We start from the raw sequence: 232,239 nt of genomic DNA, 5'->3' as shown, positions 1-232,239 counted from the left end.
GTCCCTTTAGCCTATGTTGTTTCTTCAAGTCCCTCATTCACTACCATCTGAAATTATCTACTTCATTTTCAGTTTAATGATCTTTGTTGTATGTCTTCTCCCAACTAGAATATAATCCTCCATGTAGACCCTGTCTGACTCCATTGTGTCTCCAGGGCTTAGACAGATCAGGCTTCTGTACATATCAAGTACAGAGTAAACATTTTTTCATTGAATACATATTCCTTTTCATATACAATTCACAAATGTGCCACTTTGTTGTTGTTTTTTTTTAATTTTTTTAATTCATTTTTAGAGAGGAGAGAGAGACAGAGAGAAGAGAGAGACAGAGAGAGAGAGAAGGGGGAGGAGCTGGAAGCATCAACTCCCATATGTGCCTTGACCAGGCAAGCCCAGGGTTTCGAACCGGCGACCTCAGCATTTCCAGGTCAACACTTTATCCACTGCGCCACCACAGGTCAGGCCAAATGTGCCACTTTGACCACACTCTATGTGGGTTAGCATCAACATTTTCATATAGTAGGCAATTAGACAGACATGAGCAGAGTAGAACCATAAGCCAGGGACAGAAAGCCTTTGGGATGCCTAGCAACTAGTAACAGACAATTATATGGTGGGACCTCACCCCTGGGTGACCTTTCCTCCCCTAGCTTATCAATCATCATATGGTTTAGACCCCTTGACCTTTCATATTGCTGGTCATGAGATTGGGACCCTCCCCTGACCTTTCATTCCCTGACACGTTGCCATTCATGTGGTAGAGCCTCTCACAGGAGGAACAAGGGGCCTGTGGATAGCCTCTTAGAACTCCCATACAAGCCCTTGCACAACTACTTTCTTAAGCATTAAACCCTAGACCTCAGTTGTATTTCAGCTCCAGGCCCAGAGAAGCAGCAAAGCCAGGTGGAGCAACACCATGGCTGACATCAGTACTAGCCCCAATGACTAATGACCCCTGCCCTGGTGCTGACCAATCAGTAGAGATGAGGACCCTGAAAGGACACACCAGGAAAGCTGATGAATATTCTATTGGGATCCACCTGAGATCTCTAAGTAAAAATCTTTAAGATGAAGGCCCGACCCAGTGTATATCTCCTTTATGTGCACCTGAGCTTTTCTTCCCCCTTTCTTCCCTCAAGGCACATCCCTTTGCTTTCCTTCTCTTAAGCTCCAAGGGCCCTTCTTTAGCCTCTGTAACTTGCTTCCTGAGCCCACACAGCCCAGTTGGCTCACTTCTTCCATAGCTCACTTCTACCACTGTAACTTGAAAAAAAAAAGATTTTATTTATTCATTTTAGAAAGAAGGGGGGGGGGAGAAATAATGTGGGGGGGGGAGGAGCAGGAAACATCAATTCCCATATGTGCCTTGACTAGGCAAGCCCAGGGTTTCAAACTGGTGACCTTAGCATTTCAGGTCAATACTTTATCAACTGCATTACCACAGGTCAGGCTGTGACTTTCTAAATAAACTTTGGCTTGTATTTGAGTCTTGGCGCTGAGCTCTTTCTTAGCCAGAACTCAGTAACTGAGCTTTAACATCTGGTTACATCTGGTGCTGGTCTCCATTAACGTCTTCAGAAGCTATACTGAGTTTCTCTTTGTAGGTTCCTTTTCCTAAAGAAACTCCAAATAAACTCAGAAGAACTGGGCCTTGGCTAGGTAGCTCAGTTGGTTAGAGCACCATCCTGATATGCCAAGGTTCCATGTTTGAATCCTAGGCAGGCACATATAGGAATCAACAATGAATGCATAAATAAGTGGAACAACAAATTGATATTTCGTTCTCCCTCTCTTTCTCTCTCTCTCTCCTTCTTACTCTCTAAGATCAATATTGTAAAACTCAGAAAAGCTGCCATTGGAAGCACCTCTAATGAATAAAAGAATTGTACCATATGACTAATAGAATGTTAAGAGACATTTGTGATTTGCTTTAAGTTTATCAGTTTCATACCAAACCGGCTCAGGTGCTTTTTCTAGGGTTAGGATTGCTTGTGATAATTTACCAGATTATTATTCGTACACCTTAAAGTGTGGGGAACTGGAATTAAAGAGCCCCATGAAGTTAAAATTAGGTGTGAGAACATTGTGCAGTATTTAGGTACTGTTTACTTTTTCCTCTTTTCCTTTTTTGAACTTAAAAGCTAAGGAAGGCCAGTTCCTGAAAAAGCCTGCAAGGCCAATTTGCCATTACAATAGAAATGACTATGACTGATGCAATTGAAAAAAATCAGCCCCATCTCTTTCTCTGCATCATTCATATACTTGTGGCAATATTCTCTCCCAGATCAAAATTCTTCCTCTCCCTTTTCAAGTGTTCAAGGACAACTCTCAACAAAGTTGTCCTTGAACAAATACCAATCCTTAGGTTCATTCATTACTCTATTCTTATTCTATGAAGTTACTTTCTGCTGGCATTTGAAAACAGAACACCTAGACATAGGTGTCCAACCATCCTTTAAGAATGTCTCTAGCCTGACCTGTGGTGGCACAGTGGATAAACCATTGACCTGGAATGCTGAGGTCGCCGGTTCGAAACCCTGGGCTTGCCTGGTCAAGGCACATACAACAAGCAAGTAATGAATAACTAGAGTGAAGCAACTATGACTTGATACTTCTTGTTCTTTCCCCTCCTCTCTGTAAAATCAGTAAATAAAATAAAATAAAAAGTCTCTAAATTCTACTATTCCTCAATAAAAATTTTATTATAAAATAGAAAATTTATACAAAAAGTACATAAAATGTGTACAATTTAGTAAATTATTGTAAAGCTAACAGCCATGTAACCTGCATTCAGGTGAAGAGAAAGAATATTGCCAGCACCCTGAAAGCATCTCCACTCTTCTTGCTTAGTTTTTTTTTTGTTTGTTTGTTTGTTTTGGTATTTTTTGTATTTTTCTGAAGTTGGAAACAGGGAGGCAGTCAGACAGACTCCCGCATGCGCCCGACCGGGATCCACCCGGCAAGCCCACCAGGGGACGATGCTCTGCCCATCTGGGGCATTGCTCTGTTGCATCCAGAGCCATTCTAGCGCCTGAGACAGAGGCCATAGAGCCATCCTCAGTGCCTGGGCCAACTTTGCTCCAATGGAGCCTTGGCTGCGGGAGGGGAAGAGAGAGACAGAGAGGAAGGAGAGGGGGAGGGGTGGAGAAGCAGATGGGCGCTTCTCCTGTGTGCCCTGGCCAGGAATTGAACCTGGGACTCCTGCACGCCAGGCCAATGCTCTACCACTGAGCCAACCAGCCAGGACCTGTACTCTAATTTTTAAATAATTATTTCTTCAATGGTTGCACTCATAAATTTTTTTTATGGGTAGTTTAAAGAAATTTGGGTACTTTTTTTTTTTTAGAAATAAAAAGCAGTAAAACTTTTAAGAACATTAATTCTGGAATTAGATGACTTGTATCTGAATCCAGACAGTACAACTTAGTGGATTATTATTATTTATTTTTCTATTTTTTAAAAGATTTTATTTATTAATTTGAGAGAGAAAAGAGAGAGAGAGAAGGGAGAGGAGCAGGAAGCATCAACTCCCATACATGCCTTGACAGGGTAAGCCCAGGGTTTTGAACCTGCAACCTCAGCTTTCCAGATAGATGCTTTATCCACTGTGCCACCACAGGTCAGGCAGTAGATTATTTTGAGTAAATGATCAAACCTTTCTGAGCTTTAGCTTTCCAGGTATGGGGAAAATAATATTACATCATAAGATTGTTGTAAAGACAAAAAAAGGAAAAGCTGATAAAGCACGTAGTTACCCTGAGTAAATGATGGTGATTACTATTACTATTGTTCCACTCTTTGAAGTTCCAGTTCAGGGGCTGACCCTGTTTAACCTTGATTCCTCTTTGAGGATATTGCTTAATATTCAGGAACTGAAGAGATAGAGATTTATTCAACACATCGTCATCCTCTCAGAAATTGCCTTCCTGGTGACTTCCCTATAAACTCCACAAACCTGTCCAAGAAAACTGCCCTGTGCAGACGAGGAGTCTCCCTCTTTGAAACGGATGGGGAAACCACAGGCCTTGCCCACCAGACCGTCTGCAACAACAAACTGAGTTGTCCTTGAACAAATACCAATCCTTGGGTTCATTCATTAAGCAGGTGAGGCAGAGTAGAAATATTCTAATCCTCTTCCTTTTCTCCTCTAAGACCTAGTACTAGGGATGTAAGCTGCGAAATGCTCTTAAGGAATGTGCTGCTTTCACAATGGCAGGGGACTATCAGAGAGATGGATAAGACTCCATAGGCATGTTGGATTCGAGAATCAGGGTTTTATCTATTTGCTCATCAAACAAGTATTTAAGGAATAACTGTGACAGGGACTGTTTCAGGGAGATGGGATCAGCAATGACTTCATAAATTTATGGAGACTGGTTCTGTGGCCCAGCATCTGGTTTATCTTGGTAAGCGGCCCATGTGCCTCTCAACTATTTTATGAATAAAGTACTACTTATCTCTATCCCAGAGTGACAGTGGAGAGAATTGAGGTTGACGTACTTTAACTTCCTTTAAGGATTAATCCTACCCAGCTAATATTAAGTGGCAACATAATATTTGAACCCAAATTTCTGACACCATATTCTGAATTCTTAACTTTCTCCTTTACATACGTAACTGAAGAAAAGAAACGGTTTTTATTTCACCATGCTTGAGTTTAAGGATTTTCATCAAAAAATGTTTAATAGTGGATCATATTCCATAATTCTGTGAGTTGCCAAGAAGGAAGATTTGATTTAAAAGAAATAAAAAGTTGCTACCATTTATGATTATGTAACATGATTACATTGAGCATGGCATCATTTAGCATCCAGCCAATTTTGTTTTGCTGTTAAAGGATGATGTATTTAGGTTGTGAAGCTGGATTTTCTTTCCAAACAATTTTTTTTTAAGATTTTATTTATTGATTTTAGAGAGAGTAGAAAGAGGAAGAAGGGGGGAGGAGCAGGAAGCATTAACTCACTTCTCATACTTGCACTGATGAGGCCAGCCTGGGGTTTTGAACAGGTGACCTCAGAATTCCAGGACAATGCTTTATCCACTGTGCCACCACAGGTCAGGCTAAACATTTTCAACCACTACCTAATATGCACACTATTAGGCAATAGTTAAAATAACACATTTTTAGATGTTTCAATTTTGTGAGCAACATTTGGAAAATCAATCTGAATGGAATAAAAATGGCATATAACATTCTAATAGAAATTTAGCTTAGTATTAAGTTGAACCACATGAAATTGTCATTTTTTAGTTAAAAATGATCAGCTATTTCTCATTTCATACTGTTCAACTTAATAAATTCTGATATTCCATCTGCATGAATTCAGCAGGAAAGCTCTGTTAAGACAGGACTTTTTTGTTGTTTTTTTCTTCGGGGGAGAGCGCAGACGCAGTCCCCCACTACCACAAATTATGCAGTCGAGTTTCCCACATTTGGGGAAATCGCAGGGGTCAGCACATCTGGAGTGCAATGGATAAGCCTTGCCCTGGGAAAACCACCTTCGTGATCATGGTATCTCCCCTGCCAGGTAAGTATACTTCTTCGGTTTTATTCACTGTTACGCACATGGAAGTCACTCTGGAAATTGTTAGTGAATTAATGAATAAGGAGAGCAAATAAAATATGGTAACTAACCTTCCATTCTTTTTTTAAAAAATTTATTCATTTTTAGAGAGGAGAGAGAGAGGGAGAGAGAAAGACAGAGAGGGAGAGAGAGACAGAGAGAGAGAAGGGGGGAGGAGCTGGAAGCATTAACTCCCATATGTGCCTTGACCAAGCAAGCCCAGGGTTTCAAACCAGCGACCTCAGCATTTCCAGGTCAATGCTTTATCCACTGCGCCACCACAGGTCAGGCAAAAGATTGTCCCTTTTTTTGTTTGTTTTTGGTATTTTTGTTACAGAGACAGAGAGAGAGAGAGAGATTCAGAGAGAGGGATAGATAGGGACAGACAGGAACAGAGAGAGATGAGAAGCATCAATCATCAGTTTTTCGTTGTGGCACTTTAGTTGTTCATTGATTGCTTTCTCATATGTGCCCTGACTATGGGGCTACAGCAGACTGAGTAACCCCTTGCTCAAGCCAGCAACTTTGGGCTCAAGCTAGTGAGCTTTTGCTCAAACCAGATAAGCCCACGCTCAAGCTGGCGACCTCGGGTCTCAAACCTGGGTCCTTCGCATCCCAGTCTGACGCTCTATCCACTGCGCCACCGCTTGATCAGGCTAACCTTCCATTCTTACACACCATGCCTTTGGGTTTAGGTTTGATGTAGGAATAAAAATAAAAAACATGATATGCATTAGTCTCTTAAAATGATAAAAGTTTAATTTAAAAACCTAATATACCCAAGACAATTAAAAACATATGTCCACACAAAAATGTGTACATGAATATTCATAGTAGCACTATTCACAATAGCCGTAAGTGGAAATAACCCAAATGTCTATCAACTAATGAAGGTTTAAACAAAATGCAGTGTACCCATTCAATGGCTATTTATTCAGCCATAAATAGCAATGGTAGATACTAAACATGAATCTTGAAAACATTATGTTCAAAAGAAGTTAGACACATGTATTGTATGATTTATTCACATAAGATGTTCAGAATGTGTAAATGAATACAGACAGAAAGTAGGTTAGTGGTTACCAGGATCTGGAGGCAAGGGGAAATTGGGAGTGATTGATAATGGACACAGGGTTTGTTTTTTAGGGTGATGGAAACATTAAGGATTTAGACAATAGTGATAGTTGAATATCCTGTGAATATACTAAAAACTGCTAACTTGTATGTACACTTTAAAATTAAGGGTGAATTTTATGGTATGAGAAACATTTCAATTTTTAAAAAGTAGAAACAAACCCTTTAAGTTGTCCTCAGAATATGTCAAAGTACACTATAAAATAATAGACATGTGTTTATAAATCTGAGAGTATTAGGAAATGTTCCCTTGTTTAATTATAAACCCAATGGAATGTTTGGAGATTTCAGTAATCTGACAGGGAACATTAAGAGGATTAACATGACTTCCCCGGTGTTAACAGCACCAATTTAAACTGCATCACACAAAAACTACAATCATATTAAAATAATTGTAGGAAAACAATACCAATCAGATTAATTACCCATTAGGGTTGTCATCATTTTAAATGCCGTATATTTATATAATGCTTTTACTTCCTTAAGTATTGAATTATGGCTTAAGATCTAGTGCATGAGAGAGTCACATCTCGAACCCCTTAATTAAAGGCAGCGAAGTGGGTGGGACTGGACAAAAATTTATTAGCAATACTGACATTCCAAGTTGGAACACAAAGTGAAGCAGGATTTAAGAAATCTAAATTCTAGCCTTCCATGCAGATAGTTAAATAGCAAGAACTAAAATAGCCACATCTGTAGTACCAGTTAAAAAAAACATTGAAATGACAACATACATACATATATAAAGTATATACATCCTGAAATGTAGACAATGGATTTTCCTATATGCTCACTCCTTTAGAAACATCCTCCAGATGAAAAAAGAGAGCACAGCACACAAAACTAGGGTTTGATTTTTTTTTGCCAAAAATAATATTAAAATTGTTTAAATCCCTCCTCCCCCAAGAGAGATTCCCCATCATTTCATAGTTAAATTTAGGGAGGGGGCAGAGGACCCTGAAGTGATAGTAATGTAGACCGTGGGCTGTACTTAATTTTGATGGCAAATTTACTGAAACCAGTATCTACGATATTTCACCTACATTTAACCACTGAGTAATTATCTTTTTTCTGGATCCAGAGATTCGGAAACAGTTCCTAAGTTTACGTATGACTTTTAGAAAATCTTCTACATCTGGATGCTTCTTTCCAACAAAACTTAAACCACATTTTTGGAGCAGGAAAGTGCTGCGTGAAGACGTGCTTTTCTTTTTTGTAATTTATTGATTTTAGAGAGGGAGGGGGTGGGAGGGAGGGGGTGAGGAGGAAGGAAAAGGAGAGGGGGAAGGTGGGGAAGAGGGAGAGGGGAGAAAGAGAGAGAGAGAGAGAGAGAGAGATCTGTCGTTCCATTTCTTTTTATGCACTCATTGGTTGATTCTTGTTTGTGCCTTCTCCAGGGATGGAACTAGCAAACTTCGCATATAGGGATGACGCTCTAACCAACAGAGAAATCCCGGCAGGGCCAAGAAGTGCTTTTCTTGCCAAGGTGTGAGTACCCTTGGCCCCTACCTCTTCAAGAGGAAAACAGTCCCCTGTAGACCTCACTTTACTGCTCTATTAGAAACCTGCAAAACTCCCAGTGCAGTCCACGACCACCCCCGACCCTAGGGAGCTCGAGCACTGCCTCTGCGCCGGGTTCCTGGCTCTCCTTCAAAAACGAGCAGCTTCTCCTTTAACTCCGCGCTCTGCAAGACTGTGCGGAGTAGTCCGGTTCCTCCCGCCTCCTTCTCCACCTCTTCCTTCCCCCTCCCATTCGAGTTTCAGGTGAATGGGTTACTGAGGGAGGAGGCGGCCGCACCACACCTCACCAGCTTCCACCTACTCCTTTCTTCTTCCTCGGGCGGAGACGGCGGGACTCCGGGAAGAGCTGGCCAGAGCGTCGAGGAGCAGGTGCGGAGCGCAGCAGGTGGGGCTCGCCGGGGCGAGGCCGCAGACCTCCCGCAGCCCGGCTCGACGTTGGTGCGCATGCCCAGGGGCAGATCGGCGGGGGTGGTGGGGTGACGGAGGAGGAGGACCAAGTAACTCTCCCGGTCCCGGGCTGCGTGCTGGCGGTCGGCACAGCGTTAGGTGTGCCCGCCAGGTGAGCGCGCTCCTTGGTTCTGGCCCTCCTTGGTGGGTCTGGCCGGGCAGGGCTGTAGTGAGTAAGCGATAGTTGGGCAGGGCGCCCGAGGCGCACGGTACCCCGAGTCCCCGCAGGAGGACCGCGGCGCCTGGGTCTGTAGGGGACGTGCGGGGGAAGGGCGCTTGGGGCAGGTTTCGGTGGCAGTTTCGCCCCTGGGCTGGGGCTCGCGGGAACCAGAGAGGCGCGGGTGCGCGGAGCGAGCAGCGCTAGGCTAACTTCGAGGCTGCGTTCCGGGGCCAGGGCCAGGGCCACTTGAAGACGCGGATCAGCTCATTCCGCAGAAACGCTTAATTATACGTGTGCCCCGGCTGCGCGGGCAACTTTTCGCTTTCGAGGGCGGGAGGTTCGTGAACAGTGAGAATTCTGCGCTCTCTCCTCCAGACTGCAGTTTTGCGGGGTCCTCAGGAGAGGGGCGCGGCGCAGCGCCCGGTTCCTCGGGGTCCTGAGTCCCAGAGCTGGAACCAGGGGGGCGCCCGCTGGCCGGGGGACTTATGTCCCGGGGGACCTCATCCTTTCCGCCCCTAACCCACCCTTTTGGGTGCCCCAGGGAGAGAGGGTGGCGGGTTGAATCCTGCAGTGACGGTGTGCGGTTAGCGACTATTTTGAGTTTTGAATTCACTTCGTGGGAATGGGGTGAGCCCGCGTGGATTTAAGCTGGGGGGAGAGGTATTTAATTTCAAGGGAGGATGTACTTCGAGGGAATCTGCTCACGCTCCGATTCTCAGCCGAGACCAAAGGCCTCGGGGCGGTCCTTGCTCGGCCAGCGCGCCCTGCCCGGAGTGCTTCTGGGCGCGGCGGGGGCGCGCGGATCCCAGGACTAGTCCCCGGCCGGGCCGCGGGGTGATGAGACCTCCAGGTCTAGCGGACATATTGCCTTTGTCAGAAGAAGTGTGCGGGAGAGGTGGGTTGAAGAGCCAAAACGGCTTCTGCACCTTGGGATTGGAAGAGCAACTCGGAGCTCCCCACCCCCCGTATCCTACGTGAAGTGACTGAACCGGAGGGGAACCAGAGTATCCATCCTCAGGCCGGCCCTGCGGCTGGCTGGGCAGACTGCCCACCTGGGAAATGACCTGGGACTGAGAGGAAGCAGCCTTCTTGTTTTTAGTGCGTGGCCCTCGCGCACATCAGGTGTATTGCTGGGATCCCTGGAAAAGAAAAACTCTTACCATTAAGGCATTGCTGGCGATTCTTGGTTTGATTGAAACTAGTTCTTTCTAGACGGAGATAGATTTCTCAAACTACTCATTCCGAACTGTAGCAGTGCTTCTTTTGCATCGTACATATAAATCTTTAATTTCTCTTTAATTTTTTTTGTCTTTTTTTCTTTTCTCTCAAAGATTTACTTATTTTACAGAGAGAGGAAGGGTAAGGGAGCGAGAAGTATCAAGTAATAGTTGCTTCACTTTAGCAACTTCTTCTTGCATGTGCCTTGATCACGCAAGTCCAGGGCTTTGAACCGGTGACCTCAGCTTTCCAGGTTGATGTTCTATCCACTGTGCCACCACAGGACAGGCATCATTTTTTCTCTTTTTAAAAGTTTTATTTATTGATTTTTAGACAGAAAGGAAAGGGGAGAGAGAATTGATTTCTTGTTCCACTCATCCATGCATTCATTGGTTGATTCTTGTATGTGCCCTGACTGGAGATGGAACCCACAACCTTGGCTTATGGGGATGACACTCTAACCAACTGAGCTACCTGGCCAGGGCCTATTTTCTCTTCCTGGTTTTTTAAAAATAGGCATTTTAAATGGTGGAGCCACAGTAATAGATATCTCCTCAGACAAAGAAACACTTTTGTTTTTTTGTAGTTTTGCATTTATTTAGTTATTAGGTGCCTTATTTGTTAGGAGAGGAGGATAGTGAGATTTAGACAATTTCCAGGCTAGTTAGGGGAATGATGGGCAGTGCCTCCTGTGTTCCAAGCACTGTTCTTAAAGCCTTTGTGTGTTATATCATTTAACCGACCACTCTGAAAGGTACACCTTATTAGAATTCCATTTTAAAGGTGAGTAAATAGCTTTAAATCTAGTTACCTTCTCAACTTTGAATGTGGTATGAATCACCTGGGCATCTTATTAAAATACAGATTCTGACTCAGAGGTAAGAGGTGGAGCCTGGAATTCTGCATTTCTAACAAGTTCCCAGGTGATGCTCAGGTGGTTGTATATTTACCCTTTTAATCTTTCCCCCTCAGGCGATGAGCTCTTAATTAATATTTGTTGAATGTAACTTAAAGGATTGTATATCCTGAGTGTTATGAGCGAAGAACTTCAAGATGAAGCCCCAGCTGTAATATGGGCTATTGGTTTTTATAAATCAGATATTGGTAGATAATCACTTTGTGCCAGGGATTAGGAATAATAGTGATGGTCAAAGCAGACCCTAAGTGCTTGTGAAGCTGGAGGCTGGTATTCAATTGAGGTGGAGATAGTGATGGTAAAAAAAAAAAAAAAAAAGGAAAAAAATTTAACAATTTAGGGGGGAAATTTGCTCTAAAAATAAAACAAGTTTAGTGAATGAAAGAAGTGACTGGGAGGGCATCACTGAGGAGGTGACATTTGAGTTGAGACTTGAACCGCAGGCACCTGCCATGTAAAAATCTGAATGTTCTAGACAGGACACTCACAAGATCAAGACCCTCCTTGGATTGATGCTTTTGTTCTAGGCAATGATTGTCAACATTTTTGGTGTGCTTAAAAATGATCTGGAGAATTATTTAAAAACGCAGTTACTGACAAAGTTCATCTATTACAGAGTCTCCCTAACTTTAAAAATGTAGGCAGTTTACTAATGATGTATCTATAACCTAAATAGAATCATTTAATATCAAGCACAACTTAAAAAACTTTTTAAAGGCAAATTAACTATTTCTGTATGTGATTAAAAAGGGACAGATTCTCCTTAAATATAATAAAGTTTATTTTTTACTTTTTGACAATTTGCTTTATTTAAAGTAATTTTGGGGCATAGTATAGTATTTCCAGACTTTTCTATTTTATCTTAGCTTGGTATTTATTTATTTATTTATTTATTTTAGCAAAAGAGAGAGAGAGAGAGTGAGGCAGAAAGACAGAGAGAGACCAATAGGGACAGGCAGACAGGAAGGGAGGGAGATGAGAGGCATCAATTCTTCATTGTGTAACCTCAGTTGTTCATTGATTGCTTTCTCGTATGTGCTTTGGGGAGAGTTCCAGCTGAGCCAGTGACCCCTTGCTGAAGCCAGAGACCTTGGGCTTCAAGCCAGTGATTTTTTTTTTTTTGTATTTTTTCTGAAGTTGGAAACGGGGAGGCAGTCAGACAGACTGCCGCATGCACCAGACTGCGATCCACCCGGCATGCCCACCAGGGGGCGATGCTCCGCCCGTCTGGGCTGTTGCTCTGTTGCAACTAGAGCCATTCTAGTGCCTGAGGCAGAGGCCGTGGAGCCATCCTCTGCGCCCGGGCCAACTTTGCTCCAGTGGAGCCTTGGCTGTGGGAGGGGAAGAGAGAGACAGAGAGGAAGGAGAGGGGGAGGGGTGGAGAAGCAGATGGGCACTTCTCCTGTGTGCCCTGGCTGGGAATTGAACCCGGGACTCCTGCATGCCAGGCCGACGCTCTACCACTGAGCCAACCAGCTAGGGCCCAAGCCATTGATTTTTGGGCTCAAGCCAGTGACCATGGGGTCATTCATGTCTTAGGATCCCAGGTTCAAACCAGCGACCCCTTGCTCAAGCTAGTGAGCCTGTGCTCATTAGCTTCGTTTTTTATTAAAATAGTTTTTGACCAGTAATCATTTTCTTTCTGTGACAAAGGCGGAGAGCGGGACAGACAGACAGGAAGGGAGAGAGATGAGAAGCATCAGTTCTTTGTTGCGGCTCCTTAGTTATTCATTGATTGCTTTCTTATATGTGCCTTGACCAGGGGGCTACAGAAGAGTGAGTGACACTTGCTCAAGCCAGTGACCTTGGGCTTGAAGCCAGTGGGCTTGAAGCCAGCAACCATGGGGTCATGTCTATGATTCCCTGTTCTGAAGACGGCGACTCCGCTCTCATGCCGGATGAGCCTGCACTTGAGCCAGCGACCTCATGGTTTCGAACCTGGGTCTTCTGTGTCCCAGTCTGATGCTCTATCCACTGAGCCACTGCCTGTTGACCAGTAAATATTTTCAAAGGGAGATCTTTTGTTATATGTTAACATTAGCTGGCTTTTCTGCTTAACATAGTCAACAGTGTTAGCTGCTTCTCTTTTGCCCCTCTCTCTCAGCTGTTTGATATATGTCCCTTTCACTGTCATGGCTTGCTGTTCTGTGCGTTGGACAATTGTTTGTTGTATCTTGGCTTTCTTTCTTCTTTGGGTGTGCCCTTAAAGCATAGTCACAGACTGTCTTGAAAGAGAGCTTTTAAGCCCTCCTGTCCAGTCCTCCCCTCCCCCACGAAATATCAAACAATTTAAGCTTTGCATAATTGGCATGAGATCAAATTGTTCATTGTTATTTTTGGAGGATGTGTGGGGTCAGAGTGAGGGAGATACTTCCTATACTTCCTAACATTAAAAGGAAATCTGACCCTATGGTGGTGTTTTATTTTTTTTCCTCAAAGAATTACAAAAACAGCTCTTTAGATAGTTGCCATAGTGGTCCTTCCAATGTTGAGTTCTCCAGGCCGAACATTTTCTGTATTTCCAATCATTTGTGTTAAGACATCATTTTTCTAGATCTTTTAAAATCTTAGCCACCCTCCTGGAGAGGCACTTAGCAGGAACATGATGCATAAATTTTAAGGTTATGCAGAAGTTTGCTGCTGCTGCTTTAAAAAATATATATTTATTGATTTTAGAGAAAGAAGGAAAGAGAGAGGGAGACAGAAACATTGATCTGTTTCTGTATGTGCCCTGACCAGGATGGAACCTGCAACTGCAACTTTTGTGTATTGGGACAACTTTCTAACCAACTGAGCTATCCAAGCTAGCTAGCTGAGACAGAGGTTTGCTTCTTTTTAATAACTGTATCATTCCTAGATCAAAGTACTATCTCTGTGAATTGTGCCTGAGTTTGGGATAGTATGTTAGCTTTTGTTGAAATCCTCACCAAGGAAATGCACTTTAAAAAATGAACAGAACCGTTATTGCCCTGGCTAGGTAGCTCAGTTGGTTAGAGCATCATACTGCTCTGCCCTGGTTGTGGGTTTCATCCCCAGTCAGGGCATATACAAGAATCAACCAATGACTGCATAATAAATGGAACAGCAGATCAATGCTTGTTTCTCTTTCTCCAAAATCAATTTTTAAAAATGAACAATTATTAAGCCAGATCTCTATTCAGTACTTATACTTTTTTTTAATTGAACTTACATTTTAAAAAGGATTTATTTGGCCCTGGCCGGTTGGCTCAGTAGAAGAGCGTCGGCCTGGCGCGCAGGAGTCCTGGGTTTGATTTCCGGCCAGGGCACACAGGAGAAGCGCCCATCTGCTTCTCCATCCCTCCCCCTCTCCTTCTCTCTATCTCTCTCTTCCCCTCCCGCAGCCAAGGCTCCATTGGAGCAAAGTTGGCCCGGGCGCTGAGGATGGCTCTATGGCCTCTGCCTCAGGCACTAGAATGGCTCTGGTTGCAACAGAGCGACGCCCCAGATGGGCAGAGCATCGCCCTGTGGTGGGCATGCTGGGTAGATCCCGGTTGGACACATGCAGCAGTCTGACTGCCTCCCCATTTCCAACTTCAGAAAAATACAAAAAGGAGGAAAGAAAAAAAAAGGATTTATTCATCCCATCAATATTTGAAAATGTATACAGAATACCTAATTGCCTAAATACTGCAGTTTCTCACCTTCAGGACAACCACTTGCTGTGAATACATTTGCTTATCTTTCTTTTTTTTTCTTTTCTTTTTTTTTTTTTTTTTTGTATTTTTCTGAAGTGAGAAGCAGGGAGGCAGAGAGACAGACTCCTGCATGCGCCTAACCGGGATCCACCTGGCAAGCCCACTAGGGGGCGATGCTCTGCCCATCTGGGGCGTTATACCATTACAACTGGAGCCATTCTAGCACCTGAGGTGGAGGCCATCGGGCCATCCTCAGCAGTTGGGCCAACTTTGCTCCAATGGAGAGCTTTGGCTGCGGGAGGGGAAGATAAGAGATAGAGAGGGGGAAGGGTGGAGAAGCAGATGGGTGCTTCTGTGTGCCCTGGCTGGGAATTGAACCCCGGACTTCCACACGCTGGGCCAACACTCTACCACTGAGCCAGCCGGGCAGGGCCTGCTTATCTTTCTTAATTTATTGTTTTACTTAGTTACCTCAATCCAGAAGTCAGGATTAACCTCCATTTGACAGAGGATGGTAGTGAGGCTCAGAGATGAGGAACTTGAGTCAGGTGTGAGCTTTTACAACCACTAGGTTTGTTTCAACTCATCTTTTGGGCCTTACAGAGAACTTGAGTGTTGATGTACTTGTAGGCAGTGGGTTTGTTAGCTGCAAATCTGATAAACTTGTCTTATCTATGGTATGTGTGGTCATCACTAGAGATCTCTGTCCTGGTGGACATAAAGGGTCCATTCTCTCATCCTAATTAAGTTCTATTATTCAACCCCTTACAAATCTGCCTAACAGCACTGTACACATTAAGAATGTGCTCAAGATATTCAGGATTCTCTCTACATTTCCTTCATCTACCAGTCTGGTAACCTCAAAAAAGGAGAAGTTGGTGTGACATGACTTGTTCTTAAATTTAAAATCTCTGCTATTGGAGGAGACATGGCAACTAAACTCTGAATCTAGGAAATAGCGGTTTGGAAAGGAATTTTATTGTCTAGATTTTTAAAGAAAATTTATTGATTGTTTTAGAAAGAGAGGAAGGGCAGGGGGAGAGAAAGAAACACATTGATTTTTGTTCCACTCATCCATGCACTCTCTTGTATGTGCCCTGACCAGGGATGGAACCTACGAGTTTGGAGTATCAGGTCAACACTCTTAACTAACTCAGCTACCTGGCAGGGCCTATCTGGATTTTTGACAAAACTTAAACTGCAGCCTGGGTCTGGATTAATTTACAATTTTCAGAAACTGTCATTGAGCCTGGAGTTTTCGGCAGTTTTGAATGAGTGAGTGGGTCATAGGTATAGAAGGAATAAGGTGCCCCTCTCGGGTCAATTTGTCACTATTTGACATTCAGATTCAGAAGTAGGGTCCTGCCTTCCATAGTGTCTAAATTTAGTTTTTCTTAGTATTTTTTCTGAATGTCAATTAGGGAGACATTTGCTAGGTAGCTCAGTTGGTTTGAGTGTCGTCCAGATACACCAATGTTGCAAGTTCAATCACTGGTCTGGGCACACACAGTAGTCAACCAATGAATGCATAAATAAATAGAACAACAAATTGATATTTCTCTCTTTTTCTTTTCCCCTCGTTCTCTAAAAATTACTAAAAAATATCAATAAGCCTGGCCAGGTGGTGGCACAGTGGATAGAGCATCGACCTGGGATGCTGAGGACCCACGTTTGAAACCTGGAGGTTGCCGCCTTGAGTGCAGGCTCATCCTGCTTGAGTGAGCGCTCACCAGCTTAAGGGCAGGATGTCTAACTTGATCATGGGATCATAGACATGATCCCGTGGTCACTGGCTTGAGCGCAAAGGTCACTGGCTCAGCTGCAGCCCCCAGGTCAAGGCACATGAGAAAGCAATCAATGAACAAATAAAGTGATGCAACTATGAGTTGATGCTTTTCATCTCTCTCCCCGTCTGTCTGTCCCTGTCTGTTCCCTTTTCCCCAACCACTAAAAAAAACAAAACAAAACAAAACAAAAAAAACAATAAAAGGGAGACATTTAATCTGGACTTTTATAGCACCACACTATTTTGGCCTAAATTGCTCACTTACATTGTGTTTGGGTGCTAAGTTACAGGGCTTTGTGCACCTATGATTTGTGGACTTTTCTGTATGTTATAGTTCAATAAAGCAGTTTTTAGAAATAGAAGAATGTAGAGAAGTTTTCTTAACTCATGTTTGGAAAAATTTATTGATGTTACTAATATTCACTATATTTTCATCTTTGAGGTTTTACCTAATATACATTTGGGCAGTATTTTATTAAGTCATTTTGAATTGACTTTAAGGATGTGGAGGATAGCTGCCATTGATATTAAAAAACAAAATTTGAAGAATCTGAATTGATTCACTGTTCCTAACATAGTGATGTAAAATTGCACATACTTTATTTGAGAAGGAAAAAAAGTTAGACACTATAATATACTCCGTTCTAGATCTTGTTCAAGTGTCCCTTCTTCCTTTCTGCTTCTCCTCATGTCTTTGGTCCTCCCCATAGTGCACTTTATCATGTAGGTCAGCCCTGAATAATGCCAATTTAATAGTTTTTTCCTTTGTGCGTGACCTTCCAGAGAACTGTGTCTCATACTTAACTTCCACAGGCTCCCCTGGTATAGGGGAGGCACTTAATAACTTCTTTGTTGATTGAGTGAAATTGGAATAATGTGAGGAATTTTAGACCAAAATCATTTTGCTTTTCCCTTAGAGAAGAGGACTCCTTTTTTTTTTTTTTTTTTGCATTTTTCTGAAGCTGGAAACAGGGAGAGACAGTCAGACAGACTCCCGCATGAGCCCGACAGGGATCCACCCGGCACGCCCACCATGGGGCGGGGCGATGCTCTGCCCACCAGGGGGCGATGCTCTGCCCCTCCGGGGCGTCGCCATGTTGCGACCAGAGCCACTCTAGCGCCTGAGGCAGAGGCCAAGGAGCCATCCCCAGCGCCCGGGCCATCTTTGCTCCAATGGAGCCTCGGCTGCGGGAGGGGAAGAGAGAGACAGAGAGGAAGGCGCGGCGGAGGGGTGGAGAAGCAAATGGGCGCTTCTCCTGTGTGCCCTGGCCAGGAATCAAACCCGGGTCCTCCGCACGCTAGGCCGACGCTCTACCGCTGAGCCAACCGGCCAGGGCCAAGAGGACTCTTTAACACAGTGTTTGTTTAATGTTTCCCTCCCATAATTTTCAGAAATTAAGCCCAGTGTTGAAGACTTAGAAAAACAGAAGGGGAAAACAGTCCCACCATTGATTTTGTAATCATTTGTAATGAGAAAAGCATACTTTTAATGCAGATTATGCTTTAGTTAACATCAAGGGATTAGTATGTGCTAGACTTCGCTAGTTATGTACTTTCACATGCATTCTCATTTGAGATGAACTTTCCAAAGTAATATGAAACTATAAATTAAAATTTTTTTCTCATACTCATCTTTCTTGTTCTTTGAAGGAATTATTTAAAAAAAATAAATACCATTTTTACTTATGCTGTAAAAGCTTTGAATTATTTATTTATTTTTAATGGATCGATATTAGGGAGACAGAAAGAGGAAGGGAGATAGAGAAAGAGAGAGAGAAACATTCATTTGTTGTTCCACTTAGTTGTTCACTTACTGGCTGCTTCCCAATACTCCCTGACCAGGGATCGAACCTGCAGTCTTGGTGTTTCGGGATGACTCTCTAACCAACTGAGCTAAGGCGCTTTGTGAATTTTTTATTACTAAAATGTAGAATTTCAAGTTTAAACAGTATTTGTATGCCAGTGATGCATGGGCATGGTGCTAAGTACTGTGAGGACCTCCAGGCTGAAGGATTTCTTCGCTCAGTGGTTTCCTGTGCTCAAGGAATTCCTAGTCCAATGTATAAAAATAGCAATGGGATGGACAAGGGAAATAAACATGGTGTGAGAGGTTACTTGAGTTTGGTATCATTAGATTTCTTACGCAAGGGAACCCTGAGCTCGGTAGTAACACCATTACCCTACTTTTGTTGCTTAGATCAGCTTGTCTTGGGAGCTGAAGGACATTGCTCATCGTGAGGATCAGGTGACCATCAACCATGTCATCGAGGCCTTTTGAAAGTCCACCTCCATATAGACCTGATGAATTGTAAGTAAATAGTTCTTCAGTTTTCTTTCTGAAAAATCTGTTACATGAAGAAAAAAAAAGCATGCCTAGAATTAAAACTTTCATCTATTTGTTTGCCTTTAAAAATAAGACATTTGTATTCAGTGAAAAATGAGTTTCCCTCTTACTCATAACTTCTAGTAAGACAGTTTTTCTCTGCAGAGACAACTATTATTACTTGTATCTAATGTTTGCTTTAATGTAGTCTAGGCTTATATTTGTGTGTATATATTTCTTTTTGATTTTTATAATTGATTTGAAGCTTACATATTAGTGTCTTATTTAAATGACCATTGGCAACATAGCATCAATTTTTTAAATAACACTTTTATTAAGATAAAATCCACACCATGCAATTCACTCATTTAGAAAAGACAGTTCAGTGGTTTTAACATATTCACAGAATTATGAAAGCATCACCACAATATTAGGACATTTTTGTAACCCCATCCCCAAAGAAGCCTCCTACACATTAGCTGTCACTCTCCTGTACTCAGCAACCAGCAGTCTGCTTTCTGTTCTGGGTTTGTTCATTCTGGACATTTCATAAATGAAATCATACAATATGTGGTCTTTTGTGATTGACTTCTTTCACTTAGCATAATGTGTTCTACATTGTCAATTTTAAGAGTCATAGTCATTCCTGCCATTATACATATAAAACAGGAAGCAAAGTTGAGGATTCTTGACATCCCTAGTTATTTGGGGATTAAAAAGCAAATTCTTCAATTTTAAATTTGTTACGTAGCATTGCTAGGGATCGCCTCCTTTAAGTAGTTTGTGCTTTAACTCTTTGATAACCGTAGTTGAGGATGTTTTCATATTACATGGCTTCCTGACTAATACTTGAACATGGTATGGACACAGTTGTTTATAACAACATGGTCATTAAAATGTTAGAGAATATAGTTACTGGGTAGTGTTCCAGTAGCCTGATGTTTATTTTGTGTTGCTTTTTTAAACAATGGTGAAATATAGTATACAAATAGAAAAGGGCACAGAATGTGTGTATGAGATCATGAAATACAAACAAAGCAAAATTACCACCTGCGCCAAGAAACAAGACCTCGAAGTCCTGTTCTGACATTTGGTCCCCTTGCTTTTCTCTGTTACTCTACCACCTTATGCATCCTAAACAGTACAGTTTAGTTTTACTTGTTTTTTTAAACTTTTTTTTTTTTTGCTTCAGAGCAGTGCTATAGAAATATAATGTGAACTATACATGTGATGTTATGTTTTCTTACAACCATATTGAAAATAATAAAAATTTTAATAATATATTTTACTTAGAATATTGTCATTTCAACACATGACTGATATAAAGACTGATTCATGGGGTAGTTCACATTCTGGGTTTTTTAAGCCTTTATATTTTAGAACAGTTTTACATTCATAGCAAAATTGAAAGCAAGGTACAGAGATTTCCCACGGCCCGCTTGCCCCCACCCATGCACAGCCTCCCCATTATGAACACCCCCCCCCACCAGAGTGGTGTATTTGTTGCAGTCGATGAACCTGCATTGACATCATTCATCAGCCAGAGTACATAGTTAATACTAGGTTTTTCTCTTTTCTGTCTTACATTTCTTCCATACTGTGATCCACTGTGTATTTTACACTTAAAAGCACATCTCAGTTTGGACTAGCCACACTTCAAGTGGTCAGAAAATCCATGTGGTCAGTGGCTGCCATATTAGACAGCATAGCTCTGTAGCATTCCATCGTATGGATATATCACAATTACCCATTAAATTGGGTCCCCTTGACCCAATTTCAGTGTAGGGGGTGGTTCCCCACACGCCAACAGACAATTCTCAGGACACTAGCAGGATGTTCAAGAATTCAGCTCAATTCTGACACTATCTACCCAGAGATAGCATCAGATTCCATACATTCGTGTTCCATTCCTACAAGACCGTCCCCACCCCCAAACACACACACACTTCATATGTGAGCCAGAAGCCCAGGCTCTCTGTGCTTCTGACCAACTGGCTACAGACTGGAGACTCCAACAGCCCCCTCCAACTCAGGATGCCAGGTTGCTACCCGCTCTTCTGATCAACAGCTATAATTATTAGAGGTTCCCACAACTCTCCTTGGGTTCAATTAATTTGCTAGAACGGTTCACAGGACTCAGACAAACATGTTACTTACTAGATGGGTGGTTTATTGTAAAGGACTTAACTCAGAAACAGCCAGATGGAAGAGATACATCTGGCCAGTCCTGTGGGAAGGGCGAGGAGCTTCCATGCCTTCTTCAGGCACCCCTCTCTGAATTTCCATGTGTTCACCAACCCAGAAACTCGCTAACCCCATCCCCTTGGGGGTTTTGTGTAATCTTTGTTGAATCGTGATTGCTTTGGCCTTTGGCAATTGATTTAACCTCTAGCCCCTGTCCCCTCTCCCCTCTCTGAAGGTGGTTTGTGTAATGGGGTGGAGCATGGAGGGTGGGGGTGAGAGCTGAAAGTTCCAACCCTCCCCTCCTCTCCCCTCCCCTTAGTGCTTTCTACCAGACACCTTATTAACATAACAAAGACACCCTTTTCACTCTTTACATTTTGGAAATTCCAAGAGTCCCTGGAGCTGAGGCAGGAACTGGGGCAGAACCAAATACACTGCTCACAAAAATTAGGGGATATTTTGTAGCTTCCTATTTGTTTTGGTGTATCCCCTGATTTTTTGTGAGCAGTATATATATGAGAAAAGTAGATTTGGTTATCTGAGTGAGGGACCAAATACTTATTTCTTATAAATCACAATATTGCACCCATTCCACTGTAGGTAGACATTTGGACTGTTTCCTGTTTGCGGTAATCATAAGCAATGTTTCTGTCAACATTACACTGTTATTAGGAGTATATATTGATACAATCATTTTGGAAAACAGTTTGACATTGTCTAGTCAAGCTGAAACTTAAAAAAAAAATTGACTCAGAAATTCTGCTCCTGGGTACATACCTTAGAAGAATAAGTGCTGTGTGTGCCAGGGTGCAAGGTGTTCACGATGTTCAGAGCCACACTGCCCAGGACAGCCCCAGACAGAGACATCCCAGACATTCAGGTAGGATGGCTTACGGAGCCTTCATACTTGACATTCTCAAGGACCAGCTTATCATCAGTGTTCTCTCATTTCTCCGTTTCCTTTTCATTCTCACATACTTGGGTAGTTTCTTTGAAGCACCTGTAGTAAGTAGTAAGAGGTCATGCCTTGGCATGAGGAAGGTGGGCTGTGGAAATATGGCAGAAACAAAAGGGCCTGAGGTCAGTAAACAAGTTGAATTTTGCCTCCCCAAGGCATGCAGTTCTTCAGTTCAGTGTGTCCACAAGTCTGTGCTTTTTGCAAACAGTGTTGATGATTAAATCACTGGAGTTTCTAAGATATTTTTATAAAGGAGAATCAAGATCCAGTTAGGCATCATCCTGATGAGCCCTCACTACATATTTGTTTTACTTGATAACTGTTACCATTATTAACTATAGAGCATGTAGGGATTAATGTCTTACCGCCCTGATAGAGACCCAACTCTGTGAGGAGCCTGGACTGAGGCGTTCTGTGCAATGTTGTGTCCCCAGTACTGAGCACAGCCCCACCTGGCAGCTCCAGTCAATAGCTGTCAAATGAATACATGAATGAATGTGCCTTCTTAGGTAGGAGAGCAAGGCCACCAGGAATTACTCATGTTCATCAGTGGGTCACTCACTGTAGCTGTCGTGTCTGAACACACTGGTCTCCAGTCACACAGGCAAGGGTTGACACCATTGTTTTAAACGTTGTGGGTTTTATCCCCAGGGATTATGATTTAACTGGTATGGAGTACTCCATCTGAGGATTTTACTCATTCTTCAGGTGATCCTAATATGTAGCAAAATTTGGGGACTTCTTTTCCATACATAGAAATTAGAGTAGTTATTCTCAATGTGTGGGTCCCAGACTGGCAGCATCTGGAAACTTGTCCTGCCCCAGACTGGCAACTTTGGGGGTGGCAGCCAACAGTCTGTTTTAACACGCCCTCCAGGGGATTCTGATGCATGGAAATCTTCACTGTTTAGTGGGTATTGACTGGGTAGCTTATGAACAACAGAAATTTATTTCTCTCAGTTCTAGAGGCTGGAATTCCAAGATAGGGTGTCAACATTATCAAGTCCTAGTGAAGGCCCTCTTTCAAGATGCAGACTGCCAGTTTCTATTTGAGTCCTCACATGACAGAAGAGGTGAAAGAGCTCTTGGGGCCTCTCTTATAAGGGCATTAGTCCCATTCATGAAGGCTCCACCTCGTGGCCTGATTACCCCTCAAAGGCCCCACCTCCTAATACCATCACATTGCAACTTAAGATGCTGACATTTGAATTTTGGGGGCACACAGATCACCCCACTGCAGTGGGACAGTGCTAACCATAGTATTTTTTGCCTATAGTTTGTTTAAACTCTTCCAAGTACTTTATGTGTTCTTTCTTCTTACCTCCAAAAAGTGCTAACTTGAAATTATTTTCATGTGCATTTCAGCAAACCCAGTCATTATGCACCAAGCAATGACATGTATGGTGGAGAGATGCATGTTCGACCAATGCTTTCGCACACGGCATATTCTTTCTATCCAGAAGATGAAATTCTTCATTTCTACAAATGGACCTCTCCTCCAGGAGTGATTCGGATTCTGTCTATGCTCATTATCGTCATGTGCATTGCCATATTTGCCTGTGTCGCCTCCACACTTGCCTGGGATAGAGGCTATGGAGGCAACATAATAGGAGGTGGTATGGGCTACCCTTTTGGTGGAAGTGGCTTCGGAAGCTACGGAAATGGCTATGGTTATGGCTACAGTTATGGTTATGGAGGAGGCTATACGGATCCAAGAGCGGCAAAGGGCTTCCTACTGGCTATGGCTGCCTTTTGTTTCATTGCTGCATTGGTGATATTTGTTACCAGTGTTATAAGATCTGAAATATCTAGAACCAGAAGATATTACCTGACTGTGATAATAATGAGTGCTATCCTGGGCTTCATGGTGTTTATTGCCACAATTGTCTATATAATGGGAGTCAATCCAACTGCCCAGGCTTCTGGCTCTATGTACGGTTCACAAATTCTTGCCCTCTGCAACCAGTTTTATACACCTGCAACTTCTGGACTCTACGTGGATCAGTATTTGTATCACTACTGTGTGGTGGATCCCCAGGAGGTATGGATAATTTTGTTCTTTTTACACCCCCTCTCTCCTTGGTTCAGAGGCCCTCAACTTGGGATGCTTAGAATCACTTAGGGAACTTTTAAACAGTATTGATGCCAAGGCCTCACTTCTATTTAAATCAGAATCTGGGACAAGGGCTAGGTGTCATTATTGAGATACAGTTAACATTACCACATAATTCATTTTAGAGTATAAGTTTGTTGGTGTTTCATATATTCAGAGTTGTGCAACCATCACCACAATCAACTTTGGAAAGTTTCACTATTCCACAAAGAACATTTCACTGACCCATACCTGTTAGTGGTCACTCTTCATTTCCCTAACTCTCCCCAGACCTATTCTGTACATTTGCCTATTCTAGATATTTCGTATACAGAGTTACACAATGCAGTCTTTTATGATTGGTTTCTTTCATGTAGCATAATGATTTTTAGGTTCATCCATGTTGTAGCAGATAGCAGTTCTTCATTTCTTTCTTTTTCTTTTTTTTTTTTTTTGGAAAGAGAGAGATAGGAAGGGAGAGAGATGAGGAGGATCAACTCTTAGTTGTGGCACTTTAGTTGCTCACTGATTGCTTTTCATGTGTGCCTTAACTGTGGGGCTCCAGCTGAGCCAGTGACCCCTTGCTGAAGCCAGCGACCTTTGGGCTCAAGCCAGCACCCTTGATGGCATGCCAGTGATCCCACGCTCAAGCCGGTGACCCTGTGCTCTGGCTGGTGAGCCTGTGCTTAAGCTGGATGAGCCCTCGTGTCCCATGTCAATATTTTATCTACTTCGCCACCACTAGTCAGGCACTTCATTCCTTTTTATCACTGAATAATAGTCCATTCTATGGATATATCAAAGTGGTTACACTTCTTTACATTTACCAGGAATGTATAGGAATGCAGTTTTTGCACATTTTCATCAGCATTGGTTTTTTCTTTTTTCCTGTCTGAGTCTAGTCATGCTAAAGGTCTGAAGTGGTGCCCCATTTTGGTTTTGATTTGCATTTCCTTGATAGCTAATGTTGCTGAGCTTGTTTTCCTTGTGCATATATCTTCTTTGCAGAAATGGCTGGATAGAGCTTTTTAAACTGGGCTACTTGTATTTTTATTATTGAATTGTAAGGACTCTATATATCTGGATACAAGTCCCTTACAGGTATATGATTTGCAAGTATTTTTTTTTCTAATTTTTCATTCTCGTTTTACTTTCTATATGTTGTTTGTACAAAAACCTTTCATTTTAATGATTTTTCTATTGTTGCTTGTGTGTTTGGTGTCATATCTGAAAACTTTACCTAACTCACAGTTGCAAAGATTTACTCCTGTGTTTCTTCTGAGACTCTTAATTTGCCCTAGCTAGGTAGCCCAGTTGGTTAGAGCATCGTCCTGATTCACCATTGTTGCGGGTTTGATTCCTGTTCAGGACACATACAGGAAACAATCAGTGAATGCATAAATAAGTAGAACAACAAATCCATGTTTCGCTCCTCTCTCCCTCTTCCTCTCTCTTTTCTCTCCCCCCCCCAGTCCCCCTTCCATCCCCCTCTCTACTATCTTTTCTCTCACCCTCTCCCCTATCCTCTCTCTCTTCCTCTCTTTCTCTAAAATAAATTTTAAAAAGACTTAATTTTAGCTCTTTCAGTTAGGTCTTTGAGCCATTTTGAGTTTATCTTGGGATAGTATAAGTTTATCTTGGGCTTAGTCTAACCTTCTTTGTGTGTGGATATCCAGTTGTATTGGTATTCTTTTTGGAAAGGACTGTTTCACCATTAAATTGTTCATGCCCTAGTCAAAGATAAATTGACAGTAAATGTTAGGATTTATTTCTAAACTCTCAATTTGATTCCATTAATATATATTTGTATCCTTAATGCTAGTACTTCACTGTCTTGATTACTGTAGTTTATTTTTTTGTTTTTTTTAGAGAGAGAGAAGGGAGAGAGTGAGAAGGATCAGTTTGTAGTTGCTTCACTTTAGTTGTTAATTGGTTGCTTCTCATATGTACCTTGACTGGGGGGACCTTGGGATCATGTTGATGATCCCACACTCAAGCCAGTGAGTGACTTTGCGCTAAAGCTGGTGAGCCCTTTCTCAAGCTGACGAGCTTGTACTTAAGTGGACGACCTCAGTGTCCAGGCTGACACTCTTTCCATTGTGCCACCACTGGTCAGGCAATTACTGTAGGTTTAAAGAATGTTTTGATATCAGGAAGTGGGAGTCCTCCAACTTTGTTCTTGTTTGAAGATTGTTTTGGCTTGATTCTGGGCCCCTTGTGTTTTCATGTGAATTTTGAGATCATCTTGTAAATTTCTGCAAGAAATGCCAGCTAGGATTTTGAAGGATTGCATTGAATCTGTAGATCAATTTGGGGAGTATTGTCATCTTTATATCAAGCCTACTCATATACGAACATCGGATATCTTTCCATTTACTTAGGTCATCTTTAATTTCTTTCAAAAGTGTTTTGTAACTTTCAGAGTGTAAGTTAGTATTTTTAAAAGCTATCCAGGTGATTCAACTGTGGAGGTGGGGTAGAGAACCCTGTCTTCAGTAGCCATGAGTCACCCCTAATTATATTAAGAAAATGTTTCTGGATTGCTAATGTTTTTTCTCTTTTTTTTCTTCTCACACTGACTCAGAAATCCTCATTCTTTTACCTGAATGAGTCACTCTGTTTTGAAGATGAAATGTTTTCCCTGAAAATGTAGGTTTTCAGAGTGTTGGTTGTTGACACTCAGATGTATCTGTGGTACACTGGGCTGAGGATTGGCACTCCTAGCTTACTGTAGCCCCACCCTTTTCAGTCCTGTAACTACTGCAAACCTGTATTTGAAAAACGGTCTCACTGGGAGCTACAGCGAGAGCCTCCTGTTATCCATTAGCAGATACCCATGGCAGAGTCCTGGTACCTGCCTCAACTCCAAGTGCATCTGGGCCAGTGTACCCCTTAACATACCTACTAGACACTGGGAGAGCTGTCACAGCTAGGATTTTCTTGTCACCGAGCCCTTTCTAGAAAGTTCATGAAAAACTAAGAAAGTAGAGAAAGCTGCCAGACTAAATGAATTAGTCTGCTTTCTGTTTTCTCTGATTTATAGCTTGGTTAGAACATGTCTGCATAATTTACGATAAGACAGATCCTCTATAAAATACGGCCCCTTGGTGCTCCAGCTTTGGAATAGTTTACGATAAAATTCTGAAATGGGGATGATGATAATAATACCTAATGCTAATTAACCATGTTCTGAGGATTGAATAGAGGTAGAGGGTGTGTGTGTGTGTTTTGTTAGCCTTCGTCCAAGTGGTATGGGGTAGGTTTTATATTTCTAAAATGTAACCATTTTTGTCAGTTTTATATCAAGTAAGCCACAGATATTTGGTAAGGTATTTGTAGAGTGTGAATTAGGTACAGTTAGAGAGTGTGGATTGGGATAAAGTAAGCAGTTCAAGTCTAATGATGTCAATATCTTTAATCTCTCTTTTTAGGCCATTGCCATTGTACTGGGATTCATGGTTATTGTGGCTTTTGCTTTAATAATTTTCTTTGCTGTGAAAACGCGAAGAAAGATGGACCAGTATGACAAGTCAAATATTTTGTGGGACAAGGAACATGTTTATGACGAGCAGCCTCCCAATGTTGAAGAATGGGTAAGTATTTTTTAAAAATCTGCAAGTATTGAATCTTTCAGTAAACCCCTAGTTTTTGTCTCTAAACTTGATTTTTAGTGCTTTGTGAAACTTTGTTCTTAGAATTATTGTCTATGTTGCAAAAGCTGTGGCCTCATGTTTTACTTAGAACTTTGAGGGTGGGATAAGTGGAAATTATTTTACTACAAAGTCAAAAGATTACCATTTTCAAGAAGTGGATCTAGGCACCGAAAAGAGATTGAAAAGAGATTGCTTCTAAAGGAATCGTGTGGAAGGAACGTGGCCTTTCAAAGCTCGAGTGCCCCACCCCCCTTTACTTTCCTGCTTGTCCTTTGGAGGGAAACACTGTTACCCGGGGTGCTGTCTTGGGTCAAGATTGCTAAGGGGTGTTTTGCAGTAGTAGCAGGTGGCAGACCTTTACACTTTTTATATGGAGAACAACCTGGTGAATCACAGTGTCTAATTCTGCACAAGTCTTTATTTATGAAATACTTCAGTGAGACAGAGAGATTAATTTTCTTTTTCATATGTACTGTTATTCCTACCAGTAGGTGACTTCCTATATTGTGTGATTTGCTGAAGGCCCACAAAGGCCCTCTCTTCAAAAATATCTCCCCAATGCATGTTACTGATAACCTACTAACCTATCTTTAGAGATGCTTGGAGTAAGACTGTTTCTCAGAAATCCTGTTAGGATGTTGTTGGGAGAACCTCAGAAACTGCCATCACAGGTTTCTTTGAACAGACTGATTTCTTCCATGAAGGTTAGTTGAGAATCTTGGACACTGGTTCTAGCATAGGATTATTATTATTATTATTATTTGTTTTTGTTTTTTTTTGGCTAGTGGGAGTTAAACAGAAAGGGCTGAGGGTGGGCACTGCTGGTCAGGAGTAAAGGACGTCAGTTATACCGAAGGCTCCTATAGCTTTGGTATTGTATACATCTGGTGTTTGAAGAATTCAAGAGCCTGACCAGACGGTGGCACAGTAGATAGAGTGTCGGTGGCACAGTAGATAGAGCGTCGGACTGGGATGCGGAGGACCCAGGTTCGAGACCCCGAGGTCGCCAGTTTGAGCGTGGGCTCATCTGGTTTGAGCGAGGCTCACCAGCTTGAGCCCAAGGTCTCTGGCTAGAGCAGGGGTCCCCAAACTTTTTACACAGGGGGCCAGTTCACTGTCCCTCAGACCGTTGGAGGGCTAGACTATAAAGAAAACTATGAACAAATCCCTATGCACACTGCACATATTTTATTTTAAAGTAAAAAAACAAATACAATATTTTAAATAAAGAACAAGTAAATTTAAATCAACAAACTGACCAGTATTTCAATGGGAACTATGCTCCTCTCACTGACCACCAATGAAAGAGGTGCCCCTTCTGAAAGTGCGGTGGGGGCCGGATAAATGGCCTCAGGGGGCCGCATGTGGCCCGCGGACCATAGTTTGGGGACCCCTGGGCTAGAGCAAGGGGTCACTCGGTCTGCTGTAGCCCCCCTGGTCAAGGCACATATGAGAAATCAATCAATGAACAACTAAGGAGCCACAACGAAGAATTGATGTTTCTCATCTCTCTCCCTTTCTATCCGTCTGTCCCTCTCTCTGACTCTCTCTGTGTCTGCCACAATAAAAAGAAAAAAAAAAGAATTTGAGAAATGTAAATGAAGTTTGTTGTTGCGGTGGGGTTTTTTATTTATTAATTTTAGAGAGAGAAGAAGGGAGTGAGAGAAAGAGGAACATCGATCTGTTCCTGTGTGTGCTCTGACTGGGAGTCAAACCAGCAACCTCTGTGCTTTGGGATGAAGCTCTAACCAACTTAGCTATCCAGCCAGGGCTTGTTCTGTATTTTAGTTAGTTAAGGAGCAAAAATGAAGCAGGCTTAGGAAAGTCAGAAGGTATGGTGTAGAGCAGGGGTAGTCAACCTTTTTATACCTATCGCCCACTTTTGTATCTCTGTTAGTAGTAAAATTTTCGAACCTCCCACTGGTTCCACAGTAATGGTGATTTATAAAGTAGGGAAGTAACCCTACTTTATAAAATTTAAAGTAAAAGCAAGTTAAAGCATATAATAATAATTACTTACCAAGTCCTTTATGTAGGATTTTCACTGTTTGGCAGAATAAATCTTTATAAAACAACTTACTATAGTTAAATCTAACTTTTTATTTATACTTTGGTTGCTCCGCTACCGCCCACCATGAAAGCTGGAACGCCCACTAGTGGGCGGTAGGGACCAGGTTGACTACCACTAGTAGAGATACCATGAAGACGATGGTTCTGTGTCCCTGCCCTCTCCTTGAAGCCTGCCTGTTCTTTTTTCCTCCTCATTTTTTACACCCACAAATTGTGAAGGTGTTAGGGAATGTTTTCTGTTGACCTTTAGCTTCAGGCAAGGCCACCTGTAGATGGAATAGGAGTCTATTGTGAACTATGAAGTAAACGTTTTGTGGAGTTTCTGGGTGTGTCAGTTTTCATTGGCTGTTGGATTTGTTTACTTAAGGTTTCGAGAGCCTAAATAAAACTGACTTAAGAGACCAGAGCCAGTAATAATAGTGTCCCAGTGAACTTTGGGCTGTCATCTGATTTTACTGTCATAAAGCTTTAATCAGTTCTAGGTGCTTTATATAATTTGGCATAATATAGTCATGATAACTTGGAGGTGACAATGGTGAAGCTGAGAAGACATAACTTTTTAAAAGGCATTATTTTTATACTGCTTCCTGACTGACTCCATAGAAAATTGGCTAGCTAGACTAGGTTGTTTGATGTGTACTTAATAGTTTCTCTGTGGTAATAACTATTTTGTTGTATGAAACTTAAAGAATTATCTGTGGAGCCTGACCAGGGTGGTGCAGTGGATAGAGTGTCGGCCTGGGATGCAGAGGTCCAAGGTTCAAAACCCCGAGGTCTCCCGTTTGAGTACAGGATCATCAACATGACCCTAAGGTCGCTGGCTTGAGCCCAAAGTCACTACCTTGAGCAAGAGGTCACTCGCTTCACTGGAGCTCCCTGGCGAAGGCACGTATGAGAAGCAATCGATGAACAACTAAAGTGATGCAACTATGAGTGGATGCTTCTCATCTCTCTCCCTTCCTGGCTGTCTGTCTGTCTGTCTCTCTCTCTTACTTAAAAAAAAAAGAGAAAGAATCATGTTGAACAGGAGACATATCATTTTGGTATATTAATGCTTTATGTACTTGCAAATTCCTTATTTCCTTCCCCTTTCCCTTCTTTCCCCCCCTGAAATGCCTAAGGAAGGCTAGTATTTGAAATAAGCTACTTAGAGGTGGTTTTAGCCATAGGTATATCGCTTTTCCGTTTATTCTCCACTCCCCTGCCCAAGTGTGCTTTGCTAAAGTTGAAACCAGCACTTCCGATCTTGGAGAGTTCTGCAGCTCCCAAGAGTTCCCACAGCTCCTGGAGAGCTCCCTTTGTTTCCTAGCCTTCTTGTTGTTCAGAAGCTATGTATCCAGCCCTCCGTTGTCTCTCAAGAGTATTTTATCTATACCTAGGTGTGTGTTTCTGTGTTCTTGGGAGGGGCAAGTTCAGTGTTACTCTACGCTGCCAACGTATTGGACCTCCTCAGAAAATATGCCACCTTCTAATTTCCTGTCTCTGTATCTATTTATTTATTTTAGCAAGGAAAGAGGAGAGAGAGACATCAATTTGTTGTTTCACTTATGTATTCATTCATTGGTTAATTCTTGTATGTGCCCTGATTAGGGACCGAACCTTCAACCTTGGCATATGGGGATGACGCTCTAACAACTCAGCTACCTAGCCAGGGCATATCTTACCCTTTTTTTTTCATTTGGCATTATATTGTAGGCTTTTTATCGTGTCATTAAATCTTCCTCAAAATCTTCCTCAAAATTGTTAAAATTTTATTGAAATCTTGGCCCTGGCTGGTTTGCTCAGTGGATAGAGTGTTGGCCTGGCATGCAGACATCATACGTTTGATCCCTGGTCAGGGCACATGTGAGAAGTGACTGTCTGCTTCTCTTCCTTTTACTCTCTCTCTTTCTTTTCCCCTCTGGCAGCCAGTGGCTCAGTTGGTCCGTTTGTTGGCCCCAGGCACTGAGTAGTACAGCTGGGTTGATTCTAGCATTGGCCCCAGGCAGGGGTTGCTGGGTGGATTGGTCTGGGCACATGTAGGAGTCTGTCTCTCTTATCTCCCCTCCTCTCACTTAAAAAAGAAATACAGCCTGACCAGGCAGTGGCGCAGTGAGCGTCAGACTGGGATGCGGAGGACCCAGGTTCGAGATCCCGAGGTCACCAGCTTGAGCGCGGGCTCATTTGGTTTGAGCAAAGCTCACCAGCTTGGACCCAAGGTCACTGGCTTGAGCAAGGGGTTACTCGGTCTGCTGAAGGCCCACGGTCAAGGCACATATGAGAAAGCAATCAATGAATAACTAAGGTGTCGCAATGAAAAACTGATGATTGATGCTTCTCATCTCTCTCCGTTCCTCTCTGTCTGTCCGTCCCTATCTATGCCTCTCTCTGACTCTCTCTCTGTCCCTGTAAAACAAACAAACAAACAAAAAAACAATGTATATGTTATACACAGAGTAAAGTGCATTAAGTGTACTAATTTAATTGTATTGCTTGGTGAATTTTTACACATATTGGCCCATGTAACTATAACCCAGATAAAAACAGAACATTCCAGCGTCCAAGGTTTCCTCATGCCTCTTCTCAGTCAGTATCCCTTGCAGGATGGTAACTCCTAATTTCAGACATATCAATTAGCTTTCCCTGTTCTTAAACTTAATATATATGGAATCATATACTAAGACTTTTATGTCCAATCAACATAGTGTCTGCCAGATTCATTCATGTTGTTGCATCTGTCATAATGATACTTGTGTGTTTTTTTACAAGATAAAAGGTTTCCTAACTGTCCCTTTTTTAAAAGCCCATGGTCAGAATTACAATTTTTATGAAAAGGTTTTTGGGGAAATATTTCCGTGCCATCCTTGTGTTCCCATTTGCCCATTTCTGGCTGTCTTTTCCTACCCTTTCCCACTCTTAGTTTCTTATGATTCCCTTCATTGTTTTATTTCATGAAAACAAAACAAAACAAAAAATCGATTTCCTGTACTTCTGCACAAACTAGCATACCGATCACACCACTGTGCATGCACATGGCCCTTTCACTTCTCAGTGCGTCCTGCTGATTGCCGTCCCATAGCCTCTTGATGGCCTGGGTGTACCAGCCTCTCATTTATGGATACATTTCCTGGTTAATATTACAAACAGTAATATAATATTTTTAAAATGTGTATACCTTGTATAGATGTCTGTCTGTATATACTTCTACAAGCTAGATTTCCCAGAATGGGATTACAGAGCCAAAGAGTATGTACATCTTTAACTTTGATACATATTGAGAAATTGCCCTTTTTAGGAGTTGTACCAACTTCTACAACCATCAGTAATGTATGAAATTCTGGTCCTACACACCTTTTCTAATGACATTCCTTTGCAAATATCCTTCTACACTAACCTCCTGTGCCCAGGGGCAGAACCCTCCTCATAATACAGTATATGGCAGTTACTGTGTGGAATAGGGAGATGGTTTCTAGAGAAATGGTGCTCTGTGGACATATGGACTGCAGTGGTTCCCACTTATCATCTGCAGGGATATATTCTAAGACCCCCAGTGGATGCCCAAAGTTAAGGATAATTCCGAACCCTGTATATACTGTTTTATTCCTATACATTTTTGCCTATGATAAACTTTAATTTATAAATTAAGTACAATCAGATTAACAACTAATAATAGCCCTGGCCAGGTAGCTCACTTGAACAGAGCATTTTCCCGATACAAATTATGTGAATGCAATCTCTCTCAAAATGTCTTAATGCCTTTTACTCACCTTCTTATGCCAGTGTGAGATGATACAATACCGACATAATGAGATGAGTGAGGTGGAGGTGGTTGGCAAAAGGGATGATTCACATCCTGGGTAGGATAGAGCGGAATGGCGTGAGATTTCATTACACTACTCAGAACGGCAAGCAGTTTAAAACTTATGAATTGTTTATTTCTGGAATTTTCCATTTAATATCTTCAGACTGGAGTTTACTGCAAGTAATTGAACCCTTGGAAAGTGAAACCACTGATCAGGGGACTAACTACATGAATACGTATTATATGAATTCATTGTGATTGCCCCCTTATTTTTGATGTCTGTGGTCATATGACCAGAAGTACATTCAAAGTGCAATTTCAATAGCTTAGGATGGGTTTCTGAGCAGCTTTGAATGTGCCTGCTTCACCCCAGAGCCCCGTAGTACTCTGCTGGCTCCTCCCAGGAGGTGTAATGCTGCTCAGATCCCTTTCTGCCCCTCCTTGAGCTGGGCCTCATCTGAGGGCAGGGGACTGTGGTCTAAAAAGCTGTGTCCTGCCAGGACGCTGAGAATGCCAGTGGTGGGAGAGCCGTGGGTGCCAGAGCCAAGTCAGGAAGGACTTGAGCTCGTCATGGGAAGTATTTCATGTTAATCCTTGTGTTCACAACTCTCTTCTCCCACCTGCATTTTCAGAAAGCCATAAATATAAATATCAAGACATACATATTCACTTTCTCTAGAGTAAATACTTACAACTGGGGTCTGGCTTTGGAAAACCCCACACCTACGGTGAATATTGGAGCTGATTATAAACTGTGTGCTTGAGATTAGTGTTCATGGATATGTACATTATTCTGGTGACTTAGTAACTAAAAGTTAAGAACTTTAGTTTCAGGAGCTCCCACAAATAAATTGCAATTTGGCTTAGGTAAAGTGAAAGGAAGCAGAAACTGAGAGCTGTGTGGGACGGTAGGGTGAGGTCCTCCAGTGTACCTCAGTGAACATCCATGAAGGGCGCTGGAGATCTTCAGGCTGGACACACTAGTAAATGGTGGCTTATTGGTGACATGACACCTCAGGACTAGAAGTTCGGTGTTCTTTTCATTGTAGGACATCAGGCGGACTTGGGTATTGAGCTTCACATCATAATTTTGGTAATAAAGCTAAAAAAAAAGTCACAAGAGAAGAAAGAACTGTGGGAACCAGCATTTCCTATGTGACCATTACAGGCTAGCCACCTTGCTCTTCTCCTGACTGCAGGCCTTGCGGTTCGACACTCTTCTGGGAGAGACTGAGGTTTGCAGATGACTTCAGTAATTTGTCTCGGACTTGACATACTAATCATAACCAGCAGGACAAGTATTATATTTGTTGTTATAACTTGTATTTTTTGGCATGTATCTGTATCATTTTTCCCTCTGAAGACCCTTTGAGCCTCAGTTTTCTTTTTCAACAGAATTGGGGAAAATAGTATATTTTCTATCTGCACGCAGTTGGGAATATAATAGGAGTATGGGGAGGTTCACCTTAAATTACACGTGGATTTTTCACGGGGGGGCAGGGTCCGGCATTCCTAAACCCTGTATTGCTCAATGGTCAACTATATTTAGTAGAACAAACAGATTAAAATGATAATATATGTGTAAAATGCCTATCTCTACTACAGGTCAGCATACTGGTTATCAGTGAGTATGTTCTGCATGACTCCTAATTTGCACCTTTTCTTGTTATTGCCACATGATCACGTCAGAAGGAGGCATAGACAGTTTGGAGAAGGCATGTTATCAACTTGTTCCTCCGTTATTATCAAGTAATAAACAAAATATGTTCAACAAGATTCTTTTTCTAAGTAGGAAATACTTAAAGTTATATTTGTTATCTAGATAGTTTTATTTCTAGAAGTTTCTAAGGCTTTGACATTGTGATGCAACATTTATGTAGCACCGCTCCTAGTATTTACCTAACAAGGTAAGAGCTAATGAGGATGAGCTGACTGAGAGCAGAGAAGGGACGGGGTCCCTGACTGTTCTTTGTAGTCAGTCTTGGGGAGCTTTTGGTTTCCTCAGACTCTGATGAAGACAGTCACTTTGTCTGTTCATTTAATAGGTTTCTCTTGTATAAATGGGGAAAATACAAGTTCCATCTACAGATTTGCTGATTCTGTAATGATTAAAGGGCTTAGGACAGTCTGGGCCAGCACATCATCTATTAATGCCCAGTAAGTTTTAGCTAGAGTAAAAATTGTTCGCCTTTGCAATAATGAGCTTGAATGAGGGAGCTTGGGTAAGGGGACCACAGTGTAAGTACATTTAATGTTGGTTGCAGTTTAACTTAATTTTCCTCTTACTTGTAAGCTTATAAGCTTGCTGCAAGTTCTGATAAGAACAGTCGTTTTTTTCCTGGAGAGTGTAGGCAGGCCCTGCACACAATCTCCTTGCACACAGGATGGGAGAGACTGATATGCATGGGGTAGGTGACTGGGACTTGGCAGTAGTAGTAATCAACATTAGATATTTGAAGAGCTTTTTAATTTTCAACCAGTACAAGCTTTTTTTTTTTTTTTTTTTTTTTTTTTTTGTGACAGACACAGAGAGAGGGACAGATAGGGACAGACAGGCAGGCAGGGAGAGAGATGAGAAGCATCAATTCTTCTTTGCAGTACCTTAGTTGTTCATTGATTGTTTTCTCATGTGTGCCTTGACTAGGGGGCTACCGCAGACCAAGTGACCCCTTGCTCAACCCAGCGACCCTGGGCTCAAGCTGGTGAGCCTTGCTCAAACCAGATGAGCCCGTGCTACAGCTGGCAATCTCAAGGTTTTGAACCTGGGTCCTCTGCATCCCAGTCAGATGCTTTATTCACTGCACTATGGCCTGGTTAGGCCAGGCATTCTTTAATGTAAAAGCAGTCCTGTGGTTTGCCAGCTATTGTTATACTAGACTAACCCTGGCTTCAGGTCAGTCAAAATGGAGCAAAAGTGGAAGTCTACTATTAGTCATCTACTGACTGTTAGAACCCACCATCATGGAGTATAGAGGCCCTGACTGGTTAGCTCAGTTGGTTAGAGTGTTGTCCTGTGTGCTAAGTTGTGGGTTTGATCCCCAGTCAAGGCACATACAGGAATCAACCAATGAATGCATAAATAACTGGAACAACAAATCAAAGTCATTCTCTCTTTAACTGTCTCTAAAGTTAATAAAAATAAAAAGCCTGACCGGTGGTGGCACAGTGGATAGAGCATTGACCTGGGACACTGAAGTCCTAGGATTGAAACCCCAAGGTTGCTGGCTTGCGTGTGGGGTCACTGGCTTGAGCAAGGGGTCACTGGCTTGGCTGGCACCCTCCAATCAAGACACATATGAGAAGCAATCAGTGAACAACTTAAGTTCCTCAACTATGAGTTAATGCTTCTCATCTCTCTCCCTTCCTGTCTCTCTCTCTTCCTGTCTCCCCAACCTGCCACCCTCCCCGTTAAAAGAAAAAAAAATAAATAAAAGGGGTGGGTGGACAGGCAAGGGCATCCTGGGGAACCGGTTTGGAGAGTTATAAGGAAGGTGTGGTAGGAGGTACAGCATGTGCTGAAGCTGGTGATGTCTTTGTGGCTCTCTGAAAGCAAGAATTCCTAGATTTCCAGTAGTATGTAGAGTTAATATTAAGTTAGCACTAGGTGATAGATATAATGGTCCATACAGGGCAGTTGTCTACTTTGGTCAGTCCTCAAACCTTAGCAAGCATCAGAATCACCTGGAGGACTGGTTAAAGGTTAAAACAACTCACTAGGCTTCACCCCCAGAGTTCTCATTCAGGAGCTCTGGAAGAGGGCCTGAGAAAATGCATTTATGGTAGTTCCCAAGGAATGTAGATGATGCTGATCTGGGGGCCACGCTGAACTGCCACACTGGAGTAGACTGAAGAGGACTTCAGACTCTGGATGGTGGCTGACCACAGGCTCTGAGGACTAAGGTGTTCTGTGCCTGTGGAGTACCTGTTGGTGTATCTGGCATAAGATACATGAGTATTAAAATACAGTCTGCATGAGGATTTCCGTTTCTACCACAAGGAAGCCTTGAATGATATCACTCACTGTGCACTGTATAAGGTTTCTCCAGCTCACCCTTACCCAAAGCTCTGTTAACAATTCATTGACTCCTAGGGAGTTGCAGAATTTATCCTTGTTGGTATATGTTAATGTTTCCCAACAGGCAGCATGCATTTCAGTTGGGGACATTGTGTCTGCTAAATCCTCAGTGCCATTTGATTAGCAGTCAATTACTCAGACTCTCTCAAACCTGATCTATGATCTCTTCGCTTGTGGTATTTGTACATTTGGGAACATAGGTCTTCAAGCAGCCAAAGGTGGAGTAAATCCTGAGGGAACTTTCCAGAGGTAATTTTGAGGCTCTTGCTGGGGGAGCATCTTGTAGGTATAATACCAGAAAACAGGAAAAACGAGTTGGACCACTTACTGGTCTGAGAACTTGTAGGGCAAGGGTAGTGAAAGTGGACCCAGGTTGTAAAACTGGAGATGGTACTCTGAGATTAAGGTCCTCATCCCTCTAAATTCTCTGGTCTTTTCTACTATAATTACCAAGCAGGAAAAGCTTTTCTGTTTCCCTTCTGAGGGTGATGTTTCTACTTTCTGACCTAAACAAAGGCACCTGTTGTCAAAAGCTGCTTTTACATTAGTCTAATAGGCAAATAAAACTCTTCAAAATGAATTTACCTCACATCTCATTGGGGTGTGGTGAGGAGTTAAGGCCATGAGAGTCCTTTTGTTACAGAGTCTAGCCAGTACCCAGACAAGATGAGTGCCTTAAGCCATATTTAAATTACTGAGGTGGCAGTGTGTTTTGTGAGGAATAACTGGCCTTTGGAGCCAGGTGGACCAGGGTTCAGGTCCCCTCGCTATCACATCACCTTCTGTGTGACTTTGAGCAAATTAACTTAATCATCAGGGCTCAATTTCCTCATCTGAAAATGGAGATACGGTAATTGTATCTACCCAGGCAGTGATGAGGAATAAGCACTCTCCGCTAGTTAGATGCAGGTCGAGCCTGACTCTTTCCCTTGAGTGAACTAGTAATGAAGACAGGATGAAGAGAGGCATGGGGAATGGCTGTCATTGCTCTGTTTTGCTTCAAACTTCAGATGAAGTTGTTTTGCATGGAGAGATGTGTTTTCCCCAAACATTGTTTTGAGGGAGAGAAGATTTTCTTTCAGAGGGCCCTAAAACATCCTACCTTTTTATTTCATCTCTTAGAGGGGTCCAGGTGACAGGCTGCCCACGAGTCAGTAGCATTCCCACGCATGACTGTGTACATCGCCTTGGTCCCGGGTGAGGAAGGCACAGTGATGACAGGGGTTTGGAGGGGCGCTGACTAGAGCCACCGCCTTTGTTCTGTTGGTACCCCGCAGGGGTTAGGTTGTTTTCATGGACTCCAAGGAGTGTTAGGTGTTCTTACAAAGATTTTTTTTTTCACAAGTGACATAATCAGAACACTTCTAATGAGTTTAACTCAATTTCGAATAAAATTTTGTCCTCATCGCCTGCTGGGAAGATCTTTTGAATTTACTTCATTTTGACATTTCAATAACACTTCTATTCTTTTCTGGATGGAAATAGGAATCGCAGTAAAACTTTTCCTGTGTCTTCCTTCCCAATTATGTGTGCGTAGATGCTTGTCCTCACTGAATTTAGTCTCAAGAGTGAGTCTGAGTCACTGTTGGGTTGCTTCAGTGTATTTTTCCTCAGCATACCTGCCTTTCCTCCTGCTGTCTTATCTTTCCCTTTCACAGTTTGTACAGGGTGTGGGCGCCACTGGCACCAGGAAGTCTCCCAGCAGAGCCAGGTGGGGAGCTGGCTGGGCCCTGCCCTGGGGGTTCCTGCAGCCCACCCTGGCTTCCCCACGTGGGTCTCGTCCCCCGTGGAAGGCCCTGAAGTTAGGAGAACAGGTTAGCCTCCCCGGCTCCTCTCTGCTTCAGAGCAGCTATTCCAGCATTCAGTCTCTAGAATGATTCCCTCTCAAACTTTTCTTTCTCCTCAGTACTTAGTAGAAGACAAATCTTTTTTTTTTTTTTTTTTACAGAGACAGAAAGAGAGTCAGAGAGAGGAATAGACAGGGATAGACAGACAGGAATGGAGAGATGAGAAGCATCAATCATTAGTTTTTTGTTGCACATTGCAACACCTTGGTTGTTCATTGATTGCTTTCTCATATGTGTCTTGACTGCAGGCCTTCAGTAGACCGAGTAACCCCTTGCTCAAGCCAGCGACCTTGGGTCCAAGCTGGTGAGCTTTTGCTCAAACCAGATGAGCCCTCACTCAAGCTGGCGACTCAGGGTCTTGAACCTGGGTCCTTGGCATCCCAGTTCAAACTCTCTCCATTGCGCCACCACCTGGTCAGGCTAGAAGACAAATCTTATTTTGTGTTTTCACTTCTGCCCATACTTTTTCAGAGCTGTTCTCAAGGTACTTGAGAAAAATTGTTCACCATTTGCTGTTTAGAATTAAGCCCAGTTTTGCTCAGATTCTAAGTTTTTAAACCAATTTTATTTATTATTAAAATGGTGTGTGTGTGTGTGTTAAAGAACTTGAACTACACTGAGTCTTGTGGCGGTCTGGTGGATATCACAAGTGAAGCTCAGAAGTCCTTTCTGTCCTAAGAGGAGACCAGGTTGAGGACTCCCTGTATAAACGACTATTACCTGCTCCCTCCCCTCGGGGCTTCCCCTTTGCTCCTCCTGTGCTTTCAAAGTAGCAGGTTTATACTCACTTTGTATTGGTACCATGAGAAAAAGTAATATTTTAGCTATTTTCAGAAGAAGTGAAGCAGAAAAAAAGGGGGAAAATGATCTTACTCCTTGTTTTCTTATTTATTTTTTTGACAGAGACAGAGAGGCAGAGAGAGGGACAAACAAGAAGGGAGAGAGATGAGAAGCATCAATTCTTTGTTGCAGCATCTTAGTTTCTCATTGATTGCTTTTTCATATGTGCCTTGACCCTGTGGGGAGCTACAGCAGAGCAAGTGACCCTTTGCTCAAGCCAGCGACCTTGCGCTCAAGCAACCTTTGGGCTCAAGCCAGCGACCACAGGGTCATGTTTAAGATCCCACACTCAAGCCGGATGAGTCTGTGCTCAAACCGAAGAGTTTGGGGTTTCGAACCTGGGTCTTCCGTATCCCAGTCCGACACTCTATCCACTGCACCACTGCCTGGTCAGGCAATCTTACTCCTTGTATTACAAATATATTTTGCCTCTAGACTCTTAAGTTCCTGTTAAGGACAGAGTTTGCTTATATTCTTTGAGACTGGGTATGTTTTAAAACTTAACTTTATTGCGGTGACATTGGTTAATAAAATCGTATAGGTTTCAGGTATGCAATTCTGTAATTCTGTAAATACATCATCAGTATATTGCATTGTGTGTTTGCCATGTCTGGAGAATTTTACTTATTTATTTTTTAGAGATTTTATTCATTTTAGAGGGGGGGAAGAGAGAGAGAGAAAGAGAAAGGGAGAAAGGGGGAGGCTCAGGAAGTATCAACTCCCATACATGCCTTGACCAGGCAAGCCCAGGGCTTTGAACTGCTGACCTCAGCATTCCAGGTCTACACTTTATCTACTGTACCACCACAGGCCAGGCCGTCTGGGGATTTTTAAAAAATGTGAACCTGTCAGAAATGTGTATGTCATCCTTTTGCAGAGATCATGCTAATAATTATTTTTCTTTGTAGTCTTACAATTTTAGTATATGTTCTGTCAAAGCCAATAGAATCTTGCAGTTTTTTGTGCATATGTATAAAAAAGGTTTAAGTAACCAAAGACCTGCTGGAGGGTGAAGTCAGTGGGCGCAAGCTAGTCCAGTCCTGCTGACTCTAAGAAATAAAGGTCAGCTCAGAGCAGCTCATGTAATAAGGATGTTTGGATATACACAACGGTAGAACAGCAACACATGATGTAACCTTTATGCAGCAAACTCTGTGTTCCTGGTTTGTGCCAGGTGCTGTGCTGGGCTTTGGAGACCCAAAGAGGAAAGTAGGAGACTGCCCAGGGAGAGGTGATGAGTTGCCGCAGAGGCTTTGCAGGGAGCCCTGCCTTTAAATCCCACATTACCACTTACTAGTATAGGTCCTTGGGAAACTCTCTGAGCCATAGCTTCCTCACTTCTGAAAAGGGAGTGAATGGTATTTACCTGTAAGGTTGTGCCTACTAAATGATGTATCAGTTCAGTATTTGGCACATTGTAAGCAGGCCGACAAGGGTAGCTTTCAGAATGGTGGACTGTGTCGGTCAAATAAGTTTGTAAATATGATCTATATGTTTGCTCGCTTATAGTTTGCATTGGGTGTGGGGGACAGGCTGTAAGCAGGCCAGGTGGTTATAGCCTAAGACTTAGTCTTAAGACTAAGCTTTTCCCCACACCCTTGACTGTTGCATGATGTGGGGTGGTGCACTCTCATGAGGAATCCCATTATGCCTCAGCTAAGTGACTTTATATCAGAGACTTCCTTGTTTGTATATATTGTATTAAAGGTTTTGATTTCTACACTATAAAATGGGGCAGAGGAGCTCATGCAGGAGGAGAGCAGAGAAAGGCCACATGGAGGAGAGGAGAAGCAGCCAAGATGGCAGACTGTTGAAGGAGAAGCCAGTTTGTGCAGAGAGAAGGAGATGGGGAACAGAGATGAATGGGGCTGGTGAGGTAGAAACCTTTGATTCCAGGAAACTTGGATAAGTCAGTGGCTTTGGGAGCCCTGAATGGAAAGGGAAGTGTTTTCCCACTGTGTGTATTTCTTGCCCGCCAGGTGCTGTTCTTGGCTCCATTGTTTCATTACCAACTGTCCGAATCAAATGCTAACCTGCACGGGCCTGGCGGCTGTGATGGTGGCCGGAGGTAGCTACTGGCTTTACAGACTGCCTACTGAAGTTAGAGATGTGGGAGCAAGCCATTATAGTGTGGGTAAACAATTGTTGCAGTGCGTGAGTGCTGTGGGGGTTGGGAGGTTTGTGTGCACAGGTGCTTGGGGAGATAGGACAGATAGGGACCTCACCCTGCAGGGACACATGTGGAGGACCTCCAGGAGGTAGTGGCAAGGAAAGGAGGAAGGGACGTTCCATTCCAGGCCATAAGAAGTCTCTACAAGGAGAGGCACCCTTTTGTCAGGTTTTGGTTTCTGGTTTGTCAGAGTCAGTAGGAAGCCCACAAGCTTTAAGCAGCTGCTAAAGCTTTGAAGGGGAGGGAACTTGGGGAAGTGTTAAATGGGTTTTAAAGAAAAGGAAGTCTTTTCAAACCAGAATAAGAATAGGCCTTTGGCTTGGCAGAGCATTTGCCTGTGAAGTTCTGTGATGCTGTCAAGATCTAAGGAATTCACTGAGGGAGCCAAGAATGGTCCCACCAGTCCCTCCTGTGGTGGGATCTGAGCATACTCCCTGGCAACTCACCCACTGGCTTCCCAGTGACTGCCAATCTCTGCTTTCAGGAGGAAATGATTCCATTCCTTTCTGGGAATATTAAACAATCAAGAAGACCTCTATGTCCTTAGGGGGGTGGGTAAATAAATATGTCGTCTGAGATAATGCAGTGATAGGAAAAGAACACGTCATGTTCCTGCCATGCTTGACAGGAAACAAGATGTAAAGTGTGTGCATGGCAAGAAATGATACTGAACCCAAGCTCAAGGATGCATAATAACTAAATAATCCAATTAAAAGTCTGCTGTGAGCCTGACCAGGCGGTGGCGCAGTAGATAAAGCGTTGGACTGGGATGCAGAGGACCCAGGTTCGAGACCCTGAGGTCTCCAGCTTGAGTGCGGGCTCATCTGGTTTGAGCAAATCTCACCAGCTTGGACCCAAGGTTGCTGGTTTGAGCAAGGGGTTACTCGGTCTGCTGAAAGCCCACGGTCAAGGCACGTATGAAAAATCAATCAGTAAACAACTAAAGAGCCACAATGAAAAATTGATGATTGATGCTTCTCATCTCTCTCCGTTCCTGTCTGTCCCTATCTATCCCTCTCTCTGACTCTCTGTCTCTGTTAAAAAAAAAAAAAAAAAAAAAAAAAAAAAAAAAAGTCTGCTGTGATAGTCAAATACTTATTAAAATTTTTTGTTTAGACCCAATGGCTTTAATTCCAGAATCCAGCATCTTCTGAATTTTTAATATATTCATAAATTAGGCACTGTGTGCTCAATGTGATACCTTATCATGTCATTTAATTGTCAAAGCAACTTTACGAATTAAGTAGATTGCCTATTTCTTACAAATGGGCAGACTGAGGCTTTCTAGAATTTGTAGTTGGCAGATCTGGAGTAAACTCAGGTAATCTGATGCCATTGTTCTCATCAACAAGCTAAAATAGTCCCACCTTCCTTAGTTTTGAAAAGTTGCTTTTTTTCACAATAATTTATGGAGTTCTTTTTAATTTTTACCCATGCTTTATTTTACTCCTTTACTTTGAAACAACCCAATGACTTATCTGGGTTTAGTAGTTATTTTTAATCAATTGTAGTAGAGTATTGTGTAAAGATTTTTAGTTGACATTTAAAGAGTGTTGGATCTACTTCATGAACTAACAGTGTTGGGAATCTAATTGGCTGTGCTTATTATATTTAAATTTTTCTCCCAAAGGTTCTCTGGGGAATCTTTCATGTTAAGAAAGCATAATCTCTAATATGTATTCCTTCTTAGGACAAACAAACTCTAATATGTATTCCTTCTTAGGACAAACGAACTTACTTATAGGAAAGCAGAGAGGGCAGCAGCGATATTGTGACTGTACTGTAAAGGCAATTAATAATAGCACCATTAAGAATGTACATTAAGGGAGACTACATAAATTTGATTAAAGAGGTATGGCAGAAATCAGTTTGAGTTTCTCAATTTCTTCTGTGTGAATAGATTAAGAAGAACCTGTGTCCTTTGGCCTAGCTAAGAGGTGTTCCAAGTGTGGTCCTTAGACAGCAGCATAAACATTACCTTAGAACTTGTTAGAAATGAAAATTCTCACCCTAATACAGACATAGCCTAGTAAAATGAGTTCAGTCTTCCTAATATGGGGAAGGAGCAATTACCATGGATAATTATTTCACCTAATCACATCAGGATGAGAATCAGGTAATTGGGATTTTTTTCCTTCTTTGTGATTCATTCTGGACTTATTAAACTAACAACAGCACCATTTATGTGTTTGTAAAAATACTGATTTGACTGTTACCACTAATAATAACAAGGCAGTCATTACAGGTTAATAGTATATATTTAATGAACCCAATAAAGACTAGATCATTTTATATGTTTTTTTCTTCCATTTCTTCTCCCTTTCAGTTACAGTCTAAATGATACCTATGTCTCCTGGGCTGTTTCTTTAGGTTAAAAACGTGTCTGCAGGCACACAAGACATGCCTCCCCCTTCGGACTATGCGGAGAGAACGTACACTCCCGTGGCCTACTCTTCCAACGGTAAAGCTAATGACAAGCGCCTGTATACAGACTCTTCCTATAAATCAACACCGTAAGTAGCACCTTCTTCTGATAGAATGAATGTTAAAAAGGAATATTTGCATGTTTATAAATCTGCTGTTTTGTGCCATGTGTCTTAAAAAGATTGAATTGTTTGCATAAAGTCTGGAAACCGACCTTTGCATTATTGGTAGATGTCTAGGGTTATTTGGAAGATCAGGAGGGTGAGACTATGAGGTGGGGTCCTCTTCCCCTTCGAAGCTAAAAATGCTTTTCTCTTGATGATTTACTAGATAAAGGGTAAGTTAGGTTCTTTCACTCTAGTAATTCTTTGCTACTTCTGGTTTCAAGTGGAGGTGTGGGTAAAAGCACGTTACTGATTGATAGCACAACTAAGTGCATTTCTCAGTCTCTCCTTTTGCCTATAATTATTAGATCTCATTAGAGTCAGGGGGCTTTAGCTAGGAATAAAAGATAAAATTTGCTCAAGGGTCTTAGAGTTTGCGAACTGGAGACATAGCTAGGCAAAAACCTAGAAGTGTTTCAAAGAAGAAAGAAAAGTTAAGAGGTGTTATAGCGAAAGTCACATCCTTGAGAGTAATCAGTCCTGTGTTCTTAGCCCTCGAACTGGTCCAGGACATTTATCAATCAGATGTCAGGCAGTCTGGATGATGGGTGCCAGGTGGTCGGGAGGATCGGCACCAGGAGGTCTGGTCACGTCCTGAGTCTTTTCGGGAGTAGTTAGAGGGTTATCTGTAGGTTTGATGTATGTCTGGGTATATTGGCTCAGGACTGGAAAGTTCAAAAGTTTTAAGTTCCCAGTCAAGTTAAGAAAAAGATAATTTCTTCATGCTTCAACCTTCATTTATGTTAAATAATTTAGCAGCTTGGGTAAAATGGGTCCATTTTATATTTTCTCTATCTTTACTCTTTCCTCAATAGAAAAGGGATATTGCTTGTTGATTAACCCTGTCCATATGCATTTTTATTAAACTATAAGGCTTCATTTGAATTCAGGAATTCGGAGATCTCCTTTGCTGTGCTAGAGCTGCCATATTGCTGATAAAGCCTCTAGGTTTTGTTTCACATATGGTGTAAAAAAAATCTCATAGAGAGTTTCTGGCCTCGAGTAGGTGCCATTATGGTTATTGAAATGGTGTCCCTGCCTGGCCTGTGGTGGCCCAGTGGATAGAATGTCGACCTGGAATGCCGAGGTCACTGGTTTGAAACTGGGCTTCCCCGGTCAAGGCACATACGACAACAAGCAAGAAATAAACAACTAAAGTGAAGCAACTATGAGTTAATAACTTCTCACTCCCAACCCCCCCCCCATAAAATCAATATATAAAATCTTAAAAAAAAAATGGTGTCCCCATAAAGCCTAATTCTAATTCATCCTAATGACTAGTGAGAGAAGGATGTTGGAGATATTGTTAAGCAGTGGTAGGATTCAAATAATTTAACAACTGGTTCTCTGCCCTAATGACCGTTTTAAGTATTAAAAAAAATGATAAAAAGAGTAAGGAAAGTAAATTTGTGATTTTCACTTTGGGCGGCTGCCCACGTGCCCACCTTAGAGAGAACCCTGATGACAAGTGCCATTTTAACAACCGGTTCACCGAACTCAACAGAAAATTAGACATCAGTTCTGCTGAACCAGGGCAAGCCTGCTGAATCCCACCATCAGCTTCAGGTGTCCCGGTACTTCCACACCCACTTCTCTGCAGACGTGCTTGGGTGACACTTGGAGGTGGAAATAATCAAGTATTTAGATACTTGATATTTGCACTGATCCTAAATTTCCCCCTTTAGTGGGCTGAGTTATGTAGAGAACCCCCCTGAGTGTATAGTTTGGGTACCTGGAACTCCGTAAGGTGACACCATCCCCTGAGTTAATTACAGAATCAGTTAATTACAAATCAGTTTGAAAACAATGGATTTATTATTACCCTGGAATGGAATTTGGCAACAAACTGGCCGTCTGCCTTATCCTCCATATATTTTGCTTTGATCTGCAGACTTGACCTTGCTGTTCATTTCGGTTGGGAATGATCTGGAAGAAGAGCATTTTCTCTATTCTCCTTTTTCTCTTTGTATTTTAACAAAAACCAAAGCACTTGAGGCTCTTAGAGTCAAAGGTACATATTAGCGATACAATCCATGTGAAAGTTTCAAGCTAGGATTTGTAGGACTTTCACACATGTAAATAAATATCTATAATGCATGTGACCAAGTAGGCCTCTAAATTAATTGTAAGGCCTGCATGATTACACCGCATTCCCATGTGTTGTTCATTTTCATGAAAACCAAGATACTTCCACAAATTTACTTGGAACGGTTTAAAATTTTTAATTATTCTTGAGTAAGCCAATACGTTCAAAATGTAAAATTTAAAGGGTTCCTCTCCCTAGAGGCAGCTAGTATTACCAGTTTCTCTTATAGCCTTCCAGAGGTTATTTTTATTATTTTATTAACCCCAAGTCAGGTCTCCTTCCATCACCATTTATTCCCCTTTATAGAGATTATTTTTAATTAAAATATACTGGCCAAATGTGAATATTGTTGTTGTTGTTGTTTTTGTGACAGAGATAGAGGGACAGATAGGGACAGACTGACAGGAAGGGAGAGAGATGAGAAGCATCAACTCTTCGTTACGGCACCTTAGTTGTTCATTGATTGCTTTCTCATATGTGCTTTGACCGAGAGGCTATAGCAGATCGAGTGACCCCTTGCTCAAGCCGGTGACCATAGGCTCAAGCTGGTAAGCCTTGCTCAAACCAGATGAGCCCACGCTCAAGCCGGCGACCTCCGGGTTTCAAACCTGGGTCCTCTGCGTCCCAGTCTGACATTCTATCTACTGCGCCACCACCTGGTCAGGTGGTTATTTTTTTCTATACAAATACTAGCATATTAAATGCCTTGTTAGCAATATATCTTGGAGATAGGCCATACTGGTATTCAAAGAGTTTACTGATCTGTTTCATAGCTATATAATACTCCATCAGTAATTTTTTAAAAATTAATCTCATTGATGCACAGTTTCCCCCCAATGTTTTGTCATTACAAACCCCTGCAGGGAATGAACTTGCACATTTATCACTTTGCAACTATGTGGATGTATCTGGAAGAAAAATGTTAAACGCAGTTACTGGGTCAGAGGAAATTGCATATTTCATTTTGATAAATGTGGTCAAACTGTGCTCCATAATGGTTGTGCCAGTTTATACTCTCAGTCTACACCCCAGAACTCTTTTGGAGATCTCGAAAGGACAAATGTGATTAATTTTTGAACCCAGAAGAAGGGGAGGATGGGAATGGTGCTAAGGAATACGAATGTAACAAGCTCCCACGGCACCTGATGTGTGCAGTGTGGCGGAAGGACCTTGCAGCCTCTGGGGAGTAATCGATTGTCCAGTGCGGTCCTGGCAGAGTACTGCATGCTCTGGAGGATTCTGAGTGTGTCCACTGTGGAAGTAGGGATGCACATTGGCTCTTTCTCACCATAATGTCCTATGCCTTAGAATTTCAAGGCAGTTAGAGTTAATCCTGGATTAGGTGACAGCAGAATTTAGCTGAAGGTGGTTGCTTTTTTACCCTTTCTCAGTTAATTTGGGAGAGCCCTGTTTGGTACACGCCCTACTGTACTGTCCACACCCACGGTGAATGAACCTTAATAAAGCAAGGAAGTTGATCGTTGACACTATAGAGAGCTTTCAAGGCAGGATGACACCTTAGACTGACAAATGAGACAGGCCATTGTTTGTTAGTAGCAAATAGCCTGGTGGGATAGCCTGGTAGGGTAATCTGTCAGGGATTTTGTGCAAGTTGTGGTAATTCACTGATTCAAATAAGTCCTGGGGATGGGGCTACGTCAGGCATGGCATGCTCCGGGGACTCAGAAAATATCAGAGCTCTTGTTGTTACGTTGTCATTATTCTCAGTACAGCTTCCATGTCACAGGATGGGTCATCCACGTTCCCCAAGCTGCACTGATCTTCCAGCTCAGGATTCGGAAAGTGGAATTTCCTTTCCCAAAGCTTGCATATCAAATCAATTCGAAAGATTCTGATTGGCCATTTTGGGTCATTGTCAATCCCAAGGTCAGGAAGATGAAGTTCTCTGATTAGCAAGGTTTAGTTACTCCCCCCAATTATAGTTACAGTTCTAAATACCATGTGTACAGTGGACATCATTCTGACAGTTCAGACCCTGATGTTGATTATGCACTGTTTCTCCCTCACGATACTGAATGCCATTAGAAAACAGAATTCTTGCGACTGTGTTTTTAATTCAGTAATTACCTTGAACTCCTGCCATGTACACAGTACTGGGCCTGGAGCCCTGGGAATACCAAGTCCATGCTCTCATGAATGTTGCAAACTAGCAGGGGTGGAAGAAAGTACACAATAACTCGATTGAGAATTGAGGCAAGATAAGAGCAGCAAAGGCATGTTGAGGGTGAGAGAGAATAAAACAAATTAATGAAGAAGCAATCCAAAAGCTACAAAAGGGAGGACCTTCTGGCCCTGAAAGACTGACATGGATACTGAGGGAAGTATGCAGCTGGTTACCTGTTGTGCGCTGTGTGGATTTTGACCTAATAGGACTTTTTTTTTTTTTTTTTTACAGAGACAGAGCGAGAGTCAGAGAGAGGGATAGACAGGGACAGACAGACAGGAACACAGAGAGATGAGAAGCATCAATCAGTTTTTCGTTGTAGAACTTTAGTTGTTCATTGATTGCTTTCTCATATGTGCCTTGACCGGGGGGCTACAGCAGACCAGGTAACCCCTTGCTCAAGCCAGCAACCCTGGGTCCAAGCTGGTGAGCTTTGCTCAAACCGGATGAGCCCACGCTGGTGGGCTCAGGGTCTCGAACCTGGGTCCTCCGCATCCCAGTCCGACACTCTATCCACTGCGCCACCACCTGGTCAGGCCCTAATAGGACTTTTATCTAAAACTAAGCTTGAGACCTTGGCTGGGTTTGCTAGTTGGTCAGAGTATTGTCCTGACACGCTTATGTGTCATCCCGATACATGGAGAGTGCCATCCCTGGTCAGGGCACATACAAGAATCAACCAATGAATGCATAATTAAGCAGAACTACAAATTGATATTTCTATCTCTCTCGCCTTTCCTTTTTTTAAAACCAATAAATTCTTTAAAGTTAGTTCGACGAAGCATTTGAGATCTTGCTTCCTAATATGTCATGAGTTTGGCTCAAATAAACTCATAAAAATTCAGGCCCTGGCCGGTTGGCTCAGTGGTAGAGCGTCAGCCTGGCGTGCAGAAGTCCAAGGTTCGATTCCCGGCCAGGGCACACAGGAGAAGTGCCCATCTGCTTCTCCACCCCTCCCCCTCTCCTTCCTCTCTGTCTCTCTCTTTCCCTCCCGCAGCCGAGGCTCCATTGGAGCAAAGATGGCCCTGGCACTGGGGATGGCTCCTTAGACTCTGCCCCAGGCGCTAGAGTGGCTCTGGTCGCAACAGAGCGAGGCCCCGGAGGGCCAGAGCATCGCCCCCTGGTGGGCAGAGCATCGCCCCTGGTGGACGTGCTGGGTGGATCCCGGTCGGGCGCATGCGGGAGTCTGTCTGACTGTCTCTCCTGTTTCTAGCTTCAGAAAAATACAAAAAAAAAGAAAAAGAAAAAAAAACTCATAAAAATTCTAAAAATAAAAACCCCCACACAATAAAATAACACCAACAAAAACACAGTGTTTGAAGAATATTGAGAATACACATATTCCCTAGCTCTTAAATTTATATATACTTTTATTGCTAAGCATTTTGTTTTTAGCTTTTATGCGTATTAAGTATGTTACTGTTTAGTATTTCAAAGGGTGTGGGAAGAGGGGAGGTGGAAAACTTCCAAGGTAAAATTTTATAATATCAATATCTAATAAAAAATTATGCAAGGAAGCCCACTTTAATGTTTTCTTTTTTCTAATTTCTTTTGCCCTTTAGCATCTCCCCTCTGGCCCCGCCCCCTCAATAAACTCTACGCCTGCATGCTAAAGGTTTTGTTTGCCACCTCAGAGCAAGAAGCATGCATAGTACCTGGCAATTTTGGCAGTGCGTCTAGGAACTTGTTTAATTATTAATATTAACACATGGAGAAAGTCACATTTTCCTTCCTAAATATGGCACACAAAGCCATGTTAACCTGAATAAATTTAGAAGAAATAAACACTCCCCCAACTATACACACACAGCTTTAGACTTTGACAACAGTTAGAATCAAGCACTTCTGGGTCACCCAGAAGAGTAAATAAACCTTGTTGTAGATAAAGTCTGAGATTACAGTTTCGGTAAGTTGAAAAAAATAAGAAAATCTTCAGATGTCTTTAACGGTTGATTTGCATATAAGGCTGATGTTGGGAAGTCTCAGGTGCTTTCTTAGTCTCGCTTTCCTTCTCTTACACTTCTCCAGCTCTGCTACAAGGGAAAGGGAAACTCTGCATTGCTATTACTCAGTAGTGCACAGTTGCCACAGCTCTTGGTATTTTTTTTTTATTATTATTATTTTTTGTATTTTTCTGAAGCTGGAAACGGGGAGAGACAGTCAGACAGACTCCCGCATGCGCCCGACCGGGATCCACCCGGCATGCCCAACAGGGGCTACGCTCTGCCCACCAGGGGGCGATGCTCTGCCCCTCCGGGGCGTCGCTCTGCCGTGACCAGAGCCACTCTAGCGCCTGGGGCAGAGGCCAAGGAGCCATCCCCAGCGCCCGGGCCATCCTTGCTCCAATGGAGCCTTGGCTGAGAGAGACAGAGAGGAAGGAGGGGGTGGGGGTAGAGAAGCAAATGGGCGCTTCTCCCATGTGCCCTGGCCGGGAATCGAACCCGGGTCACCCGCACGCCAGGCCGACGCTCTACCGCTGAGCCAACCGGCCAGGGCCTCAGCTCTTGGTATTTTATTCCACGTTAGGTTTTGGTTGTAAGTATGTGGCAGAAACATATGTAATGAAAAATTGGATGCACTATTGAATAATTGCAGTAGAAAAATAAGTGTAATGGTAACCCTTCCATTCCATTCATTCTGTGTGGCTTCAGGATTAACAAAGCAACTTAAAAAACAAACAAGTCTTAATGAGCTTTTTCATGTATTACAATATAAAGCTTTTTAGATTTTTAGTAATTTATTAAAATTATAAAACACTTTATTGCAAACAATCAAAATACATTGTCTTTGAAGTCTTTTGTTCTTAGTATTTTACTTTTTAAAAAATTTGACTTGATTTATTTCTGCAGTTTGACATCATACATTTTCTTTTTTGCTACAATTTTTTTTTTTTTCTGAAGCTGGAAACAGGGAGAGACAGTCAGACAGACTCCCGCATGCGCCCGACCGGGATCCACCCGGCACGCCCACCATGGGGCGACGCTCTGCCCACCAGGGGGCGATGCTCTGCCCATCCTGGGCGTCGCCATATTGCGACCAGAGCCACTCTATCTAGCGCCTGAGGCAGAGGCCACAGAGCCATCCCCAGCGCCCGGGCCATCTTTGCTCCAATGGAGCCTTGGCTGCGGAAGGGGAAGAGAGAGACAGAGAGGAAAGTGCGGCGGAGGGGTGGAGAAGCAAATGGGCGCTTCTCCTGTGTGCCCTGGCCGGGAATCGAACCCGGGTCCTCCGCACGCTAGGCCGACGCTCTACCGCTGAGCCAACTGGCCAGGGCTTTGCTACAATTTTTTTCCTCATTTTTATTTTTTTTATTTTTTTATTTTTTTATTTTTTTAATTTTTTCAAATTTTATTTATTCATTTTAGAGAGGAGAGAGAGAAGGAGAGAGAGACAGAGAGAGAGAGAGAGAGAGAGAGAGAGAGGAGAGAGAGATGGGGGAAGGAGCAGGAAGCATCAACTCCCATATGTGCCTTGACCAGGCAAGCCCAGGGTTTCGAACCGGCGACCTTAGCATTTCCAGGTCGACGCTTTATCCACTGCGCCACCACAGGTCAGGCAATTTTTTTCCTCATTAAGAGAGGTTTCAGTTTCTAGATTGAACTTTTAGCATTTTTAAGTTTTCTGAGATATCTTGAAAAGAGAATTGCTATAAAGGAGTCTAAAGTTAATGTCACAAAGATCTGTCTCTGAGAGTCAGCTTCCAAAGTTAGATACGTGTGTGCATGCATTCCTTTTCTCCACTCAACATTCCGTGGAACCCGAAGAACCTGTAGAAAAGAATCTGACCATTATTTTCTTGACAGCCTTTCAGGAGCATGTTTCTGGCACAGGTCAGGTAAACATGTCTTCCAGCTCAGCCCGAACTAAATGAAATCTTAGACCCATTTTACTTTGAAGCTTACAAATGGGCTCCTCTTATATGGGAACCTTAAAGCTACTTGTGTGTGTTAGAGGATCTGAACTGGTGCTACACTGAACGCAGGCCTGCACTAGGGGTCTGCTCAGAGCATGTGAACCGCTCGAGTGAAGGCATCTGCATGTGGATATCTCCTAATAGTTACTGTTGCGGCCTTTGTGCTTGGGTGAACCGGCAAAGACTTGTAGCGTACCCAGTGATCACTGAGAAATAATTCCTGTTTTATTAGGGTGCCTGAAGTGGTACAGGACATTCCAATAACTTCACCTGTGGATGACTTCAGGCAGCCTCCTTACAGCAGCAATGGTAACTTTGAGACACACTCAAAAAAGACTCCCTCAAAGAGAAGGGTAGGCAAGTCAAAGCGCCCAGAGCAGGACCACTATGAAACAGACTACACGACCGGCGGCGAATCCTGCGATGAGCTGGAGGAGGACTGGATCAGGTACCGAGTCACCTCTTGTGCTGGGACCACCTGCACATCTGACAGTCGCGTTTCAGAGCTGTTGCCACCTAAACAGGTGGATGGTATCACTCCACTTTTTGCCAACCAGGACTAGAGATGGTTGTTTATGTTTTCTTCTTGGTACTCTTTTGCAGTAGAGATGAATGTGGAGGGAATATGTTTAACCAGGTCTTACAAGCACTTCCAACAGCTCCCACAAAATGGCTGATAAACTTCACCAGGGCTCTTGCTTTTCAGTAGTCAACTAAGAAAGGCCTTTCAAATAAATAAAATACAAGTGTAGAGAAACTATTTTATTTTATTTTTGTGACAGGCAGCGAGAGACAGAGGGAGGGAGGACAGATGGGGACAGACAGCCAGGAATGGAGAGAGATGAGAAACATCAATTCTTCGTGCAGCACCTTAGTTGTTCATTGATTGCTTTCTCATATGTGCCTTGATGGGGGGGGGGCTACAGCAGAGTGAGTGACCCCTTGCTCAAGCCAATGATCTTGGGCTCAAGTTAGCAACCTTGGGGTTTCAAACCTGGGTCCTCCTTATCCCAGTCCGATACTTTATCCACTGCACCACTGCCTGGTCAGGCAAAATTTTATTTTATTTTATTTTATTTATTTATTTTTTTTTTTTGTATTTTTCTGAAGCTGGAAACGGGGAGAGACAGTCAGACAGACTCCCGCATGCGCCCGACCGGGATCCACCCGGCACGCCCACCAGGGGCGCTGCTCTGCCCACCAGGGGGCGATGCTCTGCCCCTCCGGGGCGTCGCTCTGCCGCGACCAGAGCCACTCTAGCACCTGGAGCAGAGGCCAAGGAGTCATCCCCAGCGCCCGGGCCATCTTTGCTCTAATGGAGCCTTGGCTGCGGGAGGGGAAGAGAGAGACAGAGAGGAAGGAGGGGGGGGGTGGAGAAGCAAATGGGCGCTTCTCCTATGTGCCCTGGCCGGGAATCGAACCCGGGTCCCCTGCATGCCAGGCCGACGCTCTACCGCTGAGCCAACCGGCCAGGGCCAAAAATTTTATTTTATTGATCATAAAATTTCCAGACCAGTGCTATGGCTTTGATTTGGCATTTACTTTTAATCTTTCACAATGATACCAGAGATTCTTTTATTTATTTATTTATTTATTTATTTATTTTTTCTGGTAGAGACAGAGAGTCAGAGAGAGGGATAGATAGGAACAGACAGACGAGAGACATCAATTCTTCGCTACAACTCCTCAGTTGTACATTGATTGATCTCTCATATGTGCCCTGACTGGGGGGGCTATAGCAGACTGAGTGACCCCATGCTTAAGCCAGCAACTTTGGGCTCAGGCTAGTGAGCCTTGCTCAAACCAGATGAGCCCGTGCTCAAGCTGGCGACCTTGGGGTCTCGAACCTGGGTCCTCCACATCCCAGTCTGATGCTCTATCCACTGTGCCATCGCCTGCCTGGTCAGGCCCAGAGATTCTTTTAAAAGTTTATCCAGAACACTTTGGAAAAGAGTTCTGTAAACAGTTAACAATTCAGTGTTCTGGCCAAGGTTGTGATGAAATTCCTTTGTGTGTGTCAGTGGTTTTGTTACAGTCCATCATCACCAACTGCCCTGTTTCCCTGAAAATAAGACATCCCCCGAAAATAAGACCTAGTAAAATTTTTTTCAGGCTTAGAAATATAAGGCATCCCCTGAAAATAAGACCTAGCGCATCTTTAGGAGCAAAAATTAATATAAAACACTTTTATTTTCGGGGAAACGGTATTCTCCTGTTGGGTATCCTGAGGAATGGGGCACAAATCAGAAACATTTGTGGTGTGAATAGTAATTAAAGCATTGCTTCTCAAGGTGTCTGCGATGGGTGGGGTGTGTATAGTTTGAAATGCCCTACTCACTGGCGGTTCTCGGACCTCATTTCCCCTCATTCCTTAAGAGTGTTTGGCTTAGTTCAGCCATGTATCTGTGAAATATTTGCCTAACTTGTATCATGGAAGATTTAAATGAAACTTCTAGAAGTCCTGAATTCTTGTTTCCTTTTCAGGTAAATCCTTTAAGTTCTCCTCTCTAAAAATGAAGATATTAGACTGACTTAGATCCAAAACTTGAAATGGCGTATTGCTATGATATTCCTTAGTTCTATGAAACAATTTAGAGTATTTATTTCCTCAGTGGACTATAGATGAATGGCATTACCTTCTTTTATGTAAAGCACAGCTGGTATATTGAGAGATACAAGTAATACATAATTCAGGGTTTTTCCCATAATTTAATGCATTGTCAGATAACTTGTACCACGAGCATGAATTTCTTTTTTTAAGTGAGAGAAGGGGAGATAATGAGACAGACTCCACATGCGCCCTGAGTGGGATCTACCTAGCAACCCACGTCTGGGTCCAAATGAGTGCATTTTTATACTTATACATTATAAAGTCAAAGGACTTAAAATAAGTTATTTCCACTTAGGAAAAATAAGACCAAGATCAAAAACAAACAAAAAACACATACCCCCAAAACAGTCTGGAAACTCCAGGTGGCAGCAGAAACTAGCTGGCTGACACTACAGTAACAATGTAGTGTCATTGTCAGTGTTATTGTACCTGTTCCAGAATCCAGTTTTAAAACATTCAACGTTATCATGTATATTTAGAATGGGTTCTTATGACTTGAACTTTAAGTGTTATAAATTATTTTTAACTTTATTTCTAAAATTTATATAAGCACTGTTTTTGTTTCTGGGTTTTTTGTTTTTTTTAAACATGTGTTCAGGCCCTGGCTCGGTGGTAGAGCATTGCTCCAGCATGTGGAAGTCCCAGGTTCGATTTCCGGTCAGGGCACATAGGAGAGGCAACCATCTGCTTCTCCTTTCCTTGCCAGGGTCCAGCCCCAGGGGGAATCCAGGGGTCCCACAGGAAGAGACGGCGTCGTTGCGAAACGAGTGAGAGAGCCGAATTCTTTTTTTAGCATTCACTGTCAGGCATCTCTGCCAATGGCTAGTCTAGCTTTATTTTTATACACACACACACACTAAGTTACAATCACATGGTATTCAGAATACATTGATTAATAATTGTTTTTGTTTCACTATGGTTACATATCTCTAGGCAACAGTTAATTCATTTCTATAAGCTATAAATCAGGTGGTAAGTCATTCTAAGTATAGTTATACAATAACTTGAGCAGCACTAACAATATTTGCGCAAACTTCTAAAAGGTCAGTATTGATTAATAACTCTACCTTACCTAATGTCCTATTGTCTAGTCAAATTTTATTTGCCTACTATATTCATATACTAGTTAAGTTCTAACTTTATTTTTCTCAGAGTGTTCCCCCTCCCCCTCCCCTTTCCCTCCTTCCCTCCCTCCCTCCCCTTCCCTCCCTCTCCCTCACTCTCCTTCTCCCACAGCTATGGCTCCATTGATTCAAGCGCTTTGGCCCTGAGTGGTGAGGATGGCTCCAACAAGCCTCTGCCTCAGGGATTAAAAACAACTCAGTTGCAAGCATCAGGCAGAGCATCACCCCTAGACGGGTTGCTGGGTGGATCCCGGTCTGGGTGCATATGGGTGTCTGTCTCTATCTCCCCTTCTTTAATTAAAAAAAATGTTCAGTGATGTGTAAAGTATAATCCTTCTTAGTCTCCCCATAAGCTACAAAAAGAAAACAATGTGGAGGACCCGGGTTCGATTCCCGGCCAGGGCACATAGGAGAAGCGCCCATTTGCTTCTCCACCCCTCCGCCGCGCTTTCCTCTCTGTCTCTCTCTTCCCCTCCCGCAGCCAAGGCTCCATTGGAGCAAAGATGGCCCGGGCGCTGGGGATGGCTCTGTGGCCTCTGCCCCAGGCGCTAGAGTGGCTCTGGTTGCAACATGGCGACGCCCAGGATGGGCAGATTATCGCCCCCTGGTGGGCAGAGCGTCGCCCCTGGTGGGCGTGCTGGGTGGATCCCGGTCGGGCGCATGCGGGAGTCTGTCTGACTGTCTCCCCGTTTCCAGCTTCAGAAAAAATGGAAAAAAAAAAAAAAAAAAAACAAGAATGTCATTCTTCATATCCCATCAGTTTTGTTATCTTTGAGGAAGAAACACTGGTTTTATGTCTGCTAAGGATACATAATTAATTATTTTTCCACTCAATTTTTAGGGAATATCCACCTATCACCTCAGATCAACAAAGACAACTCTATAAGAGAAGCTTTGACACTGGTCTGCAGGAATATAAACGCTTACAAGCAGAACTTGATGAGATCAATAAAGAACTCTCTCGTCTGGATAAAGAATTGGATGACTATAGAGAAGAAAGTGAAGAGTACATGGTAAAGTCAAACCCGATAATTATATATTACATGTGCTTTTATTCTGATCTATGGAAATACAGTATACTTTATGCTGATGTTGATATAGAATTTGCCGGTAATTACCAAACTGTAATTTTATTGAAGAATAATTGAAATTGAATGTTGGGTGAAATTCTTTCCAAACTGAAGAGTTTGCTGTTGTTAAGAATTACATATATCCTTTCCTATTTAAAAGAAGATAGCTTTATCAGTTTTTCTATTTATATACCCAGTTCATTCTTTCCATAAACAACTTAAAGAATACAGAATTGCGTAAATTTGTGTGACTACCTGGTTATCAAAATATTAGTTGTTAAAATAGCCCTTTCATATTGAAGTACACCTAGACACACATAGTCTTTTATAAGGAATCATCATATCATCATATACTGCATTTCCCCTTAGGTGCGTATAAGACGCACCTTAACTTTGGGGCCTGAAATTTGGGGGGAAAATGTATTACATAAAGTTTTATTCATCATAAAATTCATACAATTCCTCATCACTGTCATAACTCCCATCAATTAGCTTGTCCTCATCTGTGTCTGATGACGAATCACTGTCTTTTTTTTTTTTTTTTACAGAGACAGAGAGAGAGTCAGAGAGAGGGATAGATAGGGACAGACAGGAACAGAGAGAGATGAGAAGCATCAATCATCAGTTTTTCATTGCGACACCTTAGTTGTTCATTGATTGCTTTCTCATATGTGCCTTGACCATGGGCCTTCAGCAGACCGAGTAACCCCTTGCTTGAGCCAGCGACCTTGGGTCCAAGCTGGTGAGCTTTGCTCAAACCAGATGAGCCCGCACTCAAGCTGGCGACCTCGGGATCTCGAACCTGGGTCCTCTGCATCCCAGTCTGACGCTCTATCCACTGTGCCACTGCCTGGTCAGGCGAATCACTGTCTTCATATATTGCCTCATCTTCAGTTCCATCTGTAGTGTTTGAAATGCCACAACCACTGTATAAGACGCATTCAGTTTTTAGACCCCAAATTTTTTGTAAAAGGTGCGTCTTATACATGGGGAAATAGGGCATGTTTTACTTATATCTTTCCTGCTTTTTTACTCAAGAATAGTTTATGTGGGGAAAAGTTTATTGTTCGTTTTTTTTCTTGGTCACCTGACTAAGGTAGTATTTGACCATGTAAAGTTACTCTTTCCTTTTTAATTCCCCCTTCCATACTGTACTCTTTGGAAGGAAGTCACAATGCATCAGTCACTTAAGGAATGGGGAATTATGTTCCAGCTCTCTAATGGGCTGTGTACCAACACAAATTATTTAGAATTCTGCATGAGAGATATGTCACTTCTTCTGTTTTTAAATTTACTTAATCAATCATTTATATCAGTATGGACTCATAGATATGTTATTTATACTTTGGTTTATAATCGAGCACTTCTTTATTTTGTATAGCTGTGACCTTTGGAAACACTTTCCGTTGCCTCCTTTGTCTGTTTGATGTACTTCCTTCATTGTGGAGGGTTTTCTTATTTTTTAAATTTATGTATTCATTTTAAAGATTTTATTTATTGATTTTACAGAGAGAGGAGGTGGAAAATGAGAAGGAAGAACTCATAGTTGCTTCACTCTAGTTGTTCATTGCTTGTTTGTCATATGTGCCTTGACTGGGCAAGCCCAGGGCTGTGAGCCGGCACCCTCAGGTTCCAGGTTGACGCTCCATCCCGCGCTGCTGCAGGGCAGGCGGAGGTTTTTCTTTTTGAAAGCTTTCTGGTACTCCATATATACTGCCTTTTTTTTTTTTTTGGTATTTTCCTGAAGCTGGAAACGGGGAGAGACAGTCAGACAGACTCCCGCATGTGCCCGACCGGGATCCACCCGGCACGCTCACCAGGGGCGATGCTCTGCCCACCAGGGGGCGATGCTCTGCCCCTCCGGAGCGTTGCTCTGCCGCAACCAGAGCCACTCTAGCGCTTGAGGCAGAGGCCAAGGAGCCATCCCCAGCGCCCGGGCCATCTTTGCTCCAATGGAGCCTCGGCTGCGGGAGGGGAAGAGAGAGACAGAGAGGAAGGAGAGGGGGGGGTGGAGAAGCAGATGGGCGCTTCTCCCGTGTGCCCTGGCCAGGAATCGAACCCAGGACATCGGCATGCCAGGCCGACGCTCTACACTGAGCCAACTGGCCAGGGCCTACTGCCTTTTCTTTACTCAATAATAGCCTGCAGTTATTCTTTCATATCAATAACAAAGATCTACTTACTGAAAAAAGTATTCTTATGTGTTAAAAATAGCTACACAATTTTTTATTCTATGGTTGTACTGTAATTCACTTAAGAGTCATTCTCTGTGAATAGACATTCAGGTATGTCTTCCCCTCTCTGCCCCACACACATACTCCCCCCACCCCCCGTAATACCAGTAATAACGCTGGTGAACCTTTCTACATTTGTGTACTTGTCTGCTTATCTAGCGTGAACAAATTTCAGAATATGAAATTGCTGAGTCAGAAGTTAGACACATTTAAATTTTTGTTGCAAAACTGCCCTCCGGAAAGATGAAATCAACTGCATTCCTGCTAATGGTACTCTAGAGGGCTCATTTGACCCACATTTCACTAATACTTAGTGTACCTAAAAAATTACTCCTGTGTCTGAGATATTAGTACTTAAATTATTTTTTATCATATCATTTATTTATTGGAACCTCATATTCATTTTTTAAAATACTATTTATCATTTTTAATCCGCTTTTCAGTTTTGAGGCATTTACTTCTTACATAGTTTGATTTAACTGCTGTTTCCTTTTATGGCTTTTGTATGGTGTTGTCATAAACCTTTATCAATTCAGGAAACACTTCCTAATCATTATTGTGTCCTTGATGTAGAAGTGCTGAAGTTAGAAGGATAAATAAAATCCTGTGTCACCTCTGAAAGAGCTCATATCTTAAGAAAGAAACTGACATCTATAATAGCTTAGACAATGTGGCTAATGCCATATTCACATTATGTGTATAAAGTATTGTAGCTAATTGCTCAGAGGAGGAATAAGGCCTGAAGAGCTTAGGAGAGGCTTCTCTAAGAGGTAACCATTAGACATTGTCCAGAAAAAATGGGGGAGGTGTGCATAAGAACATGGTAGAAATCTGGAAGCATTAACATGCTTGATTTTTAAAAGGAATCGCAAATGATGGGTGCTAAGACTGGATAGGTAGGAGACTAGATTAGTAGAGAAGTTAATGCAGAGATCAGAGCTGTGCTTTACAAGAGACCTCTCTGATGTCAACAGGGCATGTGGACTGGCACAGGGAAAGATGAGAGACAGCAGAACAGAAAGTTACCTACCTATGTGAATGGCACTTAAGAAATAATGTCGGCCCTGGCCGGTTGGCTCAGTGGTAGAGCGTCAGCCTGGCGTGCGGAAGTCCCGGGTTCGATTCCTGGCCAGGGTACACAGGAGAGGCGCCCATCTGCTTCTCCACCCCTCCCCCTCTCCTTCCTCTCTGTTTCTCTCTTCCCCTCCCGCAGCCAAGGCTCCATTGGAGCAAAAGATGGCCCGGGTGCTGGGGATGGCTCCTTGGCCTCTGCCCCAGGCGCTAGAGTGGCTCTGGTCGTGACAGAGCGATGCCCCGGATGGGCAGAGCATCGCCCCCTGGTGGGCGTGCCGGGTGGATCCCGGTTGGGCGTATGCGGGAGGCTGTCTGACTGCCTCCCCGTTTCCAGCTTGAGAAAAAGAAAGAAAGAAAGAGAGAGAGAGAGAGAGAGAGGGAGGGAGGGAGGGAGGGAGGGAGGGAGGGAGGAAGGAAGGAAGGAAGGTCATCGCCTAACCTGTGATGGCGCAGTAGATAAAGCAGGGGTCCCCAAACTACGGCCCGTGGGCCGCATGTGGCCCCCTGAGGCCATTTATCCAGCCCCTGCCCCACTTCCAGAAGGGGCACCTCTTTCATTGGTGGTCAGTGAGAGGAGCATAGTTCTCATTGAAATACTGGTTTGTTGATTTAAATTTACTTGTTCTTTATTTTAAATATTGTATTTGTTCCCGTTTTGTTTTTTTACTTTAAAATAAGATATGTGCAGTGTGCATAGGGATTTGTTCATAGTTTTTTTTATAGTCTGGCCCTCCAACAGTCTGAGGGACAGTGAACTGGCCCCCTGTGTAAAAAGTTTGGGGACCCTCCTGGGATAAAGCATCAACCTGGATTGCTGAGTTTGCCAGTTCAAAACCCTGGGCTTGCCCAGTCAAGGTACATATGGGAGTTGATGCTTCCTGTTCCTTCCCTCTTCTTTCTCCCTCTCTTTCTCTTTCTCTCTCTCCTCTCTAAAATGAGTAAATAAAATCTTATTTTTTAAAAAAAGAAATAATATCAACTTCTCTTCACTGGCTTCTTGTGGTCTCTTGCTAACCATAGTTTTTTTTGTTTGTTTTTTGACCATAGTTTTTTAAGAGCTTTAAGACTCTGGGGTAGCCGGCTTGAGCTTGGGATCATAGACATGATCCCACAGTTGCTGGTTTGAAGTCCAAGGTCTCTGGCTTGAACTCAAGGTCGCTGGTCACTTGCTCTGTTGGAGCCACCGGTCCAGGCACATAAGAGAAAGCAATCAATGAACAACTAAGATGCCACAATGAAGAATTGATGCTTCTCATCTCTCTCCCTTTCAGCCTGTTTGTCCTTGTCTGTCCCTCTCTTCTCTCTCTTTCTCTCGTGCTTGCACATGCACACTAAAAAAAAAAAAAAAAGGACTATTATTTTAATTTCCTATATTTTTGGCAGTTTTAGCTTGAAAATATAGCATAAATATTGTTATTGTTTTTTTTTAATTTTATTAATTTTAGGGAGAGGAGAGAAAGAGAGAGAAAGAAGGGAGTGGGGAGCAGGAAGCATCAGCCTGTAGTAGTTGCTTCTTGTATGTGCCTTGACCAGGCAAGCCCAGCGTTTCAATCTGGCGACCTCCCGGCAACCTCATCATTCCAGGTCAACACTTTCTCCACTGCACCACCACAGACCAGGCAGTACTGTTACTTTTAAAAGAGGAAATGACTCATTAAACATACTTCCTGTGTTTCTCATTAATAGGCTGCTGCTGATGAATACAATAGACTGAAGCAAGTCAAAGGAGTAAGTATCCCAGTAAGGTTCAGTGACGAAGAATTTTTCTATTAAGTGATTTTCCTTTAACTTTTAGACTGACTATGAATACCTTGTCATGCATTGCATTGATTACAGACAAAAGGCCCAATAATTGCAAGATAAACTATAACTGAGAACTTGGAAGCTTAATTTCAGTTGTTTCCAACTACAACCAATACTGATTTTTAAAAAACTTTTATTTTTTAATTTAATTTAAAATTTTTATTAATTGATTTGGGAGAGACAGGGAAACATCAATTTGTTGTTCCACTTATTTATACATTCATTGGTTGATTCTTGTATGTGCTCTGACTGGGGATCAAACCCACAATCTTGATATACCAGGATGACGCTCTTAACTAAATGAGCTACCTGGCCAGGGATTAAAACTTTTTTAAAGGTTGAAGTATACATACAGAAAAGTACACATATCATATGTGTACAACTTGGTAAATTTTCACAAAGCAACTACATACCTTTGTACCTGGCACTCAGATCAAGAGGTACATTTCCTCGTATCCCTGAAAATGCCTTCTTATATTCTTTTCCAATTTTTACCTTCTTCCCAGAGGTAACCACCACTCTGACTTCTAATATCATAGATTAATTTTAAACTTTATATAAATGAAACCATCTATGTTTGATTTCTTCTGCTCAGTACTGTGCTCGTGAGAGTCATTCATGTTTTGGCATGTGTCTGTGGCTCATTGATGCTTATTTATGTTGTGAATAAAACAGAACTTACTCATTTATTGTATCATTAGTGAGCATTTGGGTTGTTCCCAGGTTGGGGCTTTTATGCTCATACAGCTTCAAACATTTTTGTAAGAGTCTATGCATGTACGCACACATTTGTTAGGTATACACGGGGAGTGAAATATCAGGGTCTTTACACAAGTGCATGTCCAGCTTTGGGCAGGTGCTGTCAAACAGCTTTCCTGGTTGGTGCCATTTTATATTCCCACTGAATACTGTAAATTCCTATTGCTCCATATCCTTACCAACACCTGCCGTGATCAGTCTTCTTGGACTTAAATGATTTTTGTTTTTATTTATTTATTTTTAAAGATTTCATTTATTGATTTTAGAGAGAGGAGAGGGGGAGAGAGAGAGAGAGAGAGAAATGGGGTGGGGGATGGGGAGAGGAGCGGAAGTGTCAACTCATAGTGACTTCTCGTATGTGCCTCGACCAGGCAAGCCCGTGGATTCAAACCTGTGACCCCAGCATTTCAGGTTGATGCTTTATCAACTGTGCCACGACAGGTCAGGCAAATGATTTTTTGTTTTTAAAAGATTTTATAGGCCTGGCTGGGTAGCACAGTTGGTTAGAGTATTGTCCTAATACACTAAGGTTACAGGTTTGCAGGTTCGATCCCTGGTCAGGGAACATCAAATAACGACTGCATAAATACCATACTTTTTGCTCCATAAGACGCACCTGACCATAAGACACACCTAGGATTTTAAGGAGGAAAATAAGAAAATAAATATTCTGAACCAAATGGTGTGTTAAAATATTTAATAAAATACCGTATTGTTTGCTCCATAAGATGCATGGGCATTTCCCCCTCCATTTTTTGGGGGAAAAAAGTGCATCATATGGAGTGAAAAATATGGTAAGTGGAACAAGTCAGTATTTCTCCCTTCCTTTCTCTCTAAAATCAATCAATAAATAAAAATTAAAATATTCTATTAAATTTTTTAAAATTACAAAACATGATTTTAAATACAAGAGTTTAAAAGCATATATAGTTTCCTGTCTCATTCACCATTTTCCCAGTTCCTGTTTCCCAAATCAACTGATATCACCTGTTTATTGTTTTCCTGAATTTTTAGATGATGTGTGTTAGTTTGTTTTTTGTTACTTTACAAATCATTAGAAATTAGGTATCCTTTGTAAAACTTGGGTTAAAAGATACTGTTGAGCAAAGAGAATCAGTTGCCTATCTGGTTGAATACTGCCAGGTGCCTTATGTATCTTATTTCATTTAACATTCCCAACAATTCTATATGACTAATTTTGCCCTTTTTTTGGTTAACCTTTGCCTTCCCAGCAGCTACACATAACTCGTTTTTATTTTGTTAAATTTACCTGGTTCATTTTATTTTCCTTTTTAGTCTGCAGATTACAAAAGTAAGAGGAATTATTGTAAGCAGTTGAAGAGTAAATTGTCACACATCAAGAAGATGGTTGGAGATTATGATAGACAGAAAACATAGAAGACAGATTTCACATTGTTTGAGAGATGAAGAAATACCTGACATTTCTACAATGTTGTCAGAATGCAAAATGACTTTGGACTCTAACCAGAGAGGCCAAACCTTTGTGATCATTGCAAAGATTTGGTAACTGGAATATTATCGGTATTGAAGCATTTTATAAATACCTGTAGCTTTTAATAATCAACTGGGCTGTACACTCCAAGTAAGGATTTTATGCTTTAAACATTGGTTCTTGTATGAAGAACTGTTTTGAGGTTTTTAAACCTTTAAGAAAGGTTGCTGAGTGGACTGTGCTATGAATTTTCATACCCTAGGCATGAGATAGGTGATCTCATTTAATCCTCCCGGAATCCTCCCTTTCATGTAACTGTTACTTACAATTGTTCCTTTTCAGATAAGGAAAATGGTTCCCTGCAATGAAGTGAAACTGCTTGTTTCTTAGCTTGCAGTTTCGGTTAAGTCTGTTTTATGACTCCATTAGTAAAGTCCCTGGCCATGCATATCTTAGCTACTATAGATACTGCATTCTTCCCATCTCCTTGTTGATTTTTTTTTCTGTGTATAAATAGTTAAAAGAGCTTTTTATTGTTTTATGTCATCTTGGTAATAAATATCATATAAAAGTAACACACTGTGAAATTTAAAGATTGTAAATATATATTTACTTTTTAAAAATCAAAATTTAAACCCACTGGTTAGAATTGTGTTGTATATTTTAAAATACTTTTTCATCTTTTATGGTTTACATTCTTTTTTTTTTTTTTAACTAGGCTTTTTCATTATATCAGAGTATCTGATTACATTTATAATTCAGTTGTGACTTGAAACGTATCTTACAGGAATGTTCAAGTTCTGTACATATTTTATGAGGTATTAAATCAGGTGTTTTCTTTCTATAATATACCTGTTTGATGTTAGTGCTACTAATTTTAAACTGTGCAAACCAACACACAAAACATGAAATTTTTCAAATGGTGCCCTTAAATCTCAACACTTTTTTTTTTTTTTGTATTTTTCTTTAGTTGGAAACAGGGAGGCAGTCAGACAGACTCTCGCATGCGCCTGACCGGGATCCACCGGTGTGCCCACCAGGGGACGATGCTCTGTCCATCTGGGGCGTCGCTCTGTTGCAACCAGAGCCATTCTAGCGCCTGAGGCAGAGGCCATAGAGCCATCCTCAGCGCCCAGGCCATCTTTGCTCCAATGGAGCCTTGGCTGCGGGAAGGAAAGAGAGAGACAGAGAGGAAGGAGAGGGGGAGAGGTGGAGAAGCAGATGGGCGCTTCTCCTGTGTGCCCTGGCCGGGAATCGAACCCGGGACTTCTGCACACCAGGCCGACGCTCTACCACTGAGCCAACCAGCCAGGGCCGAGCTACATTTTTTAAATGTAAATTTTTTATTACTAAAGTAAAATTAACTGGTAATACCCAGCATGTTGCTAGCAAAGTTAACTGTGATTATCCCCCCCCCCCCGTTTAGAACTTATTTTGTGAAAATATTTTGAAGAATCTGTAAATTAATCATTAGTATGCAATTCGGACAGGTAAGTATGTCAATGTAAAAAATGTCCAAACCTGTAGAAGTTTTAAGTTTTTTTTAGCCAGATGTTTTGACAACAGGTCAGGAAGCAAGGTCTCAAATGCTCCAAGAATTACAGTTTTTCAGTTTTTATCTTTCTTTTGTTGGTGCCCTGAGCAGGGCTTGAACGTGCAACTCTGCTGTATTGAGATGACACTTTAACCAGCTGAACTACCAGGTGAGGGCCTGCAGTTTGTTTTTTACATTTTTAATTAAGAAGGGAACATAAGGAAGATTACATGAAGGTGGGAGAAAGCACAGTAGAAAGATTATATGCTCCTTTGAGGGTGGTTATGCTTCAGAGGGGTGTGAAAAAGAGAATTACTCTGGCATTTCAAAGGTGGTTAACCTAGAAGCACAGGACAATAAACAGGGCTTGCTTAAGGCAAAAAGAAACCTTTTAGTAAAGTTATATGCCTGGGGTATGACAGCCCACCACGAACTGCCCCAGTAGGAATTTATGATCAGCCTTGAACTGTCAGATTTATTACAGAGCCCTTTTTGCCCACACATAATTTTTGTATACAAATCTGAATCATTTTCCAAAGATAAAATTTTAAGTAATGTTTCCATTATAACAGTGATTCATCTCTTCAAATTGAAGAAATTCTTAATTTTCCATGTGCTTTACCTACTTACAACTAAAGATAATCTATGCCTTTTCATACCTTTTGGATTCACACCAAATGGTAAGGACTCTCTTGAGCAATTTAACTGATTTCCATGTATGTTAAAAATTTTTTTTTAAGATTTTATTTATTGATTTTAGAGAGAGAAAGAAAAAGAAGGTGTAGGGGAGAAGCGGGAAGCATCAACTAGTAGTTGCTTCTTGTGTGCGCCTTGACCAGACAAGCCCAGGGTTTTGAACCAGCGACCTCAGCATTCCAGGTTGAGGCTTTATCCACTGCGCCACCACAGGTCAGGCTATGTGTGTTAAAATTTTAACTCTTGTTCTTGGAAGTGACTGTACTTAGTTTATGAAGGCAAGCCTGCCAGTATTCTGTTAAAACCTACTCAGCTGAATGTAGAAATTCAACAGCATAAGTATGCATTGTAAAATTGTGCCATAAAACTGGACTTTGAAATAAAAACGAAAATCATTTTTCAAATGTGGGACTTCCTAAAGACCACTTCAGAAGCCAGGATCTGTTGGGGTTGGCATTAACTAGCTGGATATAATTTTGAAAAGCTACTCAAGTAGTTTCCTACACTGAAAAATAAGAGGTTTAAATTAGTTTCAAAGATCTCATCCATCTCTGACCTTCTGTGATTCTTATGTCTACATTCGGCTTTCTGCTATATATACCATTGTTCAAGAATTTGTTGTGGAAGTATGCAATCCATTTGATAAGTGTTCACTGCATAAAGTGATTTCTTTACATGATCTGTATTTTGAAAAATTTAAAGAAATACAGAAAATACAACATACTTGTACCCACCACCCAGAAATAACAGATACTAGTTTTGTCATAAATGCTTTGTATTTTTTGAAACAAACTTGTCTATTACTATTTATAATAAAAGTTACATGAAATAATTTAATTTCTTATAAGTCTATTGACTTGCAACCATTTCTCATTTTACAGTAAAGAAAACTAAAGATCTGATGGATTAATTGGTCCGTTGTCATATTCAAGCATGCGACTAAACTAGGAATGTTTATTAGGTTCTATACTCCCATTCTAACTTAACTTTGTTAATAAATTAATGGGTTGGATAAGGTGGAATTGCTATGTGTGATGTTAATAAAATGTCCTATTTTAATTTTTGAGTGCATTTTAAGTACTTTTTTTGTGTGTGAGAGACAGAGATGAGGGACAGATAGGGGAAGACAGGTAGGGAGAGAGATCAGAAGTATCAATTCTTCATTGTGGCACCTTAGTTATTCATGGATTGCTTTCTCATATGTGCCTTGACTGGGTGGCTACAGGAGAGCAAGTGACCCCTTGCTCAAGCCAGAGACATTTGGGCTCAAGCTAGTGGTGACCACAGGGTCATGTCTATGATCCCGCACTCAAACTGGTGAGTTCGTGCTCAAGCCGGCAACCCCGTGAAGAGGTGGGGATAATATAATAAGACGAGAAGACCCTATGGAGCTTTAATTAACTAATCTAAAGAGAACTAACACTAATCGACATGATCTAACACAACTCTACTTAGATTAGCAATTTGGGTTGGGGTGACCTTGGAATAAAACACAACTTCCGAGTGATTAATATTTAGACCTACAAGTCAAAATAATATCATCATTTATTGATCCAAGAAATTGATCAACGGACCAAGTTACCCTAGGGATAACAGCTCAATCCTGTTCAAGAGTCATATCAACAATAGGGTTTACGACCTCGATGTTGGATCAGGACATCTTAGTGGTGCAGCCACTTCTAAGGGTTCCTTTGTTCAACGATTAATAGTCCTACGTGATCTGAGTTCAGACCGGAGTAATCCAGGTCGGTTTCTATCTATCCTAGGCCTCCCCCAGTACGAAAGGACAAGAGAGGCAGGGCCCACTTCATTCACGTGCCCTCAAGCCAATAGATACCATAATATTAATCTGATAACGCATATAACTAATCACCCCTAGACCAGGGTTTGTTAAGGTGGCAGAGTCCGGTAAATGCATAAAACTTAAACCTTTATAACCAGAGGTTCAACTCCTCTTCCTAACAAAATGTTCTTGATTACCCTACTAATAATAATTGTACCTATTTTATTAGCCATAGCATTCCTAACCCTATTAGAACGTAAAGTGTTAGGATATATACAACTACGAAAAGGCCCAAATGTCGTTGGACCCTACGGCCTACTCCAGCCAATGGCAGATGCAGTAAAATTATTTATTAAAGAACCCCTTCGACCTCTAACATCATCCATCTCAATATTAATTATTGCCCCCATCCTGGCCCTAACACTAGCCCTAACCATGTGAATCCCCCTCCCCATGCCCTACCCCTTATCAACATAAACTTAGGCATCCTATTTATACTAGCTATATCTAGTCTAGCTGTATATGCCATCCTGTAGTCAGGCTGAGCCTCAAACTAAAAAATATGGGCCCTCCACGTCCCATTCCGATGCTCTTATCCACTGCACTACTGCTTGGTCAGGCTTAAGTATTTTTAATAACATGAAATGTTTTCGTATAAATACCTGAGGTATCTGTAATGACCTGAATGGGGGTATGCATGTGTAAAGAAGGGTCTGGGCAAAAGAGTGCTTTAATCATGGTTTCAGGTATCTTAGACTTGGGGGGGGGCAGTTCCTAACATAAAAATGTTCTTCCTTCAGCATTGGATTGGAAGTATCTCAACTGGATATTTCTGAAGGCTCAGGTGAAGAAATAAGAATTCAAACTCAATCTCCTGGCAGCTCGTGGTTCTGCTACCCTCACCATGTAACTTCTCATGTGAAAGCTCAAATAAATTAGATGGAAGATTATCTCATCCCTCTCAATATGAAACTTCTGTGTTTCATATTAACATTTCTTCTAATGGGAATAGTTTTCATTAAGAAAAATGCCCAAGTATCTTGGTACTTTTAAAAACACTATGTTAAAATAATGCCATTTTGGAGTTAAAAAAAACATGGAGGCCCTGGCCGGTTGGCTCAGTGGTAGAGCATCAGCCTGGCGTGCAGGAGTCCCGGGTTCGATTCCCGGCCAGGGCACACAGGAGAAGCGCCCATCTGCTTCTCCACCCCTCCCCCTCTCCTTCCTCTCTGTCTCTCTCTTCCCCTCCTGCAGCCGAGGCTCCATTGGAGCAGGGATGGCCCGGGCGCTGGGGATGGCTCCTTGGCCTCTGCCCCAGGCACTAGAGTGGCTCTGGTCAGAACAGAGCGACGCCCCGGAGGGGCAGAGCATCGCCCCCTGGTGGGCAGAGCGTCGCCCCCTGGTGGGTGTGCTGGGTGGATCCCGGTCGGGCGCATGCGGGAGTCTGACTGTCTATCCCCGTTTCCAGCTTCAGAAAAATACAAAAAACAAAAAAAAACCAAAAAACAAAAAAACATGGACACAGAATTTTTTTTTTTTTTTTTTTTTTTTTTTAGTGAGAGAGAAGACAGGAAGGGAGGGAGATGAGAACCACTTAAGTTGTTCATTGATTGTTTCTTATATGGGAGGCTCCAGCCAAGCCATTGACCCCTTGCTCAAGCCAACAATCTTGGGCTTCAAGCCAGCAACCATGGGATCCTGTTTATGATCCCCCACCCAAGCCAGCAACCCCATGCTCAAGCTGGTAAGTCTGCGCGTAAGTCGGATGATCCTGTGCTCAAGCTGGCAAGGTTGGGGTTTTAAACCTGGGTCCTCAGCATCCCTGAGCGATGCTCTATCCACTGTGCCATTACTGATCAGGCAGAACTTTTTTTTTCCTCCCTGACAGAGACAAAATCAGAGGGAGGGACAGACAGGAAGGGAGAGATGAGAAGCATCAATTCTTCGTTGCAGCACCTCAGTTGTTCATTGATTGCTTTTTCTTATGTGCCTTAACTAGGGGGCTCTACCAGAGTGAGTGACCCCTTGCTCAAGCCAGTGATCATGGGGTCATGTGTATGATTTTACACTCATGCCTGAGACCCAACGCTCAATCTGGTGAGCCCGTGTTCAAGCCGGATGAGCCCATGCTCAAGCTGGCAACCTTGGGACTTCGAACCTTGGTCTTCTGTGTCCTAGTATGATGATGCTCTATCCACTGCACCACTGCCTGGTCAGGCTTGTTGTTTTGATGCGTGTGTGACTGCAACCGATGTAGAAGGGTGTTCCAAAACTAGTTGCTGTCAAAGGACCTGCTTCAGAGGCCGATTAAGATTAGTTGAGGCCCCGAGCACAGAAGAAAATATTGGGCCCCTTAAAAAAAAGGGAAAATAAAAATACATGTTAACCATATTTTTAAATAAATAAAAAATATTATGTACTATTAACATGTTAAAATTGCACATATCAAACCAAACTTGGTGTCATTAGAAAAAAATGTAAAGTTGGGGTTTTGCGGGGCCCTTCAGAAGTCAGGGCCCAGGGCGCGCGCCCAGTGCACCCACAGTTAAATCCGCCTTTGACCTGCTTGCTCTTTCCTGCAGGTGTTCTTGGTTTACCCTCCAGCAGTTGTTTGTTGTGTGACCTTGGGCAAATTACTTAGCCTTACTGTATCTCATTTTGCTTATATGAAAGAGAGATATTTGTACCTGTTGGAGGAAAGCCAAAGCACTGAGTGACTCTCTGTTCCCATCCTGAGGAAGTGAAGGTCGAGACCAAGCATACATGACTGAAGGCAGTTGCGTCCAGGGAAGGCCCAAGGACATGGGTGTTTGGCCCAACTGGAGCTTTCCGCAGGTCAGGAATCAGACAGCAGATGGTGTGGTGGTATGTCTCAGAAAGGGCAAGAGCAATCTAATCAGTTTTGCAAAACTAAATAATAAAATTGTACACTGCATTCTGCTTGCTAGTTTCTTACACAAGATGACTTTTTTTTTTTAATAAATTGGATAGCTGATCTCTCCAAGGCACCTCAATCCTGGAGAGATTGAGTTCCTCCATTTGCAGTATTGTTGCTGCCTTATTCCTTTGCAGCTCCTCTTCATGAAACCCTGAACATTAACAACATGCACCTAATATATAAAGGTAGTTAATGTGTGACTTAGACCAGTCCTTGTCAGAAAGTAAATAATAAATATGGCCAGTTACATCTATTTCCCAAAGCCAGAAGGTGAAACTATTTAAACAACCTTTTAAAAAGCAAATTGTGTCTTATAGGTTTATTTATCCCCCCAATCCCCTACATGCTTCATCTGTGTTGGGTGCGGCTTTAGGGTGTAAATTCTGAATTTGAGACATAACTGCATTAGGCTTGGCATTGTGACTTCATAAATGATGAAAAAATGCTTTAAAAGAATAGTTTATATATCAAAATAGAGATTATTAGATACTGCTATAAGCAATTCTGGAGATTTTTAAGGAGTCTCTCAAATGATTAAGTTCCATCTAAAGGTATGGGAATAGGCAGGTTCACCTCTCCCAGTCTGAAGTTGCACAGTTTGACTTTCAGCTTGATTCAACTGGCTGAGCTGTTCATGAATTTTCTAACTCGCTGACCTGTGGTGGCGCAGAGGATAAAGCGTCGACCTGGAACACTGAGGTCGCCGGTTCAAAACCCTGGGCTTGCCTGGTCAAAGCACATATGGAAGTTGATGCTTCCTGCTCCTCCCTCCCCCTTCTCTCTCTCTCACTCTCTCTCTTCTCTAAAAATTAATTTAAAAAAGAAAAAAGAAAAAAATTTTCTAACTCGATGGATTATGTCCAGCCACCTGTGGGCAAAGTATAAATTGTTCCCTTCTTTTACAGCTGTCCCTTAGTTTTACAAGTTGAAACATTTGGCTAGGTTAGATAATTTATTCTGTTACTTTGTATACAATTAAAATATTGTGTCATAATCATGGCAAGGGATTACCATGGATTTATGCAGGTTTTGTTTTGCTTTAGTATTATTTCTAGTTGAGTCAGAATCTTTAACTAAAATCTATACAGATAAGAGTAAACTTTGCAGTTGCTAATCAGACCAGAGTCCGATTTTAAATTCAGGTCTGTTCTTTACACTACTGTGCAGGATGTCTTCTGTTTATGTTTTTGACGGGTAGAATACATGTGAAGATTTTGGTGCCAATAATGCAATACAGATAACAGAGAGGAAGGAGTTCCTTTCTGTTCTTCATCTCCCGGGGCTAACCTTTTTTTCAGATATTCTGGGAGTGCCTTGCCTCTCCATTTCTGTAGCATGGGAAATGCTAGTATTTAATTCCATATGCATTAGCAGGCATCTCAAACAACTTTTCCAAAACTGAACTGATCGTACTCATTCCCCACCCTCTCAGTAATTGCAACTCCAACCTTTCAGTTGCTCAATTAAAAACGTTTGGAGTCACTGGCTCCTTGTTCATAACACAGACCCAATCAAGATTGCAAATAAAATCGCTTCTCACTAGCTGCACTGCCATACTACACTAGTTCAAGCAATCATCATCTTTCCAACGTTCTCACGTTCTCACGATGTTCAGAGCCACCCACCTCTCTGATTTCTCTGACCACCATTTATCCTCTGCTTTCCCACGCAGCCCCTCAAACACACAATGCTCTTCCACCTTTAACTTGCATGTCCCTTTACCTGGAGAGATCTTCCCCAATATCAGTGTGGTTAACTTCCTCATTTAATCATGGCAAAACCATCTTGGTGTGGACTCCTCTGACCAGGTTATTTTAAACTGCAGCCATTTCCCCTTTTTATGCTTTATTTTTCTCTATGCCACTATCACCATTTGATAGAGTATGTTTTTTTTAATTGAATCTATTGGGGTTACAGTAGTTAATAAAGTTATATAGATTTCAGGTGTACAATACTACAATACATCATCTGTGTAAGCCTGACCACCCTAAGTCAAGCTTATGTTTTTCTTTATAACTGTCTCCATAGTAGAAGGAAATTCCATGATGCCAAGATGTTTTGTCAGTTTCTCATATCAGGCCCAAAGTAGGTGCTCAATAAAATTTTTGTTGCATGAACCGCAGGAGCTGCAGAGGTGTCCCAAAAATTTGCATAGCAAGGTTCTGATTTAGCTGCTGCTGCTGTGCTCTGAATTCTTCATGCCTACCTTTAGAAATAATAAAATGGAGCGACGGCCCGGATGGGCAGAGCATCGCCCCCTAGTGGGCTTGCCGGGTGGATCCCGGTTGGAGCGCATGCGAGAATCTCTCTGTCTATTCTCTCACTAAATAAAAAAAATAATAAAACAAAATCATGCTCCTCAGTTCCCAGGGCGACAGCTAACGGGCCTCCGACCTTCTAAGACCGAAGGACGCTTTCCTCGCCTCTTCGTTACCTGGAAGGGGGTCTGGAGGTTCCTCCCTGCACTCCTAAGTCAGCTCCAGAGTTGCCGCGACTCGGAACACCTGGCCCGAAACCCTCCACTTGAAGCCATCGGAACGTTTCTGTATTGCCACCGCTCACAGCGGAAGGACTTCATAGGCTCCCTTAGAGCGGACTGGGCGGAGCTTCCGGGCAGAGCGACTTCCGGGCAGATCGGCGTCAGGCGTGACCGGTGAGTTCCCGGTTTAGAGGCATCCGAAGCATGGACCGGCCGCCTGGGGAGCGTGGAAGCAAGGCAGGGCCTTCCCACCCCCAAGCGGAGGCTGAATGGCCCTGACCAGTGTCATAGGGAATGAGGATGTGAGGGAGCATGTGGAAGAGAGGAGGGCAATTTCTTTCTGGGGAATTGCACGGAAACAAACATCTGGGGCTGCAATGTGGGGAATGTCCCTAAGGCAGAATGCGAGTTTCGTGAATTGTGAGCCTGGGTTCGAGTTTGTCACCTGCTTCCAACTATGTGGCCTCGTGAGTTAGCAGCTTTTGAGCCTCTAATACACACCTGGAAAACAGGACGGTAAACGCCCTTGCCTGTCTCACAGCGCCTTCTAGGATAAGGTCTGAGGAAAAGTTTCATAAATTGGATGTTTGGTGCACATCTTATTTGTGTTTAGGTAGGATTCTGAGTTTAGGAATCACACCAATGGGCTTACGCTGGGGAAATGGCTTTTCTGGCGTTGGATTCTCGGGGAACAGATAAGTGATATATATTTTAAATATATATTTTAAAGGCTTTTAAAAATTATTATTCATTTTAGAGAAGAGCAGGAAGCATCAATTCCCATGTGTGCCTTGACCAGGCAAGCCTAGAGTTTCGAACCCTTGACCTCAGTGTTCCAGGTCGACGCTTTATCTATTGGGCTACCAGAGGCCAGGCCAGGCCAGGACAGTGATATTTAAAGAAGATGGAATATTAGGAAGTCACAGGAGATGACTAACCTAGGAGTTCACAAAGTACCTCTTTCTTCAGGACGCATAATGTCCTTCTCTATTAACAGCATGCTTGTAAACACCCAACTTCCCTTCAGACGCCTGCAGTCATGGGGAGCTTAATACCTGCGCTATCCCAGTACTTTACCGTTGCAGGCAGCTCTAATTATCAATAAAAAGTCCCTGTAAGCAGTGTAGCAGAAGTGTTCCCGCTTGGCGTTTCTACCTGTTAGTTCTCACTTTGTTTCTGAACTTTAAGATAATTCAAAGTAATAAACTAAAAATAAAATAGTTTGATGTGATGGATGGCAGTAGCCACCTTTTAAAGAATTTGAGTTTGAAAACATGTAAACCTTTAATTTTTGACATAATATATACAAAAACACTTGCATGGAGGATCAAAACGTTCAATTTAGTCACTGCATACTATGTTCCTACAGGTCATTGAAATAACAGGGAAGTTATTATTAAGTCATTTCTCCTTCAGGATGTTAAAGCGGGTCACCAGATTTCCTGAAACAACAGAATTTCTTCCAAGCCAGGGGGTGATTGAAACAGACACAAAGTTGAGAGACACTGACTGAAAAGACAAAGACACAGAATTTTAATAAGTAATAAATAATTATAACAGAAAACAGTGATGCCAGAAAAAGTCTCCAACTTGTTAATAGATTTTAATTCCCGAAGTCTATTAATAAGTCAATTCTTTAAAAATGTAAATATGTTCTATAGCAACAATAATATAAATGGAGGGTAAGTTCTTGGTTATAGTCCTCATCATTACAGATTAATCTTTGCTCCTGCTAATGATGGCATTTGTTTTGTCCTTAATGTCTTGGCACTTTGGATTCCTTTGAGCCTTCATTTATTTTTATTTATTTATTTTTAAGATTTTTATTGATTTTAGAGAGAGGAGAGAGAGAGAGAGAGATAGAGAGAAAGGCAAGGGTGGGGGTGGGAAGGATCAACTCATAGTTGCTTCTCGTGTGTGCCCTGACTGGGCAAGCTCAGGGTTTCAAACCGGTTACCCCAGCATTTCAGGTTGACACTCTATCTACTCTGCCAGGACAGGTCAGGCTGAACTTTCACTTATCCACTAAGGAAGCTGAGAGTGAGAGTGTGAAGTAGGGAGAAAGATTCTGTTCGGAATGGTGGAGAAGTGGATGTTACGGGATGTGTATTACTTGGTTATGTTTAATAGGTTCCCGTACTCCTCTTTTATCCTTGATTATTAATGAAATACATGTGAATATTGAAAATATGAAAATACAGAAAAGAATATAGAAGTAAAAAATCAATCACCCTTAATCTTATCAGCCAGATGAAACATATTTATTGAAATCATCCTGTTTATTGAAATTGTATAGTTCTTGAGTTACTAAATATTTCTTTTTTTTCTTTTAATAGTTGAGATAATAGTGTAGATTTAATATTGTGTCATTTTTTGAATTATGACCCATAAGCATTTACCATTTATAAATAATCATAAATTTCGTTTAAAACGTTGATTATGAGAAAATTCACACATACATAAAGGTGGAGAGAGAGTGCAGTGAATCACCCTATATCCATCACTCTGCTATAATCATTAGTTGTAGCTAATCTTGTTTTCTTTTTACCCGTACCTACTTCTCATAAATCTATGGTCCTATATATAATACATTTTTATTTTTTAAAAATTATATTTTTAAAAAATTATAAAATGGTACTTCTATTGGCATTAAATTTGTGAGAAAATATTTGTATATTTTCTTGGGGATGGAATAAATGGAAAAAAGTTTCATGAGGATTTTGTAAAGTATTTTCACCCAACAGCAATTATTGAATAAATTTCAAGACTGTTTTACTTTTTATATTTACTTTCCCATTTTCAATTTTTTTAAATCAATTTTATTTTATTTTTAAAATTGATTTTAGACAGAGTGGAAGGGAGAGAAACATTGATTTGTTGTTCCACTTATTTATGAATGCATTGGTTGATTCTCATATATGCCCTGAGCAGGTATCGGACCCACAACCTTGGCTTATTGGGATGGTCTGCTAACCAACTGAACTACATGCCCAGGGCCTACCTCTTTACTTTTTTTTTTTTTTAATTTTATTTATTCATTTTAGAGAGGAGAGAGAGAGGAAAGAGAGACGGGGGGAGGAGCAGGAAGCATCAACTCCCATATGTGCCTTGACCAGGCAAGCCCAGGGTTTTGAACTGGCGACCTCAGCATTTCCAGGTCGACGCTTTATCCACTGCGCCACCACCGGTCAGGCTTTTTTTTTCTTTTTGAGAGAGGGAAAGAGATGAGTATCGTCAACTTGTAGTTGTGTCACTGCAGTTGTCCATTGATTCCTTCTCATATGTGCCTTGACCGGAGGGCTCCAGTGCAGCCAGTAACCCCTTGCTCAAGCCAGCAACCTTAGGGTTTCGAACCTGAGACCTCAGCATCCCAGGTCGACAGTCTATGCACTGTGCACCACCAGTCAGGCTACTTTTCAAATTGTTGGTGTTTGGTGACATATTTTTAGGAAATTCACAATCTAATTATTTTTATAGGATATTGAATAATATAATACATTTAAGGAAAAAAATGGATGAAGAACCTGAAAGAACTAAGCGATGGGAAGGAGGCTATGAAAGAACATGGTGAGTAGGGCATTATTATAATCTCTCTTCTCTTTTAGACATTTTTTTTTGCCTCATGTTAAAATTCACCTGTTTCTATTATATAATTCAGTGATTTTTTTAAAAATTAATTTTAATGGGGTGACATTGGTAAATCAGGGTACATATGTTCAGAGAAAACATCTCTAGGTTATTTTGACATTTGATTATGCTGCATTCCCATCACCCAAAGTCCAGTTGTCTTCCGTCACCTTCTAACTGATTTTCTTTGTGCCCCTCCCCTCCCCCAACCCCCTCCCTCTCCTCCCCCCCACCCCGTAACCCCCGTACTCTTGTTCATGTCTCTGAGTCTCATTTTTATGTTCCACCTATGTATGGAATCATATAGTTCTTAGTTTTTTCTGATTTACTTATTTCGCTCAGTATAATGTTATCAAGGCCCATCCATGTTGTTGTAAATGATCCGATGTCATCATTTCTTATGGCTGAGTAGTATTCCATAGTATATGTGGACCAAAGCTTCTTAATCCACTAGTCCTCTGACGGACACTTGGGCTGTTTCCAGATCTTCGCTATTGTGGACAATGCTGCCATAAACATGAGGGTACATTTCTTCTTTTCAAACAGTGTTATGGTGTTCTTGGGGTATATTCCTAACAGTGGTATAGCTGGGTCAAAAGGCAGTTCGATTTTTAATTTTTTGAGGAATCTCCATACTGTTTTCCACAGTGGCTGCACCAGTCTGCATTCCCACCAGCAGTGCAGGAGGGTTCCCTTTTCTCCATATCCTCGCCAGCACTTATATAATTCAGTGATTTTTTTTTTTTTTTGAAAATTTGTTCAGTTGTGCATTCATCACCATAAATTAGTTTTAGAACATTTTTACCACTCCAGTAAAATCTTATGCCCATTTACAATTAATTCAGTTCATAACTCTAGCCCTAGGCAACCACTAATCCGCTTTCTGTCTTTATAGATTTGTCCTTTCTGCATTTCATATAAATGTATTCATATAATATGTGGTCAGTTGTGTCTGGCTTCTTTCACTTAACATGCTGTTTCAAGTTTTATCCATGTAGCACCTATTGCAATTCATTCTTTTTTGTTGGTGAATAGCATTCTATTACATGGTTATATCATGTTTTTATTTATCCATCAGTTGATGAACATTTAGATTGTTTATAATTTTTGGCTGTTACAAATAATGCATCAGTGAACGTTACATGCAGGTCTTTATGTGGACATATATTTTCATTTGTCTTGGATTAATAACTTTCTAGCTTGTCTTCTTAAACAAGTAATTACTGCTTATAGGGAGATTCTTAAAGAAGATGAATCAGGCTCACTTAAAGCTACAATAGAAGACATTCTCTTCAAAGCAAAGAGGAAAAGGTATGTAAACTTTTTCTAAGTGTGTTAGAAAAGGTAAAATATATTTTTTTAAGCTATCTGTCCACCTATACCCACAACTCAGTATTTAACATCAGTAGTGTTTCAGGGAAACTGACCTTGATTGTCTGAATAAGGGGAAAAAACTAGCAACTTAGCGTCTCAGTAGGGAAATAGGTCTTTAGGGACTATCCAAAATGCCTATAATTATGTGGATTTTATGTAAGTTAATAATTTACTTCATTAAAAATATGCAGGTTAGTTGAAAAGTTGTATTGATTTTTTGGGTAGTATATGGTAGTCCATTAAAATGTTTGCATAATTTTAACAGAGTATTTGAGCACCATGGACAAGTTCGACTTGGAATGGTATGTTACTTTTTCTTCTACTGGTACAAAACTATTCTGGGGTCAAAAAGCATTCTGACTTGATAGAATAAACAATAGTAAAACAAACTTTTTAAAAGGATATATTAAAAATATACATGTAGACTATGTAAATACTAAATGCCATTTTTACTTCTGATTCAAAAATGTATTTGAAACTTGTTCTTATTTGTATTTCCTTTGTATAGATGCGCCATCTTTATGTGGTAGTAGATGGATCAAGAACAATGGAAGACCAAGATTTAAAGCCGAACAGACTGACATGTACTTTAAAGGTAAAGGAAATGAGATTCAGTGTTTAGTTTAGTATTTTTAAAATTTTTTATTTATTGATTTTAGTGATAGAGGAAGGGGGAGAGAGAGACAGGAACATTGATTTGTTACTGTATGTGCCCTCATTGGGAGATTGAACCAGAAACCTCTGCTTCGGGACGATGTTCTAACAAACCGAGCTATCCAGCCAGGGCTAAAAGAAGTATTTGTAAAGCATATAATATTTTTTTGAGCTTTAGTTTTAGTTAGTACAAACTATAGCTAAGTAGAATTGCTACCACGTTACTTAGGGAAGTGTTACACCAAGAAAGCTAGTTATAGTAGTCTCCCCCTAGCCTCAGTTTCAGTTACCCATGGTCAACCATGGTTTGAAAACATTAAATAGAAAATTCCAGAGATAAATAAATGCATAAATTTTAAGTTGCATGCTGTTCTGAATAGTGTGATGAAATGTTGTGCTCCAGCTCTGTCCTGACACGTCCCACACGGACATGAGTCATCGCTTTGGTGTATCCACTGTGTATGTACCATACAGTCTGCTATTTAGAGAGACCACATTCACATAACTTTTATTACAGTATAATTGTTTTATTATTAATTATTTTTATTGTTCTCTTATGTGCCTAATTTATAAATTATACTCTATTATAGGTATGTATGTATGTATAGAAAAAACTGTGCAGCTTCAAGCATCCATGGGGTTCTTGGAATGTATAGTATTCCGCAAAGATAAGGGGGGACTACTATAAATATGCCTTTAATTTCTACTCTCCCACCGCAAGTCAGGATCTTGTTTTGTCAGTTATTCCTTTTCTTTATTGAATCTTCTGTCTCCTTTGAGTTACTTGAATCAATCTCTTCAGTTTATAAATACATTCAGAATATTCCTAATTTATCAGAACCCAGCCCCAATTCTTTTTTTTTTAGAATTGTACACTTGAAACCTATATGATTTTATTAACCAATGTCACCCCAATAAATTCAATTAAAAAAAATAATAATTGCCACCATTGTTGGTAGGATGGCTGTATACTTCTTTGTGTTCACATATATATGTTTATTATACAAAAGTCTGTAAGCTCCTGAAATGCTTAAGTAAAATACATAATTTACCCTGACCAGGTGGTAGCACATTGGATTAGAGCATCAACCTGGAACACTGAGGTCCCAGGTTCGAAATCCCAAGTTTACCGGCTTGAGCACAGGCTCACCAGCTTGAGCGTGGGATCATAGACATGACCCCATGGTTGCTGACTTGAGCTCAGATGTCGCTGGTTTGAGCAAGGGGTCACTGGCTCAGCTGGAACACCCCAGTCAAGGCACATATGAGAAAGCAATCAGTGAATAACTACGAGTTGATGCTTCTCATCTTTCTTCCTTCCCGTCTGTCTGTCTCTGTCTAAAAAAACAAAACAAGCAAACAAAAACATAATTCAATAATTAGGTCCTCCAAGATTGCAAATAAACATTGCTGGGAGAAAGCAACTCTTCTGGACTCGGAGCCAGCAGTGCTTGGGGATGGTGACCTGGCACTGACACTGAGTAGCAGGATGGACATTGGAAAAGTCCCTTCACCTGTCCTATGTCCCAAATGAAGGAGCCAGCAGAGCTAATTTATCACCAGTGCTTCCTCAGCACTCACACTCAGTGAGTCAGACTCTTGTGATAAGGAGCCACCAGTTCTGGCCTTTCCCAAGCTGAGTCACCTCTGAAGCAGAAGTTATTCTGGGGCTGACCAGGAAATGTAAGTCCAGTTGCTAGTAACATCCCAAGGGCCATTCTCAGGAAGGAACTGTCTGAGGCTGGGGCAGATGTCAGAGGCAGCCCCGTGATTACACAAGCCTCTCTGACCTTCTCCCCTTCAAAGGCACAGCCAGACCGGGCACAGTTCCAAGTGACCTGCTAGAACTTCCACAAAAGAGCAGTCCCTCTCTTTCAGATCTCAGGATTTCCCAGAATCTTTTTTTCCTGCTTGTGTAAATTCCCACAGCCAATTATGTTATTTTCATTGTTCTAAAGCTGCTCATAGGACTTGCCGAAAGAGTGCAGGGTTCTCAGGTGGCATTCCCTTATTTGCTCATCCCCAGTACAGCTGGGAATCCACTTCCCTCAAACAGCAAGCCTTGCTCCTCAGTGCCCCAACCAGTAGAGGGTGCTGTTACTGCCTAGTTCCAGTTGCCGAACTCTTAGCCCTGACTGTATGCCACAAGCATTCTACAAGTCAAGAATTCCACACAGCAACCCCATGAGGTGGATGACGTTACTTTCCTATTTTACTGTGACTTCCCTCTTTGGTGAAAGAAAGCTGGCTCACTAAACAAAGCCTAAACTTCTAGGGTATGCCAGATCAGGATTCAAACTGAGTTCTGTCTGGTTTCCAGTCTGCTGCATTCTCCATCCTACCACCAGAGCTAAGCTCTAAATAACGTTATGCCCAAGTGTGAACTATGTGCAGAGCCTCCAAGCACATCTATACCTGGTGTCTTTGTTACCGAAGGCACAAAGTTACTTCAGGTCAAGATACCAAGAGAGGGAAACAGGTAATAATTCACCTAACCAAGAGCACTAATGAGTTCAGGTTCCTTTCATTTTCACCAAGAAAGTTGTGATTTGCTGCTACTAGTCAGTTTTGCGTAGTCATTGAAGTGGAGAAACCCGGTGAATCCGGCTGCCTGGTTTTGAATCCCCTTGGTCATGAAGTAGCCAAGTAACCTTGGCCCAATTACTGAGGCTCTCTAAGCCTTATCTTCCCATATATACATGGCAGTGAGAGTACTACTCCCATCACAGGGTTGTTAGGAGTAAATAAGCTGATGCATGTAAGGCATTTAACACAAATCCTGGCTTATGGCATGAGCTCAGTAAATCCCAGCCATTATTATTTTCATAGTATCTTTGTACATAAATCTCTCTACAGTTCTGATTGTTTTCTTAGGACAGATTCCAGTGAGTAAAATCACTGTATCAAAGAGTGGTTCTTCACACATAGTGCTTAATTATCTCCCAGAAATTTTAGAGCGCTTTATACACCCAACAGAAGTGCCTGCAGGAGTAAGGTCAGCATCCTTCATGGCAGTGGACTCAACAAATATATCAAATACAGATGACTGTAATATAATAATAAGAGGTGTTTGGACATCTTACAGTTCTCAAATAGAAGGACATAAACTTTCTGTTTTTCCATGCCTCTTCAGTCATGGGAATAGCCAGGGCTGGAACTGATCATTCCAAAGGCTTTTGATTTAACAGAGAACATGGGATCAATTCCAGGCTATGCCCCTTACTACCTATGAGATTTTGGAGTTAGTTTTTTTTTCCTTTCTATACCTTGTTACTTTAACAAATATCAATTATATCTAAGTAGTATCTTCCTCTCGCATATGTTACAGCTATAGATACAGAATAAATGTGACTATGCCTGGTAAGGATTGCTGTCAATAATTTTTGCACATTTTTTTATAAATACAATGCCTTTATAAACAATTTTTCACTTTATTTTATACACACACACACACACACATATGCCATGTGTCCAATATCAGGTGGCATCTATAACCAGATCTATCAAAATTTACTGTGCAATCATTGGTAAGTGACTTTACCATTCTGAGCCACATTTTCCTGTCTGTAACAATGAGGGCTGTGTGGTCCAGATTATCTTCAATAGCTAGTTTCTGTCATCTTGCCTTCTTGTACATCAGGTTTTTTAACTGACACTGCTGACATTTTAAGCCAGATAATTCTTTGTTGTGCTGAGGAAGAGTGGCCATTGTAGGGTGTTTAGCAGCATCCTTGGCCTCTGCTACCCAGTGACACCCCCCCACCAAAGTTGTGACAACTAAAAATGTCTCTAGACATTGCCAAATGTCTCCTGAGGATCAAAAATCATCCCCGGTTGAGAACTACTTGGATATACTTAAGAGTTCAGGCACTGGGTATTATTTAAAGAGTGAGTTAAATGGCTTTTAATATCCTTTCCAATTGTAACATCCCAGAGACCAATGATGCTCTAAGTGATCTGAACTCAAATCCATCCACATGACACATATTTGAGAGAGGGCCTTTTCATCTCTAGTGTCTCTTCTGTCTGCTGAATTCCATGGAGGTTATTGACTCAGTCATCTACCTGTTGGCTAGAGGTTACAGGTGAAATCTTAACACAAACTTGCAGTCCATCTAACCCAGTCACAAGTCAGGTATCTTTGGGCAAATTCTTTAGTCTTTCTGAGTTTCTTCACATGTGAAATGTGGAGGACACTGCAAAGCAGTTTGGAAAGGACTACATGTGACAAGTGAGGATGTGCCTGGTACCGGGGAGGATAAGGAGGAACGTCAAATGGGAAGCTCATGCTTTCACGTTTTCCCTGAAGAACATGATGAACACTTAGCTCATTTCCTGGGCCCAGCCTCAGGGTTTGGACCAGATTTTTTTCTGGTTTAGGTGCATCTAGCCAGAACCACAGAGTAGCTCCTGAGGAGTAGGGTGGACAGACAATCCAGTTAGCAGTCAGAGGAATGCCATGGACCAAGAGAGACTCTGGTTCATGCTGAAAACGTCAGCAGAGTGCTGGGAGCAAGGAATCTGTTTTGCAGGTATGCTTGGAATCTAGCTCAGAGCACTGGGCCAAGGCTAGGGCCGCTGAGCTGGTTGAATGCCTTCTATGTTGACTCCCTGGGACTGAGACCCAGGACTTAAAGAGGAGAATGTCTAGGGTAAACACAACAGCCAGACAGTGGCTAGAATTTTTCCTAAGGCTTCTATATCTTCTGCTGAATACCAACAGGCCAGCATCAGGAATGGCGAGCAGAAATGCCTGAATTATCTTAATTCTAGAATGTAAATTATTCCAAATTTGAGGCCATTATTTTAAGCTGTCAAAATCAATATTTTTAACAGCCTAGATATAAAAATTAGAATTGGAAATGTCTAAACAAGTTGTGCTTAAGGTCTTGAGACAATTTCTGGCAAAAATTAGTGCTGAAGTGGAGAAACACCCCACACAGACTCCAAAACATCAAGTTGTTCTGTCAGCAATTTGTCCGCAGGAGAGCTAATGAGTCAGTCTTCTTGCATTGATCACTTGCAATCTGTTGCCTTTTTTTTTTTTATAGATTCATCATTTGTCTTTTGGTCCTAAAATTCTTTAAAGAAATTAATTCTCAAAAGAATAACATTCAGTACATGGTCATGAAGAGACTGGGCTGGGGTGAAGATAAAGAATTCTTCCCTACTCCCACCCATCCTAAATTTTCATATCATTTATATTTTAATTCACGTAATCCATTAATTTTAGAGCTCCTGTGTGCCAGGCACAGCCCTTGGAATACTGGGGTGGGTGAGGGAAAAGGCTTTCTTTTTTTAAATTTTAATTTAGAAAATTAAGGCCCTGGCCGGTTGGCGCAGTGGTAGAGGATCAGCCTGGAATGTGGATGTCCCAGGTTCAGTTCTGGGTCAGGGCACACAGGGGAAGTGACCATCTGCTTCTCCACGCCTCCCCTCACTCCTCTCTCTATCTCTCTCTCTCTCTTGTCCCTTCCTGCAGCCATGGCTCAATTGATTCGAGCACATTGTCCTTGAGTGGTAAGGATGGCTCTGTGGAGCCTCTGCCTCAGGCCAAGTGTGGCCCAGATGGGCAGATCATCAGCCCCAGATCGAGGGTTGCTAGGTGGATCCTGGTCGGGGCACATGTGGGAGTCTATCTTCTCTCCTCTCAACTTGGGAAAGAAAAAAAAAGAAAAAATTAGGTTTAATGGGGTGACATTGATGAATAATAGTACACAGGTTTCAGGTACACATTTCTATAGCATTTGAACTGTTGATTGTGTTGTGTGGCCATCACCCAAAGTCAGATCATTTTCCTTCCTCAGTTTTGCTTGTTTTCCTTTTCTATCTTCATTAGATCTCTTTCTTAGTTAGATTGTTTCTGTCCTACATGTCCAAATGATTTCATTTTCTAAGGCCTAGCTTAAACCTGTCTTATCACTCACCATTTCAAATTCAGATTTGATATTTTAATTTTTATTTACTTTTTATTTTAAAATTTATCATTTTACTATTTTTGAAAATCTACAAACTTAAAAATCATGCTTGTTAAATAAGTAGCCCATAATATGTTCTCTATGGTTGTTATTTTGCTTTTACTTAATATTTCCTTTTTGTTTTATTTGAACAGTTGTTGGAGTACTTTGTAGAGGAATATTTTGATCAAAATCCTATTAGTCAGGTATGTAAATAAGTCATGGAATTCAGCATTAGCTTCTTGATATTATTGTCAAACATAATTTATTTTTAAAACATAGGCATCTTTTCTATGAATTATTGATTCAGATTGTGAACCAGTTTTGGTACACTTGTTAAAGAAAAGCATGATAGCTCTTGAAAGTTAAATTATACACTGTGAACTCACAGCTAAATTTATGTCAAAAGCATCATGAGAATAAGTCTCTCACATGTTCCTTATTACTTTTGTAATTACTAATTTATATTAATTATGTAATTTTTTTTTTTTTCTGAAGTTGGAAATGGGGAGGCAGTCAGACAGACTCCCGCATGCACCTGACCGGGATCCACCCAGCATGCCCACTAGGGGGCAATGCTCTGCCCATCTGGGGTGTTGCTCCATTGCAACTGGAGCCATTCTAGCAACTGAGGCAGAGGCCATGGAGCCATCCTCATTGCCCAGGCCAACTTTGCTCCCATGGAGCCTTGGCTGCGAGAGGGGAAGAGAGAGATAAAGAGAAAGGAGAGAGGGAAGGGTATAGAAGCAGATGGGTGCTTCTCCTGTGTGCCCTGGCCTGGAATCAAACCCGGGACATTCACATGCCAGGTCAGTGCTCTACTACTGAGCCAGTTGGCCAGGGCCTAGTTATGTATTATACATTCTTATCAAGAAGAAATAATCTGTTAAATTAATAATCATTTTGTTTTTATTTTTAGATTGGAATTATTGTAACAAAGAGCAAAAGAGCTGAAAAACTGACAGAACTCTCAGGTATGCATAAAATTACCTTTACAAGTCTCAGGTACTTGGCTTATTTACTCAACCTTGTAACCCCGTCCATAAGGTTACCTAGTAAGTTAAATTAGGCCTTTCTTTATGTTCTTTATTAAACTTGGTATGTAGGATGAACTGGTTTAAATTGAATTCTACATGGGGGTGACTGTAATTACAATGAAAATAAATGTGGTTATTTAAGATCTATACAGTCATCCTTAAATTATTAAGATAAAACTATTATAACCATTCAGAAAATCCACTTAATTTCAATATTAACTTTTTATAAATTAAATCTTTTAATGTAGAGAGCAAAGAATTGGCTCTGGCCAGGTCGCTCAGTTGGTTAGAGCATCATCTAGATAGGCCAAGGTTGCAGATTCAGTCCCTGGTCAGGGCACATATAGGAATCAACCAATAAATGCATAAATAAGTAGAACAATAAATCAGTGTTTCTCACTCTCTCTCTGTATAAAATCAATAAGTTTAAAAAAATCTAAAAATATTAATTTAATGATGTTTTGATTATCATTAATTAATATAAAGACAGTATTGAAATAGAATATTTCTAAGAATACCATATTTCATTGAATCTCAGATTCCATCATTTGTGAGATACTTTATGAGTCATCAAGAAGGAAACACTAGCAGTTTCACACAAGGTCAAATGATATGTGTCTTGTTCACACCAGCTTCTTGGTGATGTAATGTGTTTTTCAACTTTTCTGAAGAATTTGGCAGTTTCTCCTCTCTTCATTTGTACTGTTTGGCTTGAGATAATCTTTTCAAGCCCTGGCTGGGTAGCTCCGTTGGTTAGAGAACCTTCCTGTATGCAAAGGTTGCTGGTTTGATCTCTGGTCAGGGTATATACAGAAACATTGCGCGCGCTCTCTCTCTCTTTCTCTCTCTCTCCCCTTCTCTCTCCCTCTCTGTCCTTCTCTCCCTCTCGCTCATGCTCTACCTCTCTCTCCATCACTCTAAAGTCAATAAATAAATTTTTTAAAAAGGGAAATAATCTTTTTTATTTAAGATTTTATTCATTTTAGAAGAGAGAGAGAAGGTGAGGAGGAGCAGGAAACATCAACTCCCATATGTGCCTTGACCAGCAAGCCCAGGGTTTTGAACCAGTGACCTCAGCATTCCAGGTTGATGCTTTATCCACTGCGCCACCACACATCAGCCAGGACTTAATTCTTATTTATATCAATTACTCTATGGTAAAAATTGGTCTCGTTTTACATTGTTTTGCTTAAAGTCACAGAACCTGTTGACAACATTGAGGACTTACTATATGTTTTTTTAGTATGAAGTGAGACATTATATAACAAACATCTAATAAAAGTCTATGTTGCTAAATACAAATTGAAGGAATTCTGTACTTTAACATAAATATGTAAATTTTGGGAGAGACATAAATTTCCATAATGTATATAGAGAGTTTGGGAACAGTTTTTTAAAAAATGTATTGATTGGTTTTAGAGAGCCAGAGACAAAGGGGGAGAGAGAGAGAGAGGGAAGCATTCATTTGTTGTTTCTCCCAGTTGTGCATTCATTGGCTGATTTCCCATATGTTCTCTAACTAGGGATTGAATCTGCAACCTTGGCATTTTGGGATGACACTCTGAGCTAACTGGCCAGGGCCTAACCGAAGGAATTTTTGTAAAGTATATGATTGTTTAACCACTAGGCTGTATACTTGAAATTAATATAAAATAATATATATTTAAAAAAATTTTTATTGATTGATTTTTTTAGAGAGGAGAGGTGGGGGAGAGAGCCAGTGAAACATCGATTTGTAGTTCTACTTATTTATGAGTAATTGGCTGATTCTTATATGTGCTGTAAGCAAGGATTGAACCCACAACCTTGGCATATCTGGACAGTGCTCTAACCAACTGAGCTACTTGGCCAGGACTAAAATAATACTAAATGTAAACTTTAATTTAAAAATAAAATAAATAAAAGTAAATTATTGCCAGGGCACATAGGAGAAGCGCCATTTGCTTCTCCACCCCTCCGCCGCGCCTTCCTCTCTGTCTCTCTCTTCCCCTCCCGCAGCCAAGGCTCCATTGGAGCAAAGATGGCCCGGGCGCTGGGGATGGCTCTGTGGCCTCTGCCCCAGGCGCTAGAGTGGCTCTGGTCGCAACATGGCGACACCCAGGAGGGTCGCAACATGGCGACGCCCAGGATGGGCAGAGCATCGCCCCCTGGTGGGCAGAGCGTCGCCCCCTGGTGGGTGTGCCGGGTGGATCCCGGTCGGGCGCATGCGGGAGTCTGTCTGACTGTCTCTCCCTGTTTCCAGCTTCAGAAAAATGCAAAATAAATAAATAAATAAATAAATAAATAAATAAAAGTAAATTATTTCATTTCTATTTTAGGAAACCCTAGGAAACACATAACATCTTTGAAGAAAGCTGTAGATATGACCTGCCATGGAGAGCCTTCTCTTTATAACTCCTTAAGCATGGCTATGCAAACTCTAAAGTTAGTGTTTTACATTTATAATTTATTTCAAAACTTAATCGAATTAGTTAAGTCAGGGGTAGTCAACCTTTTTATACCTACTGCCCACTTTTGTATCTCTGTTAGTAGTAAAATTTTCGAACCGCCCACCAGTTCCACAGTAATGGTGATTCATAAAGTAGAGAAGTAACTTTACTTTATAAAATTTATAAAGCAGAGTTATAACAAGTTAAAGCGTATAATAATAATTACTTACCAAGTACTTTATATCGGATTTTTGCTAAGTTTGGCAGAATAAATCTTTATAAAACAACTTACTATAGTTAAATCTATCTTTTTATTTATACTTTGGTTGCTCCACAACTGCCCACCATGAAAGCTGGAACGCCCACCAGTAGGCGGTAGAAACCAGGTTGACTACCCCTAAGTTAAGTTGAAATGATAATATGTTAATATGTGTCTCTATAAACCCAGACATAGTGAAATCGTTATTAAAAGAAATATGGGAATTAATTTATGATGTTTAGTGTGGTTTAGTAATTTTTATTTTACATTTGAATTGATGAGGTATATAGCCTTAAAAGTTTTAGGAAAACATAATTAAAATTGTAACCTATTAGTAGTACAAAAAAAATACATTAATGAAAAAATATTTAATTGAAAATTGATTATATATGGAATTTAATGCAGTATAATTTTGAGTTTGTTGTACATTTATTGACTTTTATTAGCTTATTTTATAGTCTGTAAATTATAGCACTCTTTTCCAACAAGATCAGCCATGTGGAATATAACTTAGACCTCAGAAGTATTCAGTATAGTGAAAGCTCATACATTTTGTCCCTGACTAGTCTTTCCTGACTCAAATTTTTATACTTTTATTTATTTAATTAATTTATTGCTTTTTAGAGATAGAGAGACACAGAAAAACATTGATTTTTTTGTTTGTTTGTTTCCACTTGTTTATTCATTCATTGGTTGATTCATATATGTGCCCTGTTTGGGATCAAACTAGCAACCAAGACATGTTGAGGTGATGCTCTAACCAACGGAGCTACTTGGCCAGGGCCCTCTACCTTTATTTTTATTTGTTTGTTTTAGAGAGGGGAGGGGGAGAGAGAGAGAGAGAGAGAGAGAAGGGGGGAGGAACAGGAATTATCAACTCCCATATGTGCCTTGACCAGGCAAGCCCAGGGTTTCAAACTAGTGACCTCAGTGTTCCAGGTCAACACTTTATCCACTGCGCCACCATAGGTCAGGCCCTTACACCTTAATATAATAGATATTTTTCTCGTTTTGAGGTAAATGAGAAAGAGGTAATACATGTAATAAAGGTAGACTCAGTAGCAGCACTGTGAAAGCTAAGAACCTAACAATGAAGATACAAGCAGGAAAGCTATAAATAACTGATGAAATTGCTCCTAAAAGCATAGAAATCTCTAGTTGGTATAGGGAATAACTGCTTATGACATCTTAAAATCCCATAAGCCATCATTTAATTAAATGTTACACAAAAATGATTATTATGACTGAATCACCATGTGGTTAAATTATGGGCTTATAAAAAGAAATACGTTACTGTTGTCAAGCCACATGTACACACCTTAAAGTTGATCCATGTGGTGTTGTCATACTTACCAATGCACCCTTTAGACTTTGTATGAAAAAAATCTAGAATATAAGCTCATGATGTTAGGAACCTTTGTCAGTCATGTTTGTCAGTCTATCCCCAGAACTTAAAATTGAGTTTTCAATTCATTCCTTTGCAGTGTTGAAACAAATGAGATATTCCACAGTCTAAATGATAAACCATGTATACTGTCTTTTTTGGGTAAATTTTTTGTTAGTGTAATTTGTCATACCTAATTGGAGTGTATTTTATCTTTATTTAGACACATGCCTGGACATACAAGTAGAGAAGTCTTGATCATCTTTAGCAGCCTCACCACTTGCGATCCATCTAACATCTACGACCTAATCAAGGTAGATCCAAGAATTTTATAATCAAAACCAAAGTTACAACTCTAAAGGAAATTCTGTAGTGAATTTATTACTAGTTTTCAAAGCATTCTACTTATTTCTTTTTTTAAAAACACATTAATTGTTTGATGTTTTTCTTTCTTCCCCCCCAAACCCTCCATTTACTTGGACTTTATGAAGACTCTAAAGGCAGCTAAAATCAGAGTGTCCGTTATTGGATTGTCTGCAGAGGTTCGGGTTTGCACCGTACTTGCTCGTGAAACTGGTGGTATATATCTAGAATCTTCAGTATTTACTCATAGTTACTACGTAACAAGTAACAATGTATTAATTAAATTAGGATGTTTTAGCCTGATCGATGGTGGCACAGTCGATAGATGCTGAGGTCCCAGGTTCAAAACCCCGAGGTAACCAGCTTGAGGCTTATCTGGCTTGAGTGTAGAGTCAACAGCTTGAGCATGGGGTTGCAGGCTTGAGCGTGGGATCATAAACATGATCCCATGGTCACTGGCTTGAAGCCCAAGGTCGCTGGCTTGAGCAAGGGGTCACTGTCTCTGTTGGAGCCCCCGAGTCCAGGCATGTATGAAAAGCAATCAGTGGACAACTAAAGTGGCAACTACGAGCTGATGCTTCTCATCTTTCTCTCTTCCTCTTTCTCTCTCTCTCTAAAAAAGTAAAATTAGGATATTTTAATCTGCTTCTAAGATATTAAATTTAAGTCAGTTCTTGTCCTGAAGTCTAAAATATAGGCAGTCATCTTAAATATATCATTGATTCTGTTGATAACATTTCCAAATGCAAGGAATTTTCAGAAGTTATGTCAGCATTCACAGGGAGGAAGTGTAATTCTTGAAAAGCTAGAAGTTTTACTAAATGTAATACTTTGTAAAGATCTTATAAACTTGGCTTTAATTAAATTATAATTATAGTTATTCCTAGAGAAGTCAGTTTAAAGATATTATTTAAATAAGGTTTTTGAAAAATTATTATTTAACTTAATATTTATATTGAAAAATTATTATTTAACTTAATATTTATATAGTAAAACTTTTACATAGAAATTATAATTCATTCTCATTTCTGGAAAGCTGATTTTATTTTCTTTTGCTTTTCATTTTGTTAGGCACATACCATGTTATTTTAGATGAAAGCCATTACAAAGAATTACTAACACATCATGTTAGTCCTCCGCCTGCTAGCTCAAGTTCTGAATGCTCACTTATTCGTATGGGTAAGTGTTTATTTTTTTTATTTTAAAATAGACATTTAAAAATATATTTTGACTCAAACTAGACTTTCTCTTTTCATTTGCACAGGTTATTTTAACATTTAAGATTATTTTAACTTAAATGCTTTATATTGAATACTTAGAGAAAATTATGCTGTTGAAGCATTTTTGGAAAATTACAGAGCTGTAAAAAGAAAACTAAAACTATTAATAGTCCTATCACTTTGAAAACACTATTAGCTTCCTTTTATTGTTAAAACTGCATTTTCAGAAAAATCCTTGTTGTATTAGGGAATGTAACAAATAAGCTGCAAGATCTTCTGTACTGTTTGAGCAAAGCTATGTAGTACAAACTGCAAAGATGGAAGGTATAGGAAGTTGCTCAATGGGATTTTTTTGAGAGAGGGAGAAGGATAGGTTTTGCATCATTACAATTTTTTTTCTATTTTCCAAAAATTTTATAATGAACATTTATTACATTTATAATTGAAAAAGATGTAACTGTTTAAATATAAAAAAGAATCTCCTTGTTTATTATGCATTTTTTTAACTGTCAGTGAAATAGAATGCTTTTTTGCCTTGTTTTAGGCCTTTTATAGTACTGCTCAGCCTCTCTTTCCTGTTTCCTAAATGAGATTAGTGTGTTGCTGGGATTGAGTTAATGCAGATAAAGTAAGCATTTAGAATAATGCTTGACATAAACACTCAATACATTTTAGATATTATGTTATCTAATCTTTTTTTGATTTATTGATATATTTCTTTAGCCCATATTAAAGTTATTATTTAACCTTATAATAATTTATTCTTCAAATTGATTTCTTAGAGCCATTTAGGAATATCAACCAATTTTCTGTCACTTGATACAAATATTTTTTCAGTTGGTCATTTACCTTTACTTTTATTTGTTTTAATACGTAGATAGATTTAACATTTTTATGTAATAAAATCTCTCCTTTTTTTAAAAAAGATTATTGATTTTAGAGAGAGGTGTGAGAGAGAAAGAGGGGATAGGAGTAGGAAGCACAACTTGTAGTAGTTGCTTCTCATATGTGCCTTGAACAGGCAAGCCTGGAGTTTCAAACCAACAACCTCAGCATTCCAGGTTGTCACTTTATCCATTGCACCACCACAGGTCAGGCTAAAATATCTTTTTTTAAAGGTTTCTATTTTTCTTGGACTTGTCTTCAAATTTAAAAATACATGTAAATCCCTGGCTGGTAACTCAGTTGGAGTGTTGTCCCTATATGCCAGAGTTGAAGATTTAATCCTGGTCAGAGCACATGGAAGAATTAATCATCAAATGCATGAATGGTTGGAACAGTAGATCATTGTTTCTCTCTCTTCCTTCCTCTGTCTCTAAAATCAGTAAACAAAAATTTCTTTTAATATGTAAGAAATTGGCCTGAGCAAGGGGTCACTGGCTTAGGTTGAGTCCCCCGATCAAAGCACATATGAGAAGCAATCCATGAACAACTAGGGTGCCGCAACTATGAGTTGATGCTTCTCATCTCTCTCCCTTCTTGCCTCTCTGTCTCTCTCTCACTAAAAAAGAAAAAAAAGAAAAGAAAAATAAACCACCTGGGTTTGAGCATTACAAAATTTTAAACATAGACATATACTCTTACATAAAGTGAAAGTAGATTATGTAATAAACTCCGTTGTGTCAGAACCTATATAAAAATTACATTTTCTTTTAAAAAAGCAGTACGTGTTCATTGTTATTAAGTTAGAAAATATAGATATGCACTTGAGAGTTTGAGGCCATACGTATGGACAGATCTTTTCTCCATTTCCTCCACTTTTAATTATTCTTGTAACCTGGAATTATAGTCAGTTTGATCATGCCATAAAATCAGGAAAGAGAATTTTTGTGTAACTTTGTGGGCTTTGTAGTAGGAACATTTTTAAGTTCCTAGTTTTAGAAATTTGTTCTTTACTTGGAAAAAGGAAGTAATAAATTTTCTTTTATGAAGGATTTCCTCAGCATACAGTTGCTTCTCTGTCTGATCAAGATGCAAAACCCTCTTTCAGTATGGCGTAAGTAAAAACCTTGAAACTGTCAGTCATGATGTTTTTATATTTTTAATTTCATTCTATAGAATATAAATTTTAAAAATGGCCTTGAAGTGTAATGGCTTTTGTAAAAGATTACCTTCTTTATAGCTGTAAAATGAAATAAGGACTATCTCTATATATTCCTATGCAGTAATCTTTAGGATATATTACTAAGTAAAAAAAGATAGAGAAAGGTGTGTAGTATGCTACCAGTCTCTAAGAAGAGGGTGGGTATTTGAGTAGATATACATACTTGCTTATATTAATAATAAAGATAGTAATGGAAATCAAAAGTGAAAACTAAAAGTGTGTTTTCCTAGGCGGTGTTTGGAGAAAGGCAGAGATAGACCATAGACTTTTCTGAATATACTTGTTTCATTTTTGGAGCTTTATATTTTGCACAATTGTAATACAAATTTAAGAAAGTAATTCTTAAAAATTATAAATAAGACTACTGTCTTCACCTATAAAGGTATAATAGAGACTGGATTTACTCTCTTGCCTCCTGCCAGAAAACCAGACAAAATATATGAAACAACAGTTTTCAGACATTGGACAAAAGGCAGTGCAGGTCATAATTCCTGAAAGAAGGGAAACAAAAGAGGTGGGCCCTATGATTGCATTGAATGCCTAGAGAAGTTACAGGCTTCAGTACCCGGAAGGAAAAGCCGCACAGCCTGGAGGTCTTGCTTAGCTGAAAAAACAAAGTTCAGAGTTTAAGGAGGCTGAAATGTCTATGACTTTGTAGGGCCATGTACTAGAGCAGGGGTCCCCAAACTACGGCCCGCGGGCCACATGCGGCCCCCTGAGGCCATTTATCCGGCCCTTGCCGCACTTCCGGAAGGGGCACCTCTTTCATTGGTGGTCAGTGAGAGGAGCACATTGACCATCTCATTAGCCAAAAGCAGGCCCATAGTTCCCATTGAAATACTGGTCAGTTTGTTGATTTAAATTTACTTGTTCTTTATTTTAAGTATTGTATTTGTTTCCGTTTTGTTTTTTTACTTTAAAATAAGATATGTGCAGTGTGCATAGGGATTTGTTCATAGTTGTTTTTATAGTCCGGCCCTCCAATGGTCTGAGGGACAGTGAACTGGCCCCCTGTGTAAAAAGTTTGGGGACCCCTGTACTAGAGAGTGAAGAGCTGCACACAGAGCTCTCGAGATCTGTAGAGACTTCTCTAGAGTCATTAGCTAAGTATAAATCAGCACATCTCTGTGAGCTAACTACTGAAGTCAGGGAAAGATCAAGTGGAGAGAAGCAGGCAGAACAATCCCTGGAGTTCACACGGGGCAGGGAATATGTCCCCACCAGTCAGTTTGGAGAGATCTCTTAACACAACAGGCATTGAACAGAGTCCATATTAATGGAACCAAACTAACAGCTGTCCTGGACAGCCTAACAAACTTAAAAGCAGGTCTTGAACAGATTAAACTATTTCCAAGTTACTTAAGTATATTCCAGAAAAAACCTCAACCTGTTTTAGGGGTTGCATAAAAGCCCACCACCTCAAAGCAAAATTCACAATGTCTGGCAGCTAATCAAAAATTACCAGGCATGCAAAAAAGTCAGAAAATACCCATAACAAGGGAAGAAAATATTGTAGAATGAAAACATATCCAGAAATAACACAATTGATAGAATTAGTAGAAACATTGTTGGAACAGGTATTGTAGATATATCAATATATATCTCCGTATGTTCAGAAAGGTAGAGGAGAACATGAGCATAGTAAAAGGTATGGCTGATGGAAAAAAACCCAAACCAGATTTCTAGAGATGAAGACTACTGTGTGTGAAATGAAAAATTTAACAGCAGATTAGTCACTAAAGAAGAAAATATTAGGGTATTAAATTAATTCGATACAAAAATACAGATAGGAGAAAACCTCCAAAATGAACATAAATGAAGTACTAAACAACTTCAAGATTTTAAAATTAAGGTAACATACTTTCTTTTGCTTTGTTTGTATCTTTATGTATCATGTTTTTAAAGTAATGTTTCCTTCCCCCCACCCCGACCCCACAGGCATTTGGATAGCAATACTGAGCCAGGACTTACATTAGGAGGCTATTTCTGCCCACAGTGTCGGGCAAAGTACTGTGAGCTTCCTGTTGAATGTAAAATCTGTGGTAAGAAACCAACTTTATTATTCAGTCAACTAATCTTAAATAACTTCTCACCTATATTGCTATTAAATAATAGGTGTAAATATTAAGCTGTGCCTATATTTCTGGATCCAGTGTGAGAAGAGAAATAGATTACTTTTTTTTAAAACTATTTATTGATTTAGTGAGAGAGGAGGAGAAAGAGAGAGAGACAGAAATATTGATCTGCTTCTGTATGTGCCCAGACCAGGGATCAAACTGGTAACCTCTGTGCTCTGGGATGAGAGCTCCAACCAATGCAGCTATCGACCAAGGCCAGATTACTTTTTTTTTTCTGTTTTTATTTTGATTGTTTATATTTTTTGGGAAGTGAGAAGCAGGGAGGCAGAGAGACAGAATCCTGCATGTGCCCACCCAGGATCTTCCCAGCATGCCCACCAGGGGGTGATGCTCTGCCCATCTGGGGTGTTGCTCTGTTGCAACTGGAGCCATTCTAGTGCCTCAGGCGTAGGCCATGGAGCCGTCCTCAGTGCCCAGGCCAACTTTGCTCCAATGGAGCCTTGGCTGCAGGAGGGGAAGAGAGGGAGAAAAAAAAAGGGGAGGGGGAAAGGTGGGAAAGCAGATGGGCGCTTCTCCTGTGTGCCCTGATAGGAATTGAACCCGAGACTTCCACATGCTGGGCCGACACTCTACCACTGAGCCAACCGGTCAGGGCCTACCAGATTACTTTTTAATTAAGTGCCCAGTATTCCATTTCCAAGAATAACCATGGCATTCCAGAAGAGTTTTTTGATTCTCTTTCCTATTTTTCTTAAAATTTTTTAAAATTTATTGATTTTAATGAGAAAGGAAGGGAGCGAGAGAGAGACAGAAACATCCATCTGTTCCTCTGTGTGCCCTGCCCGGGAATCAAACCGGCAACCTCTGCGTTTCAGGATAATGCTCCAACCAACTGAGCTATCTGGTCAGGGCTTTTTTTCTTTTAATTGATTTATTTTATTTTATTTTTTATGTATTTATTTATTTATTTTGTATTTTTTCAAAGTTAGAAGTGGGGAGGCAGTCAGACAGACTCCTTCCTGCATGTGCCCGACTGAAATCCACCTGGCAAGCCCACACAGGGAAGATGTTGTTGCTCTGTTGCAACCAGAGCCATTCTAGTGCCTGAGGCAGAGGCCATGAGGTCATCCTCAGCACCCGGGCCAACTTTGCTCCAATGGAACCTTGGCTGCAGAAAGGGAAGAGAGAAATAGAGAGGAAGGAGAGGGGGAGGGGTGGAGAAGCAGATGGGCGCTTCTCCTCGGTGCCTTGGCCAGGAATCGAACCCAAGACTTCCATACACTGGGCCAACCGGCCAAGACCTTAATTGATTGATTTTAAAGAGACAGAGAGAGGTAGGGAGAGAGAGAGATTGAAGTATTCATTTGTTGTACCACTTATTTATCCATTCATTGGTCGCTTTCTGTATGTGCCCTGACCATGGATCAAACCCGCAACCTTGGTGTCTCAGGATAATGCTCTAACCAACTGAACTACCCAGCCAGGGCCTTGATTTTCTTTCTGAGTAAAGCATGTCTTTTAAAGGAATACAGTGAGGGAAAAATAAATAAATAAATAAATAAAATAAGAAAGGAATGCAGCAGATCTGGTAGACACTTCTGTAGCTATTAACTTCATAAAGTACATTCATAAGGACAGTAAAGAATGGAATTAATAGAATTATAGAATAGTGTTTTAAGTGACCATTAGGCAAAGAGAGGTCACACATGTTTAGTAACAAAACTAAGACATTATCCATCCTGGAATCTCCTTTTGTGTGTGTGTGTGTGTGTGTGTGTGTGTGTGTGTTTGTGAGTGACAGAGACAGAGAGAGGGACAGATAGGGACAGACAGACAGGAAGGCAGAGATATGAGAGGCATCAATTCTTTGTTGCAGCATTTTAGTTGTTTATTGATTGCTTTCTCATGTGTGCCTTGACTGGGGTGGGGAGGTTCCAGCAAAACGAGTGACCCCTTGCTCAAGCCAGCGACCTTGGGCTCAAGCCAGCAACTTTTGGGCTTAAGCCAGTGACCATGGAGTCATGTCTGTGATCCCATGCTCAAGCCAGCGACCCCTTGCTCAAGCAGGTGAGCCTGCACTCAAGCCGGAATAGCCCATGCTCAAGCCGGTGACCTTAGGGTTTCAAACCTGGTTGTCTGCATTCCAGTCTGACACTCTCCACTGTGCCACTGCCTGGTCAGTCCCAGAATCTCCTTTTATGTCCATAGGGGAACTGAAGAAATAAATAGCTGCAATCCTTAAAAAAAAAAAAAAAAAAAAACAGCCCTGGCTGGCTATCTCAGTGGATAGAGCATTGGCTGGGTTTATGGATGTGTCAGATTCTATTCCCAGTCAGGGCACACAAGAGAAGTGACCATCTGCTGCTCTCCCCGTTCCACTCCTTCTTCTCTCTCTTTCCCCTCTCCCCCACGCCCGAGCATTGGCCCTAGGCTCTGAGGATAACTCGGTTAGTCTGAGTGCATCAGCCTCAAGTGCTAAAAATAGATCGGTTGATTGGAGCATCAGCCCCAGACAGGGGTTGCCAGGTGAATCCCTGTTAGAGTGCATGTGGGAGTCTCTCTCACTTAAAAAAATTTTAAAAACCAACAGCAAAAAAACCTTGAAAATCTTTAGCCTAAGTTATATCATTTGACATTGCAGCTATTGTCTTTTTGAGGTTTGGGCTATCAGCTGTGTCTCTCTGCTTTGTGTATCAGGTCTTACTTTGGTGTCTGCTCCCCACTTGGCACGGTCTTATCATCATTTATTTCCTTTGGATGCTTTTCAAGAAATTCCCCTAGAAGAACATAATAGAGAAAGGTATATACATTTTGATTAATTTATATCTGTTATAATGCTGTTTTTTTGTTATTATAATGTTTGACTACATTGTTACTACATTTGAAAAGTTATATTAACTTGGGAAAAGTTACTTATAATACAGAAAATGAGCTGTTATAAAGCCTTGGTTATGACTGAAATGACTCAGATAGATCTGGATCTCCAGTAATCTATTAGTTTCCCTAAATTCATCTATGTATATAGGAAAAGTGGTGATATACTAATAAAGCAGCTCTTCAAAAAAATTTTTTTAAAGTCCTGATTTTTAATATTTGCTAGCTGTCATGGTATAAAAACTGGAGGATATATCCAGAAGGTCTAACATCAGAATACTATGAAAATAAAGCAAAGATCACATGCATAGTAGAGGAAAAGTAGTTCAGGGGCCTTTTCTAATATTAAAGGACAGGACTTTCTGGTTTAAAAGAGACTGTCAGATGTCTAACATATTGAAGGAAAACAGACCCACACTAAAGTATATCATTGTGAAATTTCAGAATATGCAGAAAAGGACTAACCCTAACCATTTCTGAAGAGGGAAAATTAGGTCACATAATCTAGAATTAAAATTGTTTGTCTTCTCATCGGTACCACTGGATGCTGACAAGGAACAATTCCTTTCAAAATTTGGATTGAAAGCGTTTACCAACCTAAGCTATTTACCTTGCCCTGATATCAATCAAATGTAGGTAGAATAAAAACCTTTTCAGACTTGTAAGGTCTAAAAAAAAGAGACTTTGTGGGGAAGCTGTGGGAGAGATGCTTCCAAGGAACTGAGAAAGGATGAGTGAAAGCGAATAGGAATATCTGTGCAATTCAAAAGTGGCTGAAGAAGGGCCTAGGGTGATGGTAAGGGGAAGCCCCGAAAGACGCTGGTGTGTCCGGGACAGCCATCAGTCCAGTCTGGAGAAGGTGAGGCTGCTCCAGGGCGGATGTCACCAAGAGACGGAAACTGTAGTTCCTGATGTAGTGGGACATAATGAGGTGATCATTAGACTTTTCAGAGAAAAAGTGGAGCTGAGTTAATGGTAATTTCATACAATGCTAAGCTTGTGAATAACTACAAAAATTAACTCTAGGAAAAAATGTTTTAAAGAGGAAAAGTTGTATTACATGTCTCAGTTGAATATGTTTATATAGTCATAAAAAACTAAACATTTAACATTCTATCTAAAATGATTTAATGCCTGACTAGGCAATGGTGCAATGGATAGAGCATTGGACCGGGACGTGGAGTACCTAGGTTTGAAATCCCGAGGTAGCCAGCTTGAGCACAGGCTCACCAGCTTGAGTGTGGGATTATAGACATGACCCCATGGTCGCTGGCTTGAAGCCCAAGGTCGCTGGCTTGAGCAAGGGGTCACTCACTCTGCCTCAGTCCCCTCCCCGCCCCCCATCAAGGCACATATGAGAAAGCAATCAATGAACAACTAAGGAACTAAGGAGCCGCAACGAAGAATTGTGCTTCTCATCTCTCTCCCTTCCTGTCTGTCTTTCCCTATTTGTCCCTCTCTCTGTCTCTCTCTGTCTCTGGCACACACACAAAAAAACCCCACAAAACCCCAAGGTTGCTTGCTTGAGTGTGGGCTCACTCACTAGAGCATGGGGTCACTGGCTTGACCGAGGGGTCACTGGTTCAGCTGTAACCCCACGGTCAAGGCACATATGGAAAATCAGTCAGTGAACAACTAAGGTGCTGCAACAAAAAATTGATGCTTCTCATCTCTCTCCTTCCTATCTGTCTGTCCCTATCTGTCTCTCTCTCTTTTGCTCGCTAAAACAAACAAACTAACAAATAAATGAAATGATTTAACTACAGCCCTGGCCAGATAGCTCTGCTGGTTAGAGCATCATCCCGAAGCGCAAAGGTTGCCTGTTTGATTCCCAGTCAGGGCACAGACAGGAACAGCTCAATGTTTCTGTCTTTCTATTTCTCCCTTCCTTTCTCACTGAAATCAATAAGTAAAAATTTTAAAAATAAATAAAAATAAAATAATTTAACTACATATAATTGAGAATGACATTAGTTTTGCATGTATATGCTATTGGTTCAAGAGATTTGAAAGAGCATTAAATTCTCATTTTCTGTAGTTAAGAGGTTCATAGCCAAGGCGTGTGAAACAACCAGGAGATAGCACTATAAGCTGAGGTAACTATCAGACAAAAATTTTGAAGGTGCTTGCTCTGGGGAACTGTAAATGAAGCATGGGAGTGGATAGGCAGGGAACTGTTATTTTTTGTAATAAGTTTTGAGATCTTTTAACTCTAAACCATTCCTTGAAAATTAAGTTTGTAGGTATCTATCATAAGCAATAAATTAACTTCTCTCCTATGCACCTAGAATTGTACCAGCTGCCTATTTATTATCTTTGGGAGAGGTGAAAAAAGGTCACCCATATTTTCTGTAAGGTTCAATTCTCTTGTATACTCTCAGTTGAGAAAGCATTCTCATGTTTAACCTTGATGAAAATAAAATAAATTATTTGCCATTTAAAAAATATAACATTTATTGCTTAGGTGGTTTGATACATAACAGCTTTTCTTCTCATTAAAAAAAAAAAAAATTTAGCCTGGCAGTGGTGCTGTGGATAGAGTGTGATGACCTGGGATGCTGAGGACCCAAGTTCAAAACTCTAAACCTTCACTTGAGCACGAGGTCACCAGCTTGAGTGTGGGATCATAGACATGACCCCATGGCTGTTGGCTTAAGCCAAAAGGTCACTAACTTGAAGCCCAAGGTCACTGGCTTGGCGAGGGGTCACTGGCTCGAATGGAACGCCTCTCCCCCCTCCCCCCCCAGTTAAGGGATGTATGAGAAGCGGTCAGTGAACAACTAAAGTGCTTCAACTACGAGATGATCAATTCTTCGTTGCGGCCCCTTAGATGTTCACTGATTGTTTTCTCATATGTGACTTGACTGGGGGACTACAGCAGAGCGAGTGACCCCTTGCTCAAGCCGACCTTGGGCTTCAAGCCAGCGGCCATGGGGTCATGTCTGTAATCCCATGCCCAAGCCGGCAACCCTATGCCCAAGCTGGTGAGTCTGTGCTCAAGCTGGATGAGCCCATGCTCAAGCGGGCGAACTTAGGGTTTTTTTGTGTGTTTTTTAAGTTAATGTCTTTTTTTTTTTATTTTAATGGGGTGACATCAATAAATCAGGGTACATATGTTCAAAGAAAACATCTCCAGGTTATCTTGTCATTCAATTATGTTGCATACCCATCACCCAAAGTCAGATTGTCCTCCGTCACCTTCTATCTAGTTTTCTTTGTACCCCTCCCCCTCCCCCTCTCCCTCCCCTCACCCCCCGTAACCACCACACTCTTGTCCATGTCTCTTAGTCTCGTTTTTATGCCCCACCAATGTATGGAATCCTGCAGTTCTTGTTTTTTTCTGATTTACTTATTTCACTCCGTATAATGTTATCAAGATCCCACCATTTTGTTGTAAATGATTTGATGACATCATTTCTTATGGCTGAATAGTATACCATAGTGTATATGTGCCACATCTTCTTTATCCAGTCTTCTTCTTTTTTATTTTTTTTACATTGATTAAAGCCTTTAAGCAAACTCTTGGCCAATACTGCAAGAATCCATAAAAGAGTGGTGTCCTTAACATGTTCACCAAGTCCAAGTTGGCCCCAACACCATGCCAAGTCCCTGATAAATGCCACCCAACCCCAGTTCAGTCTGTTAGGAGCTGTCCCACGGAGCAGGAGTCCAGGAAAAGTCCACATCCAGGAAAAGTCCGCATGGCACTGGAATTGTTGTCACAATTCTATACTTTGCAGCTCACATCCAAGTCCCAATGACCACTGCTTCTAGCTGGTAATGATTCAGGTAGACTGGAAAAGCCATCTGCAGCATGTGTGGATATGGAGCTTCTGTTCTCCTCTGCCTGGAGAGATGAAACCAGGTTGCTTTTCCCTGGAGCTCTGCGACTGTGGCTTGGTAAAGAGAACCTTGGGATACACTAAGCTGGCGACCTTAGGGTTTTAAACCTGGGTTCTCCACGTCCCAATTTGACACTCTATCTATTGCGCCACTGCCTGGTCAGGCTACATGTTTTTTTAAATTGTTTTTGTTTTTAGGGAGAGAGAAAGAGAAACATTTATTTGTTGTTCTACCTATTTTTTCCATTCATTGGTTCATTCTTGTGTGTGACCTGACCTGGGGTCAAACCTGCAACCTTGGTATATCAGAATGATGCTGTAACCAACTGAGCTACCCAGCCAGGCCTCTTCTCATCTTGAATTTGGAAGTACTATACAACTGAATAGAAAGAGAAACAAAATACTAAAACCAAACTTGTGATTCTGTTCATGTGGCATAAACAGTTTTGTACATAACATGGAACAGTAGTTTTTAAGTTTCCTTTAGAAAAATATAAATTCTACACATTATTGTTTTCTGTTTAATGAATGGGTTGAAATCACTAGGATCAACTTCCTTCTTGAGGAAAAGTTAAATTTTTGAAGTAAGATTTTTTTTTTCTTCATTTTTTTTTTTTTTTTCATTTTTCTGAAGCTGGAAACAGGGAGAGACAGTCAGACAGATTCCCGCATGCGCCCAACCGGGATCCACCCGGCACGCCCACCAGGGGCGATGCTCTGCCCACCAGGGGGCGATGCTCTGCCCATCCTGGGTGTCGCCATGTTGCAACCAGAGCCACTCTAGTGCCTGAGGCAGAGGCCGCAGAGCCATCCCCAGCGCCCGGGCCATCTTTGCTCCAATGGAGCCTTGGCTGCGGGAGGGGAAGAGAGAGACAGAGAGGAAAGCGCGGCAGAGGGGTGGAGAAGCAAATGGGCGCTTCTCCTGTGTGCCCTGGCCGGGAATCGAACCCGGGTCCTCCGCACGCTAGGCCGATGCTCTACCGCTGAGCCAACCGGCCAGGGCTGAAGTAAGATTTTATGCTGACTGTTATATGGCTTTGGGATTTACCATGGAATTTTCTTAAATTGCTAGTATTCTTAACTCTTTCTTCTAATTCCCATGTAAATTATTTGTAAGTAAAATTACTTATTCTTTTTTTTTTTTTTTTTTTTTTTTTTTTTACAGAGGCAGAGATAGACAGGGACAGACAGACAGGAACAGAGAGAGATGAAAAGCATCAATCATCAGTTTCTCGTTGTGCGTTGCGACTTCTTAGTTGTTCATTGATTGCTTTCTCACATGTGCCTTGACCGTGGGCCTTCAGCAGACCGAGTAACCCCTTGCTGGAGCCAGCGACCTTGGGTCCAAGCTGGCGAGCTCTTTGCTCAAGCCAGATGAGCCCGCGCGGGACCTCGGAGTCTCGAACCTGGGTACTTCCGCATCCCAGTTCGACGTTCTATCCACTGCGCCACCGCCTGGTCAGGCGTTATTCTTTTTTAATGTTTTATTTTTATTGACTTTAGAGAGAGGAAGGGAGAGAGCAGGAAAGAGACAGGAATAACTGTTCCTGTATGTGCCCTGACCAGGGATGGAACCTGCAACCTCTGCACTTTGGGATGATGCTCTAACCCAGTGATTTTCAACCTTTGTTTCTCATGCACTCATAAACTAATTACTAAAGAAAAAGGGGCCCTGACCTCTTCTTCTTTAGTAACTAATTTATTTGTGCCATGAGATGAAAATGGTTGTATTTAGTCAGGGGCACTGACCTTAGTAATTAGTGTGTGTTTGTGCCATGAAAAAAAAAAATCACTGCTCTAACCAACTGAGCTATCTAGCCAGGGCTAAAATTACTTACTAACTAAAGGATTTAGTTATTGAAATTTTGCTGAGCTATTTTAATGAATTGATTCTAAACAAACTGATTATTAAACTTTTGCAGATCTTGTTATGGATGTCAGGGGCAATTGAAAGACCAACATGTAAGTTCATGTGCTTTCTAAATATTTAAGATTGTACAAGAAGTATTGTTGAAATAGTATTATAAGTTTTAAGTAGATTTTTGAAGACCAAACTCATACCAGTTTATTTCTCAGAATTATAACAGGCCCTGGCCAGTTGGCTCAGCGGTAGAGCATCAGCCTGGCATGTAGAAGACCCAGGTTCGATTCCTGGTCTGGGTACACAGGAGAAGCGCCCATCTGCTTCTCCACCCTTCCCTCTCTCCTTTCTCTCTATCTCTCTCTTCCCCTCCTGCAGCCAAGGCTCCACTGGAGCAAAGCTGGCCGAGGTGCTGAGGATGGCTCCATGGCCTCCGCCTCAGGTGCTAGAATGGCTCTGGCGGCAACGGAGCGATGCCCCAGATGGGCAGAGCATCACCCCCTGGTGGGCATGCCGGGTGGATCCCGGTCAGGCACATGTGGGAGTCTGTCTGTCTGTCTCCCCTTGCTTCTCACTTCAGAAAAATAGAAAAAAAAATTTAATGATTTTTGAATTTGTATATCAGGCTGCTGTGGAAATTTTACCCCAGGCATTAGTATCCATTTACTAATTAATACTAGTAGAATAATGAGATTTTGATTTTTATTTGTTTTATGTGTTCCTTTTGCCATGTTCTTGAGTGGTTTAATTAAAAGGGTAATATAACTTTTGCAATTGTGAGGTCATTCCTTCTAAAACAGACTTAAAACTAAATCTCTGTTACATTGTTGTGCTTCTCTTTTTCTTTTTCTTTTTTTTCTTTTTTTCTTTTTTATTATTATTTTTTTTATTTTTCTGAAGTGAGAAGCAGGGAGGCAGAGACAGACTCCAGCATGTGCCCAACCGGGATCCACCCGGTATACCCACCAGGGGGCAATGCTCTGCCCATCTGGGGCGTTGCTAGGTTGCAACCAGAGCCATTCTAGCGCCTGAGGCAGAGGCCATGGAGCCATCCTCAGCACCGGGGCCAACTTTGCTCCAGTGGAGCTTTACTGCCAGAGGGGAAGAAAGAGATAGAGAGAAAGAAGAGGAGCAAGGGTGGAGAAGCAGATGGGCGCTTCTCCTATGTGCCCTGGCCGGGAATCAAACCCAGGACCTCCACACACCAGGCCGATGCTCTACCACTGAGCCAGCTGGCCAGGGCCATGCTTCTCTTTTTAATTGAACCAGGCAGATGACCTCTCTGAGCATTCAAAACTAGAGCTAATTTCAAGCTCATGTGCCTTCCCCAAATAGTTATTCAAATGAATTAATTCAGATTGTCTTATAATAATAAGAGACTTTGAAGCCTAAAAAACAAGGTTATGTCCTTATTCCTAGGGAATACTTTTTTGGGAAAAAAACTCGCCATAGATTTGAGAACATGTAGTACATTGGAAGTAGTAACATAGGTGATAAAGATTGATAAAGTATAAAAAATGAAAGCAATTTGACTGTCTCCTAGCCAAGTTCTGCTTAACTTTTTGAAACTGCTTTATAGATTAACTTTTCTTCTTTTCACTGCAGGTCTATGTTTGCAGCATGTGCCAAAATGTTTTCTGTGTGGACTGTGATGTTTTTGTTCATGAATCTCTCCACTGTTGTCCTGGCTGTATTCATAATACTCCAACTCCTTCAGGTATTTGATTCCAGCAGAGTTGTATGTGTTAAAAGGGAACTAGCAACTGTCAATAAAGTGATTTTTTAAAAGATGCTCCAATTAAAATATGAAAAACAGTTTAAAAGGAAAATCTGATTTAAGAAACTTTTTGCTAAGAAAATATAATATTTTATTAAATTTTTAAGATTTGTGTCCTGTCACAGAAATACCTGGAATTCAACATTGCTTCTTTTAGTTAATTTTGTTTTCTATTCTTTTGAGTTATAAAGTTTTCAAAGTCATTGTACATTCTTGTATTTAAGTTACTTGTAATGATTATTAAATTGATGTGATAATTTCATTGTTTTATAATTAAAGTAAATAGAGAATTTCAGTGATTAATTTCATTCATGTTCAGTGTAGAAAGAAAATTAAGTGGAAGTGCAAATTCAGTGTAAGATGAAAATGAATCAATAGTTAATGAAATTAATACATATTAAATTATATAATGCTTCCCCCACCCAAAGGATCTTTTTTGACCTCTAACTAGACAATCAGAATATAATTATAAAATTAATACATCTGAATTTATTTGTGGCCTTGACCGACAGAGGTCTTTTTAGGCTTAAACATTCAAATTCAAAATATTACAATGGCCACACATGGCCATTTACTCAAAGGGGTGTTAAACAGGAACCACAGGCTGTGAGTAGGGTAGCACCAGGCAGTTCCGCAGCAGGAGAAGTCCTTGTAGCAGTTCAGACAGCACCTCGCAGGTATACCACAATGAGCTCCTCCATAGGTCTCAAGGAGCCACGATCTGTTAGGTTCCCCCATAAGGGACATGTCAGTTTCAAGAGTCACCACACTCAGGAAGCAGGAAGCAGGAGGTTCTTATTAGTTTATTAATAGTGCATACAGTCCAGTTACAATTTAGTAATTGGGAGTCATTTTTACCATAAACAAAGTTGCCTATAAACATAGGTGATATTTCTACCTTTATCAGTTACCATGATTGCAGGGCTTTAGAAAGCTTAACTGAAGGTGAAATTTACATGCAGCGAAGGAAAAGGTTTTGTTAACCTTTCTCATGTGCTAAGCCTATCGCTTTAAAGATTCTTCTGTAGTAAGTAATTGGTAAACACCTTTATGTAATGTACCTAATACCACCATTTTGGTTGTTTGGTATCTGAGACTGATTGACCATATAGTTTAAGTTAATGCAAGTTGTGATGTCTATCCCTAACCTCATACAGGTTCATACCTAGGGACTGTTTAACTTAATCCTCTTCAACTTTCCCACTCTGGGTCATCAGAAAAACTTAGGTAAGAAAGTGTGATGAGGTCTGTTCCAGGCTTAATGCAGATTTACCGTGATAGGCAGAACTCTTTTCAGGGTCTGCACTGTTGAGAGTGAATCGGGTCTCCATAGCAAATGTATGTTTATTTTAAATCTATAAACCTTAGCCACTCTAGAATGAGTTTTTCTATGATGTTTATGGTTTCATAAATAACAGCTCTTAAGCTTATTATCAGTAAAGACCATGTAATCTCACCCAGAAGAGTCTATTAAATAAATCTTGGAGGGAGCCCAGGAATGTGTGTTTTTAAGAGTGTATGCACACACATGCACACACAAAAAACATAATATGACCAAAGTAATAGTTCTTTCTCCCAGGAGTCATACTCTTTGAACCTAAACCAGAATTATTAGTTTATGGAAACATTTCAGTCTAGGTAACCAGGTGACTGTCTTCTTCCTTCTGCTTTGTCAGCACAGGTATTGGTGGCTTATAGGAGATGCTCTTTTTTTGTTTTTTAGCAAGAGAGACTTAGATACAGAGGAACAGATAGGGACAGAGGAACAGATAGGGACAGACAGGCAGGAAGAGAGAGAGATGAGAAGCATCAATTCTTCGTTGCAGCACCTTAGTTGTTCATTGATTACTTTCTCATATGTGCCTTGAGGGGGGATGCTGCAGCTGAGCAAGTGACCCCTTGCTTAAGCCAGCAACCTTGAGCTCAAGCCAGCGACTTTGGGCTCAAGCCAGCGACCTTGGGCTTCAAGCCAGCAACCTTGGGCTCAAGACAGCGACTTTGGGCTCAAGCCAGCGACCTTGGGCTTCAAGCCAGCGACCTTTGGGCTCAAAACAGCAACTGAGGGGTCATGTCTATGATCCCATTCTCAAGCCAGCAACCCTGCGCTCGAGCTGGTTAGCCTATGCTCAGGTTGGATGAGCCCAGCATAAGTGGGGTTCGAACCTGGGTTCTCTGCATCCCAGTCTAACACTCCGTTCTCTGTGCCACCACCTGGTCAGGCTATAGGAGATGCCTTTAATGATTAGAGTTTCTGTCTCCACCTACCTGACTTAGAAAAAAGGTCAGGAGCAGTCACCTATTGAAAAGTTACCAGGAATATATATATATTAGACACACACCTCACTGTATATAAAAGAAATTTTCAATGCCTTATTTTGGGTGCTTTGTCTCCTTCTACAGGTTTAGGTTTCATATGCATCATTGATAAAGTTAAGTGAAATTTTTTGTTTGGTTTAAGGAAGAATTTTCTTTTTCATAATTATAAAGAAAATTCTGGTTTAAGATTATAAAATAGAAATGATAATCTAAGATTGTTAGTTCTGGCCTTCAATTTTCCTCTTGGAACTCCACAATATACTATAATAGTGAAGGAAACTATTTAGCCTTAGAGAGCTTTTTGAATAGTATGTCCTTCTGAGTTCTGCTGTTTGATTAATTAGAAAACTTAGAACTTAAAATTCATTATGAATTTTAGATTTATTTTAAGTACTTTTAAGTGCATACATTTTACTTCATGTGTTTTTTTTTTAATTTGGCCTAACAATCTTTATCTTTTAACTGAAGCATTTAGTCCATTTTATTTATTTATTATTTATTTATTTATAGACAGGGAGACTGAGACAGGAAGGGAGGGAGAGAAGGAGTAGAGAGATGAGAAGCATCAACTGATAGTTGCAGCACTTTAGTTGTGCAGTGATTGTTTCTCATATGTGCTTTGATTGGAGGGCTCAAACCAGTGAGTGACCTTGGGCTCAAGCCAGCAACCTTTGGCTTCAAGCCAGAGACCTTTGGGCTCAAGCCAATGCTTAAGCTGGTGCCTATGCTCAAGCCAACAAGCTCAAGCCGGTGACCGTGGGGTTCTGATCTGGGGACCTCAGTGTCAGCGCTCTATTCACCTCACCACTGCCAGTCAGGCAAGTCCATTTATATTTAATGTGCCTTCTGATATATTTGGGTTTAAATTTATCATCTCACTTTGTTTTAACTATTCCATCTTTATTTTTCTCTTCTTTCTTGCCTTTTTTGGTTTCTTTTCTACCATTCTAGTTCAGAAATTATATATTCTATTTTTATTCTTTTAGTGGTTACCCTTAATTTAGGTCCTCGAAAGTAAAACCTGAAGTAAAGGTGAAATATTGTTCCTTTTTTTGGGAGGTGCAGAAAGTAAGGGTAAGGAAGAAAAGGGAAAGTGAGGTAAGGGAAAAAATTGATACAGTGTGTCACCACAGTGGCCAGGCGTGGTGACAAACGTTGAAGACGCAGAGCAGTATCCTAGCATGTTCACTTAGAGTGTAGGACTTCTCCAGAAGGTGTAACAGGGAGAAACCGCCTCTGAGCATGAAGGAATGAAGGGATTGGGAAATGTCATTTTTTCACTTCTTCCATCTCACATTTCCCATTGGCTAAGGTATGCCACACATGGCTGTGTCATCTGGTCTTCGATAACTGCTCCGGAGGCCAGGTCTCATGCTCAGTGGTGTGGCATGAAGGCAGAGAGCACTCAGATCAGATGGGCCTGGTGTACTTCGCTTTAACTCAGGGTAGCTTGGGAAGCTGGGCGAGGGCACAGCAGTGTGGAGTAAGAGGCTGGCAGCACCTTCAAAAGCAAAAAATAGCCAAGGGAGTTTGAGGAGGATTAGGAGTTTGCCCAGTATTCATTCATAACATCAAAATATAAAGTGGAGACCTGACCTGTGGTGGTGCAGTGGATAAAGCATCGACCTGGAGTTCTGAGGTCACTGGTTCAAACCCCTGACTTGCCTGGTCAAGGCACATATGGGAGTTGATGCTTCCTGCTCCTCCCCCTTCTCTCTCTCTCTCTCTCTCTCTCTCTTTCTCCTCTCTAATATTAATAAATTAATATATATATAAAGTGAGATATGTACCTTTACCCTCCTATAGATAATGCATTTAACCTCATTTACCTCCTTCCTCACTTACCGTATTTTCGCTCCATAAGACACACCTGTTCGTAAGACACACCTAGGGTTTTAAGGAGAAAAATAAGAATATATTTTAGGCTCTGGACAGATGGCTCAGTGGTAGAGCGTCGGCCTGGCGTGCAGGAGTCCCGAGTTCGATTCCCAGCTAGGGCACACAGGAGAGGTACCCATCTGCTTCCCCATCCCTCCCCCTCTCCTTCCTCTCTATCTCTTCCCCTCCTGCAGCCAAGGCTCCATTGGAGCAAAGTTGGCCTGGGTGCTGAGGATGGCTCCATGGCCTCTGCCTCAGGTGCTAGAATGGTCCTGGTTGCAACAGAGCAACGCTCCAGATGGGCAGAACATCGCCCCCTGGTGGGCATGCCTGGTGGATCCCGGCCAGGCGCATGCGGGAGTCTGTCTGACTGTCTCCCAGTTTCCAACTTCAGAAAAATACAAAAAATAAAAATAATAAAAATAAAAACAAAAATAATAAAATTTATGGAATCCCCGGAAGTTCTGGTGAAGCAAATGAAAATAATGTGGCTAATGTTAGCAGTTACTTGAGAGCCTGAATAATAATACAAAAGCAATCATGTTCATAAAATAAGGTAAGAAGTATGGAGCTGGATGGAAGTTGAAGGGGAATTATAATTTTAAAAAAAATTTCATTTATTTGGGTAATGTTTCAAACAATACACTTTTCACCTCTTTGTGGCAATATGTGCACTGTTTCTATTTTGTTGTGACTCTTGCCCTTGAGAATATATATATAAACAAGGTAAAGATGGCAGTACTATTTGAAGGCTTAGCACATGCAGATTCAGGGAATGGTCCCTGGACTGAAAGTTTACCTCTATAATTAAGGACAGAGAAAGACCAAAGAAAGAGACTGGACACTCCAATCTGGTAATTAGTAGAGTTTATTAAGAGAAATTTGCTTTATATGCTTGACCAGCTCAGAACAATAGCCTGTTCCAGAAACCAGTACATAGGAGAAGGCAGGGGAAGAGTACTGTTTCATGTCAGAAGGAGCATCTATTACAGTCAGACTGTCTCCGGGTCTGGTTAGCAGAAAGCAATCTCCCCCTCCTGGCCAGGGGCCAACATGCAGGTCGGGCAGCCATGGCTTCTTGGAACAGTGTCCCCTCCAGAAGGCAGGAGAAAGGTGATTAGATTAAAACCATGTAAGTCTTGTATTTTAGGACCATATGTGACCCACTGTATACCTGAATGCATGTCATAATCAAAACACCAACATACATATTTCAAAACAGTGACAGAACAGCAGGACTTCTGCTGCTGAGGATGGCATTAGGTAAGAAACAAATGTTTTGTGAGATTTCTCAATACTTTGTAACTTCCTCATGTTCCTGGTCATCTGTGTTCAGCTGTATGTACTTCTGTAAAAATAGGCAAATTCGTAACATGACATAATTTCAAGTGGTGAGAAAGAAAGGGCATAACCAGTCCTCAGGAAATGGGGTGGGAGAATTGCAGGGCTTAGAGAAAGTGAGTCCACAGGGCCTGTGGTAAGGAAGAAAGGGCACAGGAAATTGTCACGCTTCTGGATAGCAGCCTTAGGAGTGTCTTGTTCTTAAAAATAGAAGATTCGCCTGACCTGTGGTGGCGCAGTAGATATAGTGTCGACCTGGAATGCTGAGGTCACTGTGTTTGAAGCCCTGGGCTTGCCCACAAGAAGCAACTACAGGCCCTGGCTGGCTAATTCTACAGTAGAGCGTCAACCCGGTGTGTGGAAGTTCCAGGTTCGATTCCCAGCCAGGGCACACAGAAGAGGTGCCTATTTGCTTCCCCACTCTTCCCCCTCTCCTTTCTCTCTCTCTTTTCCCCTCCCACAGCCAAGGCTCCATTGGAGTAAAGTTGACCTAGGCACTGAGGATGACTCCATGGCCTCTGCCTCAAGCGCTAGAATGGCTTCGGTTGCAACGGAGCAATGGCCTAGAGGGTCAGAGCATCGCCCCCTGGTGGGCATGCTGGGTGGATCCCAGTCGGGCACAGGCAGGAAGGAGTCTGTCTCTGCCTCCCTGCTTCTCACTTCAGAAAAATACAAAACAAACAAAAAAAGCAACTGCAAGTTGATGCTTCCTCTCACCCCCCACCTTTCTCTCCCTCTTTCCTCTCTCTAAAATCAATAAATCTTAAAAAAAGAAGAGGAATAATAGAAGATTCAGGCCCTGGCCTGGTGGCTTGGTGGATAAAGTATCCTCCCAGCATGCTAAGATCATGGGTTCAAACCCTGGTCCAGGCACATACAAGAAGCAACCAGCCTGACCTGTAGAGGCACAGTGAATAAAGCGTCGACCTGGAATGCTGAGGTCGCCAGTTCAAAACCCCTGGCTTGCCTGGTCACGGCACATATGGAAGTTGATGCTTCCTGCTCCTCCCCCCTTCTCTCTCTTTCCTCTCTCTCTAAAAATGAATAAATAAAATCTTAAAAAAAGAGAGAGAAGCAACTGATGAGTGCACAACTAAGTGGAACAATGAATTGGTCTCCCTCTTCCCCTTTCTCTCTCTTGCTCAAATCAATGGAAAATTGTTTTTTTTTAAATAGAAGATTATTTTCTTTCCATGTTCCCTAATTCTGTTCTGGGGGGACCTGTTATGAGGTATATTACCAAGGTGGATTGGGGACTCTGATGGAGTCCTTACAGCAGGGGTCTCCAAACTTTTTACACAGGGGGCCAGTTCACTGTCCCTCAGACCGGTGGAGGGCCGGACTATAAAAAAAACTATGAACAAATCCCTATGCACATTGCATATATCTTATTTTAAAATAAAAAAACAAAACGGGAACAAATACAATATTTAAAATAAAGAACAAGTAAATTTAAATCAACAAACTGACCAGTATTTCAATGGGAACTATGCTCCTCTCACTGACCACCAATGAAAGAGGTGCCCCTTCCGGAAGTGCAGCGGGGGCCGGATAAATGGCCTCAGGGGGCCGCATGCGGTCCGCGGGCCGTAGTTTGGGAACCCCTGCCTTACAGGGTTTAAATTCTTGATTTCACCTAACCAAATTGTTAATTGAGTCACGCCTCAGGCTGGGGCCCTGAAAATAATACGCAATTTGTTCATTTATTAATTCACTCAACAAATCTGTACACCTTGTATCTATCAGACAGGATTCTAGGTGGTAGGATATAGACACCAAAAAGATGACATAAACCCTAAACTAACCTCATGGATCTGTGAACCTCCCAGCCTAGCTGGGAGACCTATAAAGAAGTCAGTGTGAAAGTATGAATAATATGGTAAGTGCTATCAATGCAGAAGGGGAGCTGAAAAATGGACTTGGATGCAAACTCAGTGCCTACAGGGGCCAAGCAGATAAAAGTCAGTGAAAAGGGGCCAGGTTTACTGCAAAGTGGTGGCATCTGGAAAGTTTGTTGCATCCAAAAGAGGACCTCTAGATGCTGTGCTCAGTGGTAGGAGAGAGCTGTGGTTTTCACCATACATCCTTTTGTACCTTTTGAATTTTATACATGTACCTCTGTTGCCTAGTTTTTGTTTGTTTGTTTTAATTTTTATTTATTTATTTTTTTTTTTACAGAGACAAAGAGTGAGTCAGAGAGAGGGATAGACAGGGACAGACAGACAGGAACGGAGAAAGATGAGAAGCATCAATCATTAGTTTTTCATTGCGTGTTGCAACACCTTAGTTGTTCATTGATTGCTTTCTCATATGTGCCTTGACTGCGGGCCTTCAGCAGACCAAATAACCCCTTGCTGGAGCCAGCGACCTTGGGTTCAAGCTGGTGGACTTTTCCTCAAACCAGATGAGCCTGCACTCAAGCTGGCGACCTCGGGGTCTCGAACCCAGGTCCTCTGCATCCCAGTCCGATGCTCTATCCACTGTGCCACCGCCTAGTCAGGCTGTTGCCTAGCTTTTTTTTTTGTTGTTGTTTTTTGTTGTTGTTTTTTGTGTGTGTGTGTTTTTGTGTGTTTTTTTAAAGATTTTATTTATTCATTTTAGAGAAGGGGGGAGGGGGGAGAGGAGCAGGAAGCATCAACTCCCATATATGCCTTGACTGGGCAAGCCCAGGGTTTCGAACCGGCGACCTCAGCATTTCCAGGTCGACGCTTTATCCACTGCGCCACCACAGGTCAGGCTTGCCTAGCTTTTTAAAGAAGTTTAAAGCCCCATTACTTGGCCTCTGCTTATTTTTTCCTTCTAAGGAATGTAGGACCCCTGGTGCCATGTATTTTGATATTTAAAGAGAAACTGAAAAACTGGATTTTTAAGTGAATTCTAATGTTTTAAATGTTTGCATCTTTCTTTTTTTTTTTTTTTTTTTGCGAGATAAAGAAAAGAGAGACAGTGACAGGAAGGGAGAGAACTCTTAGTTGCAGCACTTTAATTTTTTACTGATTGCTTCTCATACCTGCCTTGACTGGGGGACTCCACTGAGCCAGTGACCCCTTACTTAAGCCAGCGACCATGGGGTCATGTCTATGATCCCACACTCAAGCTGGTGGGCTTGCACTCAAGCCAGATGAGCCCATGCTCAAGCCAGGGGTTTCAAACCTGGGTCCTTAACATCCAAGATTGATGCTCTTTCCACTGTGACACCACCTGGTCAGGCTTAGCATCTAATTTTGAAAACCACTCAGGCTAAATAAAACTCATTACTGGCCACCAGTTAACAAACTTTGGCCTGGCCTTATCTCTTCTCCGTTCCTTATCCTCGGGGTAGATAATCTTTTAATTTTTAGGTGTCAGGCTTCCCTGGGATGTATTCCTCTTAAGGCATAATTCAGTTTAGATTTTTGGTTTTAAGGATTGACTCTTTGGCCCTTGGCCTGGTAGCTCATTCAGTTGGAACATCATCGAGATGTGCCAAGGTTATGGGTTCGAACCCTGGTCAGGGTACATTTGAGGGTCAACCACTGAGTTCATGCATAGGAGGAACAACAAATTGATGTTTCCCTTCCTCTCTATAAAAGCAATAAATTAAAAAATAAACTTCTTAAAGACTTGATTCTTTGGAGGAAGAGGGATCATTTAAGGATCTCTATAATCAGTGATTCTGAGGGTTGTGTCTGGACTTGTAGCATCAGCATCACATGGGAACAAGTTAGAAATGCAAATTCTTGGGCCCTATCATACCTATTAAATCAGAAATTCTGGGGGTGAACCTGTCAATCTGTGTTTTAACACATCCTCCTGGTGATTGTGGTAAATGCTAAAGTATGAAAACCACTGCCTCTTTTATCGAAGTAGGAAACTTAAAAACAGGTCCTGATAATAGAATTCTACTGAAATTGAAAAAATTAACATAACTACAGAAAACAAATCACAAACATGGAATTGCTATTTTATTTATTTTCATTTTCTTATTTACTTTTTCAGAATGGAGGGGAGACCCACATGTGCCCTGACCAGAATCTACCCTGCAATCCCCATCTAGGGCTGATGCTCAAGTACTGAGCTATCTTCAGTGCCTGAGACCAATGCTTAGACCAAACTGATGCTTGAACCAACTGAACCACTGGCTGTGAGAGGGAAAGAGAGAAGGGAGAGAGGGAGGGAAAGAGAAGCAGATGGTTGCTTCTCATGTGTGGCCTGACTGGGGATTGAACCTGGGACATCCACAAACCGGGCCAATGCTCTATCCACTGAGCGAACTGGCCAGGGTTTACCTATTTCATTACTTTAGATCCTTTTTAAACATTAGTGGATTTATGTGTGTACTTAGAATGTTTTAAAATTCAAACTGAGTTATAATTAATTGAGAGAACATTTTCATCCACCCAAAGGGTCCCTTTTATGGTCAGTACTCCCCAGGACTTCCAGCACCAGGTACCACTGATCTGTTTTCTATCTCAATGGATTAGGTTTAGCTGTTGTACAGCTTCTTACAAATTGAATCACATCACACATATGGCTTCTTTGGCTTAGCATAAGATTTTTGAGATTCATCCATGTTATATGCATCAACAGTTTGTTCCTTTTTACTGCATACTAGTATTCCATTGCATGGGTACTTTATCATTTGTTTATTCCCAGTGAACACTAAGGTGGTGTCTGGGTTTTGGTTGTTATGAATAAAGCTACTATGAACATTTCTAAGTTATTGTATTTGTGGTTCTATTGTATTTGTGTGTTTTTTTTTTAATTTATTCTGTTGAAATGGTTTCAAGTGTCCCACTCAGTATAACGCCCTCAACCCCCCACATTACGCCACCCCATGCCCCATGCAGAGTCTCTTTCCATTCCCATTCCACCCCCTTTGCCCCTCCTCCCTTCATCCCCCCTTTCCCTCTGGGACTTGCTACCCTGTTATCTGTATCTGTGTGTTATGTGTATATAATTTGGCTTATCCCTTCACCTTCTCTGACCCCATCCCCTCATCCCCTGCCCTCTGGCAGCTGTTTATCTGTTCCTTGAGACCATGCACCTGTTTCTATTTTGTTCCTCAGTTTACTTTGTTCATTAGATTCCACATATGCCTGACCAGGCGGTGACGCAGTGGATAGAGCGTCAGACTGGGATGCGGAAGGATCCAAGTTCGAGACCCCGAGGTCACCAGCTTGAGCGTGGGCTCATCTGGTTTGAGCAAAGCTCAAGCAAGGGGTTACTCGGTCTGCTGAAGGCCCGTGTTCAAGGCACATATGAGAAAGCAATCAATGAGCAACTGAGGTGTCGCAACGCGCAACAAAAACTAATGATTGATGCTTCTCATCTCTTCGTTCCTGCCTGTCTATCCCTCTCTGACTCTCTCTCTGTCTCTGTAAAAAGAAAAAGAAAAAGGTTCCACATAAAAATATAAGTTAGATCATAGGTATTGGTCTTTCTCTGCCTGGATTATTTCACTTAGCATAGAAATCTTCAGGTCCATCCATGCTGTCATAAAAGTATGGTTTCCTTTTCACAGCTTTCTAGTATTCCATTGTGTAAATGTACCACAGCTTTTTTTGCAAGGAACATGGGGATGCATATCTTCTTTCACATTTTTAGGATATATTCCTAGTAGTGGGATAGTTGGGTCATAAGGCAGTTACATTTTTAATTTTTGGAGGAAATGTCAAACTTTTTCCACATGAATCTGCATTCCCACCAGCAGTGCAGGAGGGTTCCCTTTTCTCCACACCCTCACCAGCACTTGTTCTTTGTTGATTTGTTAGTGAGTGCCATTCTGATGGGTGTGAGGTGGTATCGCATTGTGGTTATAATTTGCATTTCTCTGATGATTAGTGATGTGTTGAGCATTTTTTCATATGTCTGTTGGCCATCTATATGTCCTCGTTGGAGAAATGTCTATTCAGGTCCTTTTCCCATTTTTTAATTTGATTGTTAACCTTTCTGGTGTTGAGTTTTGAAGTTCTTCATAAATTTTGGTTATTAACCCCTTATCAGACATATTAGTGACTATGTTCTCCCATTGGGTGGATTGTCTTTGTATTTTGTTAATAGTGTCTTTTGCTGTGCAAAAGCTTTTTAGTTTGATATAGTTGTATTTGTTTATTTTGTCCTTTATTTCACTTCCCCTTGGAGATATATTAGCAAAAACATTGCTATGAGAGATATTGGAGAATATACTGCCTATGTTTTCTCCCAAGATTTTTATGGTTTCGCGACTTACATTTAAGTCTTTTATCCATTTTGAGTTTGTTTTTGTGAATGGTGTAAGTTAGTAGTCTAGTTCCTTTTTTTTTTTTTTTGCATATACCTGTCCAGTAATCCCAACACCATTTACTAAAGAGACTGTCTTTACTCCATTACATGCTCTTACTTCCTTTGTCAAAATTCAGTTGATCATAAAGGTGTGGGTTTATTTCTGGGTTCCTTTTTCTGTTCCATTGATCTGTATGCCTGTACTTATGCCAGTACCAAGCTGTTTTGATTACAATGGCCTTGTAGTATAACTTGATATCAGGAAGTGTGATACCTCCCACTTTATTCTTCATTTTCAACATTGCTGTGGCTATTTGGGTTCTTTTTTGGTTCCATATAAATTTTGGGATATATGTTCTAGATCTGTGAAATATGCCATTGGTATTTTAATAGGAATTGCACCGAATCATTAGATTGCTTTGGATAGTAAGGATTTTTTTTTTTTTTTTTTGTATTTTTCTGAAGTTGGAAACGGGGAGGCAGTCAGACAGACTCCCGCATGCGCCCGACCGGGATCCACCCAGCATGCCCACCAGGGAGTGACGCTCTGCCCCTCTGGGGCATTGCTCTGTTGCAACCAGAGCCATTCTAGCACCTGAGGCAGAGGCCATGGAGCCAGGCCAACTTTGCTCCAGTGGAGCCTTGGCTGTGGGAGGGGAAGAGAGAGACAGAGAGGAAGGAGAGGGGGAGGGGTGGAGAAGCAGATGGGTGCTTCTCCTGTGTGTCCTAGCTGGGAATTGAACCCGGGACTCCTGCACGCCAGGCCGACGCTCTACCACTGAGCCAACTGGCCTGGGCGGATAGTAAGGATATTTTAATGATGTTAATTCTTCCTATCCATGAACACGTTATATGCTTCTACTTGTTTTTATCTTCCTCAAATACTTTTTCAATGTCTTATAGTTTTTCGAGTACTAGTCTTTTACCTCCTTGGTTAAATTTATTCCTAGAAACTTAATTATTTTGTTGTTGCAATAGTGAAGGGGATTGCTTCCTAATGTCTTCTTCTGACAGTGTATTGTTGGTGTATAAAAATGCCACTGAGCCTGACCAGGTGGTGGCGCAGTGAATAGAGCGTCGGACTGGGATGTGGAAGGACCCAGATTTGAGACCCCTAGGTTGCCAGCTTGAGCGAGGGCTCATCTGGCTTGAGCCAAAAAAAGCTCACCAGCTTGGACCCAAGGTCGCTGGCTCAAGCAAGGGGTTACTCGGTCTGCTGAAGGCCCACAGTTAAGGCACATATGAGAAAGCAATCAATGAACAACTAAGGAGTCCCAACGAAAAACTGATGATTGATGCTTCTCATCTCTCTCTGTTCCTGTCTGTCTGTTCCTATCTATCCCTCTCTCTGACTCTCTCTCTGTCCCTGTAAAAAAAATAATAAATAAAAATTTTAAAAAATGCCACTGATTTCTGAATATTAATTCTATATTCTGCCACTTTGCTGAATTCATTTGTCAGGTCTAGAAGTTCTTTGGATGAGACTTTTGGGTTTTCTATGTACAGTATTATGTCATCAACAGGTAATAACAATTTTATGTATTTTCCAATTTGAATGCCTTTTATTTCTTTTTCTTGTCTGATTGCTGTGGCTAGGACTTCCGGGACTATGTTGAATAAGAGGGGTGAAAGGAGACACACCTGCCTTGTTCCTGATCTTAAGGAGATTGCTTTTAATTTTTGTCCATTGAGTATGATGTTGGCTGTTGGTTTGTCCTTTATGATCTTTATTATGATGAGGCATGTTCTCTGTATTCCTACTTTGCTGAGAGTTTTGATCATAAATGGGTGCTGGATTTTATCAAATGCTTTTCCTGTGTCTATTGATATGATCATATGATTTTTATTCTTCATTTGTTTGTGATGAATCACATTTATTGATTTGAGAATATTGTACCAGCTTTGTATTCCCAGAATAAATCCCACTTGATCATGATGTATGATCTCTTTAATGTATTGCTGGATCTGGTTTGCTAATATTTTGTTGAGATTTTTAGCATCTATGTTTATTAGGGAATTAGCCTATTGTTTTCTTTCTTTGTAGTGTCTTTACCTGATTTGGGGATTAGGATAATGCACGCCTTTTTATTTATTCATTTTTAGAGAGGAGAGAAAGAGGGAGAGAGAGAAACAGAGAGAGAGAGAAGTGGGAGGAGCTGGAAGCATCAACTCCCATATGTGCTTTGACCAGGCAAGCCCAGGGTTTCAAACCGGCGACCTCAGCATTTCCAGGTCGACGCTTTATCCACTGCGCCATCACAGGTCAGGCAATGCATGCCTTTTTTAAGATGAGCTTGAAAGTCTTTCCTCCTCTTGAATATTTTGGAATAGTTTGAAAAGGATAGGTGTTAGTTCTTCTTTGAATGTTTGGTAAAATTCACCTGTGAAGCCATTCAGACTAGGACTTTTGTTTGCTGGGAGTTTTTTGATGAGTCTCAATTTTATTTGTTGTTATCCATCTGCTCAGGTTTTCTGACTCTTCTACATTCAGTTTTGAAGATTATATGTTTCTATGAATTTATCCATTTCGTTTATGTTGTCCAATTTTGGGGGGATATAGATCTTCATAGTATTTTCTTACAAGTATTTTTATTTCTGTGATGTCAGTTGTTACTACTCCTCTTTCATTTCTTTTCTTTTTTCTTAAGTGGAGGGCAGACGGAAGGGAGAGAGATGAGAATCATAAATTCTTCATTGTAGCACCTTAGTTGTTCATTGATTGCTTTCTCATATGTGCCTTGAAGGGAGGGGCAGGGGCTCCAGCTGAGCCAGTGACCCCTTGCTCAAGCCATCAATCTTGGACTCAAGCCAGCAACCTTGGACTTCAAGCCAGTGACTATGGGGTCATGTCAATGATCTCACACTCAAGCCAGTGACCTCAAGCTCAAGCCAGATGAGCCCGCACTCAAGCCAATGACCTCAGTCAGGGCTTGGAACCTGTGTCCTCAACGTCCCAGGCTGATGCTCTATCCACTGTGCCATAATTTTATTTACTTGGGTCCTCTCTTTTTTTCTTTTTTTTTTTTTTTTTTTTCTTTTTTTTTCTTTTTTCATTTTTCTGAAGCTGGAAACAGGGAGAGACAGTCAGACAGACTCCCGCATGCGCCCGACCGGGATCCACCCGGCACGCCCACCAGGGGCGGTGCTCTGCCCCCCAGGGGGCGATGCTCTGCCCATCCTGGGCGTCGCCATATTGCGACCAGAGCCACTCTAGCGCCTGAGGCAGAGGCCACAGAGCCATGCCCAGCGCCCGGGCCATCTCTGCTCCAATGGAGCCCTGGCTGCGGGAGGGGAAGAGAGAGACAGAGAGGAAAGCGCGGCGGAGGGGTGGAGAAGCAAATGGGCGCTTCTCCTGTGTGCCCTGGCCGGGAATCGAACCCGGGTCCTCCGCACGCTAGGCCGACGCTCTACCGCTGAGCCAACCGGCCAGGGCTCTTTTTTTCTTGATGAGTCTGGTGAAAGGGTCATCAATCTTACTTACCCTTTCAAAGAACCAGCTCTTGGTTTTGTTGATATTTTGTTATTTTTTTAGACTATGTCATTTATTTTCCCTCTGATCTTTATTATTTCTTTCCTTCTACTTCCTTTGGGCTTCATTTGTTGTTTTTTTCTAGTTCTTTTAGGTATAGGGTTACATTGTTTATTTGAGCTGTTTCTTGCTTCTTGAGGTATGCCTGTAATGCTATGAACTTCCCTCTCAGGACTGCTCTTGCTGTGTCCCATAGGTTTGGGGTTGTTGTATGTAAATTTCATTTGTTTCAAGAAAATTTTTGGTTTCTTCCTTGATCTCATTTTTAACCCATTCATTATTTAATAACATGCTATTTAGCCTCCAACTATTTGAATGTTTTTCAGTTTTTCTATTGTAGTTGATTTCTAGTTTTATGACATTGTGATCTGAGAAGATGGTTTATATGATTTCAGTCTTCTTAAATTTATTGAGACTTATTTTGTATCCTAAGATGTGGTCTATCCTAGAAAATGTACCATGAGCATTTGAAAAGAATGTATATTCTGCTGCTTTGTGGTGAAATGTTCTGAAGATATCAATTAAATCCAGTTGATCTGGCTGCTGTTTCCTTGTTGATTTTCTGTCTGGAGATCTATCCATTGATGTTAGTGGGATATAAAAATCCCCTACTATTACAGTATTTCTGTCGATCTTGCCCTTTATATGCATCAAAAGCTGCTTTATATATTTAGGTGCTCCTATATTAGGTGCATAAATATTTACCATGGTTTATCCTCTTACTGGATTGCTCCCTTTGTCATTATGTAGTGACCTTCTTTGTTCCTTACTAATAACCTTTGTTTTAAAGACTATTTTGTGAAATATATGTTGCTACCCCAGATTTTTTTCATTTTCATTTGCATGAATTTTTTTTTCTATCCCTTCACTTTCATTCTGTGTGCATCTTTTATTCTGAGGTAGGTCTCTTGTAGACAACATATATACAAGTTTTCTCTACAGTGTCTGGTGCCTCCCTTGGGCACTTGTGTAGCTGGCTGAGTCTAGCATTGGTGCGGTCTGTCACCCACTACTAGTTGTGTTGGTTCTGGGTCCTCCTGGGTGGGGTTCGGTTATAGGTTGGTATCAGCCATTGTTTATAATCTGCCATGTGCTACCTATCTGCAGCTACTGCTCTATTTGCTGTTTGTGTCTGCGTTTTCTGTGCCTGGGTGTGTGTGTGAGGGGCCATCCTATGTATAAGGATCAGCTTCCTCCTACTTATTGCTGACAGCAGCTCCATAAAAGGGCTCAAGCTTCGTAATATTTGCTTCCACCTCCTTTTATAGCTGCCTGGTCTCCTCACAGAGTCTTCAGTAGAAAGACTTTAGTGTGGGCTCAGACTAGCCTCACCCCACCAACCCCTGTACAGGTTGCAGGCTTGGTGGGTTAGGGCAGCTGAGGTTGTGAATACAACGTTAGTGGGACCCCCTACTTTAGTGGACTCTTGGTCAGGAGCTCAGTGTGGGGAAAGTGGCCCGTATTCCAGAACCTAATCCCTCAGACACTGCTGGGTACTCCAATTCTGTTTCTCTCCAGTGAGATGAGCAGCAGGTTTAGATTGTGTGGGGTCAATGAAGTTCTTTTAGAAATTCTTTCAGCTGGGGAGCCCCTGATGTCAGGGAGGAAGACCAAGCGAGTCTTCCCCTAGGGCTTACTATGCCCCCCCCAGAAAGTGACCAAGCCCCTGGTTGTTCCCAAAAATAGGCTCCAGAGAACCCACAGCTTGAATGTCCATGCTCCAAGCCTCTCTCCCTTCCTCTCGTGGAACCTAGTCCAGCAGGGCAGGATATCCGGAACCCGGGCTGGCTGACTGTGAGGTTCTGCCCTGTCCAATGTGTATGTGAGCCACTATGCAGATGCTGACACAGAACGCGGAACTCACCTATCTGGGCTCGTTGTCTGACAAGCCCTCCCTTCAGACATGACACCAGCATGGGTTGTTGGGTCCTGCTCCAGTGCTCGCCAATGCTGGCCACTGGATGTGCCAGCCTTGGACCTCCCTGGAAGGAATGTGGTGCAAACTAGTGCAAGATACTTCCCATGACTGGCCCTCAGCAATCTTCTTGGGGCTACAAGCAAAGCAGAGTTTGTTTCTGCCTCTGTTGGGCCTAGGTGCACATGGAAATACCAAGCCACACACCTAGGCTGGCTTTTACCCACACTGGGCCTGGGGCAAGTCAGCAAATGGTCAAGGTTTCTTGAGATGTGCCTCCTACTACCGCTGTCTGCTGGCTGCTTGATGGGTCAGCCACTGAAATAAAACTTCTGATAGAGTCTAGAGCAGGCATGGCCAACATACGGCCTGCGTAATGAGTCTATGCAGCCCGCGATTAAATTTTTAATATTCTCTGCTAATACTTTAAAATCTCAGCTACTCAGAAGCGGAAGTGTCTTTGATTATTGGAAATTGAGATTTTTTTTAATTCTTTTTTTTTTGTGTGTATTTTTCTTAAGTTGGAAACGGGGAGGCAGTCAGACAGACTCCCTCATGCGCCCAACCAGGATCCAACCGGCACGCCCACCAGGGGGCGATGCTCTGCCCATCTGGGGCATCGCTCTGTTGCAACCAGAGCCATTCTAGCGCCTGAGGCAGAGGCCACAGAGCCATCCTTAGCGCCCGGGCCAACTTTGCTCCAATGGAGCCTTGGCTGGGGGAGGGGAAGAGAGAGACAGAGGAAGGAGAGGGGGAGGGGTGGAGAAGCAGATGGGCACTTCTCCTGTGTGCTCTGGCCGGGAATCAAACCCGGGACTCCTGCATGCCAGGCCAACGCTCTAGCACTGAGCCAATGGGCCAGGGCCGGAAATCGAGATATTTAAGGAGATAGTCATACATGGAAAAGAATTCCGCGTGTGACTAATCTAGGGTTAACTTCCAATAATTAGTTGAATGGATTTGCGATACTTTTTTCTTTTTATTTTTTTTAAATTTTTTTATTTATTCATTTTAGAGAGGAGAGGGAGAGACAGAGAGAGAGAGAGGAGAGACAAAGAGAGAAGGGGGGAGGAGCTGGAAGCATCAACTCCCATATGTGCCTTGACCAGGCAAGTCCAGGGTTTCAAACTGGTGACCTCAGCATTTCCAGGTTGACGCTTTATCCACTGTGCCACCACAGGTCAGGCACTTTTTTCTTTTTTAAAATAATTTCATTATAAAGATTTACAACTTTTGTAGTCATCTGTACTCGATATGAACTGTTTGACGTTTAGCAGCCATGTGAAACCCACATTCTTTCAGGTGGAGTTTGCCAGTGTGCACCCAAGGTTAAACAATTAGTTATTTTTGTGATCAAGTGGCATTGTAGCATAGACAATAGCTATGTTGATAACTGAAAACGTGTCCAGGATGTTTGTAAAACAAAGTATAATAATTGTTTTATTTGTGATATAACCCCTTCAAGCTCATTCTATTAATTAAACATTCTTTCTATTGATTGCAATACAGTTTGGATATTTATATGGTCTGTAATTATATTTTTATTAAACTATCTTTTTATTAAAATTTTTTTCACTCACATTTATTCATAAATTACATAATAAAATTCTCTTTATTTAAATGAATCATTTTTGTATTTAACATTTTTTAATTTTAATATTTCGTCTAGCCTGTGAAAAAAGTTTTCTTTCTAATCTGGCCTGGGGACAAAAACTGTTGGCCACGCCTGATCTAGAGCCTGGGGCAATTCAGGGGTTAGGAAGGGTGGTGGGTGTGGCTCTGTCCTTGGCCCCAGGTGTCAGTCTGTCCAGACTTCCCACAAATTTCAGTAAGGCGTGGCCACAGGCGTCTGGTGGGTGTGGCCTCTGAGACCCAGAGGTGTGGTCTCCCCACAGTCTGGACAGTTTCTACTGAGTCTCCCATGAGGCAGAAGCACCAGTTATAGGCTCAGGAGTATGTGGGGTTGGGCAGGTGATGGGGAGCTCCAGCCTCAATGCCAGAAAACTGAGTCATTGACATACCCTCTGCTTCCTGGCTATCTTAGAGTGGCCCAGTCTCCATAGGGTGGAGCAAGAGGGATTCCCGAGGGCGGGGCAGTTGCTTTCCCCTTGGCTGATGCCACCCAAAAAAGATGGCAACTGTGGTATTGGAGAATGACTCGGCACAGAGGTTCTGGTCACCATCGCCCACAGTATCTCTCCCTGGACCACCAACTTCACACTCTCATGCAGCCCTAGACCTCTCAGCCCTCCCTGTGCTGGAAACCCCAGGTAAGTGTGCTGGCCTTCGAGAGAGAGCCTGCATCTCTGACAGCTCCTGTCTCTTTCTCGCAGACAGAAACCTCGGCTCTTTTTACCACCAAATGCTGTGTGGGTGCCTCTTCTAGGCTCTGGGGCTCTAGGCTGGGGCACAAACCTGGGGCTGAGGACCCTCCCCTCTCAGCATGAACTTCCCGCAGTGAGAGTCCCTCCTGGGAACAGGGCAGCCCTTTCCCCGTCTCTGCTCTTCCTACCAGTCTCGTTGGGCCTTCTGTGACTCTTTGGTTATGTACCCCTCTTTATTTAGTCCAAATTTGGTTTTTCAAGATGATTGTCCTTAAATTTAGTTGTAACTCCAATTTGGTCCTGGGAAGTGGCAGTTGTAATGTCCACCTACTCTGTCGCCATCTTGGAATCTCCTGTGTTTTCATTTTTTCATATGTAGGAAAGCCTTGGCTAGGTTAAACAGCAAATGCATACTTAACTACGTGATGCTGCCCAGCTGTTTTTTCAAAACATCACAGCATTTATGCTCCCACAAGGTATGTATGTGATTGTGTCCTTGCTTTTGGCTACTCAGTATTTTAATTCCCTTCCTTTGGGAATTTTGTCCCCTTTCCTGCCATATAGAGGTGACATTTTGATCTTTTTCCAGTTAAGGATGTGCAGATGTTTTTGGTGTCACTAGGAATAAAGGGGAAGTTCTTTCAACTGGTAAAAGGTATCCACTAAAAATCTACAACAAACACCATACTTAGTGGTTTACCTTCAGAAGAATTTCTACCAAAGTCAAGAGTAAGATAGGACATCTATTATCTCTTTATTGAGCAAAATTATATTAAAGGATATAATCAATGTAACAAGACCAGAAAATGAAATGCCTGTAAAAGACAAAACTGTCATAATATTCAGATAATACAAACATCTACTTAGAAAATTTGAGGATTTGTAATCATTAAAAATAGACTAGAAGCCAATGGCCCCTTTCTCAGGAGAAACTTAGGGCAGCTGCTTGATTGGTACAAGAGCAGCTACAGCTTGGGCACATTGAACCATCTAATAGCCCATAGAATACACTTCCATATTTTGATCTTGTCGCCTCCTTGATTATCAAGGGGCATAGGCGACCCTTACAGCTTATAGGTTTTGAGCCTCAAAATTATTGTTGTTCCTTTTTTCAAAGGATCAACAACAATGGCTCTGGGAAACTTCCACTAAATGGCAAATCACTTTTGCAAATCAATGGACAACTTTATACTGAAACAGTCAACTTAAAATCAGCTCAAAGACTAGAAATATATGCCATTATCATGGCTTTTCAGCATTCGCCATATTCCTCCTTTAATCTATATACAGACAGCAAATATTTATTTATGGTTGTTTCCACTATAAAGACTGCTGTCTTAGGGACAACTGCAGATGAACTATCTCAGCAGTTCCTCCTTCTTCAAGACTTGTATGTCAACATAGAGCCCCATGTTTTATAGGACATACTCGAGCTCACTCCATGCTCCCTGGAGCTTTAGCACAAGGGAATGTCCTTGTTGATCAAGCTACCCAAAAGAAAATTATTTGGAGCAACCATGACAGATCAAGCAATTCAGTCTCATACTATTCACCACCACAACGCTGCAGCCCTGTGTAAACAGTTTCAACTTTCTCGGGAAGCAGCACGGCAGATTGGGAAATCCTGTCCAAGGGGTCCTATACTACAATCTGTCCCTTCATTTGGAGTGAACTCTCAAGGACTCCTGCCAGGACAATTTTGGCAAATGGATGTTACTCATATACCTTCATTTGGCAAACAGCCCTATGTCCACGTTACAGTGGATACATATTCTGGATTTATAGTAACCTCTGTCAGAACAGGAGAGGCTGCTAAGCATGTTATAGCTCATTGTCTGTATGCATTTTTCTATTATTGGATTTCCTAAACTGGTTAAACTGACAATGCTCCTGCATATGGAGCAAAAGCATTTACTGTATTTTGTCAAACCTTTCGAATTATGGGTATCTCTTACAATCATTAAAGTCAAGGTGGTATTGAAGTGTACCCAGCAAATATTTTAAGGTCAATTAAAAAAATGTTAATTGACCTTAAAGGGGGGAGTCATATCCTGGAACTCCTATGGGTCTACCATATCATGCTTTTTACTTAAAAAATTTTAAATTTCTTTTGAATGCTGATGAACAGGAGACGCCAAATCTTCTCCTGCAAACTTCTACCTTCTTTTATTTGATCCAGCTAATAACACTGTTTTGTCTTTTTCCAAATAGCTCCAGATAAATGGAACAGGTTTATATAGGCAGATGGGGATCCTCAAACCCCTCAGCGAGATCTTCTGAGCATGGCCTTTAAGGTACCAAGAAGCAGAAAAAGCCCAATAGAGATCAAGTGAATTACCAGCTTTTAGGATACGCCCTTAAAGGCTCCAACGCCCCAAAGGGGTCTCATAGGATGCCATCTGGGTCCTGCTTCAATAGTGGAAAGGAAGGTCATTGAGCTAAAGCCTGCCAGACTTACATGCCTCTGCTGTGAGGAAAAAGGGACACTGGAAGGTAGGCTTCCCCCTCGCTCCTCTAAGGGAGGGTTCAGTCTCTTCCAGCCCTGCTCCAGCCACCTATGACCTAACCTTGCCCAGAATGCTGGGGTTTGCCACTGAAGGCTGAAGGTGCCCAGGGCCGTCAGCCCCATCTACAACACTGTGGACGAGACTAGGGTATTTCTTCCAAGAAGCAGGTAAACTGATCTCACTTGCACAAGGGCCACTTAACTATGTCTTGCCTGAATAGTCAGGTTTTTTATTCTTTCTTCCCTCAAAGATCTCTGTTGTGGGTGTTGACAGTCCTATTTTCTGCTGCTTTGTTTAATATACAGTGTTTCCTTTATTACTCCTACCTCACTGCCCCACTCATATTTCAGGCTGGGACCTACTCCTAATTTAGAGCTCTCTCTCCCCCTTTGCCAACTTCTATTGTGAATTTACTTTTGCCACCCAGCTTAGTGTATCCCAAGGTTCTCTTTACCAAGCCACAGTCTCAGCGCTCCAGAGAATAGCACCCTGGTCTCATCTCTCCAGGCAGAAGAGAACAGAGGCTCCATCTTCACACATGCTGCAAATGGCTTTTTCCAGTCTACCTGAATCATTACCAGCTAGAAGCAGCGGTCATTGGGACTTGGACGTGAGCTGCAAAGTATAGAATTGTGACAACAATTCCAGTGCCATGCGGACTTTTCCTGGATGTGGACTTTTTCTGGACTCCTGCTCCTTGTGACAGCTCCTAACAGACTGAACTGTGGTTGGGTTGCATTTGCAGGGATTTGGAATGGTGATGATGCCAACTTGGACTTGGTGAACATGTTAAGGACATTACTCTTTTATGGATTCTGTTGTATTGGCCAAGAGTTAGCTTAAAGGCTTTAATCACAGTAAAAAAAACACACATATATATATAAAAGACCGGATAAAGATGTGGCACATATACACTATGGTATATTACTCAGCCATAAGAAATGATGACATCGGATCATCTACAACAAAATGGTGGGATCTTGATAACATTATACGGAGTGAAATAAGTAAAGCAGAAAAAAAACAAGAACTGCAGGATTTTATACATTGGTGGGACATAAAAACAAGACTAAGAGACATGGACAAGAGTGTGGTAGTTATTGGGGGGGAGGGGAAGAGGGAGGGGCACAAAGAAAACTAGATAGAAGGTGATGGAGGACAATCTGACTTTGGGTGATGGATATGCAACATAATTTAATGACAAGATAACCTGGACATGTTTTCCTTGAATATATGTACCCTGATTTATTGATGTCACCCCATTAAAATTAATAAAAATTTATGTATTAAAAAAATAGACTTGAAAGAATCCTATATATCATTAATAAACATTTAGAAAATAGAATACTAAAAAATCCAAAGTATAAAGAACAAAATGTAAACAGTACAATAAATACAACATAATGGATGAAAAGTGAGGTTTATTGTCATGCAGAAAGGTCAGCAGTGTGGAGAGGTTGCAGCTGGATGCACCATGGAAAGTGCTTCTGTGGCCATTTACACGTTAATACAAAAGTTAGGAGAGGCTAGTGAACACCTGGTTAAATATTTAACAATGATTGCTTCTTCACTGGGCAAATAGCCTTGTTGGACCAGAGCCTCACGAGAGGAGGTCACATGCCAGGGCTGCTGGTAACAGCAAGAAGAAGCTGTGCTAACTCAGCAATTTACTTAAATACCAAATGGTAGGGAATGAAGTTTATGGGACACCTGAGTTGGCTGTTCCTTAAAATCTAGCCTTTATGGGCCCTGGTCAGTTAGCTCAGTCAGTGTTAGAGCATCATCCCAGAACACCAAGGCTGCAGGTCTGATCCTGCGGTGAGAGCACATATAGGAAGTAACCAAAAAATAAGTGGAACAACAAATGAATGGTTCCCTCTCACTCTCTCCCTTCCTCTTTCTGTCTCCCTAAAATCTCAATCAAAAAAAATTAATGTTTATGGCACATAATGCAGTTATAAGTGCAGACTCTGTAGCCAGATTCACTGGCCAATCCAAACCCTGTATACCTGAGTTTCCTTACCTGTAAAATAGAAATAACAGTACCTACTTTGTTTAGACCGTTAAAGGGTTTATATGGATATATCTAAAGTGTTTGAAACTGTGGCAAGAAATGGTCTCTAAATATATTTTAGTTCTTTTTTTAAAAATGTTTTATTTTATTATTATTATTATTAATTATTATTATTTAATGAGAGAGACAGAGACAGAGAAAGGAACAGATAAGGACAGACAGGAAGAGAGAGATGAGAAGCATTAATTCTTCTCTTCGTTCTTCGGGAGAACGAGAGAACGAGAGACCCCTTGCTCAAGCCAGCGACCTTTAGGCTCAAGCCAGCAACCATGGGGCCATGTCTATAATCCCGCCGTCAAGCTGGTGAGCCCACGCTCAAGCCAGAGACCTCGGGGTTTTGAACCTGAGTCCTCTGCATCCTAGGCCAACGCTCTATCCACTGCGCCACTGCCTAGTCAGACTTAGTTCTTATTTATGGTAATAATTACACAATATTGAAATGATTTTTAAAACTATAAACCCAGAATAATTAAGAAAGCACATAAAATATTTTAACAAAATTTTGGAAGCTGGAAACTCAAACCAAATAGTAGTAACTGAGGGGCAGCTGTGCTAGGCTTGCTTGTGGGGTTACCAGCTACAAGCACTTTGCTTGATTAGTGTGTGAGCACAGAGCAGTGCCACATGTGTATGACCTATATAAGGCTATGAGTGCTTGTGCTCAGGGGGATTGTGGATGCATGGATTGCCTGCTCATCACTGTGAGGGGCCATTTTGCTGTTTGTTTGCCTGAGAGATGGTTTCCCCTGCCTGTGTGTTTGTCCACCGTTGTGAGACTTTATTAAATGGAATGGCCCAACCCTTTCCAGCTCCGCAGTTTTTTTACCGACTGCTCAAATCCAATGTGAACCTGCCTGGCCTTGGTCACCAGCATTACATCTGGCATAGTTGGCAGGGTTCAGAGCAGATAGGTATGGAGCCGCAGCCACCCTTGAGGGATGGGGTAGAGGACTGGTCATTGTTATGGCTCCCCATGGCTGTCCTTTTGGGGAGTGTGGGCTGGTTGTTTTTTTACAGACCTACAAGAGGAAACCGAGAGCTCTGTGCAAGAGGCGGCCCAAGGTCAAGAGCTCCAGGGTGAGTTGCAGACCCAGCAGCTGCAACAGCTTGAACTGGAGGGAGCGCTGGAGAAGGAGGCTGAACGGGTTCGTGAGTTGCAGTTTGCCCTGGAGGTTGAACGTTGGCAGCAGCAGTTGTTGGAGAAACAACTGCAGGTTCAACTTCAGGCCGAGAGCCGGCAGTCACAGAAGCTGGAAATGGAGCTGTGCTGGCAGAGTGTCTCTGTGTTGGCAGGAGCAGGTGTTTCCAGCTCCTTTTCTGAGGATGAGGAGGCTCGGGCTAAATCTGCCGTCTGCACACTCAGAGCTTGGCCAGTGGTCGTCCAGAAGTTAAAAACCCAGCAGCAAAGAGTACCTACTGAGCCCCTGGTTGGGTTGCTGTGATTGTGGGGCTTAGGGGTGGGTGGCATCATGCTCTCTGGGGCAGAGATGGAGAGGCTGGCCACTGTTGCCACACACTCCTCCTTGAGGCAGCATCTTCAGAGCTGCCTGGACAGAAGGAATGAGGGGGGAGGCCTGACCTCCTATGTGAACCTCATTGCCTGTAATGGACCTTTACCTGGGTGACTTGCACAGACAGCTGGGCTGTCCATCATGGGCTGACTCTTGGACTGCGACCAGAGGGGGGCACCGGCTCCCTTACTGGATGGACACCCCGCTTTTGGACAGTATGAGAGACCCTGATGGGGGGGCAGCTCCAGTGGACGCCCTCCTACACCAGGAAGCTGCTCTTACCCAGTTGCAGAGACGCAGTAAGGACATTTTTGGTTTCAGTGGACATGGCCCTGGACTTCACAGGCCCCCACCTATGAGGGGTGGCCTTGTTGGCACCATGGGGTGGGGAGTTGGAGGTGAGCCTACAGTTAACTCCCTGGGCAGAGTGCTCAGGGAGACATTGTGAAGGGCATCTTTGTAACTGTCATTTTTGGAATGTATGTAATGTACCTATTGTGAGGCGAGCAACCCCAAAGGGGTAGAATGTGAGGCCACTGTGTTAGGCTTGCTTGCTGGTACCAGCTGCAAGCACTTTGCTTGATTAGTGCATAAGCACCTGGCAGAGGCATGAGTGCACAGCCTATATAAGGCTATGGGTGCTTGTGCCCAAGAGAGATTGGGGTTTCTGGATGCATGGATTGCCTGCCTGGGGCACTGGCAGGGGCCATTTTGCTGTTTGTTTGGCTAAGAGGCAGTTTCCCCTGCTTGTGTGCTTGTTTGCCATTGTGAGACTTTATTAAACAGATTGGCCCAACCCTTTCTGGCTCCACAGTTTTTCTACCATCTGCCTGAATCCAATGTGAACCTGCCTGGCCTTGGCCACCAGCATTACAGTAACCTGCTGTGGACCAGAGCAGCTCGTAATTGTCCAGGTCCTGAGTGAGAATGAAGAAATAAACTCAAAGAGAAAAAGGGTGGGATTGGGAGGTCTCTGTAAGGCCTTTGCTTCCAAGAGCAAGTCTCCACCCCCAAACCGTTTTACTTATAGGGCAGAATAAAGTCATCAGCAAATCAAAGAGATCTCTGATACAAAATCACATTTTCAAGGCAACCCAAGAATTCTCCAATGTGCAGAAAACTCTCTACCCTGCATAACATTTTAACTTCACAAAACAGAGGGTAAAAAGAAAACTGCTTCCTGTCTCTCCAAGGGACATGGGGGATAGGACAAGTAGAAACAATCCAGCATCACAGCTAACATGGAGGTGTGGCGAAAAACTTAGCCTTTAGCAACTTCATCAAGCAGGTGAGGTGGGGGTTGGGCACATTGTCAGCTTACTGCTAGTCCCCCACACCTCTGTTCCCCAAATATCTAAACCACAAGGACCCTGTGCGCGTGCAGTTTCCAACAGTACCTAATGAGACAGGCCAAAGGAAACCACAGCCTGAAGACACACATAACCTGTGGGAGACGTTTACCTGCATAGAACCCTGGAGCAGCTGGGGACTCCGAACACCAGGTCAGAAGGAAGGCAGGAATGATGGGAAGGGCTGAAAATGGAGGCACTAATTTAAAATCTCTGCACAGGGCAGCTGACTTTAAATTTTTAACTGTAATTCTGACCAATCAGCTTTTCAATGGCCTAATTCATAAACATAAATTGAAAACCAAGGACAACTTCTGGTAATGTAAAAAATAAACACCAAGTAAAAAAATAATATAAATAAAGAAACACCATGTTACAAGGGAATAGCCTTGGAGGAAACAGATAATTTAGGAGACAGATGGATTAAACATTAGTATTGATAAAGTTATTTTATCGGGACCCACAGAATGGAAGCCACCCTATTGGCTTGGCCCTAGTCACAAACCTAAACCTCAGTCAGCCTGCATGTATGGGATACCTGTCATGGAAGCATAACATCCACCAAGCACAGTCCTCCACTCAGCTCAGCTAGTCTGCCTTCGCCCAGGAGACAGGACTGTGGCCTTATAAGGGAATCCCCGCCATCCTAGCCCGTCCTGCCCTGTTTCCCTGTTGCCTCTTCTCACATTTGCCCCAGACCCCTTCAGAACAGTGTACTAAAGCTTGTGGGGGACCACGCTCCCCCATCCATGGGCTGTTTCCCCTGAATCAAGGACATCAAACTCATTATTAACTTGTTTTTAGTTTTGTCACTTGACAATATATATCCTGGGAGGGATTCAGAAAGATTGTGTTGGTTAAAAACAAACAAACATGAAAATAAAGAACAATCAGAGTACAAGAAAGAAATGTGGAGAATTAAAACTGTAATTGCTGAAATTAAGAATTACTATTGGAGAGTTGGAAGGATAAAAGACAAAATCCTAAAAGATACTAGAAAAATAGAAACCATCATAACCAGAGACATAAGATTTATACTAGCACTGTAAATATTAACCAATCATAACTATTTAGAATAAAATACTTCTGCCCTGGCCAGTTGGGTCAGTGGTAGAGTGTCGGCCTGGTGTGCAGAAGTCCCGGGTTCGATTCCCGGCCAGGGCACACAGGAGAGGTGCCCATTTGCTTCTCCACCCCTCCCCTTCTCCTTCCTCTCTATCTCTCTCTTCCCCTCCCGCAGCCAAGGCTCCATTGGAGCAAAGATGGCCCGGGCACTGGGGATGGCTCCTTGGCCTCTGCCCCAGGCGCTAGAGTGGCTCTGGTTGCAACAGAGTGACGCCCCGGAGGGGCAGAGCATCGCCCCCTGGTGGGCAGAGCATCGCCCCCTGGTGGGCAGAGCGTCGCCCCTGGTGGGCATGCCGGGTGGATCCCAGTTGGGCGTATGCGGGAGTCTGTCTGACTGTCTCTCCCCGTTTCCAGCTTCAGAAAAATTAAAAAAAAACAAAAAAACTTCTGCCTGACTAGGTAGGTGGATAGAGCATCAACCTGGGACACTGAGGACCAAGTTTCAAAACCCTGAGGTTGCCAGCTTGAGCGTGGGATCATAGACATGACCCATGGTCGCTGGCTTGAGCCCAAAGGTCGCTGGCTTGAGCCCAAAGGTCGCTGGCGTGAGCAAAGGCATCACTGATTCAGCTGGAGCCCCCCAGTCAAGGCACATATGAAAAGCAATCAATGAACAACTAAAGTGCTGCAACTACAAGTTGATACTTCTCATCTCTCTCCCTTCCTGCCTACCTGCTCTCTGTCTCTTGCTTAAAAAATAAAAACAAAAACAACTTCCTGTTGTGTAACTTGGTAGGTTTTGTTTTCCTTTTGGGTCCTGACTAAGCACCCTAGACTTAATACTTTAGAACATTTACTGGAACTTTCTCAGTGAACTGTACTTTCTTTTTGAGTTTAAGTTCCTCAAATATTTTTTCACTGCTTCCTATAAAAGGACAAACAGAGCATTTGTACTCAGGCCACTCATTCTCCTCCGTTTGATGGGACTCTGGATAAACCTGTAGGTAAGTTACCATCTCCAGCAAAGGGGCTTTTCTTTCATACCTGAAGTTATGCCCCTTATTTCTCTTATTTTTGTTTTCTGGAGGCAAGAGGACAGGCACTAGAGTCACACAGACGTCTGTTTAAATCCTAAGTCCACAACATAGTTGCCTCAATTGGCACTCTTAGCTCTTGTAGTCAAAGGACATGAAATTTGGAGAGAGTCTCGGAGATCTCTCCTCTCCTCCCTAGAAATGGCCTCCAGATTATCAAAATGGACCACTAACCAGGGAAATTGGCTCCAGCTGGTCTGTTGCAACCCTATGCTTATTTATCTCCAGGGAGGCCTGAAACCATGGTACTGACTCTTGGCCAAATCCAAACAGAATGTACTAAGTAGTGATTAATATACTCCTGTGCTAGGGTCTGCAATAGACCAGGGGGCAGCCTGTATCAGCTTTCCTGATTTTGAGACTCACATAGCCTAGTGTTGGCCACATGACCAGAGTGGTATAAAAGACCCTTCCTGAGACGAGATTATGGTTTCCTGAGACCAAGGTATCTTCTGTGTGTGTGTGTGTGTGTGTGTGTATTTTACTGAAGTTGGAAACAGGGATGCACTCAGACAGACTCCTGCATGCGCCCGACCAAAATCCACCCAGCATGCCCACCAGGGGGCGATGCTCTGCCCATCCGGGGCGTTGCTCTGTTGCAACCAGAGCCATTCTAGCATCTGAGGCAGAGGCCATAGAGCCATCCCCAGCCCCCAGACCAACTTTGCTCCAATGGAGCCTTGGCTGCAGGAGGGGAAGAGAGAGACAGAGAGGAAGGAGAGGGGGAGGGGTGGAGAAGCAGATGGGCATCCCTCCTGTGTGCCCTGGTCGGGAATCGAACCCGGGACTCCTGCACGCCAGGCCGAAGCTCTACCACTGAGCCAACCGGCCGGGGGGCCGAGACCAAGGTATCTTACTCATACCTAGGTTATTCATTACCTAAAATGCAACACAGCTTGTGCAACTGAGAAAGGCCCCCAGGAACTAGGCTTGGAATCTGAGACTTCCCTGATGTTTGCCTGGTTTTATTTTTATTTATTTATTTTCAAGGACTTTACTTATTGATTTTTATTTATTTATTTATTTTTTGTATTTTTCTGAAGTTGGAAATGGGAAGGCAGTCAGACAGACTCCCACATGCGCCCAACCAGGATCCACCTGGCACACCCACCAGGGGGCGATGATCTGCCCATCTGGGGCGTTGCTCTGTTGCAACCAGAGCCATTCTAGCACCTGAGGCAGAGGCCATAGAGCCATCCTCAGTGCCCGGGTCAACTTTGCTCCAATGGAGCCTTGGCTGTGGAAGGGGAAGAGAGAGACAGAGAGGAAGGAGAGGGGGGGTGGAGAAGCAGATGGGTGCTTCTCCTGTGTGCCCTGGCTGGGAATCGAACCCGGGACTCCTTCACGCCAGGCCAACGCTCTACCACTGAGCCAACCAGCCAGGGCTAGTTATTGATTTTACAAAGAGAGAAGAGAAAGAGGGGCCTGGAGCAAGTAGTATCAACTTAGTTGCTTCACTTTAGTTCATTGATTGCTGTCATATGTGCCTTGACCAGGTAAGCCCAGAGTTTCGAACCAGTGACCTCACCATTCCAGGTTAATACTTGATCCATTGCACCACCACAGGCCAGGCTGCCTGGTTTTTATAATATTTTTATTTTAGTATTTTATCTTTTATAAGTATACTACGTAGAGTCCTGTAAGTTTTTTCAGTTACCCAACCCTGTGTAATTGCTGAAGTTCAACAGTACTGTGAATGGGATAATTGAAACAGTTTTTGGCTTTATAATTTAAATAATAGTGTGGGGAAAACAACTGTGTCAGACTTGCTAGCTGGTTTCCCGGCTGCGAGGACTTTCCGCAATTAGTGCCTGAGCACGTGGCAGAAAGCTACTTGTGTGTCTCTATGAAGAGCTATGGGTGCTTTCCCTCGGGGCGATTATCCCCGGTCGCTATCCCGCCACTGTGCGGTGTGGTTCCCTGATTCCCTCAGCTGCCGCTGCCACTGAGAGAGGTTGTTTTCCTGATTCTTTTCCCTCCACTATGAAAAGTGGTTTTCCTTTGTTTATTCACTTGCCTGTCCTTGTGAGCCTCCAATAAATGGGTAACGGCCGGTGCTTTCCTGCGGGGCAGTTCCTCTACCGTCTGCCCAAGTTCAGTGCGAACCTGCCTGGCCTCAGCCACCAGCATTACAAATGGCTAAAGCTTTGTTTGGCAGAACAAAAGCTGTAAAGTGGGGAAAGATTTAGAACCACTGATGGCAGGTTGGCAGCTGTGGAATCCCTGGTTTGAATTAAAGTACTGTAATTACTGATGGGAGGGAAAGCACAGCAGTGGAATTTAAAGATGATCGATCTAGAGCCAGAGAGGAAAGAGCTATTGGATTAAAACAGATTTTCAGATAAAGGGGAGTAAGCCAAGAATACTGTATCTTGACTAGTTTTGCTGGTTTGGCAAAAATGGAAGTAACTAAGAAAGAGCCTTAGGCTGCCTAGATCACCAAGCTTTGGCAGGTTCCTACTGTGAAGGGAAGAAACATGTGGCCCAAAGAGAGGTGGGCAGGTATTTCTCCTGGTTAGAAGGAGACGTCAGCTGATAGATAAGCACTGATGAGGCTCAACAGGGAGAGGGCACTGGAGCACTGAAACAAAAGGAGCTATTCAATCAGGAAGCTAAGTAACCCTGTGGGCTGCCACAGAGAGCGGCTGGAGGAAACACTGCTGAAATACAGTGTGTCCGTAAAGTCATGGTGCACTTTTGACTGGTCACAGGAAAGCAACAAAAGACGATAGAAATGTGAAATCTGCACCAAATAAAAGGAAAACTCTCCCAGTTTCATACCTATTCAGTGCAGTTCAATGTGGGCTCATGCACAGATTTGTTAGGTCTCCTTAGGTAGCTATCCCGTATAGCCTCTACAGACTCGTCACTGACTGATGGCCTACCAGAACGGGGTTTCTCCACCAAACTGCCGGTTTCCTTCAACTGCTTATCCCACCGAGTAATGTTATTCCTATGTGGTGGCACTTCGTTATAAACGCGCTGATATTCATGTTGCACTTTGGTCACGGATTCGAATTTAACGAGCCACAGAACACACTGAACTTTCCTCTGTACCGTCCACATCTTGACTGGCATGGCCGTGGGCTGCTCCGCTGTATACACAGTGTTATGTCATCATCTGCACATACGCACATGCTGCCACATCATCCTATAGAAACTGGGAGGGTTTTCCTTTTATTTGGTGCAGATTTCACATTTCTATTGTCTTTTGTTGCTTTCCTGTGACCGGTCAAAAGTGCACCATGATTTTACAAACACACTGTAGATTTAACGCATTATTGACAAAGGAGGCTCTTCCTTGCCTTAGGTACTGTGAAATAATGGGCACGCTTGGTCTTTTTCAAGATCTTTTGTTTGCTGCTACGTGTGTGTGTATGTGTGTGTGTGTGTGTGAGAGAGAGAGGGGGGGGGAGAGAGGGAGAGAGAGAGACAGACAGACAGACAGGAAGGGAGAGAGATGAGAAGCATCAACTCTTAGTTGCAGCACTGTAGTTGTTCATTGATTGCTTCTCATATTCACCTTGACCAGGGGGCTCCAGCTTAGCCAGTGACCCTTTGCTCAAGCCAGTGACCTTGGGCGTCAAGCCACTAACCTTCGAGCTCAAACCAGCAATCTTTGGGCTCTAGCCAGTGACCATGGGATCATGTTAATGACCCCACGCTCAAGCCAGTGACCCCATACTCAAGCTGGGCAACCTTGGGGTTTGAAACCTGGGACCTCAGCATCCTAGGTTGATGCTTTATCCACTGTGCCAATGCCGGTCAGGCTATTTGCTGCCACTTTTGCAGAAATGTAGGTAGATGGGCAAACTGCAAATCAGCTGAGTTGGATAAAGGCAGGAGCACATAAAACAGTCCTTGTAAAGTGGAACTATCTAATTCTACCTGTGGGTATTAAATGAAATCCTGCTTCTGAGGTTCCAGAAGAGCTGAGGATGCAAGCAAGCACCCTTTGACTTGTTATATGATTATACTAAGGTAGCCCCTATTGTATGCCTTGACTTCAGTGATAATTGATGGCTGTGATAAGAGGGCCTCCAACTGTTTGGACTTCACATGTGACCTTTCTGTTGGGTAGGCAGGATGAAGTGAGAGAGGCTGTAGGAGACTAACATATTTGCTCTGACCCAGGCTAAATGATGAACAGATCAGTATTATCCAGAAGAAATAAAACAGAATAAAAGGGTTGAAGAAAATCTCAGGACTAGTCAAACAAGTGGAAATTTCTGCTAACCTGCTTTTCTTTTGCTTCTCAGAAAATGGCCACGCAGGCGAAAGCCGCAGAGCAGGGGGCCTCCCTATTTGATCACGCTTCGTTTCTAGAAGTGTCTGCTGTGCTACCCTTCAATTTGGTTCAGTTTGCAAAGGAAATGGAAAAAGAGGAGCAGGAAGAGCGAGAGAATATGCAGAAAGGCTTTAACTCAGAAATGCGCAGCGAATCAAAAAGGTTAAAGACTTTTGTAAACTATGACACCTACAGCTCGTGGACTCCACAGGAGATGGCAGCGGCTGGATTTTATTTCACTGGTGTAAGATCTGGGGTGCAGTGCTTCTGCTGTAGCTCAATCCTGTTTGGGGCCAGCCTCAAGAGTCTCCCCCTAGAAAAGCACAAGGAGTCGTATCCGAACTGTGAGTTCCTTTTGGGCAAAGATGTCGGTAACATTGCCAAGTATGACATAAGAGTTAAGAATCCAGAGAACAGGCTGAGAGGAGACAAAGCAAAGTACCAGGAGGAGAAGGCCAGACTTGAATCCTTCAAAGACTGGCCATTTTATGCCCACGGGACATACCTAAGGGAGCTCTCAGTGGCTGGCTTTGTCTTTACAGGTAATTTTGAAATCATTTTCTGAAGAATTTCTCTGGAGTTTTAAATTTAGGTTCTATATTTCAGTTGCAATATTTTGTGAATATTTTCTCACTTATAAAGGTATTCTATTAGGTATAAGTTCTATTTAAATTTTTATTTTTATTGATTTTAGAGAGAGAGAAACATAGATTTGTTGTCCCACTCATCCATACATTTGTTGGTTGACTCCTTTATGTGCCCTGAGGTTCAAACATGCAACCTTGGTGTATCAGGATGATATTCTGTCTAACTGAGCTACCCAGACAGGGCATAACATCTATTTTATTAAAATCAAACTTCAGCCTGACCAGGCGGTGGCACAATGGATAGAGCGTCGGACTGGGATGCAGAGGACCCAGGTTCGAGACCCCAAGATCGCCACCTTGAGCGCAGGCTCATCTGGGTTGAGCAAAAGCCCACCAGCTTGAACCCAAGGTCGCTGGCTCTAGCAAGGAGTTACTCAGTCTGCTGAAGACCCGCGGTCAAGGCACATATGAGAAAGCAATCAATGAACAACTAAGGTGTTGCAACACATAATAAAAAACTAATGATTGATGCTTTTCATCTCTCTCCGTTCCTGTCTGTCTGCCCCTGTCTATCCCTCTCTCTGACTCCCTCTCTGTCTCTGTAAAAAATTTAAAAATAAATAAATAAATAAAATCCAACTTCAGTAATTTTACTTTAGTTTTATTTTATGTTTCACGTAGCATATTGATTTGACAAATATAGACAGTTACTTTTCCTTACGTTTGGACCTTAGACAATACTGATAACATTCTTTTCTTTCTTTTTTTTTTTTTTATTCAGTGAGAGTAGGGGAGGCAGAGAGACAGATTCCTGCAAGCACCCTGTCCAGATCCAACTGACAAGCCCACTAGGGGGCGATGCTCTGCCCATCTGGGCATTGCTCTGTTGTTCAGCAACTGAGCTTTTTGTAACACGTGAGGTGGAGGCCTTGGTGACATCCTTAGAATCTGGAGCCAACTTGCTTTAAACAAGCCATGGCTGCAGGAGGGGAAGAGAGAGATGAGAAAGAAGTGAGAGGGGGAGGGGTGAAGAAGCAGATAGACACTTCTCCTGCGTGCCCTGATCTGTAATCAACCTGAGACATCCACACACTGGGCCGATGCTCTACCACTGAGCCAACCAGCCAGGGCCAATACTGACAACCTTCTTAAGGTCCTGAAAATAAATCATAAGGTCAGCTGGACCCTAGTCTCCTCACCCATCTTTCTTTTGCTGCTCCTGTAAAATCTTTCTTTGATAATTTTAATTGCTGCAATATTGGAGGGGATTTTTGTTTGTTGGTTGGTTGATTTTAATCTTAGGGCTAACTCTAACATACAGGGCAAACTGCATTTAAGAAAACTGCACTTAGGGCCTCGTCCAGGTAGCTCAGTTAGGTAGACTGTATCATCCCAATACGCTAAGGTTATGGATTGGATTCCAGGTCAGGGCACAAACAATAATCAATAAATGAATGCATAAGTAAGTGAAACAACAAATCAATGTCTGCCTACCTGTCTATCTATCTGTCTTCCCTCCCCCCTTCCTCTCTCTCTAAAAAAATCAAATAAGAAAAAAATTTTTTTTAATTTTATTTTTTTAATGGGGCGACATCAATAAATCTGGATACATATATTCAAAGATAACAAATCCAGGTTATCTTGTCTTTCAATTTGTTGCATACCCATCACCCAAAGTCAGATTGTCCTCTGTCACCTTCTATCTAGTTTTCTTTGTGCCCCTCCCCCTCCCTTTTCCCTCTCCCTTTTCCCCCTCCCCCTGTAACCACCACACTCTTATCAATGTCTCTTAGTTTCACTTTTATGTCCCACCTACTTATGGAATAATGCAGTTCCTGTTTTTTTCTGATTTACTTATTTCACTTCGTATAATGTTATCAAGATCCCACCATTTAAATAAGAAAAATTTAAAACTGCACTTTGTTTGAATTGTTCTAGGCATGCTCTAAATGTTATGAAAGACATGAATGAGAATTGTAATAACAATTAACAGCTATTGCCCTGGCCAGTTGGCTCAGTGGATAAAGCATCAACCAGGCCCACTGAGGTCAGGGCACGTATTAGAAACAATCAGTGAGTGCACAACTAAGTGGAACAACGATGTTTTCTTTCTCTCTCTCTCCCTTCCCCTCTCTGTGTCTCTTTCTCTCTAAAATTCAATGGGAAAAAATTTAAAAACAAATGAACAATTAACAGCTATTATTTACTGAGTACCTACTTGATGCTAAACTTGGATTAAGCATAATTCTAACGACAAACTCATCCCTTCCCCTATTTCACAGTTAAGTTCATTGAGGCTCAAAGAGTTTAAAAAACTGCCACAAAAATTTTATTGCAAAGCTACAACTACATTTTCTAACTACGCCTTACTTCATGAGTTCTGGGGTTTCACTGCTTTCTGACTATGGCTTTGAGAGCTCAAACAGCGAAACACCAGCTCTGGGAACACCTTGTTGGCATTTAGAATTAAATACTGCAGTTCTGTATGTGAGGTATGGCCATGGCTGAGGGGTGAGGGCGTAGGCTTAGCAAATGGTCCTTTAGGGCAGCAGGCCTGTGGATGGAGACTCAGCCAGATGACCATGTGAACGGGCAGACTTGTTAGAGCACGTCTTATTCATGCACAGAGCAGTCAACTTCCAAACATACAACTTCTGGACTATCCCATGGTGCCATTGCTGGGCAATCTAAATGTTTTTATTTCATAGCTCTGGCCAGATAGCTCGTTTGTACCATCATCCTGAAGCACAGAGGTTGCTGGTTCCTTCCCCGGTCAGGGCACATACAGGAATAGATCAATGTTCCCGTCTCTCTCTCCTTTCCTCTCTCACTAAAATCAATGAATACAAATTAAAATAAAAATGTTTTCCTTTGCCTGACCTGTGGTGGCGCAATGGGATAAAGTGTCAACCTCGAACACTGAGGTCGCTGGTTCAAAACCCTGGGCTTGCCTGGTCAAGGCACATATGGAAGTTGATGCTTCCTGCTCCTACACCTTCTCTCTCTCTCCCCCTTCCTCTCTCTCTCTCCTCTCTAAAAATTGAATAAAAAAAGTCTTAAAAAAAAATTTTTTAATGTTTTCTTTCGTTTATAGGGAAACAGGACACTGTTCAATGTTTTTCCTGTGGCGGATGTTTAGGAAACTGGGAGGAAGGAGATGATCCTTGGAAGGAGCATGCCAAATGGTTCCCCAAGTAAGTGAATTAAAATTTCTCTGGGTTTTTTTGGGTTGTTGTTTGTTTAAAGGAGGAAACAAAACTAAAGACAAGAGTCACCTTCTTGGAGTAGCATCATCAGTTTTGATTATTTTCTTCTGCAAAACTAGAACAGTCCAGAATTTATTCAGGCAGGAAGCATGAAAAATTTGAATAAAATAATTTTAAGATAACTTCTTAAAATGTTTTAGTTTTCTAAACACTAAGATATGTTTTGCGAAGTAGAAGTTTCAGGATCTGACTTAATTGATAAATAAGAATAATTCACATAAGGATGATGTAAAATGGCACATAAAGGAAGCTAGAAAGTAAAACAATGTTTAACACTTGATTACAATGGTGTTATGTACTGCTGATTAATACCAAAAAGTGTTTTATTTAAAAAACTCAGTTTTGATTTTTGGAATGGTCTTTACTTCCCTGTTTAGAAAATAAAAGGCATTTTAATTATTTTTAATGCTATATTTACTAGTATTTTTTATGTGACTTTATATCTACCAAATACATATTATTCCCTTTAGAATTTTTTTTTCTTTTTTTCTTTCTTTTTTTTCGCCATTAGAATTTTTAAAACTTTCATTATGGAAACTTTCAAAGGTAGAGAGAGTAGTATAATAAATACTAATATACGGTCAGATCATATTCTATCTGTTTCTCACCCACCTTTTCACCAGAAATAATAATAATAACAGCCAGATTATATTAAAGTTGATCCTAGACATCATATATGTCATTTGTTGGTATTTTAGAGTTATATACCAAAATATCTTTAAGAAACAAAGCCACAATATCTTTATCTTTCCTAAATAGGATTAACATTGATTAATCAATACACATCATCAGCCCTGGCCGGTTGGCTCAGTGGTAGAGCGTTGGCCTGGCGTGCAGAAGTCCCAGGTTTGATTCCCAGCCAGGGCACACAAGAGAAGCGCCCATCTGCTTCTCCACCCCTCCCCCTCTCCTTTCTCTCTGTCTCTCTCTTCCCCTCCCACAGCCAAGGCTCCATTGGAGCAAAGATGGCCCGGGCGCTGAGGATGGCTCTATGGCCTCTGCCTCAGGCACTAGAATGTCTCTGGTTGCAACAGAGCAATGCCCCAGATGGGCAGAGCATCGCCCCCTGGTGGGAATGCTGGGTGGATCCCGGTTGGGTGCATGCGGGAGTCTGACTGCCTCCCTGTTTCCAACTTCAGAAAAAAAAAAATACACATTATCAAATAGCTGAGTCAGTGTTCCATGTCCACATCCCCCAACCTCCCTCTCTCTCTTTATTGTTGGTTTATTTGAATCAGGATCCAAACAAAGTCTACACATTACATTTCATTGATATACCTCTTAAGATTTTTAATTTTATAGATTTCTTCCTTTCCTCTTTTTCTTGTCATTTACTCATTAAAGGAACCATATAATCTGTCCTATAAAATTCCCCACATTTAGGTTTAGCAGAATCGTTTCTGTGGTGTTAATTAATTAATTAATTTATTCATTTTAGAGAGAAGAAAGAGAGAGAGAGAGATAGAAAAGGGGGAGGAGCAGGAAGCATCAACTCCCACATGTGCCTTGACCAGACAAGTGCAGGGTTTTGAACCGGCGACCTCAGTCTTCCAGGTTCACGCTTTTTATCTCTCCAGTGTTATTTAATATGTTTTTCTACCTCCTATATTTTCTATAATCTAGTACTTGAACCTAGCAATGTGATCAGGTTTGTCAGAGCACACCTGCTCTGGGAGGGATGATTTTGGCAGTGAGATTTCCAAGGTGGAAAAAGCCTGAGGAGCCGAGGACAAGTGATGTATGTTTTCAGTTTTTATTTTTGTTTTATTCTGTTGTTTCTATGTTAGTGCAGGCATGGGCATATATATGGCTTACAGAATATAGTGGTAGGGTATTAATATTACATTAAGCATTATATTAGTGTGGTGAAGTCAACTTGCTGTGTTAGCTATCCCATGCCCTAAAAGGCGGTGTTCTGGGCGCCTGACCTAGAAGTGCCTGGGATCCAAGGCTAAACTAGCCCAAATATACAGGGGAGCTGGCACCCGGGCAGGCTGCCCAGAACGAGGAAGCTAGTGTTGTTTGCAGTTCTCATGAAAACCAGAGCTCTCATCGTGGCTTTTACTATGAGAGTCCTTACAAGGTTTATATTCTATTTCCTTAACTAATATTTGTCATGCACCTACACATGCAAAGAAGTTATTGGTTGGATCATAGGTCAACCATAAAATAACTAGGCAGTAATAATTTAGAAGCCATCTTTCACATGGACACCCATGCTTAGAAAAATGGAAGGATGTCTACAGTGTGTCCGTCAAGTCATGGTGCACTTTTGACCAGTCACAGGAAAGCAACAAAAGATGATAGAAATGTGAAATCTGCACCAAATAAAAGGAAAACTCTCCCAGTCTCATACCTATTCAGTGCAGTTTGATGTGGGCTCATGCACAGATTTGTTAGGTCTCCTTAGGTAGCTATCCCGTATAGCCTCTACAGACTCGTCACTGACTGATGGCCTACCAGAACGGGGTTTCTCCACCAAACTGCCGGTTTCCTTCAACTGCTTATCCCACCGAGTAATGTTATTCCTATGTGGTGGTGCTTTGTTATAAACGTGCCGATATTCACGTTGCACTTTGGTCACAGTTTTGATTTTAGCGAGCCACAGAACACACTGAACTTTCCTCTGTACCGTCCACATCTTGATTGGCATGGCCATGGGCTGCTCTACTGAATAGTGTATTACGTTCTCATCTGCACATGCACACATGCAGCCACATCATCCTACAGAAACTGGGAGGGTTTTCCTTTTATTTGGTGCAGATTTCACATTTCTATCGTCTTTTGTTGCTTTTCTGTGACCAGTCAAAAGTGCACCATGACTTTACAGACACACTGTAAATGTTAAGTGAAAAAAGCAATATGCAAAATAATGTGTAGTATAAGCCCTTAAAAAATCTGTAAAGCCACTCAACTTATATACAGACTTGTTTGAAAATATATAGAAAAAGTTATGGAAAGATATGAAGCAAACAATAGATCTACCTGGGTTTGTGTTTGTCAGATGAAGTGGAGAAGGATTTTCATATTTTACTTTGTTCACTTCTATGTTAAATTTTTGGAAACAAATATGTATTACTTTTGAAGACAAAAAGAAAAAGTAAGGGGGTGAGAGAGAAGAAGGGAACAAAGTGGGAGAGGAGAAAGAGAGACGGGGTGGGAGGAAAGGAGAGAAAAGCACTTCCTGACAAGCAGATGAGACAATTGTAAGATTGCTAAATATTTTGAATGTCACTCTGGCTCTTTGTCTAGTCAGAACAGACCTAACCAATCATACGCAGTATTACCATATACCGGATGGGTATGTATCAGATGGGTGTCAGCCTTGGCTTAGTATTCCTGGCTCTTGGGCATCTGTCTCAGTTCTGGCCCCAGTTCAGGCTTCACTTACACTCAGGGCCACCATGCTTAGTGTCATTGGGTTATACACTGGACAACTCCCAGTAACACCATTCACACAGACCATGTGGCTAGTACCAATGAGAATGGCACATCCTGTCTGCAGTGGTTCCAGCTGCAGTGGTCCCGGTGTGCCTTCTCTGACAGTGGCTTGAGGGAAAGGTAAGAAGCATAGGAGAGAAGATATCAGTCCAGTAACCAGCCTCAAAGAGAGAGGAGCTCAGGCTCGCTGATACAAAAGGGCAGGGCAGAGTGCAGAAGCTTAGGAGATATGCAGAGCCACTTCCTAACCACCACATCCTATCCCAGTTACTCTGAGTCTTGTAGGTAACAATACAGATGATATTTATGGCTTGTAGGGTTGTTGTAATGATTATAAAGTTATATGGAGCAAAGGCCTTGCACAAACTATCCTGTATTGTGTGAAGATGACCGTTTCGCCTTTCCTCTGTCTGTCATTATGAGCACATGGTTAGCCAGTAAATTTCAGAGCAGGACTTAGAACTAAGAATCCCCAAGTTTCTTGTTGATTGCTCTATCCTTAGCTTCTTGGACTTCAATTTTATAGACTGGCTTTGTTTCTTCTTTTATAAACTATGGACAAAATATCTGAGTACTCTTATACTTTTTAAAATGTAGTATTCCACAAATGTTAACTGATCTAACTATAGTTTTAAAAGAAAGTACTGTGTATTGAGTGCCTCCTCAGTCCATACTCAGCATGTGGGCAGAGCACTACCCCACCCACTGGGTGCTAGGAAGGTTATGTGCAGACTTAAGGCAATCCCTGGGAGGACAGGTATACCTGCAAGCTGAGAACACAGACCCAGGGAAAAGCCCAGAGACTGAAAACCTGCCTCCATAAGTGGAGAGCAGGGAAAGATAGAAGAAAAAGGCTGGCCACTCCAATGTGGTAATCAACAGAGTTTATGAAGGGAGACTTAATGAGGCATGTCATGGGCAGCAGCAAGGCAAAACGGATCCCCATGCCGCTTGGCAGATGCCAGAGAATGATACAGGGGAAGGGGGGGTGTAGTCACAGTCACAGGTACTGGTACGTGAATGCTACCAGGTATGGAAGTTAATTTATGTGCTTGATCAGGTCAGGACCACAACCTGTTCTAGAGACCAGCATGTTGCAAGGGTGCTGATTTATGTCAGAATGAACATCAATTAAGATCGGAGAGTCTCGGCCTGACCTGTGATGGCGCAGTGGATAAAGCGTCGACCTGGAAATGCTGAGGTCGCTGGTTCGAAACCCTGGGCTTGTCTGGTCAAGGCACATATGGGAGTTGATGCTTCCAGTTCCTCCCTTCTCTCTCTCTCTGTTTCTCCTCTCTCTCTCTCTCTGTCTCTCCCTCTCCTCTCTAAAATGAATAAATAAATAAAAATAATTAAAAAAAAGATCAGAGAGTCTCTAAGGGGTGTGTGTGAGGGAAGCAACCTCTCTTCTGGCCCAGGTCCAGCTTGCAGGACAGAGAGTGGTCTTGTTGTGGAATAGTCTCTACTCCACATCCTGGCTGCCACAGAATGGTGACTCTATATGATCTCTAATGGAGTTCATTTTCTAGTGGGATTACAAAACAACAGTGACAAGATTAGTCATATCCCCGTTGGTGGCAGAACTGGGACTAACATTCTGGCCTGATTCCCAGCCTACTTTGAATTAGAGGGATTTTTTTCTAGTTAATTTTAAAATTGCTTTTTCGTGTGTGGAAAGAAATATGATTTTTAAATGGTTTTTAACATACTCTTTTTGAAAAAATTCGAAACATTAATTTCAATTTTTTTTAAGGAGCAGTAGATGAAGTAAATTATTATTTTATATAGTCTTCCTTATTGCCAATAACTGTCAGCCTGACCAGGTGGTGGCACAGTGGATAGAGCATTGGACTGTGACACGAAGGACCCAGGTTCTAAACCCTGAGGTCACTGGCCTGAGCACGGGCTCATCCAGCTTAAGCATGGGGTCACCAGCCTGAGCGCAGGGTCGCTGCTTAAGCATGGGATCATAGACATGACCCCATGGTCGCTGACTTGAGCCCAAAAGTCGCTGGCTTGAAGCCCAAGGTTGCTGGCTTGAGCCCAAGGTTGCTGGCTTGAGCCCAAGGTTGCTGGCTTGAGCAAAGGGTCACTGGCTCGGCTAGATCCCTCGGTCAGGGCACATATGAGAAGCAATCAATGAACAACCAATGTGCTGCAACTATGAGTTGATGCTTCTCATCTCTCTCCCTTCCTGTCTGTCCCTGTGTGTTTTTTTCTCTCTCTCTCACTTAAAAAAAAAGAAAAATAAAATTTCATATAACCCCAGGAACTAGATTTATTCACCATAGTTTAATTAATTTAAAACAAAACCAAACCAAAATTCTAGCCTATATATTACTGTAAATCATTCTTTTTGTGTGTGTGTGTGTGACAGAGAGAGGGACAGATAGGGACAAACAGATAGGAAGGGAGAGATGAGAAGCATCAATTCATTATAGCTCCTTAGTTGTTCATTGATTGCTTTCTCGTATGTGCCTTGACCCAGGGGCTACAGCAGAGCGAGTGACCCCATGTTCAAGCTGGTGAGCCCAGATGAGCCTGTGCTCAAGCCGGCAACTTTGGGGTTTCTAATCTGGGTCCTCTGCATCCAGTCTGATGCTCTATCCACTGCGCTATCACCTAGTCAGGCTATAAATCCTTCTCTTTGATTGTATTATATATTTTGTTTCAAGAGAGAAGATAATCCAAAGATTTAATTTTAAATTATTCATGTTGTCACTAATAGAATAAAGAATAACTACATGAGAATCATGATGATTCTCTTAAATAAGTTTTAGGATAAATCTTGACAGTTTTATTTGAAGTTTAATAAAATTCACCAATTTTAATTATACAATTCAGTAAGTTTTAACAAATGTTCATTACTGCAATAATAAAGATGTAAGACAACTCTATCACAGTATTGGGGTAAATTTTAATTATGTTTATTAATTATAGATGTGAATTTCTTCAAAGTAAGAAATCCTCAGAGGAAATTGCCCAGTATATTCAAAGCTACGAAGGATTCGTTGGTGTCACGGTAATTACAACAGCATTTTTTTCTTATATGGCTTTTGATTACCTAATAATGTCTGAATTCGAAGGGGGTGGGGTTTTGTTTGTTTGCTTTTTGTCATGGAGTCCACTTCTGTCTTATTTCTTCTTTCCCACCCCTGCTTCTTATCTGACAGAGTGAAGAAAATCACTTTCTCTTGCTAAACTAGAGCCCTTAAAATGCCTTTTCCCAGGGCTGGCTTTTGGTTGGTCTGTCTGCCTTCCTGAGAGGCCACCACCTGCCCTAGCTTCCCAGGGCTGCCGCCATCCGAATGCCTGGGGAAGACATGGGGACCGAGGCACCGTCACCCACAGAGGGCCTCAGAGTTGCTGTCTCCTAGCTGGTTACTTTATAACTATACTGCTCACAAAACTTAGGGGATGTTTCAAAATGAATATGAAGCGACAGAATATCCCCTAATTTTTCTGAGCAGTATAATTAGTAAGGATTCCCTAGTAGCGGTATTGAAAACCCCAACCCAAATTGGCTAAAGCGAAAAAGGAAATTTATCGGCTGACATGACTCAGAAGATAACCTTGCAGAGAGAACTTGACAGGAAAGTGGGGGAGAAGTGTTTCCTGGGAAAGAAAATGGGTGCAAAGAGCAGAGAAGGATCAGTCGCTCAATGCCTAGCCTGTCTGAATCCAGCTTCCTTCTTCTTTTTTTTTAACTTTTAAAGACTTTATTTATTCATTTTAGAGAGGGGAGAGAGAGGGAGAGAGAGAAGGGGGAGGAGCAGGAAGCATCAACTCCCATATGTGCCTTGACCAGGCAAGCCCAGGGTTTTGAACCGGCAACCTCAGCATTCCAGGTTGATACTTTATCCACAGCGCCACTACAGGTCAGGCTCCAGCTTCCTTCTTACATCTCATTCTTCCTCATTAGTCAAAGTGTATCTGTGATGTCTACATATAAATGAGCTTTGCAGCTGGGTCTCTGAAACACTGACTTCCAGAAGGTGTCCTATTAGGTATAAATAAACACTCACAGGTGGGGGTTTTTGTTGTTGTTGTTTGCACTGCATAAAAAATCCCAACATTAATAGAAACAAAAAAATTTTATTGAATTTATTAGGTTGACACTAATAAATATTCACGCTGATATTGAATTTATTAGGGTGACACTAGTTAACATAACTATACAGGTTTCAGGTGCCCGATGCTATGACACATCCCTAGACGCAGTACTGAGTGTTCACCGCCCCAAGTCAAGCCTTCGCCCATTGCCATTTCTGCCCCTGTGCCCTCCTCCGCTCCCCACTCCCGGCAGTTGCCTCGCTGAATAGAAACAAAAAATTAAAGAATGATTTCCAACAACCCTGCCACTCAATCCAATAAAACTCTTCATTTGGGGATGGGGGTAGTTTTTTCAACTTTTATTCATAGATACGTGTATACACTAAGTCAAAGTAAAAAAAAAATGTTTCATTTTCTTCAGGGAGAACATTTTGTGAATTCCTGGCTCAGGAGAGATCTACCAATGGTATCAGGTAAATACTCAGACATATTGCAAAGGCTTAGCTTGTTTATGTCATCTTTTGTTTTTCTTCTTGCCCTTATTTTAACCCTTGCATTTTCTTCCTCATAGTCATTAAAAGATTTTTTTTTTTTTTTAGATAAAAGTAAAGTGGTTAGCAAGGGGAGGGGAGAGGGAGGTAAAGGATGACAAATATACGTATATCCCCCACACAGGTGAAATATAAAACTGACACTCGTGGACACAGCCTTTTTAGTGGGGGGGGGATTTCTGGTCTTCTGGAGTGACTTAATTTTTTAGCATCAATGAGCATGGGGAAATGTGGCAGGGTTGGGTCCCTGACTGACATTTGCCCTAAAACAATTAAAATTTCTGGATAAAATGGTTTTGAAAACATTCTTAAATGAATTAGTGTCTGTTAAGGAATTAAGGGTGAACCTGACCTGTGGTGACGCAGTAGATAAAGCACTGACCTGGCACGCTGAGGTCGCAGGTTCGAAACCCTGGGCTTGCCTGGTCAAGGTACACACAACAAGCAAGCAACGAACAAGTAAAGAAAAGCAACTATGAGTTGGTACTTCTTGTTCTCACCCTCCTCTCTCTGTAAAGTCAATAAATAAAATCTTAAAGAAAGAAAAAAGAAATTAAGTGTGAGATAACAGAAATATATATATATGTGTGTCCCTAGTTCCTGGTACAGGACTCCTAAAATCCTCATCATTTCCTAAGTGGTAGGAACACTAGGAGCATCTCTTACTCTAATATTTGGTCTTTCACCTCATCCCTGACAAAGTCCTAAGTAATAAGGGCACTAGGAGCATCTTTTATTCTAATGAGCTGGCTTTGGGTAGGCTCCTGGATGACTCATGGATGCCGGCTGGTCACCAGAAAGACCAAGGCATGATTAGAAGCTTAGAATTTTCAGTCCCTCCCCCCATTCTCCAGAGAGGGAAGAGGGGCTGCAAATGGAGTTAATGATAACATGCCTACAGGATAACGCCTTCATAAGACCCCACAAATATGGCACTCTGAGAGTTTCCAGGTGGGTGAGCATGTCTGCAGACTGCGAGGGTGACACCCCCACTCCGTGCGGATGGAAGCTCCTTGGGGCCCTAGCAGGTCTCGCCCTGCCTCCTCATCTAGCTGTTCATCTGTGTCTTTTTAAAGATTTTGTTTATTGATTTCAGGGAGCGAGGGAGAGAAGCATCAACTGGTAGTTGCTTCATTTTAGTTGTTCATTGTTTGCTTCCTGTATGTGCCTTGACCAGGCAAGTCTGGGGTTTCAAACCGGCGACCTCAGCGTTCCAGGTCAATACTCTATCCCGGGGATCGGGAAACTTTTTGGCTGAGAGAGCCATAAACGCCACATATTTTAAAATGTAATTCCGTGAGAGCCATACAACGACCCGTGTACCTTACGCATTATCCAATAAAAATTTGGTGTTGTCCCGGAGGACAGCTGTGATTGGCTCCAGTCACCCACAACCATGAATATAAGCAGTAGGAAATGAATGGATTGTAATTCATGAGAATGCTTTATATATATATATATTTTTTTGATCGGTTGACTTTTTTTTTTAATTTATTTTATTTTATTTATTCATTTTTTAGAGGGGGGGGCGAGAGAAGAGAGAGAGACAGGGGAGAGGAGCTGGAAGCATCAACTCCCATATGTGCCTTGACCAGGCAAGCCCAGGGTTTTGAACCAGCGACCTCAGCATTTCCAGGTCGACGCTTTATCCACTGCGCCACCACAGGTCAGGCGAGAATGCTTTATATTTTTAATGTTATTATTTTCTTTAATTTATTTTAATTTTTATTTATTTATTTATTTTTACAGGGACAGAGAGAGAGTCAGAGAGAGGGATAGATAGGGACAGACAGACAGGAACAGAGAGAGATGAGAAGCATTAATCATCAGTTTTTCGTTGGGACTCCTTAATTGTTCATTGATTGCTTTCTCATATGTGCCTTGACCGCTGGCCTTCAGCAGACCGAGTAACCCCTTGCTTGAGCCAGCGACCTTGGGTCCAAGCTGGTGAGCTTTTTTTGGCTCAAGCCAGATGAGCCTGCGCTCAAGCTGGCAACCTCGGGGTCTCTAACCTGGGTCCTTCCACATCCCAGTCCAACGCTCTATTCACTGAGCCACCACCCGGTCAGGCTAATGTTATTATTTTTTTATTAAAGAGATGTCTGCGAGCCAGATGCAGCCATCAAAAGAGCCACACATCTAGCCATAGGTTCCCAACTCCTGCTCTATCCACTGTGCCACCACAGGCCATCTGTATCTTTTATCATACCTTTTAATAAACTAGTGAATATAAGTGTGAGCCACTCCTGTAAATGGAGTGAAGTGGGAGTAGTTTATAGGACTGAGACCTTAACCTGTGGTATCTGACCCTGTCTCCAGATAGTGTCAGAACTGAGTTAAATTGTAGGACACCTAGCCTGTGTCGGAGAATTGCTTGGTGGGGGAAAACCAAAATACTGGTGTCAGAGGTATTGTATTGTGTAAGAGCAAAGGAGAGAAACAAAAGGAAAAGACAAATTTTTCCAATACCTTAAGTATATGCTGATTAAAAATGCGGTGACAGCCCTGGCCGGTTGGCTCAGTGGTAGAGCGTCGGCCCAGCAGGTGGATGTCCTGGGTTCGATTTCCGGCCAGGGCACACAAGAGAAGTGCCCATCTGCTTCTCCACCCCTCCCCCTCTCCTCCCTCTCTGTCTCTCTCTTCCCCTCCCGCAGCCAAGGCTCCATTGGAGCAAAGTTGATCTGGGCACTGAGGATGGCTCTAAGGCCTCTGCCTCAGGTGCTAGAATGGCTCTGGTTGCAGCAGAGCAACGCCCCCGGTAGGCAGAGCATTGCCCCCCGGAGAGCATGCAAGGTGAATCCTGGTCAGGCATATGCAGAAGTCTGTCTGTCTGCCTCCCTGTTTACAACTTCAGAAAAAAAAAAAAAAGAGGTGATAGCAGGAACCTGGGATAAGTGTAACTTTGAAACAAGCTTTCACTTTTAGAACATTTGCAGAACCCAGTTAACATTAAGTTTAATTTCCAAATCCTTATAGGGCACAGATGATAAGAACTAAACCGCAGAGCCCACCCAAGGTGGGAAGTCTAATGGAGAACACTCCATAGAGTGGACACCCAAAGGGCAAGGAATAAACCTGTCTGATCTTAAGGGAGCTACAGGGAAAATTTGTCTTTTCTCCAATCTTGACACTAAATTGTGGAGGACAGGAATCTCCTTTAGCATTTTGTTTGTTTTACTCTGGTGCTAGATGATGAAGAGATAATTTTAAAAGGTTTTATTATAGAAAGAAGTGAACATACAGTATACAGAAATAAGACAGCAGTATATACTTATTATATATCTACCAGTCTGCTTCAACAATTTAACACATGATCAATCTTGCTTCATCTAAACCCCTTTCTTCTTTTTAACCCCTCCTCTAACTATACTGAAGCAAAATCTAAACATATCATTCTATCTGTAAATATGAAGTGACAACTTGAACACTGGATACTTGAAATATCAAAACTTGCTGCTCTCACCATGTGTCTTTTATTCAAGCTTATGGCAATGACAGCATCTTTGCTAATGAAGAACTACGACTGGAATCTTTTAAGACAGGGGTCCCCAAACTACGGCCCGCGGGCCACATGCGGCCCCCTGAGGCCATTTATCCGGCCCCCGCTGCACTTCCTGAAGGGGCACCTCTTTCCTTGGTGGTCAGTGAGAGGAGCATAGTTCCCATTGAAATACTGGTCAGTTTGATGATTTAAATTTACTTGCTCTTTATTTTAAATATTGTATTTGTTCCCATTTTGGTTTTTTTTACTTTAAAATAACATATGTGCAGTGTGCATAGGGATTTGTTCATAGTTTTTTTTTTATAGTCCGGCCCTTCAATGGTCTGAGGGACAGTGAACTTGCCCCCTGCATAAAAAGTTTGGGGCCTGACCTGTGGTGGCGCAGTGGATAACGCATCGACCTGGAAATGCTGAGGTCGCCGGTTCAAAACCCTGGGCTTGCCTGGTCAAGGCACATATGGGAGTTGATGCTTCCAGCTCCTCCTGCCTTCTCTCTCTCTCTCTCCCTCTCTCTCTCCTCTTTAAAAATGAATAAAGAAAAAAAGAAAAAAGAAAAAAGTTTGGGGACTCCTGTTTTAAGACATGGCCTGATATATCCCTGGTGGGAGCTGCAGCTCTGGCCAAAGCAGGTCTTTTCTACACAGGTAAGTCAGTAGTTTGCATCAAGCTCTTGCCTTGCTGCTCATTCAAACACCACATACACTTCACGATCTGGGCTTGTATTTGTCTAGTTTCCACAATCTCCATTTTTTTTTTTTTTTTCAGAGACAGAGAGAGGGATAGACAGGGACAGACAGGAACAGAGAGATGAGAAGCATCAATCGTTAGTTTTTTGTTGCGTGTTGCAACACCTTAGTTGTTCATTGATTGCTTTCTCATATGTGCCTTGACTGCAGGCCATCAGTAGACTGAGTAACCCTTTGCTCGAGCCAGTGACCTTGGGTCCAAGCTGGTGAGCTTTTGCTCAAACCAGATGAGCCCGCGCTCAAGCTGGCAACCTCAGGGTCTCACACCTGAGTCTTCCCCATCCCAGTCTGATGCTCTATCCACTGCGCTACCATCTGGTCAGGCTAATCTCCACTCTTTTCACCTCTCCTTATATCCCTTTTCCTTGCTGCATCGCAAATCCTCCCCCAATTTTCTACAACTCCTTTAGGCAGAGAAGCTCCAAACTGAAGCCTTAAGGTCTAGCAGGGGTCCCCAAACTTTTTACACAGGGGGCCAATTCACTGTCCCTCAGACCATTGGAGGGCTCCCACATACAGTGCTCCTCTCACTGACCTCCAATGAGAGAGTTGCCCCTTCTGGAAGTGCAGCGGGAGCTGGATAAATGGCCTTAGGGGGCCAAATTGCAGCCCGCGGGCCGTAGTTTGGGGACGCCTGGTAGAGACTAACAATGAACAGAAGTGCAAGTATCCACTTTTCAAAAGTTAGCTTTGTTCCACTTTGTTTTTTTTTAAAGACTTTATTTATTCATTTTAGAGAGAAGAGAAGGAGTAGAGAGAGAGAGAGAGAGAGAGAAGGAGAAGGGGGTAGGAGCAGGAAGCATAAACTCCCATATGTGCCTTAACCAGGCAATCTCAGGTTTTCGAACCAGCGACCTCAGCGTTTCCAGGTCAACACATTACCCACTGCGCCACCACAGGTCAGGCTGTTCCACTTTGTTTTTATGAAAGATATGTACGTTAGTATGGGCAGACCTCAGAGTTACTGCAGGTTTGGTCCCAGACCAATGCACTAAAGCGACCATCACAATAAGTGAGTCCTAATCTTATTTGCTGATAGAGGCTCTCGCCTTCAATTTGTAAAAAATGTACTGTCTGTGAAGTGCATATAAACAAAGTGCAAGAAAACTGTCACATGACCCTTCTGCGTCTATCTCTTTAACCAGAACTTAGCAGTCAGATGGCTATGCCTTGCTATAAGAGAAGCTGGTACATTTAATCTTTTTCCTGGGTGGCAATGTACCCAGCTAAAAATTGGCGTTTCTGTTACTATGGAAGAATGAGCGATACTGGGAGTGTGGAGAGGCAGTCTTTGACACATTCTCCTCAGAAGAGAAAATCAGGAAATACTTTTTCTTTTTCTGAAGTTGGAAACGGGGAGGCAGTCAGACAGACTCCCGCATGCACCTGACTGGGATCCACCTGGCACACTCACCAGGGGGCGATGCTCTGCCCATCTGGGGCGTCGCTCTGTTGCAACCAGAGCCATTCTAGCGCCTGAGGCAGAGGCCACAGAGCCATCTCCAGCACCCCCCGGGCCAACTTTGCTCCAATGGAGCCTTGGCTGCGGGAGGAGAAGAGAGAGACAGAGAAGAAGGAGAGGGGGAGGGGTGGAGAAGCAGATGTGCACTTCTCCTGTGTGCCCTGGCCGGGAATCGAACCCGGGACTCCTGCATGCCAGGCCAACACTCTATCACTGAGCCAACCGGCCAGGGCAGGAAATACTTTTTTAAATGAAGGATCTGCCATCAGTTCCTAGTATTCTTTTTAGCTTCTGGTATTCAGAAAGTTCCAGTCTAATCCACAAAGTGTAGGCTGGTTCCCTTCAGCTAACTCTCTGTCTGAGGTACAGGAAGGATCAGAGAAGGGAGGCTGTGCCCTTCCTTGATACCTTGCTGGCCTTCTTCAGACCAAACACACAAACCGAGTGACAGTGGAGGTCCATGCAGATCTTTTACTGAGAGGTTAAGTAGGTATCACAAATATCAGAGCAGTACCGTGTAGGGGAATGTAGTGGTCACTTTAACAGAAATGTTCCATTGGTACAAAAAATCTTACTGGTTCACAATCTTAAGCATTTGGAAAAGCAGTGTTCCTACTCTCTCTGTCCTGTCTTCCTCTTGCCAGCCTCCCTCACAGACCCTCTGTCCAGTGTCCTCACCCTCTTGCTGTTCGAACCTCTACCTCTCCCCACCAATCCTAATCATCTGACCCTCTCAGGACCTTATATTTTCATGCAGACACAAAGCAGGGTTCTCCTCTGCCCTAGCTTTGCAGTGCTTACAGGGGTCCCAGAATAGAGGGAAGATGATGGATGTTCCCTTTCTTTTCAATAGTTCAATCCTTTGGTAGATTTAAATGCTGATTTCCTTCCAAAGAAATATAGTCTTACAGGAGACTTGATGATACTTTTAGTGGAACGAACCTGACAATAATCTAGTAAGAGGCATTTGATGTTTCATGTACTTACACAAGGGCTGCAACATTTACTCCTATTTTTTCGCTGAGCTCCAAATATACTTTTTCTGATTTAGTCATTAAACAAATGCTTACAGAGTACCTAATAAGTGTTCGGCACTATTCTAGGTCCGTGGGATTCATTGGTGAGCAAAACAGACAAAAACCTCTTCCTCCGTGGAGTTTAATTCCACTCTCTGATTTATAAATCTCTTGATCCAAAGGAGGAGGATGGGGCAGGGAGAGGGTGTTCATCAAAGTGCGTGGTACAAGGAGCATCCACAGCTGTTTGCTCATTATGCCATTAGTCTTGTATAAAATATTGCCTCACTTGTGACCGAACTTGTGACTTTGTCACAAAATCTGATTGGAAATGCAAGTAGGGTTTTGCTAATCAAGGCCTCATGGTTATTACCTGTGTCACTTGACAAATACACATGCCATTAGCACTGACTGAATTTCCTTACATCCAGGTAGAGAGGACAGTGTCCAGTGTTTTTCCTGTGGAAGATGTTTGGGAAACTGTATGGAAGATGATGACCCATTGAAAGATCATACCAAACATTTTCCTAAGTGAGTGGAATGAATGCTTAGTGTCTGTGAATTTGGATATACTTAAAACGATTTGTCCCTTATTTTCTCCCTCATTTTCTTTCCTTTTTAGTGAGACAGAGATAGGGGAAGGGAGGAAGGAAGAGGGATAAGCAGCATCAACTTCTAGTTGCAGCACCTTAGTTTTTCATTGATTACTTCTCATATGTGCCTTGACCCGAGGGCTCCAGCCAAGCGAGTGACCCCTTGCTCAAACCAGTGACCTTGGGCTCAAGCCAGGGACCTTGGGCTTTAAGCCAACGACCATGGGACCATGGGATCGTGTCTATGATCCTACACTCAAGCTGGCAACCTCAGCATCTCAGGTCAATGCTCTATCCACTCTGCCACCATCATCAGTCGGGCTCGCTCTCTCTTTTTTTTTTTTTTTTTTTAAGATTTTTATTTATTGCCTGACCTGTGGTGGTGCAGTGGATAAAGCTTTGACCTGGAACACTGAGGTCGCCGGTTCAAAACCCTGGCCTTTCCTGGTCAAGGCACATACAGGAGTTGATTCTTCCTGCTCTCCCACCTTTCTCTCTCTCTCTTCTCTCTAAAATGAATAAAGTCTTAAAATGAAAAAAAATAAAGATTTTTATTTATTGACCTTACAGAGAGAGGAGAGTGTGGGAGGAGCATTAAGTGACAACTCATAGATGCCTCACTTTAGTTGTTCATTGGTTGCTTGGCGTCTGCATGCGCCTGGACCAGAATCAAACCCGAGGCTTCCACATGCCAGGTTGATGCGCTACCACTGAGCCAACCTACCAGGGCTTAGAAATGTTTATTTTATATTTAATTTTTCCATTAAAACTCTAACAGTATTTTGTAAAACCTAATGCAAACAATTGCCTAATTTTATGACTTTTAACTTTTGTGCTTAGTTGTCAGTTTCTCCAAAATATGAAGGCCTGTGCAGAAGTGATTCCAGACCCTCAGAGCCAGGATGATCTTTCTAAACTAATGGTAATGAACAAAGCCATCTTGTTTATTTAGCAGTACATGGTTGAAGACTATTTTTGAACAGTAATTGCTTACCCTAAATAAGTAAATACATTCTACCAATATCTATTAAGCACCTATGATGTGCTAGGTGCAGATGGGGATACTACTGTAAACAAGTAAGATGTAATACCTAGCTTCACTAAATGTACAGTCAGTCCCTTCCACTTTGAGACCCAGACTCTTAGATTTAGGTGATTAGCATCCAGGCTTCCTGGATCCCATCTGTAATCTGCATTTGGAGGATAATAAGGTCTGACTTGCATTCACATGGTGGGAAAGATGTTTCCTTTAAAAAAGCAAATGAAAAAAAAAAAGCAAATGACCAACCAAATAATAAACCCAGATCATAGAATGGTCCTTTTAAACTGAGAAATCCTTCTAGTTCTCTGGGATATAACCCATTATCGATTTCACTCATACACACCTTATCTGAGGCTGTATGTTAGGTATGTTTGTCATCCCATAGAAATAAAAAGTAACTGGCTATTCATCTGATTCAAGTTTATATTTGTGAGCTAAAATTAAATTGAAAAAAAGCTTGGGGACCCTGGCCAGTTGGCTCAGTGGCCCAGCATGCGGACATCCCAGGTTCAATCCTGGTCAGGGCACACATGAGAAGTGACCATCTGCTTCCCTCTCCACCCCTCTCCCCCTTCTCTCTTCCTTCTCCTCTCACAGCCAGTGGCTTGATTGGTTTGAGTGTCAGCCCCCAACAAGGGTTGCCGGGCTGATCCTGGTTGGGGCACATGCAGGAGTCTATCTCTCTATCTCCCTTCTTCTCACTTAAAAAAAAAAAGGCTTGAGAATATATAAATACTTGTTTTTCAAGGAAGAACCATTGTCTTCCTACACACCAGATACGTAGGAAATATGTTAATAACTAAGGTCAATAGCTGTATCTAACAATTTGGGGAGGGTTGTCTTGCTTTAGATGCTGTGATTCTGATTCCTGGACAGTGATCACTGCCTGGCTCACCCATGTGTACCACCTAGGAGCACACACTGGCAGGTGTTTGCAGAGCATGCATTGCTCCGTATTTGTAGCACTCTTCCCTTAAGCTGGCATAAATATTTGAGGGTGGGCTGTGTTTAGATGATGTTTGGTTCCCAATTGTAATGAGATACCTCGTCTTCTTATACAAATTTTGATTTACTAGAAAATTTTATTTTCAAAGGAAACCACAAGTGAAAGCTATCTTGAAGACTCAGCAGCAGTTAGTTCTACACTGTCAGGTAAGGATTTTGAAGTAGCTCATGGGATTATATATATGTGTACATATATTTATAGCTAGGGGGTTTTAAAAGAGAGGATTTGTGGCCTGACCTGTGGTGATGCAGTGGATAAAGCATTGACCTGGAATGCTGAGGTTGCTGGTTTCAAACCCTGGGCTTGCCTGGTCATGGCACATACAGGTAGCAACTACTACAAGTTGATGCTTCCCACTTCTTAACCCTCTCCCTCTCCCTCTCTATCTCTCTTCTCTCTTAAAAAAAAATCAATAAATAAAATCTAAAAGAGAGGCCCTGGCTGGCTGGCTCAGTGGTAGAGCGTCAGCCAGCATGTGGATGTTCCAGGTTCGATTTCTGATCAGGGCACACAGGAGAAGCGTCTATCTGCTTCTCTACCTCTCCCCCTCTCGCTTCTTTCCCCTCCTGCAGTTATGGCTCGATTGGAGTGAGTTGGCCCCAGGCACTGAGGATGGCTCCATGGCTTCCGCCTCAGGTGCTGGGAAGAGCTCAGTTGCTGAGCAATGGAGCAGTGCCCCAGATGGGCAAAGCATCATCCCCTAGTGGAATTGCCAGGTGGATCCTAATCAGGGCACATGTGGGAGTTTGTCTATCTGCCTTTCCACCTCTCATTGAATAAAAAAAAAAAAAGAGAGAAAGAGGATTTGTAATTATGCCTCTTTTCATCTTTCCACAGAGATGGCCCAGAGTGAATCCCAGTGGTTTCAGGAGGCAAAGAGTCTGAACCGGCGACTGAGAGAAGCCTACACCAATGCCAGTTTCCGCCACATGTGTTTGCTTGAGGTCTCTTCCCATCTAGCCATAGACCATTTGCTAAACTGTGATCTGTTCCTTGCTTCAAAACATATCAGCAGTCCCGTGCAAAAGCCTGTGCTGTTGTCTGATGTCTTTGCCAACTTGAACTCTGTCATGTGCGTGGAGGGTGAAGCTGGTAGTGGAAAGACGGTTCTCCTGAAGAAAATAGCCCTTCTCTGGGCATCTGGATGCTGTCCCTTGTTAAACAGGTTCCAGCTGGTCTTCTATCTCTCCCTTAGCTCTACCAGACTGGACCAGGGGCTGGCCAACATCATTTGTGAACAACTCCTAGAGAAAGAAGGATATGTTACTGAAATGTGCCTAAGGAACACCATCCAGCAGTTAAAGAATCAGGTGTTATTCCTCTTGGATGACTACAAAGAAATGAGCGCAGTCCCTCAAGTCATAAAGAAACTGATTCAAAAAAACCACTCATCAAAGACCTGTCTGTTGATTTCTGTTCGTACAAACAGAGCCAGGGACATCCACAGGTACCTCGACACTATTCTGGAGATCAAAGAATTTCCCTTCTATAATACTATCTATATATTACGGAGGGTATATCCTGATAATATAGCCCGTCTGCGAAAGTTTATGATTCACTTTAAGATAAATGAAAATTTGCAGGGAATTCAGAAAACTCCCCTTTTCGTAGCAGCAGTCTGTGCTAATTGGTTTCGGTATCCTTTTGACCAATCCTATGTTGATGTGGCTGTTTTCAAGTCCTATATAGACTGCCTTTTCTTAAAGCACAAAACTTCAGCTGAACTTCTCAGAGCAACTGTGTCCTCCTGTGGAAAGCTGGCTTTGAAAGGGTTTTTTTCGTCTTGCTTTGAGTTTAGCAATGAGGACCTTATAGAAGCAGGAGTCGATGAAGATGAAGACCTAACCATGTGCCTGATGAGTAAATTCACAGCCCAGAGACTGAGACCAGTTTACCAGTTTTTAGATCCTGCATTCCAAGAATTTCTTGCTGGGATGAGGCTGATTGCATTCCTGGATTCAGATAGGCAAGAAGATCAAGATTTGGGACTTTATTATTTGAAACAAATTAACTCATCCATGATAAGTCCCTGTAACAATGTTTTGAGGTATGTCTCCTGCTACCCTTCAACAAAGGCAGGGCCAAAAATTGTATCTCATTTGCTTCATTTGTTGGATAATGAAGAGTCATTGGAGAAAATATGTGAAAAAGATGACAACCTAAAGCACCATCCAGAAAATCTGGAGGTGCAGACAATCAGGGCATGTTGGCAAGTAGCTCCACAACATTGCTTTTCACTGGTCTCAGAGAAGTTACTGGCTTGTGCCATAAGAATTGCTTATCAAAGCAACACTGTTGCTGCATGTTCTCCATTTATTTTGCAATTCCTTCAAGGGAGAACCCTGACTTTGGATATGCTTAAATTACAGTATTTTTTCGACCATCCAGAAAGTCTGTTATTGTTGAGGAGCGTCCGAGTCTCCATAACAGGAAAAATAAATATCAGGTCACCTATACCAGACATTTCAGACCTGGAAAGATGTTGGGACAAATCACAGGCACCAACTATACATCAGGACTGTGCTTCTGCCTTTGAACTTATGAATGAATGGGAGCGGAATTTAGCTGGACAAATGGAAAAAATAATGAGATTTCAGAATATGCAACTCAAAACACCACCAGACATCAGCACTGGCTATTGGAAACTTTCTCCAAAGCAGTACAAGATTCCCCTTCTGGAAGTCCATGTGACTAATATTGATGGTGTGGACCAAGAGATGCTCAGGGTTCTAATGGAAGTTTTTTCAGCTTCACAGCACATTGAACTTTACTTAGTAAACAGCAGGGGCTTTACTGAAAGCCTTCGCCCAGCTCTTGAGCAGTACAAGGCTTCTTTCACCAAGTGCTCCATAAGCAGATCTGAGCTGAATGCAGTGGAACAGGAATTGCTACTTAACCTGCCTTCCCTGGAATCTCTTGAAGTCTCAGGAGCAACCCAGGTACAAGGTATACCTGAATATATTTTAGCTGGCTATTCTGATGATAATTTTATTTGCTCATTTTTAGTTTTAGGTAAATAAAACTTCTGAAAGCATGATACCAAAAATGCTTGCTGATTGAACAGATACAAAATAAACACTAATTTATTTTTGTCAGTAGTGTGAGTTAGTAGAATGGTTTTCAAACAACTCAGATAGGATATAATAAAATATAAACTTAATAAACAGACACAAATTACTTGTTATTAGTAAATTAATGATCTGTACATAAAGATGGTGCTTGAGAACTACCCTCATCCTACCTGCTTACTGGGAGGAAGGGCTTATACTCTCTGGGAAATAAATAAATGGGAAATAATATCTCCCATTTCTTTGTGTCTCATTTCTTTAAGCAATGTTTGAAATTTACAGTGTAGGTTTATATTTCTTTCTAGATACTTGTGTTGTTTGATACTTCTGCAAATAATATTTAATTTTTTTTAAATGTTCTAATTGTTGCTAGTATGGCTTAGGTTTTTCAACAGTGTGTTATATGCCTGTGTGTGCTTTGCTTTGTATTGATCTTGCTTGAGAGTCATTGAGCATTTTTAGATTTGTGGGTTGTTTACCATCAAATTTATAAAAATTTTCCTTGCTGTTCCCTTCCTCCCTCCCTCCCTTCCTTCCTTCCTTCCTTCCTTCCTTCCTTCCTTCCTTCCTCCCTCCCTCCTTCCCTTCCTCCCTCCTGTTCCTCTCCCCTCCCCTCCCCTCCCTTCCCCTTCCCTTTCCTTCCTTTCCTCTCTCCCTCCCTCCCTCCCTCCCTCTCTTTCTTTCTTTCTTTCTTTCTTTCTTTCTTTCTTTCTTTCTTTCTTCCTTTCCTTTCCTTCCCTTCTTTCCTTTCCTTTCTTCCCTTTCCTTCTTTCTTGGGGCTGGGGGGACAAATAGGTACAGAAAGACAGGAAGGGAGATGAGAAGCATCAACTCGTAGTTGTGGCACTTTAGTTGTTTATTGGTTGCTTTTTCATACGTGTCTTGATGGGGGGGGGTCTCAGCCAAGCCAGTGACCCCTTGCTCAAGACAGCAACCTTGGGCTTCAAGCCTGTGACCTTTGGGCTCAAGCCAGCAACCATGGGGTCCTGTCTATAATCCCACGCTTAAGCTAGCAACCCATGGTCAAGCTGGCAAGCCCACACTCAAGCCAGCAACCTGGGGTTTTGATCCTGGGTCCTCAGCATCCCAGGCTGACATTATATCCACATACTCCTACCTGGTCAGGCTTTGCTTGCTATTTTCAATACTTCTTTTGTTATAATAATATATACATAAAACATATATATATGTATGTATACATAAACGTGTATATAAGTATACAATTCAGTGGATATAAGTCCATTTACAATGCCAGGCAACCATCACCACTACTCACTTCCAGAAGTTTCATCATCCCAAACAGAAACTCTGTACCTATTAAATAATAACTCTTTCCTCTCCCCAGCTGCTGATAATGTCTATTCTACTTTGTCTCTATGGTTTATCTATTCTAGATATTTCATATAAATGGAATCATAGAATATCTTGTCTTTTTGTATCTCTGGCTTATTTCACTTAGCATGCTTTCAAGGTTAATTCATGTTGTAGTATGTTGTTTGTTCCTTTTTTTTAATTTTTATTTATTTATTTTTTACTGAGTCAGAGAGAGGATAGACAGGGACAGACAGACAGGAACGGAGAGAGATGAGAAGCATCAATCATTAGTTTTTCACTGCGCATTGCAGCACCTTAGTTGTTCATTGATTGCTTTCTCATATGTGCCTTGACCGTGGGCCTCCAGCAGACCGAGCTACCCCTTGCTGGAGCCAGCGACATTGGGTTCAAGCTGGTGGGCTCTTGCTCAAACCAGATGAGCCCGCGCTCAAGCTGGCGACCTCAGGGTCTCAAACCTAGGTCCTCTGCATCCCCGTCCGACGCTCTATCCACTGCACCACTGCCTGGTCAGGCTGTTTGTTCCTTTTATAACTAATATTCCATAGTATGTATGTGTATTATATATGTGTGTATATACATATCATGTATGTGTGTGTATATAACTATATATGATGTTTTGTTTATCCATTTAACTATTGATTGACACTTGTGTTGTTTCTCTGGCTATTGTAAGTAATTCTGCTATGAACATGGGTGTACAGATATCTCTTTTGAGATCTGCTTTTAATTCTTTTTTTTTTTTTTTTTTTTTTTGTATTTTTCTGAAGCTGGAAACGGGGAGAGACAGTCAGACAGACTCCCGCATGCGCCCGACTGGGATCCACCCGGCACGCCCACCAGGGGCGACGCTCTGCCCCTCCAGGGCGTCGCTCTGCCGAGACCAGAGCCACTCTAGCGCCTGGGGCAGAGGCCAAGGAGCCATCCCCAGCGCCCGGGCCATCTTTGCTCCAATGGAGCCTTGGCTGCGGGAGGGGAAGAGAGAGACAGAGAGGAAGGAGGGGGGGGGGTGGAGAAGCAAATGGGCGCTTCTCCTATGTGCCCTGGCCGGGAATCGAACCCGGGTGCCCCGCACGCCAGGCCGACGCTCTACCGCTGAGCCAACCGGCCAGGGCCTGCTTTTGATTCTTTTAGCTATATACTCAGAAGGGGAACTGCTGTTTCATATGAATGATAGTAATTTTATTTAATATTTTAGGAATCTCCAAACTGTTTTCCACAGTGGCTGCACCATTTTACACCATCTTGAAGCAATGTATGGGTGCTCCAATTTCTCCACATCCTCGCACTGCTTTTTTACTTTTAATCATAAAAGATTAAAAATAGGTGTGAAGTGGTATTTCATTGTGGTTTTGACTTATTTGTATTTCCCTAATGACAAGCATATTTTCATGTGCTTATTTATTAGCTTTTTATTTTTTATTTTATTGATTTTTATGGGGGTGGGGGGTCGGAACAAGAAATAGTTGCTTCAACTCTAATTGTTCACTGGTTGCTTGTCATATGTGCCTTGACCAGGCAAGCCCAGGGCTTGGTTTAGAACCAGTGGTCTCGGCGCTCCAGGTTGGCACCCTGTCCACTGCTCCACCACAGGCCAGACTTATTTATTGGCTGTTTGTGCCCTTTTTAGAGACATGTCTATTCAGTCCTTTGCTCATTTAAAAAAAATAAAATTTTTTTTTTTTACATCTTTACTTTATTGATTTTAGAGAAGGAGAGAGAAAAAGACATCACTTTGTTGTTCTACTCATTTATGCATTCATTGGTTAAGTCTTACAAGTCCCCTGCCTGGGGATTGAACCTGAGACCTTGATGTATTGGCATGATGCTCTAACCAACTGAGCTACTCAGCCAGGCCTTTGCCTATTTTTAAACTGTGTCTTTATGTTCTGAGTTATAGTTCTTTGTATATTCTAAATATTAAATCCTTATTAAACATGTGATTTGAAAATATTCTTCTCCTATTCTGCAGATTGTCTTTTCAATGTCTCAGTGATGTCATTTGATGCACTAAGTTTTAAATTTTGATGAATTCCAATTTATCTATTTTTTGTTTTTGCTAGTGCTTTTGGTAGCATATCTAAAAATCTATTGACAAAGTCAAGGTCATGAAGACTTTTACCCCTATTTTCCTCTAAGAGTTGTATGGTTTAGTTCTTCTTTTTTTTTTTTTTTTTTTTTTTTCATTTTTCTGAAGCTGGAAACAGGGAGAGACAGTCAGACAGACTCCCGCATGCGCCCGACCGGGATCCACCCGGCACGCCCACCAGGGGGCAACGCTCTGCCCACCAGGGGGCGATGCTCTGCCCATCCTGGGCGTCGCCATGTTGCGACCAGAGCCACTCTAGCGCTTGGGGCAGAGGCCACAGAGCCATCCCCAGCGCCCGGGCCATCTTTGCTCCAATGGAGCCTTGGCTGCGGGAGGGGAAGAGAGAGACAGAGAGGGAAAGCGCGGCGGAGGGGTGGAGAAGCAAATGGGCGCTTCTCCTGTGTGCCCTGGCCGGGAATCAAACCCGGGTCCTCCACACGCTAGGCCGACGCTCTACCGCTGAGCCAACCGGCCAGGGCTTGGTTTAGTTCTTATATTTAGGTTGTTGATCCATTTCCAATTAATTTTGTATATGGTGCTGGGAGGTTGGGGATCCAACTTCATTCTTCTGCATGTGGAACTAGTCTTGTCCCAGTTGTATCTGTTGAGATGAGGTCTTATTTTGTGAACCCAGACATGAGCACAAGGCCTTCCATACAACAGATAATGAATGCTGCATACAGCAGTATCTTCATATGTGTACTTCCTAGAAGAGAATGTTTTATGGTATGTGAAAAGTTTTCATGTGAAAATAGCTTGGTGAATCAAAATAAGAGTTTCAGATTTTCCCTTTGGAACTCTTTATATTAATTGAGACCTGTGTGCTGCTTTCTAGATCAACTCTTTCCTAATTTGGACAAGTTCTTGTGTCTGAAAGAATTGTCTGTGGATACGGATAAACAAAATGTTTTTTCAGTTATTCCTGAAGAATTCCTAAATCTCCACCATATGGAGAAATTATTAATCCAAGCTTCAGGGGTGGATAGTACTTCCAAACTAGGTAAGGATGGCACTTTACTTGTTTTTACATCACTTGGTAGAGCTATTTGACCAAATAATTCATTTAAGAGTTAAAGCTTCTGTGGATCTGTGGTTGTAGCCTGTATCCATGGTAAATTGTGGGAATCACTTATTCATTAAGAAAGCGAGAGTTATGTGTAATTATTGAGACCTTACTACATGCAAGGGATTGTTACAGGCACTTTACAAATATTAACTCATTTAACCTTCATTCCCATTCTACGAGGTAAGGTACTATTACAATGCTCATTTTACAGCGGGGAAATTGAGGTATAAAGAGGTTAAGTAATTTGCTCAAGGTTACCCAGCTAAAGAAATGGTAGATCTGTGATTCAAACACAAGAACTCTGAGTACTACTAAGTCTGAGATTTAGCCACTGGTATATTCTTTCCAAAATAATTTATAGAGCTATTTTTAAGTTATAGATTGCAAGATTAGGTGGAATTGGAAGCATTTTCATTTTTCCCACCAGCTTATCCTCACTATTAATGGACAACTTGTGTAGCCACCTTTCTTAAACACATCATTACTCCCTCAGTGTAGTGAAGACTGAACACTAAGGACTGAGGAAATGTAAATCTCTATGGAGCTGACAAGCAGAGTTGCCTGCAACAGAGTTCACTGAGCTGAACTTGGAAGTAGTTGTTTTCTTACATTTCTTATCCATTTTCACATCAAATTTAGGTTTTATTTCAGAGTTGTCATTGTTTTTGTTTCTTTGTATAGTATTCCTATTGCGTAAATGTCATGTGCAAACTTAGAAACAGGATGTTAACGCTGAAGATGACTTCACTGAGTCTATTCAATGCCCGTGTGTTATAGAAAACGGATCCAGATAGGGTCAGGAACTACATGGCCAAGTTCATATAGCTCACGAGTTAGCTGCAGAACCTGAACCTAAGCCCAAAGTGGCCTAATTTTTGAATCATTACATTGTGATGCTTTGTTTTAATTCAATATCATTGAATCAAAATAACAAATTATGTAGCGAACCCTAATAGAAATTTGCAACCTTCCCTAATCTCTTCAATCTTTGATATTTTACAGTTAAATTAATTCAGAATTCTCCAAACCTCCATGTTTTCCACCTGCAATGTAATTTCTTTTCGGATTTTAAGTCTCTCATGATTGTACTTGCTTCCTGCAAGAAACTCAAAGAAATTAAATTTTCTGGAGCATTTTTTAAAGCTATCCCATTTGGTAAGAACTACAATCTTAAATATTCGGTTTAAGATGTCTGTGGACCATCATGTTAAGCACTTTTTTAAAACAGCCAAATTTTAAACATGCAATTGATGTCAAAGAACTATTGTAATAGATATATGATCTTAAATGAGTTATCAAATAATAAGTTGTATTTGTTTCTAGATGTTTAAATATTATTTCTAGTTATCAGAATTATTTGTTAAAACTATCTTTTAAGGTTAAAAAAGTTCAGTATGTGAAAACCCAGATTTAGCAAAATGATTAGCTATAGAAAGAGCTTACTTTTCCATTTTTTCCTTTTTATTGAATTTACTGGGGTGACACTGGTTAACAAAATTATACAGATTTCAGGTGCATAATTCTATAATGCACTATCTGTATACTATATTGTGTGTTCACTGCCCCAAGTTTTTTATTGTTATTTTTATACAGGGACAGGGATAGAGTCAGCGAGAGGGATAGATAGGGACAGACAGACAGGAATGAGAGAGATGAGAAGCATCAATCATCAGTTTTTCATTCTGATACCTTAGTTGTTCATTGATTGTTTTCTCATATGTGACCGCAGGCATTCAGCAGACCGAGTAACCCCTTGCTCAAGCCAGTGACCTTGGGTCCAAGCTGGTGAGCTTTTTGCTCAAGCCAGTTGAGCCCGTGCTCAAGCTGGCAACCTCGTGGTCTCGAACCTGGGTCCTCCACATCCCAGTCCAACGCTCTATCCACTGCGCCACCGCCTGGTCAGGTCCAAGTCAAGTTTTTGTCCATCATTTTTTCATTTTGTTATTATTACAAAAGTAATGTATGCCCATGGGAAAAAGAAGATAAACTGAGGCATATTTACTGAGCAAAAATTTATCTACTTAGTCATGCTGAGTAATTTTATCTGAATTATTGTATTATTTCCTAACACTTTAAAATGTTCTTTAAACATTACTTCTTGGTATTAGAGTTGTAGCTGACATAACCAGATTTTTATTTTTCCTTTTATAGTCACCATTTTGCCAAATTTTATTTCTCTGAAGATACTAAATCTTAGATTGCAGGAATTTCCTGATAAGGAAACATCGGAAAAATTTGGTATGTTTGCAAAACAGAGCCTTTCACTTATCTTTATTCTCTTCCCCCCAAAAGCCTTCATTACTTTGCAATCGCTATAATAACTCATTATCTATATTAAACACCCTAGCTAATTAGGAGGAAGGACCATGCTGCTCAACCTTCACCTTCAAAGGCCTCAAATGTTCTCAGAGTGTCTTATTTCTTTTTGTTGTTGTTAAGATTTTATTTATTGATTTAAGAGAGAAAAGAGAGAGAAAGGTTGTCGGGAGGGAGGAGTGGGAAACATCAAGTCGCAGCTGTTCTCATATGTGCCTTGTCCAGGCAAGCCTGGGGTCTTGAACTGGCAACAACCTCAGCGTTCCAGGTCAATGCCTTATCCAATGTGTCACCACAGGTCAGGCAGAGTACCTTACTTCTTAGAATATATAGTTGGTCATTAATGCACTACACAATTTCACTGGCAGGTATCCATTCCAAACATGTTAAGTCTATGTTGTTTTAAAAGTTTCTGGGATATAGGTAAAATGATATTGGCTTTTCTTAGAGAGAGAGAGAGAGAGAGATAGGAAGGGAAAGAGAGAAGGGGAGGAGAGAGATGAGAAGCACCAATTTGTTGTTGTTTCACTTTAGTTGTTTGATTGCTTCTCATGGGTGCCTTGACCTGGGGTAGGGCGGTGAGGGAGGGGCTGTGGCTCAAGCCAGCGACCCTGGGATCATGTCGATAATCCTGTGCTCTAGCTGCTGAGCTTACACTTTAGCCAGTGATCTCAGGGTTTCAAACAAGGGGCCATCAGTGTCCTGGGTGGACACTCTATCTACTCTGCCACTACCAGTCAGGTTAAAATTATATATTTCTTTTTTAAAGATTTTATTTATGGCCTGACCAGGCAGTGGTGCAGCGAATAGAGCATCGGCCTTGGACATAGGACCCATGTTCAATACCCTAAGGTTGCTGGCATGAGTGCGGGCTTACCCAGCTTGAGCGTGGGCTCACCAGCCTGAGTACGGGGTTGCTGGCCTGAGCGTGGGATCATAGACATGACCCCATGGTTGCTGGCTTGAAGCCCAAGGTCACTGGCTTGAACCCAAGGTTGCTGGCTTGAGCAAGGGGTCACTCACTCTCCTGTAGCCCCCTGGTCAAGGCACATATTAGAAAGCAATCAATGAACAACTAAGGTGCCATGCCTGACCAGGTGGTGGCGCAGTGGGTAGAGCATCAGATTGGGATACGGAGAACCCAGGTTCGAGACCCTGAGGTCGCCAGCTTGAGTGCGGGCTCATCTGGTTTGAGCAAAGCTCACCAGCTTGGACCCAAAGTCGCTGGCTTGAGCAAGGCGTTACTCGGTCTGCTGTAGCCCCACAGTCAAGGCACATATTAGAAAGCAATCAATAAACAACTAAAGTGCCACAACGAAAAACTGATGATTGATGCTTCTCATCTCTCTCCGTTCCTGTCTGTCTGTCCCTGTCTATCCCTCTCTCTGACTCTCGCTCTGTCTCTGTAAAAAAAATAAAAAATAAAGTACTCTTAAAAAAAACAACAACTAAGGCGCCATAATGAAGAATTGATGCTTCCCGTCTCTCTCACTGAAAAAAAAAAATTATTCATGGAATTTTTTAGTGAGAGAAAGGACGGGGAGGAGTGGAAAGCCTTAACACATAGTAGTTGCCTCTCCTATGTGCCCTGACCAGGGAAGCCCAGGATTTCAAACCAGTGACCTCAGTGTTCCAGGTTGATGCTTTATCTACTGCGTCACCACAGATCACGCTAAAATTTATCTTTTAAGGTTAAGAAAACTCAGTATATGAAAACCCAAATTTATCAGAATGATTAGCTGTAAAAAGACCTTACATACTTTTTCATATTTTTTTATTAGAAAAGTGATATATGCTCCTAGGGAAAAAGATAACCTAAGGCATAGTAAAATTATTGAGTGTATTTGAGCAAAAATGGATTTGAATTGGGCAGCATCCAGTATAGTAGATAGAAAGGAGTTCTGATGAGCTATACAGAACAACTCTTATAGGCATAAGGGAGCAGGAACAAGGAAGTTACACTAGGCAGAAAAGTTGGTTGGTGATTGCTTGGTTACTTTCCTGTAGGGGATGGCAGGGTTCTAGCAGGCCGATTACCTAACTAGTGCTGATTGGGTGATTCCTGATTGACTGATTTAAGATTATATTTCTGGGAGAGCCAGAGTGCAAGTCTTGGTTTGGTGGCGTGACTCTGTTTTGGGCTTATGTCTCATTTTTAACACAGGAAAACCTAACGTGAGGCAGTGGAGATTCCAGATGTTAAGCACGTAGTGCCTCCTGAACTTCAGCATGCTTAAGTATCACCTAGATCTCCTCTGCCTCTTTTCTTCCTTTGGAGGCAGCCCTGTGGGTGGCGGAGGAGCACGAGGGCTGAAGGGGCACAGGCTGGATCAGGGGTCAAGGAAGCGCTTGGTATATATAATAGGTTGATTGAGCAAATACAGAGAGTATAATGAGAGCCAAGATCCCTGCTAGAGAAGGAATTTATAAATACAGGGTGGGGCAAATGTAGGTTTACAGATGTATGTGAAACACAGAGTTTATTCTTATATTATTTATTATTATATTATTTTCCATATGAACAACTATAAGCCTATTTTTGCCCCACCCTGTATTGAAAGGGTAGGTTAGAAAGAACTCAGCTTTTAAATTAGAATTGGAAACACTGGTGTGGACTCATGGTTTTTAACCTATTCACATAGATAAACAGGTCAATATACAAACAGATATAGATATCCTTTTATCTATATATTTCTTTACACAAACACATATACATTTCTAAGCCCAGCCAACTGACACACTAGAAATCACCTTAATAGCAATAAGCATACAAAATGCCCAAATCTTGACTTCTAAATACTGGCTTCCCTAAGAGGAACTAAAGCTCTTGGAGTAATGGCTGATAGAAGAACTGGGACAGAGAAAGTATCAATAAAAGATAATCCTGGAACATTGTTTTATGATAGAAAGTGTTCAAAACATCTCCAGGTATGAAGCCTCAGAAGTAGAGAACTTTTGCCTTTGCCAGTTAGCTCAGTTGCTTAGAGTGTCATCCTTAAACGCCAAGGTTGTGGGTTCGATCCCTGGTCAGGGCACATACCGGAAGCAACCAATGAAGGCACAACTAAGTGGAACAACTAATGAATGCTTCTCTTTCTTTCTCTTTCTCTCTCTCTCTCCCTCTGTGCCTCTAAAGTCAATTAAAAAAAAAGTAGAGAACTTTCTAGCGACCAAGTGATCCACAATGTACCATGCTAAGGAGGAATGAAATCGAAAAAGAAAGATGGAGTGGTGGGTAGTGAGTAGCGCTGTGAGGCAGAGGTAGAGATCCCTGAGACAACAGCAGGAGGTGGGATTTAAAGGGAGCGAGCTGAAAGCCTTGAGGAGCTAGAAGAGTATCCAGGATGCCAGTAGAAGCTTCAATCTACAAGAGGAAATGGATATGTGATAGGTATTCTGGACTCCACTGCAAGAAAGATTGTTTGGGGAAGGTGAAAAAATGATTGTCTGGAAGAAGCAATGAAGATCAAGGTGTAGGCTGAGACCTTTCTCTTGTCCTTGGAGAGGAAGAGGAACAGTCTCTATGCTACTTGGGGCTATCTGTACTGTGCATGATTTTGAGGCTCGAGACCATTGTTTGGGAACACAGTAGGAAAAATAACTTTTCAATCTCTTCTGATAGCCTATATTTTAGGTTCTCTTAACAACCTGGAAGAATTGATCCTTCCTACTGGGGATGGGATTCATCAAGTGGCCAAACTGATTATCCAGCAGTGTCAGCATCTTCGATGTCTCCGAGTTCTCTCATTTTTCAAGACTTTAAATGATGACAGTGTAATGGAAGTTGGTGAGTTACCCTCAGATAAAATGTTTCAGCTTATATGAAAGTCAATGATAGTACTCAAGTTTTCTCCTGCAAAATATCTGTAAAAACTTTTGTCTCTAAAAATGTTCAACTCACATCCTCATTTCCACTATTTTATCATTCCCTCTATTCTATAGATTTAGGTTCATTCTGGTCAGATTTGGAAGTAAAAGGTGTCCTCCCATTTGAGACTATATGTGTTCTTGACACCCAGTGCTTCAGGCATGCCTTCCATATACTTCTTTTCATAGTATTTTTAAAAAATTGAATATTAATACACATACAAAAAAGTACACAAGGGCCTGACCTGTGGTGGCGCAGTGGATAAAGCATCGACCTGGAAATGCTGAGGTCGCTGGTTCGAAACCCTGGGCTTGCCTGGTCAAGGCACATATGGGAGTTGATGCTTCCAGCTCCTCCCCCCCCCTCTCTCTCCTCTCTCTCTCTCTCTCTCTCTCTCTCTCTCTCCCTCTCTCTCTCCTCTCTAAAATGAATTAAAAAAATTTTTTTAAAAAGTACACAAATCATAAGTACAGCTCAATTAATTTTCATCTCCTAAAAACCTTAGTCTCTAAAGTTAGTCATGCTATAGCCCTGGATTCTAGAGTGAAACCAAGCTAACCTTTGCCCAAACTAAGAAAAAGAGATTTAGCAATTAAAAACAGAACAAAAACCTTGCTAGGTATCCATGTCCAAGTAGTCAACCTGTCATAATTGAGAACTTACTGTGTGCCAGGCTCCCAGATCCTTCAGAATCCTCGATAACAGGAGGGCCTCTTGTTGGCAATACGTGGTATATATTAATAGACAGTGAGAGGACATGGTTCGAGGAATATGAAATCTTTTTCTCTGTAAAAGGGGAGATGTGTTTGCCACAATATCTAATGTCCCTTTTAACTTAGCCTGTTTCTTAGCCATACTGTGCTTTGATATTCATCCTCTGTGAGACCACAAGAGAAATCCAATTGTGCAGAGGATAACAAAACTCTCACAGCAAAAGTGGCTTCAGTGCTCTAGGGCTTAGCTTTATTTGTGTGGTTTCAGCTTTACCCTTGGATTTTGGACAGGAAGTTCTTTTTTTTCTTTTCTTTTTTAAAAAATTTATTTATTGATTTTAGAAAGAGAGGAAGGGAGAGAGAGAAACATCAAACTGTTTCTGCTTGCAACCTGACCAGGGATCAAACCTGCAACCTTTGCAAATAGGGACAATATTGTAACCAACCGAGCTAGCTGGCCAGGAAGTTCTTTATTAACATGTCAGCTCTTTGGGACTTTTTTTTTTTGTATTATTTCTGAAGCGAGAAGTGAGGAGGCAGAGAAACAGACTCCCGCATGCACCCGACCAGGATCCACCCAGCACGCCCTCTAGGGGGTGATGCTCTGCCCATCTGCAGCATTGTTCCGTTATAACTGGAGCCATTCTAGTGCCTGAGGTAGAGGCCATGGACCCATCCTCAGCACCCAGGCCAACACTGTTCCAGTGGAGCCTTGGCTGCAGGAGGGGAAGAGAGAGACAGAGAGAAAGGAGAGGGGAGGGGTGGAGAAGCAGATGGGCACTTCTCCTGTGTGCCCTGGCCAGAAATTGAACCCAGGCCAGGGCTGATCTTTGGGACTTTTAAGGAGATATTTTAAAAATATTTTATTGGCAGTTTCTACTTTCAATGCTGGTGGTGGTGATAGGAGAGGAGGTTGGTTCAAATAACCTAATCTACCATTATTGAAATAAAAGTCCTTATGATTCTGATTTCATAAATATTTTTCTTTTATAGCCAAAGTAGCAGTTAATGAAGGTTTCCAGAAACTTGAGGACTTAGATCTTTCACTAAATCACAAGATTACAGAGGAAGGATATAGGAATTTCTTTCAAGCACTGGACAATTTGCCGAACTTGCAGGAGTTGACCATTTCCAGGCATTTCACTGAATGTATCAAAGCTCAAGCCACAACAGTCAAGTCTTTGGGTCAATGTCTGTCACGACTGCCAAAGCTCACCAGAATTAACATGTTAAGCTGGCTCCTGGATGAAGAAGACATCACACTGCTTACGTCTATGAAAGAAAAACATCCTCGATCTCAGCGCTTAATTATTCACTGGAAATGGGTATTGCCATTTTCTCCAATCATTCAGCAATAGAAGATTTAGCTAAAAAACTGCCGAATCAAGAAAATTTTTGTCAATAATTCTAAAAACCCAATTATTCAAAACCATTTTATTAAATACTGCATACAAAAGAACATTATAAAACATGTAAGGTAACTAAGAAACAACAACAACCCTGCCTGCCCATCACTGAGCTTAATAAACAGAGTATTATCAATATCTCTGAAGCCTCTGAATGATCCTCCCAACTCAAGGTTATACATCTAGCCCTCCGTCATCCAGCATCAGCATCAACTTTTCAGGCTAACTGGTAGAGTAACAAAGCCACAGGGAATGGGTTGAAGGAGGTACACCAATCTATCTTAAAGCCATAATATGAAAGAATTCAGGTTTACGAAATGAAATATATATCTGAGTATATAAATATATATGAAATAAGGATTAAATCAGTTTCACAAATAAGTGAAATAAGAGTTCACTTTAACACAGGGTGCAGATGAATCTTTCATGGGCTAAGATACTTCCTAATACATGCAGAATCTGTTCTGGATATCTAACTTTAACCTTTTGAGTAGTGAGTTTTTTTCATGACCCCTGGAAGTTTTTTTCAAAAAATAGAATTAGTTCCAGTTAAAGTTTTATTAACTTAAAAGCATGTTTGTTTGATAACCAATTTATGGAAACAAGAAGAACATACATACATTTGCCTTTCTTCAATGCTGCCTTACACATTTTTTAAATAAATTGATCGTACTCTGGATGGTCAGGAGGCATGAGGACGTACATGAACGTTCGTACTACTCACAGGGTTAATATAGTCAAGTTTAGGCCTGACCTGTGGTGGCGCAGTGGATAATGTGTTGACCTGGAAATGCTGAGGTTGCCGGTTCGAAACCCTGGGCTTGCCTGGTCAGGGCACATATGGGAGTTGATGCTTCCAGCTCCTCCCCCTTCTCTCTCTCTGTCTCTCTCTCTCTCCCTCTCTTTCTCCTCTCTAAAAATGAATAAAGAAAAAAAAGATTAAAAAATATATATATATAGTCAAGTTTAGTTATATGTTCCCTTTATCCATTGCTAATGTGAAAAATTAATAGGATTTACAGAAAATGCTTTAATTCAAAAGGCTTTGGGTTCAACATTACTTTATAAGCAAAAAATGCAGAATTAGCATTACTGAAGATTAGTTAAATTTGTTTTCCAGAAAATTGAGTATCAATACTTTTTTAGATGACAATGTTTTAGAGTTCAACATATGCTATAATGGCCTGCAGGGGTCCCCAAACTTTTTACACAGGGGGCCAGTTCACTGTCCCACAGACCGTTGGAGGGCCACCACATACAGTGCTCCTCTCACCACCAATCAAAGAGGTGCCCCTTCCAGAAGTGCAGCAGGGGGCCGGATAAATGGCCTCAGGGGGCCGCATGCGGCCCACGGGCCGTAGTTTGGGGACACCTGGCCTAGAGTTTTCTTATAAATCCATTCTGCTCAAGGAGAACATATATTGTCTCTTTAGTGATTTCATATGACTCATAGTATTACATTTGATGTCTCCATTTCTGTCTTCAGAATTTCACTCCTACCAGTTAAGCAGAATTTTCTAAATGGCTAGAAGCCCATTCCAAATTCATTTTGCCAGTATAAATTGGAAAATAATCATTCTTTAACCCTAATTTTTATCAAGAAAAAAGCCAATCTTTCCCTCTCACCCCAAGTATGAAACATAGGGGCAGTATATATGGTGTGATCCCATTTATTTAAAATATATACTCTTATGTTTTTAACTATATTAAGAATTTGTAATTTCACTTATATGTGGAATCCAAAGCACAATATAAATGAACAAACAAAACAGAAACAGTCTCATAAATAAAGAGGAAAGACTGATGGTTGGCAGATGGGAGAGGATCAGGGGGCTGAATGAAAAAGGTGAAAGGATTAAGAAGAAATTGGTAGTTATAAAATCATCACCAGGGATGTAAAGTACAGCATAGGGAATGTACTCAAGAATATTCTAATAACTATGTTTGGTGCCAAGTGGGTACTGGGAATATCAGGGGGGAACATTGTTGTTTCTTATTAATGTGGACGCAAATAAAAAGTCAGAGACGGATGAAAGAAAGCAGAGGACTGAAACTCATAAGGTGGAATCAGCCTCGAACATCGTTCACTCTGTGTATTTATTGGTTAACATACAGTGGGGGTGCACCAGTCTGACTATGTTGTTTTTCTTTTCTAAACACCAACTGTACCCACTTCTCCGTTTCTCCCAGAACACTAGGTGAAGGACAGGACAAATGCTTTAGGTAGTCCTAATCATAAACAAGACATCTGTATCTCGTGCCGTGCCTCCAAGATTCCTGTGTGTCTGCGTGCAGAACAGCACAGGCCACTGTCTTGTTATTTGTCAGACTCCTTCAGCTTCTCACGCCCTCCAATAACTCCTGCTCCGAGTTTATGTCAGTGCACAATTAAAATTCCTTCAGAACATGTTGTAAAGTATATAATTATCTAACCAGTATGCTGTACACCTGAAACCAATATAAAATAATATTGAATATAAACAGTAATTGAAAAATATTTTCTGGAAGAATATACAGTAAAATGTTAATAGTGGCTAACTCTCAAGTGGGACTGGATGGCGTTCTTTCTACTTTCTCCCTTTTCTGCCGTCTTTTTTTTTTTTTCATTTTTTTTCTGAAGCTGGAAACAGGGAGAGACAGTCAGACAGACTCCCTCATGCGCCCGACCGGGATCCACCCGGCACGCCCACCAGGGGCGACGCTCTGCCCACCAGGGGGGGATGCTCTGCCCATCCTGGGCGTCGCCATGCTGCGACCAGAGCCACTCTAGCGCCTGGGGCATAGGCCACAGAGCCATCCCCAGCGCCCGGGCCATCTTTTTGCTCCAATGGAGCCTTGGCTGCGGGAGGGGAAGAGAGAGACAGAGAGGGAAAGCGCGGCGGAGGGGTGGAGAAGCAAATGGGCGCTTCTCCTGTGTGCCCTGGCCGGGAATCGAACCCGGGTCCTCCGCACGCTAGGCCAACGCTCTACCGCTGAGCCAACCGGCCAGGGCTTCTACCGTCTTTTATTTTACAAGTTTAAAATAAAACTTCACTGCTCACAAAAATTAGGGAATCAGGGAACATGCAGATACTCCAGTACTTTCAGGCTTTTCTATAGTACCTTTTCACCAATGAAATAAAAGTTGATTCTGCATGATCAAGCAACTTTCTTTGACTTGTTTGCTTTTCTGATGTTTTTGTTTAATTAAAAAAAAGTCAAATGCTTCTTTTATCTCTTCATATTCATTTTGAAATATCCCCTAATTTTTGTGAGCAGTATAATTTACAATATTAAGAGGAACTACCTCTGGAGGGTGAGATTAGTGGATGAATAAATGGGTTATTGTCTTGCTTGTTTGACTTTAAGTGTAATACTTTTGTAATCAGAAAGGTTTTAAACTTAGACTCATAGACAAAACTGAAGTGTTTACCAGAGAGAGGGTGCTGGGGTGAGGGGAGTAAAGGGGGCCGAATATACAGCGACAGAAAGTGGTTTGACTTTGGGTGATGGGCATGTAATGCAAAGAATAGTTCACATGCTATGGAAATTTCCACCGGAAACCTATATGTTCCCATGGGCCAACGTCAACCCATTAAATTTTATATATATATATATATCTTTTTTAAAATTTATTCATTTTAGAGAGGAGAGAAAGAAAGAGAGGGAAGGGGGGAGGAGCAGGAAGCATCAACTCCCATATGTGCCTTGACTAGGCAAGCCCAGGGAATTAAATTTAATTTCTAATAATAATTTTAAAAAAGGTTTTATGTATTGTATCAAGAGTCAAATCACGAGACAGAAACCACAGTAATTTGAATGGGGAAATTTGCTATGAAGTTATTAACTGTTAACAGGAGTTAACATGTAGGGAACAGCCTTTAGGCTTTCACCCTAGCCTGAGACAGAGGACCTGAAGAAGAAATCCCAGAGCTGAGACAGAGACCTCAATGGAGAGGGCGCAGCCATGGAGTTGCAGCCGAGGGGGTGTGAGCTTGGAGTGCCTTGGAGCTGTCAGGGGAAGCCATTCATGTGAGAGAGCTACAGAAACCACGTGGTGCTAGCTGGGCAAATTAACCAAGAAAAAAAGTTCTTTGATCTTCTAGGTGCTCACCAGCACCCTCTAGTGACAAGCTTTACACTGTGCCTGATGACAGATATGGGAGAGGTAGGGTCCAGACCTATTATTGCAGAGTAGGCAATGAAGGCTAGATTTGGACATGAGAGGCAATTAACTTGGTAACTGATACAAGCATTACTTATTAAATGTAATAGTTCATATATAAATAATAACCTAGTTAAATATCTTAAGATTGACTGATAGGATATATGCCATATGCATGCTTATATATCCACAGAAAACTTCTTAAAGTATATAAGAAACTGGTAATGATAACTGACTTCAGGGAGGGGACCAGACAGCCAGTGGACAGGAGAGGGAGGAGGGTTTGCTCTTTCTCTCCTGCATACCCTTTTGTACCAAATAAATTTTGTACCATGTGCATGAACTATTATAAATACTTAATAAATCCACAGGACTCCATGCAAATATTTGTCCGCAGATTCTGCTAAGTGCTTCCAGTGTAAAGCAGGGGGAAGCAGAGTATGGCCACAGCCAATACAGCCTATGAGCTAAGAAGGTTTTTACATTTTTAATGATTTAAAAAAATATGTGACAGAGACTACCATCAGTGAGCCTGTAAAGCTAAAATAATTTACTCTGACCCTTAATAGGGAATGGATAATTTCCATGACACAGTATTTTTAAATTATAACTTCACTATACCCTTTATTCCAGTATATATCAGCCTCTATAGGACTCCTGGGTCACCCCTCATTGCCATCACTCAGACTCATGTTTCTACACTTCCTCCTTTCTGATCACATATCCCAACCTCTCCAACTTCTAAGCCTTCCGCTGTGCCCACATGAGTAACATGCCCAATATCCTCAACCTCTTTTCTAAACATTCCCTGCACCAAGACCCCATTTTTTTCCACTTAAAAAAAAAAACACCTAGAACCCACAGTAACGAACTCTCTAGTAAAAAATTTTATATACATATTCACAACTGAAACAGGATTCACACCACCAACTTACACCATTCACAAAAATAAACTCAAAAGGGATAAAAGACTTAAATGTAAGTCATGAAACCATAAGCATCTTAGAAGAAAACATAGGCAGTAAGCTCTCTGACATCTCTTGCAGCAATATATTTGCCGATTTAACTCCATGGGCAAGGGAAATAAAGGACAGGATAAACAAATGGGACTATATCAAAGTAAAAAGCTTTTGCACTGGCTCAGTGGTAGAGTGTCGGCCTGGTGTGCAGGAGTCTCGGGTTTGATTCCCAGCCAGGGCACACAGGAGAAGCGCCCATCTGCTTCTCCACCCCTCCCCCTCTCCTTCCCCTCCCGCAGCCACGGCTCCATTGGAGCAAAGTTGGCCTGGGTGCTGAGGATGGCTCTGTGGCCCCTGCCTCAGGCGCTAGAATGGCTCTGGTTGCAACAGAGCGACGCCCCAGATGGGCAGAGCATCGCTCCCTGGTGGGCGTGCCGGGTGGATCCCGGTCGGGCGCATGCAGGAGTCTGTCTGACTACCTCCCGGTTTCCAACTTCAGAAAAATACAAAAAATACAAAAAAACCACAAAATAATAATAATAATAAAAAGCTTTTGCACAGCTAAAGACAATATGAACAAAATAAAAAGACAACATAATGGGAGAACATATTCGATAATATGTCTGATAAGGGGTTAATAACCAAAATTTATAAAGAACTTGTAAAAATCAACACCAGGAAGATAAACCATCCAATCAAAAAATGGGCAAAAGAAATGAATAGACACTTCTCCAAAGAGAACATACAGATGGCCAATAAGCGGATGTTCAACATCACTAATCATTAGAGAAATGCAAATTAAAATCACAATGAGATACCACCTCACACCAGTCAGAATGGTGCTCATCAACAAAACAACAAGATAGGTGCTGGCGAGGATGTGGAGAAAAGGGAACCCTCTTGCACTACTGGTGGGAATGCAGACTGGTGCAGCCACTGTGGAAAACAGTATGGAGATTCCTTAAAAAATTAAAAATGGACCTGCCTTTTGACCCAGCCATCTCACTTTTAGGAATATATTCCAAGAACACAACATTACTGACTCAAAAGAAAAAATGCACCCCCACGTTTATGGCAGCATTGTTTACAATAGCCAAGATCTGGAAACAGCCCAAGTGTACATCAGTGGATGAGTGGATTAAAAAGGGTGGTACATATACACAATGGAATACTATGGGGCCATGAAAAAGGAAATCTTACCTTTTGCAACAACATGGATGGACCTGGAAACTATTGTTTCACTTAACTATGTTAAATGAAATAAGCCAGGCAGAGAAAGAAAAATATCATATGACCTTACTCATTTGAGGAATCCAATGAACAATATGAACTGAGGAACAGAATAGAGACAGAGGTGGGATCAAAGGGACCAGAGGGAAAGTGGACAGAGGGAAAGGGGATGATAGGATGGGATAATCCTGGAGGAAAGGAGGGAGGGTGTTGCAGGGAGGGGGCAAGGGAGATGTTGAGGGGAACAAGGGGAGGGAGGATGCATTTGGACCTTCAGCAGACCGAGTAACCCTTGCTCAAGCAAGCAACTTTGGGTCCAAGCTGGTGAGCTTCTGCTCAAACCAGATGAGCCCACGCTCAAGCTGGTGACTTCGGGGTCTCAAACCTGGGTCCTCCGCATCCCAGTCTGACGCTCTATCCACTGTGCCACCGCCTGGTAAGGCTATGATCTTTTTAATATATTGCTGGATCTGCTTTGCTAATATTTTGTTGAGAATTTTAGCATCTATGTTCATCAGGGATACTGGCCTAGTTTTCTTTCTTTGTGGTGCCTTTACCTGGCTTTGGAATAAGGATAATGCTTATCTAATAAAATGAACTTGAAAATCTTCCCTCCTCTTAAATTTTTTGGAGTAGCTTGAGAAGGATTGGTGTTAGTTCTCTTTGCGTGTTTGGTAAAATTTGCCTGTGAAGCCATCTAGTTCAGGACTTTTGTTTGCTGGGAGTTTTTTATAACTATTTAAATTTCATTTGTTGTAATCAGTCTGTTTAGGTTTCCTGATTCTTCCAGATTGAGTTTTGGAAGATTGTATGTTTCAATGAATTTATCCAGGAAGGTTCCAAGATGGCCACAGAATAGGCAGACGCTCTAACTCCCACTTCCCAGAACCAAGGTAGATTACAACTTAAATCTGAGAACACTCATCGTGAAAGTCAAGAAATTTATCCATTTCGTCATGGTTGTCCAATTTTTTAAAATATAGATCTTCATAGTATTTTTTCACAATCTTTTGTATTTCTGTAGTGTTGGTTACTGCTCCACTTTCTAATTTTATTTATTTGGGTCCTCTTTTTATTTTTGATGAGTCTGGTTAAAGGTTCGTCAATCTTGTTTACCTTTTCAAAGAATCAGCTCTTGGTTTCATTGATCTTCTGTATTGATTTTTTAGCCTCTATGTCATTTATTTCCCCTCTGATCTTTATTATTTCTTTCCTTCTACTTCCTCTGGGCTTTATTTGTTGTTCTTTTCATAGTTCTTTTTCAGTGCAGGGTTAGATTGCTTATTTGAGCTTTCTCTTGCTTCTTGAGGTATGCCTGTAATGCTATTAACTTCCCTCTCTGGACTGCTTATGTTGTGTCCCATAGGTTTTGGGTTATTGTATGTTCATTTTCATTTGTTTCAAGAAAATTTTTGGTTTCTTCCTTGATCTCATTGTTAACCAATTTGTTATTTAATAACATGCTATTTAGCTTCCAAGTGTTTGAATGTTTTTCAGTTTTTCTATTGTAGTTGATTTCTAGTTTCATGCCATTGTGATCTGAGAAGATGCTTGATATGATTTCAATCTTCTTAAATTTACTGAGATTTGTTTTGTGTCCTAAGATGTGGTTTATCCTAGAAAATGTACCATGAGCATTTGAAAAAAAATGTATATTCTGCTGCTTTGTGGTGAAATGTTCTGAAGATATCAGTTAAATTCAGTTGATCTAGTGTGTCATTTAAGGCCAGTTTGTTAATTTTCTTTCTGCAGGATCTACCCATTAATATTAATGGGGTATTAAATCACCTAATATTATAGTGTTCCTGTTGATCTCTCCTTTTATGTTCCATCAAAATCTGCTTTATATATTTAGATGCTCCTATATTAGGTGCATAAATATTTACAATGGTTATCTCTTCCTGTTGGATTTCTCCCTTTATCATTATGTAATGACCTTCCTTGTCCCTTACTATATAGACTTTGTTTTAAAGACTATTTTGTCAGATATAAGTATTGCTACTCCAGCCTTTTCATTTCCACATGCATGAAATACTCTTTCCATTCTTTCATTTTCAGTTTGTATCTTTTGATACAGTCTATGTGAGGTGGGTCTCTTGTAGACAGCATATATACAGATCCTGTTTTCTTATCCATGAAGCTACCCTATGTCTTTTGACTGGAGCATTTAATCCATTTATATTTAAGGTTATTACTGGTATGTACTTATTCATTGCCATTTATTCTTTTTTTTTTTTGTATTTTTTTTTTTCCTGAAGCTGGAAACGGGGAGAGACAGTCAGACAGACTCCCGCATGCGCCCGACCGGGATCCACCCAGCACGCCCACCAGGGACGAAGCTCTGCCCACCAGGGGGCGATACTCTGCCCCTCCGGGGCGTTGCTCTGCCCCTCCGGGGCGTTGCTCTGCCACAACCAGAGCCACTCTAGTGCCTGGGGCAGAGGCCAAGGAGCCATCCCCAGCGCCCAGGCCATCTTTGCTCCAATGGAGCCTTGGCTGCGGGAGGGGAAGAGAGAGACAGAGAGGAAGGGGGGGGATAGAGAAGCAAATGGGCGCTTCTCCTATGTGCCCTGGCCGGGAATTGAACCCGAGTCCCCCGCACGCCAGGCCGACGCTCTACCGCTGAGCCAACAGGCCAGGGCTGCCATTTATTCTTTAAACCTACAATCCATTTTTCCGGGGTCCAGCCCCGGGGGGAATCCAGGGGTCCCACAGGAGGAGACTGCGTCGGCACGAATCGAGTGAGAGAGCCGAATTCTTTTCTTTCTCTGTATTCTCTGGTTAGCATTTACTGTCAGGCATCTTTTTTTAAATGCTAGTATAGGTCCCTTTTTATACACACACTGAGTTACAATTACATGGTGTTAATTATTGCTTTTGTTCCACTATGTTTACATGTTTCCAGATAACAGTTAATTTATATCCATAAATTACAAACCAGGTAGCAAGTCATTCAAAGTACAAAATAACTTGAATAGCGATAACAACATCGGTAAAAGCTTTTAAAGTATTAGTACTAATAGTTAACTAACTTTACTGCTGTTGTGAGTTAAGGGGCAGAGAGAGATTAGCAGATGAAATCATTAAGGACTAACAATGGACCACCGCTTGCTTAGGTAAATGGCTTTGAGTTTATGCAGTGTCCTACTTTTTCTCACAAGATTCTAAAAGGCTTGCTCATAAGGAAATTGACATAATATTAAGAGTAGCTTTCACCCAAAGATATACATAGTGCACTTGCAAGATAGCCTAGTAGCAACATAATTTCAGAAGACATTAACTGTTATTACTTCTATGGATTTCCCTACATTTCTCTCATTATCAAAGAATCTTGGAAAGTATATAAATCTCATGAGAACATCTCATTGAGAAAGCCTAGCAATTGCCTTTGGTCAAAAGACAATTCTCTTAGTAAAACATTCTTTTCTTGCCAACTGCACTCTCATCCTAGGCCACACAATGGACCATTCTACTATACCTTACCTAAGATACTATTGTCTAGTCAAATGTTACTTATTTATTATATTTAAACACTAGTTAAGTTCTAACTCTATTCTTCTCAGAGTGTACCACTATCTGCAGATCAAAGAAGCAAGAAGAAAGGAATGTTTCTCTACTCTATCACATGAAAAGGCTAGGGAGGAAAAATGTTGAATTAAGTGAAGGCTGAAAGGTGCTCTGTGCACAGCCACTGCCTCCTACCTATTCACAAGTCACAATCTATTTTTTCTAACATGATTAAGAAGAAATTCTCCTACAAACTTAACCCTTTACAAGGGATATCATAGCCGGCCTCTTATGTTTATGAGCCCAGTTCAAGGGGCTTACAGGCTTTTTTGTGGAACTCACACCCTCTGTCTCATTTTCAAAGAAATCACTACGAATCTACAGGGAAAGCACGGTACTATTATCCCTGTGCTATAAATAATAGCACACACCCAGAAAAGGGGGGATATAAGGCCAGATTAATTTAAAAAGTCAAAGAGGGAAGTATCGTTGTGCCTTTCCTTTGCGGTGACTTTGTCAACCCGCAGCCATTGGTCTTCTCTGCTGTGACTTTGTGAATCAGCAGTTTTTGATCTTCTTCTGCTGTGACCTTGTCAGCCAGCAGTTGTGGGTCTTCTTCTGCTGTGATCTTGTCAGCCAGCAGTTGTTGATCAGCTCCCGACACCATTTTCTCTTGATTTGTTTTTTCCTATGCTCTTGAATTTGTTTTCTTTTTTTTTTTTTCTGTGAAGCTTTTTATTTCTCCTTCAATTTTAAATGATAGCCTTACTGGATAAAATAGTCTTGGTTGTAGGGGTTTTCTTGGAGTGGGTTTTTTGTTTTGTTTTGTTTTGTTTTTCGCATCACTTTGAATATTTCTTGCCAATCCCTTCTGGCTTGTAGTGTTTCTGTTGAAAAGTCAGATGTCATCCTTATGGGGGCTACTCTATAGGTAATTAACTGCTTTTTTCTTTCAGCTTTTAGTATACTTTGTCTCTTTAACTTTGGCATTTTAATTCTGATGTGTCTTGATGTAGGCCTCCTTGGGTTCATCTTTAGCGGGACCCTCTGTGTTTCTTGAATTTGTGTGATGTTTACCTTCATTAATTTAGGGAAATTTTCAGCTATAATTTCTTCAAACAAGTTCTCTATCCCTTGTCATTCTCTTCTTCTTCAGGAACCCTTATGATGTTTCTCTTTATGCTGTCACAGAGGTCTCTGAGTTTCCTCAGTATTTTTTAGCCTCTTTTCTTTTAGCTGCTCTGCTTCTGTACTTATGTTTTTCTTGTCCTCTAAATTTCTGATTCAATCCTCTGCTTTATTCAGCCTGCTGTTGATTCCTTCTAGTGCAGTCTTCATTTCTGATATTGTATTTGTCACTTTTTTATTTCAATGTACTTTTTGAGGCTTACTATCTCTTTGTTTTTCTCATTGGGATCATACATTGTTCTAAGATCATTGAGCATCCTAATAATAATTATTTTAAACTATGCATCTGGTAGGTTGATAACTTTCGTTTCATTTAATTCTTTTTCTGGGGGATTTCTCTTATTGGGTCATATTTGTCTGCCCATTATCTGTGTGTTAGGTAGCTCTGATATTTGAAATTTGTCTACGATCATACTACCCTGAACAAACCTGATCTCGTCTATCTCGAAAGCTAAGTAGGGTTGGGCCTGGTTAGTACTTGGATGGGAAATTTGTTGTGATGTCTTTATGAGGAAGGTGGGCTCAGTGGTACTGACCTTCAAATCATCTGAGTTTCTTGCTCTAGGAATATTTCTTTCTTTTTTTTTGTATTTTTCTGAAGTTGAAAACAGGGAGGCAGTCAGACAGACTCCCGCATGCGCCCGACCGGGATCCACCCGGCACGCCCACCAGGGGCTACGCTCTGCCCACCAGGGGGCGATGCTCTGCCCATCTGGGGCGTCGCTCTGTTGCAACCAGAGCCATTCTAGCGCCTCAGGCAGAGGCCACAGAGCCATCCTCAGTGCCCGGGCCAACTTTGCTCCAATGGAGCCTTGGTTGTGGGAGGGGAAGAGAGAGACAGAGAGGAGGGGGAGGGGTGGAGAAGCAAATGGGCGCTTCTCCTGTGTGCCCTGGCTGGGAATCAAACCTGGGACTCCAGTACACCAGGCCGACGCTTTACCACTGAGCCAACTGGCCAGGGCTCTAGGAATATTTCTTTTCTTTTTCTCTTTTTTTTTTTCTTCTGAAGCTGGAAACGGGGAGAGACAGACAGATTCCCACATGCGCCTGACCGGGATCCACCTGGCACGCCCACCAGGGGGTGACGCTCTGCCCACCAGGGGGCGATGCTCTGCCCCTCCGGGGGGTCACTCTGCCACGACCAGAGCCACTCTAGCTCCTGGGGCAGAGGCCAAGGAGCTATCCCCAGCGCCTGGGCCATCCTTGCTCCAATGGAGCCTTGGCTGCGGGAGGGGAAGAGAGAGACAGAGAGGAAGGAGGGGGTGGGGGTGGAGAAGCAAATGGGAGCTTCTCCTGTGTGCCCTGGCCGGGAATCGAAACCGGGTCCCCCGCACGCCAGGCTGACGCTCTACCACTGAGCCAACCAGCCAGGGCTCTAGGAATATTTCTTGAGGGTGGTATTTACCCCCTGTTGTGAGTATTAAATGCAGTTGGTCCTTTCATGGGTGGTTATTCCTTCGGGCTGGCTGGCTCTACGGTCAGCCTTGATCATATGTATTAGACACTGTGCACTGTCTGTCCTGTTGGGTGTATTTATTCTCTAAAGTGTTTGTTGACTGATGGACTCCTCCTTTGGGCATTCTGCTTGTGGAGCTAGCTGACTCCAGCATTGGTGCTGTCTGCCACCCACTACTGGTTGTGTTGGTTCTGGGTCTTCTTCGGTTGGCATCAGCTGTTGTTTGTAACCTGCCATGGGCTACCTGTCTGGAGCTACTGCTCTGTTTGCTGTTTGTTTCTGTGTTTTCTGTGCCTGGGCAGTGTAGGAGGGACCAACCTGTGAATAGGGATCAGTTTGCTTCTGCTTAAAGATGACAGTAGCTCTGTGAAAACCCCAAGCTTTGTAGATTTGCTTCCACTTTTCAGCTTCTCTACCTCCTCTTGTAGCTGCGTGATCTTCCCACAGTCTTCTATAGGAAGACTGTAGTGTGGGCTCAGACAGCCCTGACTCCTCCTACCCCTTCACAGATTGCAAACTTGGTGGGTTAGGGCAGCTGGGATCGGGAACACAACGTTAGCGGGATCCCCTACTTCAGGGGACTTTTTGTCAGAAGCTGAGTATGGGGAAATGGGCTCCTATTCCAGAGCCTAATACCTCAGATACTGCTGGATACTCCAATTCTATTTCTCCCAGCAAAGTGAACTTCAGATTGAGTGGGGCCGACAGACCCCTCTGCAGAAGTTCTTCCAGATGATGAGTTCCTGGTCTCAGGAAGGATGACTGAGAGACTCCTCCCTCCCTGGGGCTGACTATGCTCCCCCAAAAGTGGCTAAACCCCTTGACCAGACCCAACAATAGACTCATGGGGACCCATACTTTGAATATCCATGCTTCGAGCCTCTCTCCCTTACCCCTGTGGAACTTAGCCCAGCATGGCAGGATATCCAGGACCTGGGCCAACCGACTGTGAAGCTCCACCATGCATGTCCAATGTGCATGAGCCACAGTGCTGGTACTGATCACAAAAAGTAGAACTTGCCTCAGATGAGCCCAGTGTCTGATAAGACCTCCCTTAGGACATGCCGCCAGCAAGGGTCATTAGGTCTTGAACTCATACTCTCTGCAGCTGGCCTCTGGATATGCCAGCCCTGGAGGGAGCCTAGTGCAGACCAGAGGTGGACACTGCTGACTGGCCCTCAGCAACCTTCTTGGAGCTACAAGTGATCCAGAGTTTGTGACTGCCTCTGCTGGGTCCAGGTGCACCTGGACATACCAAGCCACACACCTAGGTTGACTTTTACCCACACTGGGCCTGGGGGAAGGTCAGCTAAAGGTCAGGGTTCCCTTAGACCCGCTTCCTGCAGCTTTGTCTGCTGGGTGCTTGTTGGGCTCAGCCACTGAAATAAAACCTCTGGTGGAGTCTAGAGCCTGTGGCAATTCGGGGATCAGAAAGGGCAGTGGGTGTGGCTCCACCCCTCTGCCCCAGGTGTCTGTCCAGACTTTTTTCACAGACCTCAGTAGGGTGTGGCCCCAGGAGTCCGGTGGGTGTGGCCTCTGAGACCCAGATATGTGGTCTGTCCACAGTCTCAACAGTTTCTACTGAGGCTCCCGTGATGCAGAAGCACCAATAATAGACTCAGGAACCTGCAGGTGGGTGTGTGGGGTGGAGAAAGCTCCCAACAACAGGAAACTGAGTCACTGACACATGCCCTCCTTCCTGGCTGACTTCTCAGAAGGGCCCAGTCTCCATAGGGTGGGGTAGAAGAGACTCCCGAGGGCAGGGTTGTTGCTTTTCCTCAGACTAATGTCACACAGAGGGGACTGTTCCAATCAAGAATGATGGTGACTGCAGTATTGGAGAATGATTCAGCACAGAGGTTCTGATGTCCGTTCACCACAGTGTCTCCCCCTGGGCTACCAACTTCATACTCTCATATAGCTCTAATATTCTCAGCCCTCCCTCTTCTAGAGCCCTAGGTAAGTGGCTGTGAATGAGATTTTCTGTGCTGGCCCTTTAAGACAGAGCCTGCATCACTGAGAGCTCCAATCTTTCTCACAGACAAACCTCGGCTCTTCACTGCCAAATGCTCTGTTTGCATCCCTTCTAGGCTCTAGGGCTCTAGGTTGGGGTGCCCGACCTGGGGCTTAGGACCTGCACCTCTCAGGGTGAACCTCCCTATGATCTATTTTTAACACTGCATTCAAAAGGCTCTTTTTATAAACCTGATCATGCTATACCTTTGGTTCAAAACCTTCCAGTGGATTCTCAGCTCAAAGTAAATGCTGTAGACCTTACAATGACCTACAAATGACCTGACTCCTGGCCATCTCTCTTACCTGTCTTTCATCTCTACTCCTTGCTCACTTCTACTCAGAGAGGCTGGTTTCTCTCGTGTCCTGATATGTGAAACATGCTCACTTTATAAGGTGGCAGACAGTGATACATGCTGCAGAAAAAAGGGAAGCAGGGAAAAGAGTTGAAGCCTGGAAGTGAATGCTTTTCTAAAAAGAAAGGTCAAGAAGTTACTCATTAAGGTGACATTTGAGCAGAGATCTGAAGGAAATGAGAGCATTCACATAAGTAGAGGGAGAACCTCCAAGACAAAAGAAAGGATCCTTCAGATCTCTGCTCAAATGTCACCTTAATGAAGTTTCCTGACCTTTCTTTTTAGAAAAACATCCCACTTCCAGTCTCTAACTCCTTTCCCTGTTTCACTTTTCTCTACAACATATTTCACTCAGTCTTCCACCTTATAAAGTTCACTTGCTCACTACTAGCTGGCTCCCACCACTATAGGCAGGAATTTTCATCTGCCTTGTTCACTGCTGTCTCCCAAGAATCTAGAAGAGTGCATAGCACACACAGTTAATATCTAAGAAAGCAAGTAAGCTGCGTTCTTATAACTAAATCTAACCTGGTACATATTTAGGCAACTAAAATATGCTAAATATATAAAATACTGACTTATGAAAAATGGCAAAACTCCATTTATCTGTAAAAGAAAGCTTAATCCATGAAACAACTCATTCTGCAAAGCTTACCACACACTGAATATCCATTTATTCACTAAGTATGTACTAGGCAGCTACTGATGTGCTAGGCATATTTGGTTTTCTCATGCGAAACCTCTGAAAGTAGTATTTATCATATTAACCTATTCTCCTACAGCTAAATGGAGTAGAAAAAATCCAAGTTGCCATGGACACCAAACCTTAGACTACACTGAAACAGTATGATCTCCTACCTCTCCTGAGAATTTGAACTGAGCATCACAGATATAGTCAAATGGATGATAGATGGGACTACAGGTAGTAATGAAGAAGGAGTGGCTGGGGCAGCCACATCAGGTAGTGTGCATAATGAGCACACGGAAGGCAGAAGAGAGAGAGGCAGACAGACAAGAGAAGGTACAGGGAGAAAAATAAAAATATGACTATCAAGAAACAAAATAGCCTTGGTTCCTGACTGGACAGATCCAGTTCTTGGGACACTCAGCTTTGTTTCTTAACCATAGATTATCAGCAACATTGTTTACAATTGGCTGTATCTATATACTACTACCCCTTTACCCTGAGTAGTTTTCTTTCTTTTTTTTAATTTTTCTTTTTTTTACAGAGACAGAGAGAGAGTCAGAGAGAGGGATAGATAGGGACAGACAGACAGGAACGAAGAAAGATGAGAAGCATCAATCATCAGTTTTTCGTTGTGACACCTTAGTTGTTCAGATTGCTTTCTCATATGTGCCTTGACCACGGGCCTTCAGCAGACCAAGTAACCCCTTGCTCGAGCCAGCGACCTTGGGTTCAAGCTGGTGAGCATTTTGCTCAAGCCAGATGAACCCGCGCTCAAGCTGGCAACCTCAGGGTCTCGAACCTGGGTCCTCTGCATCCCAGTCCAATGCTCTATCTACTGCGCAACCACCCGATCAGGCGTGAGTAGTTTTCTTTCAATACATCCTACCTTACCATGTATATTCCAAAGAATTTTCAGATAGTCAAGATTGAAAAAATTTATCTTTTTTTTTTTTTTTTTTTTTTTTTGTATTTTTCTGAAGCTGGAAACGGGGAGAGACAGTCAGACTCCCGCATGTACCCGACCGGGATCCACCCAGCACGCCCACCAGGGACAACGCTCTGCCCACCAGGGGACAATGCTCTGCCCCTCTGGGGCGTCGTTCTGCTGCGACCAGAGCCACTCTAGCGCCTGGGGCAGAGGCCAAGGAGCCATCCCCAGCGCCCGGGCCATCTTTGCTCCAATGGAGCCTTGGCTGCGGGAGGGGAAGAGAGAGACAGAGAGGAAGGAGAGGGGGGTGGAGAAGCAAATGGGCGCTTCTCCTATGTGCCCTGGCCAGGAATCGAACCAGAGTCCCCCACACGCCAGGCTGATGCTCTACCACTGAGCCAACCGGCCAGGGCCTCTTATCATTTATTTTTTAAAGGCATTAATAAAAAGCTTAACATACTGAGAAAGTTACAATATACAAATGTGTTGACAAACTGACTTCTGCATTACATGTAACCTTGCGTTTTTAAAAATTATTTCCACTGTTCAGTTATTCAAACTGGTTATTCCTTGGAAAACACCTGGCTGATTATTTAAGCATGAGTCACATTTGACAAGGGCAAATGCAGATGATTCTGCCACTAACTAAGTGTTCATGAAGAAAATGACAAAAACTGTTCATATCTACCAGGGCACATCAAAATACCCTCTCCTTGGGAGAGAGCTGCTCCTTAATTTGAAGAAAAAATGTCTAGATATAATTATAAAATTTAAAAACCTGTTTTTATAAAAATCATAAAGGAAAGAGAAAATGTAAAGCTATACATTCACCGAGGTCAATTAAACTAGAATAAAAATCTGCTAATAATCTTAGTGTAGTATTAATTTCAATCTTTATGGAATAGTTGAATAGGCAAATTAATTTTGAAATTCACTTGGAAAAATAAATGGGCAAGAATAATTTAAAAAATTTTTAGGCCTGGTTGGGAACTCGATTGGAGCTTCATCCTGAAGCATGAAGATTGTGGGTTTGGTCCCTGGTCAGGCACATGCAGGAAACAGATTGCTGTATCTCTCTTTCTCTCTCCCTTCCTCTCTCTAAAATCAATCAATAAATTTTAAAAATAAAACACTTTAAGAAATACTAGTATTTGCTCTGTCTCATATTACAAAACAATGATAAAAATCATGTGTTAAGAAAATAGTGATTACAACAATACATTCTTCCAACTACAGCAAAACTAAAAATTATTCCTACCTAGAAATTAAGACATTTATTAAACATTTCTAGAGTTTGAAACAAATGTAAACTTTTGCAATATCTAGAATATTTTATTGTAACTCATAGTAGATATTTTGCAATATCTAGAATATCTACATAGTAGAATCTAGAGAATACAACTAAAGCACTGTTTAAGGGAAATTTTATGGTATTAAAATAGCCACTTTTAATAATATAATAGTTAAGAATAAAATTTTAACTTGACCAGGTGGTGGCACAATGGATAAAGCACCGCCTGGGACACAGAGGACCCAGGTTTGAAACTCTGAGGTTGCAGCCTTGAGCACGGGCTAACCAGTTTGAGCTCAGGGTCGCTGGCTTGAAGCCCAAGGTCGCTGGCTTGAGCAAGGGGTCACTCACTCTGCTGGTCAAGGCACACATGAGAAAGCAGTCACTGAACTAAGTTGCCGTAACAAAGAATTGATATTTCTCATCTCTCTCCCTGTCTGTCCCTATCTGTCCCTCTCCCTGACACTCTGTTAAAAAAAAAGAGCAAAGAATCCATTTTTAAAAACTTATTTAAATAGCAGAATGAAGAAATTAAACCCCTTTATCCTCTGGATCCACTGAGCCCAATTTTAGAATTTGAGTTTCTTTTTTAAGCAGTCATAACTATTTTTAAGGGTTCATAACTCAGATTCTTAGAGGTCTGCCAAAGAAGACTTATAAAAAAATTAATAAAACTCTATATTATAATTGTGCTACAACTCTACTAGACTCTTATAAAACTATAGTATCTAGGGACCCTGGCTCAGAAGCTCCGTTGGTTATAGCATCATCCTGATATATCAAAGGTTGCAGGTTTGAACCCTGGTCAGGGCACATACAGGAATTAACCAATGATTGTATAAATAAGTGAAACAAAAAGTTATTTCTCTTTCTCGCTTCCTACCTCTCTAAAAATCTATTTAAAATATTTAAAAAATAAAATATAAGAATCTCAATGTTTTTATTATCCTTTATCTTGAAACACTATTATTTTCCCCAGGATTTATTTTATTGTAACTCATTGTGACCTCTAATGATTTCTGCCTCCTAGTATTCACATCCTTGTATAATCAATCCCCTTCCATTTGACTGTGGGATAGACTTACTCCTAAAGAATAGAAACAGTGGAAGTGATGGTGTGTGGGTCAGAGACTAAGTTACAGAAGCGAGATGGTGTTGCTTACTTTCTATTGGATCACTCACTCTAGCTAGAGAAGCCAGCTGCCATGTTTCTAACATGGGCTCTCAGGTTGCCTGTGGAGAGCCCCAAGTAGCAAGGCTGCTGAAGCCTCCTAACAACATGAGTGAGCTTGGAAGCAGGCCCTCCTAGCCCCCCTGAGATGACTATAGTCTTGAGGCTGACAACTTGATGCAGCCTCATGAGAACCAACCGGCTAAGCTGCTCCTGGATTCCTGACCCACAGAAACTAGATAATAAATTTGATGTTATAAGGTGCTAAATTTTGGGGTATTTTCTTATGCAGCTATAGATTAGACAACTCACCAATGATCTCTAGCTATGCTTTTTTTTTTTAAATAAAATTTTTACTTTTCTGAAGTTGGAAACGGGGAGGCAGCCAGACAGACTCCCACATGCGCCAGACAGGGATCCACCCGGCACGCCCACCAGGGAGCGATGCTCTGCCCATCTGGGGCGTTGCTCTGCTGTAACCAGAGCCACTCCACTGCCCGAGGCAGAGGCCATAGAGCTATCCTCAGCGCCCAGGCTAACTTTGCTCCAATGGAGCCTCGGCTGCGGGAGGGGAAGAGAGAGACAGAGAGGAAGGAGAGGGGGAGGGGTGGAGAAGCAGATGGGCGCTTCTCCTGTGTGCCCTGGCTGGGAATCGAACCTGGGACTCCCGCACGCCAGGCCGACGCTCTACCACTGAGCCAACCGGCCAGGGCCTCAAGAAGTTTTTTTAATATTTTTATTTATTGACAGACAGACAGACAGACATTTGTTGTTCCACTTACTGATGCATTCATTGGTTGATTCCTGTGTGTGCCCTGACCTGGAGGAAACCTACAACCTGGTGTACTGGGACAGCACTCTTAGAGCTACCTGGCCAGGGCCCAGGAAGTTTTAATGGAAGTCTGAAGACACTATGCTTGTCTTTCGGCTCCCCGCCCCAAGCTTTACCAGAACATAATTGAGAATTCAGCCTTTTCATTTTCTGTCCTTAACGGCAAAGAGAAAACTAACAGAGGAAGTCAGTTTGTTATTAAATTCATGAGAAGGTGAACGTAGATAGACAGCAACATCTGGACCAACAGTTGGAAAACTATGGCCTAAAATACTACCGAACACTTTAAGAAAAAAACTTCCAATCTCTACTCTATAGACTAGTAACGGTGGTGATACTGTTCATAAGCAAAATCTAAAGACAATGTATCTTTAGATGATACTATATACTCTACTTAAATGAATTTTCTCTAATTCAAATTAATATATTTCTGAGGACAAAAAAATACAGTATTTTATTAAATATTTTAATACACCATTTAGTTCAGAATACTTTTTTTCTTATTTTCCTCCTTAAAACCCTAGATGTGTCTTATGGTCAGGTGCATCTTATGGAGTGAAAAATATGGTATATGGTAGCATTCAGTCACTGAACAGGAAGGACTTCATTATATAATTTGTGACTCAAAACCTAACCCATCTCATTTTGCTAAAACAACGTATGACAGTATTTTTTTTAAGTGAGAGGAAGAGAGGCAGACTCCTGTATTTCCCCCCCATGGGATACACCTGGCAAGCCAACCAGGGGCCCTTGCTCTGTTGCAACCAGGCCACTTTTTTTTTTTTAGCACCTGAGGCAGAGGCCATGGAGCCATTCTCAGTGCCCTGGGCCAATTTGCTCCAATCCAGCCATTGCTGGAGGGGAGAAGAGAGAGATAGAAAGGGGGAGAGACAGAGATGCGACAGGGGGGAGGGATGAAACAGATGGGTGCTTGTCCTATGTGCCCTGGCTGGGAATTGAACCCGGGACATACACATGCTGGGCTGATGCTCTACCACTGAGGAAACTGGCCAGGGCTAGTACTTTGTTTTTTAAGCCGGGGGGGGGGGGGGGGACAGGAAGGGAGATGAAAAGGATCAACTCGTAGTTGTGTCACTTTAATTGTTTACTGATTGCTTCTCATATGTGCCTTGAACGTCGTGGGAAAGGAGGCTTCAGCCAAGCCTGTGACCCCATGCTCAAGCTGGTGACCTTGGGATCAAGCCAGCAACCCTGTGGCTCAAGCTGGTGAGCTCGTGCTCAAGCCGGCGACCGCGGGGTTTCGAACCTGGAACTTCAGTGTCCCAGGTTGACGCTTTATCCACTGTGCCACCACTGGTCAGGTGTGACATTATTCTTTCATCTTTTATGATGCTTGTGCACCAAATTTTACTTGACATAGCTTATAAGTGAATAAATGTGGAAGGCTGACGTATACACAAATTAAATGGAAGATAATGTAGAAATAAAAATAACTGAACAGATCATTCTGTTTATAAATATATAAATGAACTGTTTTGCTGTTATGCAACAAAGATAGCTATCATCTATCAACAAAATTATGATCCATGAAGATATCAAAGTACTGTTTTGATGAAGTGTATGAATAAAAAAACCAATAAAGCTACAACATAGCAGAGATGCATTTAAAATGCTATATTCAGTATTTATAAAATACATAAATATATTCTAAGTTCATGCATTACAGCTAATGACGTTAGCTGCAAAGAATAGTATACATTGGGATGATGTATATATGTATAAATTCAAAACTAAGAAAATATGAAAAAAATTGGGTCTGCTACATTTGAATTCTCATTAAAATTACTATCAAAGTTATTTTCACAATCTCTTTTTTAGAGAGGCAGGAGGGAGACAGGAACATAAAGCTGCTCATGATGTGTTCACAGTCTCTTTATTCTTCTGAATACTATTTGTAAAATGAATAAAAAATACAATTGACTCTTGTTATTCACAGCAGTTATATTTTAAAAAATCACCACAGCCTGACCTGTAGTGGCACAATGGATAGAGCATTGACCTGGAGCACTGAGGTCACTGGTTCAAAACCGCAGGCTTGCCCCGTCAAAGCACATACAAAAAAGAATCGGTGAACAATTAAAGTGAAGCAACTATAAGTTGATGCTTCTCTCTATATAAACACCAATCAATAAATAAAATCTTTAAAAATAATTTAAATTTTTTTTTAAAAAGTCACCACACTGATTTTATATATACTATGCTATTGCTCCTAGAATAAACACAGGCTAAGTTCCTGCAAGCCTCGGATCATATTTTTATAAATTGATAAGATACATAACCTTTTTTATGTATTTCTGTTAAAAGACATGTTATTTAATATACATTGTTGGACCATTATTACTGAACTCAGAGCCAACAGCACTAATGAAGCTTATCTAACACGTGTATTTTTTTCTGTAAGGCACATTACAGCCTTCTTGCACGTGGAAACACTAGACAGAATGTCAGCACAATGCTTGAGGGCCATTTTTTTTTCTTGAGGGCCATTTTAAAGAGCAAAATCAAAAGGCACAAAAATGAAGCACTAAGATTGTGAAAATAAGCCTTGTTTATAGTATAAGAGCTGAAACAAGAAAATATTGCTCAACCTCAGCTGGGAACATCTGTGTCAGGTGTCTCAAAATTTTCCCCTTTCTGCCTGACCAGGTGGTGGCGCAGTGGATAGAGCGTAGGACTGGGATGCGGAAGGACCCAGGTTCGAGACCCCGAGGTCGCCAGCTTGAGCGCCGGCTCATCTGGCTTGAGCAAAGAGCTCACCAGCTTGGACCCAAGGTCGCTGGCTCCAGCAGGGGGTTACTCGGTCTGCTGAAGGCCCATGGTCAAGGCACATGTGAGAAAGCAATCAATGAACAACTAAGAAGTCGCAAAGCGCAACGAGAAACTGATGATTGATGCTTCTCATCTCTCTCCGTTCCTGTCTGTCTGTCCCTGTCTATCCCTCTCTCTGACTCACTCTCTGTCTCTGTAAAATAAATAAATAATTCTCATAAAAAAAAAAAATTTTTCCCCTTTCTGCATCTGTCCATGAATGACAATGAAAATGCCATGAATACTGATCCTGGGCTGAAGTAGGCAAATTTGCAAATACAGAATCAACGAATAAGGAGGATCTAGAGTAGATAATATTTTATCAGCAAAGATTTGAAAGACTAAACACAAATATTTAAAATGATAATGGGAAAATAACTATAGATATAGCAAAAAAATTAAACATCAGAAGAACACTCAAAAGCTGCAAGAGAGAAATGAATCTGACTATATGAAAATAAAGCAGTAAGACCATAAAAAGCAAACATTTCTGTCAAAATGACAACTGTTATCACTATAAGCATGGTCAAACAAAATGATAAACTAAAAATAAAGGTATCTACAACTCATATCACAAAGGGATGGTTACCACACATACAAAGAATTCTTGCAAATCAAAAGGGGAAACTACAATCCAAGTTGAAAGTGGGCAAAGGTGATGTTCATAAAGTTTTCAGAAAAGACAAGACACATAGCTCTTAAACATATATAAAAGGCACTACACACACACAAATTGCAAATACAATGAGATAATTATTTTCAACTAGTGGATTGAGAAAGATCCAAAGGTTTGATAAATTATTGGCTAGACTGTGGGAAACATAACTTTCAAACAATGTTGGTGGGAATATAAATTAACACAATCTACTGAGAGCAATTTAACAAAAATCTATTACAATTATAAATGCATACCCTCTTCAATCCAGCTGTTCTAATTCTAGACTGGAATTCTAGATTCTAATTCTATTTATTTAGATAATCCTAGAGATATATTTATACACCTACAAAAAATATGTAAAATAATACTGACTATATTAAATAACACTTGCAAACAGACTAAACTTCCATTCATAATAGCTCAATTAAATAAGTATGATATACATTTATATATATATAAGAATATCCTGAAGCTGTTTAAAACAAAGTTTTATATACTGATAGTACATATATTTCAATAGATCGTTTAAAAAAAGACATCGGTTAATGTGTGAAGTACCTATAAAAATGAACAATTAAAAGTTTAAAAGAAAAAAATAGTTTAAAAGAATAATGATACATTATATCAGATTTATTTTAATTACACATTTTTTATTGTTAATAAATGTACACAGTAGAAAAAATACAAAAGGGTATACTGTAAGGTCCCCCTCACAGGACTTTGTCTTCTAGTACCTCTTCAGAGATAAACTGAATATCATCCTGAGGTGATACTCAATGCATATACATGTATGTAAATATGTACTTACACAAACAGGTAGCACAATACACACAGTTTTGTGACTTATTTTCATTTAAATATATCTTCCTGACAGATTGCTATACATAACAAACAACAATGTAGTTTTAAAAAACAAAAAGTTAAAAGAAAAAACTGAGGCCTGGCCAGTGGGCTCAGTGATAGAGTGTCAGCCCAGCGTGTGGATGTCTCAGGTTTGATTCCTGGTCATGGTACAGAGAAGAAGCAACCATTGGCTTCTCCACTCCCTCCTTCTTTCTCTCTCTCCGTGTCTCTCTCTCTCTCTCTCTCTCTCTCTCTCTCTCTCTCTCTCTCTCTCTCTTCCCCTCCTGAAGCCATAGCTCAATTGGTTTGAGCACATTGGCCCCAGAGCTGAGGATAGCTCCATAGAGCCTCCACCTCAAGTGCTAAAAATAGCTTGGTTGCAAGCATGGCCCAAGATGGACAGAGCATCAGTCCCAGATTGGGGTTGCTGGGTGGATTCCAGTCAGTGCACATGCAGCAGTCTGTCTCTCTCCCCTGCTCCTCTCACTTGGAAAATAAGGAGAGAATAAATAAATAAACTGAACAGTAGTTCAAATTTTAAAACTCTTATTTTATAAAATAGAGTAACAATGAAGAAACAGAATTCTTCAACTATAACAAGTAAATACTATAACAGATAAGTATGAAGAATAAGGGCATTATTAACTAGTTTATTCCTTTGGGGAAGCAATATGACAACATACAATGATCTACAAGACAATTCAGAATTTGAAACCTAATATATAAAATTAATCATCAATACACAAAAAAATTCAATGAAACTTTGTTTAAAAAGCCAAAAATAGAGAAGCAATCAATGAACAACCAAGGGGACACAACTATGAGTTGATGCTTCTCATCTCCCTCCCTTCTTGTTTCTCTCTTAAAAAAAAGCGAAAAACAGATTTCTGCCATCTAGAAATGTACACTATAATAACCCAAATATGACATTAATCTTACATATTTGAGAGGTATAGAGTGTAAATATTGTTTAGTACATTTTAATCACCATACAATAGAATAATCTTTCAGAAAACATGCAACAGCTAAAAACTAATGGTTCCGAAATGGGAAAGATACTGCAACGAACTGTGCCATCCCACCAGATACTCAAGAGGAAAATGGTGTTTGCTTAAAAATAGTGGGAATGGCTGGCAGTGTATCTATTTCCTTGCTACAGATTATAAAACTGGGCACAATATACAGGGTGGGGCAAAAGTAGGTTTACAATTGTGAATATGCAAAAGTGTATTCTTGTATTATTACTTATTAATTATTGTATTATTTTCTACATGAACAACTGTAAACCTACTTTTGCTCTACCCTATATGATACAACTGTTTTCAGGCACTGGGCAGTGGGCGCATCCTTAAGAAAGGGTAACACATAAAGTGAGCTTCACTTTCACCCATTTTTAGCTGGACACAATTTCCAAACTACAGCGTGGAAAGTAAAACCTAAGCAGAGTATTGTTCCCCCTGGGTAGAAGAATGATATCATAATATGGGCCTTGGAGTAAGGCAGCTGGAATTTGAAGAGGCAAGGTTTAGAGAAGAGCGGTTTAAAGAGAAGGACCTCCAGATATTTGTGTAGAATTTCCACTTAGGAAATTCTATTTAAGATTAGGTCCTTGCCCAAATCTTAAATCATGCATCTGGAGGACAAAACTCCACAAAACCTGGAAGAAGCAATTGCTGGGGTGGGGCTGAGGAGGGCAGCTAAGGGCTGACGAAAGAATTCTGAGGTAGTATGTACAGAGTTCCACCATTTCTTATGTGGCCCAAAGCAAGTCATTTCACCTCTATGAACCTTTCTCATCTATAAAATGGGAATAACTATAGTATCTAACTTGATGTTGCTATAAAGATCAAATGAAATAACTATACCTAGTACACACAGTAGTCACTCAAAAAGTTATGATTATTAGAGGGAAGAAATATTTCATGTGACAAAATTTTAGTTTCCTTTACAATAAAAAACAAAATACAAATTAACAGAAACTGAAACCAAGATTTATAAAATAAGATTTTTTTATGCTTAACCAGAAGTCTTTACGTAAACACAAAGACTCATTAATGCTCAAGTACACTGCCTCACCTCTGTCTTACGCCTAGAAACCAAGAACTGGTTTTATTTAAAGTGGAATACACCTCAACTCAAAATTATATGCCATTTTAAAATGTGAAAGGTCAATTTATGTGTCACAATAACTAGTAATGAAAAAATCAGAGTTTCTAACCTAAAAACTTAGTTTCTCCAAAAGGTAGTCCCACTATACTACTTGATACCTTCAAAATGTTACATACGTTCCCGTGTAATTAACTTTCAAAACTGTTCACTTACTTGTAGAATTTGTTAAAACTCTTCTTTTAAGACTAGCAAGAAATAAGAGCTGATGCCTAACCTTTCAGGGTAAAAGATATGATTTGAAAACAACTCTGAAATCTCTTTTCCATTTACAATACCATTTTCTCTCTCCTTTGACAGTCCTTTCATTCTAAGCTTTTAAGTAAAAAACAGTGCCAGATATTATAGACATAAAGAATGAGATATAGCTGGACCAGGTAGTGGTGCAGTGGATGCAGATGACCCAGGTTTGAAACCACAAGGTCGCTGGCTTGAGGGCAGGCTCACCAGCTTGAATGTGGAGTCATTGGCTTGTGTGTGGGATGCTAGACATGAGCTCAAAGGTTACTGGCTTGAAGCCCAAGGTTGCTGGCTTGAGCAAGGGGTCACTGTCTTGGCTGGAGCCTCCCAATCAAGGCACATAAGAGAAAGCAATCAATGAACTAAGGTGCTGCAACAAAGAACTGATGCTTCTCATCTCTCTACTTTCCTGTCTTTCTGTCCCTCTCAAAAAAAAAAAAAAGTGTTTTGCCTCTAATGACAGAGAAAAGAAAGATAAATAATCAATAAAGATAGGCCCTGGCCAGTTGGCTCAGTGGTAGAGTATTGGCCTGGCGTGTGGAAGTCCCGGGTTCAATTCCCGGCCAGGGCCTAGAGGAGAAGCATCCATCTGCTTCTCCACCCTTCCCCCTCTCATTTCTCTCTGTCTCTCTTCCCCTCCAGCGCCAAGGCTCCATTGGAGCAAAGTTGGCACTGAGAATGGCTCCATGGCCTCCGCCTCAGGCACCAGAATGGCTCTGGTTGCAACCAAGCAATGCCCAGGTGGGCAGAGCATCGCCCCCTAGTGGGCATGCCGGGTTGATCCCAGTCAGGTGCATGCGGGAGTCTGTCTGATTGCCTCCCTGCTTCTTTGAAAAAATACAAAAAAAAAAAAACAAAAAAAGATAACATAGCCATATCCAGGTAGATCAGTTGGTTAGAACACAGTCCCAGTACAACAAAGCTGTAGGTTTGATCCCTGGTGCAAGCACATAAGGATCAACCAATGGATGCATAAAGTTAGTAGAGTAACAAATTGATGACTCTCCCCTCCTTCCTATCTCTCTAAAACAATGAAAATAATTAAAATTAAAATAAAGATAACATAATGGGAAAAGATATGTAATAGAAATAAGAAGAGAGCAGATTCAAAGAGAAAAAATGTTATGAATGTGGGTATAAGAAGGCTGAGTGGCATTAGGAAAAGTGATAGGACATTTGATCTACCTTGGGCCTTGAATAACCTAGCTGAGGAGCTTCAACTAAATCAAAATGAGCCTGACCTGTGGTGGCACAGTGGATAAAGCATCGACTTGGACCACTTAGGTCGCTGGTTCAAAACCCTGGGTTTTCCCGGTCAAGGCACATATGGGAGTTGATGCTTCCTGCTCCTCCCCCTTCTCTCTCTCTCTCTCTTCCTTTCTCTCTAAAAAATGAATAAATAAAAAAATCTTTAAAAAAAATGAAAAAAAAAAGGCTCTGGCTGGTTGGCTCAGTGGTAGAGCGTCGGCCTGGCGTGCAGAAGTCCCCGGTTCGATTTCCGGCCAGGGCACACAGGAGAAGCGCCCATTTGCTTCTCCACCCCTCCCCCTCTCCTTCCTCTCTGTCTCTCTCTTCCCCTCCTGCAGCGAGGTTCCATTCGAGCAAAGATGGCCCAGGCGCTGGGGATGGCTCCTTGGCCTCTGCCCCAGGCGCTAGAGTGGCTCTGATCGCAACAGAGTGACGCCCCAGAGGGGCAGAGCATCGCCCCCTGGTGGGCAGAGTGTCGCCCTCTGGTGGGCGTGCCGGGTGGATCCCAGTCGGGCGCATGCGAGAGTCTGTCTGACTGTCTCTCCCCGTTTCCAGCTTCAGAAAAATACAAAAAAAAAAAAAGAAGAAAAAAGAAAAAAAATGAAAATTATCTTAATCAAACAATGAAATATAAGTAATTACACTTTTTTTTTCTTTTTTCTTTACAGAGAGAGAGTCAGAGAGAGGGATAGGGATAGACAGACTGGAACGGAGAGAGATGAGAAGCATCAATCATCAGTTTTTCGTTGCGACACTAGTTGTTCATTGATTGCTTTCTCATATGTGCCTTGACCGTGGGCCTTCAGCAGACCGAGTAACCCCTTGCTTGAGCCAGTGACCTTGGGTCTAAGCTGGTGAGCATTTTTTTTATATTTTATTTTGTTCAAGCCAGATGAGCCCGCGCTCAAGCTGGCGATCTTGGGGTCTCAAACCTGGGTCTTCGGCATCCCAGTCCAATGCTCTATCCACTGCACCACCGCCTGGTCAGGCAGTAATTACACTTTCAATTGTGATTTATGTAAGTTAAAAATTACCACTCATTGGCTTGACCAGATGGTGGCGCAGTGAATAGAGCGTCGGACTGGGATGCCGAAGACCCAGGTTTGAGACCCTGAGGTCGCCAGCTTCAGCGCAGGCTCATCTGGTTTGAGCAAAGCTCACCAGCTTGAACTCAAGGTCGCTGGCTCGAGCAAGGGGTTACTCGGTCTGCTGAAGGCCCGCAGTCAAGGCACATATGAGAAAGCAATCAATAAACAACTAAGGTGTCACAAGAAAAACTATGATTGAAGCTTCTCATCTCTCCGTTTCTGTCTGTCTGTCCCTATCTACCCCTCTCTCTGACTCTCTATGTAAAAAATAAATAAATAAATACCACTCCCAAAAATGCATCTCCCATTTTGAAAATCAAAAAGGAAACATTTTCAAAATTTGATTTTCAAGGAAACATGGAAACATCTACCAAAATCATAATGATATCCACGATCTTTCATCAAATAGTCAAAATCAAGAAGTTTACCTTTCAGCTAAGACAGAATAGAATCAAATTACTACATGTAAGGAAGTACTTACTCCAACATTATTCAGAATGCCAGAAAGTACTGAACTAAAGGAATAGTGGAGCCTGACCGGGCAGTGGTGCAGTGGGTAGAGCATCGGACTGGGATGCAGAAGGACCCAGGTTCAAGACCCTGAGGTCGCCAGCTTGAGCGTGGTTTGTCTGGTTTGAGCAAAGCTCACCAGTTCGGACCCAAGGTCGCTGGCTCAAGCAATGGTTTGTTCAGTCTGCTGAAGGCCCACGGTCAAGGCACATATGAGAAAGCAATCAATAAACAACTAGGGTGTCGCAAAGAAAAAACTAATGATTGATGCTTCTCATCTCTCCATTTCTGTCTGTCTGTCCCTATCTATCCCTCTCTCTGACTCTCTGTCTCCATAAAATAAATAAATAAATAAATAAAAATTAAAAAAAAATTTAAAGGAATAGTGGAATAACATATCAACAGTCTGACAGGTCATGTTAAAAGCACTGAAAATGTGAAATGGAGACATATACTATTATGGCATCCATATCAAAATATTGACAAATATGGACAAAAAGTGAAAATAAGTGAAAAAAAGTACAATGATAGACATGTAGCCTTTACTAATTTAGCTTAAAAATACTGAACTTTTATTATGTACTTTCTAAAAATACAGAAACTAGAAAATAACAATACAATGCATATCCATGCACATACCACTTAGATTCAACAATAGTCATATATGCTTCAATCATTAGTTTTTCGTTGTGACACCTTACTTGTTTATTGATTGCTTTTTCATATGTGCCTTGATCGCGGGCCTTCAGCAGACCAAGTAACCCCTTGCTCGAGCCAGCGACCTTGGGTCCAAGCTGGTGAGCTTTGCTCAAACCAGATAAATAAATATGTATTTAGTAAAATAAATATGTATTTTACTATCATTTAAAAAAATAGAGACATTATAACACTGCACTTCTAAGTAATTTAGTATGCAAATTTAAAGACATTCTTTTATAAACTATAATACCCTTATCACAGTTCATAAAATTAGTCATAATTATCTAGTATTACTTAAAATCCAGTCCATATTTAAATTTTCTCAATTCCCTAGTCTTTTCAAACCAGGGTCCAATCAAGGATACTACAACATTATTTGGCTATTGTGTCTTTAAAGTCACTTTTTTTTTTTAGAGAGAATCAGGGAGAGACAGGAACATCAAACTGCTCCTGAACATGCCAGGACCAAGGAACTGAACCACCAACCTCCACGTACTGCGATGACGCTGCAACCAACCGAGCTGTTGGGCCAGCGCTTTTCTTTTTCTTTTTCTTTTTTTTTTGACAGAGACAGAAAGAGAGGTCAGAGAGAGAGACAGGGTCAGAGAGACAGTAAGGGAGAGAGATGAGAAGGATCAATTCTTCGTTGAGTCACCTTAGTTGTTCATTGATTGCTTTCTCATATGTGCCTTGACCAGGGGGCTACAGCAGAGCGAGCTCTTGCTCAAGCCAGTGATCCTGGGTTTCAAGCCAGCGACCTTTGGGTTCACAACAGCGATCATGGGGTCATGTCTATGATCGCACACTCAAGCCAGTGCGCCTGCACTCACCACTCAGGCTGGTAAGCTTGTGCTCAAGCAGCAACCTCACAGTTTTGAACTTGGGTCCCCCGTGTTGCAGCCTGATGCTCTCTTTTAATTTTAAGAGAGAGAGGAAGTGAGAGAGGGGAGGGGAAGGGAAGCATTCATTTGTTGTTCCACTCAGTGGTGCATCCATTGGCCACTTCCCATGTGGCCCTGACCAGGGATCAAATTAAGTCACTTTTAAACTAGTATAGTTACCCAATCCACACCATCTTTTCTTTCATGACACTGACTTTTTGAAGAAATGAGTCCTGTTATCTTCCAGAACATTCTGCATTATGGAGCTGTCTGATCATTTCTTTTGTGGTATCATTTAACCTGTTGCTCTATCCCTAGTATTTCTGGTAAATGAGACAGTAGATCTTAAAGGCCTGATTAAATTCCAGTTACACTGTTTTGACCAGAACACTTCTTAGGTAACAGTGTATTTCATACTGCCTCACAAATCAAAAGGCACATCTGGCTGTATGACCACAGTGCTACAGTTTCATCACTGATTAGAAGGATTTTTTTTTAAGCAAGTGAGAAAGAGAGACAGATGGGAAGGGAAAAAGATGAGAAACATCAACTCATAGTTGTTGTATTTAAGTTCACTGATTGTTTCTCATATGTGACTTGATGGGGCACGGGGGAGGGGGGGCTCCAGCTGAGCCAGTCACCCCTTGCTCAATCCAGTGACCTTGGGTTCAAGCCAGTGACCTTGAGCTTCAAGCCAGTGACCAGGGGATCATGTCTATGATCCTATGCTCAAGCTAGGGACCCTGTGTTCAAGCTGGTGAGCCCATGTTCAACTCGGCAACTGAAGGGTTTCGAACCTGGGACCTTAGCATCCCAGGTCAATGCTCTATTCACTGTGCCACCACCGGTCAGGCTGATTTTAAAGTTTTTTAAATTAAAAAGTATGTTTTCTTTCCATAACACTGACCAACAAGTATTTAGTGAGATGATACCTTGATATCATGAGAATTACAGAGAGGAATATAGATAAACCTTTTTATCAAATAGTTTTGGCATCAAAATGTCTTTAATATTGTTTTATATTAACTTTTCTACTTTTTGACATTCATTTTAAAAAATGTTTTCTACAAACTACAAAATTTATACAAAAGGTTCATTTCTATAATGACAAGACTTACTCCTTAACTAAAATGTGAGCATCTTCCTTCTTTTTGATTTTGTTTGAAACCCTGTAAGAAACAAAGAAATTTAAAATAGCATATACATTTTATATAGCTATAAGTAAATATTGTTTCACAAAACATTTTATTAATTCTATTTAACAAAATATCATTGGAAAATAAGTTTATAGCCTTCCAATATATTTAATAAGTGATCCCAAACTAAATAATTAGGCTGTAATTAAGAAATTCCTCCTTTGCCTGACTGGTGGTGTCAACAGGGAACACTGAGGTTCCTGTTGAAACCCCCAGGGCTCTGGCTTCAGTGGCTATATCACATCATCATGTGAGTATGGCATAACACGTTCCTTATTTATTTATTTTTATTTTTTATTTTTCTGAAGTTAGGAGCCGGGAGGCAGTCAGAGAGACTCCCATATGCGCCCGACCAGGATCCATCCGGCATGCCCAGCAGGGGGCGATGCTCTGCCCATCTGGGGCGCTGCTCTATTGCATCCAGAGCCATTCTAGCACCTGAGGGTGAGGCCATGGAGCCGTCCTCAGTACCCAGGCCAACTGTGCTCCAAAGTTAGAGCCTTGGCTGTGGGAGCGGAAGAGAGAGATAGGAAGGAGACAGGGAAGGGTGGAGAAGCACATGAGCGCTTCTCCTGTGTGCCCTGGCTGGAAATCGAACCCAGGACATCCACACTCAGGGCCAACACTCTACTGCTGAGTCAACTGGCCAGGGTCCCAGTTTCCTTTTTTAAAAATTTAAAAATTTTCCTGTTAAATTATAATAAAATATGCCTTCAACAGACCAATGTATCAAATGACAAGTTTGAAGCTCAGTCCTCAAGGTCCATTTTGGCATTTACCATGTCAGATTTTCCTCTATGCACAAAAGAACTTAATTAAAAAAAAAATTAAAAAAATTAAAAAACTTAATTTTTAGTCTTTCTTCTTGGGGGAAGGGGAGTGCAAGGCATTATGCCCCCCATCTTCTATAATCCATTTTATTTCAAATCAAAGTGAAAAGACTAATAAGATTTAAAAATAACTTAAAGTGTCATCAAATAGAAAAATGTATAATCAAAACAATCTAATGACATGAAAGAATTTTAAATGCACTACAACTACACTTAATGGGAAAATAGAAGAGTAATTTAAGCCTTAGACAAATAGTTGTATTTTTTAAACTTTAAGGTAGTTTTTAACCTTTAGGATCTGCCTAACGTAACAAATCACTTTTTAAGTCACAAACTCAACAAAATCACATAACCAGTGTTGGGAAAAGAAAGTAAGTGATCACTTACCATATAATAACCAGTGTGATAGCCACTCATGTACCAAGAGATTAACATACTTCCCAAAGCATCAGCATCATCAGGAGAATCTGGACATATGGGAGGTGGTGGGGGAATTATCTGGAAATAGAGAAAAATATACTTTAAAGTCAGTAAACAAAAATGTAAGTTTAAAGATCCATTACGGAGATAATACTGAATGTTATCTGTATCTTTCCCTAAATTCCATGCTATCTATTTAAAGTGTTTTTAAAAATCTGACATTTGTCCTGAATGAATAGCTTGGTTAGCTGGAGCATCGTCCTGATGCACAAAGTTGTGGGTTCGATCCTTGGTCAGGACACATCCAGGAACAGATAAATTTTTCTGTCTCTTTCTTTCTCCCTTCCTCTCTCTCTAAAATCAATAAAATATTTTAAAAATTAAAAAAAAATCTGATATTTAAAGAAAGCTAACCAGTAACAACAAAGACTCAACAAAATTAAATTAACAATCAAAAGACAATAGGTCATATAAAATGTCTAAGCATTTTGCTTTAGTTAGAACTCTTTTTGTTCCAATATGAAGCCATGGGGGAAAGACTAAGCATAAATACTTTGATGGCTGTCCTTCAAAAATACCTAAACAGCATTTCAAATAAAAGTCTTGGTTTTGGGTAAAACATCTGCACTGCTCCTACTGAAACACACAGTTTGCCAGAAAGCATCTTTGTATCTAGCTTACTGTGTTATCTAAAAATTTACCACTTGCTATCCGGACAGTCTACATCAGTGGTTTTTAACCTTTTTATACTTGGGAACTGATGAGAACAGAATTATTTTGGGAACCACAAGGGCAGAAACCTCCCATAGCATAAGCAACTTCCACTAAGATCATTGGGCCTATATATAATGTTTCATGCAGCATCAGGGTGGTCAACTCCTTCACAGACTGGCAAGAAATTTTTGGCAGACTGGTCTGTGGACTAGCAGTTGAAAACCACTGGTCTACTACATGATCAGAAACTAACATCCACTCACAATACCTGGAAGGGCAAATATAAATCCTTATGTGTGGTATAATTAAATTCTTTCAAGTAGAAACTAACTCCTTATAGAGTAAGATACAATTTCTGCCAAGAAGGAAGCGGGGGAAATAGGGCTAAGAACAGGGGTAGTAAGAGCAATCAGTCTGGTAGAGAAAGGCATTAAAAATAAAATACGTGGCCCTACCCGGTTGGCTCAGTGGTAGAGCATCGGCCTGGCGTGCAGGAGTCCCGGCTTCGATTCCCCGCCAGGGCACACAGGAGAAGCGCCCATCTGCTTCTCCACCCTTCCCCCTCTCCTTCCTCTGTCTCTCTCTTCCCTTCCTGCAGCCAAGGCTCCATTGGAGCAAAGTTGGCCCGGGCGCTGAGGATGGCTCTGTGGCCTCTGCCTCAGGCGCTAGAATGGCTCTGGTTGCAGTAGAGTGACACCCCAGATGGGCAGAGCATCGCCCTCTAGTGGGCGTGCCTGGTGAATCCGGTCTGGCACATGAGGGAGTCTCTCTGCCTGCCTCCACCCCTGTTCTCACTTCAGAAAAATACAAAAACAAAAAGCCTAGCTCTAAGGATAGTTTAAAAAGTTTAATCTAAATTCTTTTGCACTTACTGGTGGTCCAGAAGGAAATGGAGGCAGCCAGCATGATAGGAAGTGTGGCGGTGGCGGAGGTGGTGGTGGTGGTGGTGGTGGCGGGCCATTAAATTTTAGACCTGGCTGCAAAAAGTTTTTCAAAAGAAGATTACCAATTTCAATATGAAAAGAGGAAAAAAGATTTAATGTCAAAAGAATGAAAATAATTGCCCCAGAATATATTTATCAGAAAGATTAAATAGAATTGCATGTACCAAATGCTGAAGTCAAAGAGAAGCAGAAATCTAGATTTTCCCCATAAAATCAAAGAAAAATTTTCAATTACCTAATAAACCTTATCTTTAGTAAGATATTTCAATCATAAAACACTATATCAGCTAACCAGGTGGTGGTGCAGTGGATACAGCATCGACCTGGGACACTGAGGACTCAGTTCAAAACCCCAAGGTTGCCTGACCTGTGGTGGCTCAGTGGATAAAGCGTCAACCTGGAACACTGAGGTCGCCGGTTCAAAACCCTGCACTTGCCTGGTCAAGGCACATATGGGAGTTAATGCTTCCTGCTCCTCCCCCTTCTCTCTCTCACTCTCTCTCCTCTCTAAAGTGAATAAAAAAAATTTAAAACAAAACAAAACAAAACAAAAACCCCAAGGTTGTCAGCTTGGGCGTGGGCTCATCTGGTTTGAGTGTGGTTTCATAGACACAATCCCATGGTCACTGGCTTGAAGCCCAAGGTCACTGTCTTTGAGCCCAAATTCACTGGCATGGGGCCACTGGCTCAGCTGGAGCTTCCTGGTCAAAGCACATATAAGAAAGCAATCAATGAACTGAGGTGCTACAACTATGAGTTGATGCTTCTTATGTCTCCCTTCCTCTCTGTCTCTCTCTTGCACTAAAAAAAAATTTTTTAATTAAAAAATAAAAAACGGCCCTGGCCGGTTGGCTCAGTGGTAGAGCGTCGGCCTGGCGTGTAGAAGTCCCAGGTTCGATTCCCGGCCAGGGCACACAGGAGAAGCGCCCATCTGCTTCTCCACCCCTCCCCCTCTCCTTCCTCTCTGTCTCTCTCTTTCCCTCCCACAGCCAAGGCTCCATTGGAGCAAAGATGGCCCGGGCGCTGGGGATGGCTCCTTGGCCTCTGCCCCAGGCGCTGGAGTATGCTCTGGTCGCAACAGAGTGACTCCCCGGAGGGGCAGAGCATCGCCCCCTGGTGGGCAGAGCATCACCACCTGGTGGGCGTGCCGGGTGGATCCCGGTCGGGTGCATGCGGGAGTCTGTCTGACTGTCTCTCCCCGTTTCCAGCTTCAGAAAAATACAAAAATAAATAAATAAATAAATAAAATAAAAAACGATATGCCCCACAATTTCATTAACTAGACTGTAATCTTTTTCAAATTTTTATTTATTTATTTATTTATTTATTACAGAGACAGAGAGTGAGTCAGAGAGAGGGATAGATAGGGACAGAGAGAGATGAGAAGCATCAATCATTAGTTTTTCATTGCGCATTGCAACACGTTAGTTGTTCATTGATTGCTTTCTCATATGTGCCTTGACCGCGGGCCTTCAGCAAACTGAGTAACCCCTTGCTGGAGCCAGCAACCTTGGGTTCATGCTGGTGGGCTTTTGCTCAAACCAGATGAGTCCGCGCTCAAGCTGGTGACCTCGGGGTCTCGAACCTGGGTCCTCTGCATCCCAGTATGATGCTCTATCCACTGTGCCACCGCCTGGTCAGGCTAGACTGTAATCTTTTTATAGATGTCCTTTTAGTAGTTGGATATGCTGATTTAGAGCATATATTATAAAAACTATATAGTAAATCTTCCACTTAACAAGCAAAATCAGCCTCAAGACCAATGAAACAGTATATATTTATATATGTGTGTGTGTGCAAATATAAACAGACACGCACACAATTAAAAAGCTGGATCATTCTAGGAACTGTAATATAATATAAACTTTAAGAAATATCTCACAGCCTGACCTGTGGTGGTGCAGTGGATAAAGTGTCAACCTGGAAACGCTGAGGTCGCCGGTTCAAAACCCTGGGCTTGCCTGGTCAAGGCACATATGGGAGTTGATGCTTCCTGCTCCTCCCCCTTCACTCTCTCTCTCTCTCCTCTCTATAATGAATAAATAAAATCTTTATAAAAAAATTAAAAAAAAAAACTTTGCTTGCCAGATATACCGCCGAATCAAAGCATTTCCTATGTGACATCGAGAAATAGAACTCCTGCTTCCAAATGACGTTGTTCGGCGCAGAAATCGTAACAGCTCAATTCATGCCAACTTTCAAAGTGAAAGGACAAATTTATCATAAAGCCAGCTCCCTGCTTCTGTTACCAGATGGTAAACATAAATTCCTACAAATGTATTTCATCGGTGATGGCAACGATGAATTGAATGCACACTGTGGAATTTCTACTGGCATAAAAAAAAAAGAAAAAAACAAAAAAAGAAATATCTCACAGACAAATCTTAATGAAAAGTTTTAATAAATCAACCTTGGGATTTTTTAAAAATTGATTTTAGAGAGAGAGGCAAGGAGAGAGAAAGAGAATCAGGAACAATGATCTGTCCCTGTATGTGCCCTGACCGGGATACCCTGCTCTGACTGAGGAAAACCCTGTACTTTGGGACAGTGTTCTAACAACTGAGCTATCTGGCCAAGGCAGTATTTTTATTTTAAAAAATTATTATTTCCAGCCTGACCAGGCAGTGGCGCAGTGGATAAAATGTTGAACTGGGATGCGGAGGACCCAGGTTCAAGCCCTGAGGTTGCCCGCCAGCTTGAGCATGGGCTCATCTGGTTTGAGCAAAGCTTACCAGCATGAACCCAGGGTCGCTGGCTTGAGCAAGGGGTCACTCGGTCTGCTAAAGGCCCATGGTCAAGGCACATAAGAGAAATCAATCAATAAACAACTAAGGAGCCGCAATGAAGAATTGATGTTTCTCATCTCTCTCCCTTCCTGTCTGTCTGTCCCTATCTGTCCCTCTCTCTGACTCGGTCTCTGCCACAAAAAATTTAAAAAAAAATTATTTCCTGAATACCATAACTTTCCAGGGAAATCATTTCTTTATACAAAACAAGTAGAAAGGAACATACCTACTTGGTTTCATGATTTATTAATCTTTTTAAAGTTGATTTGCTTCTTATAACCAAAAGAAGCATAAAGGAAAACAATTTTTTTTTTTATTTACTTTTTTAGATTTTATTTCTTCATTTTTATTAGAGAGAGAGGGAGAGGGAGAGATAGAGAGAGAAAGGGGGAGGAGCAGGAAGCATCAACTCTCATATGTGCCTTGACCAGGCAAGCCCAGGGTTTTGAACCAGCGATCTCAGCATTCCAGGTCGACGCTTTATCCACTGCGCCACCACAGGTCAGGCAAAGGAAAACAATTTTTATATTTACTCTATAAAACAGTCTGGGAGCGCCTTAAGACTTTACTTATATTAGATGTAAGTACTGTATTCTTTCCCGATTTTTATGTATCTTACACAAGTGACTTGAGGAACTATCAGGATAGTCAGCTGATAAAATATACTTTGTAACTTAAGTTCACTATATTATTAGTCTAATACTTAATATTCCATAAAAATAGCTGGAAAAGCTTTTCATTATAAACTATTGTGCATTACTGCCATATTTCCTTTCTGAAGAATTCTCAAGTATGTATTATTACATCTACAGAAAACTACAAAAGTTTCATGGGAAAAGCTACAGTTCTCTTAATGGAAGGTTTGAATATTTGTTGAATGTTTCAGTATTACTATTTCCTCAGCAACCTTTTCTATGTAGAAGTTACCTTTCCTGGTCCCAGTCCTGTTCTTGGTATAGGGGGTGGTGGAGGGAGGAAATAGTTCCATGGAGCAGCTTTAGACTTGAGGTCATTTGTTTTATTTCCAGGAGACCTAGAGGAGTTCTCACTTTCATCTGTTGAAATTTGACTTTCATTTTCATTCTTTAAAAAGAAAAAATATTCGTATTTTTGTTATATAGGTGTCATTAAGAAAAACTGAATGCCTCACTGGATCAAACTGACAACTAGTTCTATACACAGTCTCATCTTGTCTCTGCTTCCAAGAATTCCATCTTTTTGTATTCTTACCTCCTGGGCATTCTGTTCTATAGTATTAGCTACTTCAGACGTTGGGGAAAGTAGATCAGACAGATTTTGTTCCTCTTTATTTCCATATCCAGTGTAAACCACAACACAGGTTTCTCTCTTAAAATCAACTGAAGCAATGGTAGCTGGGTAAATGCAGCCGTCTTCTGACCAAATGGCAGAACATTTGTCACCAACTTTCCACTACAAAAACAAAGATACACTCAAACACACACATTTCTTTTAAAGAGGGCAAACTATTATCTTGTTTGGGTAGGGAGAAGAGAGGACAGTCTCCAGTTAACTGATCGGGAAGGCAGAATAAAACAGTGAAAAAGACTGGAGCCCAAAACACATAAACCTGAATCACAATAAAAATATAATATAGGCCCTGGTCAGTTGGCTCAGTGGTAGAGCGTCAGCCTGGCGTGTGGAAGTCTCAGGTTCGATTCCTGGCCAGGGCACACAGGAGAAGCACCCATCTGCTTCTCCACCCCTCCCCCTCTCCTTCCTCTCTGTCTCTCTCTTCCCCTCCCGCCAAGGCTCCACTGGAGCAAAGATGGCCCGGGCGCTGGGGATGGCTCCGTGGCCTCTGCCTCAGGCGATAGAGTGGCTCTGGTCACAACAGAGTGACGCCCCGGATGGGCAGAGCATCGCTCCCTGGTGGGCGTGTTGGGTGGATCCCGGTCGGACGCACGCGGGAGTCTGTCTGACTGCCTCCCTGTTTCCAGCTTCAGAAAAGTACACACACACAAAAATAATAATAATAATATAATCCTGCATATAATATAAATGCTATTTTTATAATCACGGACACATTTTTAATCTTTTGAGTCTTATTTTTCTCATTTGTTAAGTGGACATAATATAATCTACCTCACTTATCTGTTGTAAAGAATAGAAAGGAGGAAATATGTGAAGTGTCCAATACCTCTGGCCCAGCTATAGTAAACACTTAACACATACTAGTTCCTTTCCCTCTGGGTAATGATGAAACTAAAGTGATTAATGAGACACCAAGTATTTAGCTCCCAGGTCTACTGTTTCAAAGAGGAGAAAGGGGCCCTGGCTGGTTGGCTCAGCGGTAGAGCACCAGAATGGCATGTGGATGTCCCAGGTTTGATTCCCAGTCAGGGCACACAGGAGAAGCGAACACCTGCTTCATTCCACTCCCCCCCCCTGCAGCCATGGCTCGATCGCCTCCAGCGAGTTGGCACCAGGTGCTGAGGATGGCTCTGTTGCCTGTACCTCAGGTGCTAAAAAGAGCTCGGTTGCTCATCAAAGCAAACCCTTAGATGGGCAGAGAATCGCCCCATAAGGGACTTGCCAGGTAGATCCCAGTCAGGGCACATGCTGGAGTCTGTCTCTGCCTCCCCCGCTCTCACTTAATTAAAAAATAAAAATAAAAATAAATAAAAATAAAAATATAGGAGAAAATACTGTACCCAGAATTTTAGGTTCCCAGGTGTTAATAGTTTTAGGGGTTTTTGAAGAACAAAAGAGGATATCCACCTCCCAGTTTACAAAGTAAAACACTGACAGCTCAGTTTAAGGCCCCCAGGAACTCCTCCCAAATAGCATTGCCTTCCTCCCCACATAAAGTGAACATTTCCTAAATTTCGTATTTACCAGTCCCATCTATTCCTTATACTTTCATTGACGTGTATGTTCCTAAACAATAGAAAATTTAGTTTTAAAAAAGAAAGTTTAATAGTTTTAGAAATGTTATTATTACATATCAACGGAAAACACTATACTAATCATTGAAATTAAAGATATTTACACTATTTTCTAAGAACAATATAAAGAAATTCTTTAAAGTTAAATCTTAGTGTTTAAAAGTAACCTGCTTCAAGGGAGCTGTAGTAGTCTTTTTTTGGCTTTTATTCTTCTTAGGAGGTTTTCTTTTAGGTGTGCCTTTGGGTTTATTTGAAGCTTCAGAAATATCACCATTCTTTAGAGCATGCTATGAAAATATGAATAGAAATGTACACGTTATGGAATGATTTAAAAAGAGTCACACTGTAATTCATTCATTATAAGCTGGTCTCAACGCCCCACCACCTGAAAGAGTATCTACTTCTTCTTTTCACCACCTTACATGCTACAGAAACTGCTCTTGAAGGCCCCATATATCTGAGTATCAGCCCTTAAGACCTCTTGATCGTGAAGAAACTTATTTGAAGAACAGAGGCCCCCAGCACACAGCCCTGGCTGAGCTCTCAGCGGAAGTCAGCACTAATGGTTTGAGTGAACCATCATGAAAACAGAGCCCTCATCCCCCAAGTGAGCATCCCAGCTGATGCCATGTGGACAGTGATGATCTGTATCTGTTAAGATTCATGAACAAAATAAATTATTCTTATTATACTGCGGAAGAAATAAAACCCTTTACTCAAATCTCCTCACTTTCAACCTTTTGACTGTTGATCATTTTTCTTTTTGATACTTCAGACAGTCTGGACGCCCAGTGCTTTCATTACTTCTCTGATCCAGTTTTAACTTAGGCACATTCCCAACAGAATTCGGCCATTCTTCTTTATCTGACCATGATCAGCCACTGTTCCTATTACTTCAATTATAACCTCTATGCAAACAGACTTCCAAAGCTATTATCCAGCTCTGAGACTTTTCTCCTTAGTTCAATCCTACATTTCCAATCACCAACTTCATATCTTCACATTTACCTCAAACTTAACACAGCTAAAAATAATTTTTTCTCAAATCAGTTCTTTCCCTCTATTCAGACTACTTCTGTGGCAATATCACCTACCCCATACCACACTGAACCCCATTTTAATCTCCATTTTACAGAACTCTTTTGGTAATGCTGAGTCAGTGCACATCAAGTCTAAGTGTATACTGGAAAGTATGCTGTTGACGAGTTTAGAATTCAGCTTTAAGGATGACACACAGGTTTGATCTTTTTACCTCATGGCACAGGAATGACTACAGGAAGGAAGTGGACTCTATGCTTGGCGTTCTGTACGAGTGTATGTTCTCGGCCTGGACTACTCATGGCTTACACATGATGCTCAATAACACCAAATACCTCAGACAGTGGGGAAAGTGTTGATATTGGACAACTGTGTGAATGTCTTGCTCAGGCCACAAAAATAGACTACACCCCTAAAAGAATTGTACATTCCTACCATCAGAAACACCTGACTTGATACCCAACTAATTTAATTTGGGGAAAATGAAGTTAACATAGGTAAAGCAGCTAGAAGAGTACCTCAAACACTTGAAATACTCCACAAGTATTACTTACTGCACTGCAGCTGTTTATCACGATCATTTCAATAAAGACTTGTCAATGTTTAAAATCATAATTCAGACTGTCCTACTACTAATCTGAACTAGAAAACTTCCATAGTTTTATGCAATGTAAACAAGCACATTAAAAGCAACAACTGTTTAAAATTCTAGTTAAATCACCTCTCATGAAGAGATGACATGCAGACAGGCTATCTACCAACTTCTAAAAAAATATATCAAATTTAACTAACCCATATTATCTTTTAATCTTCAAAATTAAAACTAAATAATAAAAACTTGAACACTCTACTGCAGTGGTAGTCAACCTGGTCCCTACCGCCCACTAGTGGGCGTTCCAGCTTTCACGGTGGGCGGTAGCGGAGCAACCAAAGTATAAATAAAAAGATTTAACCATAGTAAGTTGTTTTATAAAGATTTATTCTGCCAAACTTAGCGAAAATCTGACATAAAGTACTTGGTAAGTAATTATTATTATATGCTTTAACTGGCTGTAACTCTGCTTTATGAATTTTATAAAGTAAAGTTACTTCTTTACTTTATAAACCACCATTACTGTGGAACCGGTGGGCAGTTAAAAATTTTTACTACTAACAGGGATACAAAAGTAGGCGGTAGGTATAAAAAGGTTGACTACCCCTGCTCTACTGTAAATGTTATCAATTAATGTTTTCCCTATGTGAATAACATGAGGACATTAGCACAAAAGCAAACCCTTCATACCTTAAATGAAGCCACAGCTTTGTCATAAGCTTTTATCAGTGCTGTATCATCCCAAATGTCAGAATCATCACTCTGGAAAGGGGAAAAAAGAAAACAATTCACGGTTGGGTGGGTTTCCTTAAAAAAGTATGTTAGAGAGTTCCAAGAGCCATCTTAATCCAAACATAAAATTAAACTAAAAACAGGTATTTTAAATCCTAAATATAACCACAAGAAGCCTACCTGCTTAGAAATTCTGTGACATTATCACCAAAGCTAAACATATGTAAATGTTCTAAGATGTATGCTATGAAGTAAATATTCCCACAAATTAATCCCAATCTACCAACCATAAGTGGATCTGTTCAAGTATAACTCACATTTCAATCTTTTCTAAGAGCAGAGAAAGGGTGCAATCTGGCAAACCCAGGATAAGATAAAGAACTTAGTTTTAGTGGGGAAAAATCTGATACTAATCCAAAAAAAAAATAAAAATTATTTTTATTTTTGAATTTAAATTTAATGAGTGTACATGACCAGGTGGTAGCACAGTGGATAGAGTATCAACCTGGAATGCTGAGTCCCAGGTCACAACCTTGAGCATGGGATCATTATCCCATGGTTGCTGGCTTGAGGAAGGCCAGTGTCACTGGCTTGGCTGGAGCCACTCCACGTCCCCTCCCCCCATCAAGGCCCGTATGAGAAGCAATCAATGAACAACTAAGTGATGCAACTACAAGCTGATGCTTCTCATCTCTCTCGTACACACAAATGCACTAAAAAAAAAAATTTATGAGAAAAAGTATAAGTCAAGAATTTTGTCTTTATCCTATCTGTCCCTCAGTAGCTGAACTAAGTTTAAAATGTTGAAGAATACTGTATTCACTCAACTTTCCAAAGAAATCTATTGAAGACAAGCTTCATCCAAGCAAGACATGACCATGGAAAACTGGGGTTAGAAAAAAACAAAACCTGTCAGCATCAAATATATTTATACTTAACTGCAGACTTAAGAGAAAAATAAAGTATATTAAATTGACAAGCTGATTCTAAAACTCATATCGAAACACAAAAGACCTAGAATAGCCAAAACTGTTTTGAAAAAGCAAAGCAAAATTGAAGAACTTACATTATCTGACTTCAAAGTGTACTCTAAAGCTATGGTAATTAAGAAAGTGTGGTTGTAGCATCAAGGAAGATAAATAGATCAATGCAATAAAATCAAGACTCGAAAATATTCCCACACATGATTAATTCAGAACAGAGATACAAATGCAGTTGAGTAATGAAAGTATAGTAGTTTCCAAAAAATGGTGGTCAACTGGAAATCATTATGCAAAACCCCCTACAAATTTTGGCCCAACCCAGATAGCTCGGTTGGTTACTAAGCATCACCCCGAAGTGCAGAGGTTGTCGGTTCAATCTCTGGCCAGGACAAGTACTAGAATAGACTGATGTTCCTATCTGTCTGTCTTTCCTTTCCTTTCTCTCTAAAATTAAAAAAAAAAATTGACCTATATCTTGAGTCACATACAAAAATAAACTCACAAGGCATCATAGACCTAAATGTATAACCTCAACCTATAAAACTTAAAGGAGGCCCTGGTCTGTTCACTCAGGGGTAGAGTGTCAGCCCAGCAAGTGAATGTTCTGGGTTCAATTCCAAGTCAAGGCATAGAGGAGAAGCTACTATCTGCTCCTCCACCCCTTCTCCCCCCTTTCTCTTTCTCTCTCTTTTCTTTTCCTGCAGCCATGGCTCTAATGGTTTGAATGAGTTGGCCCTGGGCACTGAGGATGGCTCCATGGCCTTTTCTCAAGTGCTAAAATATCTTGGTTAAAATAGCCCTGAGCAACAGAGCAGCTGCTCCTGATGGGCAGAGCACTGCCCTGTAGGGGGTTTGCTGGGGTAGATCCTGGTTGGGACTCATGTGGGAGTCTGTCTCTCTACCTCCCCACCTCTCACTTCATAAAAAAAGAAAAAAACTTAAAAGGAAAAATCTTTGCAACCTTAGATTGCCTGTAACAAAGGAACCATCAAAGAATAAACTGGAGCCTGACCAGGTGATGGCACAGTAGATAAAGCACTGAACTGGGATGCTGAGAATCCAGGTTAGAAACCCTGCAGTCACCCGCTTGGGCACGGGCTCATCCGGCTTGAGTGTGGGGTTGCTGGCTTGAGTGTGGAATCAAACACAATAACCCATGGTCACTGGCTTGAGTCCAAAGGTAGCTGGCTCAAAGCCCAAGGTTGCTGGTTTGAGCAAGGGGTCACTGGCTCAGCTAGAGCCCCCTGGGTCAAGGCACATATGAGAAGCAACCAATGAACAACTGAAGTGCTGCAACTACAAGTTGATACTTCTCATGTCTCTCCTTTCTTGTCTCTCTCTCTTGCTTAAAAATAAAATAAAGGGAGGGAGGGAAAAAAGAAAGAAGAAAGAAAGGAAAGAGAAAGAGAGAAAGAGAGAAAGAAAGAGAAAGAAAGAAAGAGAAAGAAAGAAAGAAAGAAAGAAAGAAAGAAAGAAAGAAAGAAAGAAAGAAAAGAAAGAGAGGGAGGGAGGGAGGGAGGGAGGGAGGGAGGGAGGGAGGGAGGAAGGAAGGAAGGAAGGAAGGAAGGAAGGAAGGAAGGAAGGAAGGAAGGAAGGGGAAAGAGAGAAAGAAAGAAAATTGGACCTTGGCCAGGTGGTGCAGCCCAGAGAGTGCTGTCCCTATGTGCCAAGGTTGCAGGTTCCATCCCTGGTCAGGGCACTGATAAGAAGCAACCAATGAGTGCACAAACAAATGGAACAATGAGTTGATGCTTCTCCCTCTCTCTTCCACTTTTTCTCTTTTTTTCAAATCAATGGGGAAAAACATTTTTTAAAAAGCAAAAACTGAAAAAATAGATTTCAACAAAATTAAGAATTTTTGTCTAAAAGACAGTTAAGAGACTGAAAAACCAAAACACAAACTGGGATAAAATATCTGCAAATTACCTACTTGATAAAGATGTTGTATGTACCATATATAAAGAACTCTCCAAGAGCACACAAGGTTGGAAGCATTCAGGGTGGTTCAGCTGTTCAACTAAAACAGCCCTGGCCAGATAGCTCAGTTGGTATAGCATTGTCCCAAAGTGCAGAGGTTGCCAGTTCAATCCTGGTCAAAGCACACATAGGAACAGATGTTCCTGTCTCTCTCCCTTGCTCTCTCTCTCTCAAAATAAAAATTAATAAACATTTTTTTAAAGTCAACAGAAACAAAACAAACAAGCCAATTAAAAAAATGGGCAAAAGATCTGAACAGACACTTTGCCAAAGAAGATATATAGATGGCAAATAAGCACATAAAATGATGATCAACATCATCATCAGATAAATGCTAATTAAAACCACAAGATGCTACTACACATCTATTTGAATGTCTAAAATTAATACCAGATTGACCATACCAAGTGTTAGCAATGATGTGAAGAAGCAAATGGACTTTAATACATTGCTAGTTGAAATGTAAAACGATAGCTACAACCACTTTGAAAAAGTCTGACAGCTTCTAAGTTAAAATAATGATCTAGGTATTTACCCAAGAGAAATGAAAGCATATATTCATACAAAGTCGTTGATACTAATACTCATGGCAGCACTATTTGTAACAGTTTCAAACTGAAAACAACCCAATGTTCATGAACAAGTAAATGCATAAACATAGTATATTAATCAAGAAAATACTACACCAATAAAAAAAAATGGACAACTGACGTACACAAAAAAAGTAGATGAAACTCAAAAGTAACTATGCTGAGTAAAAGAAGCCAGACCCCCCCCCCAAAAAAAGTCTGTTTATAAAATCCTAGATTCTATGTTTATATAGTTCTAGAAAATGGGAGCTATCCTATGCTGACAGAAAGTGGAGCAACAGTTGTCTAGGGACAGGAGATGAGAGGGAAGGATTATAAAGGGGCACAAGGGAATCCAAAACAGGCCACACCGAGAGCACATGAAAAAGCCCTGAGACTACAAGAAGAGAAACGGCCTGTGGTGGCACAGTGAATAAAGCACTGGCCTGGAAAGCTGAGGTGGCCAGTTGGAAACCCTGGACTTGCCCTGTCAAGGCACATAAGAGAAGCTACTAAGAGTTGATGCTTGCCACTCCTCCCCCACTTCTTTCTCTCTCCCCCCTCTCTAAAATCAATCAATAAAAAAATTTTAAGTTAATATTAGGCCCCGGCTGGTTGGCTCAGTGAAAGAGCATCAGCCCAGTGTGCAGACATCCTGAGTTTGATCCCTAGTCCCGGCACACATGAGAAGCGCCCATCTGCTTCTCTTCCCCTCCCCTTCCTCCTTCTCTCTCGCTCTCCCCCTCTCACAGCCAGTGGCTTGATTGGTTCAAGTGGCAGCCCTGTGCACTGAAGACAGCTCCGTTGGTCCTAGCGCCAGCCCAGACAGGGGTTGCCTGGTGGATCCTGGTCCAGGCGCATGTGGGAGGGAGTCTGCCTACCTCTCCTCCTCTCACTTGTTTATTGCTCACACGTTAACTGTGTTTTTCATGCCCAAACGTTGTTGACCGCTCACGAGTTGTGTTTGCACTTGCATTAGCTATTTCAATTTTTGAAACTCAGGGTAATATTGGATTATTGTATTTGTGACTCTTAGCCCTGAGGGTCGAAGTTCAAAAGACAGCACACGGTTCTATATTCTGATGCAGACTCCTTTTCTTCCCACTCCTTCAGGCATGAGACCATAAAATCAAAATCGAAGGTACAGTAAACAAAAACACAGTGCGGAGCCGTCTATACTTGAACTGTCTTCTAGACGCTCGCAGTTTGTACATATCAAGGATATTATAAAATCTTTCTTCATCATTTCAATTGTGTTCAGTTTATTATAAAAAAGTGACTTTTCTTGATATTTAGGTTTTTATCACAATGATAGGATTACAAAAGTTTCAAGCATGATGGATCGTGAAGGTGAAGAACTTTTCAATGAATTATATGCAGACACTTTATCTGATTGTCCCAGTGATTTTGAAATATATTGTCGTGATGTACAAATTGATAGTTTATAGGATGATAGCAATGAGTTGGATATTAGATCAACAAAACGACAAAAAAAATGCAATAAGATCTGATAGTGAAAGTGATTTTGAAGAGTAGACTGAAAATATCACACCAACTTTGGTATAAAAAAAAATCCAACTAGAACGTGTAAGTGTGTGTTTCAAAAGGAAAGCGCAGCAAAACCAGATATATTTGCAAAACATGTTGCATACCATTACATGTAGGTGATTACTACACAGTATACCACACCAAAAAAATTTACTAAAATATATAATATGTATAAAATATAATATGTAGCAGGTATGTACAAAGTTCCATTTAAATTCATTATGTATATATAATATAAATAAAGTATAATGAAGTTTATTTAGATTGTTTCACTCTCATACTCAATTACGAAAAAATAGCCAGTAACGTGAGATCATTTCTGTGCAAAACTGCCGGTCAATAATGTGTCAAAAAGAAAATCAGGCCCTGGCCGGTTGGCTCAGTGGTAGAGCGTCGGCCTGGTGTGCAGAGGTCCCGGGTTCAATTCCCAGCCAGGACACACAGGAGAGGCGCCCATCTGCTTCTCCACCCCTCCCCCTCTCCTTCCTCTCTGTCTCTCTCTTCCCCTCCTGCAGCCGAGGCTCCATTGGAGCAAAGATGGCCCAGGCGCTGGGGATGGCTCCTTGGCCACTGCCCCAGGCGCTAGAGTGGCTCTGGTCACCACAGAGCGACGCCCAGGAGGGGTAGAGCATTGCCCCCTGGTGGGCAGAGCGTCGCCCCCTGGTGGGCGTTCCAGGTGGATCCCGGTCGGGCGCATGCAGGAGTCTGTCTGAATGTCTCTCCCCGTTTCCAGCTTCAGAAAAATTAAAAAAAAAAAAGAAAAAATCAAAATGAAAAAAGAAAGAAAGAAAAAGAAATGGCCTGCCAATCTCTACCTGCAGTCCCCAGTTATTACAGCTTCGGCTTTAATGTGGACGCAACCACATAAAAAATCTCAAGGAGAAATGCAAGGTCTTCACAAATTCCTAACCCACAGACACTATGAGAAATAATAAATGATTATTGTTTCAAGTTACTAAGTTTTGAGTGATCTGTTACAGAGCAATAAAAAAAAGACCAGTAGGGCTTGATCTGTATGGTGTCGATCTGGAATGCTGAGGTAGCCAGTTCAAAACCCTGGGCTTGCTGGGTCAAGACACATATGAGAAGCAACTACTATGAGCTGATGCTTCCCACTCCCCACCCTCCTTTCTCTCTCTCTTCCCTCTCTCAAAAAATCAATAAATAAAATCTTAAAAAATATATATATATCAATACCATCAGGGCTGCCTTTATATGTTTCTTAGTCACCACCAGTAGTCGAGATTTCTCAAGTTATCCCTCGTTATCTTTCACCACTTCTCACTACTGACACTTCCACTGTGCTTTCTTGAGTAACCAACAAACTCTCACCTCATATATCTATATAATTAATCTCTTCTCTGAATATGCCCTTTATCTTCTTGCTGTAACTAAAATGTGACATTCTCTGAGAATGCCACTTTCCTTGCAGCCATCTCAAATGAAATGTTTTCTCCCTCGTATCCATTAAATTACTGTACCAGAGGTGGTGGAAAATCTTCATTGCTCCTCACTTCTACTCCAGATTATTCTCCCTCCTTCTCCCTAAAACCTCCTAGCTTTAAAAATCCTGTCAACAGAGTTCACTGTCTACTATGCCCCTTATTGCAGTTATCTACAAACATATGGGTCATACCTCCTCATTCCCAGAGAGTTTTATTCAGTAATCTCACCAATCCTACTCTTCGTAATTCTTGATTTAAAAGTCCATGTAGCCTGACCAGGCGGTGGCGCAGTGGATAGAGCGTCGGACTGGGATGCAGAGGACCCAGGTTCGAGACCCTGAGGTCGCCAGCTTGAGCATGGGCTCATCTGGTTTGAGCAAAGCTCACCAGCTTGAACCCAAGGTCGCTGGGTCCAACAAGGGGTTACTCGGTCTGCTGAAGGTCCGCGGTCAAGGCACATATGAGAAAGCAATCAATGAACAACCAAGGTGTCGCAATGAAAAACTGATGATTGATGCTTCTCATCTCTCTCCGTCCCTGTCTATCCCTCTCTGACTCACTCTCTGTCTCTGTAAAAAATAAATAAATAAAATTAAATTAAAAAAAGAGAGCCCATGTAGATGATCCTTCCAATACTTTGTCCTTACAGGTCTTTAAATTCTTCTCTATCAATGATCTACCACCCAATTTCAGCTACCCACTTCTAATTAAAACCACAAGATGCCACTACGTATCTTTTAGGATGTCTAAAGTTAACCCAAGACTGACCATACCAACTGTTAGCAAGAATGTGAAGCAAATGGAATTTTCATAGTTTTTATTATATTATGGCCAGTAACAGTAACTACAACCTCTCCATAAATCCTACTCTCTAACCATTACCTTCTAGGATCTACAACTTAGTCCTTCTAGTAGTTTGATGATGACAATCAATCCACTTCACTGGGAACAGCAAAACATTAATTCATTCACTTTTTAAACAGTCTCTCACTTTTCTAATATCCCCACTACCTTTCTTTCATTTATTTAGTTTTTTTTGTGACAGAGACAGAGGGACAGATAGGAACAGACAGGAAGGGAAAGAGATAAGCATCAAATTTTCATTGCTGCACCTTAGTTGTTCATTGATTGCTTTCTCATATATGCCTTGACTGGGGGGCTACAGCAAACCGAGTGACCCCTTGCTCAAACCAGCGACCTTGGGCTCAAGCTGGTGAGCCTTGCTCAAATCAGATGAGCCTGTGCTTAAGCTGGCAACCTCCAGGTCTCGAACCTGGGTCCTCCACGTCCCAGTCCGATGCTCTATCCACTGCGCCATCATCTGGTCAAGCCCCACTTCCTTTCTTTCTTTTTTTTTTTTTTTTTTTTTTTTTTTACAGACACAGAGAGAGAGTCAGAGAGAGGGATAGACAGGGACAGACAGATAGGAATGGAGAGATGAGAAGCATCAATCATTAGTTTTTCATTGCGCTTTGCAACACCTTAGTTGTTCATTGATTGCTTTCTCATATGTGCCTTGACCACAGGCCTTCAGCAGACTGAGTAACCCCTTGCTCGAGCCAGGGACCTTGGGTCCAAGCTGGTGAGCTTTTTGCTCAAGCCAGATGAACCCGCGCTCAAGCTGGCGACCTCAGGGTCTCGAACCTGGGTCCTCCGCATCCCAGTCCAATGTTCTATCCACTGCGCCACCACCTGGTCAGGCCCCACTTCCTTTCTTAATCAGCTTAAATTCCATGGTCAATCATGAATATAATTCCTTTGTACCCCTCTATCTCAATTCTTCAAAATTACTTGGTATGAACTACAGGCATACCTGAGAAACTGTGCACTTAGTCAGACCACTGTAATAAAGTGAACATTGCAATAAAGCAAGCTGCAATGCTTTTGGAGGTGGAGTGTTTTGCCTTCAGTTTGTAAAAAATGCAGTACCTGGGAAGCAATAAAGTGAAGCCCAATAAAACAAGGTGTGCCTGTAAAACTCTATTAATTTCTTTTTTTTTTTTGCTGCATTTTTCTGAAGCTGGAAACAGGGAGAGACAGTCAGACAGACTCCCGCATGCGCCCGACCGGGATCCACCTGGCACGCCCACCAGGGGCGACGCTCTGTCCACCAGGGGGCGATGCTCTGCCCATCCTGGGCGTCGCCATGTTGCGACCAGAGCCACTCTAGCGCCTGGGGCAGAGGCCACAGAGCCATCCCCAGCGCCCGGGCCATCTTTGCTCCAATGGAGCCTTGGCTGTGGGAGGGGAAGAGAGAGACAGAGAGGAAGGCGCGGCGGAGGGGTGGAGAAACAAATGGGCGCTTCTCCTATGTGCCCTGGCCGGGAATCGAACCCGGGTCCTCCGCACGCTAGGCCGACGCTCTACCGCTGAGCCAACCGGCCAGGGCTATTAATTTCTTTTTTAAAAAAGATTTTATTTATTCATTTTAGAGAGGGGGATGGAGGGAGGGAGGGGGAGGGAGAGAGAAGGTAAGGAGGGAAGGAGGAGCAAGAAGCATCAACTCCCATATGTGCCTTGACCAGGCAAGGCCAGGGTTTCAAACCCATGACCTCAGTGTTCCAGGTCAAAGCTTTATCCATGGTGTCACCACAGGTCAGGCTAATTTCTTTTTTTAAGCAAGAGAGGGGGTGGGGAGGGAGGGAGATGAGAAGCATCAATCTGTAGTTGCATCACTTTAGTTGTTCACCGTTTGCTTCTCATACATGTCTTGACAAGGAGGTGGGGGCTCCAGCAGAGTCTGTGACCCCTTGCTCAAGCCAGCAACCCCCGTGCTCAAGCTGGTGAGCCTGAACTCAAGCCGGCGACCTTGGAGTTTTGAACCTGGGACATCAGCATCCAGGTTGCCACTCTATGCACTGCACCAGCACTGGTGGGGCAGTTTTCAACTACCAGTTAATTCTGTGCCTGCCCTCACAAACTTGAAGTGAACTTAACTGGTGAAAAGACACAATCATGCTGTCTAGTCTCCTTTAAACTCATGATCACCAATCTCAAGTAGACTTAGCAACACTTCCACTACACATCTCCCTAGTCACTAGGGCCTAGTCCAACACTTACCACTCTCCTAGAGACTTCCTTTCTTTTCTCTGCTCAAATCCCCAACACCTGCCCGGTTCTCACTCCTAGCTTATAAACCTCCTTCTTTTACTGACAGAACAGCAACAATCAAAAGAAAAGTTTCAGTCTCCCAACCGATCTGTACCTATATAACTGTCACCATATCAACTGTCAATGCTCCTAACAAAGGCCAAATCCATGCCCTCTTACCTGTCTAAAATACTAGTTCAGCAATTCTGACTCCTTCATTGTCAATGTTTCCATCCTCAATGGATTTTTCCTAACAGCTCACAAACATGTGGAAACATGTTTCTTCCATTTTGAAATAAACACCACCAATTAAGGATCCTCTTTACCTCACTTTACCTCCATCTATTTATTGGCCACTCTCTCTACTTTTTATTCACAATAAAATTCTCTCTACTTTCTATTCACAATAAAACTCTTTGAACTATTTGTTTACAAATGTTGCCTTGAATTTCTCCTCTCCCACTCTTGAACTCACTCCAATAAGATTTTACCCCTACTATTTTACCCTAATTTCAGATCTTCTCCTTTATAAACCTGTTCATTGCAGTCTTCCTCATTTCAGCACATCAGTAAAAGGCAACTAACTTTATCTTTTCAATTGTTCAGAACAATCTTGAAGTTATCCTTGATTTTCCTCTTTCAAATCTCCATCACCGAATTCATGCACAACACTTTTTGTCTTTGGTTTCAAAAACATATCTAAAACACAAGTACTCTGTTCTCCTTTGCTAACACCCAGATTAGAGTCTGAGTCGTTTCACTAGATTCCTAACTGGTTTCCTTGCCTCCACACACGGCACCAGTCTCAGTGAACCAACTAAAGCACGATTAAGTTGCAGTAGGGCCTCGGCTCACAGCCAAGCTGCAAGAGGAAGCTAATGAGGTTCCCGGATGGGAAAAGATGTAGCAACAGGCGGACCACAGGTCTGCAATAAACAGACTACCAAGTATCGCCCCGCGGATGGGGAAGAAGCGCAGAGACCGGCTAGAGGCGCTAGGAGTCCGCACTGGGCGCCCGTAGGGACGCATGCTGTTCACGACCTCACCTGGCCTGTGCCGCGCCGGAACAGCACCGGATCCCCCTGCTCCGAGACACCACCACCGCTTCCTCCTCCCATCGCCATAGCGAGGATACCTAGGGGCGCGCGGCGTGGGCTCCGTGCCTCTGAGAATGACGACTTCCGCCACCGGGACCTCTGGGAACGGAAAAGGACGGTGGCCTGGAGCGTTTCGCGCTCTCTACGAGGGGTCTGCGTCTTCATTGATTTTCTTTTATGTATTCTCGTAAATCCTATATTTCACTTTTAATTTTGTTCGTAGAGTGATTCTACCAAGGTGTATTTGTTTTGCACAATACATTTTCTTAAAAGATAGTGTTCACTGCAGGTGATATAGAAGATAGGGGTTAAGCAAAACAATAAA

General features: G+C 41.8%; 4 protein-coding genes, 1 long non-coding RNA gene, 1 other non-coding gene and 1 pseudogene across 25 annotated transcripts; 3 read left to right on the top strand and 4 right to left on the bottom strand.

The window, feature by feature from the left end:
- Positions 1 to 5,372: 5,372 nt before the first annotated feature.
- On the bottom strand, positions 5,373 to 5,536 carry LOC136321365 (U1 spliceosomal RNA). The gene has a single exon (XR_010728623.1). It is a non-coding gene; the product is annotated as a U1 spliceosomal RNA (small nuclear RNA).
- A 2,763-nt stretch (positions 5,537 to 8,299) lies between these two features.
- Positions 8,300 to 68,584, top strand: OCLN (occludin). 6 transcript variants are annotated; one of them, XM_066241847.1, is made up of 9 exons: positions 8,300 to 8,588; positions 18,600 to 18,710; positions 23,233 to 23,908; positions 27,391 to 27,552; positions 44,766 to 44,908; positions 53,400 to 53,615; positions 57,744 to 57,915; positions 62,967 to 63,008; positions 65,139 to 68,584. In XM_066241847.1, the coding sequence occupies exons 2-9, from the start codon at positions 18,661 to 18,663 to the stop codon at positions 65,238 to 65,240; spliced, it is 1,563 nt and encodes a 520-aa protein (XP_066097944.1). In that variant the 5' UTR covers positions 8,300 to 8,588; positions 18,600 to 18,660; the 3' UTR covers positions 65,241 to 68,584. The 6 variants fall into 6 exon arrangements, with proteins under 6 accessions (XP_066097944.1, XP_066097924.1, XP_066097952.1 ...); XM_066241827.1 differs by having other exon boundaries at positions 8,301 to 8,604; XM_066241855.1 differs by having other exon boundaries at positions 8,534 to 8,657.
- On the bottom strand, positions 41,058 to 41,174 carry LOC136321723 (U6 spliceosomal RNA; annotated as a pseudogene).
- A 2,285-nt stretch (positions 68,585 to 70,869) lies between the features above and the next one.
- On the bottom strand, positions 70,870 to 74,802 carry LOC136312271 (uncharacterized). Its single transcript, XR_010726915.1, has 3 exons — positions 74,681 to 74,802; positions 71,996 to 72,179; positions 70,870 to 71,660 (listed from the first exon to the last, which is right to left on the bottom strand). It is a non-coding gene; the product is annotated as an uncharacterized lncRNA (long non-coding RNA).
- Positions 74,803 to 74,842: 40 nt separating this feature from the next.
- LOC136312169 (general transcription factor IIH subunit 2) lies at positions 74,843 to 117,192 on the top strand. Of its 9 annotated transcripts, XM_066241673.1 has the most exons (17): positions 74,913 to 75,241; positions 78,203 to 78,292; positions 79,586 to 79,663; positions 79,992 to 80,028; positions 80,235 to 80,321; positions 86,493 to 86,543; positions 87,257 to 87,311; positions 89,693 to 89,798; positions 91,670 to 91,760; positions 91,938 to 92,025; positions 92,881 to 92,988; positions 94,962 to 95,025; positions 97,072 to 97,175; positions 99,909 to 100,011; positions 105,850 to 105,889; positions 107,394 to 107,505; positions 117,079 to 117,192. In XM_066241673.1, exons 1-17 carry the CDS (start codon positions 75,183 to 75,185, stop codon positions 117,105 to 117,107), a joined length of 1,302 nt encoding a protein of 433 aa, XP_066097770.1. In that variant the 5' UTR covers positions 74,913 to 75,182; the 3' UTR covers positions 117,108 to 117,192. The 9 variants fall into 9 exon arrangements, 8 of the variants coding, with proteins under 8 accessions (XP_066097776.1, XP_066097770.1, XP_066097796.1 ...); XM_066241679.1 differs by lacking the exons at positions 74,913 to 75,241; positions 105,850 to 105,889 and adding an exon at positions 74,843 to 74,899 and having other exon boundaries at positions 117,079 to 117,188; XR_010726903.1 differs by lacking the exon at positions 99,909 to 100,011 and having other exon boundaries at positions 117,079 to 117,105.
- On the bottom strand, positions 111,741 to 231,982 carry LOC136312212 (survival of motor neuron protein). 4 transcript variants are annotated; one of them, XM_066241759.1, is made up of 9 exons: positions 231,864 to 231,982; positions 221,164 to 221,235; positions 219,011 to 219,130; positions 217,168 to 217,368; positions 216,865 to 217,020; positions 213,080 to 213,184; positions 211,461 to 211,571; positions 210,166 to 210,216; positions 111,741 to 111,768 (listed from the first exon to the last, which is right to left on the bottom strand). In XM_066241759.1, exons 1-8 carry the CDS (start codon positions 231,939 to 231,941, stop codon positions 210,169 to 210,171), a joined length of 891 nt encoding a protein of 296 aa, XP_066097856.1. In that variant the 5' UTR covers positions 231,942 to 231,982; the 3' UTR covers positions 111,741 to 111,768; positions 210,166 to 210,168. The 4 variants fall into 4 exon arrangements, with proteins under 4 accessions (XP_066097856.1, XP_066097850.1, XP_066097838.1 ...); XM_066241753.1 differs by lacking the exon at positions 111,741 to 111,768 and adding an exon at positions 178,909 to 179,035; XM_066241741.1 differs by lacking the exon at positions 111,741 to 111,768 and adding an exon at positions 202,058 to 202,701.
- On the top strand, positions 136,575 to 178,418 carry NAIP (NLR family apoptosis inhibitory protein). Of its 4 annotated transcripts, XM_066241670.1 has the most exons (16): positions 136,575 to 136,621; positions 140,971 to 141,541; positions 144,681 to 144,780; positions 151,234 to 151,315; positions 152,768 to 152,819; positions 156,380 to 156,441; positions 156,980 to 157,043; positions 160,055 to 160,154; positions 161,057 to 161,138; positions 162,353 to 162,410; positions 163,102 to 165,210; positions 169,589 to 169,753; positions 170,822 to 170,974; positions 171,971 to 172,057; positions 175,758 to 175,922; positions 177,710 to 178,418. In XM_066241670.1, the coding sequence occupies exons 2-16, from the start codon at positions 140,974 to 140,976 to the stop codon at positions 178,072 to 178,074; spliced, it is 4,212 nt and encodes a 1,403-aa protein (XP_066097767.1). In that variant the 5' UTR covers positions 136,575 to 136,621; positions 140,971 to 140,973; the 3' UTR covers positions 178,075 to 178,418. The 4 variants fall into 4 exon arrangements, with proteins under 4 accessions (XP_066097767.1, XP_066097766.1, XP_066097749.1 ...); XM_066241669.1 differs by lacking the exons at positions 156,380 to 156,441; positions 156,980 to 157,043 and having other exon boundaries at positions 140,971 to 141,343; XM_066241652.1 differs by lacking the exons at positions 156,380 to 156,441; positions 156,980 to 157,043.
- Positions 231,983 to 232,239: the final 257 nt, after the last annotated feature.

The sequence above is a fragment of the Saccopteryx bilineata genome, chromosome 1 (assembly GCF_036850765.1).
Source record: "Saccopteryx bilineata isolate mSacBil1 chromosome 1, mSacBil1_pri_phased_curated, whole genome shotgun sequence".
In the NCBI taxonomy this organism is placed as follows: domain Eukaryota; kingdom Metazoa; phylum Chordata; class Mammalia; order Chiroptera; family Emballonuridae; genus Saccopteryx; species Saccopteryx bilineata.
This window is presented reverse-complemented; position numbering and strand designations above follow the sequence as displayed.

What these genes read in the sequence shown, in the direction of transcription:
- OCLN (XM_066241847.1), top strand. Translation starts at nt 18,661, where the DNA reads ATGTCATCGAGGCCTTTTGAAAGTCCACCTCCATATAGACCTGATGAA. An exon ending in CTGGAGGAGGACTGGATCAG is followed by an intron (nt 53,616 to 57,743) that starts GTACCGAGTCAC and finishes CTCAATTTTTAG; the next exon opens with GGAATATCCACCTATCACCT. An exon ending in GACTGAAGCAAGTCAAAGGA is followed by an intron (nt 63,009 to 65,138) that starts GTAAGTATCCCA and finishes TTTCCTTTTTAG; the next exon opens with TCTGCAGATTACAAAAGTAA.
- LOC136312169 (XM_066241671.1), top strand. Translation starts at nt 75,183, where the DNA reads ATGTGGCCTCGTGAGTTAGCAGCTTTTGAGCCTCTAATACACACCTGG. An exon ending in GACTGACATGTACTTTAAAG is followed by an intron (nt 80,322 to 86,492) that starts GTAAAGGAAATG and finishes TTATTTGAACAG; the next exon opens with TTGTTGGAGTACTTTGTAGA. An exon ending in ACTTGCTCGTGAAACTGGTG is followed by an intron (nt 92,026 to 92,880) that starts GTATATATCTAG and finishes TCATTTTGTTAG; the next exon opens with GCACATACCATGTTATTTTA.
- NAIP (XM_066241670.1), top strand. Translation starts at nt 140,974, where the DNA reads ATGGCCACGCAGGCGAAAGCCGCAGAGCAGGGGGCCTCCCTATTTGAT. An exon ending in ATGATCTTTCTAAACTAATG is followed by an intron (nt 161,139 to 162,352) that starts GTAATGAACAAA and finishes TTATTTTCAAAG; the next exon opens with GAAACCACAAGTGAAAGCTA. An exon ending in GGATAGTACTTCCAAACTAG is followed by an intron (nt 169,754 to 170,821) that starts GTAAGGATGGCA and finishes GATATTTTACAG; the next exon opens with TTAAATTAATTCAGAATTCT.
- LOC136312212 (XM_066241759.1), bottom strand. Translation starts at nt 231,941, where the DNA reads ATGGCGATGGGAGGAGGAAGCGGTGGTGGTGTCTCGGAGCAGGGGGAT. An exon ending in TCCGGCGCGGCACAGGCCAG is followed by an intron (nt 221,236 to 231,863) that starts GTGAGGTCGTGA and finishes TCCCCTTTCCAG; the next exon opens with AGTGATGATTCTGACATTTG. An exon ending in AAGCTGTGGCTTCATTTAAG is followed by an intron (nt 219,131 to 221,163) that starts GTATGAAGGGTT and finishes ATATTTTCATAG; the next exon opens with CATGCTCTAAAGAATGGTGA.